The sequence below is a fragment of the Pyxicephalus adspersus genome, chromosome 2 (assembly GCF_032062135.1).
Source record: "Pyxicephalus adspersus chromosome 2, UCB_Pads_2.0, whole genome shotgun sequence".
Classification (NCBI taxonomy): Eukaryota; Metazoa; Chordata; class Amphibia; order Anura; family Pyxicephalidae; genus Pyxicephalus; species Pyxicephalus adspersus.
In genome coordinates, this window is record NC_092859.1 from 10,857,065 (window position 1) to 11,091,692 (window position 234,628).

Consider the following 234,628-nt stretch of genomic DNA (forward strand, 5'->3'; position numbering starts at 1 on the left):
AATCACATCACCAGAATAGTATATGACTGTGTCTGACTGTATCACATCACCAGAGCAGTATATTACTGTGTCTGACTGTAGCACATCATCAGGGTAGTATATGACTGTGTCTGACTTTATCACATAATCAGAGCAGTATATGACTGTGTCTGATTGTAGCACATCATCAGAGCAGTATATGACTGTGTCTGATTGTAGCACATCATGAGGGTAGTATATGACTGTGTCTGACTGTATCACATCACCAGAGCAGTAAATGACTCTTGCTTGCACATGATCAGAGTACTATATGACTGTGTCTGACTGTAGCATATCATCAGAGCCATATATGACTGTGTTTGGCGGTAGCACATAATTATTAACAGAATATGACAGTGCTTGACTGTAGTACATCATCAGAGCAGTAAATGATTATGTCTGACTGTAGCACATCATCATCAGATCAGTATTTAACTGGGTCTTATTATAGCTCACCATCAGAAAAGTATATGACTATATCTGACTGTAGCATACCATCATTGGAGCAATACATGACTATGACATATTATCAGAGCAGTAAATGACTGTCTAACAGTAGCAGATCAGAACAGTTTATGATTGCGATTGTAGCACATCAACTCTATCTGACTGATCTGACTGTATAAGACCTAGATCTGACTGTTTAATATATCAGTGCAAAATGTGACTGTATCTAACTGTATTATATCATCAGATCATATTCTTCAGGATTTACCTGTATGACTTTATCTGACTGCAGTACATTATGAGAGCAGTATAAGGCTGTGTCTGACTGTAGCACATCATCACAGCAGCATGGGACTGTGCCGGACTGTATGGCGTCACAATTACAGCAGTATGTTTGTGCAGGAGTGTTTCTGACCGTAGTACATAATCATTCGAGCAGCATATACTGTATTTGTGCCTGACTGTATGACATCACAGTCAGAGTAATATACAACTGTGTCTGACTTTATCACATTATAGTGAGAGTAGTATATGACTGTTTTTGCCAACATCATATTATAATAAAATATTATGTATTATGATAAGAGCTTTATATGGCTGAATCAATCATACACAGCGCTGTATGTGACTGTGCCTGCCCACATCCTAATCAGAGCAGTATATTGCATGATATTACATTATACTATATGTATCTGTGTGTTTTACATAACAAATATTATATGGATTTTTTCTACTGTATAGCATCATACAAACAGTATATGATAACTGTATTTTATAATTACCATGGTTTGCGATTTATATGATGGTATTACATCATAGTAGAATATGTGCCCTCTGGCTGTATTACACCATTGTTAGTAGGGTATGTAATTTTTTCTGAATGTATTACCCAAAAAGCAGTATGGGTATTCCTGATCAATAATAGAACAGTATGTAATGCATTGTTATTACTGCAGTATATGACTGTATCAGATTATTTTTAGTATAGTGTTTGTCAGTGTGCAATGTCATTATGACTGTACTAAAGAATTGTATTTGACATTATCAGGTCATTGTTAGTGCTGTATGTGATTGCATTTGACTGTGTCAGGCCATTATCGGTGCTGCATGTGATTCCATTAGATTTCTATTAGCGCAGTTTATGATTCTAAACGTATATCTGCCTGTGTCATATTAGTGCTGTGCTTGATCATGTCTGATAGCATAAGATTAATATTAGTTTTGTATATGATTGTAAACTAAGATCAACAGATCAGAGCAGTATATGACTGTGTCTGATTGTAGCACATCATGAGGGTAGTATATGACTGTGTCTGACTGTATCACATCACCAGAGCAGTAAATGACTGTGTCTTGCACAGGATTGCACTATACTGTGCCTGATCATTATTAGTACAGGATAACTTTATATCATGGCCTGACACCTATTGCCAATAAATATGATTGTATATGATGTACACCACCACTAGTAGTGCAATATGTGATTGTATAGGATCATAGTTGATGTAGCATTGATTACTTGTTGTTATTCTTCTGTTATCAGCACACCATCTAACTTTATGCTATTTATATTGCTGCTGGATTTAAAGTTTGTGTAAGTTCTGACTAAATAACATTTGGGGTGCCTAATGCAGTGCATAGAAATTTTCTAAAGTTTAACATTTTTAATTTTCCCCTTTTCATCACATCTCAGTGCTAATTCTAGCATACTCATTACAACCACTATATCAGATATCAGAGGAGCACAGTTGCCACCCTATAAAAGCAGACACCTAAACAAAGGCCTTTATTGTAGAATCAGCAGATATTACTGGAAAAGCTGCAGATATAAAAATATTGAAAATTATGTTAAGTATGGCATTACCATGGTAAAGCTTTAAAGTAAAGATACCAGAGACTTGATCCAGGGAACATCCGATTGCCTTAAAGAATCAGGAAGGATTTTTTTCCCCATTGGAGCAAATTGTACCAGGGGTTAATTTTGCCTTCTTCTGGATCAACTATGTCCATAGGGTTTTATGTTTACGTACCTAGTGGTTGAACTTGATGGACTTGTGTCTTTTTTTAACCTGACTATGTAAAGCTTATATTATATTTAGGAGACTGGATTTACTCAAAGGATTTTAAGTAAGTTAATGACTTGATCCCAGTCATAAAACTGGTCAAAAAAGGAAATATGTAGGCTGGCTTTTGCAGATCGCCTGAAAATCTGCAAGTGTTTTAAGTTACATTCCAACAAACAAGAATGCTCCAATGAAGTCAAGGTAAAGTCAGGACGTCTGATTTATATACTTGTTTTGGGTCAGTGATTGTATGAATACTTGAAAAAGCCTTTGGATCACCACTTAAGCCATACACTGAGCATTTTGAAAAGCAGTATTCAGCAATGGCAGTCTACATGTGTGTATGTGAGATGATTAGTTGTGAAGCATATTAATGTATCTGACTATCTAGTCATAGGTGGTGTTGTATTATTGTATTTAACTGTCTGAAGTATGGCTAGGTACACAAGTGCAATAGTTATTGTTTGAAAGCGAACGATCAACGAGTATTGCCGAATATTTTGAACAATCGTATTGTTCACAATTCTGTACATGCTGTAATTATACAATCGTTCGTTTCCAGTGAGATTCCTCGTTTGTGGGTGTTGTTGACCAGTCGTGGTGCACTTTTTTTGTTAACAATTATCGAACGATCTGTCGTGGATCGTTCGTTTCCAATGACAATTATTGCACGTGTGTACGAAGCCTATTTGTTGGTGCTGTGTGATTTTATCTGACTGAATCCAGTCATTGTTGGTGTTGGGTGATTGTATCTGACTGTATCTAGTCATCGTTAGAGTTGCGTGGTGATTGTATCTGACTGAATCTAGTCATTGTTGGTGTTGCGTGATTGTATCTGACTGTATATAATCATTGTTGGTGTTGTGTGATTGTATCTGACTGTATATAATCATTGGTACCACCTGGCCCTTTCCCACATGTTTAAAAGTTCCATTAATGCAAAAGTCAAGACTTTTTGATCAGGTCCTGGTACAGAAGTACCCCCTATCTGTGCACAGACAGCAACCCTGATTGTAGATGACTGTATCAGGTTATTGTAAGTTGTTTATTTGATTGTACAAGTAGTCCTTGAGTTACGATGGTGATGCGTTACGACGACCCCATCGTAACTTAAAAATTTAGTCGGAAACTGGCCTAGCCTACCCACGAGTCTCATAGAATGCTGATCAGTATGGAGTAGTACTGTACACTGTAATTTTGTCGATCGCTGGAGAGAGTAGGGCATGTCACAAGGGGAGAGATGCATAAATCCCAGCATCGCCCAACGAATCGTACCACATATGGTGTTCGTTTTGCCGTCCTTGCGAAACTTGTGTATCAGTATTGGTATTGTAAGTTCCAAATATTGTAACTGGAACCATCCTAACTTGGGGGGCATCAGTATTTGAGGATATCATTTCACTGTTAGTGGTATGTATGATTGTATCTGACTGTATCAAGTCACTGTTGCTGTACATTACTGTCTCTGACTGTGTCATATCACTGTTAGTATTGTAAAAGATTGCATAGGGCCGTGTCAGATCTCTGTTTGTACTGTATTTTATTGTATATGACTGTACTGAGTTATTGTTAGCACTTTATGTGATTGTATATGAAAATATCGTGTCACTGTCATATATGATTGTATCTGACTGTATCGGGTCACTGTTACTATTATATCTTATTGCATATGACTGTATTAAGTCACTGGTAGTGCTGTATGTGATTATATCCGACCATGTCAAGTCACCGTTAATGCTACATTATCTTTGAAGGCTGCTTGCACTACATTACGATGAAAAAAAATGTTACATGTGTAACTATCATCATTTCACTGCTGATTGATAAGCCATAAGCTATGGCTTATCAATCAGCAGCTGGCTACAACTAGTCCTGCCCACTGCTTTCCAGATTGGCAGCAATGTGAGCTGCAGTGTCTAGGAGGAGGACTGTTTGAGACACAAGTGTGGGGGGACTTGGCTCAGTCAGGGAAAGTAAAAAAGTGTTTTGTTCAGGTTTGTTCATCACAAAGTAACTGGATTTAGGATTGGTTTAGACTGTTGTGCGGAAGCGTTAAATTGTACTTTAAGCAGATTTCATTGAAGATTCCTTTCGTTTATATTGCAGGTGAAATAAATATCAGTTTTGGTGCCATCCACGGCTTGTTTAATGCTTTGCAAATGTTTGTTGGAGTTCATACTTTATAGGTGATTGTTAACAAGCAAACATTAAAGCTTACCATGCATGAATATATGAAGTCCACTTGCCTAAAAGATACCCACTCCTGAATGAAAACACCTAATTCATTTGGCAAAAGTAAAAAACAATACATATAGTACCTCAAACCCGACTACTGCTGATTTCCTGTAGAGTCTGCTGAAATCACTTTGCCTCAGCAGTGCCTCCCAGGAAAGCCAGGGGTTCTAAATCCCATGGGAATGCACTTCAGCACATTGAAGAAGCAAAATCTTGTGGGATTTCCCAGCACTCAGCTTTCCCATGAGGCACAGTGACATCACTGACACCTCCAGTATGTGAGAAGAAGCTGGGTCCAGGTTGTTTCAAGGTGGTTTATTGTTAAGAAAAATTAAAGTGGAACTATAGATCCTTGGTTAAAAATTGCAAGCAGGCAGGATTATTCTTCCAGAAGGAACTGCAATATTTGTCTTAAAGCACACAGAGCTGCGCATGCAGGGGTTAAAATCCCCTTTAGTACAGACAATTGGTTAAGAAGAAGTGTCTCAGGGTGGTTTGCTGCTTGAACACTTAAAAACTTGTATCACAAATGCTGCTGAATGCTCCAGGACACCTAGTAGTTGAAAAGGAGTGCTCAGGAACCATTACGGTGAGATTGACTGATGCCTGTAAAAACATAGGCCTATTTTTATTTATTAACACATTGCAAGCAGTTCACTGATTTTTGCAAGTAGTTTTGCTGCTTAAAACCACTTGCAAAAAAACATTTTTCACGTTTTGAGTTTTGGATCAGAACCACTTTTTAGAACTTTTTTAAGAAAGAGATCTCTATGTTTTTTTGTTTTCCATAAAGGTATAAGTTTTTGTAACGGCTTGCAAACACTATTGCCTAGCGTTACTGCCTGTTACTGCTCCTGGGCACCTAGCAATTTCCAGTCCAGCTGGCCAATATTCTGATAAGATAGGTGGTAATAGAGTAAGATTTTAATGCCTTTGAAAATGTATTTCTTCACAAAGCATATAGATACAAATATAGATGGATGCAGATATAGGCAGCATGGTGGCTCAGTGGTTAGCACTCTGGCCTTTGCAGCGCTTGGTCCCAGGTTTGAATAGCGGCCAGAACATTATCTGCATGGAGTTTGCAAGTTCTCCCTGTTTTTGCATGGGTTTCCTCACACATTCCAAAAACATGCAGTTAGGTTAATTGGCTTCCCTCTAAAATTGGCCTTAGTCTCTATTAACCTCCCCAGTGGTAACCCTGAGTGTGACTCGGGGTAAAAAAAAAACAAGCTGAAAGCGGTAAGCCTGAGTCACACTTAGGGTAGTTAAAAAAGTAAAAAACAAACACTTACCTGGTCCCATATGACTATGGTAGGGACATTAGATTGTGAGCCCCTTTGAGGGACACCTAGTGACATGACTATGTACAGTGCTGCTTAATATTTCGGCGCTATATAAATACTGTGTAATAATAATAAATGAATACCATATCAAAATAAATATAAATTTAGTGTACAGAATCTCCTATTCCCACAGCCTCATAATTGTATGTTTAATGTATGAGAATGGAGGTGTTACTGCTTCTGAATGGTATTCTGAGACAGATTTGCAAGGAGAAGTCACAGGTGTTCTGCATACGTTTCTCATTGGAGGCTCTAACATGCGGAAGCAAAGCCCTGTCTCTCCCATGATGGTCACCTCTAAACAGAGACACAATGCAGAACAAGGCATAGTAAGCTAATAATGGGGAAAACATGAGCTGCATGGGAAACCACAGACAATACTGGTGACTAGTTCCTCTGCTTAGGGTCACAGCTTCCAGAGTTGTAATGTACATTGATTGGATGTTTTATTTTGTCCCTGAGTGTTGATTAGTTTTGGGTTTATGAGTATTACTATTTAGGAAGGATTATGTTATATTGTTTGGATTCCGTACTTGACAAATAGCCTTGTCTGTGGCTCTAAATGTCACAATTTTAGATTGTAGGCTGTTACTTAAAGAGGAACTAAACTCAAAACAGCAAAAAAAAAAATACACTTACCTTCAATCCCGCAAGGCAGTCCGATCCCTCCAGGGGTGTCCTGCATCAGGTCCCGCGTTGTCCCAGCATTCGTCGCGGAGCCAGCGCTCTGAGCGCCGCCATCTTCTTTTCTTCTTCCTGTTCTTCATCCTACATCACCCGACCCAGGTGCGAGATCGGATGACGTAGCATGAAAAAAATCTCACTGCGAATGCGATCCCTCGGGGGTGTCCTGCATCAGGTCAGGCATGCGCAGAAGGAGTGCCCAAGAGCCTTCTGGGATGCCTGACGTAGGTATCCCGGGAGGCTTTGATGTAGGTACCCAGGAAGCAATTGAGAATTAGGGGGCGGTGCTGCCATCTTTTTTTTTAAAAAAAGGGTGTTGCACCTAGAAAAAAAAAAAAATCAGAATTTTTAACTTACATAAAAGAGTTGTCTACCCTTTTATGTAAAGTGAAAATTCTGAGTTTAGGTATACTTTAACTCTGTGCCACCTTTCACAAATATAATTAAAGGAATTATAATAATTTAAAAGACTGGATATACCAGTTGTTGGTGTGGTCACCAAGGCTATACTGTTGATTGTGAAAGGAGGCATTGTTCATATTGTGACAGCGATGGCGTAGATTGCTGCACTGCGCTCTTACCTCTGCACTAGATCTGCTGCTTAGCCAGACCCCTGAGAGAAGTCCCACATTTGCTAACTTAGTTTCCAAACAGTCAGCTGCTGTCTCAGTCAATTTCTACTTTGGCTGGCTAGAAGCCTACTGGGCTCATTTACCGAGATCTCCAGGCAGGGTACACAATTCAGGCAGAACGGTGTAAAGTGAAAATCTACCTGTGTCGGCTTTTTGGATGCCCATATTGGAATTAGAAATAAACAGACTCGTTTATCATTTGTCTAAGACTGGACCTAAACTATGAGATGAAAGTACATTTATTTATGGTAATGCTGAATAACCTGAATAATAGACTTGGAAACTTTTAGCAAAAAGGTCTAACTTCAGCACTTGTGCACATGGTCATGTGATCCTTGCTGAAAAGGGGAATCAGCGTTCAGAGTGGCAAATCCTTCTCATAAGAAGAGATCAGGTGACAAAATTACCAGACCAGGTATCTCAGATATTGCCTTGTGCACCTTGAAAAAGGGACCCTCTCTGGCCCAATACATTGGTGTAATGCATGGAAATAAAGAGCATTTTTTACTTTCAGGTTTCAGTAAATAGCTTAGGACTTCTTAAAGACTTCCTTCCATCTATTTTAGACACACTCTTGTGAGATGGCACGTCTGGTCAGCAGTCTAAACTATACAGTTATTTAATGTACCTAGGACTGCACACATATGTGCAGGACAGAATGGGGCCTGAAGCAGCCTTTTTTCTTCATTTCCTATTTTATTTGTTTTTTATTTGTCACTTTTTATATTTTTAATTCTTATACTTCACCCCGTCTTCTCCTTCCAGAACATATTTTTCTATACACACATTTTTTATGGATCTTTGATCTGATCCTAATTCAATACAAGTCAATGTATTCCAGCAATTTGTAGGTCCTGAATGAAGAGGATGAAAATGGTGGTGCCTAAAGGTTGAGGTTTGGTTCTTTGCATTGATCTCCAGAAAGCCTACCCTCTTCATGACCTGTTTCTGACTCTATGGGCCCACATGTGGTGGTTCAAATGATACGGGGTGTCATTTAAACTGAAAAAAAGCCAAAGTTGAACTAGGGAGGAAAATAACTAGGGCAGTGTTAAAACATGGAGAGAATAAGGAACACTTTGCAATTTAATTCAGGGATCACCTAAACAAAAAAACTTTATTGCTAGCTCTCAGCTTTGACATGTACTATAGCTATGCAAAAAAAAAAGGTTGGTTCTGTGGTCCTTTTGTCCCCTTGTATCTAGCCGTCTTGAAATATCTACTGATATCTTCAGCCCACAAGATGGCTGCCTCCGCTCTACATGAGTGTAAAGTGCAGAATAGCAGCTGCCATCAATGGAAAGCCTGCACGGTGTTTATCATGCTGTATAGTAAGTAGCTGGCCATGTCATTGATGCATCACTGTGGTAGCTGAGCAGCTTTGCGGCATTGCCCTAGATTTGTCAAGAAAAGATAAATATTTAAGGACCGCTATGCGCGCGAGTTTTTTTTTTTTCAGCACTCGTTATAAAATGTTCTGTGTCTTTAAAACGTCCGGGTGTTGAGGGAAAATAATCCCATCTGCTCATTAAATATGAAAGGCATCTTTTCCTATGACTTGTTACAGCGTACGCCATTTACTTGTCATATGGCTTGTTTTAGCACTTTGTGCTGTGTTTATAGCACAGTTTAAATAGTCTGAAGTCTTTAATTCATACAGATCCTTTCACAGAAGTCTCCTAGGGCCTCACACTGTCGGCAGGTATGCAGGGTACCCTACTTTTGTCATAGGGCTATTTCTTTCCTACCACTCACCCCAATGTAAAGATCATGGGAGATGCATCTTTACTGCCATCGCTTACTCTCTATGAAACTGATGGCCGGCTAAAAGATGCCCTCCAATATGCAAACGTTCAACTCATGGGCCCAGTTATAGGAAGAATGGATGTGGATTTCCACTCTCCGAAAGACACGGCAGAATTAATCCCACACCAAATATACAGCTATTTCAGCATTCACCTCTATTGGGTATATTAAACAGCATTCTCTATTACTTTTCCAGTCCAAGGGTAACACAGACAGCAGTAAAAGTTGTCATATTATTTTACACCCATGTGTCACTGAGCAGGAACTTTTACAATGGCTCATTGTTCTCTTACATTTCTGGATAGAACATTTATTAGTGAGATAACATTATTAACATTATTAGTGAGATAAATCTTAGTGCACAAAGAGGTGGTGGAAGGAGCCATAATGCAAGGGCCACCTTCACGTTTAACCAAGAGCTTTTTTATTTTAAAATGCTTTCAAATTTAGATTAATAAACTGATGTTTTATATTTCTATTAACTATTTTAAAACTCTTATTGGTAAATATTTAAATACAGGATTCATCTATAAAGCTAAATTTGCATGGTAGGCTTTCTAAGAAAGTCCAGCACATTTATGATTTACTTGAGTCAAGGCTTCTGTATTTTATGTTTTTGTGGTTAAGAAACAGTTAAAAGAGACTCCATCATTCATTTCAACAAAAGTCTTACATTAGGATTATTTATTTATTTAATGCAAATGGTATTACCTTATTCTACCTTGTGTAGAACCATAGGAAATCTGTCTATCAGTTGTAACTATATGACCTCTGGATATGAAATAAGAGGTGACTTTTGGATGTGGAAGAGCACTGGCTCACATTATTCCTGCCAATAACCTACTTCTTGTTTGAGGCTCTTCCACTACCCCTGATGGCATCTCTGGGCACATGTATAAACTGGCATTTGTATTTTTGGCCTTGCTTTATATACATGCCACAACTTCTGTACCACCACAAGATATTAATGAAAGGGTAAGCCTTCTCCATTGATAAATATATAGGACATTATTCTTCTTAATATTTTTATATACCTAAAATTAAATAAATTCTGTTAACTAACCCAACACTGAACATAAAGTTTTTTTTTTTTTACTTATAGAATTAATTTGCTGTTTTTGTACCTGGTCATACTGCTAGTAATCATCCTTCCAAATGGTATAAATACCTACCCAAATATAAGTATAAATACCTACCTAGCCATTCAGCATGACATGCCCCTATCACTTCAATGATTGGAAAGAAGCCACTGCCAGTTAGATTTGCAGCTCATCCTGCTGCTAGATTGGCCGGACATAATGTATATATGCAGCTAGGAGCATAATGAAAGATATACTTTAACTTTAAAAACATTAAGTTGTCTAAGCTCCTTACTTATTTATTAAAAAAAAAAAAGATCACCACTTCCTTCATTTTGGTTATGGTGATTTATTTATACTATGTTTTTACACATATGTATCTATGAAGCAAGATATTTAAAGTGCTTGTGTTTATTGTTTCAGCCTGATGCCATCAGTCACTGTTGTGATCACTGAGCTATTAGGTTAGAAAACCTTTCCAACTTGTTACTGCTCCTCTATAATTGGCAAGCTTTGGCCTTCTCTTCTTTTACTTGACAAAAATGTTTTAGGTTGGCTGTTCTGATGCCCTATGTGGACAGTTTGTTTTGAGGATGGTTAGCTTGTAGCTGTACACTCACCTTCTCAGGTCTAAGTTTAGGTATCACTTTCTTTTGTAAAGATACTTCACCTGAGCAAGAGAAGAAAATTATTACCTTACAGTGTATAGGTGTGACTACAGGTATTGTAGGTTACCAGGAATGGGCCTGAATTATTAAAAGCTCTCCAAGACTGGAGAGAAAATACACTTTTATCAGTGAAGCTGGGTGATTCTGCAAACCTGGAATGGATCTGGTTCAAGATTCAAAACATTTGCTAGCAAATTGCAAATGATTTTTAAGAAATCTATTACACGTTTTTTGGATCACCCAGCTTTACTGATGAAAAGGTATCCTCTCCAGCCTTGGAGAGCTTTAATAAATTAGGCCAAATGTGAGAACCTCTGCCTTTTCAAGTTCCATCCCAAAGGCAGTTCCACTACAACATACCTTGACTTTTCTGATGGCGACAACAGTGGACATTTTCTGTGTTTATCTGACGCATGTGTGATAAGGTGACAAACCAGGAGTGACAGAACGTTCTCTCCCTATAATAGATTGTCTCCCTGCAACAAGTACCGAAACCAGGCTCCTAATATCAGGATCACAAGGTTATATTTTTAATTAAAGCTGCAAAAAATAAAAATGATAACTGAAATGAAATTAACCTAATAACAATAATGAATGAGATTTGAATGTTAGGGTTTATATTTACAATAAACAGCCCTATAATAAGAATAAAGGTAAGAAAGAGTTACAAGACCATAAAGCAGGGGGCAATGACAGATAGATCACTGCAAAGGAGCCATAACGCAAGGGCCACCTTTACTTTTAATCAAGAGCTCTTTTATTTTAAAATGCTTTTAAATTTAGATTAATAAACGGATGTTTTATATTTCTAATAAATTATTTTAAAACTCATATTGGTAAATATTTAATCACAGGATTCATCTATAGCTAATTTGCTTTTTTTTGCATCTATTAAGCTAAATTTGCATGGTAGGCTTTCTAAGAAAGTCCAGCGCTTTTATGATTTAGTCAAGGCCTCTGTATTTTATGTTTTTTGTGTTTAGGAAACAGTTAAAAGAGACTCCATCATTAATTTCAACAAAAGTCTTTCATTAAGATTATTTATTTAATGTATGTTATTACCTTGTTCTACCTTGTGTAGACATTCCAAAGCCCTAAAATTCTTGCTATGTTCTGCTATCTTAGATGTGTTGTCAGCAGCTCCAGCATTTTCTAAACCAGTGGTCACCAACCTTTTTGGTTCCACGGACCACTAAAATTACTGGCTCCTGACCGTGCATGCGCGGGTAGCTGTGTGTCAATCAAAGGGAGAAAAACCTCCCCCATAGTGATGTCATTGTGACGTAGCCCCGCCCACTCCCCTGTCACAGATCTGAGCCTGCGATGGAAGAGTGGGCGGGTTATATCCAGGGACACAGCCCGCCCACTTTCCTAAGCCTGGGACTTGTACAGGAATGTGTTCTGTGGCTCTAGCAGGTGTTCCCCGCTAGCGGGGTCCTTCTCCTGACCCCGCTCGCGGGGTGCACCGGCCAGAGCCGCTGACTACCGGTTGGCGACCGCTCTAAACTGTCACTCATATAAAACTCTATAGCATTGCTTCTCAACCAGGGTTTTCTGGAACCCTAGGGTTTTTCCAGAGGTTCTTAGGGGTTCTATGAGTATTCAGCAGTTTGTGCCTCTCGGGCTAGTTTAGGTGACACCAATGATCTTTTTGGCTGCAACAATGACCAGCAATGTAAGTGGCATTCTTCCCACTGACCACCATGCTAATGTACTGTGATCTGTAGATGTGGTACTAGTAGTATTAGTAAAATAGTAGTATAGCAGGGGTTCCCTAGGGCCCGTAAGTTATTTCAAGGGTTCCCTCATAGTAAAAAGTTTGAGAAACACTGCTCTATAGTGATTCCCTTCACATATGGAGAAGAGATGGGAGATGCAAAGATGCTGGGCAAGCATAGATAGTCAATAGACACCCAGAAGAGAGGAGAAAAGGGCTATGATATGCAAGCAAAATGGTTGCTGTGCTAGAGAATGGACTTTCTTGGAATGGTCATATTTTCAAGCAAGTTTAATGGCAGATTTCTAAAAAAAAAAACACAGCAAATAAGCATTTGTACTCAATTCTCCTGTGCTTTTGGCTGCATTTTTAAAAAATTGCTGATGGGGTCTCTTCAAGAATTAAAGAAGGTACAGGTATGTTCTGGCAGTTTGGTTAGTTGGCTATCCTAATACCCCCTGACAGGTTCACTTTAAATAAGCCCAGTACATTAGCCAACATTGCAGTACTGCTGCTAAGACTCTGGGGCAGCCAGTATTACAGGTCCCAGTCCTAAGATGGCATTTTTTTTCAGCGGGAGCTGTTCTGTTGCAGTAAAATCTCAGCATCCCTGTTTGCCTTCTGTTTTATTGCTGCAGCATTGTCATCTCAAAGCTGCTGCAGTGTTGAAAAGCAGAACGCTGTTATCCCTCCATTAATAGCACCTTGCGCCTTTAGTGATCGGATCAAACGGTGTGTTAATGCAGTATTAATTCAATATTACCGCAGTATCTGTTTTATATCATCAGCTGAGCAAAAGGAATGTCTTGAGGGCACGGTGGTGTTCTGAGATGGCGATTGGTGGATTGACACGGCGTGACGGCAGATGGATGCCTGCATGTGATCTCGGTGACAGGCAGTGTGCAGGATCTCGGGAAGCTATACCCTCCCTCTCATCCCTCTCATACTTGGCATAATCCTTCTTCTCCCCGGGGGGCTGCTGTCAGCACCACGCCAGGCCTCAGCTGGGTCCTCACGCTGCTAAATATTTCATAAATAAGGAACACAGGCTCTGATGCGGCAGGTTGTTTGATAAAAACACTAATGAGAGGGACGCGGCGCGGTGCCACCATGCCACCGGATCACACGTTAATCACTGATCATTAGAGGAGAGGCTCAGTGTGTCACTGTGTCGCTATCTGAGGGGTCTTCTGTGTAGCTGTGTGTAGCTGTTCACACCATGCAGGGAGAGAAGAGTCAGCTGCAAAACGTTGGGAATACATTAATGATAATTAAATAGCGCAAACTGAGCCACTGGCTTTTAAATCTGGATTGGGTCAACGTTGCCAAATCGGACACTCAGATCTGAAATCTGCCTAGAACGGGTAACAATGGAAGGGGAAAAGGGGGGTCTGAGTAAAAAGAGTAAATCCCTATAAATTCGATAAAAAAGTCTGATAACTTTGCTGTAAAATTTCACTGTCTGTGTAAAGGGAAAGGTATTAGGCGGGCATTGTGCATAGCCTGTGAATGATGACTTTTCAAAACACACTATTTGCTAACATGACTTTGTTACAAGACTTTCTTTCTATACAAGACCTTGCTTCAGATTGCATCTCAATAGCCAGGGACAAATTTACACATCATTCTTCCCCTAGGCACACCTGAGTGATGAGGCTACAAACTTCACTCCCTGTGCCATGTGATGCTTTTCGAAGAAATGAATGCTCCAGTGAGCTTTTGAATTCAGCGTGAGGTCTGCTTTATATTTACAGCTGCTACTATCTGCAATCAGGGTGGGATTTGTACTTTTTTATCCCCTAGGCCAGCTAGCTTGTATTTAAGGGGTGATTATGGGAGCACAGCCATTATAATATTGGAGGGCCATTGGTGGGAGCCATGCTGAATATAGGCACAGCCCTATGCTATTCACTTTTTAAATTATAAATATATTATTACAGCTGTAATAGACGTAACAATGCCAATCCTAGAAGCCATAGCCATGGCAGAAATCTGACCCTGTGTGTAGTTTAGCAAGCAAGAGAATGTAGAGACGGCTCAATGTTTACTGTACTGTACAGTCATCCCAATCCTTTTAGCAGCCCCAAGATCCACATTTTTGTAGAGTTCTCTGGCTTAGTTAAGACAAAAATGTTTAGGTGTAATTAAAAGAGGGAAAGAAGGAAAAAGTAATTGCAGTAGGTAACTTTCACGACCTAGGTTACGTACACACGTGCAATGGTTCTTGTCCAATAATCGGCTCAGGGCTGATATCAGACGAGAACCTTGCGTGTGTACAGTGCTCATTGCCCATCGTCCACACAACCATCCTGAAAGATTCGCAGGCGATGGAAGACGAGTGATCGTAATGGAAGTGAAGGGGCAGAGAGCGCAGCGAGGTGCCGCTCCATCGTTCTCCCCCTTCCCCTTCCAGAATGGCGTTGTATGTACAGCACTCGTTCATGCATTATGCAGTTGTTTGTCGTTGGAAACGATTGTGAAAGTTCCTTTCCAACGACAATTATTGCATGTGTGTACATAGCCTTAGTGTTGGCCCATCTAATCTGCCACTTTAAGTACAGGCCTTTGATTGAAGTTACAGTACTGTATATATAGCCCTCATTATGCCGTTATTAGCAGTTTTGACTCTACAGTATAGTAATTTTGCAGATAAGGAACTGAACAAGAATAGAAAGATAGATCATTTTCTAGCTTTGCACTACCGGGGTCCCATGTCTATTTCAATCTGCACATTGTTTCTTTAGATCACACCTAGATACCACCACCTCATGTCTAAGGCTAGCTTAATTCTCACCTACAGCTATCCAGGTGATTACCGGTAGCTTATTTGGTTTCCAAAACTGCCAGTGAAAAATTTGCTAAAAGCGGCAATCGATTGCTGAACAGATGGAACAAATGACTCCCTGTGATGGAAACTACACAAGCAGCATGTGATAGCAATTAATCTCACACAATGGCACAATGATCCAATTGTTTCAATTCAATGATGCTGGGTGTCACTATATGCTACTGGTATACCTTACACAACAGAAAGCTGGTTGTTCTATCTGTTAATCAATTAATCTCTAGTAATTTTATCTCATTGTGTATTTCTATACTTCACATCTCTAAGCTGTCTCCAGGGAAGTATAATATGGAGGAACGGCTGTGAATCCTCATACTGCTCTTTTTGGTCTGCACTGTCAAAAAATCTGAAATCACAAGGTGCTTTTGATGTAGATTCAGTGGGGTTGATTTACTAAAGGAGTTTAGGGTGCTGACTTATGCAAGAGACGTGAATGTGATGAAAATTTATTTTGCAATGATTACTAAATATTATGTAAAGAAATATAAAAAAAACATTATTTTGTTTGGACATAGTGAATGGCTGGAATCAGCAGAATTTCATCCAATTCACTAAGCTAAATGAAGTATGCCTTGCAGAGTAATAGTTTACTTTGCGAAGTGAACAACCTCAGATACTGAAAACTTAAGTTAGGTACACACGTGCAATAATTGTCATTAGAAAACGAACGACTAAAGATTATGCACAATTATTTTGAACGATCGTATTATGCATACTCTGTACATGCTGTAACAATACGATCATTCAAATATAATCCACCAATAGTCTACACACGCTAGATACAATCGTTTGAACGATGCAGGAAGTGACATGTAAAGAAGAAAGTGTACTGCAGAACCATCCAACTGAACGACTGCACACACAATAGATTGCGAACAATCGTCATCCAATCAGATACCCCGGGGCAGTCGTTCATTGCCAGTGACAATCCTCATTCATCGGCATTGTTGTGCACTTTTTTTGTTAACGATTAGTGGAAGAATGGTCATTAGTCGTTCATTTCCAATGATAATTATTGCACGTGTATATTCAGCTTAAGGTTTTAGGAGTACTTATCCATTAACCATAAAAGGAACACTATACTAACCACAAATATAAAATAGCAATTTTCCATTGACCTCCAACATGAGGTTGAGCTAGCTAATCAACATAGTAAGGGGTACATTTTACCACGGACCTCCAATGTAATGGGGCACTTCACTGATCACCAATGTAAGGAGGCACTACTCAGTAAAACTAAGGTAATGGGGTAGTCCATCTGGGGAATACCACATTGACCACCAATGTAAGGGATCAGTTCTCCACTGGCCTCCAATATGGGGGGGGGGGGGGGGCTAGCACCAAAATAGGTGGTACATTTTACTACTTACTTCCAATATAAGGGGGTACTATATTGATCAACAAACTAAGGGAACATTTTCATTAATGACAATGAGCGCAGTAACTAACATAAGAAGCACTGCTGTAAGCACCAATCTGGGGAATCTTTCACTTTTGACCAATCTAAACAATGCATACCTCTAGAATACTTCTGTGCTGCAAATTAAATTCTCCTAACTACTACTACTTTTTTATACTCATTTGTATCTTACATACCTTTGACTGCTGCACCCTGTAATGCTCTACATGGCAAAGTTCGAAGAGTTGCAGTGACTGCATTTCTTTTCTAGCTCTTGTTAATATTTATATATGAATTTCGTGAATATTGAAAATAAATGTTATGTGGAGACAGGAAGATACTAAAATATGATCCCAAGCGTCAAATAGGCTACATATGCCATTATTCATGAAGGAAGCTTTTCACAGAGGTGGAGATCCTGCACCGGATTCTTCTCACAAGTAGGCCTCAGACCAACCCAACATCTACTATGGTGGCAGTTCTTAAGCAGCACACTCCTTGGATTTTTCTCCAGTCCCATTCTTCTGGTGCTGTGCCAGAGGAACAGACCGTCGTTGAGGTAGATTTTAGAATTCAGGTTTTTGCTGATGCTTCCTGTCTATCTGTTTCATTCATATTTGTGTTTTTTAATGAACCGTCTGCTGTGAGAGCCAGCTAACGAGACGACAGGATGTCCTTGCTGTAGGCAGACATAGTCACATGGTGGGCTTGGCACAACCGTATGATAGTGTTGTGACATGTTGTGACAGTGCACATATTCTCTCCGAGCATTGTTTGACTGTGCCCTGTCACAATACGAGCGTGAGCAAGGCGGCGTGTTATACAACCGCGCCGAAAAAAACAAGGAAGCAGATTTTCCAGGCTCTGCCTGAAATTAATGGAGAGTACTATAGGGGCGTTCTTTTCCTCCTATTATGAGCCTTAAATGTATTCATATATTTATTTGTTGGACACTGCATTGAGTAGTTCATTCAATTTCAGTCTAATGACTTTTGATGTAGGTCTCAGCACTTTGCACATAATGCCTAGTTATAATAAATGAACTTCATGTAGTAGAGTAGCTGTCATCTCTAGAGGATGTCTATATTTATAAATAAAAGAGCTACTGATAAGTGGATCATCCAGTGCCCTCCAGTAACATGCTAAGGAGATTTGGTATATTGGTTCTGGTACCCCTAGCAGGTAGCAGTTGAACCACAGGAGCTCAGCTTCAACGTCCAGTTCCCACTACAAGGGGCCACCAAAAAAAGTAGTGTTGCCCATTGTCACCTCTGACATTTTCCAATCTAACTTCAGTTTTAGGCTTCATTTCGAAATCTGGAATCAATCTATTCCGACATATTGGCACTTTACGAGCATCTTTATATCATCGCATTAAGGTTCTGTAGCTGACAAATCTAAATACCAGCAGAACCAGGACCCTGCCCTATGTTATGACTATGGCCCTATGAAATGAAAGCCACACTGTAGATCTAGCATGGCTTTCTGCCCGCTTATTCATCCTTTCTCCTTTGCTGCATGCGTCAGTGAAAATCATCATTTCTTAACAGTGATTTAGCATTTCTGCCAAGCACCATCACCCCTGGACTCATTCCACAATATATTCCTGATGTACCCGCCTACTGCTTTATACTTGCCCAGTTCAGCACCACATTGCTTCCTCGTTTTATTTAGCAAGCATTTCTGCAATGCTTTATAGACAACATTGATCTGTTCTTATATACCCCTTCCTCCGAGGGAGCTCATAAACGAATGCCCCTACCACAGTCACACAGAGGTGGAAGATGTGTGATGGCAGCCATGTAAAAATGGGGGGAACATACAAATTTGGTTTAGATGGACTCCCTGGTGGAAATCAAACCAAGTACTCTAGTGCTTTAGGGCTAACCAACTAGCCACCAATCTGCCTAAATAATTTGTCCAATGATAGGCATTAGAAAAGTGGGGACAGCATGGGGTTTCTATTCAGACTCAGCCCTGTTTATACAAGGAAATGGCAATTCTGGGGTAAATGATGTTTGAAATGCCATAACATGCTACAATGGCAAAAGGGAAAAATTGTTAAGGTGAAATAGAATTACATTCTTTCTTTATAATTTAAAGTGAACCTGTAATCAGGGTATTAGCATGTTATTTATTCCTAACAAGCAGTATAGAATCTTTAAGTAACCTCCATGACTGCAGGCACTCTGCAGCAATTCATTCTAAAATTAGGAGCCAGGAGTATTAAATTTTTTCAATTTATTCTCTCAGCATATCATCAAACCGTACTTTTCTTTTCAATCAGTTACCCCTACTAGCAGGTATATAACAGCTCAGATGCTCCTGCTTCTCTCCAAGCAGTGATTCGGTAGCTCAGATGCCCCTGCTTCTCTCCCAGCAGTGATTCGGTAGCTGAGATGCCCCTGCTTCTCTCAAAGCAGTGATTCAGTAGCTCAGATCCCCTTGCTCCCCTACACCCTGCAGTGATTGTGCTCAGCTACTGAAAGAGTGACCTGGACAACTTCAGTGCTCTCGTCTTCTTTTCTGAAAATGAATTGCTTCACAGTGCCTGCAGCTACAAAGGAAACATAGTACTTGTTTGAAAACTCATGCAATACTTTTAAGTAATATGTAAATATGTACAGTAGATGTCCATTGCCTTGGGACAGATTCATATTAAGCAGTACTGGTTGTAGGGTTGTGGAAGTAGAACAAACACCCTGCAGAGGCCATTCACTTGCTATGGAGTACAGCAGTACAGGGTCTTATTACTGTTTACCTGCAGCATTATAAATCCTGACATCTGTAGCCTTAGAAGATGAAATCAAATAGATTTGTAAACAACCCATAAAGATAGCTCAGTAAAAGTTGACCAGTTACAAAAGATGACAAAAGTTGTACTAAACTATAAACAGACAGTAATAGGACATTATTAAAATCACAGATTTTAGCAGGAATTTTAAGGAATATATAAAAATGTCCAGCCAGGCCTGATGGAATGATGGGGACCTGTTTTAGCCATGGTATGTGTTCATCTAATTGGGTGTAATGCTTTGGTCAATGGCTGCCGGAATACTGCCAATGAGACCCTAGCACTCATGGAAATCATGCTGGGTAAATGAGGTACAACAAATAAAACTAGGTGGTGATATGTGGTGAACTGCTATTACAGCCACTGCTTTATGCAATAGGATTGATCTATGGCATGCACACAAAATAAACTCAAAGCCTCTTCTATGTGATTGGTGGAAACTGGACACAAAAACAACACTGTGACTGGTTGGTATGAATGTGTTAAAACTTGTACTAATATGCTAAAAAAGCAAGTGAAAAGTGAAAAAGCAAATATTTCAAATTCCTACTTGGAGTCTTTTTTTCTTCGACCTATAAATAAATATATATATGTTAGAAATGTGACCAAGAGTGTCAATTTCTTAACGCAGCTCTGTCCTCACTTGTGCATCACAGGCCTTTCTTCTTCTAAGAGTGTCTAAACAAAGTTTGTGCTGGCCTAGCTCTTCCTCTTCTACTCACCCTCTATATAATGTTTTATGTAGTTTCTGAGAGAGTAGCAAGGGGAATGGTAGACAATGTCAGGGAAAATATTACATGTGAATGCCAGGTAAATAATATGCTAAGTGAACATAAAATCCTATGGGAAGATTTCTGCTGAAACAAACGTTTTGGCAAGCGGTTCTCTTTAAAGGCCAGACCTTACTTGTGCTTCTGCTCCTTCATGTCCAATCAGCAGGCTGAGGACAGGTCAGATCACCCTGTAATATTTAATTGCCATAAAGTACAGCCTGGTAGGGAAGGTTGGGTCACAAGTAAGGCTAAACAGAATTGCACACCGGGTAAACATAAAAAGAGAAAGGACAGGTCATGTATAGTGTGTGCATGTAGAGGTTAAGAATTAAGCTTCAAACGCAAATATTTTAAAAATGTTATGTTGTTCTCAAGTGAGTATCAACTTACAAGGCAAGAGAATATTTATAGACGATTAGAGTTCAATTTAGCATGCAGAAAATGGAAGATTTTATGGTACAGTTGGGCAGTTTGTAATTTTTAGAGATGCACATTTTCAAGGATAAATAGGACCCTGGGCTGTTCCTCGAAATCCACAACACTTATCATTTATGGATTATCCCCTCACCAACTTTATACGTTTCAGTATTGTGTTGCTTTTGGTTTACAAGCTGGCAATTCTTCCTTTTCTTGTATATATTATACTATCAGTTTGTGTCGAATATAAAACTGTTCTTTTCTCAGAATGCACCCCATTAGCACTAAGTGAATGCTATCCTTGCAGATCAAACATCCAACACTGTTTTGTACGATTTTTTTTTTCTAGATGATTCTGTTTGGACATTGTTTTCCTTAACCATCATTTTTACTCCTTTTGAATACATGATTTTAGCAACCATCATAGCAAATTGCATTGTCTTGGCAATGGAACAGCATCTGCCAGAGGGAGACAAGACCCCGATGTCAGAGCGCCTGGTAAGTTTCATGAAAACTTCACAATATTTCCATAGAATTTACAAACGCATGTGTTATTATAATGCTTATTATAGTCAGCAGCTGTAACTTGGTTACATGTTATTTCTTACTAGAGGGAATAGAATGGGAAAAAATGCTGGAACTGGACATTAATAGCATAAAAGAGGTTACAGAATGAAGATATAACAAGCCTTTTATTACTACATGAAACATTCACACCTTAAAGGGGTACATTCACTCAAGTCTAATTGAAATATATTGATAGTGTTACCACTATCCACCAAATAGTATTGAACAGAAATCAGATTGATGGATCACCCCCAACCTAATGCAGAGCTCTAAAGTGGTAAAAGGAATAAGTTGTGTGTGGCCCCACCCCCTACCTTCTATGATATACTATTGGACCATTCTTGTGATGGACAGCCTTAGTGAATAATTTACATATTGGAGTTACCTTGCAGGGTGCCACAGTACTTAAGGTGTATCAGGCTGGTGGTCCTAGATGAAGATACTCTACTATTCGGACATCAGTCAGACCAGGACACAACACATGCTAGCTCCCCCCCTTTAGGCTTTTAATCATGAAGTCTGAAGGAAACCTTTTTAGCACCAACCTGAGTTGCAGGTCTTGTGTTTAAATGCTAAGAGCTACAAAGAAAGCCAATGTAAGTAGTTGTTAAAGTTGAGAAAAAAACAGTGGTTGTCAAACTTTGGTTCCCCGGTAGCCATAAACCAGCTTCATGCAATGAGAAGGCCTTGCACACAGGGATTTCTCAACACCATCCAGGAAAGCCACTTTACAGAGTGGTAGGAAGGTCCAGGCCCTTGGAATGCAGAAAATCTGAGCACCCAGAAATCTCACTAACAAGTGAAGGAATCTCTAGCCTAATGTTGCCATCCATAACATCAAAATGACGATTGACATGGGACATTACTCCCCTTTTTTGCTCCTTTTGGTTACAGTCCAGGCCCCTAGTTTGACACTGAACTGGCCTTTTGTTTTGGGAACCCTCACATACAATGATATATGTCCTTTAGCACACAAACCCTTCACCATGACCCTCAATTGTACAACCCCAAGGCACACTTTGCATGGCACAATGGTTGTGTTTTCCTCCAAGACCAAAGGTTCCCTGCAGCAAGGCACCAATATGTTGTGGCCTTGTTTAGGGGAGGTTAATGTCCGGGCTTTATGACATAAAAAAAAGCCCCTAAACACACAGTTACCTATTAAGAAGAAACACACGTCTTTACTGCTTCCCCAGCTTTTGGATATTGCTGCAAAGAAATTAATTTCTGGAACCTGCGAACAAACCCATACTTCAAGCTCCCTGCACCTTTCACTGGTTCTTCCTGCTGACCTCTATGTTCCTGCAGAAGATGGTGTCTAAGTAGACGTCTACAGGAACAACCAACAAGAAATGTAGGGGTAGGGTCAATACTTTTGGAAGTGTTGGTTTCTCTATGGAGTTCAAGAGGTGGTTTCCCAAGATAGAAACATCGTTCAGCGACCATGGCAGAAGGAGAAGTATATATCGTGTTGCTTCTTTACAGATGTGGGCTTTAATTATGTGACGGGGTCCCTTTAAATGGCTGTATGCAATGTTCTGGAGAGCTCCCTATTATCTTGCTATTTAAAGCAACGTTCCATCTAAGAACCTTTCTATTGTTTTTAATTGCAGAGCTGTTTAGATCTCTAATTACAACCTATTAACAATTTTTTCCCAGCTTCTGAAACTGGGAGGGCTTCTAATATGCAAACTACAGACAACATAATTTGTTTTCTGTGCTTGCTGTGTCTGTGTTCACCCAAATCTTGGACAACTATGATGTGCTGAGTAATGGCCACATACAGGTTCTTAATTTAAAAAAATCAGCGAAGGGCTATTACAGACCTTTCCACATACATAGTAAGGTGTCGATTTAGACATTTTCACACATGATTTGCACAACTATCTCTCTGGAGCTGCAAATATTTCCAATTAAATTTAGTCAGAAAATGTGTGAATCTAGTTTTATTTTAAGCAATGGTCTGTTTTGTAATATTACATGCTGCATATATGTAAATAGGATTTAGTAAATCAATTCTTTTGATAATATGCATTTTATAGTTCCTCAAGGGTGGGCAACAGCCCATTGCAACCAATCACCAGCTGCTTTTCTTTAGTGTAACGACTTCCTGCTCCTGAGACCTGAATTCCTATTGGCTGGTGTAGATGAATACACATTGCTGCCCTGTACATTGTATTAAATAGAATCATGTATACAGACAGGACTTTTTAAAATAACTCTCTTACCATGACCTTCTTTCCGCAGGATGATACTGAACCATATTTCATCGGAATCTTCTGCTTTGAAACTGGAATTAAAATCATTGCCTTGGGGTTTGCATTTCACAAAGGATCCTACTTACGCAATGGCTGGAATATGATGGATTTTGTGGTCGTGCTGACAGGGTAAGGGCTCTTTCTCTGTTATTAGAAGCTATGAGGACAAACATATACTGTTCATGGTCAATGGGCTTTTGTAAAGGCACTGTTTTCTGCGCATTTGTGAATTATAATTGTAAATATGTTACTTTAGGCTCCAAAAAGGCCAACCTATTTGCTCTTTGAGATCACTACAGAAAGCAGTAAAAGGATTGTGTTGTAAAGAAATATAAAAGCTGAACAGACATAACTGCTTCCTGAACAATAAACGCTGAGTTTAATATTTCAAATAAAAATCGACATTGTTAATCTGTGGTCACATAACACTCCGAGTCCTGAGTCTATTTTAAAGCAGAAAAGGGGCTCTTTGTAGGCTACTTTTTGGATCACATGAAGAGGTGTAGTGGGTATGGGTGGGAACGCCGTGCCCTCACTTCTTCCGGGAATGGGCACGTCCCCACTCTTATTTTGCAAAGGATTCTTTGGTGGTCTCCAGCTCTGGCCGGTCTGCCCTCCCTGCGCGGGGTCAGGAGAAGGACCCCACTGTGGGGGGGGGGGGGGGGGGTTCGCAGAGCCGCGGACCATGTTCTGTTAGACTTTCTGCCTAAATGCACCCCAGAAACTGATGCACATCATTTCTAACGGGGGTTTCCTGATGGTGACAACAGTGGACCGACCATCCATGCATAATATGCAAAGGGACGACAATAGTGGCCACCAAAGGTCTCCATTGGGGTGCATGTGACAGGGTGACAAAGAGCACAAATGGGAAAAAGTTATCATCCATAAAGTAGGAGATGACTTCATATTGACTTTTATAGTTACTTTACCATGTTAAAGAATAAATTAGATTTTAGTGCTTGGATTTACATCTACTTTTAAAGGGGGGCTATAAGAGCCTCAACACGCGGAATTTATGTGCACCTCTAGTGTCTCCATGCACAAAACCAAAACAAATGAAGTCTGTCACTAGCATTACCACACAAGTTTTTTTTCATCCGTTACTGACTGTAAGTCCGTTATATCCCCACTTTCTGTATTAGGGTGAAAATTCTGTTTGTTCCGCAGTGAAATTTTTTAGCAGTATGCCAGGTAATTTTATGAGTGGCCATATTTTTTCCAGGCTTTTTCTTTTTGATTTTTACCTAGTATGATCTTAGGGTGACAATGCACACATACTACTGTATCTATGGAGGAGCATCATTGTGTTTCTAGGCTTCTCTTCCAGAACACTATCTGTATGGAGTTTGCAGGTTCTCCCTGTGTCTGCGTGGGTTTCCTCCTGGTACTTCGGTTTCCTCCCACATCCCAAAAACATGCATTGAGGTTAATTGGCTTTCCCCCAAAAATTGACCTTAGACTACATTAATGACATATGACTATGGTAGGGACATTAGATTGTGAGCTTCTTTGAGGGACAGCTAGTGACATGACTATGGACTCTGTACAGCGCTGCGTAATATGATGGCGCTTTATAAATACTGTGTAATAATAATAATAATTCTCTTTAATTTAGATCACACATATCTCCCCTTTTACTATTTGTCATTACCTATGGGCTGTGTAGTTCATAGACAATAACTGAGAAAGCTTTTAACATTGATGCGATTTCAGTTCAGTGCACGGGAAGTTACAAGGATATTGGTATCAGTAAATAAAAGCTGACCATTGTAAGTACCCTGGGACTGTTGCGCAGTTTGTTTCTACCCTTGAAAGTTTGGCCTGTTATAGGAAATGGAAAATCAATGAATCTATTGGAAGGATAACCTTTAATAAGACTATGTTAGAGGGGGAGAAACTGAAGCTGCTGTGTTAATGGTAGTGACTTTTTTTTTTCATATGCCCCCTTGCCACGTTTTTGTATGTATGTAACCAGTATGTAAAATTAGCTGGATCTATTGATTATTCTGATTTGCATTCTGAGTATGCAAAAACCACAAGTATATTTCTCTATTGGATCTGACTGTTTACATGTATTAAGCAGAGTTTGGCACACCCTAAAAACAACTTTCAAAACAAAGAGCAGCATTTTAGAGTAACACCTACTATGTGCCCAGAATACTCAGCACAGTACTTCCAGGCCTGAATACACATACATAGGAGCCAGAGTATGCAGCAACCCATTGGCTGAGAAGTGAAGTGTTTGTTAGCCCCACAAATAACTTATATTATTTGGTCTGGTAAATATACCACTAGATATGTTATGTTGTATCGGCTCCATGAGTGCAAAAACATACCTGCTAATTCTTCTGGAGTTCCAGTAACCTTATAAATTCCTGTGCACTCTGCATGCACTGACAGCTACCAAATACCTTATGTTGGGTTTATACCCCCCATGGTATGAAAAACAAGGTTTTTGGTGGTTCTAATATACTTTCTGGTCTATATGCATGTTCCAAAAACATTAGGTTAGTTGGCTTCCCCCTAAAATTGACCTTAGACTGTGTTAATGACATATGACTATGGTAGGGACATTAGATTGTGAGCTCCTTTGAGGGACAGCTAGTGACATGGCTATGGACTTTGTACAATGCTGCGTAATATGTCGGCCCTATATAAATACTGTGTAATATTAGTAATATGTGACAATACTTCTCCATATATACAGTATAGTGAAAATGCTTTGTTACCTCAAAGAGGTATGCATTGTTTCCCCAGGGTCACCATGACCACTATATATACATAAATGTAAATAAATGAGCAGCATGCTTATGTTATGGAGACCCTTTCCATAACAGTGGAGACCCAAAGATTCACAAATGGTTTTGGAATGAGATATCCAACAAGGTTATATGGATGTGATGGTCAGGTGCCCATAAACTGTTTGTGGTAAGGTAGGCAGCAGTGGCATGACATATTGATTATTAACAGTTTTGTATTAAAAAAAAGTTTTTTTCTGGGTTCTGCTCCCAACAAGGGGCTTTCCAAGACTAGATAGAAGATTATCATGGGAGAACCTGGGTGATCCCGCAAACCTGGAATGGAGCTGGTCCAGGATCGAAAAGAGTTTCCAATCCAGGTTCCACCATGATAATCTATCTTCTCCAGTCTTGGATAGCTTTAATAAATCAGACACAATAGGAGAGGATACACTTTCATCAGTAAAGCTGGGCTATTCAGCAAACCTGGAATGGCTTTCCTAAAAGTAATTTGCTATTTGTTAGCAAATATTTTGAAACCTGGACTAAATCCATTCCTGGTTTGTTGGATCACCCAGCTTCACTGAAAGGTGAAAGTGTATCTTCCCCAGCCTTGGATTGCTCACTATGTATGGATTTGATGTGTGCAGCAATTCTACAAGCTTATGTAGTTCAATGATGCTGTCATTCAGATTTTCTATGCCCTCCTTGGGAACCACATTTGGCATAAATCCTTAAAGGGTGTCAATTACTGAGGGTGAACTAAAAAAACTCCAAACACCAGGTTGGCCAGGAAGAAAGCCACAAACTATGACATGGGGATCTTTCTTCGAAGTCCCCGAGAAATATGTGATGCTGGCAGGTTAACTTGTGGCCGGTGGCAAGTTAGAAAAGCAAATGCCCTAGGCAAGTTGTATCACTAGTATGCATTTGAAACCTTCAATTTCAGGACTAGATGGAGTATACCTTTAAATTTGCTTCCACATGAATAATAATATATAATGTAATACATGAAGAGTGGCCCTTTGATATACTTTCCTTCTGAATGAGATAAACTATATGTGTCTCACCTATATAGGCCTGTGTGTATATTCTTCTGGAACGCAGCCAGTCATGGCCTGTATCATTTGTCTTGGCAGGTTTGTGGATCACAGTACATCTCTGCAGTGCTGTAACTAGTTCAGGCTTTAAATAACTGTCCTCATTGTGTTGTCCCAGCAGTGGCATTCTGGGAAGTCAGTCCACCTGGGAATTTATTCTATCTCTTCACTCAGCTAGCAGATTGGACTTTCCACATTGTGACAAACTCAACACACTTTTATTAAAGAAGAACTGCGCTATATGCACTTTACAGCCTAAATGGTAACACGGCATAACACTATTACAAAAACTATTACAGAAACTGATACTGTGGGCCAAACTTAATAAAGCTCTCCAAGGCTGAAGAGGATATACTTTCATCAGAGAACCTGGGAGATCCAGCAAACCTGGAATACTGACACATACATTTGCATATACGTGCATATGCCAACACCCTGCCTGATGGAACCCATCCTAGGCCAGAAATCCTAAATGCTCATATAGCATATTCCTTTACAAACCAGGCAAACACCCTACAATCTTGGGAAACTTTGGTCCAATATTTTCTTAATATGTAGTATTTTAATGTGAGGTTGTGTTGGAACTACCTAGATGTGTTTCATTCTCAGCAATTGGGGCTTCAATGGATTTCAGATGGATTGTGGGTATGTGAAGAAGCTTAAGGTTTGATATTTAGTAATCAGAGTATTAAAGGGTATCTATGTTGAGAGATATTATGTGAGCATACCTTTTACAGAGCTTGGTAAATTTTCCAAGATGTTGGCTATATTGATTTTGTTGTATGTATGTATGTACTATGGAGTTTTATATATTTTAGCTTTGACTCAAGCTAATATTTGACTTTTGAAGTTTGTTTTTCAAGAATAAGTTTGGGACCTATCTTGTTTTTCTTTCTTGTCCATGAACTATAGGTAAACCTTGGACTTACTTGCCATAGAGATGGTTACAGTATGATCCTTGTTGTTTTCTGTGAAAAAAAAATGATATTTGTCTCAAGGGCCTTAAAGTACCTAAAACTAGGACATGGCTATATATACTCAAAAATGTATGTTCGTTATGGCCAGAGTCACGATAGCAGAAATCTAAGATATACAGCTAGGGAAAGAAGTATTTGATCCCCTGCTGATTTTGTATGTTTGCCCTCTGACAAAGAAATGACCAGTCTATAATTGTATTGGTAGGTTTAATATAGGTGTGAGAGACAGAATAACAACAAAAGAACCAGCAAAAACCCAGTGCTCAAATATCAGAGCTTGATGTGCATTGTAATGAGTTAAATAAGTATTTGATCCCTTATCAACCAGTCTGGAGACTGGCTAGGCCACTCTAGGACCTTCATGTGCTTCCTCTTGAGCCATTCATTTGTTGCTTTGGCCGTGTGCCTTGGGTCATTGTCATGCTGGAATACCCATCCACGACCCATTTTCAATGCTCTGACTGAGGGAAGGAGGTGCTCATCCAAGAATTGATGGTACATTGCCCTGTCCATTGTCCCTTTGATGCGATGAAGGTGTCCTGTCCCCTTAGCAGAAAAACACCTCCAAAGCATAATGTGTCCACCTCCATGTTTGACGGTGGGGATGGTGTTTTTGGGGTCATAGGCAGCATTCTTCCTCCATTGAGTTAATGCCAAAGAGCTTAATTTTGGTCTCATCTGACCACAACACTTTCACCCAGTTCTCCTCTGGATCATTCAAATGCTCATTGGCATACTGCAGACGGGCCTGTGGGCTCTGCAAGATTTCAGGCCTTCATGGCGCAATAAGTTACCAATTGTTTTCTTGGTGACTATGGTCCCAGCTGCCCTGAGATCGTTGACAAGTTCCCCCCATGTGGGCTGCTTCGTCCACGTTCTCATGATCATTGCAACTCCACGAGGGGAGATCTTGCATGGAGCCCCAGACTGAGGGAGATTAACAGTTATTTTGTGTTTCTCCCATTTGCAAATTATCACGCCAACTGTTGTCACCTTCTCACTAAGCTGGTTGGCGATAGTCTTGTAGCCCAGTCCAGCCTTGTGTAGGTCTACAGTCTTGTCAATGAAATCCTTAGAAAGCTCTTTGGTCTTGGTCATGGTGGCTAGTTTGGAATCTGATTGATTGATTGCTTCTGTGGAATGGATCTGGTCTAGATAGCCAATAGCAAATGACTTTGAAGAAATCCATTCCAGGTTTGCTGGATCACCCAGCTTCACTGACGAAAGTGTATCTTCTCCAGCCTTGTAGAGCTTTATTAAATCAGGGCTATTGTACCAACTAAAGGTTCAAAAGCTAGGTTTCGGTCTCCTGCCTAATTATGACGTCCAACTTGAATAAATGTACTTTAGGCAGGATCTGGTAAAAAAAAAAGGTACTACAGCTGTAGATGTTCACTAGTGTAAAAGTTGCGTTTCTTTTTTTGCCTTTTAAGAGTAAGTATGTCCCATCTCCATCAATCAATTAATTAATTATTTGTGCGCCTGCAGAATACCATATTCGCCTCCTGGGATCTACTATTGGTGGAGGTTAATCTTAAATATGACTTAATTAAGTGTGGGATTAATGGGTTTCCTAGATAAAGATTTTAAGACTTGGTGCCTCATATTTTAACTCATAATTTTAATTTCCTTCATGGAACTACGCAGGGAGAATAAAGGGTGAGAAAGGCATGAAAAGAGGGGATGTGAGGTATTTGAGGGAGAACAGAAACACTGATTCAAGTAAAGCTGTTTGCTGGCCGAGGGTGTAGCAAAGGAAACATAAAGAACCCATGATATATCAATAGATAAGGGTCACCATGACACAGTCATCTCTGTCTATAGTAAATTGCTCTGCTGCATTTGCTATCCATAAAAAATAGACTGAGATCTGATGTTTGGACATTGTATTCTACTCACAAATGTTGGTGTCTTGGGAACTTGAAGAGCACTACAAAGTATTTTGGCTTCTCTGATTACTCCAAGAATAATTATATGCCATTTATGTGGCTGATCAAGCATGCCAGGAAGCCAAAACCAGTGTTTTCCCCAGCCCCTTTTAGCTGGGTGCACCACCCAGCACTTTTTGTTTTTTGGTGGTAACTGATGAGTTGGGTCACAATACAAGGGCTTCCACCCGGCTACAATTTCTTCCCACCCAGCTTAAAGAAAATTCTGGGTTGGGCACTGCAAACTGTAAGTTATATTTGCATACCATAGTGATATAAGAACAGGGCAAAGGGATTCTCATCTTTCCAGCATTTCCCTTACAACTTGGCACCATCAAAGGTAACAGTCAAGGAGTTGCACACATGCATAGGAACAGTGTTATACTGGTTTGTGTCCTAACGTGGCTGTAAGGCATCAGGGAGGGTTTATTTGGTAGGTGCAGGGGGTTTTGAAGGGTTTTTGCTCTGTACACAACAAGATTGGGTTTTACACTGTAGGAATTGTGGGCATCTCAGACAAGGAACCAGAAAAGACTGTTCTGGTGCCTTAGTCCTTTCTGTCTTCTCCAGGTTGTTGTGGAGTCAGTGACTTTTCTATGATGGCAGAGTGAAGCTTAGTTATATATATAGGTTATTATTATATATTTTAATTTTTTATATATATTATATATACTTAGTTTTAAACTACATATTAAAATGTCATGCCCTCATTCTTATTGTTTTTTTACGCAGCTAGAATAATATTATTTTAATGCCAGATTCATATCTGTTCATAGCAGTTCCAACATATGCATGATAGCACAGGGTACATGGTGCAATGCATTACAGTGCCATTCATTTTAATGGCACTCAAATGCCCCATTACTTTCCAACGTATGTGCATTTTAGCACATTATGATGCATAAATGTGAACTATGCACTGCACTAATGCTGCAGTATGTTGAAATCAGTTTTGTGTGGGCTGCCTTACTGGAATGTATGTTAAAGCACAATACAGCACATGGTATGTGTTAACTGGTTCTAAAAGTCTGTGACGTGAAACAAGTTACAGTTCATATTTTATAAGATTCTGTGTACTTCAAAAAAGCAAGTTTATTAGATTAGCACACCAAGAAAAATACTATACCTCTAAACAACGTAGGCTGGTGGGATTTTTAGGATCTTGCATGGCAAGATTTACCTGCTTGCTATTCTTACTATGATGAGTATCTATGATGAGTCTACTATGATGATGCTATTCTTACTATGTGTAGTATCATCACACTCCAAAAACTACACCTTTTTTCCTAAGTAGTATACTTCCCATATTAAAATTAGAATAAGCTCTCTAAAACTAGTTTATTTAAAGGATGATATTTAGAAACATCATGCAGGCTGAAAACTGGGTTATGTGCACCTGATTCTAAAAACAACATCACACCTGACTTGCAAAATGCTATATCTATGACTGGACTGTGACTTTATCTGTACCCATACTCTGTCCCAAATTTCATACTCTGAACCCGCTGTACCCTGAACCCATTTAAACTTCTGTCACATCGGTTGTCATATTGCACAAGACTGTCAGGTTACAGAACCACTTCACACATCACAGACTTCCCATGTTAAAGAAAGATTGCTCCATACAGACAGCCTGCCAGACATTCTGTCATATAGAGAGTGAAAGAAAGCCTGCCTCATACAGAAAGACTGCCAGCATCAGCATAATACAGAGAGACAGCCCCATTGATAGACTGTTCCATAGTGGGAGAGACTGCGCCATATAGACTTCCCTCTTCAAAGAGTCAGCAAGACTGTACCATATGGACTTCTGTATACAAAGTGACAGCTCAATGTAGAAAGACCGTACCATGTAGACTTACTTTTACAGTATGATAGCTCAGCACAGAGAGACTGTGTCATAAAAGCTGCTCTCTAGAAAGAGACAGCTCAACACAGAAACTGTGCCATACAGACTTATCTCTCCCAAGAAAAAAATCAAACATAGAGACTGTACTATATGGACTGCTGCATACATTGACAGACGAAACAGCATAGAGAGCTATACAGACTACCCACCTGTAAGAGATAGTTCAATACAAAGATTTGGTCCAGTACAAACTGCACTCTTTTTAGAGACAGCTCGACATACAGTGATTGGGCTATTCGCATTACCCTCTACTGTGAGACAAGTAAACTCAGAGAGCCATATAGACTGCACTCTACTGAGAGACAACCCAGCACAGAGATACTGTACCATACAGACTGCAGTCTACTGAGAGACAGCTCAGCGCAGAGATACTGTGCCATACAGACTGCAGTCTACTGAGAGACAGCTCAGCGCAGAGATACCATACAGACTGCAGTCTACTGAGAGACAGCTCAGCGCAGAGATACTGTGCCATACAGACTGCAGTCTACTGAGAGACAGCTCAGCGCAGAGATACTGTGCCATACAGACTGCAGTCTACTGAGAGATGGCTTAGCGCAGAGATACTGTGCCATACAGACTGCACTCTACTGAGAGACGGCTTAGCGCAGAGATACTGTGCCATACAGACTGCACTCTACTGAGCTTAGCGCAGAGATACTGTGCCATACAGACTGCACTCTACTGAGGGACAGCTCAGCGCAGAGATACCTTGCAATACAGACTGCACTCTACTGTGGGACAGCTCAGCACAGATATACTGTGCCATACAGACTGCACTCTGATGGGAGACAGCTCAGCGCAGAGATATTGTGCCATACAGACTAAACTCTGCTAAGAGACAGCTCAGCGCAGAGATACCTTGCAATACAGACTGCACTCTACTGTGGGACAGCTCAGCACAGATATACTGTGCCATACAGACTGCACTCTACTGAGAGACAGCTCAGCGCAGAGATACCTTGCAATACAGACTGCACTCTACTGAGGGACAGCTCAGCGCAGAGATACTGTGCCATAGAAGACTGCACTCTACTGAGAGACAGCTCAGCGCAGAGATACCTTGCAATACAGACTGCACTCTACTGAGGGACAGCTCAGCACAGAGATACTGTGCCATACAGACTGCACTCTACTGAGAGACAGCTCAGCTCAGAGATACCTTGCAATACAGACTGCACTCTACTGAGGGACAGCTCAGCGCAGAGATACTGTGCCATACAGACTGCACTCTGCTGGGAGACAGCTCAGCGCAGAGATACTGTGCCATATAGACTGCACTCTACTGAGTGACAGCTCAGCAAAGAGCTACCTTGCAACACAGACTGCACTCTACTGGGAGACAGCTCAGCACCGAGATACTGTGCCATAAAGACTGCACTTTGCTGAGAGACAACTGAACACTGATAGACTGAGACAGATTTACTAAAGGAATTTAGGCTGTTTACGTGGAAGGAATAATTCACAAAGCTTAATGAATATGGTGAAGGATCACTTTGGCGCTAATACCCAATCATGTGCAAAGAAATCTAAATAAAATAGATTTTTCCTTGCACATGATTGGATGGTTGACGTCAGCAGAGTTTCATCCCATATTCCTTGCAAAAGGAGAATTCCCTTTGCTATGTGAAGAACCTGATTTCCTTTAGTATATCAACTAAGAGACACCTTAACACAGACATGTGTGTCAACCTGGGGAGTAAATTTATCTGGGGGGATATGGTAGTAGTCTGCAAGCAAACGTTGATGTGGTTTATTTGAAAAAGAGGCATGGCTAATTGTAATAAATGTTGGATGTGTAATGCAGGAATTTGGAGTTTCAGACTCCACCAAGAGACTGCTTTAACAAAGAGACAGCTCTAGATAGAGACTGTGCTATCCAAGCACTAAAAATGGATAATATTCCATGGTGAATTGAATGTGCTTCCTATACCTTGGGTGGTATGTATGGTTCCATAAGCCAATTGACCAGAAAAACAAATATGGCAGGTCCTAGGTTTCATGGCTCAAGGAATCCCCAGCAAATTTTGAAGGAACCCTGGGATTCCAGGGTTCCTTCAAAAGAGCAGGGTTCGGCAAAGTTTTATGGCCAATAGGCCATTTATGAGGTGGACGGGAGCACACTAGATCGGACCTGCCCTAAAGGCTCCGCCAACCACAAGGGAACGCCCCTTGAAGTGAGATCCCTCTCCTCCGCATGCATTGCAGAGGGGAGGGATTTACCTTCAGGGAGCTTTCCCTATTTACCATGACGGCGGAAGTATCAACGCTGGCCGCGGTACATAGGAGAGCAACTGCAAGGGGGCGGCTCCGGCTCCGGTAGTTCCTAACGCCCCCTGGCCGATCCGCCAGCATTAGGCCGGATCGGCTAGCGGGTGTTAGGCAGAACAAACTACCGGCTAGGCCATATCTGGCCTAAAGGTCGGAGTTTGCCGACTCCTAGTATAGAGTAAGGAAAGGTTAAAACTTTTGACAATTTATTTCTTTATGTCAGTGTCATGCAGACTAGATGTTCTTCATCTAATATCCTAGAGAACCAAGTGATAGGAATTATCTTCCTAAATCATTGTCACAGAAACAAATGGCCTCAATGAAAAATCCCTCCTCTCCTCACTTCTGGTGACAAAACTTGGGATTCACCTTTCACCTGTTTGGGTGAAAATGGCTACTGGCAGAAACAGGGCAAATCCACCAGGGTATATTTCCATACTTTGTCCACAATGAAGGAAAAATGTCTGTGGACACATAATAATGTGATTTTGGTGTTAGAGGATATTGATGAAAGATGGAGGTTGCTTCTTGACGTTTAACATTCAGTGTTTTCTACGTGACTGCAGGAATATAAAGTGCTAAATGAATTGTGTATCCAGCTGTTCATCCATTGATTCATTTGTCTTTCCATCTGTGTGTCCTTCATTCATTCATTTGTCCCATTGCTTGGTCATCCACCCATTCATTCCACCATTTTATTTCCCTTCTTTCCACCCATTGATGACCCCACACATTCATTTAGATGTTTTAAATCATTTGTTTATATATCCATCAGTCCATTGGTTCATTCATTCATTTATTCATTCACATAGACACACCAATTCATTGCTCAATGCTAGAACGTCTCTCAGTTGATTAAAATATATATTTATTCATCTGCTAGACAGATTTGTGGCTTTCCATTGGGAAGAGCGCTTCTCGCACCTTAAGTAGGAAAGTCGTGAGGAAGCCACAGACACCTCTATGGGGGTATCTGTCTGACATCCGAAGTCATTCATAAAAGCCGCATGTCTTCCTTCCCCCACCACATCTCCGCGCCCATGCCGTAACTCTGCGCTATGCCGAGGGGATGGGAGGATGGGGAGAGCGTTCTGTTCTCAGCAAAGATGCTATCAATGAACAGTGGTTTGTCACCAAGGTAACAAGACCAAAGGTAGTCGTGGAAACCATGTGAATGAGGCATGGCTTGTTACCATGGGAACCCTGCTGAATGGGGATAGACCCATAGCTGCCTATCACCTCTTCCCCCTCCCTAAAAATATATTACCATAAATCCATAATTTATGGACCTGTTGATAGGATATTAATAGTACGCTATCCGAATGCAGTGGTGTATTTTACCAGAGTGGGATGAGAGTGATCATATCAAATGTTATCATATAGCGGACATGAGAAAGACGCAGGAATACGATCCACACTGCGTGCTATAATTCAAAGAACACACCCTGTACTGTTCAGCATAGGTGACCCAGTTCTGTATGATCCTCCATTGGAGCGAAATGAGTCAGGGACTGCTCATTTACAATGTGAGGGCCTCGCCGCATTAAAACGCGTCAGTCAGGTTGCAGCAAACAATACATTTCAAAAGAAAGAAATATAGAGAGCATGACATTTTTGTAACATTTTGAAAGGTAGATGCTAATCCTGGTATCATGTAGCATGACCTCATGTAGTATTGATCCCCCACTCATGTCATATAGATATCATGGCAGTAATTAAAAGGCTGCTTTTTAGAGTTTGGTTTTATGGTCAGCCAAATCTGATGCTCCCCCTACATTCCCAATCCTGGTTACAGATGAGCTGTATCGAAGTCCACAAGTCTAAACAAGGACTTTAATGTGACACTTACACATTTACTAAAGTTAAAAGTACAAAAAATGACCAAAAGTTTAAAATTTACAAAAAAAAAAAAAAACAGTGTCTGCCTATTATATATTCCTCTAGTATTATTAATATTATTATTATAATAATAAACGGGATTTATTTAGCGCCAACATATTACGCAGCACTGTACATTAAATAGGGATTGCAAATGACGGACTAATATAGACAGTGATAAAGAAGGAGAGGACAGTACAGTACTATGATCATAGTGGGGTCATAACTGTGTGGGACCCCATTGCAAAAATGTAGAAATCCCCTTATTGTTTCAGTATAACCAAGGCAATTCCTTTGCTGATAAAAAAAACATTTATTGCTTTCATTGGAAATTAAAATTTATATTATTTATATTTTTTATAAAATATAAATAATTTATTTATATAAATTTATATTAATTTATATACAATGTATCACTTTTGCTATTTTCACATACACAAGTCAACATGTAACAAAATTGTTCTGGGCCCTTTGTACTTCAGGTCCCCACAGAATAAACATGGTCTACTAAGGCTATGTACACACATGCAATAATTGTTGTTGGAAAGGATCTTTCACGATCCTTTCCAATGACTAAGGACTGCACGATGTATGAACGAGCTCTGTACATACAGCACTGTTCTGCTCTATGGGGAGGGAAGGGGGGGCATGAACGAGCAGAACCCCACTGTGCTCTCTCCCCGTTCACTTCCGTTACGATCGTTCCTCGTCAATCTTCCATGGATCCACCAGGACGACGAGCATTGTACACACGTCAGATTCTCGTCCGATATCAGCCCTGAGCAGATTATTGGACGAGAACAATTGCATGTGTGTACCCAGCCTAAATCTGTAGTCACACACTTGATGTCATGAAAATACAATTGAGAGGTAGAACTGGTTACCAAAAGACACAATAAAGAAATTTAAGGATGGCTGCATTAAAAAACAAAGTTCATCCATGTAACTCTGATCCTCCTGCAAACTACTTAACTGTAAACAATGGCTACAACCTCCCACTTCACTTCCATTTCAGATTTATTATCAATACAGACTTGTATAAGTTGTATTTGGAAAGGGGATGATTTGGGGACTTTAAAGCTACGTACACACATCCAACGGTTCTTGCCCGATTATCAGCTCAGGGCCGAGATCGGGCGAGAATCTGGCGTGTGTACAGCGCCAGTCGTCCATCGTCCGAACGACCATATTGGTGGACCCACGGACGATGGACGACTAATGATCCTAATGCATGGAAACGAGAAAAGCGCACAGCAGGGTGCCGCTCCGTCGCTCTCCCCTTCCCCCCCCCATAGACCAGAACGGTGCTGTATGTACAGCACTCGTTCATGCATCGTGCAGTGCTAGTCGTTGGAAAGGATTGTGAAAGATCCCTTCCAACCACTAATATTGCACGTGTGTATGCGGCTTAAGTCATAGGGGGCAAAAAGGAGAGGTGTAGTTTGTTTAAAAGTACACCTTTTTTATTTATAAGGCCTGTTGCAGATTTACATTATAGAGTTTTCTCTTACTGTCCATATCAACAATATGCCCCTTTCAGCAGTGATGGAGCAACTTTCACTAGTCATAATGGAAGTTGAATCTTAGTAATTTTGCCACTGGCAAAGTGTCATCAGCAACTGAATGGCCGGTCTGACATGGCCCTAAGTGCCATGTAAAATGCAGAGAAGCTTACAAGGGGCAAGTGGTAAGAAACATGCATATGACCTGGAGCTTTTCTATCTCATCCTATTGAAATCTTGTGCGCAATGAAAAATACTCAAAAGGATATAGTTGCATGAAATGGCTCTGGGAACAATACAAAGTCTGCTGTAAATTACAGAAGACAACGGCAGACAGATCTCCATGGCAATAAGCAAAGTTTAAAGATTTAAAATATGATGATCAATACTATTTACCAACTTGATTATTTTAATGTTCTGCCCTATAATATTACCGCTAAATGTTGGGCAAGCTTATTTAATGCTAGCTAAGGCTCCATCCTGCCATCCGAGAATCTGAAACACTTTATGTCATTGCTAAAAGTATCCCTTTGTGTGTTTAGCAGATATTTTAGTCCATCATGACTTCATAGAATCATACCATTCCTTCAGACATGTTGGCTACATAATCCTGAAATCCTCCAATAATACTACAGAGAATATTTGCCAGACCAGACAAAGTTTTTTATTCCTCAATCGTCCAATTTTTATTATTTTGTGCACATTATAGTAAATTTTTGCTCCACAAGTGGTTGTCTGTTGCTGTAACCAATCCTTGAGGTTCAAATGCTTATGAACATTTTACTATTTTAAAGGGTGCATTTTTGTGCAATTGAAGACTTCCAATCTGGACTTTTTGGCCTCTGACCTCTCTCAGTAGCAAGGTGCTTATTCCCACAGAATTTCTACTCAACAGATATTTTTTAACTTTTTCACACCATTAATTGTAAACTCTAGAGAATGTAGTGTTTTAAAAACCCAAATTAGCAGTTTCTAGGATATTGCATGGCTGGAACCAGCACTCAGCCCCCAGCCAAACTTGCATCAATGGAACCTGGCTTTATGTATTGAATTGCAGTCACGTGATTTACTGTTTGTTTCTTTGCATTAATAAGTCAGATATACCTAATACAGTGTCCACTGAGCATGTGTTAAGGCTTGTGCTTGTAAATCGTAAATGCTTCCAAAGGCACAAAGCCCAGAAGCACTCTGTTTTCTGCAGAGCTGCTGATGGTGTATGTCTGTGAAGGTTCTCATTCATCCAGGGGGATATCTAGTGGTAGTTAGTCACATTCAACTGGATTTGTAATGTTGAAGATGTTTTATTGTTTGTTCAAGCCATTTCTTCAACTATAATGAGTGGCAGGTAAAAAACACCCAAGTATGTATATTCAGGCTGGTATGACAGACACCTTTTGTTGTTTTTGTTATATATCAGATATAAATATCAAGAACTAACGCCTATACAGCCATCCTGTTACTGTGAATGGGATTATACAACTAGAACAGGGTGGCTCCATAACTTTCACACCTTGTTCACCCCATCCCCTTTTAGCTGGGCGCACCACCCGGCTGTTTCTGGGTGGGTACTGAACTGTTGGGTCACAATACAGGTGCTACCACCCACCTACAATTTCTTCCCACCTGGCTTAAAAAAAAACTTCTGGGTTCAACAAAGGGATTGGGTGTTTGCCTTACCTATTTAGACACCACCTAATGTCAGTTTTCAGATTTTGTTCACTTGCTGCAGTGACCCTGATGCCTAAAACCTAAATGTTAAAAATTTTGAATTGTGGAACCAGTCATTTAACCTATAAATGTGTAAGAAACATATCTCAACAACGGACATTATAGGCTCTGTGAAAATATTAATAAATCTAATTGCATTGGATTATACTAAGCTTACAGTAAGATTTGTGCGACACTTGAAGAAGGAATTAGCAAGATATTAATAAAAAAAGTGTTACTTCCTTTGTAGATTTTGTGTTCATTCTTTTTTCTCTTCATTCCCTGATGTTTGAATGTTGTGTTTAAGATCAGAAAAGTTTAAAGCGGAATAAAAGTCAAAGTTTCCCATCTGCTCCAAAACTTTTCTCACACCATTACTACTCCTGAGAAAGGAACCTAAATAATATAAATAACCTAAATGGTAACAAAAGCCCTGGTTTTATCTTTCCTAGGAGCCCAATGCCAACAGGAATTGTTTCATACGAATCCTTTCTACTTTAAAGAGAACTTAGGGGAATAGGAGATATACATCTAATTGCTAAGTAAACAAACCAGGAAGACTCTAACAGGCTATGTTGACACTGGTGGTGAGGATGTGGTGCTTTACTACTTTCTGGTGCCAGGGAGCCACTGCCTCTGGGGATATGCTACATGTAGCTTCTCCAAGCAGAAGCCCCATAGCAAAAGAATAGGGGTGACAGTGAGCAGTAATAATACTGCTTACTGCAGCCAGTTGTCAAATGGTCAGGCACTGTTTGCTTAAGAACCAATGCTGCGGAGCAAGTGACCAAGCAGCTGTGCCAGCCGTCGGGAGTTGCTCAGGATCACGCTGAACCTGCCCTAAGCAGCCAAATGATTGACCTGTACAGCTCGCCTTCCAAACAGGATAGGACGCTACCCATGCATAATGGCTGCTTCCAGCACTACTGTACTGAGAAATAGGGGTAGTTGTGTTTTTACACTGATCACATTACTCTAGAACAAAGACAGGTGGGATACCTATATGGGCAATAAGGTGTTGGAAGACAACACCTTATTATATGACAGATGTTAGTTCTGCTTTAACATCCCTCCTATATGCAGTACAGTGTTTATAATTTGATGAGCGTATACGTATAATGTAATCTTAGTATTTATTAACTGTCAGAGTTTTCTGTACATGGTAAATGATTGTTCTTGAATTCTCACATGGCATCCAATTAGGGTCAGCTAATTAGTGCCCCAATGCCACCAGATGTTACCTGCAAAACTTGCACATAAAAAGCTGGTTCTAATTAAACTTGCAAACACTCCCCTCAAACATTTCATACATAAATACTCGACATAGAAACAGACTTTGATAACAGAAAATAACTGATTTGTCCACCTACCCATTTTAATTCTCAGGCTGCATTCTAATCATGCTGAGTGTTCTCATACTTCATTCTAATTATGTTTAATATTATCACATGCTCCCTAACAGTAGTTTTTGATACTAAGCACTAATGGTGCTACTTTAAAAGTGCTAAGTATTCTCATACTGCACTATAATGAAACTAATGATGCTGAGTGTTCTGACAACGAAATGTAACACTGCTGAGTATTGAAAAGCTGCACTGCAATAATGCCAAGTATACCCATCCTAAACTCTAATGGTGTTCAGTGCCTTACCTCTGTGCTTTACCAATGCTGAGTCTCCTGTCAGGGCAATGCTGCATACACACGCTAGATAATTGTCTGCTGAAATCAATGGTTGTAAATGTCTCAGGGAACATGTAGTGTGTGTATGGCGGTCCCAATCAGGGATAACCATGGAGCAGCAGCAGGGTGCCTCCTGCTTGACCTCTTTTTTTTTGTTTTCCCACTGCACTCTGCACTGCACTAACTACAGTGGATCCCAGTGATGGTCTATGTTCATACTGATGTCTAATTATGTTCAATGGTATCAAACTGCATTCTTCTAATGCCGAGTCTCCCCAAGGAATGATATTGTGTTCCTATGCTGCACCTTTCTAACAATTCTTACAGTGCTTTCTGACATACCTTGCAATGGAGATGGTAATGGAGGGTAGATCGGCCCATTCTCAACCTTCTTAACATGGGGGAACCATTAAAATAACTTTCAGGTCTCAGGGAACCCCTATTATAATTACTATATCTACAGCTCACAATATATTAATGATCAGTGGGATGAATGCCTCTTACGATGCCGGCCAGTGGGAATAATGTCATCCTAACAGATATCAAAAAGGATCATTGGCACCATTTAAACTGATCTGAAAGATACAAATTGCTCATAATTCAAGAAACCCCTAGCAATCTCTGGCAGAACACCGGTTAAGAAACACTGGGGTGGAGGGATACTTTTTAGCTCAAAAGAGTAAGCAAATGACACAACCTGCCATGGCACCATTTTGCCGACCCTAAAAATGATCACACAAAAAGTGATTTATTAACTAATAAGTGCTTTATTTTGTAACTGCCTTTCCTATATTGTATTTTTAGATTTACACAAAAAATAATTTACCAGCTGGTTGAGGAGGAAAAAAGTAGCAGAGAGACTTGACTCTAAAAGAGGGTCAGTCCCTGCATATCAGGGAGTCATACTGAACTCTAGCAATGCCAAGATGTTCCTGCTGAGTATTCTAATTTTGTATGTTGTCACACTGCACTCTGCTAATGCAAGGACCACAGTGTGCTATATATTCTACTTTTGAGTGTTTTCACGCTGCACTTCACTAATGCTGGCAATTCTCTCAGCAAATTGTAAGGATGGAGCGTTTTCACTGCAATCTACTAAGGCAGTCTATTCTGACAATGCGCTCTACTATACCAGTTGTTCTCACAGAGTACTTTAATACTGTCATACTGCACTTTTCTAGAGCTAACCATTCTTACAGTGCATCCCAATGATATTGTGTTTTCAGGCTACTCTCTAGTAACGATGATGATTCTCACGATGCATTTTAATGATATTGGGTTCTCACGCATCATTCTATTGAATATGAGGGTATTCTACCCTCCAAAATCATGCTGTAGCTGATTTTATCCTGTAGCCTGTAGTCATGAGACAGGAAAGCTTCCCTGAACTGATATATGTTCCTGGAGGGGGAGTGTGTGCTGACTCATCTCTCTGCTGCATATGAGTTAAATGACTGACCTGTATGTCATTTTGGTTAATCATTCTAAAAATCTTAACCCTTTCGGAAAAACGTTCAGGGTGAATCACTGCTAGAACTATTTTATGTGGGGGAAGCTTAATATTGGAAAAAGATGTTACAGGGGTAATAGGACACTCAGGAGCTGGGTGACTGTACTATGATGTCACAGGGGTAATAAGACACTCAGGAGCTGGGTGACTGTATTATGATGGTACAGGAGTAAAAAGATACTCAGGAGCTGGGTGACTGTAATATGATATACAGGGGTACTAAAACACTCAGGAGATGGGTGACTGTAATATGATTGTACAGGAGTAATAAGATACTCAGGAGCTGGGTTACTGTAATATGATGTTACAGGTGTATTATTACAGGGGGGTAATAGAACACTTGGGAGCTGGGTGACTGTAATATGATGGTACAGAGGTAATAGGACACTCAGAAGCTGGGTGACTGTAATATGATGTTACAGGTGTAATAAGACACTCAGGAGCTGGGTGACTATAATATGATGTTACAGGGGTAATAAAACACTCAAGAGCTGGGTGACTGTAATATGATGTTACAGGGATAATAAAGCACTCAGGAGCTTGGTGACTGTAATATGATGTTACAGGGATAATAAAGCACTCAGGAGCTGGGTGACTGTAATATGATATACAGGGGTACTAAAACACTCGGGAGCTGGGTGACTGTAATATGATAGTACAGGATTAATAAGATACTCAGGAGCTGGGTTACTGTAATATGATATTACAGGGGGGTAATAGGACACTCAGGAGCTGGGTGACTGTAATATAATGTTACAGGTGTAATAAGACACTCAGGAGCTGGATGACTGTAATATGATGGTACAGGGGTAATAAAACACTCAGGAGCTGGGTGACTGTAATATGATGTTACAGGGATAATAAAACACTCAGGAGCTGGGTGACTGTAATACGATATTACAGGGGGGTAATAGAAGACACTCAGGAGCTGGGTGACTGTAATATGATGTTAGAGGGGTAATAAGACATTTAGGAGCTGGGTGACTGTATCAAGATGTCACAGGGGTAATAAGACACTCAGTAGCTGGGTGACTGTAATATGATGTTACAGGGGTAAAAAGACACTCAGGAGCTGGGTGCCTATAATATGATGGTACAGGGGTAAGAGGACACTCAGGGGCAGGGTGACTGATATGGTGGTAGAGGGCTAATAAGATACTCAGGAGCTGGGTGACAGTAATAAGATGGTACAGGGGTAATAAGACACTCAGGAGTTGGGTGACTGTAATATGATGTTACAGGGGTAATAAGACACTCAGGAGCTGGGTGACTGTAATATGATGTTACAGGGGTAATAAGACACTCAGGAGCTTGGTGACTGTAATATGATGATAGAGGGGCAATAAGCCATTCTGGAGCTGGGTTAAAACGATAATCAGGAGCTTAAAAGAAGCCTATCATTTAAAAACTTTTAAACTTTTATTGTAGACCTTTTACCACTAGTAGGCCAGTAAAGGGACCAGGCAAGAAGCATTTTAGAAGGGCATCAGGCAGCCTTCGTGTTTCAGTCATAACAGTTTTGCTTTATTGATGATACTGAAATGGTCACAGCAAGAACAGCTCACCTTGGTCAAACTGCATTTTAAAAATAGATACAGGTTTGATTGAGGTGTCTGTGGCTTGTGGTTCCTTGGATTCAGAAAGGTCCACATGTCTTTGATTTGCCGGCAGTGCCCAACCTTCTATTGCTGTCTGCGGTGATCAGTTTTAGTCATCGTGTCATTACAAGATGTCTGTCTGTCAGTTTGTGTGCATTGATATAATCATTCTAATATCCCTATTATATAAAGCCAGGATTAGATTATCCTGTATATTGGTATTATTTGTACAATAATCATAATTGTTTAAAAATAGTGGGTTCATTTTCTGATGATATACTGGCATGTAAATGTGAAATAACTTTATCATCTTCTATTTCCTGCAGTATCATTGCATCTACTGGACCAGAGTTTGATTTGCGAACCCTTCGAGCAGTGCGTGTCTTAAGACCTTTAAAGCTGGTGTCGGGAATCCCAAGTATGTAATATGATTATGATGCATGAGATATGCCAGTTGTGTGTGTTTTTAGCATGATCAATCTTTAAGATTGTAAGCTCTTTTTTGCAGGGTCCTCCCCTCCTCCTGTGTCATTGTTTGTATCTGTCTGTCATTTGTAAACCCTATTTAATGTACAGCGCTGCATAATGTGTTCCTGCTTTTTAAATACAGTTTATTAATAATAATAAACAGGACATGTGTGTGTAATAAAGTTCCTGGTTAACTGTATTGTGTGCAAGATGTATCCTGTAAAAAATGAGATATTTGATTTCAATGTCCCCATCTAGATGAAGATTTAGAGTGGAGTTTAGAGGTTTGATTGAGGGTTACAGGTTAGGTAACAGTTCAAGCAAATAATATATTAATCCTAACATTAAACGTCTCTTGTTTTCTCCTTTTGGATCCTTAAAATTATACCATTAAAGTGCTGGGTGTTACATCAGTTTGATAGGTGGAACAATAGATATTCATCCTACCAAAAAAACCCACAGCCCAATTCTATCTGTTATCAAGAAGATTGTTAAAACTAGAGAATATCTCTGCATATGCTGCAGAAATAAAAAGTTTATTTCTGGTTGAGGTGTTTTAGTTTCAGTGAAGGACAATCGGATAAAAGAGTATGGCTTATTTACAAAATAAGATGTGTATAGATTCACGAGGAAAGGAAACACAGGTAAAGGGAACATAGGAAAGGGATAGGAGAAGAAAGGGGTCTAGCTCTGTACCTAGCAGGTAGACATTCTCTCTCTCTCTCCCACAAAATCAAGGGTCTTCTCTCCTTGAACCACTTCCATCTGCATGTCCAGAGCAAATCACATTGTTGATCCATTATTGGTAAAGTCTTGTTGAAGAGATCACAAAGTTCATTCTTGTCCCAGGCTTCAGATTGTTATCACAGACCCCTCCAGCAGGACTAAAGCAATAGTAAACAGGTTTGGGCCACCAGGTGGTGAAACTAACCAATGTGTAATGATCCCTCGGGCATTCAGAAGATCAAGCATTTTCTCTGTTCAGCAATCCTTTAATGGTTGTTTCAGGTTCCGCATCTGTCCAAATGGACAATGATGTTTGTAGTTCACTTTCCAGGAGTTTCTTTTATATCCAAGTCACATTGATATCAAATGTTTGCCATTTCCAACAGTACTAATAAACTTGCTGTCCCAGGGTGACAACACTACTCCTACATAGGTATAGTATAGTCAGTGAATGTTGTCACACATCTAATGATCAATAGGTTGTAATCGGTTACATTTTTGTTCTTAGGTTTAGACACACTTTATGATTAGGAGACAATTAGGTTGAGGGTTGCCCTACATTGGAGTGAGGTTTAGGAATAGTGGTTAGATTAGGGTTGATGGCTGGGTTAATGGTGCATTTTTTGATTAGGGGTTGGGGGTTTTGGGTTTACTTATGGTTTAGGTGTAGAAACCAAGCTAAGAGGTGTAGATTAGGGTTATGTTAGGTGTAGAAGCTAGGTTACAGGAAAAGGAGTAACTAGGTTATGGGAAAAGGAGTAATGGTTTTGGAAAAGGTTTAGGATTGGTGTACAGTTGAAGTTTAGCATTAAGGGCTGAGGTTAAAGTTACGGCGATAGTTGAGGTTTAATGGTTAAGCCATAGCTGAGCTTGTAGGTTGGTACTTTTTCTGATAATAAAGATTGAACTAGTGGTTTGGTTTGGGGTAAGGATTATGGATTAGAAGTTTAATTGTGGTTTTGGGTTATGGTAAGGTTGAAGCTAATTTGATGTTAGACTGAGGTATAGGGTTGAGGGTCGGTTAAGGCTTGGAGCTTAGATTGAGGCTTGGCTAATAACTATGGCTGGTCTTTGGGGTTAGATTAAGTGTCATGGAATATAATATGATTTAAGGCTCTGGCTGAGTTGAGCATTTTAGGATAAAGCTATGGTCTAGGCCATCCATTTTCAACTGTTTTAAAAAGAGGGAACCGTTAAAATATTATTAAATCCTATGTCACATAATCCATGCCAATATTTCTTTTATCTACATCCCAGGGAAAATAAGCATAGAGTGCTTACATCAAGATTTCTTGACCATTATAACATGAGGGTACCCCTTGAAATAACGTTTAGGTCTTCGGGACTCCCTGTTATAAATATTATATTCACAGTATATTAGTGTGGGGTGAATGAATGCCTCTTACATTGCTGGCCAGTGGGAAGAATGTCACCCTTACAGATAGCCCAAAGGCTAGACTTTAAGGCTAGACTGAGTTTCAAGTTTAGTGTTAAGTTGAACATTGAGGTTAGGATAGGTTTATATCAAAGTTTAGGATAAATTACTCTGTTTAAGATTTTCTGGTTTGATTATGAGCATAGTGAGACATATGGGCTATAAGCCAAACACACATAGCTGAAGAAAGCATGGTGAACAGAGATGTAGGTCAACAACATGCTATCTGAAAGACCACCCATTAGAGTGTACATTACATAGACTAAAACAAAGGTGGTAATATGCAAAACTATCAGAGGAGAAATTATTCTGTAAAAGCATTTTATGTCACTCTCTCATACCTGCATTCAGTGTAGCAGATGGCTTGTGAATTCCTGTATATCCCCTGAAATAGTAGCCAAGAATTGTAAACATTGTGAGTAATGCTGCAGTGGTCCAGACCCCTTCCCCCATACAGGTAAATTGCTGCCAGGCCTCCACTGACCAAGCCATTCCTGTCACCGATGCAGAACCTGAAATCCAGGAAATGTGTCACTTAGGGGACGTTTGCCAGATGACCATATTGATATTTAGTCACCGTTGATGAATTAGACACGTTATTGTTAACGAAGATTTAACCCATTAAATCCCATGGAGTATCAGAGGAGATAGACAGAGGCTTGCCCATTATTGATGGATATGGTTTCATTTATTGATTGCTGTCTTACCACGATGGAGCCCCCTCATTTTATTACTGTGTGCAAGACTCTTGTGATGCTGGCTGTTGATTTCTCAGCTTCTACAACATGCGGAATACACAGAAAGCCTAATGGATGACACAGTCAGATGGAAGAACTGTATCTGGTACATGACAGCAAACAGTCGGATTCCATTCTGCAAAGCAAAACGACAGCAGAAGAATGAAAGTTTAAATTCTGCTTTTATGATCTGTCAGTAACCATTATTCCCTCATGATATGTCATACAACAGTGCAAATTATAGAGTCATAAAACTCGTTATAATGAGTGGCTTTTTAGTAAAATAAAATTCATTTTACGATGCAGAAGGTATGGAGGAACCAACAGACTCATTTTAGACAATTTTGATGCAATAAAGCAATCCATCCTTCCCCTTTGCAGATTCGGATTTACTGAAATCTGACGGGCACAGTTCTGCCAGCGATGTCCTAGTAGAGCCCATTCCAAAAACTGTCTGCGTCACCCATTGTTTCAATCTGAGTGTGCTCGGCCAAATACACTTCTCCCCAGCCATGGAAGTAGCCAAGCTGGGGACAACTGAGCTGGGCCGACAAAACTACTTAGGTATTTAGGCCATCAAGGGCAGCATTTTAAACAGAGTAGGGAGCAGACTAGATTTATGACACATTAACACATTTTTTTTTGTACTTGTAACATTTTAAAGCTAGACAAAATCGTATTATTGTTATTAAAAATAATAAACGGTATTTATATAGCACCAACATATTACGCAGCGCTGTACATTAAATAGGGAAATGACAGACAGATACAGACAGTGACACAGGAGGAGGAGAGGACCGTGCCCCAAAGAGCTTACAATCTAGGAGGTGGGAGAAGTATCACACAATAAGAGAGGAGATATGGAGTGGTGGAAGTAGTGAGGGATTAGGCGACAGAAGAGGATGGGTAGGCAAGTTTGAAAAGATGGGTTTTGAGTGCTCTTTTAAAGGAGCAGAAAGTAGGAGCAAGCTTAATAAGACGAGGAAGACCATTCCAGAACATCGGAACATTTACATGTTTAGCGTAATTGTACTGGAGGATTTTTGCCCAGACATACCCTTTAAGGTCCAGTCAGGCCAGTTATAGTGCTGAAGTTACAGTTACACCTGCATTGCCACCTGTTGGTGAAATCCTGCACTGCAATCAAGACACAAAATGATCATCCATCTGTCTGAAAGTCCTGCTGTACCTGTCCCCTTCAGGGTTGATATTTTACAGTGGTTAGGAACGAGTGATAATGTATATATATTTTTTTTCCCCAAAATGTATATATATTTTTTTATCATTGCAGGTTTACAAGTGGTTCTCAAGTCTATCATGAAAGCCATGATTCCCCTGCTCCAGATTGGGCTGCTGCTGTTCTTTGCTATTCTCATCTTTGCTATCATTGGGCTTGACTTTTATGTTGGCAGATTTCATAGTTCCTGTTATGAAAGCTACGCAGGTGAGAAGGGCTTGCTTTCTGTGCTTATTATCACTTACATGTATATAGAAAGAACTGTTTTTTGTACTATTTTAGGGGCTGTGTTGTGAAAATAATAGGATTTATTGGCAACACTCTTTTTTCTTCAGAGCCTTTAATGAATTAGACCTCTGGGATTTAAACAATGGATCACAGAATTGTATTGTTCAGAAGGGTCATTTTTCTAATGACCTCCAATCCAGAGGCACTCCACCATTAGGTCTGTAAGAATGAAGCCATTGCCTCAGAAGCCATAAAGCCTTGGGGACCTTTTAGGCTAAAAAGCTACAAAATATTGGAAAGTCTAAATGGGTTCAAAAAGTACATGCAAGGCACAGGCAGCTTTTATTGCTGAGTCTATAGAGCGGATTTTGCTTGACTTGTTTTCTGGTAAAATTGCCACCGTGAAAATAGGGATAGAAAAAATCTCTGTAAATAAACCTTGGATAACAGGAAAGGCCAACAGGGCTTCTATTCCTATTCAAAACCTAAAAGTATTCAGTTGGACATTTTAATGGGCTGCTTTAGAAAAGGGAAACAAAAACATGTTCCCAGGTACATTTTTTACCAGAATTTTGTATGTTGCAGAAAAAGTAAAATCAAATAGGGATCACTACTCATTTTCTGCTATTTAGTATGGTGATAAATACTGCAGCTTTTTTTGACTTGATTGCATTACAGCAATATTGTAACTTTTTCATGGTATCATGTCATTGGCTATTTTATTGGCTTGCAAAATGAATAGTTGTGAAATTTCTCTTCTATGTTTTTTTGCAGATGAAGAGATGAAGGTAGAGGGCCTGTGTGGGAACGACACATCATCGCGCAGGTGCCCCAATGGAACCATGTGCTTAGACAAGTGGGAAGGACCCAATAATGGCATCACACAATTTGACAATATCCTGTTTGCAGTACTCACTGTATTTCAGTGTATCACTATGGAGGGCTGGACAGATATTTTATACCATGTAAGTACAATTAATATACCAATAGCAACCTTACATACATTGTAGTATGACATACTCATTGACCACTCTTTCACGCAAATGTTCACCAGTGGCAAAATGTTTTTGGGTTTCCTTACTATCTCTTCTATATCTCCAATAACATTTTAATGGGATTCAAATTAGGGCTTTAAATAGGCCAGTCCATAACCCTTTTATTTCTTCAATATCAACCATTCCTTGTTAAATTTTCTAGTGTGCTTTTTTTGATCATTATTGCATTTGAATATTCATTTCCAGTTCAATTTCCAGACACGCAACCTCACATTATTATTAATCACACTTTAATATGACGTAAAATTAATATTTTACATAACAAGCTGACTATGGCTTAAGGCTGCAAAAAACACCCATATTATTTCCACCACCATGCTTCACAATTGGTATGATGTTCATTCTGAAATGCTGTCTTTGGTTTGAACCAAACATATACAATATTAAATGACCTATTGTCAAGCAACCGTATATTTGATTAGGCAGTTCAACAAACATGATTCCAGGTGGCCTGGTCTTTGCCTATATTTTGAAAAGCAAGCCATAGTCTGGTCATTTGTTCTTCTAAAACAGCAAAAGTATTTTTCTGGCAGGCATTCCATAAAATGCAAATAATATTATCTTTAACTGATTGTAAATGCATGTACTTTGACACCAACAGTTGTAAAAGTTATCCAAGTATTTCACAGTATAATCAAAATCTTTTAGAGACTCCCCTTAAAATTAAATAGTCAACCCCTGGAGTGAATTTGCCAGGAATGTCTAGTCTAGGACAGATTAGCAATCATTTGCAACCTTTTACACTCGAAGATTATTTACTTTACAATGAAATTATGGATTTGAAAGAATTCAACACTGGTTTTAAATCTCTTTACAGATTTAAAACCAGATTTACAGACTTCTTGTTATGGGTTCATAGAGCTTTTTTGATTTGTCATGGTGACACAAAAGACGTGATTTATTAAAGCTCTGTAAGACTGGGGAGGATACACTTTCATCAGTGAAGCTGGTTGATCCAGCAAACCCGGAATGGATCTGGTCCAGGATTCAAAACATTTGCCAAGTTTGCTGGATCGCCCAGCTTTACTGATGAAAGTGTATCCTCTTCAGCCTTGGAGAGCTTTAATAAAACAGGCCCAATGGTTGAGTGTTTAGAAAGACAGGTTCCATCTACATCATTGACACCTATCATGGGACACATTTTAAAGGTATGAATTTATAGAGTGTACAGTAGCAGCCTCCATATTTCACCTTCTTTAAAGTTGAAGTTCAATAACATTTCATTTGTACAACTGTGCATGATTTAATGGAAGGCCAAAGTTTAGTTTTAGCAAGGTCTGCTAGTACCATTAGACAGGACTTCAGTATGGGTTATGACATTTAATTTGGCAGCATTCTAAAAGATCCCAAATCCTTTATAACTGAGAAAAAACAAAGACCCTGCAAAAAAAGGAAGAAGCCAGACTCATCCATCCTTCCCACCACTCCTCTTCTGCTGCCTCTCTTTGTAATTTTCTTCATTGGCTTCCATTTCACCTGAGAATCAAATCAAATCAAATTCATCTCCTGTGTTTTGTCTTCAAATCCCTCCCCAGTTCTTGTCCCACTTACCTTTCTGACCTGATAGAAAAATACTCCTTTAGCCGCTCTCTTGACTACTCCAATGATCCACTAATGACTTCCTCACTCATAACCTCATCACACGCACAGCTCCAAGACTTTTCTAGAGCTGCCCCGACTCTCTGGAATGGTCTTCCTCGTTCTATTCAGCTTGCTCCTACTTTCTGCTCATTTAAAAGAGCACTCAAAACCCAACACTTCAACCTCACCTACCCGTCTTCTTCTGTCTCCTAAAACCCTCACTACTTCCCACCATTCCATATCCCCCTCCTTCTGTGTGATACTTCCCCCACCTCCTAGATTGTAAGCTCTTCGGGGCAGGGTCCTCTCCTCCTCCTGTGTCACTGTCTGTATCTGTCTGTCATTTGCAATGCCTATTTAATGTATATAAATTCTGTATATTAATAATTTTGCATTAGGCGCGTGCCGTAAAAAAACACAGCCTTATATGTAGATCTGGACTAATACGGGATATAAAAAGCATGTAAAGTCCAGTATTTCATAAACTCTTATTTAGGGTAGTATATCCGATCAAAACCCTGTATTAGTTATTAGGGACACTAGTGTTAGGGGGGTCTAGTTCCCAAAAAAAAAAAAAAGGTGTCTGTCCTAGTGGTAGTTGGGAGTGGTCCCCGGTTCTGATCTCCAGGAACTCCATGGTTTAGGCCATTGGAGAAGGTGAGATTTCTGTGCACAGCTATGACAGTGTGAGTGACAACTGAGTCTCTTTCTGCTCAAGGGCAGAATCCTGATGGAAAGGGAAATGGTGCACCCTTCCCCCTCCATTCTCTGACGGGCGAGCAGCTCTCTTTCTTAGGATGCTTTCTCCTGCCGCTTGTATTTTTAGCATCAAGAAATGGGCACAGGAACCTTTCACTGCACACGTAGATGAGAGCACCACCCCCATCTCCCTGCAGGGATAGAATGGAGAAAGAGGCAACCCTCCCACAGCTAGAAACCTGAAGATGTTCATTCAGCAGTCAATGCTTTCCCCAGAAATGTCATCATGTACTCATCTGTATTGTGGGTGCTTCCTAGTGTGCTATGTACCCGTCACCGGTCTATTATTACATGACCCCTCACCTTATAATTGTTCCATCTATCACTGATCTATCTTTACATGACCCGGTATTGTATATTTGTCTTGTATTTGTTAGGGATCTAATATATGACAACCCGTTATTCTCTAATTGTTCTGTATTTGTCAGAGATCTAACATATGACGACCCATTATTCTATAATTGTTCTTTATATCTCAGAGATCTAATATATGATGACCCATTATACTATATTTGTTCTGTATATCTCAGAGATCTAATATATGACGACCCATTATTCTATAACTGTTCTGTATTTGTCAGAGATCTCATATTTGACGACCCGTTATTTTATAATTGTTCTGTATATCTCAGAGATCTCATATATAAGAAACCGCTATTCTATAATTGTTCTGTATTTCTCAGAGAGCTCATATTTGACGACCCGTTAATCTATATTTGTTCTGTATATCCCAGAGATCTAATATATGACGACCCAATATTCTATAAGTGTTCTGTATTTCTCAGAGATCCAATATATGACGACCCGTTATTCTTTAATTGTTCTGTATGTGTTAGAGATCTATTATTACATGAACCGTTAAGCTATAATGGTTTTGTATTTGTCAGAGATCTCTTATTACATGAATCGTTATGCTATAAGAATTCTGTATTTGTTGGAGATCTAACATTACATGAGCCATTGTCCTATGATATCTGTCGCTTGCCTTATATTACATGACCTCTTTTTTTGTATAGCATATATAACTGATCTTTCATGCCCCATTAGCTTGACCCCTCATCTTATAATTGCACTTATCTAATATGACCCTACACCCCTGTCCTTTAACTGTCCTGTATTAATCACCAATCTATTAACACATGATCCTCCATCCCCGTTTTATAATCAATCATTGATCCATTGTTGACTGACCCTACACCCCTCCCAATCCTATATCTTATACCTGTTCTGTATCTATCCCTGGTCTATTATTTCATGGCTCCTACCCATATAACTGAGCAGCACCTGTCATAGACCTATTACTGCATGAAGTTTCCCCAATTATCTCTGTTCTCTGTATCTATTGTTAGATGACATCTCATGCTGTAACCGTTCTGTATCTATCCATGATCTATTATTGCATGACCAATTACCCTTTAACTGTTCTTTTGCATCACTGCTTTATTATTACATTACCTCTTATGATATAACTATCATTTACCAAACACTGATCTATTATTACATTACCCCTATCCTGTACCTTTTTTGTTTATATCACAGATTTTTTTTATTGGAGGATCCCGTACCCTGTTGTTGTCCTGTATCTATCCCTGATCTATTGTTGCATGACTCCTTATCTGATAACTCTCCTGTATCTACCTCTGATTATTGCATGATTCCCTGATTCTTTAAGTACCCTCTATACCAGGCATGGGACCAGCCCAAGGGCCATGTATGGCCCATTAGACTTTTTGACTCGGCCAGTCAAATATCAGTACAAAATTGTCCGAAATTGTTAACAATGCTGTTTCCAGTGAAATTAAATGTAATTTAAATGTAAGTTTTCTTTTACTTTTAGGTAATGGTTTTAGATGTAATCTAGGGGCAGGAGATTGTCTCAGAGGTAGCGCTTTGCAGCGCGGGGTCTCAGGTTCGAATCTTGGCCAGGACACTATCTGCATAAAGTTTGCAGGTTCTCCTTGTGTTTGTGTGTGTTTCCCCCGGGTACTCTGGTTTCTTCCCACATTCCTAAAACATGCAGTTAGGATATATGTCTTCCCCAAAAATTGACCTTAGACTGTGATTATGATATATGACTATGGTAGGGATATTAAATCGTGAGCTCCTTTAAGGGTCAGTTAGTGACACGACTATGGACTCAGCGCTGTGTAATATGTAGGTGCTATAAAAAATACTGTGTAATAGTAATAAAAATAATTTTTATCAGCTCATATAAACACTCCCCTTCCATCTGATACTGGCCCAACCTGTCTGTCAAAATTTGAACCTCACTGTGGCCCCTGAATCAAAAAGTTTACCCACTTCTGCTCAATAAAGATTTGTATTACATGATCCCTTACCCTCTTACTGTCCCGTATCTATCCTTGATCCATTGTTACATGACCTTTTATGCTATATTATCATTAATATATTATTACTGGTGTATTATTAAATTAATACTTATCTAATGTTCTGTATTCATCATCAATGTATTATTATTCATCCTATAATTATTTATCACTGATCTGTTCTTATTACTGATCCATGATTGTATGTGCAATCATCTTATTAATGACCTTTTTCTTTTAATGATTTATTAACACGTGACTTCTGATCCTGCATATTCATCATTATCTATATAGAGCCTGATTACAGTTCTTCCTGTATAAAATGTATTTTAAAATATTCACACAGGTTTCAACATTCTGTATTAGTTTTTGGAGATGAAATGCTTACCTTGAACTATAGAACTCCTCTCCATCCTATTGAAGGGCCGAGGTTAAAGCACATGTGTCCTGCCAAACTGTGTACTGTGTTGTCAACCACTTATATATGTGAGGCAGATGTTCCTCTTACCTTTGTTCTTCTCTTTGCAGAGTAATGATGTATTTGGCAGTGCCTGGAACTGGCTGTACTTTATTCCCCTTATCATTATCGGTTCCTTCTTTATGCTTAACCTTGTTCTGGGTGTCCTTTCTGGGTAAGTAGAAAAAGACCTGAAAGAATGAAAAAAAAATGAATAATCTATTACATTTGGAGGCTTGTTGCACATGTTGTAGGATTTACTAAGTTCAAGGCTGGTGCATCTTTCTAAGACTTGGTGGTATTATCACCCTTTTTCTGGTTGGAAATAAAGACTGAATTGTCCTATGACTCCCTAACAAGTGGTGGTTCACAAATTATGCCATTTGGAGGGGAGGGGAGTAGGGAGAATGAAGGTAATGTAACTTGATTTACTACTCATTTACTAGAAAACCAATTAAAAAATGATGAATCTGCTTTTTATATTTATTTGACACAGATAGTCAGTACATAGTAGCTTCCATAGAGAGGTCATAGGGATTTACTTGGGTGTGTTTGTAATAGGCTCACTGCAGCTTACCCCATCCTCATCAATAAGGATTGATTTAAACTGTGCTGGTATGCTATAAATCAGTGTTTCTCAACCTTTTTGGCATGTGGGAACCCTTGAAATAACTTTCAGGTCTTCCGGGAACCCTCTGCTATAATAAGTATGTACACAGCTCACCCACTGGTCAGTGGGTAGAACCCTCACAGGAAGCCAAAAAGATCATTGGTGTCAGTTAAACTGTTCAAGAGATTAGAACTGCTCATTGTTCAAGGAACCCCTAGCAACCTCTGGAGGAACTCTGGTTGAGAAACCCCACTATATAGGTTTTATTGTGTTGCCTGCTTTTTTTAACACTTGCTTTAAAAACGAATGCCAGGTATACTGATAAATACCACAATATTTATTGTAAACATATAAACCAGATTGCAACTTTCTGCATCCCTTGTTCCTCCAAACTGCTCACTCGATAGAAAATATCTCATCACCGTTGGTTCTTTCCATTGAGCAGGAAGGTGACACAGAAAGCTGTGAAGCTAAACCTGAAAATAGGTGGGCTCTTCTACCAGGCTATGCAGCGTGACAGAGATGTACCAATCACAACTGGTTAAACAGAATTACAAATCCTTTTTGTAATTTTAAACCAATGTTTTTCAGCCTTTTTACTAGAGGGACCCTTGAACTAACTTTTATGTCTTAGGGAACCCCTGATATAAATATTACTGCAGGCCAGTGAGAAGAATGTCACCCTTACTTATGTACAAAAGATTTTTGGTGTCAGTAGTAGAGTAGAGGGGTCAGTAGTAGAGGTGCACAAATTGCTCATTGCTCAAGGAACCCCTTTCAACCTCTGGAGGAACCATTTTGCATTGAGTTGTCATAAACTGTGTTGAGGAAGCCTTTCAAAATGAAGGGCAACACATAAAATGCATTGCAGTTCACTGTACTGTGTGTGAACAGGCCATAGGTAAAAACTGCACTGCGTTCCCTACATCCATCAGTAAAATCCGCCACCAAAAGGACAGCTGGGAAACAAAAGTATGGAGCTGACTGGTGTGGGGCAACGCAAAACAGTTCTGATTTAAGACGAATGAGGTCAGCTGTGTTTTTTTCCTGCAGGTTTTTAGAAGTGTTGTGCTTACTAAAATCTTTGTGTGCCATAGGGAGTTCGCCAAAGAGAGAGAGCGTGTCGAGAACCGGAGGGCATTTATGAAACTGAGGAGACAGCAGCAGATTGAAAGGGAGTTAAATGGCTACATGGAATGGATATCCAAAGCAGGTGGGTTCAAAGATTTCCTAATCAGCACACTGTAATAAATGTGTCTGTATAATACATATATACAAATGAATAGAAAGTGAAAAGCTAGTTTGACGTATAAAACACGCAGTTCCATGTGACTAAACTGTGACAAGCTTGTTAGAACAATAACATTGTTGCCTTGGCACTGCTGCCAGCTGAGTGTCATTTCAAGGCTCACAGACAGAATGTAGGCTTCGGTAAATGTTTTTTTTTTTAAAGGACTATTTGAGGCTAAGCAGCCCCTGGAGATTTACACGTTTACACATATTTACTGCACTGCTGTCCCCCTTGGCAAATGCCAAGAGCTGCCTGTATGCCAGACAACTGGCCGGCTGCAGCAGGCATAAATGGTGTGAGCCGAATGACCTAACAGCTTCTGCCTATCAATCAAATCCACCAGTGAGCCTTTGGGCGGTATTTTGTCTCATCAAAAGTCTTAATTATTTATTCATTATGTATAATCTAGTCAAATTATAATTTTCACATATATGGTCTTTTATTTACCATGGTATTTATCCATTACAAAGTGAAGAAAGAAAATATATTTTTTAATGGGGTGAACCGTGAAATTCTGGTGACATCTAACTACTGCGACTTGCCAACAACTATTCAAGAGTGATATTCTCTTCAGCCTTGGACAAATTTAATAAATCAGGGCCAGAATGTGGTGAACCTCCATAGCATTTCCTGGTGTGGTATGGTTAGGCCTTGATGTACCATTAGGAACACAGTAGGCCTACAGGTGGCAGAACAAAATGGCAGCTTTTCAGGCCTCAATTGCATTAATCTCATATATAAATATTTACCCATTGCAACAATAATCCGAGCCAGGTCGAGTAATTTAAAGAGGTGACCCAAGCAGAGGGATGTTGCCTTGGACATCATCATTTTTTTGCTCAGTGTAATATTATACTGGTTAAGATGTCACTGTAAACTTAAGCTACGTACACACGTCCAACGGTTCTCGGCCGAAAATTGTCTCAGGGCCGATATTGGGCGAGAATCTGGCATGTGTACAGCGCCAGTTGTCCATCGTCCGAACAACCGTCCTGGCAGATCCACGGACGAAGGATGACTAACGATCCTAATGCAAAGGAAGGGGGAGAGCACGCAGCAGGGTGCTGCTCCGTCGCTCTTTCCCTTCCCTCTCCATAGAGCGGAACGGTGCTGTATGTATAGCACTTGTTCATGTATCATGCAATAATAGTCGTTGGAAAGGTTCGTGAAAGATCCTTTCCAACTACTAATATTGCACGTGTGTATGTAGCTTTAGATTTAAAGACATTGCCATTTATTTACTAAAATAAAGACATCGCTGATTCAGATGAACAATTAACCTATTTTCCTTTGCTTTGTTGTTCCAGGAATTCATTATCTAAATGTTTCCTTTTCGCAGTTTAGTCAAACACTCAAGCATTTGTAAACAATGCAAACCTGCCCATTGTGGAAATTTATGACGCATGGCCTGGAAGCTTGTTTCTGTGTAATGATGGTTTAGGTTTTTTTTTCTGCTTATTCCATAGAGCAGAACTGCTCATATGCTTTTCCATCACACCAGTACAGTCTGTAGTGCCTCCTTCTGGGGATTCTTATAACATATCCAAGACAAAATCATAATGAGCTGAATGGTATTGGCAGCTCCCACCATAGAATAGGCTTCAGCAATCAATATCACTCACACATGTTTAACCTCAGATAAACCATACACAGCTAAAGACTGGTGCTCAGGCTTTTATTTTTTTGCATTCATTAAAGTTTTCATGACTTCCTCCATTCATTTCTTGGACATGTTCTATAGTGTGAAAGGAAACCTGAATATTTAGGCTGCCATTGCTGATCTCCACATGAAAATACTAGTTGCCTGGCTTTAATGATAATCCCCTGAGTTACTGGCTAATGAACAATTATGCGGCAGGTGAAATAAAAAATGCTAATCATACTTGCTTTGGATCAGAAACTAGAAAGGTAATTGAACCAGAGGATCAGCATTATCAGGAGGAGACCAGCAATGCCAGACTAGGTATTTAGCTTATTACTGAGCTGACTACAGAATATTATTATATAATTTCTAAGCTTTCCTAATTAATTTGATCCACATAGTAATTGACTCCTATTTTGGAATTACCTACTAACATAATTCTCAAAATGTGGTGATTTAAGGTACCAAAAAAGATTTGTTTTATTCCTTTCACTCATTACAAAATGAATGCCATAGCATGAGATCTCTTTCCATGGTACATATATATACAGTAAATTGAATCTCAAAACTTACTGTTAGGCTTTGCACATTACATCAAATCTTTCATCTAAGATGTTCTCAGTATCTTGGAGATAAGTTAGACCTCTTTTTAACATGTTTCCCAGATATGAAATCTGCATTATGAGGAGATAAATAGTAGACATCTAATGGTATCATTATTTGTTATTTGTTATTATGAAGTCAACAAGCCCGACATTCACTTTAACTAAACCACTCCAAGGGAAGAGAAGGGGGCTAGAATGGACATGAGATTCCTCCAAGGTCACTAGTGGCTCCTAGAAAAGCATATGTCATTTGGTGTCTAGTTAAAGGTATTTTCCACTGATTATGGAATTGCCAGTGGTTACTGAATAACTACAGCAATATGTAACGCACTGCTTTCCGATACCCCTACCACTTGGAAACCCATATTTATTCTAGGTGACAGCAGCCTTTTTAATGACTTTGTTACCACTATAAAGCACAGGTGTCAAGCACAAGGCCTGCGGCCCAAATCCGGCCTATCTGGCCATTTTATGTGGCCCTTGGTGACTGTGCCGCATCCAAGCACTTGACATGTGCAGGCAGGAGGACCCAGTCCCAGAAAGCTAGGTAGGAGCAGGGCGGTCCACACAAGTGCCTGACCATGCTGCAGGCAGGAAGACCCCAGTTATTTCTTCACACTCCGTCCAGGACCCAGCACTAATCATGAGTATGCTAGAGTCCCGATCCTGCTGCCAGTAGTATGCTGCTGCCTCTCCAAGTATGGAATCTCAGTGGGACGCTACATTAGCAATGTCTCCAGACTCCGAGACACCGTCCTCCACCTAAGCACAGTCACTGGCTCCCCTCACATAGACGGGCCAAGACAGGCCACGATAGGCCAGGTACACCGACTCCCAAAATGTTCAACATAGGAAAAGTTGATGCAGAAGGGAGACAATTTATTGAAAGTTAGGAAAGTGAAAATATGTTCATGAAGACAAGCATGTTCCTATTTTCAGAACATGAATAATGCATAAGGATGACGTGTGATATGGTGTCTCAGGGTGAGGAAGGATTTATACTTCTACTAAGACTATGTATCGTAATAAAAAAGTTCAGTCCGCGACTTGGCCTGTGTTTTAGATTTCGGCCGCTTATGTGATATGAGTTTGACATCCCTACTATACAGTTTCCATAAAACTGGCTGGGCATGTCTGAATCTAATATTTATTACATCAGATATATCCTCTTTCCTAGATGTCTCTTTAGTTTCACCATTTCCTGGCCATTTAGTCACTCTAACACCAACATGCTTTATACTTGAAAAAGTGTGTAAGGGTTGAAAATCAGATATTTATCATTGTCTTAACACATTGCCACCTAGACATGAAGAGAGGGGAATTATCAAAACACGGACACACAAGAGTGAAAAAAACAGGCTATGTTATGGCTTGTACTCATTGGAGATTTCCTCTTCACTTATGATTAGCAATCCCAATGGCAATCTCCTTCCGTCTTACTTGACTGGGAAAAAAAAACTTAAATGTTTCCTTGATGTGTCAGCAATAGGACAAATTGATTTCTCAACCTTCAGAAAATTCCATGAATGAGGCAATAAAATAGTAATCAGTTGGTACCATGTTACTACTACAGTACACAAATACTGCCTGTTTGCTGGCAGGGCATTGGATCAGCATGCTCCTTGTCTGCTATTTTAACTACCTAAGGACATAAATATCTTCCTTCTCCTCGTTAACAATATTTCTTACAAACCCTGTTTTTTAAAAATCCTTCCTGAATTACCTAATTAGCAGCCCCTTTACTGCTGTTCTATGTTCCTGTTCATGTGTCAAGCCACTTTCTACGTCTCTTTTGTCAATGGTTTGGATAATTGGATAAGTTATGATTTGGTTTGGATAAAGCGGAACTCATCATCTGCCTACCCTCATCTTTAAAATCTCCCCATGGTACCTTCCTAACTGGTAATAACACTGTTGTCCAACTCTCCTCTCAGGCACACTGTCCTGGTGTCATCTGTTGTTCCGCATTTTACTTCGCTTCCCACATTCTGAACATTTCCAGGTCCTGCCACTTTCACCTACGCAACATCTATACAATTTACTCCTACCTGTCCCCAGAGACCACCAAAGTCCTTGTATACGCTCATATCTCTCGTCTGGACTACTGTAACATCCTCCTCTTTGGTATTTCACTAACCTGACTCTCTCCTCTACAATCTAATATGAATGCTGCAGCCAGACTCATCCATCCTTTCCACCGCTCCTCTTCCGCTGCATCTCTGTAGTTCTCTTCATTGGCTTCCATTTCTCCTTAGAATAAAATTCAAGCTCCTGTTATTTGCCTTCAAATCCCTCCACAGTTCTTGTACCACTTACCTGTCTGACCCCCACTTTCTGGAATGGTCTTCCTCGTCCTATTTAACTTGCTTCTGCTTTCACATTTAAAAAAGCCCATCTTTTCAACTCGCTACCTGTCTTCTTCTGTCTACTAAACCTTCACTACTCAGTCACCATCCCAAATCCCCACTACTATTGTGGGCCAAACCCTCCACCTCTTAGATTGTAAGCTCTTTTGGGCCGGGTCCTCTCCTCTCGTGTCACTGTCTGTATCTGTTTGTCATTTGCAACCCCTATTTAATGTACATGTTTATTAAATTAATTTTGAGGGACATCTTTATTAAGCTGCACCAGGGCAGCATGTTGTGAGCATTGTCAGGTAAAATATATGAGAGGGTAATCCCTTTATCCATCTCTATTCACATTCCTTTATGCCAACTGTAAGCTAGGTTAGCGCATGTAAAGGTATTCCAGTAGAGTTTTTTTAATGCAACTTCAAATGTCTGAAAAGAATTTAAAATAATATGTTTGCAAACTTGCTTAATTTGCCCAGGAATCTCAGGTAATGTGTTTCTAGTGCACAAATACTATAATATGGTAATCCTGTTTTTTCTCCATTCTCTTTTTATGGGTGGTTCACTCTAGAAGAAGTGATTCTTGCAGAAGATGATAGTGATGTTGAAAGACTTCCATATGATGGTAATTTTTATACAAATTGGAAATATACCTGATTATCATTTGAAATCTTAAAGGCTGTAGTTTGATCCTGATATGTAGTTAATTTAGTACCTGCTAGCTGTAAAAGTCTATTTTATGGGCTAACCAGTATGCAACTATTTATAAATGTTTGTAAAGTTGACATAGCTGGGCATATAGGGGCATAGTTGAGTGGTAAGTATGGATTTTCCCCCTTCATGATGACAATCATTCAGTATTGCTTGATGTAAAAAAAAAGTATGGCAAGTAGTTTATGTCCAGACAACTCCTGTCTAATGTTAGGTTAGGAGCTGATCTCTGCATAATTTGAAAGATGTTTAGTGCCCACTTCATTCAAGTTTCCCTTGCTCTGTCTAGGCACCGTTTAAACAGTAGTATTGAGGGATTTGTGAGTATTAATGCAATTGCTTGGCCAGCTCTATGTATTCACACATATCCACTAGTCTCACTTTGGGCCTGATTTATTAAAGCTCTCCAAGGCTAGTGAAGATACACTTTCATCAGTGAAGCTGGGTAATTCATAAAACTTGGAATGGATCTGGCCCAGGATTCAAAACATTTGCTACCAAATAGCAAATGACTTTGAAGAAATCCATTCCAGGTTTGCTGGATCACCCAGCTTCTCTAATGAAAGTGTATTTTCTCCAGCCTTGGAGAGCTTTAATAAATCAGGCCCTAAAGGTGAAGTATTTTTGCAAAATTAGACTTGGAGGTTCTTCTCTGAACCTGAATAGCAGCACAAGTCACAATGAGCCCTTGCTTAACTGTGGTAAGGATTTGCTAAGGCCCTCGTCTCTACAAAGCATTCCGTATATTAAAAATAAGGGACATTTAAGAGCTTTTCCTTGACATATATACAAAGTATAACAGAATTAATGAATGTTTCAAATATACTTAATACTGTTTTCAGAACTACTGTTTTGTTAGGACATCCTTCCTACTTAAATCAGTTCTTGAAATCGGTTTGTCTCCTTCTTCTGCCTCACAGTAGGCTCATTACTATGGGGAAAACCATGGATTACCAATGGTGAGGGCAATATAGAGGGCATATGGAATAGAATAGGAAAGGTTGAGCTGGAATTAGCATTAGGCATTAGCTGGAAGTCAGGGTCTTAAGAGCAGAGGCTTCTGAATTTTAGAACCTTCATGGTGCTCTGCAAGTTACCTAAACATATGGGCTGCCAAAGTTAGGTGTTTGCTTTCCAAGTCTAAAGTCGTGTTATTATGTGATTGTGGCCTGTGGTGTCTAAAGCTTAACAGTAAATCAATGTGTAGCTCCAGAAAATTATAATTTTAGACAATGCTGTAGGTTACAATTACTTTTTGAGGAATAAGAGGTATTCTCCTATACTAGGTAATAAATAATCCATGCCTCGATTCTGCTCAATACTTCTCTAAAATGACAGTTTTACAGCAAACCATATTTGCTTGCCTAAATATTGTGATTTTCTTACAAATATATGAACAGCTGTGAAATATAAGGGTGTTGCTGCTTATTTCAAATAGCCAGATTTTGCTTGTTATTGTTTATGTTATAAAATGAAAATATGAATATATAATCTGGAATTACCTGGACTGCTTCCAGGTTCTTTTCTGTAGCTTTTTTTTTATAAATTATAAATCATAACACTAAAAATAAAATTCGGTATGCCACCATTATTTTGTATGTTGTAAACTTCAGCCACGCAACTTTAACTATGTCTGTACAGGAGCCTTGAGGAGACCTACAATCAAGAAAAACAAAATGGAACTGCTGAACGCTGATGAGGGAGAGGAGCCCATAGGAGATATTGCTTCAGTGGGTATGTGTCTGTTCCCCAGCTCACCATAGAAGTGCCAATTATTAATGTACTAATAGTCAAGGTATAGTAATCAACAGCTTCCTAACATACATAATACATCCAATAACATTGAATAGCCCTTTAGTATCTGAAAACATGCTTGTAAAATAATAAAATCCAAGCACTGATAGGAACAACCTGCCCAACCTGGCCTATGGTGTTTACAATTATTAGTAATAATCATAAAGTTATAAAGTGCTATCTCAAAGCAGTTATCCTGTCAGCTATAAGCTATTTTTATGAAGAGATCACAACCAAGCCAATATTTTTGGTAAAGTAACAGAATATTGTTGATGATTGCTTTGAGAGTTGAATGATGATGAGTTAGGGTAGGGTTTAATCTGCATTTTCTCTGGAGAGAAATTCTGGAACAAGAACCTAAGCGACTCCACAGTGACACAGAAATGGATCAGCAAATAACACAAAATGTCCCAGGTACCATATCTGGATAGTAATTTAGTAAGTTTAGATTTTTTAAGCCATGCAAATCGCATGCCGATGGTTACAGTTATGCAATCCTTCATATTTTCTAAATGTCTTCTGTCTCTACCCACAGGCTCCCCTTTTGCCCGTGCCAGTATTAAAAGTGCCAAGATGGAGAATTCTTCATACTTACATAAAAGGGAAAGGCGATTACGTTTCTACATTCGGCGTATGGTGAAGACTCAGGCTTTTTACTGGGTGGTTTTAGGCCTCGTAGCTCTAAACACGCTGTGCGTGGCGATTGTGCACTACGGCCAGCCTGAACAGCTAACTAATTTTCTCTGTGAGTTGCTGTATTTCTTCTGTCTTTGCTTTATACCTGAAAAAAGTTTTTTAAAAATGTAAAAATAAAATATACTTTACTCATTACTTGTGTAGACAACAAAAATGTACCCGTTACCCATGCTCTACCCCTCTAGATCATGTCCCAACATTTTTATTTTGTACCTGTAGCAAGCAAAAATTTGCATTATCCTCTGTGACACCATCACCTGATTTATAAAATTCTGCTAGAAGTTCAGTTCCTACTCTCCTTTTAATTGTGACCACTAAGTATATAAAACCACAGATGTTGAAATCTGGAAAAAGGTTTGAGGAAAGCTTTGATAATCTTCTGTTCTTTTCCTGCAGACTATGCAGAATTCATTTTCCTTGGGCTCTTTATGTCCGAAATGTTTATAAAAATGTACGGTCTTGGAACCAGGCCTTATTTTCATTCATCGTTTAACTGCTTTGACTGTGCCGTAAGTATATTTTTATTATAAAAGATCCTAAATCCCAATGACATGACAGAATTGTATATTGTATTATAGTTGAACTTTGTATAAATATATTGTCAATTTGCAGCTCTGTCTGCAAACTGGACTGCTTGCTTGCCATAATTTAGGGAAAGGCTACTAGGCCAGTTTAGGAGGTCAAGAAGGCACACTGGGCCGGACACTCTCTCTCTCTCGTCTGCGCTGATGGCTCCTCCCCCACCAGGAATGCCGCTGAAGGGAAATCCCTCTCCTGCGCAATGCATACAGAGGAGAGGGAATGTCGCCGTACCCCGGCGGCAGAACTGTTAACGCCGGCTGTGGTAAATAGGAAAGAGAGGCATAACAAGGAGGCTCAAGAGACGCATGTGGCTCTGGAGCCGTGGGTTGCCGACCCCTTCCGGCCGGGATTAGGCCGGAATGACCAGGGGGGCTTTAGGCAGGAACTGACTACTGGCTAGGCCATATCTGGTCTAAAGGCCGGAGTTTGCTCACCCCTGATTAAGGGAATACAGTCTGTCTGTGTGAAGAATTTTCAAGTATGGAACAGCTGTTAGTGTCAGAGGTTGGGTGCACATGCCTAATAAATACCTGATTAATAGCTGCTTGGATTTACTTAAATGACCACACTGGGTGAAATCATTCGATCCTGAGACTTGCAGAGGCAAGAGGTGTCTTCTTTTGAAGGTGGGGTTTTTTAAATAATTTTTTTAAAGCAATTGAGTCACCTAAATTTTCCCAAATCTATAGCAGAACAGTAAACAGAATCTGGAGCACTTGACTAGTAGAATCTGCAGATGATTATCCAAAATGACTGCACGCACCTAGGATGTATGAAGGATTATATTGTAACATCAATCCTCAACCTGATAGACAATAATCAAGGTACTTTGTCTATTCAGGAACATTCACTCAGTTACAGACAGCTACATAGTTCCTATACACCATTTGTCTTATTGCACTTACACAGGTACATTAAAAGTAGCACAGCCTGCACTAAAAATAAACAAATTATAATATATCCTACAAGTTCTATATGCACCACAGGGACACATGTATTATTGTGAATTGGCATTTCCTGTGTACACATGTGCGCCAAACAAAAAAGGTTCTTGTCTTTATTCTATCCAGGTTATCACTGGGAGCATATTTGAGGTCATTTGGGCAATGGTGAAGCCTGGAACCTCATTTGGGATCAGCGTCTTAAGAGCCCTCCGCTTGCTGCGCATTTTCAAGGTTACAAAGTAAGTGACTGGGACTGTAGTGTGTTTCTGGAACTTTTTCTTTTTAGTCCTCACCTCCTGTTCCATTACATTCTGTCATACCAATCATTTCCATCTCATTGACAAAGGCTGACGGCAATAAAAACTGGAGAAAAGTTCTAAATGTCCTCAATCTTTCGATAATCTCAAAATACATAAAGGATTTTGTGGAAGATACAGTATTTATGTATGATCATATCAGCCAGCAAATGATTATTTATCATTTGCTTTAGCGTGTAACATTTTCATCATGATAGGGTTTTTGGTGTTGCTATGCTCTATTTGTTGTCATGATGTAACTTTTACCTACAACTGACATACTCATTTTGCTGTGTAAACTGTGGTGTCTTGTATTTTGAATTGCACCTCAATGGAAATTTAGCTTACTGCCTATCATCTGTTCATGTTGATGTACTGAAACAAATTAGGTCCATGTCTATACATTAACAGCTCATTCTAAACAATAAGGCTGTCTTACAATACTTATATATAGTAATTGGCTGGCTTAACATTCTACAAAATGCAAAAATGACTCAGTTTAGTTTTTATATATTCTAAATAATGTATTTATATTTAACTTTATATAATTCGTTTAAAGTTATGAAGTCATGTCCTTCTCTCAGCTTCTCCTTCTTTTTTTAATATTCAGATATTGGGCATCTCTTCGTAACCTGGTGATCTCCCTTCTGAGCTCAATGAAATCCATCATCAGCTTGCTATTCCTGCTCTTCCTTTTCATTGTGGTCTTTGCCTTACTGGGGATGCAGCTGTTTGGTGGACAGTAAGTAGTTGTATGTGCAAAGAGCAATATGAATTTGCGTGATGTTGATCTGTGCTATAACAGGTGCCACATGAATTTTTTTAGCTTTCCTTTTACAGTACCCTCTGTCTTCACACCCATTATTTAGGGTAACAGCAGTGCCTTATGTCTTTGTATTTCGCATTCACATCGCCCTCCATTTTTTCTTTGATAACAGGTTTAACTTTGATGACAAAACCCCCTCTACAAACTTTGATAACTTTCCTGCAGCAATAATGACTGTGTTCCAGGTATGGGAAATGGTTATATATGTTGATATTTGTATTACGGTAGATACGTTCATATGTTTTCACAATCATCCTTCCTGATTTTCCCTCAGATACTGACTGGGGAGGACTGGAATGAAGTAATGTATGATGGCATCAAGTCTCAGGGTGGTGTGAAAAAAGGCATGGTATTCTCCATCTATTTCATCATACTGACTCTTTTTGGAAACTGTATCCTTTTCTTTAACAATGTTTACAGAAATTCAGACATGAATGTTTATAGATCAAAATACATATTGATGAACAAAAAACTTTTGCTGTCTGTAGGCTGAGAAAATGTTATCTCACCCTTTACAGAGATGATAAGGATGAGAAGTGGTTCCCAAATTGCAGCCCACAGGTTGGATGTGATATGTTGTTTGATTCCATCTGACCCTGGCAGCCTTTTTTCTCCCATCGATACAAAGGGGTGCCATTCCTCACTTTACATTGAGTATTATTGAGTGGGGAAGATGCTTAGATGTTATATTAATGCTCAGGTCTACTTTATGAGGTGCAGCTCTTGGAGAAACTACTCTTACATGTGATTCTCAGTCTTGTATCATTTGCTAGAATAGCTTTGAATTTTGAATATAAATAAATGTAATAATTTTGTGTGATTGGATTTAAGCAGCTAAGTACAGTAGGTAAAAGGATTTCCTTAGTTAATTCTGTACAGACACACTACTGAATGTCTTCTTGGCTATCGCTGTGGACAATCTGGCCAATGCTCAGGAGTTAACCAAGGTATGTTATTGGTAATGCCTTATGGAAATCCATTCATAGTATGCAGACTTTAACTCTGACTGGGTTCCTTCTATCTGCAGGATGAACAGGAGGAAGAGGAGGCCGCCAATCAGAAACTGGCATTACAGAAAGCCAAGGAAGTAGCAGAAGTCAGTCCACTATCGGCTGCTAACATGACAATAGCTGCGTAAGTGTGGTCGGTTTTCTATGCACACAAAATTTTGGATTGCAGTTAGCTATATTTGTAGGGTAGATGAGGAAATATAGAATGGATTAATTTCCCTGCTTTTTCTCCTTTCCTGAAATTTTCACATGCTAATTTAGGGCCTGCTGACTCTTTCTCTTGTTGCTTTGTTTGTTTTTTGTATGCTTCCCAGTTGTAAAGAAGGGCTTTAAAACACATCTGTGAAGATTCTCATTCATCCAGGTCATGGTAAATCTGGTAGCAATTAATCACAATAAACTAGACTTTTTCTTCTAATGTTGAAGATGTTTCATAGCTTGATCAAGCTTTTTAGACCTGAAAAGTGGCTTGGACAGGCTACAGCATTTAAACCATCTATTAATATTCTTAAAAAGATAAGCAATATCATCCCACATACATCTAAGGACACCATAAGGAATAAATTGCATGGGTATAAAAAAAAAACACTTTAAAAAAAAATATATATATATAGGTAATGCAAAACTATATATTTATTAGTTCCTTTTCTAAAATGTGTATTTCACTCATAGGAAAGAGCAACAGAAGAACCAGAAGATCTCAATGTCTGTCTGGGAGCAGCGTACAACTGAAATGCGTCGGCAGAATTTGATGAACAGCCGGGAGGCCCTGTATAGTGAGCTTGATCCTGAAGAGCGTTGGAAGCTGTCTTTTATGCGTCCAGATGTTAAGACACACCTTGACCGGCCACTGGTCGTAGATCCACAAGAAAATCGTAACAACAACACCAACAAAAGTCGGCCAGGAGAAAGCAAAACTCCTTTGGAACAGCGTCTTTCTCACCAACGGGCAGAAGACTATCTGCGCAAACAAGCGCGGTTCCAAGAGCGTGCAAGCCGGGCATATGATATGGGTCAGGAACCTGGCCGCCGTCCTCGAAGCAAAGAACAGGAAATTACTCGTGATGGTCAAGACATGGGTCTTCAGGACAGGACAGGGGAAGTGGATGGAGGTGTGCGACCACCCCAAGATCCACCCAGGAGGCACAGAGGTGGAGGAAGTAAAGAGAGCAGGAGTGGTTCTCCTCTGCCACGTGGGGACAACGATCACCGCAGACACCGGGTGCATCGCAGAACAGGGGAAGAACAAGAATATGTGGGTGGAGGTGGTAGTAGGGGTGGAGGCGGAGGAGGAGAGAGGAGGCCTCGCCATGCAAGGGAGGGTGGAAGAACAAGGGAAGTCAGTGGTGGAGGGGAAAGTGAAGGGCCTGATGGAGAAAGGAGAAGGCGGCATCGTCACACTGCACAATCCACCTATGAGAATGATGTTAAGAGAGACGACAGAGAGAGAAGACACCGGAGACGGAAGTAAGTAATGGGATCACAAGTGTGAGTTATTGATTGGTTCACTTGTTTTTGTTGGAGATCCTGGTGGGAAGGGCTTCGTTCTTACACAGTCACAGCTGGCCTGAAAGAACTCATTGGCCTAAATGAGTTCTTCATAAAGTCTTAAAAAAAAGGTAATTAGAGGGGGAATACAGCACTTTAGTTAGCTGTGGCTACTATATAAAAATGTGATTCACCACCAAAAAGTTAAATATGGATTACTTTATAAAGAAAAAATCCTATTAAGTCTCTTTCCTGTGCATCCTATTATCTTAAAGCAGTCCTAATGTAAAACCGGACTTAGACTTCTATATTCTTAAAGTTCTCTCTCAGTTTCTTAATAATAATGTAACTCTTTTTTGGTCTTGCAGGGATCCTAATGCTCCACCTTCCAGCTCTGGCCCAAGTCTTTCCACCACAAGACCCATTCAGGACCGATCTCGCCAGGAGAACCAAAGTCAGCAGCCAGAAAACATGGACAACATCCGCAACAACAAGTTGGCAACCAATGAACCCCCAATGGGGGGAGGAGGAGGCATCAACCATAGCCCAGCCAAAATGGGCAATCACACCAACTGCGCCAATAACAACAGTGTTCCCACTGTTAATTCTGCTCCAAGACGGACGCCTCTCCCCACTAATTCTGGCCCTCCCCCCACTGCGCCAGATCCTGCCCAGACACTCAGTAACCCTACCGATGCCTCCAAAGTGACTAAAACTCTTGAGCAGACAACAGTAGATATTACACCACCTTTCCCTGCACCAGTAGAGAATGCTGTTTCTCAAGGTAATGTATTTCACTTCTATTGTCCTATTTCTGCGTGTACTTGGTTCCTATGAGTATGTTACTAATGCACTACTTTCTTTTAAAGGAGCTGATACACACAGACACACACACAAAACAATGCAATTTTAGTTCTGATTTTACACAAAAGGGTCACCGAGGAGTGAAACAATTAGCAGCAATCAGTAAAATATTTGAGTTCACAACAGCAATTGCAGCTTATCTCATTTGTTTCTTCGGCAGCAGGCCAACAGGTGCTATAAACTGTTTAAAAAGTACAACCCCACATTTGAGAGTCCTTGTGATCATCAGAGATAAATTACTGTATAGTACCTTTATTTACAAAGGTTAGTGAGGATTTATTTCACAGCTCATTCATTTCTAGTTATGAATATGAAAATGCTGGAGTGTCCATGCAAGTGACAGTAACATGCAATGGCATAGTGGAGGACTGTAACACTAAATTCTGTAGAAAGAGGCATCCCAGACCTTCACAAAGGGATCACTTTTTCCACAGAGAGCAAGGGTCCTTCGATGTAGCATGCTTATAGATAACAAACTTTTTCTACTCAGGCTGTGGCTGTTTGCTAAAGAGAACCTTGCACTCCTTTCCTTTTGATTCATCTATGTGTGTAGTGTAGATGATGTCTGGGTTTAGTTTGGTGTCAAGATTATCCAGCTAGATGACTATATATTTTTAGCCATGACTATATATATATATATATATATATATATATATAGTCATTGCCAAAAATATTGGCACCCCTGCATTTATATCAAAAATTGTACCACTTCTTCCAGAAAATTGTTGCAATAACAAATGTTTTGGTATTGTCTGAGTCATTCCACACAGAACATCAAAAATAGCCTGGACAAAATTACTGGCACCACCAACCTAATACTTGGTAGCACACCCTTTGCAAGATTATTAATAAAAAAAAAAAAACTTACCAAAGCATTTGTAATTGTCACAATTTTCTGGGAGAAATGGTGCATTATTAGACATAAATACAAGGGTGACAATATTTTTGGCCATGACTGTAATATTTTTGACCATGACTTTATATATATGTATATATGTGTATATATATAACAGTAACAGCTGTTTTCCTAGACAAAAAATGTCTAATGCATTTAGGTGATCTATGTTATGGGCTTATGCTCTAGGAAAACTTGCATACATTGTAATTTAAATAATTCTTATAGGAGTCAGTGACAAAGTGGTGTGAAGCAAGGAAAATCTCCCCAGACCTGATTATTTTTATAACACAATGAAAGTCAGCCTAGAAGATAAATTGCATCATAGTGCACAAAGGTTACACAAATCTAGCCATGCTCCAAAATTGGGAAGTACAGAATGCAACATGTTGCACCAACATTCTTACTGACTTTAAGTTGATAACGAACTGCCAAACCTCAGCTAAGAGTTTTCCTTAAAAAAAAAGTTGAAATACTAACAGGTACATTTTTTAATGCAGTTGTGTGTTCCTTTAAATAAAAACATATTATTGGTCTCTTGTCATCACCTTTGCAGCAAGGCTCCATTTGAGAAAACAAAGGGCAGCACTAGAAGCCAGTTATGTGCTAAAATCTGGAGAGCCGCAGAGGATGATGATAGAATGGACCAATTTAGAATTACCTGGTCCATTTGGGACTGGTTTAAGGACTCTTCCCGATTCCGCACTTATCTTACTTAATGTCTAGGCTTACAGGCTGGATTCCAAACCCCGTATTGAGGGTCAATATATACCTCCTATATCTTTGTACCGCTTGGCATCCCCCCCTCCCATCCCCCCCTTCCCCCCTGGGCTGATTTGTTATATGTATCTGTCTGTGTTGTTATCTTATCTGTTGTTTATGACTATTGGTTTTCACCCTATGCCATACGCTTCCAATAGCAGATATATAGCTGTTTTTGCACAGGTTTAACATGTGCTATTTGATCCCTTTAGAACTGTTATGTTTCTCTGTTTTATTTATTTTTTTTATTTATTTTTCTTTGGGTATATGCAGCCTTTTGGTATTGTATGTCTGTTAATTAGAAGCCTACCATGTTATGTTTGTTATGGTGTGTGTGTTATATAGTTGATGGTAAATGTGTTATGTTTACCTGTTACCCTTTTTTTTTTTTTATCTGAAAACTTAATAAAACTGATTTAAACAAAATCTGGAGAGCAGTGTAGCAGAATTCATACCTTTTTAGTGTGTTTGCTGCACTTTCAGTCAACACCACTGTATTTCTTGACAAAGAATTGGGGTCACCCTCTTGGCTTTGATGTCTGGCAAAAACCTATATAGTGGCTGGACAAAATTATGACTAGTTTGGCAGATACGACAATTCACAAATGTTTCACAAAAGACAAATTGAAAAATGTATTTAGCTGTGTTTATGAGTGTTTTGCTATTTGCAAAAACCAAAGAAGTTTCATAAAACAAAAAAACACATAAATAACATTTACAAAATAAAACACATCCATTGGGCACCTCAGAAACTTATGTACTATATATATTATCCTCATCATCTTCCTGTAGTTGTCTCATAGTTGTAAATAACAAAAGTAAGTTACACTACTAACTTTATTGTCTGACTGTACTGGAAATCATTGCAGACCAGGTATTGGCCAATAAAGGTATGACTATGTCATCATCCATCAGATCCATTTTTATTATTGTTCTTACTAACTGTTTTGTATCAGAGTGAAAATATGCTCATGCCAGAAAAAAGTAACCTTTCTTGGTTCCTTTTTCTTCATTGTTTCTTTTACCTCGTTCAGTACTAAGTGTCTATTTCACTGTCTGCCTGTATTCCTTTAACTCTTCTTTTAGTTAACAAAACAGTGGCAGTCTCCCCACTACCTCTGAAAGAGGATGAGAAGAAAGAAGAAGAAGAAGATGATGATGATGGTGGGAAGGGTCCAAAGCCAATGCCACCGTACAGCTCCATGTTTATTTTATCAACTACTAATCCGTAAGTTTACAATATAGTCTTTGCCATGGCTCACCTATCAGGCATTTATCGTCTTTGTTTAAACTTAACTGCAGTTAGATTTCCCATTCCTGTTTACAGATTTGTAGCTACATCAATCACACCCTATGTGGAGAACAAAGGTCTTATTGCTTAATAGTAGCTGATCACCATACAACGTTAAGTGTGGATTCCTGAGTGTACTGTAGCAATACAGTAGCTCCACGGTCAATTCTCACAAAAGCCATCAGACAAAAAAAGATTCATCTAATCATAAGTTCATGGTAATGGTTCCATGATTTTCCTATAGTACTGTGCTGAATGGTCATCCTATCAAGCCACCATGACAGGTCTCAGGAAATGGGAGCCTACTACTTTATAATATAATATGTGTATGTCTGGCTGTAATCATTGATTTATATATGATGCTTTTTGGGGTCAAGATAGAATGTGAAGAGGTTGCATCATACATACAATCTTAAGGGATCCTATTTGTGCACATAAAGGGTCTCTAAAACTGGAGAAGAGGAGACTATTATGGGAGGACCTCGGTGATCTTAAAAACCTGGGATGAATCTGGTCCAGGATTGAAAACATTTCCCAACTAATAGCAAATAATTTCATTCAAGGTTTGCTGGATCACAGTTTCTTCCATGATTGTCTATCTTGTCCAGTCACGTTTGCAGTCTATATGGGGCTTTAGAAAACCCACATACTGTCTACTGCTAAGGTCCTACTTGTTTCTCTTCTTCATTGCAGTTTACGTCGGCTATGTCATTACATCGTTACCCTACGATACTTTGAAATGTGTATCCTGCTGGTCATTGCCATGAGCAGTATAGCCCTTGCAGCAGAGGACCCAGTGTTTCCTGAGGCCCCTAGAAACAATGTGAGTCACAAATTGTATACTGATGGATTGTTTATCTAGTGGGTTTAAAGAAATATGTTATGAATTTTCTAAAGAGTGCCTTTCCAATCAATTTACCTACCTCTTACCTGCTTTCCTTGTACATTGGTCCACGAGTGTCTTATGGCAAATACATCCTTGACGGGTTTATTCGATCAAGCACTTTTTGACCTCATATACTTTGGGACATAGACCTGTCTGCAGCTTTTGCTTGCATGAGCTCTTACCGAATTATTTATTGATTCAGTAACTTTGGTGAAGCTGACTATCCAGCTCTGTCCTCCAATACCATTCTTTATTCCTACAGTCTTATCACCATCAAGAGTCTTCTGCCTTTAAATACAGATTGTAAATACAAGAAACACAGCATAACATTTGTAAGGAAAATATTCCTGAGTATAAGCCTAAAATATGTGCAGGGTGCACCTGCAGATTTATGGAGGGACCCCAAGCATGCCATGCACTGTTTTTCACAGATAGAGTTAATCAGCACAGGAGAATAGAGCTGTGCTGGGCACCCAGTGTGAGGTACACTGGTCTGACAGCCCGTTAATCATAGCCCTCCTGCAGCCCTGCTTACTTAGCAGTTCCTCTGTCTCTGTGCGCATTGGACTCTCTGATGGGGAAGGAGGAGAGGAAGAGATGCAGGGAGGAGAGTGCAGGCTGACTGAAATAATGGGAACATTGGCCCCAGTGGGATAAAAGAAGCTGAGAGTGGTGGATATAAATAGCACTTAATAGTGGTTATATATAACCATATATATTTCTATATTTATGCCTACTCGCACAAACTTAAAGGACCTGTATACCTTAGAAATACATTACGGCAATGTAACAGAGATCTATTGATATGTATTCCAATAATATATGCAAATGTTCCCATAATATTTCTGAATAATGCCAAATGTACTGTTTCAAAACCTTCTGCATCTTTATTAACTTAACATGACACTGATGCTACAGTCCAATTTGTTAAGAAGGCCGAAAAGTAAAATCTTGGTAGTGTTGGTACTGCTGCTATCTAACATTTCTAAGTACATCAGATAGCATGTTCCCTGGTTTGGCGCTGTTTTTTCGCAAAGTCCTTGAACAAAGATTTGACTCACCACCCACTGGAAAGTTAAGTATTAGAGTTTAACTAATAAAAGGTATAATAGAGATTTATAAACTTTACACAGTTGTGAACAAATACAAAAAATGTTGATGCAAATCTAAGCTTTTGCTCCCAAGTGTCCTCTGAGTAATTATGCAGGGGTCATGAGACTACTTTTCACCCCCACTCTCTCCAACTGGGTACCAAATTTGACTTCAGTTAGTAGGTTTGCACTGTAGCCAGTTCTCTACCCCCTTCTCACTGTAATGAATTACCTAACCCAAAACAGATATGGGTTGTGGGGGCACAAAGTGCTTTCAAACAAAGAATGAGGATGTAAAAATTTGCTGTGTTTAAAGTCCAGGATGTAGGGAAGTGTATTAGTAATTAGTAATTATTATTGTATTTTGGTACACATTATTTACTGTATCTGTTTGCTTTTTAATATGTTAACGACTTTTTCTCTGTCCCCAGGTACTACGTTATTTTGACTATGTGTTCACTGGTGTCTTCACTTTTGAAATGGTTATTAAGGTAAGAAAAAAGATCAACAGCAGCTGAAGGTTTCCTATTCATATATATATATACATAATTATGTATTCAGGGGTCCAGTACTTTGTAGGCAGTGTGAGGAACATGCAGCTAGGATATCAGAGATCTAAGACCATGATTTTGGTAAGATAAGTAAGATAATATTATTGTTTGCATAACTACCATGGTTTCCTTGAAGTCGGGTATGGTAGCCAATACAGTGAGGTCTTAGGGAGTGTGGTGGCGCCAAAAAAGCCTTGAACTAAAATACTGTAAAGTCAAGCATTTTAACCCCCAAAATAATAACACCATTGGTAGCATATGCCATGGGCAACAGGTTCATCTTTTGCTGCCTGTGTTCCCCTGGGAAAATTACTTGCCCTGAAAAACAAACATAAAATTAAAACATAAAGTAAAAGTCTTTGGGCAGGTCTATAAAAGATATAGGATAATCAGAAAAAAAACGAAAGCTAAAGACGACGATGATGAGATTTCTTGGATTTCAACATCCCTTTTTTTTCATAGATGGTGGATCTGGGTCTCATTCTCCACCAGGGATCCTACTTTCGAGACCTGTGGAACATACTCGATTTCATCGTAGTTTGTGGTGCTTTGGTTGCATTTGCTTTCTCGTAAGTTTCCTAAATCTCAGGATATTTATGTTCCATAGTTCACAGGTTTGATTACTTTAAAGGAAAATGTATTCTAAATATTTGGTATAATTGTGTGATAATTATATTACAAAATGTATTAAGAATAAAACGTGACATATGTATGGCTTGTCCAACATCTTCAAATGTTTAAAATATTGATGTACATTATTAAAGCAGGACTGCAGCACATAACTAACCTTTAAAAAAACACATTATTTGCAGAGATTGATGCCTGTCAATGCAATAACCACAAAACATTTACAAAGCTGCCTAGTCACACCTTGCCGCCATTCTTCTCTTTCACTGGTGCCATCTTCATGCATGCATCTGAGCTCCATCATTTGTGTATGAGATCCCATGGAAACTACAATATCATCACGCTTTGCTACCAAGGAAACCAATGCAACATTTTATACAGTTCAGGCAAGATCTTGATGCCGAGGCATCACTAAGATGCTGAAGATAGAATCAGCAATGTGCATGCATGACCTCTGAAAGCAATCATAAAAAAAACATACCATAGCTTTCTTCATTTCAATAAGGATATATTATGCTTGTTTAAATGCTGTCCCACATTTATATTCAGCAAATTTAGCCTGATGTTACTAGCAGTGGCAGTGTCCTCTCTCCCTACTAACTCTATCTACATAAACCTGTAAGCTTGACTCTGCCAAGCTTACAAATTTATGGCGTGATTTGCTGAGCTCTGGAAAATCTTTACCCTAAAGGAAGTTGAATCTTGTCTGCATGTCTACCCGCCATGCAAGTCTGTGCTTTCATCACTGACAGTTTTTGTGGTTTTGCATATCTTTTTTTATTGCTTGACATTTGCACACCATTTGATGTCTGAACATATTGGTGTATTAGGCTGACATCATTTTAGTGTACTGTATATTGTGTTTATGTGCATTTTTTATGAATGGTGCTGTTATATTACTAGTTAATAATTAATAATAATTAGTTATTATTTTGCTTATATTTTGTAGCAGTATTACAAAACATACACAGTAAACAATACAGTGTATACCCCTGTATGTTTTTTGCTTTTAGAAATGTTTTTTTTTTGTTTCAATTAAAAATTGGAATACTTTTCTGGGGAAGTTTTGAGAGGCAAAGATAAATGCATATTACAAACTTCATTAAAATCCCCCTAAACATACATTTTCCAAAAGCTAAAAGCATACAGAACCTGCCAGTAAATTGCACACAGTGCAGCCCTTAGACACCTAATCCTTGTACAGACGTCAGATTACTGTCCTTAGATTGTGTCAAATGACAGATGGAGGGGGGGAAGGATGAGAAAGTGGCACCACACTTTGTTTTTTTTGGAAGGAATACAGAACATACCAGCCTATTGTAAGCTGGGCTGAATTTAAGTTCCAAATATTCCATCCAGTGGATACTCTAAAACTAAATGTATCAATAATACATAACCAGGACTGGCACAGGTTTTCACCAATGCTTTTGATGAAAGGAAAACCACGAGGTTTAGGCTAATGTTATCTTCCATACATGGATTCTTTGTTACTGTCCTTCCAGTTTTTCCACTCTTAATATCACACATCAAAGGTCTAGATGAGCACCAAAAGGCAAAGATAGGGTTGAACATGACGTCTGTCTCCTGATCCACAGATGATTCATTCACTTGGTTTGGTGTTTCATGTGCACAATGAAGTTGTTTGCGGTGTCATGTCTCTGTTTGTGTGATTAATTCCTTCTCATTCCTACACCGGCTGCCTCCTCCAGGAGCAACCAGCGGTAATGTCCATTTGTCCTCTTTTAGTCTGTCTCTTTCTTCTTCATCACTTTGCACACATATTCAGATTTACTTGTAACCACAAGGGTCACACAGAGCCTTAAGATAGACCAGCCATATTGGGGCAAATCTTTTTTTGTCCAATGCATTAAAAACTGTAACGTCTGCTATTTCTTTTCGTGATTGCTCAGTCAGCCCTGTACAGGGAAAACAAATTGCACAGATGTTTTCTGTAAGGTTCTACAGCATATATTTCGCTGGGGCTTCTCTGTTCTAAGTAAGCAATCCTGAAGATGAGATGGCTATCAAGGTAGCTTCTATCAGATAACTAACCACCAAGATAACAAAATACAAAGCCTACTTTAAGAAATGCCTTATGAGCCTATAGATAGAGCAGCAATGGGACAGGGAGACCTAATGTGGACTGGAAAATACATGGATCTCTGTGTAACGTAAGTGTAACAGACTGAGTTCAGCTAACAAGTTCAGTTGCTCTTGCCACCGACCTGTGAAATCCGCATATAAATCAAACCATCCCCCTATTGCCTTATAATGCGACCTTCGAGGTTAAACATTTGTGTAATTAGGCTCTAATGGAAGCAGCCAGTCCCTCACTTAGGTGCTGTATATTAGTTCTGCAGCAAGATATTATCCTCACTTTCCCAACTAACATACAACATAAGTTGGAGACTTTGGCTACTTTCCCCAGAACCTAATGACACATGTGCTTTACTTCCCTTTAAACATGACTATAAATGTGTGAATTTCAGTTTTATTGTTGCAATTCTCTACTTGCTTGGAGAACTTTTGCCATATCCACTGTTTCTGTTAGCTTATACACCACCTAAACTGTAAATGGTTAACTGTAATTACTGTCACCCTAACTGCTAAGTAAAAAAAAAAGTAGGCAGCCATACCTAAGCAGTGTTGAGATACTTCTCAGGAGTATCTGACATTTGCTGAGATTGTTGCTAGCAGGTATAAGGTGTCACTGCAAGGTTTCTGATAATGAAAACACCCAGGGATTCCTGCTATGTGTTCAGAAATGCAGATTTAAGTCCAGAGGGGCAGGATATTTTATCAGAACAGATGGTAAATGCTCCTGTGAGAATTCTACATGTAAGCACTAGGGAATGAAATAACCCAGCCCTGCTAACAATATTCTTTTCTCTTTTTCTCATCTCCTCTTCTATCCGCATTTCTCCACTTCTCCATCTTCTTCCATACTCTTTGCTGTCTGCAATTTCTGCTACTCTCTTGTCATCCTTATTCATTTTCTGACTAAACTCTCTTTTACTATTTTTAACGTGCATGCTTCCTTTCCACAAATCTGTCTCTCACTTCACCTTTTCTAACTTTTATTCTTTCTATCCCTTTATCCTCTCTATCATTTAACACCTGTAACTCTTTTCTCTGAGAACCTGACTCTTCTTCATTGTCTATCAACCTGACTATCCCTTCTTGATTACTTCTGCTTCTTTTCTCTTTTCCTCTCCTTTCTTTCTCTTTTTTCCTCTCGGTGTCCCAACAGAGGTGGAAGTAAAGGAAAAGACATCAGCACCATCAAATCTCTGCGAGTACTTAGGGTTCTCAGGCCTCTGAAGACCATCAAGCGACTGCCTAAGCTAAAGGTAAGTGTCTTGCCAATAATACAAAGTTATTTATACCTAATTTTATTTTCTAACAATCATTAGATAATAAAGGAGAGCAGTGGAATTGTCACTCTTGACTTGCTAGAACGCTCTCCTAACAAGTATTCTATAGGGAAAATAAAAATGCAATTGAAGAATGTCCTTAAGGTGGGAATGTGTTCAGATGTATATGATTTATTCCAGTCCAATGGATGGCTGCTGTGCAGGGTCACCAACTGCCACAATCATTATTTTTATTACTGTTTACAGGAAAAATAAAAGCCAATTCAGTGTCTTTATGCCTGATTCTGATTTTTTAAAAAACATTTTTTATTGGGAAATATTTGCATATTTAGGTGTTCACTACACACTTTTTAAATAATGATGTAATTCTAAGGTGCTATATATGTTTTTACTTAAATCATTGTCAGTGGAATTCCAGTCAGTCTTATTATTGTTCATGTGGAAAAATGTTTTATCTTACTTGTTAACACTTTAATTTGGTTGGCATATGGTCTAAGAAACCACTTGAGATTCTGAGAATCCAGACATAATGAAACTCTGGAAAAAATTGGACTCGTAGGCTGTGTAATAGTCGATGATTTATAGAGCATTTGGCTTTAGCTAAATCAGCCTTTCTCAACCTTTTTTACTTGGGGGAACCCTTAAACAAATGTTCAGGTCTTTGGGGAACCCCTTTTATAAATTCTATATCCACAGCTCACAGTATATTAGTGTGATGGTCAGTAGGAAGAATTCCTCTTACATTGCTGGCCAGTGGGAAGAATATCACCCTTACAGATAGCCAAAAAGATCATTGGTGTCAATAGTAACTGACCTTTAGTTTACCTATTTATCTACAGGGCTTTCACTTCTCCTTTGTATTATTTTCTTGATCACAAAGATCCATTTTAAATATTCATTGAGCATGAACATTTAGTATGCCTGCCACATTGTATGTATTTCTGCCTACACACAGTACAATAATAGTTTACCAAGGCATACAACTTGCTATTTTTTTAAAGCCTACCATTTGCAGATTTTAATATTTTAGGATGGTAAAGTTTAGGTTATGGTTCACATAAATACAGTTATGACAATTTTTATTTTTGTTTTGTCATTCTGTGACATATTGGTGTAATTTTATGTGAGTCAGCTGCATTGAACTACCAGAAATTAATTCTATTTTAATCAGTTATTATCTGAAAAACCTCACTAGCTGCTTCAAAAATAATCACCTAAATGCAGTACAATACTTTACACTTCATTATACTTGCAATCGTCTGTGACATGACTTATTCCTACCTTTCAGGCTGTGTTTGACTGTGTGGTAAACTCTCTGAAGAACGTCCTCAATATCCTTATAGTTTACATGCTCTTCATGTTTATCTTCGCTGTGGTCGCTGTCCAGCTTTTCAAGGGCAAGTTTTTCTACTGCACAGATGAATCAAAGGAGTTTCAGAGAGACTGCAGGTGAGAGACCATTTTGTTGTACTATTTGTTGGGGTTGTGAGATTTCGGGCAGTACCCGGCCAGACTCTCTCATGTATGGTATATGTTAAGCCTTGGAATTGGTTTCTTTAGTTCACGTAGAGCAATTCGCAGGATAGATGTCACCCTGGAGTCAACCAGTCATCCAAGGCACTGCGCTACGCAATCCTGCACTAGCCTCTACTATACCCATTGCACATTCTTGCACTCGCTTCCATTGTACCTGATGTGTACTTTTGCACTTGTTGCTACTGTATCTGAGATGAGCTATTGCATTCTCCACCATATAACCCAACAACACTTTTATTTTCATTCGTGTACTCATTTTGCTGATATAAAATATAAATTAAGTCCAATCTTCGAAGCATTTTACATTAAAAAAGTCTCTGTAGTAGCCCTTGCTACAAGATGCATATATCCAACATCCTGTAGGGCGGGCTACCTCAGAGTTCCTTTTCTCTTCCTCCCTTGGCTACCAGCATCAGGAGGATGAGTGGATCCATTGCCCTGTTACGGCTTCCTCTTTTAGAGATATTGTCAAATTTGGAACACAATATCCTATAAACTGAAGCCTGTTTCTACTATTTAAAACTATTTATTTGATTTGACCACAAATCTTGTTAAATTAGTTTGGGTTATGATCCATCCAACTTTCTAAAACCCCATCCTCTTGATAAAGTGAACTTTTCGTCCTTGAAGCATGTCAAGACATGTCAAGATTTGATATTCACAAGAGGATTTCAATTGATAAAAGAACTTCCTTCTCCATTATTATAGACCTTTACTACACTGTAAAAAGATAATACACTGTCAGTACTGCTATGTCAATGGTGGTGGAACTATTGGGGTATTTATATTTATATTCAGTGGTATATTATATTTTATGTAACGTATCCAAAATCCAATATTGATCTATTGAAAGAAAGATATGACTGCTTTTAAATAACCAGTTTATCCTGCTACTTCTTTATATTGAAATATCTAGTTAAATTATCATTCCTACAAACCTGTAAAGTTTTTTTTTGAAAATCCCTGGAGAAACCATCCCAATAATACCAATTTTATTTAAAATGAATTATGGCTTGTGATCTTGTCCCCTGTGTAATTGTCTCTATGTGTTTCTCTCTAGGGGAGAGTACCTGGTATATGAGAAGAATGAAGTAAAGGCACAAAAGCGCGAGTGGAAGAAATGGGCCTTTCATTATGACAACGTTCTGTGGGCACTGCTCACCCTTTTCACTGTGTCTACAGGGGAGGGCTGGCCAGAGTAAGAGCATATATCTTTTTTTATAGAATTGTGGAAAGACAACAAAAAGTGATGTATAGGAAATCTGAAAAACTGTTTTTTTTTTCTTTCGTAACTATAACAATTCTATAAAAATCCAAATCTATCCATGTTCAAAAAACCTGATTCTGATGATGGTTAAGGGTGATTTTGCTACACTTTTGAGTCAGTGTAGTGATCCAATATTTCAATATTCCATGAAATACGCTGTGTAAGTCTTCTATTCTTTTGGGTCCTCAGGGTCTTGGGAGGGATAGGATGCCTGAGGGTGTCTGGATAAGGAAGAAGAGGTTAATGAGATCTCTGGTGGAATGCCAGTCTGTTGATCAGTGGCTTTCTTCACTATACTTTACACCCCCTAGATTGTGAATTTTTGGAATTTTTTTTATGTATATTTGATTCTGAGTAGCTTCTTGACTCTCGGTAAGGTGTGGAATAGGTGTATTGATCTTTGTTTAATAATTTTAGTTTATTGATTGGGGTATAAAGCTTTATTTCTGAGTTAGTATTTGGAACTTATTTTCATATATAATTATTTATATCTATTTCTTGTGTGTATATGTCACACTTACCTCTTCCTCTCTAAAGCGCAGGCATCTCTGCTCCTTGGCCCTTCTCAGGGCTCGCACTGCCTCCGTGCAAGCCGTAGCGCCCCCTAGTGGCCCTGTCTCCCTTAGCGTGACAGTATATATATGGTTTGGATAAATATCTGTATATAAACAAAAGTTACACACGCCAGCTTTGGATGTGTACTTTTTAGAGGAAGGAACATGTTGAATATATTTTGAATATTTGTTATATTCATATGAAGAATTGTCACATACATGTTTCCAGTCAACATCAACATTTGTGGGCAGTAGTCACAAATGAAGAAATGGGATTCAAATTCATCAAAGCTGAATATTAGGCAAACATCTCAATACAAGATTAAAATGTATTTGGTATATGTTTGAGCTAATTGGTGGTATTTAGTGGAGCTGAATTGTCTGTTCATTTCTCCTCATGTCTTTTCTTTTTTTATGTTTTATTTTTAATACAAAAGTACATAAGAAAAACAGAGAGAACAATTTATAAATATGCATAAAACATGGTGGAATTAACAGCTAAACATCAGAGCAAAAGATGAGAATAATAATATTAAAAAAAAACAACGATGAGGGTTAGGACTGGTTGCGTTAACAACAGCGCAATGACCATAACTCCCCATGTCTTTTCAGAGTCAATTTGCAGATTTTTGCTGCTTGGTTTGGAGGAAGTGCAGTGCACAGAAGTTTCATGTCTTTTATATTTTAACTGTTAGAATGTAGAAATGTCAAATTCTGTACCTCATCTCAGAGTAATACTTTACTTTTGAAGCGGTAACACCACACCTCATACACCCACTCTTCTCTTTTTGCTTGCAGTGTACTCAGACACTCTGTGGATGCCACTTATGAAGATCAAGGACCCAGGCCAGGATTTCGAATGGAGATGTCCATTTTTTATGTCGTTTACTTTGTGGTCTTCCCTTTTTTCTTTGTCAACATTTTTGTAGCTTTGATCATCATTACTTTCCAGGAACAGGGAGACAAAATGATGGAAGAGTACAGCCTGGAGAAAAATGAGGTAATGCAACTACCTTGAAAGAAATATGTGTTTTGGGTAAACTAGACCCAACTAAATAAATCCCTAAATTCTGCATATATACCAGGCCAAAGGGACAAAGGTAAAAGGAAAACAACTTCAGTTTTCTACCACTTTTTCAATATTTTTAAGATTAGCATTTCATATAGAAAATAAAAAGGTAAATAAGATGAAGCTCAAATCACTATAGTTTACTTATAAATGAATTGGTATAAAATCAGAAATGAAGCCAAAACTACTTTGCAAGAGAAATCTGACACAGCAGATTCACAGAGTCTATCTGTCCTAATGAAGTCTCTGGCAGATTAGAGCCCAAGATCTGGTAACATAAGTAAACTTGGCATGCTATGGGTCTTCTTATAAAAAAGATTTACTTTTTTTAAGTCTTTGACACTTGACATGTATATCATTAAAGGTTTAAATAAACGTACTTTTGGTCTGGTTTAACATGCATAGAAAACATAAACAGGACGGAGGGCCCAAATATACATTGGGTATGATATATTGTATGTATATAATTCTTAGGCAAGTTCATTAAACTGTGATAACAAATCTTTTCTTATATTTTTTTTTGTTATGTTCCATTATATTGTTTTCTTTCCCTGTGTACCACATGTATTACCTGTTTGTTTTTTTTCCCATGTTACAGAGAGCCTGTATTGATTTTGCTATAAGTGCCAAACCCCTGACTCGCCATATGCCCCAAAACAAACAAAGTTTTCAGTATCGAATGTGGCAGTTTGTTGTATCGCCCCCTTTTGAGTACACAATTATGGCACTGATTGCCCTGAATACCATTGTGTTGATGATGAAGGTAAGCGACAATAAAGAGAGCATTGCAATATTAAATAGGCTTTGTTAGATAAACTGGGTTAGACGACCACCATAGGTAGAGACCCCAGCTGTGTACGCCAAACTGTATTCAATTACGTGAGCCTCAAATAAGGAGATCTTTGCTAATTTTAAGTCTTGTGAGATACATAACTAAAGATAACTGCTTGCTAGTCTATTACTCTCTTTTTCACTGACCAGTATTTTGATTGTTGCTGTGTCCACAACCAATTGTGCATTGATGTCATTGTGTGATCATGTGCAGTTTACCGCGGCAAAACTTGATTGTCTAGAAACTAAAATGGGATGACGTTAGTGTGATTGACAGCAGTATGCAACAATCTTGGGTGATGTTTAATGGTTTTCTTAACTGAAAATCACCTGTATAGTTTAGCGTTTAGTGGAAGACCTATAGGTTATCACTTTTCTGCATGAGAAAGATTCTAGTTTTGAAGCTTTTGTATGTAAAAAGCAACTTTAGAGCGTCTCTATATGCATCCAGAAATAGGTTAGAGGTGGGACCAAGCCCACAGTCCTAAGTGACTAGTGGACCCTGAAAAGTTCTGTACATTATGATTGTTCTGCATACATTCATGATCATACAGAATATTAATAATACATTATATTAATAATGTATGAATCCTGACAGCTGTCCTTTTCAGGCCTGTATGCATGGATGATGTTAAATCCTGTTTGCCTTTAAAGAGCCTCAAATGCACTTTATTTATAAAATGTATAGAGTATCACAAGACAACACACTTTTTTATTGTTTTGATATTTTAGTTGGTTTTATGTAGAACATATTCAGTTTAGCACATTCTCAACCTAATTACCAAAAAATGCTGAAATGGTAGCCACCTAAAAGCCACGAAAAGTACTTTCACCCCCCTGGCAAGTAACACAGGATTACTTGGGGTGCGGAGTGTACATGGCTGCTGGTCCTCAGCCCTGCAAGGATTGATGAGGAGGTGACCCTAGTGGCCACCGGACTACTTTGATGCAGGAAGGTCACTAGGCTGCACCCCGCCAGCTCTCCCCACCAGGGGTGATAGGGATCAGACAGCTTCGGTGTAGGAATGGCTAACAGGAAGGACACATGGCAAATCAAGATGAAGTAGTTAAACAGGCTGTGGTCAGGGCAGGTAGCAATCACAGTCAAAGTCAAGGTCAAAATTCAGCTCATTCACTGCAGCGTATACTCCTAAATTCCTTTCAGCTGTGCACAGCTTCAGTGTCTGTGCAGGGGATGCGGAGAAAAGTGGAATCTTCATGGCTAAAGGAGGACTGGTAATACTGCAAGTTGCTAAACAGACAATCTGTGGGCCAAGTGGTAACAATTCAGCTTTTGGTCATGGAGGTACACACGTCAGATGATTCTCTTCCGAATATGGCCTCAGGGCTAGTATCAGACGAGAAACTGTTGTGTGTACAGCGCTCGTCTGACAAACGATCATAATACAAGTGAAGAGGAGAGAGAACAGCGGGGTGCTGCTCAATCGTTCTCTCAATCTATATGAAGGGGCACTACAGCAGCAAGGCAACAGACAGCAACAATGTATTAATTTGAAAATTGCACAGTACATTTTTTAAGTAAATAAAAGATACCATAATCATTTCAACATTCTTTTACCCTAAAACTCAAAAGCAATTGTAGAGAAATAAAAAGGTAATTACCAAATAAATGACAAGCATTTAACTGATGTGCAAATATTGATTTTGTTACTAGTCTTGCATATTTTTAAACTAGTCTCTTGGAGACCGTTCCTTTTATTCCTAAACAAAGTACTTTATTAAAAAAAAAAAGATATTCCATACATACGTAGGTTAGTACTGAATGTATTTCAACAGTACATACATATTGACTGATGCCTGTCTTTTCTATAGTTTCATGAATTTTCCAGTACGTATGAACAAGTCCTGAAAACGTTTAACATTGTCTTCACCTCCCTCTTCTCTATGGAGTGTATACTGAAAATCATGGCTTTTGGGGCTTTGGTAAGTTCCTCTATCAATCCTTTTTGTTTTTTGCAGTTAGTGTATTTGTCATTATGCAGCAGATATATGTTAGTATATATGGTATATTTTAGGGTTTACATACACTTTAAAGGAATCTTGTACTGTACTGAAAGAGACATGAAGGCTGTGATAGCTGACCTCCTCTGTGACTATCAGGAAAAGTAAGAGTAAAGTCAGATTAATTGGCACACTTTTTCTGTCTCACTAGCTGAAGGAAAACATTTTTCTAATATACTCTACATACCATTTCTTTAAAGTTCCAATAATCCTGCCCATGTTTGGGTTACTATTCTTATACTGCCAAACCTTTCTTATAAGTCAGAACTTTTTACCTACACACTTGTTCTGGATTTCTCACCCAGAAAGCACTTAAGGTGTGACAGCCAGGCAACTATAATTATTAAAAGGAAAGGTCAGCAATGGGAGGCTACATTTTCCTCTAAGAGGAGGTTTACTTTTGGACTTGCCCCAATTTGTTCATTCTGGCCCAGTGTTGTCTTGATGGGAAAGCTAGGGACTGAGCTTGCAAGAAGCTTTAAACTTTACACTTTAACAAATACAGTAAAATCCTTATTGCAAAGGTATGATATCTATATCCCCACCAATCACACCCTCTTACCCTGCCAATGCTTTGCTCATTTAGAAATGAGTGATCTGGTTGATTTTCTGGTAGAAATCTGTTCTGGTGATTTTTCAATAATGGGAATTAGGGGGGCCAGATGGTGTTTAAAATCTGCTATCAACCTTTGGGTGATTGTTGTGATCAGTGAGCATTATTACTTTACAGTACAAGCAGCTAGAGAGGTTAAGTTGTTTGTTTTAAATCTATTTTAATGTTTGTTAAGAATACATGTTTATGAGCTGAGTATAGGTGCACTTTGAATGCTATCAGAAAATGCAAATGGTACTGATCACCTTTCTGGATCAGTGATATGGACACAGTACAACCTGTTTCTTCTTCCCTCATCTGTTCCCAGGTTGACACTGATATGGACATCCTATTATTCCTAATGCAATATGATTATAAAAGCATCAGGGGGACCAGGTTTGGGTAGGATGGGGGGGATCACCCCTCTGGGAAAAGTCACTTCTCGGCCTGAACAGTAATGTCGAATTTAAAGAAATGTGCTGGCTCCAGTAACCCAGTGAAATATAAATTTTTGCCATTGCTCTCTGCCATTGTCAAAAGCAAACCTTTGAAGTAATTTCAAGAAATGTATTATTTTATTTTGAGCTGTTGAAAAACATTTTCAGTAAGCCTGCATCCTGACTACACACAAGTTTAGGGGTCTGTTTATAAATGTTTCCGCAGAGGATTCACCAGAGCTTTTTCCGAGGATTCAGACATTGTCCCATTTTAAAATGTGTGAATCTTGAATAAACTTTGGGCTCTATTGGAAATTAACCAAAGCTGGAGAATCAGTGACTCATTAAAAACACATGCACAAGTTTGATGAATATCAGATTCACTGCCTTGTAAATAGAAACCCTTTGTGTGAATGTGCATATTAAAAAATATAAAAAGATCCTTCTGTGTATTTGTCTTACATGTATTGTTTGTTTTTGTGCAATGTTTCTAAATTCAGTAAAGATTATACAGAGAGACAAGTAAACCGCACTGTGAATGTATAACACACTTAAATTGTGAATATGTATTTAATTTTATGACAGTCTTTAAGTGAACAGAGTAATTGTGAATATGTTAAATGCTAATAGTCTACTTATGGTCTGTTCTAGAATTATTTTCGCGACGCTTGGAATGTCTTTGATTTTGTGACGGTTCTCGGCAGCATTACAGATATTGTAGTTACAGAATTCTGGGTAAGTGCAAATTAGGGGAGGGTTGAATGTCATCCCTGTGCAGAGCACCGGTGGGTCAGTTCTGGACAGAAGTGTCATTGAGCAGCTCATCATGTCCTATGTACTGACGTCTATTATTCAGGGAGTTGTGTGAATAATAGTGAGCGCTGGTATGCTGACCTTTACATGAAATATTTCTGTACTCATGGGTCTTTTATATGACAACGACACCTATTTATTTTACACTCACACCATTAAAATAGGGGAAATGGGCTTCTAAAAGCCTTGACATGGTAATCTATTTAAAGTAACTGAATTACCAGTGTGACACTAAATGCTGGGATATGGTATGACTGGGGACAAAAGAATATATCTCAAATGTTTGGGTTAATTCAAAAGCCCATTCACGCAAAATTGCTGAAGAGATCAGGGGGGCATGTAGGAAAAATCCAAATTAAATTGTTTTTCTGTAAGTTTGGTAGGGGAAACATTGAATTTTAGTCCCTGCCTACTTTTTCAATTAGAATTCATGAAATTTGCCTGATCGCTGCTCTTCCTGACTCTCATTAGAACTGAAGAAGCTGCTTGGATAAGCAGTGAGACGTCTTCAACATTATTAACAAGTCTAGATGAACAGACATAAAGGCAAAAGAAATACAAAAATATAAAATATGAGTCCTGCATGCTGGCTTATTTATGTTTCTAAATCAATTGTGGAAACGAATACAATTACATTTTTAGTGGTTTGTTAATGATTTTGGGTGAGTGAATGCTGTGTACCCATTGTGTATGTATATGTATAGTTGTCATAAGAAATGAAGTATTTTAATATACCTTTTAAGATATTCTTTGAAGTACAGTAAGTTACAAGAATGCAATGAAAGCTAAACATCTGTGTGGAGATACAGTGAAAGCATGTGGTTACGTTCCATCTTATTCCCCCAGACAGTTTAGTGTTTTGTGGAAATATATGTGAAAATTGAAGTGCTCTGCTGGAAACAATCCAGTGCTGACTCTAAATACATATAACCAATACAGTGTGCACTGCATGTAATAATGCAATGCTGTATGGGATAGATATGTGAATATTGCACTGCACCGATAGATAAATAACTCAAAGCAGTGCTTTGCTGGATGAATAACTGAATATGAAGATGGATAATTGAATGTTGTTGTGCCCTGATGGTTAAATAAATGAACGTTGCTTTGCTCTTTGGAGTATATGTGAGTAATGCAGTGCTCCTTTGTACGTGTGATTTGTGCAGTGCTGGAGAATGGATGAATAATGTAGAGACATGCACAGAAATATGAATAAATAATGTGGCGCACTCCAAGTGTATGGGTGACTAAAGCATTGCCATGCTTGAAAATGGGAATAATGCAGGGCTATGCTTGAATGTGTGTTTAAAAAATGTGCTATTCAGTGCTTCGCTGGAACATGTATGTAAATAATGTATTGCTGTGTTGGTGAATAACATATTGGAGTATTACTGAATAACGCAGTGTTTTGATGTGGTGTGTTAGTGATTAATACAATACTATGTTGAACGATGTATATAAATAATGCAGTGCTGTACTCGAGTACAAGTGATTAACACACTGCCAGAAAATAATGCTGTGCTTTGCTAAAACTCATACTCAAATAATTTAGTACTTTTAAGGGTTGTTAGTAAATAATAAAGTGCTGTAATGTGTATATAGATAATGCTGTGCTCTCCTAGGACCCATCCAGTCTGTGTTTAGTAGTCAGTGTGAATGGAGCTAAGGTGTGTTTGTACAATTCCCAGGCTGGATGATGTAGGATGTGAATGGCTCCACATGGTGTGGTACAGCCCTGTGATAGTATGAAACAATGCTCTTTGGGGGTGGTGCTTTGAATGGGTTTTACTATAGACAGTCCGGTGCTCCTATTAGGTGGTACAGTGCTTAGTGGGACCTCTTCTCTCCTATAATGATCAGTTTATCTCTGTCTTGTCTTTTTCATGTCTCTCTCTATCCCTCTGATATTTTGGCCCCCGGCAAAAAAAAACTCATCCAATCAAAATGCACTATGAATCTCATGTGTCCATCCATGAAACTGGTCTGTGACTTCATGCCAACTACACCCCACCTCCCCCATATACCTAACAACCCTCACCCCCAACCCCACGCACAAATTCCTGCCGCAACCTCCTCCATCTACAACTGCATCGCAGAACCCGGTTGGTTTGTAATTTATGACCTAATGCATAAACATTAGCTGCTGCATGTCAGAGGCTGTGCACTCCAATCCACCCCATCCCTCACTCCTGAATCGTCTCTCAAACAATTCCAGTGTTATCCTTATACCAGGCATTAATCTTTAAAGACTTATTATACCGGTATTTGGTACATAACATGCCACTGCTTCCACCAGTTACATGTCAGTCCGCTCTTACTAATGACACATCATAAACTTTCACTCTACATATCACTCAGCCTATTTGCCATTTTTGTAGACCTTGGACACCTGTATATTTGATTTTCAATAAATATATATATTTTTTTTAATTTAAATCCAAGAGATGCCCATGCACAGGCTATTATAAAAAGAAAATCTCTCTGGATTTCCATTTGGGTGATATCATTATCTGCCCATGTATGTGGTCATTACAGACATTTTGCTTTTGCTTTCTGCACAATTCTTAAGTAAAAACTTATATGAGAGAGGATGCAACTGCTAAGATCTTGTTAATGTTTTACCTTCAGCACTTTTATTGACCTGGAACAAATAAACCAATAAGATTAGACCCCTCTCTGCTCTGGTTAAATGTTTCTGGTCTGGTGCTTGAAGAGTGATGAAGGCAGATGTAACCAGGCAAACTAATATCATCAGAAGCAGGTCAGCAAAGATAGGCCGCAGATTTCATCCATGATAGATGTTTAGGCTAAGAAGTGGTTTAAATAAATAAATAATATTTGGTCATACATGAATAGTACATTAGCAGCAAGTCAAAGCTTAGGAGCAATGCAAGATCGCTGTCTTTACCATTGGTAGTCAAACAAGTGTCGTCTTTACTTCTTCTGATCCTGATTTCATTTTGTTATGAAATCTATTTTCACCATTTTAGTACACTCACCTCCTAGGACCAAGCCCCATCCACCATCCCACTGATTACCTAAATAGCAACTAAAGCTAAAGCATGGCTGTGAACCATGCAGAAATGGTGAAGCGTGCACAACTGCAGTGTAAATCTGAGCCAACTCGTTGTATACAGTGCACACATATGTCACAGTCCTTGTATCCACAAAATATGATCTAATTATTGGGCTACATATGAGAGCCTCACATAAACTGCAGAGCAGTATTTTTTCCAAATAAAATTTGTTTAATATACATGCTATTCTGCATTCAGAATTTAGACAGCTAATATTCGCCTAACCCTACCATGAAGGAGAAATAATTAGTTTGAACTACTCAGAAAACAGCAACTTTGTAGACAATGAAGACATTGGACAGTAGAGTTTAATGTACAGACCAGTGTATAGAGTTTATTGGTCAGGACTGTAGAATACTAAGTGTACAGAATGCAGTGGTTGGAAGTATGTCATGTACAGCACAGTGTACAGAGTTCTCAGGCTTTTGTAATATATTGCATAGCATACAGAATGCAGTAGTCCAAACATAGCGCATATATGCAATATAAAGCACTGCCTACAGACTGCAGGTATCATACCAACGACGGTGAAAGGTATGTAACCTACAGAACAGCATATAGAGTAGACAGTAAGCAGTTTGTAACTTGCACTGTACATACTTATTTCTGTCTGCATGTTTGCTGTATGTTGCACAATCCTTCACCACTGCATTTCCAGCCTACACGGTGCAGTTGTAGTAGTAATTACCGCACAGCACAGAGAAGAACCATTCTTTATATGTAAACTACAGCCCTACATTTAAAGTTCTGCATTCAAACCTACTTACTGGGCTGGAACAATTAGACGAACTTAGCTTTTGCTAATTGGCATTGAAATCGCTAAATTTGAACCCTGAGTAACAAAGCGAACTCATGATCAAAGGGGAACACAAAAAAGACTTTGCTGGCTAACAAAGGTAAAATCAGATATCGTGTTTTTCACGCTTTTAGTTAGAATTTTTACCATTTAAAAGGCTTAGTATGTTAGTCTTAATGACATCATACAAAAATTATTATCTATTGTACCCCTGTTTAAATGAAAAGCAACAGAACCAAGACATTTTTTTTTTTGCATAATTGAATTCTAAATAGTAATGTCAGAAAAAAAAACAGAACAAGTTTGGTGATGAGTGATAAATATAATAAATATGATTTGCAAACTTTATTTTACTGTAATGTCATACAATGTCAGATTTATAAGAAAGCTGTAATAAATCCTTTAAAGATCACCTATTATTCATGCATAGCATGTGAATGCATTTTGGTGCAATACGCAGCCTACCAAGTAGAAAATAGTGACACGCTTTTTTCCTACAAGCTACAGAATAAGTATTTTTTAACATTTTTGAGACAAGACAACAAAGAGGTTGCCTTCCTATTACTGGATAGTGGGCACACTTTAATATCAGAACGTATCATTTAGAGTTACACAGCCACAGCCCTATATTTATTAAACTTCTTTTTGAGCCCAGCCCCTTATTTTTATTCATTGTAAATATAAACTTTTCTAAACTCTCCTTCCCTCCCCTCTTTCTCCTGAAATCCCCCTGCAGTCTGATTTCTGAATTCTGCATGCTTGAACCTTTCCACCCTTGTAAGGTTTTTGACTCTGCCTCTTGCTATGCATGTTGCACTGTCCCATCCAAACACCAGGCAGCTTCTGGGGTACCTTTAACAACGGCCACAAAAAACATTCTTTACCTGTTGCAGTTCTATAGAATCAATTAGAGAATATTGGACTATTCACATCAGTGTCAAACACCTATGGACCGTAGCATCTATGAGTTTGTCAGACACACATAGAGTTTAGTGGAAATCATACCTAGTGGAATCCCACCAGGCCAGGCCCGAAATGGCAAATAGTATTAGTCACTAAACCAGTGTTCAGAAAATGGTCTCACTCTTTTTTTTTAATTAAATTAGACAAAGCCAAGAGAGCTGCCATTGCTGGATCAGAAGATACAGATTGCCTGCTTGATGTTCTGATCTTCTGCCTTTAGTATTTTCAGAATCACTGACCTAGAATGAATATGCAGCTCGGGGGTTCAGAATAATGCAACGCAACTTGCCACACAAATAGCTGAAACCACTGAAGCTAAAAGATCAGGTTTTCACCCAGGATATAAAAAATCTTCATCAATGGCAGTATAGGTCCACTTTGATTAACTAACATGCTTTTTACTAGATCACTCACTTAGAATAACTAACATGCTTTTTACTAAAGATCACTTACAGCATGGCGAGAATGCCATAAGAGGCTTTCACGGGACCTAAAAATTCCCAAACCTACTAAATATTTTATTAGTGATGTGAGATTTTTTTTTTAATTCTCCTTCCATCAAGAATATTGTTATGAGACATATAGTAAAGGTGAATCACCCCAATATGGGAACAGACAACTCTGTCCAAAGCTACAAAAATGTTTTTGACTGGAGTTTGGCTTTATTTAGTGGATTCACCAAGTCTGACTAAAGCATAATGATAGTGCTAAGCTTACTTATTCAAAAGCCTAGCAGCTCCATCTCTAGTTTTCCACTGCTATATTAATATATGTGGTTCACTTTTTTGCACAGGCTACAATCTTTGTACCCACGCATACATAAAAAAACAGCAGGTTTTTTGATTTATATTGGCTTAAATTATGCTTGGCCATTAGCTTTTTTTTCCCACAGATAGAAGTTCTAGACAAAAAAAAAATCAACATTCTTTTAGCTTGTTTTTCTTCGTTCCACTTTAAAAGTCTTAATAGATAGAAAAGCAATAAGGCCAACTATAGTGAAGGTTTTTCTGTTGCCTGTGGCAGTGTTAGTACATCTAATGGCTTTCTGATGCTAGCATCTTTAACCATCCCTAAAAGCCCAGTCAGATGGTTATTAAACTGCTTTCCTATTAGTCCCATGTACGTTGGATAAACAACTGAGTGCCCAGTGGCAATAAATTATTTATTTACGTGATTTTTCCGCTGTAGTTGATGGCCGATCAGTTCTGCGCTGACCCCAGAAGCACCTGCTTTTTTTTGGGACTTACATACAACGGATCCCTCGTCAATCAAGAGTAATGTAACATAAGAAAGAGGAACGCCTGGAAATGCTTATAAGAGGGTTTTTTTGTAGCAACTCTGCCAAGGAGAATGTGCTTCTACTAGTAGAATCTCTTTTTGTTTTTCTTCCGGGGATCCGTTCCATGTGCGAGTGTAGAAGGCTCACATAAATGATGTGCTGTGTCCTGTCTCCACTCTGTCAGTTACCGTAATGCACAGATTTGGTGTGAGGAGTGGAGGAACCTGAGCTCTGCATGTGCCGTACACTCCTACTGTAAAATGCCTGCTTGTTTCCAAATACAGTGCATTTGGTTTGATTCTTGGTTCTTCAATGGAAAACCCAAATCTTTCACAAAATAATTGCTGGGATGAAGGAGGCAATGAGGCCCTCATGTGGCCTTCGCTCTGCTCCTTTTCCCTGGCTTAATACAAGGGCTTTCTGTTTCAATGTTAAACCTGCTTTAATAATTATGTCATTTAAAGAGGCTCTGTCACTAACCTACAAGCATAATGTCACAAAGCATATAATGGACACCGTGCTGTCTTTTTCAGTTATTAGGGTTTTGTTCTCCTTTTGAGGCTTACTTGACCAGTAAATTTTCTTCTGTAACTTTTTTAACTATATATATTTATCATGAGAAAAAAAGAGATAAAAAGCAGGGCTTTATTGGCCACAAATGAAATGTTTAGTGTTTGCTATACAACAATATCAAAAAGTGCAAATACATTAACCTGTTAACTGTTACTGAACATATATACATAAACAAAGCAGAGTATCAATGCATGATCAATGACCAACAGATGTCTGTTATAGCTGTTACAGACAAATCATGTTTTCACCAGGTGCTGTGCTAGATTGGGGCCCTGTTGATGCTGATTGTTTGTAGATATGGATGTTCTCTGTGTTGGAAAAGTTTGGTGTTAGGATTATGATACCCGACGCGTTTCGCCCTAATAGGCTTCCTCAGGGGTATAGTTCATAACCATAAGCAGAAAGCTAATAAGAAGTATTAGAGATTAATTGATGTGTTTTAACAGCAGTAAAGTAATAAAAGTTGATCAAATAAGAGCAAAATATTATGGATGTATAAATATATAAAAATTGTGTACTTACTTTATATAGGAAATGAATTATAAGGTTATATGAAAGGATCATACTTAAGTTGTTTATATAACGTACCTATAAATTACCAAAGGGATCAATAATGGTTGATATCCATATATGTCAGGGTTGAATATATTATAACATTTCTTAACTCACTAGACTGTTGCAATTGACTAAAATGAATAAACATAGTGCTATAAACTATGCTTATCTGTCAACAAAAATGTTAGCGATAGTAAAATAGAAAAGTCTGTGTCTCAATGAAGGTATGAAAAGGTTGTAATAGGACTTATTTCAAAGGGTTAACCGCCTGGTTAATAAAGAAATAATCTCATTGGTGGTATCAGTCAAAGTAGTGAGAGGGGTTAAATCGGCAATTCAGGCATGCCACAATGATATTAGAGCTTAAAGAGGCAAAAAAAAGAAAAGATCAAGTTGGGGGAAAAAATGTGGATTTTCTGACAAAAATCTCTATTGCAATACTGCGGTATATATAGCGGAGTAGGTGCCATCGGCTGTGAGGCTCCGCTTTTTATAAATGGCTAATGGCTAGGAGCTTTATGTGAATGCGTAGGAGTAAAGGGCTCCTCCCACGCTAGTACGGAGTTTGAAAGTGTCTAGTGCGTCAAATGACACAACCTATCCATAAGCCTTTATAATTCATTTCTACCACAGTAAGTACACAATTTTTATATATTTATATATCTATAATATTTTGCTCTTATTTGATCAACTTTCATCACTATACTGCATTTATAACACATATACTTCTTATTAGCTTTCTGATTATGGTTATGAACTATTACCCTGAGGAAGCCTATTAGGGCGAAACGCATTGGGTATCATAATCATACCACCTAACCAACACAGAGAACATCCATATCTACAAACAATCAGCACCAACTGGACCCCAATCTAGCACAACACCTGGTGAAAACATGATTTTTCTGTAACAACTATAACAGACATCTGTTAGTCATTGATCATGCATTGATACTCTGCTTTGTATATATGTTCAGTACCAGTTGTGTGGATAATGTATATGCACTATTTGATATTGTTGTATAGCAAACACTAAACATCTCATTTTTGGCCAATAAAATCCTGCTTTTTGTCTCTCTTTTTCTCTTGATAATTATATACAGTTTTTAGGGTTGGCCATTTACAACCATTTTGATATGATACAGGGTATACAAAGCCTACTCTCACTTTCTATTTAACGTTCTCAACTACTTACAAAGGTCTGTATTCACAGCTGAAGGCTATGAAAAGTCAGGGGACTATTGCGATGAGTGGATATATTAAGCACAGTTGAGACTTTTAAGGCATCAGCCAAACAATACACTTGTCTTCAAAACCAAGTTGTTGTCATATTTAATATATTAAAAGAAAACCATGTGTTTCAATAGAATAATTGTTATCATATACTGCCTCCCTTCATACAACCACCCAGACCAGGTATTGGATATAAATGGTATATTAGTACACTTTCTTGAAATTCAATTATCTAACACCCTTCACTGTTATAGATATTTTGAGTATATCCAACCAGTCATTATAGATTACCTGGGACATATGCATATAACCTAAGTGTTCTCAAGAAACTCATCTGCTCGTCATGATGATAGGAGGTTGTAAAAAAGTAGATTCAATATAGTATAATAGATTGCTTCAAAACAGCAATAGAAAGACCCATAAGGCACTGTAAACAGGTCATGGAGGTAGTGAATTTGACGAAGACTCTGCTGGTCTGATCAAGGTGTTTCTGGGATAGAGCAGTTTTGTTTGACAAAAATCTTCAGACCATTGAAAGTGTAAACTAGGAAGTGTGTCAGAAGAAAAAAAGAAGAAAAGATTTTCTAGGGAAAAATGCAGCCCTCACATACTGTAAGGAAAAAGAGGGAGCAACAAAGATATTCAGCATTAAAAGCAAAAATCTAAACTGGAAAACATGTCTTCCATAACCTTCAAGTTCCACATTTTTGTATGTGGCTCCCGTGCTCTTCCTCCTAGATTCGAAGGATACATGACACTCTTAAATCTCCCACAATATACTTTCCTAGCACTGCCATAGAAATGGATAAATGAGAAAGTCTTGTAATGGTAACTTTAACCTTCAAAAATTACTCCATATCCCTCATAACTGGAATAACAAAGCACAGTGGCCCTGATTTATGAAAGCTCTCCAGGCTGGGGATAATACACTTTCAGAAGTGAAGCTGGGTGATCCACAAAATATGGACTGGATTTTTCAAAATTATTTGCTATTTGCTAGCAAATGTTTTGAATCCTGGACCAGATCCATTCCAGGTTTGGTGGATCACCCAGCTTCACTTCTGAAAGTGTATTATCCCCAGCCTGGAGAGCTTTCATAAATCAGGGCCAGTGTGTTCCCTTCACATGACTTCCTTCTTGGCAGCATTATGTCTAGTACAAAGTGACGGGTCCTCTTTAACAAGAACATAAGAAACAAATAAATAAAATTATTGCTGGTAAGACTTTGAGATCTTACAAATTTTCTTAACTGGATACAAGAGTTTCCACTCTTCTGTCCTGTCTGTCTACACTCCTAATTTGTGATATATTTGACCTCTTGCAGGAGGACGTGGGGTTTGCGGGAAACGGGACAGTATGGTAGTTTGCTGCATTTACAGAAGTGTTCTTTTCTGATAATAATTTTATTTATTTATTTCGACATGAAGAAGAAAATAAAAATGCGCCCTCCTGTCTTCACTGTATTCTTTATGTCCCCTCCCATTTATGCATTATAGGATAACTTTATCAACCTCAGCTTTTTACGTCTTTTCCGCGCGGCTCGTCTAATTAAACTCCTGCGTCAGGGGTATACTATTCGAATCCTTCTATGGACCTTCGTCCAGTCCTTCAAGGTCAGTACTGGACTGTACAAGAAATGTTTAAATAAGTAAATAAATATATTTATCTATCTAATCCTTAACCTTCTACTTTCTCCCAACACAGGCACTGCCTTACGTCTGCCTTCTGATTGCTATGCTCTTCTTTATTTATGCCATCATTGGCATGCAGGTATGTTTTATCATTTGTGTAGGTCTACATTTTCTCTAATATCTCCCCACAAAGGTGTAGTTTACCTACGGCAGCACAGTAGCGCACTCAATAATATTTCTGCCTTCCAGTGCTGGGGTACAGGATTCTGTTCTTTCCTAGTCATTTAACTAGGGAATTGCATTATGCCATGCAACTTACAGGCAGTGCTAACCGTTTAATAGAAAGTCCAGCGTGCTTTTTTAATAGAATAGATTTGTAATGTAAAAATAGTAAATATCAGTTTATAAAACTGTACACCTACATAAACAAAAGCAAAATACAAGTAACCATAAACCTGTTACTTTTAACTACAAATCCAGGTCTGCAAATGTTGATTCAATAGTACAAGATGAAAAATCTAACAATTATATTAGTAAAAAAAACTGTATTTGTCTCTGAAAAAGGTAAAATTACAATAACATTTTTGCCGGTATAACACAATCCTTCTATATCCACCAATACATCTTTGTTTTCCTATTGAAGGTGTTTGGGAACATTGCCCTAGATGAAGAAGATGACGAGACTGCCATCACTGAACACAACAACTTTCGTACATTTTTTCAAGCTCTCATGCTACTTTTTCGGTGAGCATCTACACCAGCCTTTCCTGATCTTTTTAACATGAAGGAAACCTTAATATGGTTTTCTTAGGTAACCCCTCCTATATTTACCATATCCACAGATCACAGTATATTAGTGCGGTGGTCAGTAAGAATAATTCCCAAATAAATCACTATTGCAGGGGGTGCCTAATAGAAACATTCAGCTAATCACACATGTGGGAAATTACCTTTCTGAGGACATTCTATGTTTACACAATGGGCCTGATTAATTAAAGCTCTCCAAGGCTGGAGAGGATATACTTTCATGGTCATGATCCAGGATTGAAAAAATTTGCTAACAAATAGCAAAATACTTTTTTAAAAATCCATTCCCAGGTTTTCCGGTTCACCCAGCTTCACTGATGCAAGTGTATCCTCCCCAGCCCTGGAGAGTTTTAATAAATCAGGCCCTATGCATCCAGGTTTATGAAATTATAGTAGCTTTAGATTGAATTTAAAAGAACATTTAAACTACAATACATTTCAAAATCACTGGTGTAGCAATTTAAGGTGCTATATATATATATTTAATGAAGGTTTCCTTTTAAAGCTAAAGCTGCATTCTTTAACACCTGGGTTCCTGCTATAATATGTAAAAAAAAACATCATTTTTATAATGCAGATTTACCTGACTTTCAGTTGTTCAATGTTCACTGCCCATTATAATATATTTAGTAGTATTTATGAAGACAATTTGCCAGTAGAACCAAAATGTTCTATGTTGTCATTCTAAAATATTTAAAGGTGCTAATGCTGGTATTTCTTGTAATATTGAGCAATTGCATTTGTTTTTTTAACCTGTGCAGGGATATTGGTCCTGTATCCACCCCTTGCAGTCTTGTAAAGGCTGCACTGATGTTATTACATTAATATAGGGTTTTGGGCACAGATATAGACATGATCGGTAGAACTAGACGTACACAAATCTTACACATAGTTTACGCTAGGCTTACACAAATCTTACACATAGTTTACTCCAGGGTTACACAAATCTTACACAGAGTTTACTCTAGGTTTATACAGGGCATATAGATAGATGGATAAATTTGTATGTCATGATGTCTCTTTCATCCCACAGGAGTGCTACAGGAGAAGCGTGGCATGAAATCATGTTGTCTTGCCTTAGTGGGAGGCCGTGTGACCCCCAGTCAGGCATAAAGGAGAAGGACTGTGGCAGTGAATTTGCTTATTTCTACTTTGTGTCATTCATCTTCCTCTGTTCATTTCTGGTAGGTGGGGTAGGACAATAATCAAACAAATTTCACCCTTCATTTCTCAGAAAACATTACCTGAAATCTGACTTTCATGAATTAATCTTGGTTTTTATGAATTATTATTCCTTCATCATGACCATTGTTCAATGCTCATCATACATTGCATTTCGGTGAAAATCCCAGTAAATATGTTCATGCACACACAGTAGGGTGATTTAAACATATTTACTGATCTAGTAATATTTTTACAAAAAATTGTATCACCTGATATAATGTACAGAAATATCTAGCATACATCTACTTACTCTGTCTAGCTTAGACAAAGCAGTATCAGCAATAGTAAATCCAATGGATAAACACACCAGCAGCAGATGGGCCAAGGTATATGCTACAGCAGGCAACTGGTGACTGGAAGCAGAGAGGCTATAAAGTCCTAGCATCTGATGGCAGGGCAGGCCTGAAGCCAGGGAATATAATCTAAAATGGAACAGCCTCAGTGTATATGCTGGAGGTGCTGAGAAAGGTGCATCTTAGGTGGAGGCTACACAGCTAAACAGTGGAGGAGGTGCTGTGAGCTGCAGACACCTAATTCTTTGACTTCTGGACTTTTTTTTATAAAAAGTCAAGTTCCTCATATCATTTACCTGTTTTTATTTTTATAGAGATATCCCTCTGTCTATCTTTGGGTGTAGATACTGTGTTTCCCCAAAATAAGACCTACCCCGAAAATAAGCCCTAGCATGCTAATCATGCAAGGGTGAAATATAAGCTCTCCCCCGAAAGTAAGCCCTATTGGCTTCTTCGGAGGGTGCAGTCACGTGGTACACAGAGGGATACCAAGAGAAGGGAGAGAGCAGACAGCGAGCAGGAGATTTTCAAAGCACTGGAGCCAGGGATGAAGAAATCGCAGGGATAATTAACCTACGGTACTTTGGTGTGACACTACAACTAATAGGAGGTGGGTTGATTCTCTTTTCAAAGGGTCCTTGGTAAGTATTTCTCTTATTAGCAGCATTGCATATTTATTGTTTTTTTTTTGTGGTCAACAAACCTTTGGAAGTTTTGTTTCTGTGTCTGCATGTTACTCTGAGTCATATGTTAATTGTCAGCACATTTTCTTGTTATGTTGCACTTGATTGCTTATGTGTATATATATATATATATATATATATATATATACACATAATGGTATATATAAACATTATATATATTTTTTGTACATGAATAAATACAGATTTTTGTACATGAATATTGTTTTTTATACATGAGAAAAAAAAGACATCCCCTGAAAATAGGCCCTAATGCGATTTTCAGAGGTAAAATAAATATAAGACCCTGTCTTAGTTTCGGGGAAACACGGTAGGTAGATTGGTAGCTGCCCCGAAATATTTAAACTTAAACAAAATAAAGAATACAAACAGAAGGGGTTTGATGGCTTTAGAATATAATTATGTATTCATGAAACATTTTTCATACATAAATTAATGCATTCAATTGGTGCACCCCAGGCCTTGTGTATCATCATGGGATTGGGATATTCGTGCTATACATAAACAACTACTTAAAGTGTAACCGTATCAGTCTTTGTTACCAGACACGTTTTGTTGTATTGGCTTCTTTAGGGGTATAGACTGTATATATTGTATACTCAAGAAATGCATGGTGCTTATTTGGCTTAATTCACATAAGATAATACTTATTCAATAGTTTCACAGAATAATCCAGGTTGGTGCTTATAGAAGCATGTCTAACAATGGTTATACGTGGAGGGAATTTCTCCAAGGTGTAGATATTGGAACTGTCCATTAATATTTGACTATAGGGGAGCAGGTATGTTTCAATTATCAAGGTAATTAATCAGAATGTGTTTTTTTGAGTATTTATTATTGGTTTTATTTTTAATATTAATATTATTATTATTATTATTATTAATAAACAGGATTTATATAGTGCCAACATATTACACAGCACTGTACATTAAATAGGGGTTGCAAATGACAGACTAATACAGACAGTGACACTGGAGGAGAGGACCCTGCCCCCAAGAGCTTACAATCTAGTAGGTGGGGGAATTTACACACAATAGGAGGGGATTATGTAGTGGTGGGAAGTAGTGATGGTTTCAAAAGACAGAAGAAGATGGGTAGGCAAGTTTGAAAAAATGGTTTTGAGTGCTCTTTTAAATGAGTAGAGAGTAGGAGCAAGCCGAATAGGACGAGGAAGACCATTCCAGAGAGTTGGGGCAGCTCTAAAAAAGTTTTGGAGCCGTGCGTGTGATGAGGTTATGAGTGAGGAAGTCATTAGTAGGTGATTGGAGGAGCGCAGAGAGCGGCTGGGGGAGTATTTTTTTTACCAGGTCAGAAAGGTAAGTGGGACAAGAACTGTGGGGGGATTTGAAGGCAAAGCACAGGAGCTTAAATTTGATTCTCAGGTGAAATGGAAGCCAATGAAGAGAACTACAAAGAGATGCAGCAGAAGAGGAGCAGTGGGAAGGATGGATGAATCTGGCTGCATCGTTCATAATAGATTGTAGAGGAGAGAGTCGGGTTAGTGGAATACCAGAGAGGACAATGTTACAGTAGTCCAGACGAGAGATGATAAGAGCATGTACAAAGTGTTTGGTGGTCTCTGGGGACAGAGCATGTAGACCTTGGGGGCAGCATGAGACCTTATCTAGGACTGAAGGAGACAAGTCAGGGGTGGACAGATAGATTTGAGTGTCATCAGCATACAAAGGTACTTACAAAGGAGGATATGAGACTACCGAAAGAGGAGGTATACAGAGAAAAGAGAACCCATCCAAGGACTGACCCTTGGGGAACACCAACAGGGAGGAGAGTGGGCGAGGAGGAATTACCATTGAAAGAAACCTGAAAGGAGCGGTCAGACAGATAGGAAGCAAACCAAGAGAGAGCAGTGTCACTGATACCAATGGAGTGCATGATTTGTATTAGAAGGGGGTGATCAACAGTGTCAGAGGAAAGATCAAGGAGAAGGAGCAGGGAAACGTTGCCCTGAGATTTAGCTCTGATGAGGTAATTGGCCACTTTAGTAAGGGCTGTTTTGGTGGAATGGTCAGCTCGAAAACCAGACTGGAGAAGGTCAAGGAAAGAGTTGGAGCTTTGGTAATCGGTGAGTCTTTTGTAGACAAGGCGCTCAAGAAGTTTGGAGACATATGGGTGATAGGACGGTAGCTAGAAGGAGAATTATGGCATGTATGAAAACGGAGGGGTAGATACCAGTCGAAAGGGAGAGGCTGAATGGTTTGGTTAGGCCAGGTAGATCAGAGGGAATTGGGTCAAGCGGACAGGTAGTAGATGTGTCCAAAATAAATCTCCAAGGGATCCCACAGGGGGGATTGTTGGAGGGTGCAGCACAGAGGTCTATATCATTAACCTGTCTATATATCATCATCATATGTACAACTGGAATTTCTCGATTTCATTTGCAGTAATACTAAAGTGACACTGTAGATTATAGTTCTTATCTCTTTGCAGATGTTAAACCTGTTTGTTGCTGTCATTATGGACAACTTTGAGTATCTTACACGTGATTCATCTATTTTGGGTCCCCATCATTTGGATGAATATGTGCGAGTGTGGGCAGAGTATGATCCAGCTGCCTGGTGAGTAAATTTTTACTTTCTGTAGTATAAAAGCAACCAAGGAGGGGGGTTACGTATGTAAAGTGAGTTGCTAACTGTTCAAGCTAACAAGTATAGCGGGAAAGGCTAATGTTAGCAATCCATTTCCATCATCTATGTTAGAATTGCCTTCAACTGCTATAAAACCCATTTTAGATGGTATTAGTAGGCCAATCATCAAATGGATGCAAGAATGGAAAACAATTTGAAACAGATGAATGAATAATAGGCAAACTCATCCCACCATCAGAAGAATATTGCATTGCCAGAAGAGAAAAGGACCAGTAAGTAGTGACTAGAGAAAGCTCAAACAAAAAGCAACATTTCAGACAAGAAGCATTTTATTGATACTGAGGTCAGCCGATGTACACTAGTGATGAAGAAGGAGATTGAAGTTATCTACATGGAGGAAAAAAATTTCATATTTATATCTAAGAAAATGGAAAACTTGACACACAAGACGAGTTAATAATAGAAATCTAAGACCTACACCTCTATTTATGAAGTGAGTATTAGGATTCGCTATTGCATTATATCCTTCAAACATCCAACAAATGTTTTACTTGTGAAGACATATTGAACCTGATTTATTAAAGTTCTCCAAGGCTGGAGAGAATACATGTTCACCAGTGAAGCTGGGTAATCCAGCAAACCTGTAATGGATTTCCTAAAAGTCAAGCTATTTGTTAGGAAATGTTTTCAACCCTGGACCAGATCCACTCCAGATTTGCTGGACATCACCCAGCTTCACTGATGAAAATGTATTCTCTCCAGCCTTGGAGAACTTTATTAAATCAGTGCCCCTACATCAACATTTTATCAATTCTGAGTTATATAAAATAATAAAGATTATTAAGTTTAGGAATAATAATTGCAACATGGTTAGCCGATTGAAAGAAGGATTTGCACAAAGAAAAAACTTAAGGAAACCACAGACGTACACCACTGTCAAGCAACAAGACCAAGGTCCAGTTCATTAAATTTCTGCTTCATCTTTCCTACAGATATCCAGATATAATGTTGTAATCTTAGGCTTTCTCACATAACTATTTTTATTTCCATCTTCTATGTGTTTATGTAATTATTTTCTTTTTTGTATTGAACAAATTTTAATTCATCAATGTTTATATTTTCTATATACCTTTTCATTCAGTCATTTTTGCATATGTATTATTTTATTGCCAAAGTTTCTAGTAATCACATTATTTTTCATACCACATCAGTATGTCTGAAAGTTATGGTTAAACTCTCAAACTAAAGACTGAAGAACCAATCAAAAAATGTAACCAGACTTATTCTGGTATAGATAATGTTGTCTGTTTATGTAAGGTCTTGTACATATAGCAGAAGCTGTGGCTTTCTATGAGTTTATTGGACCTTTTATAGGAAAAACAATATTGTGTCTAGTTGACCCAGTCTACAGAGATAGGCATTCTCAAAGCTTTACACTATACTTTTTGGCAATATTAGTTATACAGTATTGAAAAAGCTTGTTAACATCCGTTACTGAAGGATAGAATTCATTAAAGATCTTTGGGAAGAAGGGCAGATTTGAGCTATACATGTCACTAAGTACGCAACACTTGTCATTCATGTAGTGTAAAAGATACATGGAATCTAGTCCTCTCTTTTTGTATCCAACATTTTTTTAATAGCTTTACATAAAAGGGGGTCCATTGCTCAGTTACCTATTTACCTAATCAAACAGAATGTGGCAATAGGTGGAGAACATTTATTAACAGAAGGGGTTGCAAAAAGTCTTACTTTTCCACATTCACCTATACTTTCACAAAATAGCTTAACAAATTGTCCAACAATGAAGTGCAGACCTTCTTTCACCCTTTAGTTACCCAAATAAGACTCATATTTCCCCAAATTGGTGACATTTTTCATTACTGCTGGGCTAATTATCTCTAACAAATATTTACATCTGGGTGAATATTTACTTCAGCCAGTAGGTGTTTTTTTTATATTTCTCCATAGAAATGGAAATTACCCATTTACCAAATATGCACCTCATTACAGAGTTTGAATTGATCAGGAGAGATGTCGCATAGCCCTAGCAAGTTTTTTATCATTCCAAAGCCCTAATCTACTTTTGTTCATAGAGAAACAGCCATAGCTAAACATATACCTCACACATACACCTAAAATGTATTGCAACAACAACAAAATGTTTCATATGGTTTTATACAGCAATTATTAGTACTCTTGCACAGAATTACTCTATAGCCCAACTACCATTTATGTTAAACTGAGGCTTTTTTGATGAACTACAAACCTCAGCTTTTTTGCCATTTTTTTAAACACAGGAGACTGTTAGGTACACATGGTTTGTTTCAGTACTGGCAGCTCTGAAGGCAATAAACTTACAAAGACAGCTAAACAATTTTCCTTTTACTGTACAACTTGCAAAGGGGATCTACAAATGACAATAATCTTTATTAATCCTCTTCCTGTTACCCATTGCCCATTCCTCATGACTCGAAATGTCACATAGGAACAGGGTCAGTGTAAACAGCAACCTCTCTGACCCTTGTATTCAATATTTGATGTGTGTTATTTTCATGTTCAGATATTATTCGTGTTTTATTTGCTTCAACAGCCTTCCTAATTGAACCCTAGTTGCAGTTTTACTACCAGGTGCCAAAGCAGTAGTGTAGGTTGATAAAGCTATAGTTACACCACAGAGGAAGATTTAAAACCACTGCCAGGTTGCTATTGCTGTCAGTGCCCCATCAGGAACATTTCCTACACTTAATGTGTAATTTAATGAAATTTAATGTAATCTAATGAAACCTGCCAAGAGGGCATAAAATGGGGAAAAATTCTTCTCATTTGTATCCAAGGAGAAGAACTAGGAGTTATTCTTTGAGGACAACTGCAAGAGTAAACTCTTTGAGATGGCTAATGTAATTCAGAAATTAAACAGTTCATCAAACTGATTAAAGATCATTTTAATAAAGAAAAGTTGAAAAAAAGCTTTAAATTATTACAAAGCTGTCCAGTATATAGGCAGTTTGGTAATAGACCTTACATAGAAAACTCAACAGATATGACTAAGCAGAAATTTAGATTGTTTTTATAAAAAGAAAAGTTTGAGACTGGAACCATAACTGTGCGATAATGTGAGTGTGTGTGTGTTGTATAATTCTTCCATATTCACTAAGTCATACAGGACACAAGACCTCAAAAGTGTATGAGTGCAGGGAGGGTCATTCATGAAAGCTTCACCCCCTCTCAACTAACTTCCCTTCTGTTCTTATTTCAGCGGGCGCATTCATTATAAGGACATGTACAGTTTGTTACGGGTTATATCCCCACCGCTGGGGTTGGGGAAGAAATGCCCCCACAGGGTGGCCTGCAAGGTTTGGAAAACCATTACAAAAGCAAACAAAACAAACCAAATTAAAAACACTGAACGAAATTTCCACAATCCTTACCCTATTTCCCCTTCCTTTCTCTCACCCTCGGATAATATTCCTTTTCTTCCCCCTTTAAAAACTAGCCCGTTGTCCCTTGCAAGAATTTCAGTGGAATGCGCGATGCTTTCACCTACCTAATTTAATATATATATGCCATATATATATTTTTACTATCAAGCTGTACTCAGCTGTGTACACATTGTGCATCCTTTAATCTTTGGCTGCCAAGAGGTTGTCTATTTAACCCATGGCAGCTAAAGTGTATATAGTTATCAGGAGACGCATGGGCTTGCTGGGTTTTTTTCTGGAGGGGAGGCTGGGCTCGGATGATATTTTATTTTGGGATGGGGAGCCTGCTTTATGGAAGAAATTAAAAAAAAATTGCTTGATGAAGGGGGAGGGGGCGGAGGAGTCTCAGGGGGGCTCCATTAATCATTCTGGATTCTCCTACTACATTCCATATACCTCGCTCCCAAACACACCCTTTTTACCACCACCACTAAAAACATCTTCCTCCCTGCTCCTACACCACCTTCCCGATTCATACTGGCAGGACAAGGCATAAATCTCCCAATACCTATAATGGAGAGAGGTTGTAAAATGAGATCCCTCCACCTGCCAATGTACTCCTGTTTAAACAACATATTCTGTAAAGAAATGTGAGGTTCTGTTCTGAGACCTAATGTAATGTCCCAGGGATCGTACCCTCCTCCTGGGATAGCTAACTGAGGTGTTATTGTTTGGGGTTGAGATAAGATTTTAGTTCCCGTTATGGGTGATTTCTTTCATCTCTTCCTCAGGTAGTAAAGAGTTGATCTAATTTCTTTTCACTCCTTTTCTCTCCATGTTTCTCCAATTCCTCCCCCTCCCTTACTGTGTCCTGGGATATGCTCTCTCTCATGTTTATCTTCCTCTCATTTTTTTTCTTCCTCTTCTTCCTCTGCTATACTCAACCTTTTCCTCTTCTTTTATCCTTTTCCACTCTTCCAATCTATTTATAACATTTTTTTCTATGGCATCCTGACGTTCATATTTTTCACTTTGTTTTACTATTTTTCTAAATAAATTATTCATGATTCATTCACTGCACCCCATTCATTGATTTTCCTTTACTTTCTATTATTTTGTTGGCTTGTTTTGTGTCTCCTTTTTATTTATGACCTATTCTTGCTTTTGCCTGGACAATTTACATTAATAATATTCTCTCTGGCACTCATTGTACCTACATGCCTCATCACCATATCCAATCTCATTCATCTATTCTTCCCTTTCCTTTAAGCTTCTTTCTCTTTACTGCTTGCTGACCTTGGTGACTCTTGGTCTTTCATCCCTTTTATTGCATTGTGTGTTTAACCTTCAACCATTTCACCTTGGTCCATTTTACATTCTCTATCCCATTTCTTCATCTTCTACATTACACCATGTCTCATCTGCCTCCTTTCTATGGCTCTGTGGCTCCTCTCTCTCTGTTCCCAGGGGTCGCATGAAATACACAGACTTGTATGAGATGCTCAGACTTATCTCGCCTCCCTTGGGTCTGGGGAAGAAATGCCCTGCTCGAGTTGCTTATAAGGTAGATCCCTTCCCCTTCCATAACTATTATTGCTTTCCTAGTACGTACATGGGTCTCATTTTTTTACCACAAGCTAGAGGTAACTTAACACTACTGCTTTGTATAACTGATTTATCAGCAGAAGGGTTAAGAAATACCATAACAAAGAGTGTTAATGTCAGGACTCTTTTGTAACACTTGAAGCCTCTGAAAAGAATTGTGTCCTTTGATGTTATTATTTGGTATTTTGACGTGGAGATGTGCTGTCAGTGTGTGCGCGTGTGTGTCTATAACCTGTTTTGTATGTTGGTTAACTATGAAAACTTTGTTCCTACTAATGGGAGAGGACCTAAGCTAACATGAAAACTTTTCCAAGCATACTCAGAAAAGGGAATTCTAAATATTCTTCCAATTTTTAAAATATTAGAAAATATATGTTAAAACAAGAGCTCAATTTCAGAATAGCATGTTAACATGTGATAGCACATGTACTTTAAAGGAGGGGGGTATTTTGCAGGCATCTGAATTAAGATTGATTTACATTGATGAAAGTATGACAGGCTAATCCAGAATGACCAATAGTCCTTCTGATACAAACTCAAATGATTAGAAAGTTTTGGTAGATCAAATTGTTGGTTTGTTTTCTGCAGCTTGGAATAATCCCCAGGCCTTTAAAATATATTGGCGTAGCTTCATGGTGGATTCATGTAGGTTTATTGTTTTCTTGAACTGTTCACCAGTTATCTCGGTATGTGGTGGAATAAAAAGTCAATCTCTAATCACATGATTGAACAGTAAATGTTTTGTTACTTGGTAAAATGTTTTGCCGGTCTTAGCACCTCTTGGAAACATTAGTGCCTTTCTTACTTGTTTGGTTGATCCTTCATTGCATGGCAGAATGATATGTAGGTCTTTTAATAAATGGTGGTATGATTTCCAGGTTTTCATTGCCTAGATAATATAGTATGACTAGTTTATCCTGTTGGTATGGTCCTATGATTACTTTGTGGCAAAATGAACTTAATTTTGGAATAGTGAACATAATGTATGTTCTCGCCCTTGGTTTACTCTAATCAGTAAAAATAGTTTATATGACCTCTCTAGAGGGTATGGTAATGGTTTATATATACAGTAAGATGTCAGATTTGTTTATGTGTATCTAGTTAGGTGGCAGGGTGGTTTGTAAATTGCAAAGTTACCAGGAAATATAGTTTACAAGGAAAAAAAACACATTAGGACAGTTGTTGGAAAACTGACTGAATCATAGGATATGGAGGCAGCAAGATTTCTGATAGGGTTACTGTTCTCCTGAATCACATAGAGATGAATCTATTGCTTTTTTCTTTTTTCTTTCTCCATTCTTTACTCTTCTGTTTTGCCTTTGTGTATGCCCCTGTCTTATCTCTCCACACTTACTATGGTAAGTTCACAATGCATTGGAAGGATGATGCAGGCCTGATCTAACCCCTGTCCCTTCCTGCTTGAAAAAATATCCTGTGCAATAAGACCTAGGAAGTGATTGCAAGCTATAAAAGCTGTTCCTATCAGAATCTACTTAACAGAATACTATAAAGGTATCACATGATTTGTGAATGATCACTGCGTGTGAATTCATTATTGTTAATGGTTACTACACAGAAAGCCTTAGATCAAAGTATACAATGGTACATTGAAAACCTAAAATTAGTTTCCAGTCCCGCCTATAGGTTAAAGCTATTAATAGGGCTCTCATTATGTTCCATTTATTTAGTATTTAGCATTAGTGGAGTTGTGGTAGGAAAATGGTTTGGGAAAAGACCTATTTATCTCAAATGTGTTCTGATGCAATTGTGTTCTTTTAAGCTGACTCGGTGTTGGATTCATTTTCTGAGGATCATTAGTGATATGACTGCAATAAATCAAAAGTAATAATCAGGTTTACAGGTATACTAAGCAGAGAGGGGCATATATATGACGAAATATCTCCTGATAACGATGTATGAATTTTGGAGATTCCAACAAAAATATGGATCCTCCCATCCGGGGGTACATCTAAGAAGAAAGTGGTGCATTGTTAAGGGTGTCCAATATGTATTATATTTAGCTTTGTTAGTCTATAAAAAGGAGATCTTTTAGGAGAATCGGTTTAACAAATTATCAATGAGTGGGTCTTTGTCCTAGATCCATTTCCCTTTGCAGTATAAAGATATGGGAATGATGAAGTTAGTGAGCGGGGTGTAATATATCTTAGATCGGTGTTTCTCAACCAAGATTCCTCGAGAAGTTGCTTTGGGTTTCCCTACGCAATGAGCAGTTTGTGCCTCTCAGGTTAGTTGGAGTAACACCAATGATCTTTTTGGCTATCTGTAAGGGTGGTATTTTTCACACTGACCATCAGTGTCGGAGGCATTCTTACTAATGACCACCACAGTAATGTACTGTGAGATGTGGTTATAGTAATTATAAAAGGGGTTTTCTGAGGGCCTTTAAGGTATTTTAAGGGTTCCCCAATGTTCAAAAGGTCGAGAAAAGCTGTCTTAGATAAAAAGTTTTTCTTTCCATTAGATTAAGCTATATAAGAAATCAGTTTATCTCTGTTTTGTAAAATCAGACATTTTTTTGCTAGGGAATGGAGAAGTTAGAGATACAAAAAAAAACATTTGTCTGGAGTTGTTTGAATGATTTAGGAGTGTTGTTGGAATCTAGTTGTGCCAGATGGACAGATATTTTTTAAAGGTTGAGTCCTTCTAATTCAGTCAATTTAACTCAACTCAATTTAGACAGGGTTGGGTAGTACAGATTGGATTGCAAAGTATCAGCTTCCATTGTTAAGATAGTTTGTGGGTCTTTCGGTGAGGATGATTGCCACCCTCAAGAGGTTGCAGTTATGGTCTTAGTTAAAAAAAACAGGGATTAGTAAACTCCAATCTGCTAATTTAACAGGCAAAATAGAACATCTCCCACTCCCAAATCCCATTTTTGTTATTTCAAATTGGTTCTGTAAATTATGTTGCCATGTATAGAAACATTTCTTAGGTGTTTACACAGGTATGCAGTGAATGATATACAGAAGTTGGGACAGTCAGATTATTTTAATGAGATTTGCTGACTATTAAAAATTTAGAAAGGTCCAGTTTTTAAATTTTACAAGTAGAGTGAATACATTAAACTTTCCCTGTTCCTTAGGACCAAAAGAGATCATTACCCCTAGATAATAGAATTAATCTATTCTAATTTACCAATTAGGAACAGGTAGAAGGAGTGGGGGCCCATATTATTAGATTCCCACCTAATGATATTAGAATATTCCATTTGGGTCATGATTAGGTCTTAATATTTTTGTAGTTGCAGAATAACTAATTTGATGCTTTAAAATTTGAACATTGATGTTTAGACATGTTGCTCTATTGGTCTTCACACCACATGTAACTTGCCACGTTCCAGTTGTATTTTCACACAGTTGCAGCCCTCTAAATCATCAGTAAATCTTTAATAAAACCTTCTTTTTGGCCCTTTTTATATTTCACTAACACAAACTGAAAGTGCCTAATGAAAACAGGTCAACATAGCAAGAATAGCAAATCATTAAATGTCTTTAACTCCGAAAGAAAAAATGGGTGAATGGGCAAGAACTGCATGAACTTAGTGAATTTTAACTAATATACTAAGTGAATATTTTAAAAAAAAGTAAATGCTATACTTGCACTTTAGTATCCACCATATGCATATATTCGACTCTTGAGGCTCTATTTTTAAAGCAGACAATCTGACATTCCCTCAAACATTCCTTGGTGGAGAATAATTTCCTGCCATTGAAGCGTATTGGCCTGGAAGGAATGTCAGATTTCCTGCTTTATAAATAGAGCCCTTGATGTAATTCAGTAATTTTATAGAATCCTAGTGTAACTATAGATTTTATTAGATTTGGATGTCATGTGCATGTATGTACTAGAGGGAGGAGGTTGTGGATTACTAGAATCTGGGCTCGGTAAGTATTCCAGGACAGTGAAGTTGATTTTTTTTTTCTATAACCCCAAAAGCAGCTTGCTGTAGAACCTTAGGTAAACTCTTAGATCAAGTAGAGGGGAGAGAGCATCAAACCATTCATATCTGTAAAAATATAATTATTTTTTAATAAAAGCAACAGCAGACAAGTTTTGAGACCTACATAATTTTTAAAAAGGCTAAAAAAACACAATACACGAAACCTTCATCAGGGCGGGGGAGATATGTAAGGTTGTCAAACACATATACAAATATTGTAAAGAAAAAAATACTGTAATAAAATTTACTTTGGTAATATTTTAGACCCTATGAAAGAGGATTGTGTTGTAACTCCCAAAAAGCAATGGTTGTTCTTGTAAAAAAAGGTATTATGACAAATAAACAATTGTGTCCAGGCAGACATCTACAGGTGTTTGGTGCTCTTTTCCTTCAATTTGACCTATGTACATGCATATGATATACCCCGGCTTTTCCTGGGGGTCTAGTATTATTATGGAATATACTGTGATGGTCTAGTGGTATTAGCTGTTTAGGATGTAGTAGTATAATGGCAACCTGTGTTGTGCAAGGATCTACTAGTATTTTTGTCACAATGCTCTCTGTAAAGTCAGTGGATAATAGGCTAGTTCTTCTCTCCCTGTTTCCTGAGATCATCTTTTTTTAAAGAGATATATATATATTCCATGCCCATGGTTGATGAGATGCTAGGGGTTCTCCATGCAACGTTCCATTCCTCTGCAAAGTTTACTGGTATTTAAGGAGAACTGGTTCATGCAGGAAGGTAATTAACTACAGAGCAAACTTAAACATTTTACAGAAATCTAAACATGGTACCAAAGAAGGTAGAACAAAGCAGTAAATAACATTACAAACATTGAAACACTTTGCTCAGAATTTAGGTTTCTCTGCACACATGAACAGTGCTGAATCTTAACATTTATCTAAATGATAATCACCAAACTTGTCGCTGCACCTTGTTCATATTAGGGATACTTTCCTTTAGTTCTAAATGTATTTTTTCTCTGAAGACAATAAATTGGACAAGGAGGGTAAAACACAAGGACAGCTGTAGGTTAAAAAATTTGAGGTGGAACTTTAAGAAAAACGCTTTAGTGCAAACTTTATTAATAGTGGGGGGTAATAAACTCTTTATTATGTGTTTTCATTAGTAGCACCAAAGTTGTCCTTTGGCTATATCTTACCTCAGCTTGCTCAGAACATCTTATGCCATAGTGCAAAACTATTTAACCATATTTCACAACATACTGTTTTGGAACTCACAACTGGCCTGATTTATGAAAGCTCTCCAAGACTGGAGAGGATACACTTTCATCAGTGAAGCTGTGTGATCCAGCAAACCTGGAATGCAATTTTTAAAGGTCATTTACTATTTCCCAGCAAATGTTTTGAATCCTTGACCAGATCCATTCCAGGTTTGCTGGATCACCAAGCTTTACTGGTGAAAATGTATCCTCTCCAGCTTAGGGGAGTTTAATTAATCAGGTCCATTATCTCCTATACAGAACAGAACAATTGCTCAGTGTGGAAATAATAGGCAGGTCTGCTCAATCTGGTTTCAGGCAATGAAACTTCACAGACTATAAATGTAGTCTCAGTCTTAGCTGTAATGTTTCCAGCATATTGGCTACCTAGCTTGTGGAATTTGTCCGTCCCTGTTTAAATTAAAGCAGCACTGACATGATCTTTCTACATGACTTTTTAACTGTCAACATATAGGTAGGAAGGCATACCTTATTATGAATTTTCTCTAATCAAAACTTTGCATAGCACAGGTGTCTCCACTTACCCATATTTTGGGGAATTTATTTTGTCCTATGGAAGGTCCTATTCCTACATAAACATTTCTTTTTACCTTTATACCATGAAAGAAAAGGCCTTGCAGCCTACGATCATTTGATCAAATGAATACAATTTACTTAATGCCATATCAACCCTGCTGTTCTCTTTATTTCCTCTTTGTGTTTCATTCTTTTTTTTTATAACTTTATAAGGGTTGGTATTGATAATCTCTTTTGTGGGCAGATTTAGAAACCTCTTCTCTTCTTTTTCTTTTCTTTTCAATATTAGAAGATCAACTAATGAAAACATGTTCTGATAATCGCTTCTAATTTTTCTAAAGAATAGGAACTATTCTTCAGCAGTCTTCCACTGCTGTGTGTTTAAAGTTCACATGTAGACATAAGCCCATGTTAATAAAATGTAAACTTTTCCAGATGTAATTTTTTTTTCCAATTGGATCATTGTTCTGTAGAAAGGATTGAATTTGGAAACTAACACAAGTAAAAAGAATACACACATGCCTTTTCTAAAATGCATCCAGTTATTAACAGGGCCTAGTAAGCGCTCACAATCACATCTATTACAAAGAAGAACTGTTTTCAGCCTGAGCATTTCTGCTAAATGTTAAAGCTTTAAAGGAACTTCATGTAAGTGCAAAGTCAGGTAATCTAAAGGTTATCTGTGGCCCCACGCTCATTTCTAAAATTTATCATATATCTGTTTAGTACAAGAAAAAAAAATTATTAATAAATCAATAATTATAGTTATTAATTAATAAAAATGGAATATAGTCAATATTTTGCAACTAAATTGTGAACATAGGACCCAGACTTTTATAAATCTAAATATCTCATTATGCGCCTTTTCATAATTTTACTAAACTTGCTTTGTTCTAACCAAATGTTCACTAAACCTAAAACCATAATATGGTACAATCTTTCTAGAACTTGCTAACTCTGTTTAGCTTTTATGATGTTAAAACTTCTCAATACAGTATCCAGGGCATCTTCAGTAGCAGTGGCTTTTGAAGCATATGAGACTTTTGACACTACTTTATGAAAACCAAACAATCGACCTTTTAGCTTGCCTAAAGAGTAGTTCTTATGCAAAATGTGGAAAGAGATTGGACAGACTGGGTATGGGTTGTTAACACATATAGTTTTTTAAGCTGTTAGAAAACATACATAAACATTTACTGTATTATACCGAGGGATGTGGCCTAGGGTGCCATAGTAATAGGGGTGGCATTTATTTGGATGTGAGGACCTGAAGATGTACTAGTAAGAACATGTCTCTCTTGGCTATCTGACAAATGAATTGCATTTCTCTGCAAGTATCCATTACAGAGTTAATGGGGTTCAAAGAAGGTTACCGGGGTTCAAAGGTTAGCGGCCTCCTATAACTGAGGAGGCATTATATGGTACATGCAGCTTCTACGTTTTGGTTCAGCAATGAGCAGAGAGTAATATTTGACCGGCCAGCAACTGTATGATAGCTTTAGTTTAGGCTCCTGGCCTAGTGGAGAAAAAATAAATCTGGATTATTCCATAAATGTAGATGCTTAAATAAATAATATATGCATGACAAATTCAAATCAGTTTTGATGAAAACAACAACTAAAAGAAGCTCCTAATATGACAAGCATTTATATAGCATCCTTTAGTGTTAAATAAATATCTTGGCCCCAAAGTGTGTGAAGATTAGGAAAGGGCATAGGTTCTGTCTTCCTAAAAGAAAACGCTCAAAGCTCAATCTAACCAAGAATATGCCTTTAATATTCAGAAGAGCCCCAGTAAGTATTTGCATTCCCCCAGGAAGACAACTGTCAGGACCTAATGTTGTGTTGGCTGAGCCCAGGAAAAATGGAAAAACAAACCTTTTTTAGCCAGGGAGACCCACTATATTATACATTTGTTAGTAAGATCTTTTGATATGGTGGTTAAAATAAAAAAAAAAAAACAGATATGTGGCTTTAAGCTGGGCATATACAACCCAATTCTGCGTTTCTTCACACACTGGGGCACGGGTTAGGGCCATATTAGCCTCCTGGTGGAAGGGATATAATGAGCGCTTTCAAATTCTGGAAGCACTTTGACAAAAAGGCTAAAGTCAAGGCCATTCCTTTTCTCTCGGAAATTAAAGAAAGGGCATTTTATTTCAGATGCTTTTTGACCAAGTCACTGGCTACAGAACTGTAGGGCACGTTTCAGGGGATCCAGGTGTTTCATAGTTCTTAATGGGACATATGCTTATGGCCAACCTTACAGTAACAACAGATTGTAAAACAACTGCCACTAGAATTGGACATATGCTGTGAATCTTCACAAGTAACCCAATGCAGTATGGCTTCTTGGCCTGCAGTGATAGTGCTTAGTAAATTCTCTGCTATACTTGTGAGGGTTGCTTCAGGCTTATTAGAGAGAATATGCTGCCCTTCCAGGATACAGCAGAGGCTCAGCAGCCTGAATGTGGGCTTGCATGACTTTTTTTGAAAAATGTTGCAGATCTGTTTCTTCTGTATCAGCACTTGTAGGTTTTATTTAGCTACCCCTATGACTTCATATGTTCAATGGAGAAATCTTTCCTCTGCTGAATATTTATATACTATGGGGAACTGCACCTGACATCTTTACCTATTTTTTTTTCCAAAAACTTTGATAGTACACTTTAATTATCTAATTTTAAAAATGCTGTCCTCTACCTGTCCTATTTTACAAACACCCATCTGATAGGTTAAGCCCCTTTTGTCTTTCTTGGTGTTTAAAGTTTCAGGGATTCGATCATGTTGTGTGGCCAGAATATTTCATGGCAATTTCTGACTGATACAATAAGTTTCACAGCTTTGTTTGTGAATGTATTTTCTTTTTTCTCTTTTTACTCCCTCTCTCTTCCCCTATCTCACCTTCCCCGTCGTCTCACTCTCGCCTTCCTCCCGCTCCCAGCCACCCTCTCTCCCCTGTGCTCCCCCCTTTGTAGGAGCTCTAGTTCTCTAAAGAAATATTGCATGGGGATTCCCTGCACGTTGCACGTCACGGTTCTGCATGCTGCATGCTCCAGGTTGGCTTGTGGATTTGCCTGACAATCTTTGCTTTGGTTTGTGCTAGCTATTTGTTCTCTCATCTCTGCACTTCCAGAGTGAAGTGAAGTTTTGGAGCCTTGTGTTCCTATTTTTACTCTGGAGGTGGAAAGTTGTTTTAAATAGGTTACTTGCTTGTAAGAGGAAACTCTAAGGCTCTGCAAAATGCTATATTTTAATCTGTAAATATTAATATATTACTGACTCTGAAAGTATTTTACCATTCACAAGTCACACCTTGGTGCTTGTAGTCCGAAAAAATAATATTATGGTAGCAGCTAAGCATACAAACTTTTTCTTTACTAATAAAAAATACTATTGTAGGTTCTACACCTTGCTCTTTTAAATGTAAATATATTTCTTTAGATATATTTATAAATAGAACCTGAATCTAAAATTCACATATCTTTCCAAATATATATAGACATATGAATATCCATGACACAATGAAAAGATCCATGCGGCACCGTGTTGCGGCAATAAAAGTGGTTGCACAGTAGTTATATATGTAAAAATCCCAGGAGGTCCCATGTAGTTTAAAACTTTGGTCGTGGTGTCTGCCTTTTAGATTTGACTACATTTAAATGTACATTCTAAAGATTTACCAGTACATTTGGACAATCTCCTTACATATATTTTAAAAAATAAAATATAATACCAAAAAGAGAGACACTTTTTAAATAAAAGGGTTGCACATAATCAGAGCCTTCTGAGTCCTGTATATAAGCAAGTAATTTAATTTAATTGCTATTAGATCAGATTAATAATGCTGTGATTTCTGGATCTTACAGAGGCTCCTTCGAATGGACCTTCCTGTGGCTGATGATAATACTGTACATTTTAACTCCACTCTCATGGCTCTTATAAGAACTGCATTGGATATTAAAATTGCCAAAGGTAAGAGCACACTTTTGTTTTTCATGTTCAGAGTCCAACATCAACCAATATGATATGGCTAGTCGTTATCTAGCAAGGGTTTTATTATGACTGGCAGTACGGACAAGTTTTAGATATATTAGACCTGATTTATTAGGAAAAAGATAGATTATAACAGAAGAACCTGCATGATCCAACAAACCTGGATTGGATCTGGTGCAAGAATAAAAATATTTGCCAACTCATAGCAAATGATTTTTAGGAAATCCATTCCAGGTTCCAGTAACTTGAATCCAGCATGCAGAAACAAACTCTTAGACCTCAAATTGAAAAACTAATGTTGAGCAAAGGCCATACATAAAGCTAGGAGTGCTCAGAGTGATTTCAGCAAAATGCTGCATCAGTGAAGTTTTCAGTTTTGAGGATTGAGCTTTTTTATGTAAATTAAAAATTGAAAAAAAACACATGTACTTTTTACAGGAGGTGGTTTTGTGTATGGTTACTTTACTTTAATTAATGCATACCTACCTTCTTTAATTGTCTGTTTGGCAATTTTTTGCCAGGAAGAGGTTGAGTTTCTGTAAACCTTACACATTTAAAGCTCATTACATCATTATTTTATTAGAAATGCAAACTTTTTATGAAAGTTTGATTTTAGTGCAAAATGTTGATCTTGACCGGTCCTGAGGTGCATGGAAGTGTGCTCATCACCAGGGGAAGAGGTCACTGCCCTTATTATTCAGTAGACATGGGTCTAAATTTACATCTGAGCTATAAGTTGCAAAAACAACTCAAGTCTACCAGTGAAAGGGAGTCTAGCAGTTCATCTTTTTGCATTTGCAAGAGAGACAAGACCACTGCCTGATCCCAGGGGTATTCCTTTTCCTCCAGGGGTATTCCTTTTCCTCCATAAATTTGTGAGAATAAGCAAGCAACATAGGAACATTTCTTACAGACAGAAAAAGTAGAATAAGAATAATTTTAGAATATGAAAAATGCTATTTTTTTGCACTAATCATTACAACTTACTCAATGGTAAAATGATACTTAAATGATCTATTGATCTATGATTTTTATTTGTTTTATTTCAGGTGGTGCTGACAAACAGCAAATGGACAATGAGCTCAGAAAAGAGATGATGGCCATTTGGCCTAATCTGTCCCAGAAAGCCGTCGATTTGCTGGTGACACCACATAAATGTAAGTAAAGTATTAAGGATGTTCCTGGTGTTGATAATGTTAATCATTTTTTTCAAGAAGCAACCATACTAACCTTTTGAAATGACCATTTAAGGCTGCTGTGTCAGATAAATTCTTTTAAATACAGGCTGACACTCAAAAATCTGATAACCGATAATCACACTTTACACTGTTTTCTGGAGGCGTCGTTTATGTTTTGATGGTGCTCTACTCCACAATCAGCTGTTAGGTCTTGTTTTTCCTCTACAAATTGAAGCTGTTCCTGTTGCTGAGGATGCTGTTGCTGTCAGTCATGAAGATGATCATCCTGACAGCCCATCTGCTATTTAGCTTCTTTTCGAGGGTACAGTAATGATTAATATTCTGAGGCTCTATTTTTGTTTAGCCGAACTAAAATTCAGTAAAACTGTTTTATTTAGTTGGTGAACATTAAAATTTAATTTGCTTTTCATTTAGCGTTCTTTTATTTTAATATATACAGCATATATAACCTTCAAAAAAGTCCTCAGGTCCAGAGGTTGCCGGATTTTGAATGTCAACCTGTACATGGAAATATATTTTATGTGAAGTGAAACAAAGTTCTAAGTGAATATTTATCTGCTATAAAAGCAATATGTGGGCTGATATTGATCTGTAAATGCTAGCCTACTAGTTGTATCTGTCTTTAACAATAATATGAGTCACAGAACTGGAACATTAATGCAGCAAAAGTCAACATTTCAATGGCATGTGTCTATATATGTTCAGAGAAAATTAAAGCAATAAACGCAGTTTGTTCCCAACCTTTTGAGGATACAAAAGCCAAGAAGCCTCTCTTGACAGAATTATTTCTATGATGTAATTTTCTAAGTAATATATGTGCAATGCTTTTTTTGTAGTAGTACACTCTGCAATATTATGGAGCTACAAAAGTGTTGATTGTACATCTCCCTTACAGTATGTTATCCATTCTTTCTTGTCAGCTACTGACCTAACCGTTGGGAAGATTTATGCTGCCATGATGATTATGGAGTATTACAGACAAAGCAAAGCAAAACGGCTGCAGGCTTTGCAGGAGGAACAGGTAACCTGATCATAAATATCTTGCCAGCGACATATTAACACAGAAAACTCATCTGCAATTTATACTGCGATCTACTACAAAATATTAAGGGCAAGACCAATTATTTACACCATCACACTGATTGTAGTTAGGTACTTGTTTTCTGCATTACATGAACATTAAACAATAAATGTTTTAAAAATTAGATAGTAAAAAAAAGGGGATTATTAAAATATGCCACAATGATGAAAAGTTCCTCTTGTAAATAACGTGTTAAACAAGCTATAGGTGTTGCGTGTATATTACCAAAACAAAGACATTGTTGTTAAATCTATCTACAAATCGATTTCTCCAAACCTAGTGGAGAGAATTTCTACAGCACCTTTATCAACACAAAAAAAACTGTATTGCTCATAAAAAATGTATTAGAATATTGGACTTTATAAACAAACTTCTATGTGTGCTAAAGACAGTAACATGGATACAGAAGTTCCATATCTTTATTGACAAAATGCATAGTAAGTTCTAAAGCCACCTATAAGTCACCTAGTCAGGCTCAATTCCATGTCTTCGACATGACAGTGAGTAAACTATGCTCAAGTACTAGTTAGCAGGTAGGTTACAAAACCAGTCTTGATCATTTCTGTAATAAATGTTTGTCATATTCATTGCTTCCCTCTGCAGAATAAGTAAAATTATCTATATACCTGACAGCTAAAAGCAGTGCTTGAGATGTTGGAATATGCTTGCCAACAACACTCCGAAATCTGTCAGCACTTTAAGCCAAGAACATACACAGGACACTAAAGCATGTCTTTACACAAAAACTGTGTATATCATAGTCACCAAGCAGAATCTTGCACCACAAAATGACAGAACAATAAATAATAGAGGTCAAACGTCCAGTTCTGTCAATTTTTGGGAATCATTTTTTTTCAGTATTTGAAACCTATATTAAAATATAAATGGTGCAACTCACAAACAATCTGATGGACCCAGTGTATCAGAACTTAGCTCTGTCTTTATCATTGTACTTGGTGTTCCAGTGCTAAAGAACAGTTATTACCAGTTCTGTAATTATAAATACATTGTACTGTCAGTTGTATGAGTCAGATTCCATCTTTTCCAGAACCGAACTCCACTCATGTTTCAAAGAATGGAACCTCCATCACCCACACAAGATGGACCGATGGGACTAAACCCTCTGATGTCTTCTCAGAGGGAGCCAGGGGGAGACATGTGAGTATTACCTCTAGCAAATTCTTGAAGCTTTTCCTTTAACTATTAGAAACTGTGTACGAGTGACTGTTTCAAATATGTGACATTCATATGAAAGCACTGTACAAACGCGTAAAAATAATTTTTCTAGTCCTTTATCGAATATATTGACCTATATTTTCATGGTGTTCCAGGAATATCCCTGAGGGTGGAATGAAGGAGAGTCAGTCTTGGATGACGCAAAGAGCACAGCAGATGTTCCAGAAGACGGGAACATGGAGTCCAGAGAGAGCCAGAGAACAAGAAAATACCAACAGCTGGCCAGATTCCCAGGTACGGTTACCATATAGATTAAGGAAGGTTTGAACATTTGGGGTTGAATAAACCGGCATCGGGGCAGCAGATTTCCCGAGCATACAGTATGCTCTATACACTATGTATATGAAGGTAGGGAGTTGCCTTTGTTATCACTCTGGTAAACAATATTTGTTAGGTAAGTTTCTTAAAACCTGATTGACTTGTGAATGTCTGCCTACTATCACAGATATGGGATTGTCAAATGATCTGACCGAAAAAAATTCTAATTGATTGACTGGACTTATTCTATATATGGGCAGTGTCACACTTACCTGTTCCTCACTAAAACACAGGCATCTCCCTCCTGTGCATGTGGGCAGTTCTGATGCTGGGCGTGCCTCTGTTTTCAGACTTTATCAACTCCGCCCATGCCGCTGGCCAATCAGAAAGTAGCCTCTTAACCAGCCCTGGCTATTTAGCTTGCTCATAGACTCCATTCTGTGTTCGTGCAACAAGTTACTAGGGCCGAGTTCCCTAGTTCTGTGAACTAGTTCCTGTACACCTGCTGCTTATCCAGTGTTTCCTGTGTCCAGCTCCTGTGTTAACCCCTCGTTGTCCAGTCTGTTGGTTCCCAACCAATTTCCCTGTGCTGTTCCTGTGTTCCTGTCTGCCTGTCGATATCCCTGCTTCTCCTGTGCCTCCTGCTGTTCCCAGTGTCTCCAGTGTTCCCTGTGCCCGCAGTGGCCCCTATGTCATTGCTGTCTCTCTCCTGGATCCCTGGCTATTGACCCCTGGCATGTGACCTGACCTCTCTTGCTTGCTGCCTGTCTCGACCCCGGCTTTTCTTTGACCATCCTCCTGCCTGGTGATTTGGTACTGTGCTTGCCCACCTTGGTGTGCCCAAGGACCGCAACCTGGCCGTAACCAGCAGCGCAACATCCTCCCCATCAAAGGCTCTGGAGAAAACCTGGTTACGGCTTGGACTCTGCGTCTTGGCCCTTCTCAGGGCTCACACCACCTCCATATGCCCCCTAGTGGTCCTGTCTCTACGTGCGTGACAGGTAGCATAAACTGAACCCAAAATGTGCCCATGGTAACAATAGTGACTGCATTTCAGCACTGTCGTTATCTTGGCTGCATTTTAGGCCAGGTCAGAATCACTCTGGTAAGTAAGTTACATCTCAATTACCATCACTGGGATTTTCTGTCATCTGAAATGTGCTAAATACACTATTATTAATATTAAACAGGGTTTATATACCACCAATATATTACACAGCATTGTACATTAAATACACTAGCTGAAAATAATGCAAATCAAAACTTAATGAAAAGTATTGGGAACACCCCCAGTCTGACATTTCCCCCCTCTTCTTGGCACCACATATAAAAAATATAGTTTTTTTTTTTGAACTTTTGAACTCCGCTTGACTGATCTCATCTTGTTTTGTAAAAAATAACTAGACTCTGTCTTTGTTCATAGTTGGTGGAGATGACAGAGATGAGTCGAGATGGTTACTCAGACAGTGAGCAATATCTTGTCATAGAAGGGCATGGCAGAGCTGCTTCAATGCCACGACTACCTGCTGACAACCAGGTAAGTACTTCCTTCTGGTTCTGGGATCTTGTACACTATAAAACAACCACCATACTAAAAGCCTCTCCTGATCGTTTTTTCCTGCAATACCACCAATGTCAAAGACATAATATACCTGACCAATTATAAACAAAAAAATGCCGTTTATCAGTGCAATAGACTTCTAAATCATTCACTAAATTATCATAAATCGAATGTCTGTATCCCTGAGCTCTCGTTTACACTATGGGGTATATTCATACAGCAGTGAACCTGCTTGTTAAATGGGTTTTAAATAACAATTCATAGGCAGTGAATAATTGGTTAAGATCACTGCTTTATAAATATTCATTTATGGTGCATTTCTGTACATTAAGGTGTGACAGCCCTTATTTTAAATAGGCTGGCAGTGCATCCTAAAGTATGGAAAATGCAATATTTTTTAATGCAGTATACCGCAATGCCAGATGGTTTGCATATGTGTGCAGTGGTGTGGTACGATTCAAGTGGGTTGAGCTGTGCTGCCCAGATGCACACAATGGCACCACATTGCACCGTACTGTGTAAAACACTGCCATGTTTTCCATGGGTTACTGCAGGATAGCATGAATAGGCCCTAAATGTGAGCTCTGTTGCTCTTTGGTAATGTATGTATAGGAGCCACAAGTTTGGCATACATTCATATGCAGCTGAGGCAAAACTGCTCCACAATATCATTAGGGAAATCTAAATGTTTAGTTGACATTGTAACTTTATGGGACTTTATGGGAAATACAATGTTTGCCTACAAACAGCAGGAGAAATAAGAGAGAGATTTGCGGATTTGTCAACACAGGGTACTAAAAGTGGAAATTGCATGCCTAACAATTGGCCCAATTATTATTCCACTTATCAATCTGAAAGTCCAGTGAATGCTCAGTGAAACTGTGTTCACTGAAACTGTGAAGCTGTGACATGGTCGATCAGATAATACTGATTTTATTGTACAAGGTTGGGAGATCGTTTGGGACAATCTGGGCATGCTTTAATATTATTGACAGTAAGTGGAACTCCATGCAAATATATTAAAAAAATTGCTGTTCAAGGTATGAATAAAATAATTAATGTAATACTCTCAAATGTGGAGCAAAAATGTCAGCAATTTAATCCAGTAAGGCTCTATTAGACTGCAATATTGCTACCCTAACATGTTGCACACACTGGTGAGAGCGGAGAATACATTTTCTACAAGAGGAACATTGCACAGGAAGATCCTCACAAGTGAAGTAAAGGATTATGTAAAGCCAGAAACAGAAATGCAATATATTGCAGCTTACCAGTCTGTAGATGTGGTTGCTCCATTTTCTTTTTTCATTTTTTTTATTATGATTTTTACCTGGGGATCCTGCAAATAACTTCCCATCCCAGCCTGGGGCTAAGTTTACTCACTTTCTATGGAGAGCCATGGTTTTCACCCATGCTGGACTTTAATTATGTCCTCCTCTCATTATCTCCATTTAATGGGGGTGTTGGGATTGGTAGGTTTTAGATAGAAGGTACGTACCATTGTCAGTGCTTTCAGTTTAGTAGCATTCCTGGTAAAATCACATTATTTAATAGCTGAAAATTGGAACTAATCAGGTAAAATACAAAATGTTATATTTGTTTTTAGAATTAGATATTCTTTAAATTAATAAGTGTCCTATTAAGCAGATTGGAAAAAGATAAATGAAACAGGACTTTGAGAACTGTGGGCCACTTTCTTCTACATATCGGTAATGCAAATGTTGTAGCCGATAAATTTGTGTACAGATTTCATTGTTTTAGCAGTTTGGCTGGGATTCTGCTGTAAAATACTTATATAATGAAAAGTTTGATTGTTGTAGCATGTGAATAATATGTGATACTTAATTGATGTATATTTTTAGAAATGATGTTTGAAAAAAAAAAATCAATGGGAATACAAGTGAATATTTATGAAATGTTTTACATGCTGGATAGATGGAGCGTCTGGTTCACTCCTGCATGAGCTGAGCTGCATTGAACATATTTGACATTAAGCCAAAGCTTTGAAATCACAACCCTCCATAAACATATAATATTCGCTCTCCATTGCAAACACATGAATGTACATAACAAGCATTGCATTCCATTGCTGCATGTACATCTTCTTAAGAAGTCATGCACAAATTAGATTGATAATTATGGACTCTCATTTTTACTTTTTTTTCTCCTTACTGTTTCCTATAAAGCACTAATAATATGCTAGTTGGCCAGCTGAAAACAGGGTCTTCTACTTTTACTAATAAACTGGAAAACCTTAGACCTGTGATCATCTGAGGGCAAGGGGGGGGACTGGTCGGCATCAGGCCAGAAACAATGGTTCACTCACGCTGCCATACATTTTGCTGTATTTAGGAAGAGAGCAAACATATGGACAAGAACATCCATTGCTTTCAAACTGGCCTGTTCATATCTGCATTGAAAGGCATTAGATAAAATGTCCTGCACTTTGAATTTTAGGAAATTAAATTAGATCTTTTAAAAATTCAACTCGGTTCATCTAAAATGGATATGAAATTATGTCAACTCAACATTGCATTCTTGCCTGATCAAGGCTTGAAATGTTAACCAATTTACCTTCCATCTCAGTTTTTATTCAGCACGCTTCTCACAATGCTTTATGGTAAGATGGCAAAAATCCTTGCACATGGTACTGCACAGCCTCGCGCAGGCTACAGTTTATGGGCTGTGGGCTTAGAAATAAGACATATAGAAATAAAGTGCTTCAGCCAGTAAACTCACTGGCCAGCCTTTTCACAAGCTTAGATTCAATGATATTTTTACAATCACAAAAAGCTTCATGGCTATTAGTAAAGTGAGAGAGACCAGGATAAATGCACAAAGATTAAAGCAAATCTCCGGCAAGAGATTAAAATGTGCCCTTTCCTACCACCCCTTTACCAATCAACCTAACTGGTCTTACATTGTGAAAGAAGCTATGATCAGCGAAAGCCAACATCCAGGTACCTGGACAGCACCAATTCCATGTTGGAGGGACCACTGATCCACCACTGCAATGGCAGCGCCAATATTAGCCCCTATATTTAGAGGAGGCATGGGAAGGGAGATGTCCTTATGCACAGAGATCAGATTTAAAGTGATGCCCAATAAACAAGGACATCATTATATTTTGTATTAGGTAGGCAATGGTTAAACACACCTGTTGGTTTATTTACTGATGTCTGTATAATTTCTGCCATCCAAGCTTATAGCCTATGCTATGTAAAAATCATGTTAGGTCATTTTTTTTATGTTTAGTAAATTGTATCTTGTGTATATAACTGAAAAAAAGTTGTTTAGTGTTAGATTAGTTGCTAGTATCTAGGCCTAGTGTATCTACTGCCTATACCAGGGGTCAGCAACCTTTACTATCAAAAGAGCCATTTTGCCTCCTCTTCCACTAAAGAAAAATAGTCTGGAGCCGCAAAACATAACACAGTTTATAAACTTTTAAAAGTTTTAATATTTTTTTTAATTTTACCTGTTACAACAAGTGTGCATGTGTAGGCCTACTTTGAAATAAATTAAACACTGAACTATGCCCCTAGAAGCCTCCAGCTTCTAACGTATCATCCTGTTACATTAGCTGGAGGCTTCTAACGTAACAGAGTAGATTTTTTTGATGGGCAGAGTTCTTTATGTTCTGACGATGCCTTAGCGATGAAATTTTAAGGGGTGTTAGCCACAGGTGTCCCTCATTTGCAGCTTTAATTTTGTTCACCTGTACCCCCCAATCTTGAGTAATTGGGGTTCAGGTGCTAGAAGCCTCCAGCAATGTGTAACAGGGTAGATTATTTTGATGGGCAGAGTTCTTTATTTTCTGACGATGCCTTAGCGATTCAATTGTAGGTGGTGTTAGCCATAAGAGTCCCCCACTTGCACCTCTATTTTGGTCACCTGTACCGCCTCCCCCCCGTTCCAGAGAAATTGGGGTTCAGATGCTAGATGCTTCCAGCAATGTGTAACAGGGTAGATTTTTTTGATAGGCAGAGTTTTTATGAATTTTTAGGAGGTGTTAGCCACAGGTGTCCCGTACTTGCACCTCAATTTTTTTTCAACTGTACCCCCGTTTCTGGATAAATTGGGGTTTAGGTGCTAGAAGCCTCCAACAATGTGTAACAGGGTAGGGGTTTTTTGATGGGTGGAGTTTTTAGGAGGTGTTAGCCACAGGTGTCTCCCACTTGCACCTCTAATTTTGTTCACCTGTACCCCCTTCCTGTTCCAGAGAAATTGGGGTTCAGGTGCCTCCAGCAATGTGTAACGGTAGATTTTTTTGATGGGCAGAGTTCTTTATGTTCTGATGATAGCCTAACAATTAAATTTTAGGGGGTGTTAGTCACAGGTGTCCCCCACTTGCACCTACATTTTTGGTTTTGTACATCTCCCCATTCCAGAGGAATTGCGGTTCAAAGGAGGGGGATGTCATTGTACACACCCATTTGTACAAGCCCCGTGGTAGATTTATTTCACTGGTAGATTTTTTTCATTAGAACACCGGATAGGGAATCCCCCTCCTCCGCAGTGTCATGGTAGGAAGGGGATCCCCCATCAGAGATCTCCCCGCGGCAGCCAAAGGGAGCCACAACAAGGAGGCTGAAGAGCCGCATGCGGCTCCGGAGCCGCAGGTTGCAGACCCCTGGCCTATACCTATATATATAGCGAATATAAAAGATTTATAAAATTTTTGGAAACTATGTAAAATATTTTACAAATTAGAATTTAGTGCATTTTTTTAATTTATCTATAAATTTTTCCATTTTGCATATTATACATAAAGATACAAAAGAGTGAAATAGCACATGAATGCAATAAACACGATGGACGGAGGTATAAAGGGGTATGCTCAATCCTGTAAAGATGGGCAGCAGAACAGAATCAAAAGTTTTGGTATCACTATTAATCAGTACAGTGTATCACCTCCGCAGATCAAAGGGTACAGGAAAAAGTAGAGAGAGAGGAACTGGAACTAGACATTGATAAAAAGAAGGGAAAATAGTGCAAAAAAGAGAAAAGGGGAATACTGAAAAAAGGGGGAGGGAAAGAGGAAGGGGTCCCCAGTTTCCACTATCCTATCCCACCCTAAGCAGGCCTACAGGCCAGAGAGGAGGCAAATCTAACAATACATCCAGCAGAAGGACCCAATATTCCCCCAAAAAAGAAAATCCAGCCAATAATGCCAGGTTTCAAAATCCAGCCTCTCTATTGCTGAGGGAAACATTCCCCATATTTTTAATCTCCCCAGACCTAGCCATCCAGCGTCCACCCTTAAGAGATTTAGTGCAGTTTGATTGTATTGATTACCTGGTGTCACAGGTCATTAAAGTTCTTCTAAAGAGAGAGAGAGAGAATACACTAAAAGTTATTTTCCTTTAGACGTAAAAGGAAAGTGCTTACACTCTTGATTGAACAAATCGGAGGGAGAAGAGGGACAGGGAAGAAATCACTCCAATGACTAAACCTAGCGTTAACATGCCACGTATATAATTTTACCTTTTCTGTAGTCCTGAACACATTTCCTTTAATTACAGAAGTAAAAAGTCCAAAGAGAGAAATCTTTTGGTGGTTACTTGAAGCACAATTTGCCAGCTACTAGAGTACAGGGCCAGCAGTTGGTGAAACAGGGGAAAAGTTGCAGTACACAAGTTTGTGATATTTATAAATATATCTGTTAACCTTCAGTAAAAATCTGTGTAGGTCTGTTTTTTGTATAAAAATACCCGCTCTACCAGCAATTCATTTAAAACCTTTTTGTTTAAGTCCTAAGACATTCCTTTACTGATATCATGTTACAAAAGACAGAGAGTGCTTTCCTCAAAGCAAACAAATGGATACTGTTCCATATCAGGCTGACTCTGCCCCACAATGCCCATGTGCTTGGTTGTTATGCTTGAGTATGTTATCACAAGTATACAGCTGCACTGAAATTATTCCAGCATTCAATAAGCTCTGAACAGCACACTTACACATTATGGCAGATTCACCTGCCAGGTTTCCCTTCTCCAGCGATGACGAATCGGGGCTTACCCTTGCTCTAACTCAGTGTACTCTTCCTCTCCACCATCATTGCAATCTCGTCCATGTCTTTTTCCAGAAGCTCAGCTTTACTCTTCAGCAATTCAGTCATCTATGTTGTACCTCCCCAAAAATTAGCTTTAGAAAGCCAAGAAAAAGCCATGGTGCATCCAACCCAAGCAGTGTACACCAAGTCCACAATGTCATCTTTCATATTTCTGACCCAGGTTCACCTTAAGTTATCTAATAAGTATGGTCTAAATGCTCAAAGTTTCTATTGAAAGTGGACACTTAATACAGACTTAAATTAACACTAACTGTATGGTTTTGGTTAGACATAAGCAGGGAAATCTGCCAGTCCTGCAGCGTTGATGGCACAGAATCCAGAAAGCAGATGATCATAACCCAAGCAGATTATCTGTGCACAAACATTGTGCGGAACCAACAGATTAGAAAAAGGACTAGGCCATGTATGTCAAGCCTTAATAGGTAGAAAACCACTCAATTTTCACTAAGACATCATGCACTTAACATTTATGTAAAAGCACTTTACCACATTTCTAAAAATCTTTGAAAACCTGTTTGAATTGGTCTGTGCTCCAGTAGATGACAAGTAAGCTTAGAGAAGCGTATGTATTGCTCCAGCTTCCTTTCTGCTTCTGTTACTTACAGTTAGGTCCATAAATATTTGGACAGAGACAACTTTCTTCTAATTTTGGTTCTGTACATTACCACAATTATTTTTAAATAAAACAACACTTTGAGCTTTAATTCAGTGGGTTGAACAAAAAGATTATATAAAAATGAGAGGAACTAAAGCCTTTTTTTACACAATCACTTCATTTCAGGGGCTCAAAAGTAAATGGACAATTGACTCAAAGGCTATTTCATGGGCTGGTGTGGGCAATTCCTTTGATATGCCATTATCAATTAAGCAGATAGATGGCCTGAAGTTTATTTGAGTGGGGTGCTTGTATGTGAAAGATTTTGCTGTGAACAGACAACATGTGGTCAAAGAAGCTCTCCATGCAGGTGAAACAAGCCGTCCTTAAGCCGCAAAAACAGAAAAAACCCATCCGAGAAATGTCTACAATATTAGGAGTGGCAAAATCTACAGTTTGGTACATCATGAGAAAGAAACAAAGCCCTGGTGAACAATGCCAAAAGACCTGGACGTCCACGGAAGACAACAGTGGTGGATGATCACAGAATAATTTCCATGGTGAAGAGAACCCCCTTCACAACAGCCAACCAAGTGAACAACTCTCTCCAGGAGATAGTTGTATCAAAATCCAGGTCTACCATAAAGAGAAGACTGCATGAAAGTAAATACAGAGGGTGCACTGCAAGGTGCAAGCCACTCATAAGCCTCGAGAATAGAAAGGCTAGATTGGACTTTGCTAAAAAAAAAAACAATCAAAAAAAAGCCAGCACAGTCCTGGAAAAACATTCTTTGAACAGATGAAATCAAGATCAACCTTTACCAGAATGATGGCAAGAAAAAAGTATGGAGAAGGCGTGAAACAGCTCATGATCCAAAGCATACCACATCATCTGTAAAACATGGCGGAGGCAGTGTGATGGCTGGGGCGTGCATGGCTGCCATGGCTTTGGGACACTAGTGTTTATCCAGGATGTGACCCAGGACAGAAGCAGCCGAATGAATTCTGAGATGTTCAGAGACATACTGTCTGCTCACATCCAGCTAAATTTAGTCACATTGATTGGGAGGCGTTTCATATTACAGATGGACAATGACCCAAAACATACAGCCAAAGCAACCCAGGAGTTTATTAAAGCAAAGAAGTGGAATATTCTTGAATGGCCAAGTCAGTCACCTGATCTGAACCCAATTGAGCTTGCATCCTATTTGTTGAAGACTAAACTTCGAACAGAAAGGCCCACAAACAAACAGCAACTGAAAGCCGCTGCACTAAAGGCCTAGCAGAGAATTAAAAAGTTGGAAACCCAGCATCTGGTGATGTCCATGAGTTCATGACTACAGGCTGTCATTACCAGCAAAGGGTTTTTAACCAAGTATTAGAAATGAACATTTTATTTTCAGCTTTTTAATTTTTCCAATTACTTTTGAGCCCCTGAAATAAAGTGATTGTGTAAAAAAAAGGCCTCACATTGTTATGCAGTCTTTTTGTTCAACCCATGGAATTTCACCGATTTTTTTATCTTTCAAGAAACCCGGCCAATTTTTTTGCAGCTGGTTTCTCAGCTGTATGTATTTGTATTAGTCATTGTATAGCGGTGTTTCTCAAACAGGCTTCTGTGGAACCTTTAGGCTTTCTTTTGAGGTACCTTTTTTCCAATGTGTAATTTGTGTTTAAGTGACCCCAATGATCTTTTTATAGTTAAGGGTCATATTTCTAATGGCCAGCAATGTAAGAGGAACACTAATATACTGTGGGAGGTGGATACAGTAATCATAGCATGGGTTCCTGAAGACCTAAACGTAATATACAAAGGCTCCACCAAGAGGTGGAGAATGGTTGTCATAGGATGTTTAACTTTATTAGTTGGATATTTTACCTACTTTAAAAATATATTGATGAATACAACCAAATGTATGAGGCTTTACTGCAGATGATGGCAGATACGTAAAGAAGACTAAGGAAAATTTAGTCAGCCAGCATCCTCACTGAAATATCACTTTTATTATCCTGATCCTTTAAGTTAATGTTCATCACAATTTTCCCTATTTTCCATTTAACACAGCATTCTTCACTGCTTTCATCTGTGGTATTGATAGTTGTGTCCAGCCTGTAAACCTGCATTTTAGGTCATGTGGAACTTGTAGGAATAACCTGTGTTGTTGTAACACGTCTTCCTCTTGTGGCTGTTATGTTGTGTCAACTCAGTGTAGTCATTTGTCCTCCAGAATGGACATGTTGAAAAAAACAAGTGTTTGGGTCTAACTGCTGTTAACTTGTGTTCTTTCTCTCTGTGTCTCCCCTGCTGTCTGTCCTTCTATCTCTTTTCCCGTGATGTCTGTCCATTCTGTGATCTCTCCCGTCCTCTTGTTTCTCTTTTCCTCTCTGTCTTGTCTTACCGTAGCAGCGAAGGAAAACCCGACCCAGAGGGAGTAATCTCAGTGTATGTAACACCTTTATGCCATGCTCTAACACTCTATCCTATCTTCTCTCTGTCCATCTAGGACTTTTGTTAACACCCCCTGTTTTATATCTACACTGTCATTGTGTTTTCTTTCTACTGTTTGTTCCACTCTCAAACATCTTCAGATTACTTGCACAGTTTTATATAGGATATAACCCCTGGGGAATGTGGCTATGGGACTGCTGCATAGGAGGTTATAGCTACAGCCCCTTGCAGTTGCGGGGGGTGATGCTCTTTATCAGGATTTTTTTTATATTTCATTAGGAATGCAGCAAATGAGAACCCCATGGTTAGCAAAGCCAGGAACTCAAACTCAAAGAAAATGGGTGGTTCAACCACCAGAACACACCTATATCTGGACTAATCAATAACCACTGGATGGGGGAAGGTTCATTTATATATTATACATATTTATTTTAGTAGGGATACCCCCTGAACACAAGCCAGGTATTGCTATCCTCTGCTGCAAGACATGCTGTTAATATTCGCAGTAATAAATACTTATTCCTGCATTTCTACACATTAATAATCTAACAGTGTTGAATGCCTGGTACCAAACTGTGCTCAGTAATTCCATCTGCCAGCCTCTATGTTAGTATTATGTCCACAAGAATTACAACAATCGAGCACTAAACTCACTTGCAAGCATTGGCTTTTAAAAATTCTTCAGGCAACATCATCATCTCTAGGGGGCCTCATTTCTTATGGTATCTCATTTAGAAGAACATTTGTACAGTCAGTTCTAAGCTCTTTTATTAAAACCTGTTATTCAGAAATTCCTTGATAGCAGTTGTGAAAACTATGTGCAAAAAATTAACTGGAGATAGAAGTCTGCCTGGGTACAATTGGGTCATCCTTCTTTTTCGGATATGCTGTACCTGTTTTTGTCTTATGGCTATGGTGTGAACCAGTAGGAAAATAATAATTCCAGCCAAAAAGAAAAGGAATGGTGATGTAATTGTTCCATGGCAGTACATGTATATTCAGTATATGGGCATCATACTTCTGATGGTAAAGTTGATTTAAGGGAAATCATGGGGCAAGAAAATTGCTGTGGATATACATTTATACACTTTTTTTTGGAGATACTGAGGTAGGCCTTCCAGGTCATTCAAATACTGACTGCACTGAGATGTATTGACTAGTCTCAGGATTGTAGTAAAAAGTGGCAATCCGTTTGTACAAAGCTGCTTTGAACATAGGTCAGAAATGATTAAACCCCTGTTGCTTCAGAGAAAAGTAATAAGCCAACTCCATGAGTGAAGGGACAGTGGAAGATTGCCCTTACCTCTTTTCCCCGGCAGATTTGTTACTGGTACAGTAGAGGAATGTATCTCCCCAAAAAGGAAGCAACAACAATTTCACAGAACATGGAACAATTCTTCAATTTATTCAAAACAAAAAAAAAAGTTTTGTCTACAGATACGCTTTAAAACCTTTTTGGTAAAAAGAAGTATTATCCTATATTATTTTTATTCAAAATTTTGAATGTGCTTTCTCATTTTAATACATATATAGTTTAATCAGCTTAGAGTTAGAGAAAGAAAACAAACCTGATTTTAGATTATGATTTATCTACTCAAACCTGATTTATCTACTCAAGCTTTTAACTATTGAACCCTTTAAGGTTTAGGAAATGATGATCAAGAGTTTCATCAATGTGTTATCCTATATAGTGTTAAATCCACAATACATATTCTCTACTGATTGCCACTGCAAAATGGAGAAAAAAAACAACAATGTGTATTAAAGACTTTCTATAAAAATGTATGTTTTAAAATAAAAGCATTAAAATGCAAGATTCCAGTGGCCAGCCAATTTGACATGATTCTTACAACAAAGGCATTTGCATTTTACAGTTCTTCTTTTACATGAAAATCATATTTAAAAAAGCTACATATTACCTAAATATGTTTGTCGAAGTCTAACCGCACTGACACCTAGTTACAAACAAAGATCAAAGTTCTACAGTGACCTTCATATAACTTTCAGTTAAGGTTGTGATAGACATTGAAGGCTTTAGTGGATGAAGCACAACAACCATGATTAGCATTACACATTGCCAATACAAGACAACATAAATGAAAGAAATATGTTTCTTGCAGCTCACCTTAAAAATACCTTGTTAAATGTGTTGAATTTGATGAAATTTGCAAAATGTGACTTGGCTTCATACATCCAAACATCTAAAGTTGGAACTCCCATGGTTGGTCCATAGCAACCAATCAGATTCAAACATACACTGGGTAATGAAAATAAAAGTGTTTGCAGTTGGGCTGCACAGTTCCCTAAAAGAAAAATCGCTGCTTATCAATGAGTCTGCAAAACTCATGGTTCATCGTGGACAATGAGTCCAGTTGCCAGCTTTGTTGATATAATAAACGAAACGTACACGGTACATAAACTGGTTTTGGAGGGGAAAAAAAAGATAGCTGTAAGTGAAGTAAAAAACACACAAAAATAAAGATTGTGCATTAGGAAAAAAGCCATACCAAAAGCTTGACTTTTGTGTAGCAATTCTTTTGAATTGGTGTTCTGATGTTGACTATAGCTGTATATTGATTTTGCAGACCATTGTGGATGGAAGTCCCATGAAACGTTCAGCCTCTATGCTTGGTCATTCTCGGTCCAAAGGAATCCGACTAAATGAATACTCATTGGAGAGGGTTACCCCTGACGAAGGCCCTCGCCATGGGCACCAACGTAGAAGAGAAAGGCGGCATCAAGTGTCTGAGAGATCCCTAACACGCTATGTGGATCTAGAATCAGGTGAGTGAAAATTGTTGCTCTTCAGAACATCTTCAGGGATACCCCAGCTCTTTGTGAACTTTTACAAAAAAGATTGTGAAGAGGTAGATTACACTGCGTTGTCCATATTTTCCTCTCTTTTTTGTTTATTTTTTAATGAAACTTACAGGATTGATTTTAAATGTAGTTTATCAATTTCATTGTTTTGAAGGGTCTGCAGCAGCATTGCCTTCTAGCTGTCTCCTGTAATATGTCTCCAATCTCCTTAACTATGTCCCCAGTATCCAACAACTCTGGTAGCAGTTTATGACTATATCCTGCAGCATGTGCACAGTCTCTGACCATCTTTTGTACCATGCCCATAGTCTCTGACCATACCCTGTTGTATGTCTGCAGTCTGTGACAGCTTTCTATAGATATACATTCATTTATTATTATGTGTGGTCCTTTGGTGATAATAGGGGCTACACTTGAGAAGCCCTACATTAAGGCAGGTAATGTAAAAAGCTATCTCAATTTGCTGCCCTGAATAAAGACACAGGATATAAGAATATAGGAAAAACACTGTTGCCTAGACTTTGCTGAGGAGAATCCTAATTGCATCTAAGTGTGTTGCTAATTTGCTTGATAAATGACCCTTAGTGTCTTGTCTTTTTTGCCCTTCTTTTTGCAGCATGTTAGACTCAATGGTTAGGCTCAACACTAAGGCTACGTACACATGTTCAAAAATAGTCGTTGGAAAGGATCTGTCACGATCCTTTCCAAAAACAAAAGACTGAAAGGTGTTTGAACAAGCTTTGTACGTACAGTACTGTTCTGCTCTATGGAGAGGGGAGGGGGGAGAATGATGGAGCGCCTCCCCGCTGTGCTCTCTTCCTTTCACTTATTATATGATAGTTCATCGTGCATGGATCCATCAGGGTAGATCGATGAACAATGTCGGACAAGCGCTGTACACATGACACATTCTCGTCCAGCCCTAAGTCGATTATCGGATGGGAATCATCTGACCTGTGTACGTAGCCTTACACATCAAGATAAAGATCAATTATTTTGACAGGATTAAATACAAACATTCCCAAAATAATAATTTTTCGCTACCGCCTTTGTAAATTGAGCTTATTGAGCTCCACAGACACTAGACCTGAGAGGCACATGAAGATGAAGAAGTATGAAAATCTTTCAACCCTGAATTTTAACCGTTTCCTACTTCTAACAGGCCTTGGTACAGAGCTCAGTACTACCACACAATCATGTGATCTGCCTTCAGAAGAACGTGGACGTACCCGGGACCGAAAGCATCACCATCATCATCACCATCATCACCACCACCACCATCACCATCCCGGATCAGAAAGGGAGCGCCTGGAGTATGGGAGACCTGGTTCTCGTTCTCCAAGTGCAGGTCGAGATTACACTCCACATAGACAGGTGGGTCCAGTCTTTTATGATTTGTAATATATGGGGTGGGGTGTTACAACATTATTGAATCACTGTATAGGGTTTGATTTAAGTCAGTGTAAATAACAGTGATGATGTGCAAGCTGCAGAAAACCATAAAAGCCATTCATCATTCACCAGTTAAGATCTGTCTGTACCAGGATTTTTTTTTTCATATTGGTTAATATAGGTTACTGCAGAGTTCTTAAAAAAACTAATAACTTTCTATTTAATACTACTTTCTGAATGCCTTTAGTGGTAACAGTAGGTATCTGACATCTCCAATGACATTAATAGGTGCCTACCTCTTGAGCAACACCTAAAGCCATATAAATATTGTTTGTTTGTTTTTTGGGGGGCGCACCAAGAACCAAATTAAATATGCAATATACAAAAAAGTGTCCATAAGAAAAGTACCTGTTGCTAATTTTATTTAATAATTTAGTCTTATGATAAGTACTAAACCATTCACATTACTACCAAAAGCAGATTACAGTTTTCTTACTACATTCATATACACATTTCAGATGGTGTATATTAGGTTGCAGTCAGTTTACCTAATAGTATATTTTTGGGCTGTGAATAGAAACAAATACAATGTTAAGAAAACATATCAATATAGCATTTCTGGAAGAATTCTAGCGCCGCACCCCAGAGTTACAAGATCCCAGAATTAGAGCTAAACTCCTGTCGCCAAACTAGCCCTCAATATGATGGAGATTAGAGACAGCAATTTATAATATGATTTTGTCACTAAGATCAACCTCCTGTGATGAAGTACATGTCTGCATCTGTATTCCAATAATTGAAGGATTGTAAAAAATCTGAGATGTGGCAGACTGTGGTATGCCAGGCTACGGCTAATCGAGTAGGAACTTATGGACACTTTTTTCTGTATGAAGTCTATTGAATTGTTTGTCATATTTACTAATTATTGTGCAAAGAAAATGCACTAATAATGTCAATTTCAATTAGGTATTTGCATTTTCTAACAATGCACTTTTATTTGAAACATTAATGTGAGGGTGTAGCCAGGCTAAGGAAATTACATATTTTCTAATGAACTGATCTTTTGTAGCTGCAGCCACTGTGGAGCAATTTATTTCCTGTTTCATTGCTCCCTTACCCAGTAGTGACTCCACATGTTTTTTTTTTCACTGCTCCCCTTCCCAGCAAAGACCCAACAAGTTAGCTTGCTAAACTAAACAGCCTTCCAGCATTAAAGTGGAACTTTAGTTCTACTTACAAGAATTGTGAGCAGGGCTAATTCTTTTTGCAGAAGGGACAAACAATGTCCTTTCTCCAATAAAACATACTTAACCACCTGTTCACAATTTTCTTTTTGTAGTACACTGAGCTGTGCATGTGCAGCACACATGTGCATGAGAGTAATGTCATCCCAGCCTGGCCATATAAGATGGCCGAAGTTCCGATTCCAGCAACCGGAGAGGAATAGGATGGCAGTGCCAGCTTGGACAGGTGAGTTTAAATTAAAAAAATTGAAATCAAACAGGTAAGCTTAGTTTATTGCTGAGAGGACATTCCTTGTCTTTTTAGCAATAAGGGCCTAATCCCTATTTTTGTTTTTTAGCTTTTTAAATTTGTAATATTACCATACAGCAATAGGTCTGGGAGGAGGAGCGGGGGGAGCTGAGCTGCTGAGTCGCTGCTTGAGCTAATCTACTGACTAAAAAAATGAATTACTTTGAAGATGAATTACCCCATGGTGCCTGCAGTTACAGAGTATTTTAATGCTTATTTATTGCTTTTTGACAATATGTAAAATACTTCAATGTCTGCAGCTTGGCCACAGATTTACTTTAAATCTAGAAACTGTCCAATTTCTATTTAAAATATTACCACTGCCTTTTGTTTTTGTATTAAGAACTGTGGCTTGCTATCATCATTAACTGACTTTGCTAAATCTATATAATTGTAGATCTTTTTATAAAAATACAGTAGATGTGGTGTTTAAAGTAAATATTTACCCAAACCTTATGTTATTTGCCTTCTTTTTGTGAAAAAAGTTTAATTATTAGAAAATGAGCCTAAAAGATAGCAGGGATAGATGAAGCTGAGATTTTTGGGGTGGGAGGAACTTACCCACTTGAAATGAGAATATTGTGTAAAAAATAGTCTCTAGGTAGTTAAGCCAGATGGTATCTACCTTAGTGGGTCAAAATACTAATCCTTGTTCTAAAATAGTCTCTAGGTAGTTAAGCCGGATGGTATCTACCTTAGTGGGTCAAAATACTAATCCTTGTTCTAAAACAGATGGTACATAAGCATAGATCTTACTCTCTATCCCCATTTCTTCCCTTCTTTCCTAATTCTTTACATTTCTGATATTTATTCCTTGGTTAAAGGGGTGCCACTGTAAAGCCCCCTCATTTCATTTTTTTCTTCCAGTGTTCCCCCTTTCTTTGCTTGCCTTTGTCCCCCTTGCTGGGGTATCAGCTTCCCATACTTTTACATTTTGCCCGCTGTTCATATATTTTAGAAGAAGCGGTGGTTGATTTTGGGTATACAGGAAGGAATGATAGAGGAGATTGTTGAGTTATTGGTGGGCTTTATCTGTCTTTTAGTTGCCTCTTCTTGCTTTAGTTGGATTTCCTGTCTCTTACCCCTGCTTGTTTTGCTCAATCTGCTTGTTCCTGCACAAAACTTACAGAAAATCCATCTCTTCTCCACTTTTTCTGTTATTTTTTTTTTATTTCCCTGTTGCACCCTTACCCTCTCTCCTCTCAACCCCATCATGACCCTTCTGTGTTTACGTGAGGGCACTTCTCTTCCCTTCCACTTGCTAATTTCTCAATTCACCCTCCTGTATCTGTTTCTTGAATGTTTTGTACTTGCTCATTCTTGCCGTCTTATAAATATGTTACTCATTTGTGTTTGCTGTTCTGTCAATCTACATTTGTCTCTGTGCATTTTTCTGTCTTTTTCATTGACCAAAACTATTCCTGTATCCTCATTCAATATCTTGTATGTACCTCTCTTCATAATGGATCATTTTCACCTGTCCTTGTCTGCTTTCTCACATCCTCTTTGTAATGTCTTTTACCTAATCTTCATGATTATCCATGTCTTCTCATTGCCCCCACTTCTTTGTCCTTCCTTTTGTGTCATGTATGTCCCCCACCTTGCGTGTCTCCTCTCGTGTTTTCTCTTGCTCTTGAATTCCCATTTTGTTTGGATTTTTGTGTAGGGCAGTAGTTCAGTGGATGGCAGCCCCGTGCCCTCAACCTCTGGGGCCAGCACACCCCGCAGAGGAAGGCGTCAGCTGCCCCAGCTTCCCCCAACCCCCAGGCCACGTATTACCTACTCCCCGGTGGTCCGCCGGCCTGCCAGCATCGGTCCCCCACAGCAGCTGTCCCCTTGCCGAATGACAACACCTATACCTAGAAGATATCCTCAGAGTGACAACCACATGAGCAGCAATGAGAGACGGGCCGCTCACAACGACTCTCCTCGATCACACCGCCACACCAGGGGACACTGCTCTGATGCCCCTCGCGCTGGATGCAGGCACAGTGGCCCTTACCGGGATTCCTCCTATGAGGGACCCCACCCCTGTGACCAGCGCACCTCCAGGACTGCCGACCCCGGGGGGGCACCTCCCCTATCGCCACATGGGCGCAGGTTGCCCAACGGCTACTCCCATGGGACCCCGCGACCCACTAAGTCTCGTCACGAACGTTACAGTGAGAGTGAGGAAGACGACTGGTGCTAAAAAAATAATACAGTATGTATATATATATATATATATATATATATATATATATATGGACTTCACTCTAGCAGGGAAAAAAGACACGTCTACAAAAAGGAATAAGAAAGGGGGAGGAAAAATATGTTTCCCAAAAAAAAATGAATTACCACCAAAAAGAAAATCCTCCTTTTGTTCCTTTCCACATTTTGGTATAAGGAAGGACGCCCTTGCAGCATGTTTTTTTATAATTCGATGTATTTTGGGAGGGCATATGTATTTTGCAAGAGAGTAGATGACACTCAGGAGGATAAAGCAACAAGTTTACCACCAAATTCCCCTCCCTGCTCTCGGAGCTCCCCGTTGTTATCACTATTCAGAACCATCTCCATTGCTCCAATTTTCCCATGTAGAAGAAAAAAAACGCAAAATGGCGTGAAAGTTTCTAAAAAGCTGCAGAGAACTTTTGGAAAATGTACAAAAAATGGTATTTTTTTCTCAATTTGTATTGATGAGTTTTATCATCCAGAGGATTGGATCTATGTGTGCTGGTTAATGTCATGGAGAAAGCACGTAGACACACACGAGCAAGAGTGTTTAGAGCTCATATTTGTTCATATTGCCTGCGGAAATGAGATTAAAAAAAAAAAAAAAAAAAATACGACAAAAAAAGACATAAAAGTTGGAGAAAAAAAAAGCAGCATTTGATTCAACATCTGATTTTTTGCTTGAAATTCCCAAAAACAAGACATAAAAAAAATCACAAAAACAAATTGCGTTGCTAACTTTAAAAGCTTTTTTTCCGACTTTGTTTGAAAAACGTTAGATGCGGAGTGTGGCGGATGCATGAATATTATAAATGGCAAAAAATGTTAAATATAAATATATAAATATATACACAATGAATTTAAAAGATAATGATAGATGAAAACTGGAATCTCTACCCAAGTGGCGAGCTGAGAATAATTTCTGTTTGTCAGAGAAAACGGGAGACATGGTTAAATGTGGTCTAAAGCTTGTTCTCTGGTTAGACAATGTCAAAAAGTAGACCATATTTACTGGCACACGGCCCCGTGGTGCCGTATTTTGAGTCTTGTTTTTACTTACCAGGCTCAGAAACATCTTTTGCATAGCTACACATGCACTTAAGGAAACTACACTCAAGTATATTTTTTTATTTTGGGTGGGATGTGAATGGAAATTATAAATATTTTTGCAGACAGAATGTGAGAATTCAGTTCTGAAAGTACTTTAGAATCCCTGCTGATGTTTTCACCAAGCCTTATGATACAAATAAGTGTCAGTTCAGCAACCAGTCAGGTTTGATCTTTAAGTGAAAAAGAATGAAATTGGTTCTTATAAAACAACAGCTCCACATTTGTTCCACATTTTTTTTTTAAAATAGCCCTGATGACTGAGTAAAGTGCTCTTTCAATTGGAAACCGGAACAAGGTGCCTTGGATTTTAAAAGGATAAGACAATTGGGAGCACTAAAATATGCCAAAATGAATTATATCCGTTAAGTAGAAGTGGCTGTTATGTATGAAAGGTCTGGTTTATTTGCCACAGGATTTTTCTTTATATATGCATATGAATTGAACTGCATATATTTCTACAATATTGTGACAGTTTTATTCCACTTTAAACATGTCTCCCATGTTGTATTAAAGACCCCAGCATGGATTTAACAAATTTTCAAAATATGTGTTTTCCTTTTATGTTTCTGCTCTCCTGTCTTGATTTGTTCATGTTTTAATGTGTATCTGTGTTATATTTGTGGACATGGCTCAGATCTCCTCACCTCCCTTGGGGTGCAGTGGTCAGATGGGTGTTCTTGCAGATCATTACAAACAACGTTTGGGGGAGAAATGTGCATGAAAGGGAAGAGAGATCTCTGCATGACTTGTTCTAAGCTGAGGACACATGTTTCAGCTTGGTATGCGAGAAAGTATGCTAAATATTTCAATTAAAAAAATGTAAGGTTTGCAAAAAAACCCATCTGTCATTGAACTTGAAGGAACCTATATTTACAATTGCATTTACTTATTTTGTAGCTGGTATCTTGTCAGTTGGTTATACATACTGGTCTTCAGGTCTTTTGTCACAAATGAGCTGGTCACTTCAGTATACTTTCTATGATTATGATGTTTAGGGGGTTCTTAGTTTTTAAAAATGTTCCCAGTCAGAAAAAGCTTTCTTTAGTAAGAAGATGGTGTTAATGGAATTTTCTATGGACATATTATTGATCAGGTTTTCACCAGCCTATAATTGTATTGCTATTTTGGGACATTTGGCAACTGTCTGACTGCTCTTTGCATCCCATGGATAGTTTAGGCATTTCAAAATATAACTTTAACATTTCCTTAATTATTCTTTATAGCACCAACATTCCTGAAACAAAGTGCCACTCAGATCGGACTTGTCAGCTGAGAACATACACAATTTTTGGATGGAAACATCTAGAGCAGTGTTTCCCAACCAAGTTGCTCAGGGTTCCTTGAGCAATGAGCCTCTTAGCTCAGTTTCAGTTGTAAGGGTGTCTTTCTTCCAACTTGCCAACAATGTAAGAGGAATTCTTTCCACTGACCACCACTCTAATATACTGTGAGCTGTGGATATAGTAATTATAGCAGGGGGTCTCTTAAGACCTGAAAATTATTTCAATGGTTTTCTCATGTTAAATAGGGAAACTGGCGGACCTAAAGAAACTCCATACAAAGGGAGAAAATAATAAAATATAAACTCTGTGCACACATGTCAACATGTATGTCAACACTGAGGTTCTGTCCATCAAGATACAGAATAACTTCTTAATAAATTAAATACATGTAATTGCCTCCTAGACCTGATTACATTTTCCAATAAGTTGTGGCTTTGACCTGTAGACCTTCAGTTTTTATGTTTAATAATATGTTGGCCAGCAGACTTGTATATGCTACTAAATAAGCTTATCATTAATGGAAAACCACTACTGAGAAAAATATCGGAGGGCTACTATTGTTAATCTCCATTTTAGAATACTTCCTGACTGTCTCTGGCTTCTGTATTTCCAACTCACCAACTTGGAATCCTGCAGATTGGAACATCAGAGTATAAATATAATTCCTGATCTGCATACTTGTTCTGGGTAAGTGACTCCAAAAGTACTGATGCCAGCAAAGTAGCATAACAGACTGGGGAGATTTACAATGAAACCTCTGTATTCTCTCAGTATAGGTTTCTTTTATGCTTAGTGAAGGTCAGGCTCATGTATAAAAATATCTTTATATAGCCTATAGAACCCAATCAAATTCTGCTTTCATGTCCCTGTGAGAAATGGATTGGTTGGTGCATGGACCTTCTTTACATTTGTACAGTGAAGTCCAATGCTTCGCTGGTAGAGTGCATTTGAAAATATTATGATATCACAACTCATTTTAAATCCTGATTTGCTGGTACTTCCACCCACGCTATAAAAGTGGTGGCGCAGCTGTGTAATGACAGTTCTCATGGTATCCTACTACTGCTCATTTAAGGCACAAAGGGACCGTGAAATGCCTTTTCAGCACTGCTCTTCCTTGGAGGTTCTTGGTCCAGACTCCAACAGCAGGTCACTGATTGAGAACAACCCAAATTACTGTGGGAAATGGATCACAGAATGAGACAGACTGAGCCAGCCACCTCTGCTTTAGCATGCATATCTGGCCTGTTTAGCTTCTCTAAAGGGCAGGGTTGTAAACTTGTTATGCACTACGCGGTGCCCTTTTTTTGCACTAAAATAGGTGTTATGTTACCATGAAAGTGTTTAAAAAAAAAAAAAGAAAAAAAAAGAAAAGTAACTCAGGTTGTAGAAAATGTGTGCTGACCTGCAGCTTGGACACCTGCTACGCACAGTGTACCCAGAAAATAATGACAAGGGTACAGACCAAGGCAGACAAGTATTGTACGCAGATGCATCACTGCACTATTTTTGTCTATTATGGGTGTTTGATAAAAAAAGACGTATGAAATAAAGGTTTTAATTTTATGTTTGCATTATGCTGTAAGCTAAAAAGTCAAATGAAGGATCATTTCATAAATGTTCCTTGTAGTAAGAGATGACACATGGTACTGCAGCTCTCTGTTGGTATCCAGAACCTTGTGACTGTTTCATGACGATCAGAATGATGTTGATTACTTTACAGTATTTATAACGCTCCAGCAGTTTACATGGTGCTGTAAAATTTCTAAAGATGTTTACAAGCATTCAAAGGAAAAGGATCTTTTTGTAAAGACTGAAGAAGATGTCCAGGTAACATGAAAGTCAGCCAGAATTATACAAATGAAAAGTCATTAATTGTTTTCGTTATGTTTTTTTATTATCTATTTACAAAGAAAAAACATACGATATTCCATAATTTATAGAATTCTTCTTCTCCGACTAGCTAACTTTCTCTATCTCGCTCTCTTTATATATAAATATATATGTGCTGTTCTACCCAGCACTACACTCTTTCCACAGTCAATAGTACAAAGGGATGTACATTCTAACTGTCAGCACCGTTAAAAACTTCTTAGTTCTCTAGTTAGGAAAGAAACTTTGCCGTGTTTGCAGTGGAGGTCCAATCATAGGCAGTGGAGAATTTGTTCTTATAACTTTAATCCACAAATTGTTTCTAGATCACGTTTCATGATGGAATGTACAGCTTGAATAATTGGTAGCAAGACCATCTCACAAACATTTGCACACACTCATTTAACATAGACGTTTGCTTGCATACATAATTGCCAACCCCTTCAAATATTGTCTATAGGCACTTTGCTGTTGATCCTATGTTGCTAAATCATCTGGTGCAATATTGTCTTAAGAATCTGAACAGCCGTAGCTATCTTAGGCCTTATACACAAGAGCAGTTTTTCTGCCAGTTTTGACTGACCAGCCCACCTGATTTGATTACTGACTGGTAATTAATCTATTGTCAATCCCAAAACCCGGAACACATGTATGATATTTTACCTTCTATTCCTTAAGGTGGAGATAATGTACACCACGGGACCATACAGAGAATGCTCCAGCAAATAGATGCGTTCAATCAGATTTGTCGAATAGTCAAAATGGTGAATTTTCTATCTATATTACCTAGCATATACAATCACTACACATCTAATTGAGGATAAAAAAATTTGCACTTCTTTTGGGTTTCCAGTTGAGATTACTGTGCATTCTGGTTTAGTGATCAGACAGGAAGTGAGACTAGTGTAGTTTTTCCAATTGGTTAGTGAGCCTCAGACAACTGCCAATTTAGGTAGTTTTTAGAAACAAAAAATAAGAAAGCATAAAAGATACAGGTATAAAAATATAGTTAGTGGTGTTAGCACCCCATAATATGATAGTAATACGAAATAGCAATAACCAGTGATAATATGTAAGCAGTAGTTATACCAGAAATAAGTTGTGCACAATGAGATTTGATCTTTCACTTTACTGTCCCCACTAAGCATGGCCTAAGGGCACAATAACTATTCCAATAATATTTGGTTTACACTTGAGCTTTTCTTGTAAAGCTTTGGCTTGGCTTAAAGCTTTTCTGCCACTAATTCTTTTAATTATTATTATTATTATTAAACAGGATTTATATAGCACCAACATATTACATATAGCTGTACATTAAATATTGGTTACAAATGGCAGACAAATACAAACAATGATATAGGAGGAGAAGAGGACCAATAAAACATGTTAAAACAGTGTTACACAAACATGTAAAAGAAGACACTTGTTCTCCAACTAGTACATGACAGCTATCATATGAATATAAGCTCACTCTGAAAATAATTAACACATATAACAGATAATGTGGTGACTTTACAAGTATATATTATGGTCATTGCCTCCAGTGCCCAGTTTGTAAACAGTAAACTCAGACACTGGATCCATGGCAAAGTAAGACATATGCAACAAGAATCCAAAGGAACAGAAACTTGCAGAAAATGATAGTGCTAGCTGGTACAGCTGGATCCCAAAAAGTGAAGTTGTTAATGTAATATAAAATTGTGGCCAAAAGGTAGATATTACAAAAGCAGTAATTATAATATTTTCCAGCCCTATCTTAAGATGATATTATGATCCTAAGTATATTATGATAATTATGTGTTCTAGCTTTGCAATTTTTCTTATGTTTACCACTTTTCATGCCTGTCTACAAGCATCATCTTCTAAGCATGCTCAGTGTGCTTTTAAAAGACTGCAGAAATGTAAAACCACAGACTTGTAATCCTTTCTAATCGGTCACACTTATCTCACAAATAATAAGGCAGCTAATGAGCAGTAACTACTAAATACATTTTACAAAACAATTTGATATGAGTTTCCACATAATTCCAAACAACAGATCCTTTTTATAAGCATATTTCAACTAATTTCTAATAAAAGTATAGAATGCATTACATGCCAATTCTGGTTAAACAGGCCAATAGATTGAAGCATGAGAAATAACTGATTTCACAACAATTGCTGAATAATACTGAATATTATTATTGAAAGCAAACCAATCAATATAGGCATATTTACCACTGGGGTTTTTCTAAATGATCATGTTTGACATAAATATTATATATAATATAAAGAATTGAACAATTCAATCCCACAATCAATTACTGCCTTTCCAACACATGGAAGATTCCCACGAGGAACTCCTTGAGGGAATGTCTGATCCCCTGCTTTATAAATAGAGCTCATAGGACAGGTGCTTATGTTGAGGGTAAAATTTCCAGTGAACCAATTTGGACAAGACAGCTTGTACATGCTAAAAACACGGTTACTATATGTCCCTAGAGTTACATACCCTTAGTCGATCCATTTTTCCATTATTTAGTAAATGCCTGGTGTTCATACACCTAATTAGAGGTTTCAAAATCAGAAATGAAGAAGTTGAGTCTGCCTGCCTTACAGACAAGGAAGAGAGCCCACTGGTGAGCAAACATCATCCATATTATATTTAAAATCTGCAGATAAAATGCAAAATGACAATTAACTTTTTGTGAAAACAGAGCAGGAAATTCTAAAAGAAGAGAACACACATGAAAAAAAGATTAGACAAGAACACCTATGCAAACATGGATTTACACTTCAATTTAGGGGCTTGGTATACATAGTTGCCTGTTTGGTGCACATCAAATATACGGAGCAGATCTGGTTAATTATGTGCAGCACACTTGGCTCGTTTTAAAGCATGTATAGGAAGCCAAATGCAGATCTGGTTCGAAATGTTCCTATGTGTACTGGTGTGCAATACCTATTCATAGCTCCCAGCTCCACTAAACTTAAAGTCCAACAAGAAAAATTTTATTAGCAATCCAGTTGATAAATTAATTCAGTGTTCAGAAGTAAAGTGGTAAAATAGCTGTTTTATGGGCCAAATGTGTCAACTTAATCGATAGCACAGAATTTCCTCTCATCTCAGAATTTAGCCCGCTGGGATGGTCAGTCAGATGTGCCCATGTGATACCTAAAGTAAGAAGAACTATAGATGTGAGGTTACATTTCCCAGAAAAACCATATATCTTTATGATGAAGAGAAGTTCTTGTAGCCACAGGAATTAGATGATGAAAAACTGTTTGACCTCAGACTTAGGAGGAAACTAAAATGCACCATAGCTTTGTGGACAGCTGCACAGCTATACAATGGTGGTTTGAATTTATAAACTTCAGTTCCAAGATTATACTTAAAATTTACACTAATTAATAATGCTGCTATATAAAGATGACTTGTTTGATTTTGGGTATAGGTTGGCTTCATTAGCAGCCACATTTTTGATTGGTATTCTTTGACTATATCTATAACTTCACTTGAAGGTATTAGTAGACTTACTTATCAATTATTTCCTCCTTCAGACACATTAACTAGTAAAGCCCAGAGTCTTCAGGAACATAGTTGGGAAGTTTCTTAATCACTCAGTTATCCAAATACATGTCCCGTATTTTGTTACCTGGAGTGTCAGTGAATTAAAAGACATCCCCCTGCACCTCCCAGTTAGCTTTAGAAAAATAAAATACTGTCAATTATAGTAAACATTTGCAATGCAATGTTATAAATGTGTGCTGTGCCAAATAATATTACCTAATGCTTCATGATCTACAGATATAGTACCTGCATAACTGCTCAACAGATGCCCTAGATGTTATTTTATTTTTGCAATGTTGGCAACTAATAAAAGCAAGCAATAAACTGTCACATTTACACAATAATATGAAATTAGAAGCACACACTTAAGGCTCTATGCATAAATCCAGGGAATCTGATATTCCCTCAAACATTTTCTGGTAGAAAATCTTCCAGGGCTATGTGTTTCAATGGCAGTAATTGAATCTCCACCATGTTTGAAGGAATGTCAGATTCACTGCTTTATAAATTGGGTAGATTGTATACTACAAAGTCATTAAGATAATACAAAGTGATAACCTGATACAGTATTATGGGCAATCGGTGCAAACATGTACAACTCTGAAAAAAGCTGCATGCTTTCTTGCAGACATTAAGCCTGGGCCCCCTTAGGACTATGGGGCCATAGCAGTAAGGGCCTCTTCCATTGCTACCATCACTTTATATATTCTTTTTTTTGTTTGTAACAAATGTTGCCGCACTGTAAAGGCCACTGTATGGATTTTAATAGAAATATGTACCTTACAGTCACTAAATTACAATTAAATATTTACAGTTTTTGCAGATATTGACAGGACGCTAATTGAATTGAACCATACAGTTTATCAGGGGACATTTATGAAAGCAATGACAATTCTGACATTTTAACAACTGGAAAAAGAAATCGAAATGATTTTATTGCTATCTCAATGTTTTATTAAACTGTACCTATACAGCTGTTTCAAGAAATGTGTCTAATGTGCTTAGCTACCTATACTTGCAACAATATCATTCAGTTTATCATGTTTGTTTATTTTTATTACCATTTTATTGTCAGTGTAAGCTATGTATTTCATCTGTCTGATTGTTAAGCTGCAGAATTGTATGTGTGTGTGTTTAAAGAGCGATTCAATAGTCTGCACATTTTGAGAGCACAAAAGATTCCTCAGCTGCCTGATCATATATGAAAAACTCAATGGGGTGGGGGCATGTTTTATTTACCCATCCTTCATTGGTTAGTATGAGGGTTCATTGCAATATCTAAAAGATTTATTTGAAGCACACTTTTCAGACATTTTTAACTCAAAGTACCATTCCTGTCAACAAGCAGATGTCACAAGATGTTGCTATTAGTTTTTGCTCTTCTTTGTGCCTCTCCTTTATTACCACAAATATCTTCTCAACCACCTTTACCCTCTTTAGTTAAACACCCCTCACTGAGGTTTGTGCCTGAAGTTAGGTCCCCCAAAAGTAAAACTAGTTTCAGAGAAGTGGACAGAGTTCAGTTTCTGACTCATAGAGACATAATTTGCTGTAACACAGGACTTTTACTTTGGGTTAAAATTAACAAGTCAACTTTATTAATGCCAGTTTGACATTTATCATCACCCAGCAAAAGGTAATATTTAGGCCTGGGAAGAAAAAAAAAATCAATGCTACATATAACATGTATTATCTATCCTATCTCTTTAACAAGAAGTGTTCAATTTCAGTCTTCCAGGGAAACAGGAAGACTGGGATTTTGGCATAATCATTTTCTTACCTAAAGGAAATCTGTGGTATCTTCTTACCTAATAAGCAGAATCACATCTTAGTAATACATTTAAATGTCCCCCGCCTTATGCTAGTACGAGCTATTTAAATATTTATTTTACCCACCGAAAATTGTTTTCCTAGTCTCAAGTTTGTGCTAATATTCCACTACATCAATAGATACCAATTCTAGACAAAACCAAGCAAAGTGTGAACATTTATTTTTGAATATCACAGCTTCCTCAACGGCCTGTATTTTTGTATGGAGAATGTACACTGCTTACAAAAATGTAATATTTCCTCACCCTGACTTACAAGATACATGAGGAAGGTGTAAGCTTTATATAAATCACTTGTTTACATTTATTAGGTGCAGTATGAGGAATCTTTCTAAGCAGTGAAATATGTCTAGCTGTGGCAGGTAGTCAGTCAAAAAATTCATTAAGCAAAATTTTCTACATCTGGGGTATGAAATTGTGACCTTAAATCATGATACTGTAAACGTAATGTTTAAATAATGCTTTAGCTCTCTCCTTAAATATTTCCCAAAGGCTATGTGATGAAAGCTTTTCCCCACATGCATGAAATTAATATAGGGGTAAGTCTAAACCTTAAGCTTCTGGGGGAATACTTAAGTAGATGAATTAAAGGCTGATATCTGTATATCACGGTGAAGAGAGACTGTAAAATATTATGTATATGATCACAAATTTATAATTACACAGAAGCACCTTCCATCTCTTTTTTATTATTGTATTGGCTTCAATATAGTTTCATGTAATTATATAAATGATAAGACTAGATTATTGTGATCAGATTGTATTTTATTGACTAAGTTTTTCCAGCTATCAGCTCGCCACTGTTGGAGGCAGAGGTTCGATATACTTTAACCCAGTTACCGCCAGTGAATCAGGCAAGGTCCAGTGAATACATTCACTTGCCAGCTTTTCTGATACGGGAAAAGGGTTAAAGGGCACCACAGGTCTAAGAAAGATTATGCTGTTGACATTTCTTTACAAAAAGTAAAAAAACAAAACAAAAAAACAAAAAGGGCCAAAAAAATGACCCTGATAATGCAAAGCTGGTCAAGCTACTTTACTTTTTATCCTGCCATTTTTCCTGTTTGATTTTAGAATAAAAAAACTAAAAATATCAATAAAAATGAAGATGTTTTGATGCATTTTAAAAAGAAAAAAAATAAATAAATAGTAAACTGCTTTACATGGCTGTTGTAAAAGAGAGACCAGTTATTATTTTATGTCTGCTTGTTATTAAAACAAGAAAAAAAAAGTGTGAGTTACATTTCAGCATTTGGGCAGCTTCCATCATTGTCTACACAAAAAAACATTGCAGTTATTCATGACAAAGACAGACTCCAATAAACATTACTAGAGGCTCACTAGATGATAGTAAGATTTCACCTCCAAAACGCTTGGCCAGAATTTGGATCTAAGGAGGAATTGTAAGAGAAAATATAACATTTCATCCAACACCATCCCTCCTTGTATGAAGAATTCTTACCATAGGACCAGTAATGATTGCATTTATGTGAACAATATTGTGTTTTAAAATTAATATGAAGGCTTACCTAAGAATTAACTATTTGTACTCCTTACATTATTTACCTTAAACTTTGTTTTTCTAAGGATGGCTCTAAGTAAAGCTAAGAGTCAGAGCTGACATCCCATAATTGGACCGTCTTGAGATGGCTGGGTGCAGAGATCAGGCCACTGCAACCCTCTGCCCTTCCAAACCAGCTTGACTAGCTTAACTTTAGGCCCACTTTAAGAGCTACAACAGGGGCTAAACTATAACTGCATTGGTCCCTGTGAAGAATTAAAAGCCAGTCTTCAACACTGAAAGGTAAGTGGCGTCAGTAGAGGTGGGTAACATTATACTCCAGTCTCAACTATGCACCCCATTCAGTAAAGACTGCATATGGACACTACTTTATGTACAACTTTTATATACTGTCAGTAGATTTACAAAAAGTGACATCCAGAGATTATGGTCATGATTTAATAAAGCTCTCCAAGACTAGAGAAAACAGAATACCATGGGAGAAGATGGGTGATCCAGCAAATCTGGAATGGATCTTGTCTAGGATTGAAAACGTTGCCCACTAATAGCAATGATTTTAATGATGGATTAAGAAATCCAGTCCATCTTCATGAGTTTTTGCGGAGCTTTAATAAATCAGGCCCTATGTGTACTAATAGGCTTACTTAAAAGTAAACTATAATAGTTTGGGTAATATTTTAAACTGTAGTTTTATATACAGTGTATCTGTATTTATGCCTCTTTTAGTTTTTGGTTCACATTTATTACACGATGCACCCTTGACACGGGATTTTGGAACACTGGCTCAGAGTGCTACACTTCTATATTGCTGTTCCATGAGCTGATGTACAAAGGTATAAGGGATATAGGGTTATGTTACTATACAGGCATATTCAAGAACATCTTAAAATTATGGTGAAAAAGTTTTCTTTCCTTTGACTGGATGTAAACGTTAGGATGTTTACTATACTGCAATACAGTTCACACTTTAATACAAAACAATTCAGCAGGAAACACAAACAATGCCTTTTCTACCATATGTGCACTCATGTAATTATGTAATCAGTAGAGATCACAAACTGCTATGGACTGCAGGTTTCAGCATGAGTTTAGCTAGAAATGAAAATGCTGGGGATTCTTGGTTCTTCCCTCAGGTAAAGGTTTGGAGGAGTAATCCAAAGGATTACTCTTCCTTCAGTTCTTATGTGGCTGTAGCTAATAGTGGCCATTGTGACCTGCCTCCAGAACTCTGCACATCTGATTCAACTCTCCTGCACATATCATTATTTGGCCAACTGAAATGCTTAGGCTATTGTAAATAATGTTTGCCTTGGTTTCTGATGAAAATAACATTTTAATTCAAAGCCTACCAAAACCAAGGACCTTCCAGACTGCCAGCAAAATCTGTAAGAAACCAGGAGTAACCACACATTACACATGCACATAAGGGCTGTCATCTGTCCTGGAATTGCTGGTAAAGTGTCCAGGAAGGCAGAGGAAAAGCTAGGTGATCACCAGACAGGCAGATTGCACAAACATTTTTTAATGTCCATATTACAGGTGAATGAGAAGAGGCATAATTTTTAAATATTCTCCCTCTTTTGGTAGTGAAATGCCTAAAGTAGCCCACTCTCTACTCAGAACAGTAAATACACTGCTTTGTTCTGCTGTTCTTTTGATGCCCACATGACAGCATACACATGGTATTAGTTCCACATCTAACTACCAGCAGGACCCATAATATCTATATTATCTGGTGTTTAGTCCCAACACCAGCCATTTTTTTATCTATCTAAGAGAACCAACAGCAAGTGTCTGAGTGAGTTCCGCCTCACATTGGTAGCTATGTAGGCATGTACTAGGACATTCACAACCCTTCTGTGGATCTTGTGGGGCTGGCTATGATGCTAAAATTTTCAGCCCTCTGTTTTGACCAGAGATATCAGTGTATCATAGGGTCTTTCTTCTGCTTTGACCTTTACATGGACAATTCTTTTCCACAGCTTCCTCCTTTATATCAGGTGTTCCCTGCTTTCCTTTTCTGTATACATAAGCGTTTCTTTTGTTTCTGTCTGGTGTGCTTTTACATGTTTAGGGCTCCAGATGTTGTCTGTGCATATGTTGTTGCCTTTTTTACATGGCTGCAGCCATTGCTCGGGCACAAGGTGTCACTTCCAGTAGTCTTAGGGTTGCAACCACTTAGGCTGGGCATTCACATGCTGAAAGCTCTGCATTCCTAGGATCTCTGCACCCCCCGAGATAGTGGTTCCTTGTACCTGGTGCTGCTGTGTTTCTTCTGTCTTTGTCTTGTAGTTCAGTGTACTTGGTCCTTCTTTCTGCACTATGGTGAAGTTATATCAGGTCCTATGCTTGGTGGATGGTGTCCTTCCTTGTATCCTAGCTGTTTGTTCAGCTCACAGTAGCTTTGTTGCTGTGTATTAAAGGTCCTCATCCTCATGAAATGCAGGTTTGTGACTTTAAAGAGTTAACACAATCTTGATGTTTATTCCTGTCTCTGTCCTCAGCTCTGTTATAGATGACCGAGCCTGAAGATTTGGAATTTCACAATCCCATTATCACAGAAGGTCCACATCTTTCTTCAAAGACCATTGGCACTATTAATCTCTGAAACTCTTGTCATGCTCCAAAGTGGTTGGCTGTTGGACCTATGCAAGAAGGGCACTACACAAAAAAACTTCCAAAGCTTCTGAGGCAAGCAGAGACAAAGAAGCTGATGGCAGACAAATGGCTTCCGTTATTTTATAGTTAACATCTCTAATGTAAAGTTTTCACTGTCATAGGACATTGGGTGTTCCTTGTGCCCATTCTGAGCCTATGATTATAGTTCATCCCTGTGTTCTGGAACCAGATCCTAAGAAGCCAGGGCAGTAAAAAAACAGTAAAGTAAAAAAAAAAAAAAAAACTAAGCTCCTATAATAAAGCTCTAGCTTTAACTTCATCATCTCAAAGCATACATTACTACAGTCAAAAGAGCTGGAGAAGGCTCCCAAAATATTGTCACAATACAACCTATACCTGGAGAATGAAATGTTTTCTTTTTTCTGATGAAATTGGGAATAGAACAAGCAACAGAAAATGCCAGTAAAACATAATTGCTTCTCTAATTTGTATCCCTTTTGTAAAAATACCAGCACATCACCATTTGAACAATGGGACAATTTATTCCTATGTTTTAGAGCAATAATAAACCACATTCCTGAGGCAGCAGTGCCAGTGACAATGTACAAACTGTCACAAATGCCTAAATAGCACATAAGCCTGATCCAGGCAGGATTCCTCTTTCAGTGAAATTGGAAATGATTTTCACAACTGTTTCTAAATATGGTGTCCTCATCTAAAAGCTACAGTACCTTTTGGGTCACAATTTTGATGGAGGCAAGCAGAGAAGGCTGGAGAGCTCATTAAAGTGGTAATTTATTGAAGAGCATTCAACTTTATCATTCTATGCTCTTATAAATAGACAACCTATTAGTTATGAAATAACAAATTTATTCAACATATTCCCCCAAGACTGATGTACTTAGTACAGTGTAGTTGCAGCTTTTCTAGACCGTTCAAATTAAAGTATTTTAGTTGGGCCGCAAACCAGCTCTCAGCAGCATCTTTGACGTCAGAAATGTCCTCAAAACGTTGCCCCTTTAGGTGTTTCTTCAAATTCAGGAACAGATAATAGTCTGAAGGGGCCAGGTAAGGTGAGTAGGGGGGATGGAAACCCAGGGTGTTCAATTTGCGCAGGTGCATTGTCCTGCAAAAAAATCCCTTTGGTCAACTCTCCACAGCGTTTCGTCCAAATTGCCTCCTTCAGCTGGTCCGGGAGGTTAGCATAATACTGTCCGGTGATCCTAGAGCCCTGAGGTAGGTAGTCCACCAACAGAATACCGTCTTTGTCCCAGAAAACAGACACCATGACTTTTTTGGCCGATTTCTGGGTTTGGTACTTCTTCAGCCGCGGGGACCTGCTGTGGCGCCATTCCTTTGACTGTTCCTTGGTTTCAGGATCATAGATGTGGAGCCAGGTTTCATCCTCAGTCACTAACCTAGCCAAAAAGTCCTGTGCAGCTTCAAAATGGGCCAAAACGGCTTTGGATGCTTCAACTCGTTCTTTCTTCTGATCACTGTTCAAACATTTCAGCACCCACTTAGCTGAAAGCGTGCGCATGTCTAGGATAGTGGTGATAACAAAACCAACACGCTCCCGTGAGATGTCAAATATCTTGGCTATCTTTTTTGTGGATATTTGTCGGTCCTCAATAATCAGCTCATGGACAGCATCACAGGTTGCAGGGACAGTTGAGGTTAGGGGGGCGCCCACTGTGGGACTCATCTTCAACGGTGAAATGCCCAGTCCTGAAACAAGATATCCAGGTTTTGACAGTGCTGTAAGAAGAACACTTCTCCCCCAGTGTTTGTGACATCTCAGTGTGAATGTCCTTTGTTGACTTTTCCTGGAGAAACAAAAACTTCATGACGGCCTGTAACTCCAACGCCGTGAAACTTGCTTGTTCCTCTGCCATCACAGCTTCTTGCTAAAAGAAAAACCAGTTTAAAGAATCGCAAACACCTGATACTTGCACAGTTACATACTAAGATATTAGGCTGTCATATGCCCCTACACTCATTTTTCTATTTCATCTGGAAGGGGGCAAAGCCAGGAACTTTTCAGCACCGCCTCGTATTGCTACAGATCCCAGACTCCAGTAGAAAGAATAGATGCTGACTTGTCACTTTAAAATCCAGGTTGGATATGCCTTTTATCCTTCCCTTCTACAAGGGGGTTCTGAAAAGTTCCTGGCTTTGCCCCTTTCCAGATAAATAAATAAACTCACCTGACCTTGCCCCTTCGGTTAAGACAAATTGAATGCGCTCCTGTATTTTCCAACCAAAGGACTTTACGTTGAACGGTCTAGAAAAGCTGCAACTACGCTGTACCAAGTGCATTAGTCTCGGGGGAATATGTTGAATAAATGTGGTCAGCCAGGAACTTCTCAGCACCCCCTCATATACCCAGATTTCTGAGAAGACTGAAAGAGTAAATAACAGTAGTTTTAGAGTGCTGCCTTACTGGACCAGAAGGTTGTGGTTTCCACTACTTTATAAGTTTATTATCTGCTAGCCTCTCATCTTTCCACAAACACCCAAGTTCTTAAAAGGGTTGTACCATCATCATGAAGACCTCCTAGTCTTGACTCATGGAAGTTGAAAGTAGAAAGTTAAGACAAATTGAATGCTCTCCTGTATTTTTCATAAAAGAGGTCTACTAGTTTAAGAAACAATTATTATTATTATCTTGCTCATATTGTGGAGCTTTGCTGTAGATAAATTGTTTGATCCACTGTAGATACACATCTCACAGGTTCTACAACTTTATCACACAGGCTTGGACTTAGTTCTCTCAAGGTTCAAAAATCCATTACGTCGCCTTATTATCAATGGGCTTTGAAGCTATGGTTTGCTTCAACGTTCCACATTGATTAAGACTCTGCATTACCAAAAATTTGCACATTTTAGGATTCAGACTCACAACAACTACATGAACTTGACACCTCTGGGGTCTTGGGAGGTCTTGTTTGGGCTACTGGGTACTTCAGATCCCAGAATGGTTGTATAGGCAAGGATACATCACGGATGGTTTAAGTTTGCATCTTCATTACCACTAATAAATACCATGTTACTTACCTGTCTCCATTCCCTGGCAAGGCCCCCTTCTTTCTTGCTCCCTCCATGCAATCTTCAGGCCTACTGTATTTAACACATATTAAGATAAATATTATTACTAAAAACTGCAAGTAAAGGTGGACTTCAGGAAAGGACTGTGGTGGGTAAGTGTAATGTATTATTACACTCAACATATTACAGTACTTACCAAATTATCCTGTAAATGGGTGCTGATGTAACAACTGTGACCTCCTAGCTCTACAACATAGAGCCTATAAGAGGCCCAAATTTTACTAACCAGTTTTGCGAGCTGTAGACACATTTTTCCACTCTTAGCAAAATTCTACACATGACAATCAGACCTGTTTACAGATGACCCAAGCGGTGGTGTGCTATTCTGTGCTATGAGGAAGTGGAGCCACTAAAACGGTTGCTGATAAAGAAGCAGAATATAACACAGCTGTGTGCTGAGTACTTGTCAGCTATGGTATCTCCACTATTAGTCTAACTTCTTTATAATTCCTCAGGTTTGTTTTAAATGAGAAAGCTAGCCACGTGTTTGATAGCAAATCAGGAACTATTAAAAACTGAAATATGAAGCAATTATACAGCTTTTATGCCAAAAACTCTTCAGTAATGGTAGCAAAAACTTTCCATGATTACAAAACCAGCATATTTAAAAACTTTGTGCTTGGAACTTTTTTTTTTTTTTCAAACAGCTGATAAAACCAGCCAATGTATGCAGTACTGTGATGTATTATGGTGGAAACTGAAAGATATTTGTGACAACTAAGAAACTTTTACCATTGTTTCAGTTAAGAAAACTATCAAGGAGCACCATTTCTTTGCTTTATTTACCATGTGTACATAATGGTTAGAATGATAATGAGTGTCTATATCTACAGGCTTCTGCACCCAGCGTTCTACATCCAGCAAACCTCCATTTAATAAAGGTCAATCTCAATGTTTAAACTAAATACTCCTTTGTATGTGAAAGCTAATATTCTACACACATAGCATAGCAAAAAGCTGAAGTCACACTCTACCAAATTATAATAATAGACCCAAAAAGGTCAATTCAAAGCACTTGTGTTATGTTAACAGTAATGCACATTATATATGCTGGTTTAATTTGGTGCTATTCAAGCTGAATGGTCCCCTAATGTAGACCGACAGATGCACATTGTAAAAAAAAAAAAAAAGCTGCATGCACTTATTTTGTGGATTTGGCAGTGCACTGCAATAGGTTGCCTTAACAACAAATGGTAATACATGTGTGTATTTGAAGAACAAAAGTGTAAATGTGTCATTGGTGGTTTAACATTCCATATGACATTGATTTTTAGACCCTGCAGAGCTTTCAACCTTTATAAAGAAAGCAATTTGAGCTTCAGAACCCCCACCTCAAAATATTTAATGGCGAGACAGAATCATTGGTGAGGTCTGTACTTAAGAGTCTCTGCCCCAACTTCCTATGCACCGGATCACAATGCAAGCCTGACAAGAGATTATAACACTTAAAGCAGACCTACCACTAAGAGTTGATGTAAATTGCTATTGCTGAACTTTTTATACAGAACACCTACTGCCTGCATGTAAAGCTAATCTTTTACTTTGTCATATACCTGAAACAAGTATGCAAATAACCATGTGACAAATTGTGTGACAATCAGCTGCATACTTATTCTGGGTCAGTGATTTAGAAGGTAATACAGTAGAACCTCAGTTATCTGGCACCCACAGGGAATGGCCTATTCCAGATAAGTGTAGCTTCTGGTTAACTGCGGTTCATTTTCTCAGACATTCAGCGCTAGACTTGAATGGGGAGACTTGTCCCCATTCACCTCTAGTGCTGAATGGCTGAGAAAAGGGAAACCCTGATGAAGCTTGAGCCGTCATCAGGGTTTCCCTTTCCTCAGCCAATTGTAGAGCAAGCAGTATTTTTAGAACCAGGTCAGCAATGCCAGTTTACATAATATGTAGCAAAAGGAAAGGTCCACTTTAAAGCTGAAAGATGGCTCCACATTTCAAAATTGCAAGCAGTGTCCCTTCTGCAAAAAAACATGCTTATTCTGTCTGATCTAAATCTTCTTTTCCATCCTGGTAGGATGCCAGAACATGCTGGGTATCCTAAAATGGAATGAGTTACATAACCCAGGCCCATCAATCTGAAACCTGTGAAAATGGTAGTACTTGTGCTGGATCAAGGACAGATGAGAGTAAATCAAAACCGGCAATATTTCCTTTATTGCAGAAGAGACATTGCCTGTTCTATCTGCAATAAATGACCTGGGTGGTTGCATTGTTTTTAATATTAGTCCCACTTTGACACCTGTACAGAAAAGTGATCAAATTAAACCTCAACAGGTACTTACTCTTCCACATTTTAAAGCAGACATTTCACTACAGGCATCACTGGTTTCTTTATTGACACAACCAATGCAAATATAATGCATTTTTTACAGAGAAAACAGGAAAGTAGAACGAAAAAAGAAATTCTGGCAACATTCTGGGGCCTTCCCTTAAAATGACAAATCCCCCATAAGTGATGCTCCAGCAGTGTAGGTGTGTTCTGATCATCAGATTTGGAATACTCGGTATCTCTAGAAACCCAACCAGGAGGAGGAGTTGAGTCACTGTGTAGGGAGGTAAATAAGACATTCTTACCCATGAATCATTTTTTTTGGAATTGCACTATATTGGGGGAAAGGTCTGTACAGATAAGGATAGCTAGCAATTCTAGTGCCTGGCCCACTTTGCAGACTGTTTAGTAATATATACTCTGACCTATTTATGAAGTTTTATTTTTAAAAAAATGATAATCATATTGTAATCCAGCAATTTTAGGTGAATTCTATCTATGCAAACCCCTAGAAGTCTTTTTAAAAAAAATTATATTATAATAATTATATATACACACACACACCAAAGCAGGAACATTACAATTATGTTTTACAGATGGAGACAAATAGCTACAGGACAAACTGAAGTGTAAACTGAAGTGTAAAAATAAAATAATTTTATTACAAATAACGATGAAAACATAACACATTGCAGCATTAGATAGGACAGATGAAACAATAGCACTAAAGGTGAATGTGTCATAAATAAAGTAAACCCTGAACTGTAGAGCCAACATTAGTAGGCTACTTTTTGCCAGCAGGGGGCAGTCCAGCAATTCTTCCTTCACGTTCAGGGAAGCAGCAATGGCACCGCAGGCTGATGGTGCCCCAAAGATGACAATATGAAATGGAATGTACAATTAACAGTCAGTTCTGACTCAACCGAGAGTTTCCGGCCACTGACTCATCCGCACCTTCAGGAAAGAACCGGTCTGTCCGCTTTGTGTGGTTTCTATTAACCCTTTCTCCGATTCCTGAGAATTCTCCCTTGGGAGGGTCACACTGTTGGCCGAACCATCAGACCAAGGCCAGCCAAAGAAGTTGATAGATCAGCAGTCTGACACGGGGCTCCTCTCTGGATTCTGGAAGAGCTCGGTCCGTACGATCGGTTCAGCCTTGATGGCCGTTCTTCCTCCTGGAAGAACTGGAAGAGAACCCTGTCCTTTTGGGTTCAGCGATTTCACTTGGCTATAACATCAGAGCGGCTCCGACTGGATCAGAAGGCCTCCACGGCTCTGGTATGCATGGCAGACATGTTTAGTACCGCCGGTGCCCCGCACCCCCCAGGTAGCTGGGGTCGGACACTTCTCAGAAGCCTCTGCAGGACCTCGGCAAGTCCAGGAAAAGCGCCCCCTTGGGGCTGGGGCTCGGGGGTCTCCTGCCAGAGACATGCCCGCTTGCTGGGCACCAGCTCGATGAGCCCGGACCCGCAGGACCTTCTCTTGCGGCTCTCTCTGGCTTCCACAGGAGGTGCAGGTTTGGGTTCAGGTACCTGAACAGATGCCACCATGAGCTCCCGGGCGCTCCGCATCACCATCGCCAGCTGTAACGAGCGATGAAGCCGCATTCCCCCTCGCTGGGTCCGGGTACGAAGAAGCTTTACGGCTGACAAAGATGCAATCCGCTGAGCTTCCCGGTGTACGGCTTCCTGGTGGGCTCTGAGCTGTGCGTAATCTTCCATCGTGCTAGGAATTACCGTACGATAACAAGACACTTCCGTCTATTGCAAAGCGCTAATGAGTGTCAAAGAGTCTCAGGAAAGGCTTTTATACCGCACACTGACAACTGGGCGGAGACTATCAGTAGGCGGGGCTCAGGTTTAAAGTGCCAGGACGTGACTATGAAAGGAACGGAAAATATGATGACCATGCCTGCGGCTCCCCGAATTCTGATCGGTACACACACAGGAATGCGACACACAGTCCAAGCCTACACAGCAATGTACACAAAGGTCTGATAAGCATACGCACAAAGCATGCACAGACCAACATACAGATATATAAATGCTGCCAATGGTTCTATAAACACAGATCATGTTCCATACAAATCTGAGCGATAAAGCACACGCAGGATTGCTTTAATATAGCATAGGAGATTTTAAAAATAAAAAAGTCTGATCACCCATTAAAAAATGAAAATGATATCATGGAATGATTACAACCGTTCCCTCTACAGTAACATGACAATCTCCATGCTGCCCACCAATCAGGATCTATGCTGCATCTCCTATCTGTACACAAAGCTCTTCCAATCAAAGCAACGCAGAAACGGATTTATTCCAAACAATAAAGAGTTAACAGCTGTGCCGTCACGCTCCAATGGTTTCCGCAACGGATTCCATACCCATATTAGGACTTCGTGACATCAGGGGGCGGTGCTTGGGGGAAATACGCCAGGAAAAGTTACCTTGTGACTTCCTCAGACCATATATGGACAGCGGGAGGAGGCAGAGCGCAGAGAGATGTGCTGCAGGGAAATTCGCTGTTACGGGTGACGTCACAGTGAAATTCTCAGGCGCCTTTCGGCTAACAGGGAAATTCTGCTTAGGTTACAAACCCGGATAAACAGTCATGTGATTAAACAAGACAGATTGTCATAGAAGGTGACGTTCATAGTCCACAATCCCAGTAATTAGGGCTTCCCTGGGAGAGGGCAATGGCCAGCACTCACTGCCTGCAATAATCCGCCTGCTCACAAAGTTCAGTTCCACTTTACCTGTGTCGTTCTTGTAAGGCCACTAATACTCCTCCATTCACCTTAAAGCAATAACAAACTAGATATGGTTTTTAACATCATATAAAGGGGTGGACAACTCTTATATTTTGAAAAAAAAGGATGAAGATGGCGGCACCTTGAGACAAAGCAGGGACAGGTGAGTACCTGTACCTGTTTTGTCTCAAGGTGCCGCCATCTTCATCCTTCTTTTCCTAAAAACAATCTTAGGTCATCTTGATTGGACAGCATGACATTTATTCCTTGCACATCCAAAGAAAGTCGATATTCCAGCCATCTTGACATTTTCATTTTGTAAATGATTGCTGTGCATGTCAATGGAGGAAAGAACTGCAGAGTGCTGCTCATTTGTCCTCTGTGTGTACAGCGCTCATTCATATATCACAAAGATAAAAGACAAACCTCATACCTGCAGCCAGACGCACTGACCCACAGGTGCCAATTATAACAGAGAGGCAGGCACAGAATTATTATTATTACACAGTATTTATATAGCGTCAACATATTATGCAGAGCTGTACAAAGTCCATAGTCAAGTCACTAACTGTCCATCAAAGGAGCTCACAGTCTAATCTCCCTACCATAGTCATATGTCATTTTTTTAATGCAGTCTAAGGGGAAGACAATTGACCTTACTGCATGTTTTTGGAATGTAGGAAGGAAGTCCACCCAAAGGGGTCATAAACTGCAGGGTCAGAGTGTTTCCTTATGCACAACTCTGTGGTTATCACATATTCTGTGAGGGTGATGTAAAACAGAATCTCTACTGTTACCATGCATAATAATATTATTATTATTATTATTATTATAATTATAAAATAAACAGGATTTATATAGCACCAACAAATTACGCAGCGCTGTACATTAAATACTATGCATACAGTAATCAATAAATAAATGTCATTCACAAGCTAACCCCAGTAGTATGTACTGTACACATGATTGTAGTGGAGAGTGATAATCTTTAGTGTATGGTCACCTGGGAGAATGTCCACCAATTACAAATCTAATGAAAATCCCCAACCGATCGACTTTTATCCCACAAATGGCACATGCAGGACTGTCATCCGGATCCTAGTTGGAATACAGAAATTAAAATTAAAATATAGGAAGTATACATGACAGAAGTTCATACTTGTGAGACTTTATTAGATTCATGCTTGTTTCAAGGCCATGCCTTAGCACCTAAACAAGCTAGGATCAGGATGACAACCCTGGAGCTTTAACAAAGCTGTGTGATCACCTATATTGTAAGCTCTCTGTCTGTCATTTGCAACCCCTATTTAATGTACAGCACAGCATAATATGTTGGCACTATAAAAATCCTGTTTATTATTAATATTAACAAAAGATTAAAAAAAAAACATTTTTCAAAATATAAAAGTTATCTACTTTTATATATGATTTTAAAAATGCCAAAATAAGTGCCTTAAACAAGAATAGTGGGGAAATCTTTTAATGGTAACTTTTGTGCCAGCTTTCTAAGAAAATTCTTTTACTTTGGAGAGAGTCTCTCACACTTCCTGTTGTGTTTGTAGACCAGGACATGAAGGGAATTTGTCCAAATGGGACAAATGGTAAAAAAAAAGGAAAGTTTTCGGATGGGAGAGATTAATATAGGTAGCCTCTATACTTCCTTTGGCTTTCTTAAGAAAAAGAGCTATAAAGTCTTGTGTATTATGGGTTAGAGAAGTGTTGCTCATCCAAGGTTCTATTGATCCAGGGGTTCCACAAACAATGGGCAGTTTGTGCTTCTCACACCACTTTAGGTGACACCAATTATTTTTTTGGCCACAGACTACCATACTGTGAGCTCTGGATATAGTAATTAAAGCAAGAGTTCTCCAAAGATCTGAGTTATTTTAAGGGTTCTTCTATGTTGAAAAGGTCAGGAAAGGCAGGGATAGAAAGAAAAGCATTAGCATGTTTAACACATAATAGACATGTCCTTCCAACCAGCACAAATTTTGCTGCATATTTCCTATAAAAGTATGTAACAGTACATATGTTATACAAACTGTAATTACAGTTTTAGCTGGAATATTTGACACAATAAATCACTAAACCCCTAGTTCAAACACTTTTTTAAATATATATTAATAATAAAGAAAACTGATCCTGCCAGTGCGGATATTGATTTAATAGTTGAACTAACCTGTAAATTCTAGTTGTGTTGCTGTCATATTTATTTACCAATTTATTGGTGACTGACCTGGAGTATGAATACAGATCAGACTTGACTGTGATGTGACTGGTTGCTTGCCTTTTCTGGATTAATACCTCAAATTTTACTGAAACAAAGACAACCGAGTAACCATCATTCTACAAGGTTGTATTTTGTTGTTCTTTTTCTGTATTGTATTGTGCAATTTTGTGCATACTGCGAAAGAAAAAAGGCAAAAAACAGTAAACATCTTATGTAAACTGCTATGTCTTGTCACATTTACTATGAGGTATTGTTTTACTGAAGCCTCAATCATCCCCAGAGTATTAGCTGTGAGCCATCTCCTCCCCCACATCTGCAGCAGAAACCCCCACCCTGTGTGCTGGGAGACACCTTCCTAAATCAATGCGTGGGTGTGAGGAAGGAAATGGCAGAGGCGGAAAGATTTAGTTCCGGCTGCATCCGCCCACACTTTTGTCCCTGTGTAAACCTTTTCTTTTTTTTTTTTTTAACTCAGGAAATAATTCACATAGCTATCAACCACCAGCCAACGAATTACTGCAATTAAATGACACAGATTATAAATTCAGATCAGCAATTTGCCAATAACCACACACATACACACAGATTTGTCCTAGGTTAGAAGAAAATACACACAATGATTTTATATATACAATGTGGGGGTGATTTCACAACTACAATCTACACACAGCATAAACAGAACAAAAACATTAAAATTCATATTTACAGTGACCATTCTCTAAAAACCTTTTAAAACAGAATAATTTCTCCTAGTTATACTCGCAAACAGTAGGACATATGGCATATTTATCACTTCAGCTCAAACACCCGTATAGTCTTTGAACCATTTTTTTTTTTTGGTTTAAGCTACGTACACACCTTCAATAAGTGTCATTTAAAAACGAACGATTATGAACGATATCTGTGAACATTCGTATAGTGCCGATCCTGTACATGCAACTAACGATACGATTGTTCAAAGATATTGTACACATGGTAGATGCGATGGTTTGAACGATACAGGAAGTGACATGTACCAAGGAAGTGAGTTGTTCGTTCCCAACTATAATTATTGTAAGTGTGTACGTAGCTTAAAGCTACGTACACACTTCCAATTATTATCGTCGGAAAACGAACGACGAACGTTCCTGCACGATATACACGAACGATCGTATAGCACCGATCCTGCACATAGAGGTAACGACACGATCGTTCGTAGATATTGTACACACAATAGATACGATCGTTTGAGCGATAGAGGAACTATGTGCACGACAGGAAAGTGAACGGACGTTCGTTCATCACGCATGCTCTGAGCATGGACGATCAACGAACAACCGTACACACAAACGATGTTCAACGATCGTCGTCCAATCCGATCCGCCGGTCTGGTCGTTCGTTTCCAGCGACTTTCCTCGTTCGTCGGCGTCGTTGGTTACTTTTTTACGAACGATTTTTTGCCCAATCGATCGTTCGTCGTTCGATTGGAACGATAAAAATTGGAAGTGTGTACGCACCTTTAGTCTGTGTCACTACATAAATACTGCCTTCTTGCAAATGATACTTAATTGCAAAAATTACTTTATTTTTTATGCAATCTAGAGACGGAAAAAAAAGGAAAACAAACAAAAAAATAACCCTTTTGTCTTTGACCACTGTTGAAACAAAAAATTGTCGTTCTGTTACAAAAAATTCCTAATATATTTGCAAATAAAAAAAAGGGTTTTTCATTGAACATTTTTAATGTGATACTAATAAAAGGAATGAAATTAAACAAGATATCCACTACTAACAAGATGAGGTCCATAAAGGATAACGGCAAGACTAAGCACAGCAAGAATATACTGGGTGGTCTTATCACACCAAGAAGGTCTCTCTCCAGAGACTTGTTGCTGGGTGGTAAGCTTTTGCAGTAATCAGCATGTATGTTAGGCATACTTGTATGGCGCATACTCATCCGTGTGCAACCATCCTGCAGCCATGACAGTTCCAGGACCTGCATCTTTGGAAGGCACCATCTTTGCTACCCGACTTTCTGTGAAGATGGCGATCCCCTTCGACTATTGTAGGGACAATGATGATGTCACATTGTCTCTGGCAGCTGGCACTGTGTGGTGTAGATCTAAACAAAAAGCCACCAGGAGCCAGGGATTTTTTTTTTGACAAAAGAGGCATACAATGGCTCCTTAGTTAGTACTGCCTCCTGGTGAATTTTTGTTTTTTTGAATTTAGATATGCTTTTAAGAGAAGTGTTTGAAGAAGCACTGCCCATGCTTGTCTGCAGCAGCACGTAAGAGGGAATATCGCAGAACCTCCCTCACACAAAATCTTCTTTTTCTATGGGCTGCATCAGGGAGGATGACGTCTCAGAGAAGACCTTCCTACATGACAAGAAGGGAGCAGGACCTTGGAAACCTCTGCTTAGATGAGCAAAAAAACTGCCACATACCGACACACCAACTGTCTTATGATGCATAGGTACAGTAAAAAAAAAAAAAAAAAAAATTGCAAAATGCAAAAAAAGACTCCATAGTACGGACCTAAAAAAACTCAACTGATCTTTGCCGGTGATGCTCCACTGCCATAGGCAGTAACAAAGTAGAATAGCAAAAAATGTCTGATGCTACTACTCTTCTAGGACCTTTCTACAAAATAATACTTTATACAAAATAGAACATACCACTTTACTAATTGTAGCTGCAAAAGTGGCACTTTCCATGGACTGGAAATCACCACATAAACTGGAATGGGTGCAGATTCTAAAGATTATTGATGGCATCTGACCATTACAGATTTCCCTCGAGCTCTTCAGTTATAGTTCTACTTTGTTTAAATATATATGACGTGTCACCCGGTGGAACACAACAAAAGAAGTTTCTCAAGTCTTACTAAATTGTCATCCTACTATTTGAGATCCATCTGATCAGTCAATGTTTTTTCCAATCTTCTCTTGTCTAATTTTGGTGAGCTTGTGTGAATTGTAGCCTTGGCACCTGTTCTTTACTGACAGCAATGGCCCCCGGTGTGGTCTCCTGCTGCTGTAGCACAAGCACGCTAACCTCTGGCATCAACAAGGCATTTTCCACAAAGGACAGCCACACACTGGATATTTTCCTTTTTTTGGGCCATTGTCTGCAACCCCAATATATAGTTCTGAATGAAAAATCCCAGAAGTTTCTGAAATATTTAGACCAGCCCGCCTAGCACCTACAATCATGCTGCATTTAAAGTAACTTAAATCACCACTTTTCCTTACAATAATTCTCAGTTTCATCCTTAGCTAGTCCTCTTGATAATATGTACATGTCTAAATACACTGTTGCTGCATGTGATTGGCTGATTAGATATTTGTGTAAAAAAACAGTTGAACCATTGTACCTAAAAAATTGACCAGTAAATGTAATCATCACCAACTTCTGGCAAGATACTGTCACACAAAATGTCAGCACTCTGTAGTTAAGCTCTATAATGCAGAATATATTTTTCCCATAACAAGTTTAACTAGTTTATCGGTTGTGTCATTGTGCTGATGTTGGTCATCCTGTGGTGTCATTGTAGCTAATAGAGAAAGAAGTTTGTATGTAAAAGTGCTTTTGTACACCAGGTTTGTTGATATCAGAACTTTTCTCTCTATAAAAGGTAACCCTTGAACCATGCTGTGAACTAAACAGTGGGTCTGTACACGCCTAGTTGCAACCTACCATTTACTTCCAGATGCAATTCAACAAAATGTGAAAATATAAGGGCTGAATCTTTTATATACCCACTGCTTTTGTCAGTAGTTTTATCTGAACAACAGCTCACTACTCTTCTAAAGCCATGATTAGGGATGAGCGAGCAAGATTTTTAATTTCAATCTCGCGGCAAATCGGGCCTTTCTCGCTTACCAAACATGTAAGCGAGAACGGCCTTGTGATTCGCCATGAGGTCGTGTTCTTGACGAACGAACAAGGGAAAAAACAGGGGGAGGTAACGCAGGCGTACTGAACTCATATGACCTCATGAGATTTCAGTACGCCTGCGATCACAGCTGATTGGAGGCACGTGTCACTTACCTTTTTTGTGATTGTGTCAAAGTCCAGACTTTAATGTGAAATTTATGATTTAATAATTGTACAGTTAGGTCCATAAATATATGGACAGAGACAACTTTTTTTAATTTTGGTTCTGTACATTACCACAAAAAAAATTTTAATGAAACAACTCAGATGCAGTTGAACTGCAAACTTTCAGCTTTAATTCAGTGGGTTGAATGTGAGGAACTAAAGGCTTTTTTTATGCAATCACTTCATTTCAGGGGCTCAAAAGTAATTGGACAATTGATTTAAGGACTATTTCATGGGCTGGTGTGGGCAATTCCTTCCTTATGTCATTATCAATTAAGCAGATAAAAGGCCTGGAGTTGGGGGGGGGGGTGCTTGTATGTGGAGTTCTCCATGCAGGTGAAACAAGCCATCCTTAAGCTGTAAAAACAGGAAAAAAACCCATTCGAGAAATTGCTACAATATTAGGAGTGGCAAAGTCTACAGTTTGGTACATCATGAGAAGGAAACAAAGCGCTGGTGAACTCAGCAACGCAAAAAGACCTAGATGTCCACAGAAGACAACAGTGGTGGATGATGGCAGAATCATATCCAGGACGAATAGAATAGTTTGTCGCCTGGTTCCCTTCAACCGAATGGTTTGCTGTATCCCTGGGGCCAGGGTTCGGCATGTGGAGGATCGAGTAGACAAATTACTGGGAGGGGCTGGACAGGACCCAGCTGTCTTGGTCCATGTTGGAACCAATGACAATATAGATGGAAGATAGAGGATCCTTAAAAATCGGTTTAGGAAACTAGGTTTCAAGTTGAAGAAAAGGACCTCCAAGGCTATGTTCTCTGGAATATTGCCTGTCCTATGCACAACACAGGAAAGGCAGTAGGGGGGTGAGACAGCTAAACGCATGGCTTAAGTCCTGGTCTAAAAGGGATGGGTTTGGGTTCATAGAGCACTGGGCTGACTTTTCATTGGGGTACAACCTGTATGTCTGTATAGGAATTTGCAGATGGAACAAGCAATGAGGCATTATGGGTGGAGTTGAATGTGGGGTTGAATAACACACAATTATTGGAGTCTGTTATAGGCCCCCCAGTGCTAAGGAAGAAATAGAGAATCAACTACTAGCACAGATAGAAAAAGCAGCAAAAAGTGGAAGTGTTTTAATCATGAGAGATTTTAACTACCCTGACATTGACTGAAGTAATGGCACTACAGGAACAGCAAAAGGGAGGAAATTTGTGAATTTAATACAAGATAATTTTATGGTACAGTTTATTGAAGCCTCAACTAAAATGGATACTCTGCTGGACCTAATTCTTTCTAACAATGCAGAGCTTATAACACATGTGCGAATAAAAGAGAATCTGGGTAGCAGTTACCATAAAATGATTTTATTTAATGTACACTGTAAACAGGAAGCAAAAACAGGAAAGATAAAAACATTTAATTTTAAGAGAGCAAATTTTCTATTATTAATGGTGGCTCTCTGTGACTTGAACTGGGAGACAATATTGTCCTTAAAGAACACAGAACAGAAATGGGAATGTTTCAAGTATGTTCTACAAAAGCACTTTTTAGGAGGATAAAATCAAAACCTATGTGGCTCACAGCTAATGTTAAAAAAGCCATAAGGAACAAGAAAAATTCAAAAATATGAAAATGAAGGATCACCTTCATCATTTGAAAACTTTAAAGAATACAGCAAAAGATGTAAAAAAGGAAATGAAATGTGCAAAACTTAAAAATGAAAGACAGATTGCAAAGGAAAGTAAGTGAAACCCCCAAAAATGTTTTAAATATAATAATGTCGCTGGGTTGGTAACTGGGGATAAAGACAAGGCAGATTTACTAAACACTTTTTCTTAGCTCTGTGTACACACAAAGGAAAATGGCAGAGCAAATTCATAGTAGCAATGTCACTGCCTTAAATCACTGTCACAATGGTTAAGAATTGATATGATTGAGAAAGCACCAGGACCTGATGGATTACATCCACGAGTCCTCAAAGTGCTGAGCTCAGTTATTTCAAATCCATTATTTCTAATTTTTAGAGACTCTTTAGTCACTGGCATGGTACCGATGGATTGGCGTGTGGTTATTATCTTTAAAAAGGGAGCTAAGTCATTACCACGTAACTACAGACCAGTTAGTGTAACGTCCAAAGTTGGAAAGGTCCTAGAGAGTTTGATGAACTTTTTGCTAGAAAAAAATATTATAAGTGATAGTCAGCATGGCTTCAAGAAAGACCGAAGTTGTCAAACAAATTTACTCTCTTTTTATGGAAGTAAGTAAACAGGCAGACAGTGGAATAGCAGTTGATATAGTGTACTTGGACTTTGCTAAAGCATTTGACACTGTACCCCACAGACGGTTAATATGCAAGTTAGGGTCAATAGGTTTAGAAAAGTCGATCTGTAAATGGATAGAAAACTAGCTTAAAGATCACATCCACAGAGTTGTATTTAATGATTCATACATCAAGTGGCAAATTACATTTAATAAAGATAAATGTAAAGGTATATACTTGGGGGCTAACAACATGCATGATTCATACTGTCTAGGGGAAATACATTTGGGGGGCCCAGAAATGGAAAAGGATCTGGGGGTTCTAGTAGATCATAGACTTAATAACTGCACGCAATGCCAAGCTGCAATATCTAAAGCTAGCAAAGTACTTTCTTGTATTAAAAGAGAAATAGACTGCAGAGATAGTGACATAATCCTGCCCCTGTACAAAGCATTGGTCAGACCACATTTGGAATATGCAGTCCAGTTTTGGTCACCAGTTCACAAAAAGGACATTGTGGAATTGGAGAGAGTGCAGAAAAGGGCAACTAAACTAATAAAAGAAATGGAGGAGGTCAGCGATGAAGAGATTAGCTGAACTGAATCTATTCTCCCTTAAGAAGAGACATTTAAGGAGTGGAATGATCAATCACCCTTTATAAATATATAATTGGTCCATATAGAGAACACTCTTCCCAATTATTCACTTTGAAATCATTACAAAGAACAAGAGGGTACTCTTTGCATCTGAAAGAAAAGAAGTTTGAGCTCGGGAGAAGGAAGGGATTCTTCACTGTAAGGTCGGTGAAAATGTGGAAGTAGTTTCAGCAAGTTCTATAGATTGCTTTAAAAAAAAGCTGGATGTTTTCTAGAAGCACAGAATATAACTGTGTATTAAGGCTTTAAAGTAAAAATAACAGTGAATGTTGATCCAGGGAACATCCGATTGCCTCATGGAATCTGGAAGGAATAAAAGTTTTTCTCGGGGCTACCGCTAGGAAGGTTAAGAGAAGACCGCATGAAAGTTAATACTCCCTCCCCACTCCCCATTGTTACACAGAGCCTTCTCACACTAAAACACATCCCCAGCATCCCTATAGACAGGGCTACTAGGGAACAGCAGGGAGGGGCAAGGCAGGGCTTTCTGCACTGCTTAAAGATTTTAGTGCAAGGTCCCTTGAAGAGGGTGGAATGGTACTGCAGCCATTCCCCTCACTCTCCCTGAACAGCATCAGTGTTTACAAGGCTGCAGAACTGAGGGGGCGGGTTGTATTTGAACCATAAGACGCACCCTCATTTCCCCCCCCCCACTTTCGTGGGGAAAAAAGTGCATCTTATAGTCCGAAAAATACGGTAAAAAATATAAAAGCTAGATTGGACTTTCCTAAAAAAAATCTAAAAAAGCTAGAACAGTTCTGGAAAAACATTCTTTGGACAGATGAAACCAAGATCAACCTTTACCAGAATAGAAAGAAAAAAGTATGGAGAAGGCATGGAACAGCTCATGATCCAAAGCATACCGCATCATCTGTAAAACATGGCGCAGGCAGTTTGATGGCTTGGGTGTGCATGGCTGCCAGTGGCACTGGGACACTAGTGTTTATTGATGATGTGACACAGGACAGAAGCAGCCAAATGAAATCTGAGGTGTTCAGAGACATACTGTCTGCTCAAATCCAGCTAAATGCAGTCACATTGATCCCTATTTAATGTACAGCGCTGCGTAATATGTTGGCGCTATATAAATCCTAATAATAATTATAATAATAATAATAATTGATTGGGAGGTGTTTCATAATACAGATGGACAATGACCCAAAACATACAGCCAAAGCAACCCAGAAGTTTATTAAAACAAAGAAGTGGAATATTCTTGAATGGCCAAGCCAGGGACCTTATCTGAACCCAATTGAGCTTGCATTTTATTTGTTGAAGACTAAACTTTGGACAGAAAGGCCCACAAACAAACAGCAACTGAAAGCCGCTGCAGTAAAGGCCTGGCAGAGCATTAAAAAGGAGGAAACCCAGAATGTCCATGAGTTTCCAGACTACAGGCTGTCATTGCCAGCAAAGAGTTTTCAACCAAGTATTAGAAATGAACATTTTATTTTAAGCTTTTTCATTTGTCCAATTACTTTTGAGCCCCTGAAATGAAGTGATTGTGTTAAAAAAAGGCTTTCGTTCCTCCAATTTTTTGCAATGTTTTTGTTGAACCCACCTAATTAAAGCTTAAAGTTTCATTTAAAATTATTGTAGTAATGTACAGAACCAAAAATGAAGAAAAAAGTTGTCTGTCCAAATATATGGACCTAACTGTATGTAATTTGTGTGTACTTACCTATTACTTACCTTTTTCACAGTAACTCACCTGAAATGAGGTTCCCACGGTCCCTGGGCTGTACTTATCATTGATAAGTACAGCCCAGAGACCGTGGGAACCTGCGGTCACAGCTGATTGGAGGCACGTGCCTCCAATCAGCTGTGACCGCAGGCGTACTGAACTCATATGACCTCTCAATAGAGAATCAGACTGAATGACTGAATACATTTTCAAGTAAGCGCAATCAAGATGGCTGAAGATGAAAATGCAGATGAGAAGATCAGAATGGGTCAGATGAGTCTAAACTGGGTTTAGTTGCACTTTAACAGCAAGTTGCAACACGTAGAATAAATAGGCTTTGACTTTTGTAAGCTGAATTAACATTAGCTTTTTTTTTTTACTGATGGTAAATAGCAGGGTATAAATACTTCAGTGTGTTAATGATCTGGGCACAGGGTCACCTTAAAAATGATATTGGTACAGGTATTTCTTGTTTAGCAACTTACTGGTTTACTGACCACCCACACTTACAATGAGTATAATGAGTACACTGTACCAATGTTCTCCTCAGACCCTTTTAGCTGGGCACACCACCCAGCTGTTTTTAGGTGGTTAATAAAAAGTTGAGTCACAATACAGGGGCCACCACCAAGCTACAGCTTCTTCCCACCCAGCTTAGAAAAAAATCTGGGTAGAAAACAGTGTACATCCACGCAGCTTCTCTTCTGTCTTTTGGCCTCCCTCTGTCATTTCTTTGCAATCCTCCATGTTCCCCAGTCCGCAGACTGTCAGGGAGCTTGTTAGTCACTGCAAGTTTGCAGCACAGCAGACCGGGTCTATCCTATGCTCCTTGTTCAGTGACCAGATCGCAAAATAGAACCTGGTCATTAAGCGTGGAGCATCTGTTTTGCTTGAACTGGTCGTTAACCTCCCTGGTGGTCTGAATAATAAGTATTTTTAAATGTCAAAGTATATTTAAAAGTACTTAATATTTAAAATTTTCTGCTTGGTCCCACCTTCCAGCCGCACGGTCCTGTCCCCCAGCTGTGCACTTGGACGGCATCTGCATCCCCAACAAACGACGGGGACGCAGATGCCGGCTGGGCATCGACAGGCTACACAGATGCCGGCTGAGCTTTGCCAGAAGAAGCATATGCTGGGCATCGCTGGAAGACGCAGTGGGCACCAGGTAAAGCTAGGTACACACTGCCAATAATTATCGTTAGAAACCGAACGATTTCGACCGATCAACCGACCGACGATTATGCACGATATTTGAACGATCGTATTGTGCACAATTCTGTAGATGCTGTAACAATACAATGGTTCAAAAATAATCCACCAATATTGTACACACGCTAGATACTACATGTAAAGGAGAATGTGTATTGCAGAAACATGCACGATCACTGAACGACCCTACACGCGATAGATAGAGAACGATCGTCAATCAATTAGATCCGACAGGATGGTCGTTCATTTCCAGCAACAATCCTCGTTCGTTTGCGCCATTGGTCAGTCGTTCTGCACCTTTTTTGTTAATGATTCTCAGACGATCAGTCGTTCGTTCCAACGACATTTATTGGACGTGTGTACGCAGCTTAAGTCTTAAAAACTCCCTTGCAATTCCACCACCGCTTTTGGTACTGAAAATTACCCTGAGCCAAAGTCTAGAATACGGCCAGGCAGGTGAAAGTACAGGTAGTCCCCAAGTTAAGGACATCTGACATATGGACATTTCCTACATACGAACCGGCTTGGGCTCTTGTGTGCAGGACAGAGGCTTGAAGGGGTGGAAGGGGGCGGTTTGCATGACTTGCAGAAGAAATCTTTTGCTGTTCTTCAACTTCTTGTAACTTTTTAATGACTAAGAGAAACTGCAGTTGTTTCCTTTTGCATATCAAAGCACAGCTTGCTCCAGAAAGTAATGAATGTCTAGGCTCCATAAAGATTTTTTATTTTTGCTTTGTTTGTGATTAGCTCACAGTGAGGTTTTTTTTTTTACAGTAAATGACTCCATGTTCCCTAATAATATGTTGAGACAAACATCTGTCCTAATTGCATTTAATAAAATAATGTACCTGTTCCGACTTACATACAAATTCAACTTAAGAACAAACCTACAGTCCCTATCTCGTATGAAACCTGGGGATTACCTGTAAATTGAAAATGAGATTATATAATCTGCCATTTCTGACCGGGTTGTAAAATACATTGCTTCTTTGTTAGTTTTCTGATCCTATTCCATTTAAATGTTCTGAACCAATGACCCAGAAGGATATTATAGCTCAGACGCTCATCTAATTATCATGAAGCTTGTGCTAAAGTTATCCGCGTTTTCATTGTCCTACCGACAATATACCGGCAACTCGCTGTGTGCATTAAATAGAAGTAAAGTTTGTCTGGTTCTAATAGAACCAGACCAAATGTTGGATTTTCGGGTTGATCCCAGATGAACTATACAGATAGGACGGTGCTATTATAATGTGATTCCTACTATAGTGTGTCTATAGTGAATGGTGTAACATTCAGCTTTCTTCTCCTAGCAACAGATACCATTTCGGAGCAGACTTCCTGACAGAAGTTAAACCAGTCAACCACAGTATTTGTGGATCTACCAGTAAGCTTTGGCACTTCTTCCATTGGTATTCAGATGCTCCAGAGGTAAACTAGCTCTAAAATTTCACAAAGCTTCAAATTACAGTGGAGTCTTCCGTTCAAATCAGTGTAATGGAAGAATTTGTTCCCCTTTCTTACTGATTGAATGGACTGGCAACCCTTTCTTTTGCACCTCCATACCGGCACATTATGTCCACAGACCTTCTTGTTCGTCAACATCACTGGGCCATCGCACTTGCGGCAAGAATTTTCCACAACCAGGAGACAATGTTGAAGGAGGTATCGGGACGACATTTCTTCACTTTGCACCACTCTAGTAAAAAAACTCACGTAACAACATTTTTTGTAAGGGTATGCTTGTTTCTACTGGTTTCAACAGCTAATCCTAATGTGAATTTTAATGAAATAGAAGGTTAGTTATTTTTTGAAATGGGAATCTTCATGAAATAGAAGGTGAGGTAGTTTTTTAGGGGTGGGTGCTAGGATGCTCTAATGGTTACTTAGGTAAACAAAGAAGTTTCTGGAGGCTATAAATAGAATGTGAGGTAGGAACAAAAAATGATGGTAGGAATCACACTATAGTAGCACTGACGGGGCCTTCAGACTTTACAGATCTAGATTCCATGCTTCTGGCCAGCAGGAGGGTCTGCAAAACCAGAGTGAGTTTCTCTTGAAAGGAGAAACCCGGCCTTTGATACTTACCTACAGAGACGGATTTACGTGTCACATCATTCTGGCTCCTTGCCATTCTGTCAACCAGGGCCCTGAAAAAGGTGGGGTAATTACCTAGTTTAACCCCCAAACCCAAAACTGGCCACGCCTTGGGCCTAACCCATACCAGAGCTTACACTGGACTACCTTTTCCCCTCCAACATGTGATAGGCAATTGATATAGACAAAGTGACAGGTTCTCTTCAGTATTCTTATTTCTTTTTTTTTTTTAACCAGCTTATTAATATCAGGATGAGGTCAGCAACCAGTTTTTTTTTTTATTATATTTTTTTTACCAGGTACATTATATGTAACCCATTGCATTCCTTACCAGGCCGCACCTTGTATAACGCACTATAGGAAAAAACATATATATATATAAATATTTACTATGGTTAAATGATTACTTTTTATACTAAACACTTCTAAGTTCCAAGCATCCAACAACATCCTCCAGGCCGTGTGAACCTTAAACAAGCCACAAACTGTAATTTACCTCACCAATGTGTCCACTTGTGTCTTTGGCTATAATTAGGTGTATCTACTGACTGCATCCTTGTTCATTTTATAAAACCGTCTTCATTTTTTTTTTTTTGCCACAGTTCCGCAAATTTACCTCAGGCTCCGCTAATTCCAACTGCGCCACAAACCGCTTTCCCGCTTGAATGTGAGTGGGCGTGGCTAAGCCTCCTAACAGGAGGCCCCTGCGTTGAGACAGTGCCATTCACCTGGACTGCTTTTTGGGCGGAGTTAGTGGTTATGGGGCGGGGCTTTATATTCACTGTAGAGGCGGAGTTTTGCATATACCAAGGACCACCCTGCGAGTTGCGTCCGTGAAGGCAAGAGGCGGGGCTTACGATGATAGGCTGGAACCTATCTGGTGAAGGGTAGGGAAAACTACAACTCCCAAGATGCTGTGAGGCATAACCGGAAACACGTGGAGAAGCTTACTGTGTGGGAGTGGAAAGAGGAAGAGTTGACAAGTGGTGGAGGAGCGCTAGAAGTTCAGTGGGCTGACGGGGGTAAAGTATCAGTGTAGTGGCCTGTATAGTGTGGGTAGGCAGTGGAGAGAAGATGTAGTGGCTGTAGATAGCTGCTAGACAGGTAATGCATGGAAAACTTCTACAGAGCAAGTTATGTACACATAATTAAAGTGCTATAAATGTAAGAGGGGAGAGCTAGAAATTACTTTTATATGTGTGCCAAATAATTAGCAATATCTCCTGTACATCCTTCTGTGCCTTGTTTATACATTTGTATTGTATCCATTGCCATAGTTAGCAGGAAAGGTCAGATTTAGAGAAGCATGGGAAGTGCATAGCTATGTGAGGTGAAGATACATTACTGGAGACTGCTAGTGTAACCAAAGGGAGAGAGACAAGAGAAGATTGCTCAGGATGTCTGTGGAGGATCCATTCTCCGTGGTCAGAGGGTAAGTGAATGTGGAGAATGATTTGTATTGATGAGAATGCAGCTTATTCATTCATAGAGCCCGGGATATCACTGACACTATGAGAATACAGCCTATCCAATCGCTAGAGACCTGTGACATCATCAACATTTCACAAGAATACAGCCTATCCAATTACTAGAGACCAGTGACATCATCAACAATTCACGGTAACAACATATCCAATCACTAGAGAGCAGTGACATCATCAACATTTCACAAGAATACAGCCTATCCAATCACTAGAGACCAGTGACATCACTGACAGTTCGCAAGAACAGCCTATCCGATTACTAGAGACCAATGACATCATCAACAATTCATGAGAACAACATATCCAATCATTAGAGAACGGTGACGTCACCAACATTTCACAAGAATACAGCCTATCCAATCACTAGGGACCAGTGACATCACTGGCACTTCGTGAGAACACTCTATCCAATCACCATAAACCCGTGACATTTTGGAGACCCTTCATATTCATGAGAACGCAACCTGTCCAATCATAAAGACTGATGACATCACTCATTCTTTATGAGAACACCACAGCCTATCCATTCACTAGGGACCAGTGATATCACCAACACTTCATGAAAATGCAGCCTATCCATTGATACAAACCAGTGATATCACAAACACTTCATATTCATAAGAGACCAGCCTATTCATTTAAAAGAAACGAATGACATCATCAGCCCTTGATGAGAACCCAACATATCCAATCATTAGAAAGCAGTGACATCACAGTGACCCTTCATATTCATGAGAAAGCAGCCTATCCATCCATAAAGTCTGGTGATATCACTGACTTTATAAGATTGCAGCCTACCCAATCACTAGAAAGCAGTGACATCATAGGGACACTTTTTATCTAGAGACCAGTGACATCACCAGCACTTCATATTCATGAGAATGGCATTTTTCCATTCACTAGGCATGAGTGACTTCACGGTGATATAATTATTCATGAGTACACAGCCCATCTGTTCACCAGAGACCAGACATGTCCCTGATAACTTTTGGGGCTGAGTTATGACACATACAGGGGGTTGTTGTCTATAGAAAACAATTAGAATCCCGGTTTTTATGTAAAATAAAAAAATAACTCTGGTTGTTATTGGCAAATCCACAACCTTTGCATATATAAACACCTTTGTATTCATGAGATCACTTTATTCCCTGCAGGTCAGTGATTTTCCTGAAAAGTTTTATATTTGTGTAAGGAAAACCTATTCATTCATTAGAGAATGACATCACCTAAATACAAAGAATATTACAAAGAGAAGGAGGCGTCCATCCGGCCAGCTGCAGGATTGCCTGTCTGGTACCCCCCTCTTCCTACATAGACACCTTTATTGTGTAATAATAAAGCTGCAATGATGTTTGTTCATCCCACACACTCCATCTTTTATCTAATCCACTCAGTAAATGGAAGTTTTCTATCATTAAAATGTTTTAATTATTTTATATTTCCTCCCCATTGATAAAGTCACACTTTGGTGGTGTAGATAGAGTTTGAATTGTCTGTAATAAATGCTTGATGAAGCAATTGTATTATTTTACATGTTTAATATACTCCAGGCTGGCTATACAATGTTTAATGTATTACCATTTCTTTTTGTGATTCCTTAAAATACCACTTTCAGACTGCAGCTGTGGATTCTGGGCTGCTATAATCTGCCAAGTTAAACACTTCCTGGAAATGTTGAGATATAACGCTGTGTCTCCTACAAGGTCCAATTACTCTATTATTTGATGTAAAAAAAAGAAAACAAAGGAAAGCTGAAGTTTTTGTGCGGCAAGATTATTTTGTGCAATAGCAAATACAATTGGATGAAAGTGTAACTTTCACACACAAATGTGTTATACAATCAGATTGGTTTTGGCCTTTCCCATTAGTTTCATGGGATACAAGACCAGATGTCTAGACATTAAAGATCCCCAGACAGATAAGTACGTCTCTTATCCTGATGCGTTTCGCCGGTGGGCTTCTTCAGAGGATATAAAAAGGCCGGTATAATGAAAACATCTTGTTAAATCCCCTGAAGAAGTCGACTGGCAAAATGCGTCGGGTAAGAGATGTACTTGATTAATAACACATTTATTAATCTTGATTTGCCACGCAAGAACCCCAGCTTTGCTCTGTTTTCTTTTTTGTACAACATATTGTTATGGGGAGCTACTCCGTTATTCTTTATGAGGCAAGCTTAGTAACACCTTTCTGACACCATTATTTGATCGCCAGTTTTACTGCTCAATAGTATAGAAGAACAGATAGAAGTCATTGCCACCAGGAAGTGTGCAATTTTGCTCATTACAGGAGCAGAGAAATGCATACATGTGTAGACGGGAGGATAAACTTTAATGTGACAAGGTCTCTTTAAAGTGCCGGACCCAAATTTCATATCCCTGCCACATTTTCCCCTTTGTGTAAGATGTGTTAGATGGTGACCGTGTTCTGGCCTGGTGACTGTCTGCCAAAGCCAATAATCGTAGGAGGATTTCACATGCCTCCCAATACCCATAAGCTCTTCTGCAAAGGGAAGCCTACGTGAGTTTTTAGGAGACTGGTACTGTACTCTGAATGGTAGGAGTGACAATATTTAGTTGCTGTGTGGTGTTGCATAAAGACCTAGCTTCAATCTGCTTTAATTGAAAGGATCTAATTGGCATGACTTGGAGTTTATAGTTGGAAATGTAACCCCTGTTTAGAAATCCCCTTAAACCTAGTGACTAACATTAGCAGTTATGGTTCTGCTGAGGACATCCTCAGGACTTTACAGAAACATTTGTTACTTTGCTTTTTTTGCTGATAGCCATCTCCCGTTCCCCACAGCAATGTATACATGCCTATCCGCTCTCCATTGCTTTCTCCCAGGACCTTATTGATGAAATGGAATATGGCTTTTGGATATAGGGGAATCATACATTTCATACATTATACTATGTACTGATTTATGTGAATTCTATTGCTTGGTATTAACTGACCAACATTACAAACATTATAAATATAAGTGTGTGATATTAGAACTATTAGTTTACCCGTCTTAGGTTCCCCTGAGGAAGGTGAAACGCGTCGGGTTATAAAGACATAAGAATCACATTTGCGTTGTTTCAAGTTACCACCTTTTCTTTGTAACAATTTCTATGTGCTAGGAGTTTGTGTAAAGGAAAATATCCTAAGAAAACCTCACTTATTTTGGATGAGGTTGGGATTATTCTTACTTTGTATTCTACTTATTTTTTTGTGTATCCTGTACTGTATTTTTTGTGATACCTGTGTATGAAGATTTAACTATGGTAATTACAAATAGCCAAAAAAACTGCTGCTTGCATGCGTTTTCCTATATTTGGATATATGGGAACAAAAGGACTGACACATGAGGGGCCGTGACTTCTTCCCATTGCCTTTGCTCTGACCTTGAGGATTACTTGGGGTAGAATTCAGCTCAGAGGTGGTAAAGGGGGATGCTCTGTCATTTTGCCCTAAATGGATAACCGATATTGTCTTTTTACAGTAATTTGTGTTTCTTTTAACAGACATTTTAATTTATCATTTCATGATTGTTATTGTCATTTACAGGGAGGTGCAGAAGTCCCTAAATACCAGCCGGGGCCTCTACCAACGATGGTGTGAACTCCTCCAAGAAAGTAACATGTCCAGTGCTGAAGAATTTGATTGGACAACCAATGAGCTCCGAAATTCTCTGAGGAGCATAGAATGGGATCTCGAAGATTTAGAAGAGACCATCAGTATCCTAACTACATTTCCTTTAACATACATCTGGGGCAAAGTAGGGAATGGATGGGAATATCTGGCTTTTGTAGGGGCCACACAGACTTATATGCAAGACCGAATGTAATTAATTATTTGATGTAACACAGTATACTCTCTTGTCAACATTTTCCTACCATCCCAGAATCCTTTCTGCTTTTCCTTAACTTGTATCATAGGCATTGTTGAAGCAAACCCAAAAAAATTTAAAATTACGGGAGCTGAGCTGACTGAAAGAAAGAACTTTGTGGAGAAGACGAGAAGTTCACTCAAGGTGATACATTTATTGTCCACACACACACACACATATATGTTTATAAATTATTATATACAGCAAGGGAAAAAAGTATTTGATCCCCTGCTGATTTTGTACGTTTGCCCTCTAACAAAGAAATGACCGGTCTATCATTGTAATGGTAGGTTTATTATAGGTGTGTGAGACAGAATAACCACAAAAGAACCCTCAAAAACCCAGTGCTCAAAAGTCAGAGCTTGATGTGCATTGTAATGAGTTAAATAAGTATTTGATCCCTTCGCAAAAGATGACTTAGTACTTGGTGGCAAACCCCTTGTTGGCAATCACAGAAGTCAGACGTTTCTTGTAGTTGGCCACCAGGTTTGCACACAGCTCAGGAGGGATTTTGTCCCACTCCTCTTTGCTGATCCTCTCCAAGTCAGTAAGATTTCAAGACTGATGTTTGGCAACTCGAACCTTCTGCTCCCTCCACAGATTCTCTATGGGATTAAGGTCTGGAGACTGGCTAGGCCACTCCAGAACCTTCTTGTGCTTCTTCTTGAGCCACTCCTTTGTTGCCTTGGCCGTGTGTTTTGGGTCATTGTCATGCTGGAATACCCATTTTCAATGCCCTGGCTGAGGGAAGGAGGTGCTCACCTAAGATTTGATGGTACATGGTCCTGTCCATTGTCCCTTCGATGCGGTGAAGGTGTCCTGTCCCCTTAGCAAAAAAACACCCCCAAAGCATATTGTGTCAGCCTCCATGTTTGATGGTGGGGATGGTGTTCTTGGGGTCATAGGCAGCATTCCTCTTCCTCCAAACACGGCGAGTTAGGTTCATGCCAAAGAGCTCAATTTTGAACTCATCTGACCACAACACTTTTACCCTCTGGATCATTCAGATTTTTATTGGCATACTGCAGACGGGCTTGTACATGTGCTATCTTGAGCAGGGGGACCTTGCGGCCCCTGCAAGATTTCAGGCCTTCATGGCGCAGTGTGCTACCAATTGTTTTCCTGGTGACTATGGTCCCCGCTGCCCTGAGACCATTGACAAGTTCCCCCTGTGTAGTTCTGGTCTGCTTCAACACCATTCTCAGGATAGTTATTTTGTGTTTCTTCCATTTGCGAATTATCGCGCCAACTGTTGTCACCGTCTCACCAAGCTACTTGGCAATAGTCTTGTAGCCCAGTCCAGCCTTGTGTAGGTCTACAGTCTTGTCCCTGACATCCTTAGACAGCTCTTTGGTCTTGGGCATGATGGCTAGTTTAAAATCTGATTGATTGTTTCACTGGACAGTTGTCTTTTTACAGGTACTTACCCTTACAGAGGGTGCTCCTAAACTCGGCTCGTTACCTGCATGCAGAGAAGACACCTGGGAGCCTGAAATCTTGCTGGTTGATAGGGAATCAAATACTTATTTCTCTCATTACAATGCACATCAAGCTCTGACTTTTGAGCACTGGGTTTTTGAGGGTTCTTTTGTTGTTTTCTGTCTCTCACAGCTGCAATAAACCATTAAACCACTATACAATTATAGACTGGTCATTCCTTTAAGGGCAAATGTACAAAATCGGCAGGGGATCAAATACTTCTTTCCCTCAATGTGCTTTTAGATCTTTTTTTTTTTTTTTTTTATAAACTTGTAGGAAACTTGCACTGGGAGAGGCTCACTTACAGTAAGTGACAGCAGGAACTGCAATGGTTGAACCCTTTTTATTTTGATACTATCAAGACAGATATTTTGATTTATCAAGACACTCAAGAGGGTGGAAAATTCTTTTTAAAGGCTCATTCCACCTAAAAAAAGTAAACGATAAAATGTAATATTTACAGATGGTAATTTGAATCCTCTATCCCGAGTTTGAATCCTCTACTGGCTTTATAAAGATTCTGCTGGCAAAAGCTGATTGTTGGTGTCTGACATTCTTCACAGTTCCCATTGGCAGTGCCTACAAGCATGTCAGATAGGATATTCTCTGTAATGAGAAGGTGGAGAATCTGTGTGTCCAACCTTCTCTTCATGGCTGTAACATGAATAAGAAGCTGAAAACTAATTGTACAGATCTCCCCTTCAGATATATACACTGCATGGCTAAAATGTGTGCAGACGCCTGACCATCACATGTATTTGAGCTTGTTGGTATTACTACTAAACAGGATTTATATAGCGCCAACATATTACGCAGCACTGTACATTAAATAGGGGTTGCAAATGACAGAGAGTGACACGGGAGGAGGAAAGGACCCTGCCCAGAAGAGCTTACAATCTAGGAGGTGGGGAAGTATCACACAATAGAGGGGGGGGGATATGGATTGGTGGGAATTAGTGAGGAATAAGGAGAGAGAAGAAGAAGGGTAGGCAAGTTTGAAAAGATGGGTTTTTTAGTTCTCTTTTAAATGAGCAGAAAGTAGGAGCAAGCCAAATGTAAAGAGGAAGTCTATTCCAGGGAGTTGTAGCAGCTCTAAAAAAAGTCTTGGAGCCGTGTGTGTGATGAGGTTATGAGAGGGGAAGTCATTAGTAGGTAATTGGAGGAGTGAAGAGAGCGGCTGGGGAAGTATTTTTCTATCAGGTCAGAAAGGTGAGTGGGACAAGAACTGTCCAAAAACCATGGACCTTTATATACAGGATCAAACCCACCTCCATCATTGCAACTAGGACAGCCTTCATTCTTCTAGGAAAAGTTTTGTTAAGATTTTGGGGTGTATCTAGGAATTTTTGAACATCCAGCCATAAGAACATTTGTCAGGGAACTGGTGTTTACTTTGGCTTGCAGTTAAGGTGTCAGTTCGTCCCAGAGATGTTCGGTTGGGTCAAAATGGGGTCCCTGTGCAAGACACTCGAGTTCCTTACACCAAACTCATCAAACCATGTCTTTTTAAACCTGGCATTGTGCACAGTCATGTTGGAACAGAAAATGTCTTTCACTAAACCATTACAACAAGGTGAGCATCACACAATTGAGTAAAAATGTATTTCTATGCTGCAGTATTACCAGAACCCATCAATGAAGGCACCTGAAATCTTTTAAGGGATGCCAACAAGATTTTATCCATAGCCTAAGATTCAATGGAGTGCTGATTTGCCTTTTGAAGCTCCTTTACTATTTGGTCTTCAAAGTTCTTGGTGGAAAGTTTGTGGTAATGTTTCCAGGAGCTGCTTTGTAAACAGAGCTGTGCTTGCACAGAAAATTCTTTCTTTCAGAAGTGCAGGAAAGGTTACTAATACGTGCAGGTGCAAGGCTGCCTAAAACCAAACGTTTTTTAGACAAATGTTAAGTGTTTTTCCAACTTTAAAATTTAGGCAATCCTGGGGTGGGGACATTTATCTGTTCTTCCAACACAATCTTGCTGAGCAATCCTAATAATTCCTTTAAAGAATGAGGACAAGTGACCACATTACTGATGTGTAAATGACTGGTAGTGAGGAGGAAACTGGAGATCCTAAAGGGGGAAATTATTCAGTGCCAGAGTACCCATATATTAACAGAAAATGGCACGTGGTTGAATCTGCTACTCGCTACTAGTTTCCTTCCCCTGGCAATATAGTGTTTCCTTAAAGGGGAAATTGCTGGCCTAAGCACAGTCACATTGAAGCAAAGTGAAAAGTAAAAGCTGAACTTGCAATCCTCTCAATATATACATGAAGTACAAAAAAGGTAGCCGTTTTACTTACTAAAGAGTTTGCATTTCTGTTATTATTATTACACAGCATATAGCACCAACATATTATGCAGAGCTGTACAAAGTCCATAGTCATGTCACTAGCTGTCCCTCAAGGGGACTCGCAATGTAATGTCCCTACCATAGTGCATGATTTTGGAATGTGGGAGGATACTGGAGGAAACCCATGTAAACATGGATAGAACCTGAAAACTCAATGCAGATAGTGTCCTGGCCGAGATACGAACCTGGGACCCAGCGCTGCAAAAGCCAGAGCTAACCAGTGAACCACCATGCTGCCAACTATCGATCCGGTACACTGCACCACCACTCAGCACAGTGAAAGGAGAAGCAGCACACTTATTTCAATGTCACTCTTCTCTCTTTCCTTGCACTGCAGAACCACTGATTAACATTGTGTTTTGTTTCAACCTCCTCCAGTCTAATGTCTGTATTTCTAGCTGTCCATATCATAAAAAATATGTTCTCCCTCACTTATATTGTGGTGAAGCTCCTGTCACCGGGACAGTGAGATAGTTTCCTTTCTGAGTCAGAAGTGATAGGAAATTTCTCAGGGACAGTAAGTGAGGTCAGTAAGGACAAGAAGCAATGGGAAATTTATTAGGCATGGTAAGCAAGGTCGCTTCCTCACAGCACCATAATTGTAAAATGTCCCCAATGGGTACATAAAAACACATTAAAACAATGAGGGAACATATCCTCAATGAGGTCAGATCTGAGGCTTCCTATTCTTCAGCAGCATTCTGCATTAGAAGCTCTTAATTTATTGATTTTTGAGTCATTTTCTTACCAAATTGTTTTTTCCCAATTCTAGGAAATGAGGGATCACATCTCCAGCCCCCGAGTGCAGGCCTTCACAGAGAGGAAGAACCGGGAGGTACTGACATTTGCTTGTAGCTTCCCTTCGGCGGGTTCACCCTCATGTCTGACGTGCAAATAATTACATTCTCTGTGTCCTAGGCACTGGGCATCACTCGGCCTACAGCTTCAGATCACTTTTCCCGCCTTGATGAGGAGATTATATCTGGGAACTCCCGGTACATAGAGGACCAGCAGGCACAACAACAGGTAAGCATTGCAATAAGACTTGAAGATTCTACTCCTGGATCTGTATGTCAGCTTGGAGTTTAAGTGCACCTATAGCATGGATAGAAAAGTACAAAAGTCACTGCCTGGTGATCTTATAATATTGGCAGGAACTTGTATGCCATTGCAGCCAATCACAGGTGCTATAGGATGCTACATTGACCACCCTAGGACATGAAACGATAAGACTACAGAACATTGTGGATGTATTCTGAAGTCCATAGAGCAAGCTGGGAATAATAATGAACAGACACAACACACTTTAGTGGTATATTTAGAGGACGAAAAGCGGCAAAGTTCATTAGGGTTAACACATTTGCAGCCATGTTGGTAATCACCCTTTGCAAAAGAGAAGGTGAACTGGTCTATGCCCAGATGTTAGGGCTGTTTAGGACTTCTGTTGAAGCAGATAGCTAAAGTTCCTGTCAGTAGGGCCTCAATGTAATTAGTTTGAAGGGAAGCTAAGTGAAGCCATTTTGTTTCTTCAGCTGATCATAGACGAGCAGGATGCAGAACTGGAGCTGGTATCAGGAAGTATTCGAGTGTTGAAGAACATGTCGGGACGTATCGGGGACGAACTAGATGAGCAGGCTGTGTGAGTCACGTTGCCCCCATTATGAATTAAACACACAAAGTTGTCTTGATGTTGATAATTATGCATGATGTTTCTGTACGCTTTTCCTCAGTATGCTTGATGATTTTTCCCATGAGATGGATAACACACAAAGTCGAATGGACTCGGTGCTGAAGAGATTGGCCAAAGTATCCCATATGACTAGCGGTAAGATTTATTTTTGTTGGAACCCAGAAGGCCTCAGTCACATTAGATATCTAATCTAGGATTTCTCAAGTGGGGTTCATCCAGAGGTTGCTAGAGGTTCCCTGAGCAATGAGCAATTTGTACCACTCAGGTCAGTTGAATTGAAACCAATGATGTTTTTGGCTATCTGTAAAGGTGACATTCTATCCAACGGCCAGCAATGTAAAAGATATTATTCCCACTGACCACCAAGCTAATATACTGTGAGCTGTTAATGTAGTAATATTAGCAGAGGGATCCTTAGGACTTGAAAGTTATTTCAAGGGGATCCCCATGTAAGGATGGTTGAGAAATGCTGTTGTAGATACTGTAATGTCTGCAACAGACAGGCGATCCTCAAAATTAACTACCAGTCATCTCCATTAGGAGCATGTTATCTGATGCTGCTCTTAAGGCTGGGTACACCCAGGAAATTATTGTCATTGGAAAGGATCTTTCATGATCCTTTCAAACGACTACACAATGTATAAACGAGATCTGTACATGCAGCGCCGTTCTGCTCTATGGAGAGGGGAGGGGGAGAATGTTGGAGCGGTCCCCTGCTGCACTCTCTTCACTTGCATTATGAACATTCGTCGATCTGCCAGGTCTGTCGTTCGGACGACAAACGCTGTACACACTCAAGATTCTCGTCCGATATCGGCTCTGAGCTGATTATCAGACGAAAACTATTGCACGTGTGTACTTAGCCTAAAGCTGCGTACACACTTGCAACTTTTGTCATTGGAAAGGATCTTTCACGATCCTTTCCAACGACAAGGGGCTGCAAGATGCATGAACGATGCTGTACATACAGCACCGTTCATGCTCTATGGAGAGGGGAGGGGGAGAGCGACGGAGCGGCACCCTGCTGCGCGCTCTCCTCTTCCCTTTCATTACGATCGGCTGTCGTCCATCGTCCGTGGATCCGGCAGGTCGGTCGTCCGGATGATGGACGACACCGACTGTACACACGGCAGATTTTCGCCCGATAATTGACCGATGCCGATTATCGGGCGATAAAAATCTGCCGTGTGTATGTAGCTTAAGTCTGGCACAACACAATTTCCACTTGCTTTCTTTAACCCCATAGCGTTCTAATTATGTCCATATTGTCACACAAAAAATGTTACATTGTTTTGCATGGAGATTTGTTTTACATTGTGGCCTTATAATTCTTAGGCATAACTCACCGAAATATGTCCAATATTTGATAAATTTATTAATAAAATTTAAATAAAAAAACACAAAAATCTGTAAAAAAAAAAAAAATTAAATAAAAAATAGTGAAACCTGTAATATAACTGTACAGTAGCATATATATATATATATATATATATATATATATATATATATATATTTAAATATAAGATTTCTTTGTATTGGACTCAATACAGCTGTTTTGTATTGAATCCAATACAAAATTATCTAAATTTCCCGCCACGCCTCGCGCACGAACCAACACATGCACCGACGTCACCGGAGAACGTCTCTGCAGTCGCCGGGAGGAGATCGAAGAAGGTCGTGTCCAGAGGACCTGGACGACTGAGCAGGATGCCAAAGGAACAAGGTAAGTGGGGTTTTTATTGTATTTAGCATCATCCCCGAGATTGATTCGGGAGTACCACTTTTTGCATGTATTTTTTACCTTGAGTTACACTTGGGAATACTGCTAGGGGGGTTGATGTATCTCGCCCAAAGCTGGCCTATAACTACTATAATCTGTACAATCTTCATATCTACAAAACTATGTGATAAGAGGGCAAACCTAAAAAAAATGAATCTCCCCTAGATCTACCATCTCTCATATAGGGAAATGTTTTACTACAAATAATACAATCAGACTGAAAAGCTTGTGGTCAGATTTGGACTGTTATAATCTGATAGTCAGAAGTATCAAAAGTTTCTATTGACTATCAGTGATGCTCATGATATCATTGATCTCTGGTGAATGGACAGGCTTTATTCCTATGGATTTCACATATCTCAGTGATGTCCCAGAGCTCTAGGAATAAATAGGCTGCCTCTTAGGCTATTTAAAAACTTTTGCAGGATTCAGCAGCAATCATTTTATTTTCTCTTTCCTCTCTTACAGACCGCCGGCAGTGGTGTGCAATCATCGTTTTGGTGGTTGCCCTCCTTATTTTACTGATCGTGCTGCTTTCACATTAGTCATAGAAATGACCCCTGTAAATCGAGGTTACAAGTTAAAGATGGTTATTACAGGTCATTTGCTTCTTGGAGGTCAAGGACTCCACGTGAGAAATTCCCACGGCACTGCCACTCATCTGCGGCCGTACACAGTAATGAATAAAATATTTTTTTTTTTTTTACCTGAGCAATGCATCTAGTATCAAAATCTTAGCACTTCTATTTCTTTTATTGACTTGTTTGAATTGTGTTTTTCATATGCCAAAGTGTGTGGTGGCTGCATTACTTTTCTTTTTCAGGTTAAGAAGGTTTTACGAAGGTATAGAAATCCTTTGGGAAATGTTACATATCCTATACAAGACCTATCGTCAGCCATGTAAAGGAGACAATCAAAGTCAGACAAGGCCCATCCTGTGCAACAACTATGGCTTACAGCATGTAGCCAACCAAGTATATTATTTAGGTGATCAGGTAAAAAATAGCCTGAGAAAACAAATGCAGCTACTTATGTAATCAGTCAAGCTGCAATACATTGTTGTTTCTGGGCTTATTTACACTGTGCAATGGGGGGAGCTGTAACCCCTTCCACTGAAACCCTCTCTTGTGGTGTGTCTAGCCTTAGGACTGCACAATGTAAAGCCCTGGAGCATAATTGTAAAAAAACACTTCTTCCCTGGGTCACTTCTATGCCTCCATCTTGTTTTTGTAATAATCTATGGCTACCCCAAGCATGTTTAAACTCTTACTGTTAACTAACTACCTCAGCTGAAAGTGTTTCAAACATCAGCTATGTTTTTGGTAAGATACTTTCTATGGTTAGTTATTCATTTTTAATAGAGAACACTAAACGTGTCTAGCTGCCTTCAGTAAGCAAGCCAAGTTTACCCTTGAGCATAAAATGCACTGTGTGGCCAAACATTTATGGTTAGCTGACCATCACACTTACCTGTATGTGCTCCCAATGAAGGGTCCATCCATGCTGCAGCATACATATACATTTTTGACTTGGGGTAGGCCATCTTGAAAATGACTGTGTCCCTGTGTATAAAGACGTGATTCGTGCGATTCGCAGTCACTACTGCACATCTTTGAGATAAATTGATATTCCGATTGCAACTTTTTGGCACCAATTCCCATAAACAGTCAGTCTTGTAGTGGGGAATTTTATAGCCACACATGGGGGGCCGATTCCATATCAGTACCCTCGGTTATTAAACAGGATGTCCTGCATGTTCTTGTAGATCCTGTCCACAACCCTGACTCAGGATAACATATGATACCTTAAAAATATTGATACCAATAATTTTTATTATGGGGTCAATGATTTAGCCAATTTCAAGTCTTTGTCTGCTTCCCAAAATGTTCCCTGAGTTCCAGCCCATTAGGATGAAATGTTGAGGAAATTGAAGTTGCTAGAATGCCTCAAATCAGTGCAAGAATCATCACTGCCTCAGGTGAAAGAATCTTAATAATTTTAACAAGGGGCAAATTCTGATGGCTGAATGATGGGGGATTAGTGCTCGCCAAACGTGGTTCAGGAAAGGACAGCAAGTGAACAAAGTCATGAGAGCTCAAAACTCACTGATGTGTAGAAGGCCAGCCTGTTCCTCCAGATCCTACCAAAAAGCTACTGTAGCACAAACATGAAGATCTTGTCATCTTCACTTGCTGCATGCTTCTCTACAGTCAGTAACTAATGAGACCATATAAACCGGGAAACTAGCAGGAACAGATTAGGAATGACAGTCCATGGTTTTATAAATAAAGCTTTCATTGAGGGGGTTTACTGAAGTTGAAATAAATTCCAGGCAAAAAGCTTAAAGAAATATTAAAATGAGAACTTTGTTCCTTTCCATCCAGTCTTGCGGCTTAGTACAGCCAGCAAGCCCAAAGCCCTGACTTTTGTTTGTTGTAATTAAGCAATAGAACATTAACTTGTCCCTCCTTCAGCCAATGATTGGGCAGTAAAAGAGCAGCAGATTGATACTTGTCCCTCCCCCAGCCTATTATTGGGCGGTAAAGAAGCAGCACTGATATTTGTCCTTCCCCCAGCCTAATATCGGGCAGTAAAGAAGCAGCACTGATATTTGTCCCTCCCCCAGCCTAATATTGGGCAGTAAAGAAGCAGCACTGATATTTGTCCCTCCCCCAGCCTAATATTGGGCAGTAAAGAAGCTGATATTTGTCCCTCCCCCAGCCTAATATTGGGCAGTAAAGAAGCAGCACTGATATTTGTCCCTCCCCCAGCCTAATATTGGGCAGTAAAGAAGTAGTACTGATTCTTGTCCCTCCCCCAGCCAATGATTGGGCAGTAAAGAAGCAGCAGACTGATACTACATTCTCTATCACTATTCTGCTCAGCACATTGTTTGCAGACCAGCACTACAGTAAACCTAATTTGCCCCAGTCTGAGTTTAGCTGTCCAAATGATTGCAAGCGGTCAGTTTCGGGTATTTTCATTGGTTACAATTAAAAGAGATTTTGGCACAGAGAAAAAAAAAGTGTCAAAGCTACAACCGGTGTCGGTCTTCCCGATGTAAAAGTTGCTGGGACAATCCACCTGAATGGAAATGGCGAGTTGATGGATTTGTTCTGACACATGTATGCTTTGTACTATGTTATGTACCCTCTGATATCACCAAAATAAAATCCATGTACCCACCAAACAAGAAAAAAAACGCACGCTTTTGTTTTTTTCAGTTTTGTTAAAAATGTTTATTAATATTTGTTTTCGGAATTTTTTACTCCATTATGTGCAATTCTTCTGTCTCACAGTTAAGGGAACACACAGCGATATCTTGGCACTTAAAAAGAGCAGAGAGGAGGGAGACATGGAAAGGGGGCATTTGGGAAACCCCGCCCACCGCACAGTGGATTAGGGAAGGTGGGGGTGGTGCATTTCTCAAGCATTTGTGATTAACAAGCAAGAGATTAGTGAAAAGTCCGTTATGTGAATCCATTTTTTTTTTTTCGTTAATTTTATTTTCCTCTACAGTTAAAAAATAAAAACTTAAGAAATAGCCACTGGCTCAGGGGGAGTAGAAAAACAGAAGCATCAAATAAAAAAAAGTGCGGCCCTCCTTCTCTGCTAATGAATCATTCCAAAAATTTACCAGTCTGTCTATGAAATTGTCTATTTTTTTATTGCCAACAAGGGAAGAATCACTTTTTTTTCCTTCATCAACATTACATTTTATAGGACTGGTTGGAACAAAGGTAACGTCAACCATTTTAATTGTGCAATTCCATCAGAAAAAAGTTTGGATAAATGTCAATGGTGGGTGTAGTACATGCTCACAGTCAGAGGCTGGCGCTGTTTGGGTACGACTCCTTTACGATAAGAAATAGAAGGGTCAGAATTTTCAATAAGGGTGCGGTATGTGGCAAATCTCTTGTAGACAATTCTGCAGAACTACAAGTTCCAGCATGCAATTCTAGTAGCCCTAAACTATAAAAAACCATTGCTATAGCAAAAAAAAATCACGGCGCCATCTAGCGTCTGTGACAGGTGTTTTATCTGCGCTATTACAGAGAGGTCCAATCAGCGACATCTTGTGTCTGCGACAGGTATTGCCTTTGCCTACATATGTGTGCTATACCCGACAGGACCCAGCAGTGACATCTAGTGTCTGATACGGGTATCACATCTGCCTACATGTGTGCTGTACCCGACAGGGCCCAGCAGTGACATCTTGTGTCTGAAAATCTGTGGTATTAATTGGCCCTATATTAATCAGGACTCGGCGGCGACATCTAGTGTCTATAATTGGTATTACATCCACGTTATTCTAGACTGGGCCCAGTAGTGACATCTAGTGTACGTGACAGGTTTTAAATCTGCCTACATGTGTGCTGAATCCGACGGCCCAGCAGTGACATTACATTGCGCTATATTAAACAGGACTCGACAGCGACATCTAGTGTCTGTGATTGATAATACATCCCCGCTGTTCTAGACAGGACCCAGTAGTGACATCTAGTGTATGTAACAGGTATTATACTTGCACTAATACAGCCCAGACCCAACAGCGACACCCAGTGTCTGTGAAAGGTTTATCTGCTCTGTTCCATAAAGAACCCAGCAGCGACGTCCAGTGTCTATGACAGGTTTTACATTTGCATTGTTCTAGACTAGACGCAGCAAGCGACACCTACTGTGTGTGACAGATATTACATCTACCATACCAGACCCGCAGCGACACCTAGCTTTAGTGAGCATGTACTACACCAATACCAATTTTCATATGTAACAGAAAGGCCTATAAAATATACATGTTTAAAATATGTTGAATCTTCCTTTTTTTTTACCTAAACAACTACTGTGAAAAATGGTGGATGTGATCACTAGTGAAAAATTTGGCAAAAGCAAACAAAAACAAAAAAAAAAAATATGCTTGTGCAGCTTTGCGCACTTCTGCATATACAAAAAAAAAAAAACACACACACACAAACAGATTGCCTAAGGGCTGCTTCTTTTCAGATCTCCATTCCCACCCCTTTGCCTGCAAAAATATTAATTCAAATATATTTACATCCCGTTACAGCCCCGACAGGACCTGGAGCTAACTGAGAAACCTAGACATGGGAAGAGAGGTTACTATATATACAGATCTATGTACAGCAAGACATGCATGGTGCAGGCAGGTCAGTCATACCCAATGGCAGCCCTTGTATTAAAAAACACACAACTTGCATCTCCATTATTATTGGTTGAGATGCGGCAATCTCCACGCTTTACCTCACTGAATATAGTGTTTATTAGAACCACGCGATTTCTAGACGTTATGTTGGAAACGGTAAAGATGGACATGGATTATGGGGTGATTTTGCACTGCCTACCTCAATAATAGGCTGATACATGAAGCAACCAGCTCTCCCAAATAAGATCCCCGGAGCTCATGTATAACAAGTGATGGGATGGGTTTTTCTACGTTGTCCATAGCAACAAGTGTCTAGGCAACACTTAACACATGGTGAAGACTGGTTGGCAACCCGCTTTGACCGCCCAGATGTGCACATTGAGGCCCTTGTGTATTTTTTGGGGGAAAAAACAAAACCGAAGTTGTCCAGTTTTCAGCCAGTGTCCATTGCTATGGCCATAGTGTTCCTAGCAACAAGGGTAAAATTGTCAATTTTCTTAGTGCAAATTCAATAAAGCTAGTATTTGATTGCTATGGATGGTTTGCCCCAACTACAAAGTGAAAGCGACCAGATTAGCAAATAAAAGTTGAATGGAACCAGTCACATAAAATCTTGTCAGATCATCTCAGCAATTTGTGCCTGACCCCCCCCCCCCCCATTAAAAACAACCTTAAAAATATCCAATTATTTAACTTATGTGACTGGTTGCTACTTAAACGTTTGCCCATAGCAACCAGATCCCTGCTCCTATTCGGTCTCCTTATAGCAGCCAATCAGATTCCAGCTCTCATTGAGCTACTGCAGGCCGATCTCAACAGGTTGCCAAGGAGACACTGTTTAAAGCAGCTGTCGCTTCAGAGAGCCATCATGTGACTGGCTTCTATGAAACAGCTGCCCATAACAACCAGATTCCAGCTCCGTTTCTGTAGTGCAGGAGAGAAAATAAAAGTGGGACCTGGTTGCTAGGGGCAACAATACTTTTTTGCCCATCCTTCAGTGGTTATACATCGGCCCCGGTGTTATTAATATTTTGTGCATACACTAATTACAGTATGTTCAATTTCCAGTGGCCTTATTACTAACTGGTACCATATAGTGCCCTCTCTATCCCTACTCTACCTCTGTACAGAAGAACCTATATTCTACACGCTTCACCGGCTCCCTACAAGATCAACTATACATATATGTACAAAATTAACATGTAATAGCATGCCTGGTAGGGGGCGCTGTGCTCTAACACCGCACCTGTCCATTATGCTCCTGCACCTAAAACCGCATTAAAAAAAATGAGATAGAGGCATCTAAGAGAAAGAAGCTAGATTAAAACACGTGCACCTACATACCCTTATGGAAGCCATCTTGGATGATCCACAAAAGTACTCAGAACTCAGCTTAACCAGAAACCAAAAATACCAAAAATGGTGCTGGAAGTGCAGGAGCAACAAGATCATTTGAATAAATCAAGATGTTGCTGCGATGCATGGAGTCTTCTCCCCAGAATTGCGACCAAACTTTTCAGTAACCACCCAAAAACAGCCAGGTGGTTACTGAAAAGTGCTGGGTGGTGCACCCAGCTAAAAGGGCCTGGGGTGAAAACACTTGGTAAATATGTGTATTACATATAAACATTGCTCTCTATAGGGTCTACTTTTAAAGCAGTGAATTGGACATTGTCTGCTGGAGAATCTTTCAGTCCATGTGTTTTAATGTCAGTGACAGATTCTTCACCCGTGAATGTCAGATTCACTGCTGTATTACTAGCCACTATATCTTCTTTTTAGGTTTTGTTTTAATTCGGCTTTATGCTAGGTTCAGACGTGACTTGAGATCAAGCAATCCCCAGCGTGCTGATTCCTAAAGAACCAGAATTTGCAGATTTGATAGTAGGTGGCAGTAAATGGTACTGTACTGCTCACTGCCGCCCCCATTCATTCTCTATGGGGCTGCCGTAGCACTTGTAGCGTCATTGCAACCTCACCGCCAGTCTCAACATAGCCTTAGGGTGCCACCCAGTCATTTTTATACCCAAGGAATATCATTTTGTATACTGCCCCTTAACCTCTCTACAGAGGGGTCTATTGATGCCACTAAGTCATGGAAACCTGTAAAAAATCCACTGCACCTTAAAGTGCACGTCTGGGCATTTTAAAGGGATAACAACCAATCAATGCTGTACAGGTTGTATGTAAACCTCATATTTGTGCAGTCCAAATCTTCACACTGAATACAAAATATATGTCTACAGTCTCACTAGTACTAAATTGCTTTGGCTCACAGAAATGCATTTTGGCATGGTCACTGGCACCAAGGTTTTTCTGCAGCCTTAACGCATAGGAGGAAGGTTTACTGATGTGTTCTGAGAAATCTGTTGGATCTGGCTCCATGGGGTGAATAGAAAACAAATTACCAAAAGGTAATAAAAGGAATGGGCTTTCAGGATATAAAATATCAGAGCTGCCACAGCTGGTTTGGCTCTCATATTCTATATACACTATATATTCATATGCAGACAGGTTCCCTTGATGTGAAATGGCCTAAAGCAGATCCCCACTTTAAAATGCTACTCCACCCTCCCTGCTTCCAGCTCTGCACCCCTTCTGTGTTCCACCGGGTTTAATGACAGCCAGCGTCATCCAACCCACATCATGTGATCCCAGGGAGTCATGGACACGCCCCTTGGGGGGGGGGGTGCATCATAGCTGCCCTGGGCTCACAGGAGTTCTGCACTGCGAGAGAACTATTTTTTTTTAGCATTCAACACTAGGGGAGAAATCGAAGGACCCCAGCATATCATCAAGCAGGTAAAGCTGGAAAAATAAGTTGGTATGTATATGACGAGGAGGGGGGCAATTGTATTTAGTTAAGTGGAGCTCTGCTTTAAACCATAAGCTACATACACACATCAGAGGATTGTCGCCCAAGACGAACAGTGGTATCATGTGAAAATCTGACACGTGCAGGGGTCTCCCAATGACCATTTGGGAACGATTGCTGTCCACTCCTTTGGAGGAGAGCACAGCGGGGTGTCGCTCACTTCATCCTTCACTAGAAAAGGCCACAAAGTTTGTTTCCAGCGACAACCATTTGACATTTGTATCCCCCCCTCTCATTAAAACAAAACCCATTTATATGTTGTGTCATCCAGCATAAAAACTGCACACGCAAATCCTTTTTTTAAAATCACTACAGAGAATTCTGTGCTTATGCAACTATAAAAATGGCTGCCGTAGCTGTACCTGTGCACCTCTATATACAAATAAAACCGTCACAATCCTATGTGCCGCTTTACCCTACTGCCCCTTTTTTTCAGCTCGTCGGTGTAGAAGCTGTGACAGGCTTGGTGAATTACCGAAACGCGTCGCACCGGCCAGGCATTGGTGGAAGCGCCTATATATCCTCGCTTCATCGCCCTTCAGCGATGTTTTCCGATTGGCTCACATATAACCAATCGGCAAATAACAGTATCCATGCATGCTATCAATATAAAAAAAACAAACACTGATCAGATCCACACTGTGAAGGCTCGAACCCGTGCGGTACAGGTTCTTAACTGTTTTAGAATTATTAACCTCTGCCGATTGCCTCGTGACCAGCAAATAAGGCGATTCTTACGTAAAATTTATCAATACCATGCACAGCTGTCCCTCAAAATCTAATCTGCCGTGTGGATTCCCAAACTATGATTTTCAGTCCAAAGTCTTGAGGCCATGATATATTAAATAAAAAACGGGTGTTGAAAAAGGGGGGAGGGGGGCTGTGTTGGCCATAGCAGTCAACTGGTTTCTCCCCATGTTAGAACTATAGAACTGATTGGTTGATATGGGCGGACCCTTTCATACATAAGGCCCCCAATATACAGAATGGGCAAATGTAGATGGGGCCCATACCCATAAATTTTCTACCTCCCCTCTCTAACCTGCCCTGGGAATAAAAAGGTAACAACAGGAGAGATCTGATTGGCTGCTATCAGCAATCAAAACATGTCCTTCTGAAGTATTTAAAAATGCAAATCCCAGTGAATCTTTTAAAAATGAAATGGTACTTTCTGAATTCCTACTGGTCCATTGCATTTTTGTCTGTAAGATTTTGTGCTATGATCAAACCAAGATCGAAAAAGATCTCTCATTCACAATTAGGCCATTTTGTGGACTTTGTGGGTATTTTTGACAATAGGGTTTTTTTAAAAGGGAAACCCGTCAGTCATTTTTTTTCCTTCTGTGAAATTCCTGCCTAAGAGCAGACACCAAAATTCACCTTTGGTGGCTCGACAAGCCTCGTCTATGTTCCCCCCTCACCCTGGTGTCATTTTATAAGTGGAGATTTGGACACATGGGCAGATTTTTGTTTCCGATCCAATAATAAGATCGAACCGGAATCTGAAGGTAATTCAGCAGCCCAGTGCTCAAGAGAAAAGTTTTTTTTGGGTTCTGGTTGTGGATACATCGGATCTGTTGGTTAATATCAATCTTTACCCGAAACATATATTGGAAGGGCGGAATCTAGTACACATGTGCAGTGTATTAGTGTAACATCAGTTGACTGAATGCCAATCAGAATCATGATTGGGCAGTCAAGTGCAAAATTGCCAGCGAAACTTCCAGAGTTTGCCCCACCCATTTGTTCTGCTATCCAATGAGAATGCCCTTATTAACTCAACGCATGCTCATTGAAAAGAAGACAACTTCGGGCCCACAAGTAATGAAGACGTGAAACCAGGATCGGAGGGGTACACAGGGCCGATACACATTTCATGCTAGCAATGGCATCTGAAAGCTCTTCATGGTGCCTGCTCCTAGGTGTTTTCTACTAAAGGTAAAAAGGGCCGATGGGTTTCATGAACAGATGGTTTTAGCTAACCATTGTGTCTTTTTTTTTTTTAAAGTGCAAAATCAAAAATATTTTAGAAATACAAGTTGTTAAGCAAATCGAAGCCTAGAGATACAAAAGGAATCATTCATACACCAGGGATCCTTTTCCTATTGTTATCTGCAGCCTTGATGCTAGCTATCTATGCATAGGATAAACTAATCCAATGAAGTTCACTCAGGGGCCATAAATACAAATCATCAAGGCAGCAGAGACAACAGTGTGCTTGGGCTGCGTGCCCACTGACATGCAGGTAAAATGTAAACAGGGAGAAGGAAGCTCAGGTAAAGAGAGCCATGGAAAGATGGTTCCAGTTTTGCCCACCAATTGGCTCCTGTGGGGAAAACAGTTATCTTTAAGCAAGGTGCTGACATGAATCAAAAACTAGGACACTGTCCAAACTTTGGAGGAAAAAAAAAGGCATACGGTTATCAAAATCGTTTTCAAATCTTTCAAAAACTAATGAGATCTTTGTTTACAAGACCCAAGATCACACGAGGAGAGAACTCAGTAACAGTACCGCCCTCAGCAATATGCAGTTGCAGTCTAGCTTTTTCTTCTAGTGCATTTAAGAAAATGAAGTCTAATAGGCTACTAGACAAAATATGGAGACCCACAGCAACCAATCAAATCATCCGACTCCTAAAAAATAAAAGCTGAAATCTAACTGGCTGCTATAGAAGAGGACAATCTGTCTAAGTGTTCCTTATTGAAAGAGCTTGTGCAATCATCATTTACCTTCAGGCTATAGAATACACGGGTCATATTCGCAGCTGGTTTCAGGTCTCAATACACCTGTGTGCAGCCAGCATGCGAGGGTGACCTCAAAATCCTTCTAAGGATGGGGTGGGAGGGGCTTTTAAAAATGTAAGGAGTTCCTAAAAAAGCTAAATCGCGCAGCAGGGATGCAGGATTTGGGTTATCAGTCAGCCAGTGAGAATACCGTACTTCTACCTCGACTGCACTATAAAATGACGCAAAGAATCTATTTACAGGTGAATCTCAGTTTCAGCTCTATAACCTTTGACGTGCTTGTATGACGATGCGGAGTATCTCCATACACTGATAAATGTACACGCTGCGCTATATAATGACACTGCGTATAACTGTATACTGATAATGGAACACGGGGCGCTAAATGATACAGAGTACCTCATGCAGCAGTGTATAGTGATACCGAGTACCTCCACACCAGTCTCTAGTTCGTGCAGCAGTGCACAGTCATACTTAGCACCTCCTACTGCGGCGTTTAGAATATAGTCCACCTCCTGAGTGCCACATTGTCCTCTACCCCTTCCTCCCTCGGTGAAGACAGAGGGCAATATTTACATTTGTGGGCCCGTACAGAAGGTTATCACGGCATCCCCTCGCCTGGCTCGCCATCGAAGCCGGTGCCGTGATCGCCTCCAGTAGCCGCCCCCATCAGGTCAGGTTCCATTTTGCCGGTGTCGTTGATGAAAGACGTGTAGGCGTCACCTTCGGCCATCAGCAGCTTCAGCTTTGGGATCCAGCTCTTGCGCACTACGCGCCGGGCGTTTGTGCACATATCCGCTGCAATGGCGTTCATCTCACTCTCCTTGAAATTCGGAGCAAAATTCTGGCAGTAAACTGTGGAAGACACAAGAGGTCAAGTGATGGGTCACCTTTCTCATTTTTAGGAGCATATACAACAAGTACATTTATGTGAGATTTTGTTATTTAAAACCTTCCTCACAGCAATCATAAACTGCTGATAACTTCAACCCACTGGATGGTATAGGAGTTGTATTGCTGCTAGACAGACTTTGCACCAGCAACCTCCGTTTTCCCAATCTGTGTGCCTTTCCTGTTACAATTGTGCAGGATGTCCTAACATGATTGTGGAGTCCAAAAAACACCACGGGCACTTGCTAGTACTTAGTTAGAAACTGAGTAAAACACACCCCTTCCCTTTTTGCAATGAGAATTTGTGGAAAGATACTTGCACTGATAGGTGCGACTTTACTTGGCAATGGTATTTAAAAGCACTTTCAAGCAAAAAAAAAAAAAAAAACATAATTCAAAACATGCTTGGACTTTATTTAAAATTACATTTTTAATCAACTAAAAATTCACCTGCCCTTTGTGTTGGTCAGCGACTGTGAATAATGGGAGAGAAGGAGCATTGCCACTTATCTGATCACTGTCATGGTGTTTTCATTTAAGTAATATAATAGGGAGCAAAGAAGTGCTTTTCTTGAGGGTAAAATGAATACAAGAGATATGCATTGAAGGTATGGGCTTTAAAGAGACTTTTTACCTTCTGATAATAGATAAGAACAGGTGGTGGTCATGCCAAGCGTCCCAACTAAACTGAGAGACTGTCAGAGAGACATTGCTTTATCTGCATGATAATTCTATTTGCCCGGCATTACCCACCCCTAACTCTGGGTTGGTTTTATTACCACAGGACAGGCCAATTCCGCAGTTTATGAAACCAAAGTTTGTTTTTTCAAGAACACAACACTCACACTTCACAGCATGCAACACACGGCTGTCCAGGGGCTTCCTGCTAGGGTCATTGGTGGATGAGCGGATTCCTGTTCCACAACTGTTTGCTAGAGTGTTTCTGAAAAGTTAGAAAAATATGGCTGAAAAAACTCTGGTATGCAATACTTGCAAAAATAAACATTAAATGAAGTTTAGGCAACTATAATGAAAGTTTTCTTCTTTCACCGATAACGTGGAAACTCATTGAGGTCACCATTTTCTAATATAGCATGCAATGCCTAAAATGTGTGTAAGCACAACAGAGAACTTCTCTAATTTGTTTTCTTTCTATCTGCTAAATATACAAATAAAGGCATTTGTGTTCAATGCAAAAAAGATGTGTGCTATTGTGTGCTGCTTCCCCCACCTCTTACATTGTAAGCTCTTGGGGTCCTCTCCTCCTGTGTCACTGTCTGAATCTGTCTGTCATTTGCAACCCCTATTTATTGTACAGCGCTGTGTAATATGATATCGCTATATAAATACTGGTGTACTGTACAGCTGTCCTGTACACCCTGCCTGTGGTATCTCAATATGTACTCTCAGAACAATCTATGTTGTAACAATAAACAGAGGGGAAAGGGTAACAGTTGTTAAGTTTCTGCACTTGCAGGTTCTATAAAAGGATAAAACGTGGGGAAACGTATATGTTTTGCGGAAAAAGGTATTGCATGTTTCTTTTTATTTTTATTCTCATTACACAGTATTTTTAGCGCTAACATATTACACACCACTGTACAATTACACAGCACTGTACAATGTCCATAGTCATGTCACTAGCTGTCTCTTAAAGGTGATACAGATATTTTTCTATGTTTGTTGTTTCTAAATGTAAACTTCAATAAAAAAGATTGAAACAAAAGGTGTGTGACTGCATGACTGTAGCAGGGACATTAGACTACATGATGAGGTGAGGACTGTGAACAGTTCTACGAACCGCGAAAAAAAAAAACATGATATATATCAGGGAAATAAAATCTCTTTTCCATTATGACTAATGGCCCATTCTACCCATGGAGAAACAAGTCTGTACCAATCCATCATAACCAACACATTCCACTTCTAACCTGTCAAAGAAGGAAGCCAGTAACCGGCGGAGCAGGACCTTGTGGCGTGTTCCAGCGCTGATATGACAATTCATCAACTGCGCACGGGTGATAAACACGTTGGTTCCTGAAATGATATAAGAGGTAAGGGATAAAATGAATTTTTGTGTCAGTTTCAAAGGTTTATTTTGAGTATTCAGTAGATTTTTTTTTTATAGCTAGGCAAACCAATACAATTTACCTTTGTTGTGACACCCTAAAGCTACCCATGTCCAGACTACAGACAATATGTTATTTTATATAGTCTTAATCAGTAAAATACATTTTTAAGTCTTCACTGTCCTCTCTATAGAGAGGTGCAGATGCAGCCACTGTAATTAATTCTCAATTTCTTATTTAGCACAAGAAAGGTTCTAATTATTAGTCTGTTTTATATGTTGTTATAATTATAAAGCAGACAGGCTGCTAAGATTCAGCTCCACACTGAAAATTGAGCTTTCAGTGCCTCTGTTGGTAGAGCTACAGCTAGAGCTACAATGGTTTGAAGGCCTTGCCGAAGGATGCAATTTAGGAGATGCGTCCAATTGACAAGTACAGAACTTCAGATCACTATATATTTCACACAGAGCTCAAGCTGACACATTGGGCCCGATGCTCTTATCAAAGAGGATACATGTTCATCAGTGAAGCTGGGTGATCCAGCAAACCTGGAATGGATCTGGTCCAGGATTTAAAACATTTGCTAACAAATAACAAATGACTTTGAAGAAATGCATTCCAGGTTTGCTGGATGACCCAGCTTCACTGATGAAAGTGTATCCTCTCCAGCCTTGGAGAGCTTTATTAAATCAGGCCCATTATAGCTTGTTGTTAAGGCAAAATACTTTTTATATACTCTTCTCCCTGATGTTTTGGGTTGTGAGTGGGCCCTTCAGTGTACTCACTTACAATGCAGGACTGCTAATCCTTTATTGTACAGGATACTCGGAGGCCTGGGACTAGCAGAAAGAGAACCAAACAGAGAAGACCTTGGGGGCGTACCTGGACAAAAGAAGGAAGCCTGCAGGTACGAGGGATAAGATAAATAAAAGCGGCTTTTAATGGTACCCTAGGTAAATTTTTAACCCTTGTAGCGTGGGGTAAGCACCAATACGGGTGTTATTTTATACTCCGGAGTTTAGCTCTAAGAGAACGACATTATGTACCTGTCACCAGTTCTATCTTCTCAGCAGGGTCTCCTTCTTCATAGAGTTTTGGATGACAGCGGTTCCCGATCTGACTGATGAGTTCGGCTGGCAGGGTGGCCAGGTCTTGCTTGACCCGAACGCGGTTCCTCGAGTCTGAGAAGACGGGATCAGGCAGAGCCTCCACCTTCTCAGCTGAAGAATTCAAAGAATATTCTAATAATAAGAGCACAAGGTGCACATATTATACATTGCACAGCCAAGAGAAGACATTCTGTACACCGAGACTGACAAAGGACTTGACCTCACCAGACCAGAATACATCACACAGACAACAATCAAATGGTTTATAAAAACAGCATACACCGAACACAACAACCAACATCACATTCAGAAACACAGAACAGTCTGCAGAGTCCTTGTTATGTGTTCCACTGGTGAACAGAAATCTAAACAACTTCAACAGGCATCAGATTTATTTTTGAAAATATCAATGCACTGTTATTTTTTTCCAATTTAATGAAAAGGAAAGCTCAAAAGATTGAGCATTTGTCAACCTATATCGTAGTAGTGTGTTTGTAAGAAATCATGGATTTTAAATCTCGTCATGCATGTTGGCATTCTCAGATAGGGAGGCAGATTAAAAGAGACAGACGACATGCTTGATCACTGCCCCGGTGACAGACCACGGCTCAAAAGACTACATCTTATACATCCTTATATAGGACCCCTTGCAAAACAAAGTGGAGAGGGGCGGCAAAGCGTCTTGTACCATTCTGTGAATTTTAGGAAATCAGGAAATGTAATCTTCTGGTAACTGGATATACACCGCCAGATGGTGTGCGGACCAGAGAACTTAGCCCAGAGATCTCACCAAAAGGGTCCCAAAGAGATAAAAAAGCAAAGTCAAATGTCTAATATCCACCAAATTCCATTTTGGTGGACTGATCAACCTTTTCACTTTCGCAGAAAATCAACAAAACACATAATTTGGTCCAAAGTGCTGCAAAGGACTCAATAAATATGAGAAACACTCAGAACCACACAAACCAAATGATACAAAACAAACTTAAATCAGTCGGGAAAGACTACTACAACTACAACTGATCTCAACTTAAAATGTTAGTTGCTTAGTTGTTGAGGTTGAGGAACTGGGCCTCAGCAACAGAGATGGAACAACAATGCAGATGGAGAATAAGTCATTACCTGCATGCTTATTCCAGGTCAGTCACTTATAATATTGAATCCAAAGGGCCCAGATGACAGTCAGGCAATTAGCCTTTTTATAGGAGGACAGTTTAGAAATATTAGACTCCAAGCTTCTCAACACAAAACAAAAAAAGACTCAAAACTAGCCCATATGGTAACAACCCACAAACATATGAGTACACCACAGGACATTACCACCAAACCACACAAAAAGCAACTCATTTAGACAACACAATGATCTCACATGTATTCACAAAACTAAATTTCCAACACACACATATCATAATGGCTTTCAGAGGGAACTGTGTCCCCCCTTTAAACAACCAAAATGATTCAAACTCATACTGGCAAATATAGGAAGAATGAATGTTTGTGGTCTAATCTTTCTTGTTGCACCAGCCAGACTCAAATATAAACTCATTCCCAGGGGACAATAGGTAACACACATACACAACCAAGTAATGGCAAATGTTCCAAGCAAATAACACCCAGAAACAATAAATCACATGTGTACATAGTGGCAAACTCACACGATCAGTACTGCACTTCCCACTCCTAGGATTCCTCTGAAACATGCTAAGAATCTAAGGCTGGGTACACACGTTCAATAATTGTCGTTGGAAACGATCTTTCACTATCTTTTCCAATGACAAAAGACTGAACGAGCTCTGTACATACAGTGCCTTCTCCTCTATGGAGAGGGGAGGGAGAGAACGACGGAGCGTCACTGTGCTGCCTTTATCATCTGTCAGGACAGATCCATTAACGACATTAAGGGATTCTTGTCCGATATCAGCCCAAAGGCAATTATCGAACAAGAATCATCTGACGTGTGTACGTAAGTGTCTGAGCCAAAACTGTGCAAAGCTACTGGCTGTCAAACCCGGCTGTCACTTACAGCTCCAGTCCTCACTATCCATCAAAGAGCAGCTGAGTGGTTCCTGATAAAAGTGATCATTATGTCAACTATGATTAAGTGCTCACATGCAGGCTGGATATTTATACGTCCCTTCTCAAAGGAGAATAGATTCAGTTCAGCTAATCTCTCCTCATAGCTTAGCTCCTCCATTCCTTTTATTAGTTTAGTTAAGTAAAGATTTATTGCCAAAGTGTGCACTGTTGCTCTTTTGCTTCCCAAACCGGTCATCAAGTTCCACCAATAGGGAATGATTTGCAGGTAACTTCACATATATAAAGCTTTAGTAATTCACGTATCAATAACTACTTGTGTGATTTTCTACAACATTCACTGTTGGTGGGACTTGGCAACAAGTTTGGGAACACCGATCAAGACACTGCTGACTGCTAGTCTCAGGAGGTTTGGTGTTACCAAAATAGTGTGCTTACTATTCTCCTTGCTGGAGAGAAAGCTGAACATAAGGATCTGAAATACAAGGATCTCCCTGCTTGTGCTTCATTCATATGGATCACTGCTTCATCCATGTCTCCTGCTGCTTTTAGATTACCCCACCAGTCATCTGCCCTCTGAGGAAAAAAAAGTCAAAATCTATATTAGTTTTAACTATTGCAGATTTGGTTGCCTTGAAAGTCATGAATGCTACTAGCAGAGACAAGCATGTATCTGTATTGGCCAATAATTATTTTACTATTCTGAAGTGTTGTAGACACCCATACATCACACATACATCACATAAAGACCAACCATGACCAAATCAAACATACCGCTACTGATGCCCCCATTTTCTCTCTCACCGGCCTGGTTGACGTTCATCATGCTGTACATCGTATACATATTGCAGATTTGTCGGTACTGCTCTTCTGTTCCATCCTCTGCAACCTCTTCTTCCTCATCCTCTTCATTGTGGTAGGACCCAGGGCTGTCACTTGTGTATGCGCTGGATGTTCCTGGGCTGGTCCTTTCCGAACCGATTGCACCCGTCGCTGCTCCCCCGGATGGTCCGCCAGGTCCAGGAGCTGCTGCCTGGGAAAAACGAGGCACCTTCCTATTTGCTCCTCCTGCATCTTTCTGTCCCCCATCCCACAGTCTCTTAGCCACAGGGGTGCATTGAACGGCCTCTGACTCCTGGCTCTCTGTCTTCACTCGAGGTTGCCGTGAGGTGTTGTAAGATGAAGACGAGGACAAAGTCGCCACTGCATTGCCTGCTGCGACTGCTGCAGTTGCAGCAGGGCTTGGTGGTTCAGAATTAGGAGTTTCTTCAGGATGGAGACCCTGCGAGTCACAGCTGGGTGAGCTTACCTTCAGGAAGAACTCTGTTCCCTTTTCCATGATCTCCTGGATTTGCAGGAAGCCGGCCGTGTACATAAGCAGGAACTGGTCCCCTACATTCATGCTGAGCCGTCCGGTGTAGCAGAAGCTCAGGATCTGCTGGAAAGATTGCGGCTGGACAGAACCAGGAAGCTCCACCACTGGGTTCTTGCTGTTATGGAACAGGTCTCTGAAATAAGAGCTGCTGGCGGCCAGGACGGCCCGGTGAGCTTTAAATTGATGACCGCGAACCACAACAGAGACATCACAGTACAGACCCTGAAGGCGCTGCTCGTTCAAGCACTCCAGAATGCTGTTCCCAAAGTTGGGAATCTCCATCTGCAGTGTCTGTGACATGATGAATCCAAGGTGGGAAGAGGCAGACGGAGGGGGAGGTTACAGAGGCTAGGGAAACAGAAAAAAAGAGAAAAAAATGGATGTTAAAGTATCAACAAGCCCAAAAAAGCCACTTTTCAAGTTAAAGGTCCAGTCTAGCCAGAAGTTACATGCAGCCTGGTAGGCTGAGATAGCCCCTAAATTTTAATGTCACAGATCGTTATTTGTTCCACTTGGAGCACTACAAGTAGTAGATGATCTGTAAATATCGCTTCACTTATATAGATATGATATATTTGACATTTATCCATCCTATATACTGCCTGATGTACAGTAGCAGTCCAATATAAATACCATTTGGCAGCTTTCTTCTATCTGCAAACATCTCTCACCCTTATACCTTATAACTGGCATTCTCAATCAAGGTTCCATGGGTCCCTAGAGTTTCTCTAGAATTTGCCAGGGGTTCCTTGAGCTGTGGTTCCCATATAATGGTGCCTGAATGGTTCTGAGACCAACAACACTTGGAAAAACCAAGTGCATGATACCAAGGATTGTGTGATACAGAGTGCTGTCTGTAAAGGTGGAATTTTCCTACTAGCAACTAATGCAAATTTTTCCCAGTGACTGATTACAACACAGGTTCCATGACACCTGAAAATTATTTTAATGGTTCCTCGAGGTAAAATGGTTGGGAAAGGCTGGTCATGGGGTGTTTATAAAACAGGGAATCTGACAGTAAAACATTCCCTGGTGGCGAATCAATTACTGCCATTGAAACACAGATTCCCGCCAAGTGTCAGACTCACTACTAAATATCAAAATCTTTCCAAGTGATGAAGGGGTTAGAACCTTTGTCAGATTAAAATTGCAGTTTTTCTGATTCCTCTGGGGATTTTTAGCTTTACTATTGGTTCTAACGATCATTGTCAAAGAAATGTGCAATGGAAAAATGAATTCTTGTGGAACAGAAGGCGAGGAGTAATCTTCCCATGGGGATCCCTGCCAAAGACATTTCCCCTTATTGTGGTACGTCTAGCACAGGAAGTACAGAGAATCCTAAGATCCTAACCATTCCTTAATCTATGCAAACTGAAAAGATTTTGCTTTATACACACTACAAAAGGAATGTGGTCATAACCTCCCTACCGGGCATGATCAAACCCATCACCCACCTATTATTATCAAACAGGATTTATATACCGCCAACAAATTATGCAGCGCTGTACAATAAATAGGGGTTGCAAATGACAGACAGTGACACAGGAGGAGGAGAGGACCCTGCTCCGAAGAGCTTACAATCTAGAAGGTGGGGCAAGTAACACACAATAGCCTAGCACATTAATCTGTTGGCTTTGCCGTTTCCTCCTCAGATCTCTAAGTAGAAAGGCAAACAAAGAGTGTTTACAGGGACACAAACACTCCCTATGCCTTGTGAGGCCTGTGGTTCACAGCTCTGTTCACATTCCTGTATGAAAAGGCGCACAACTAAATACAATATGTGAGTTTCAGGATGGGGATGTTATTTCAGAATACTGAAGCTGATCAGATCTTTGTATTTTAGCTCTGATATATTGCGCCGCGCTGAAGTCCATAGTCATGCCAATAGCTGTCCCTCAAAAGAGGCTCACAATCTAATGACCCTATCATAGTCATTATCACAGTCAAAGGTCAATTTTTGGGGGAAGCCAATTAACCTAACAGCATGTTTTTGGAATGTGGAAGGAAACCCACTCAAACACAGGGAGAACATGCAAACTCCATGCAGATATTGTCCCGGCCTAGATTCGAACCCGGGACCCAGCGCTGCACAGGCCAGAGTGCTAACCACGGAGCCACTGTGCTGCCCGCACTTGTGGCCTGCAGTGACTTTTTTTGCAGCATGGCCAGATTTGTGTTTTCGAGCTCCTCCAGCAATCCAAAACCAACCAGCAAGTCAAAGCCCAATTAAACCCTAGTTCTTGCACTGGGCCTGACCACAGAGAACCATAAGCTTGGCACAACCATTATTCTCTATGGACAGGTCTAGCACAGGGTATAAGCAATGCTTGCTCATTCATAGTGTGGGACAGTGACAGCTCAGCTTCATCGGCATCTCAAACAGCATTGATGCTGCAGGATCAGGATGACAGCAAACTAAGCTTCTCAGGAGGAAAGACCAGAAGGTCATATTTATATTCCTAGGGGTAGATTGGCAAAGACAAATCACTATCTGTTATAACGCGTTTCTTTGGGTTGGCTGCCTGGTGGAAGAGGAGATTTGCCAAACCTGCTTCCTTGCTATATAAAGGTACTTCCAGGAGTGACAGGAAGAAACAAAAACACACTCAGTGTTTTCCCCAGGCCCTTTTAGCTGGGGGCACCACCCAGCTTGTTTTGGGTGGTGACTAAAAAGTTGGGCCACAATGCGCTCCTGCCACCCACCTACAGCTTGAAATAAAATTTTGGGGGAGAACACCGGGTCTGATGTATCAACAAGTTAGGTATCACTAATGTGATATGGAAGGTATTTCCTAACTCCTAGATTGTAAGCTCTTTGGGGCAGGGTCCTCTCCTCCTCCCGTGCCACTGTCTGTATCTGTCTGTCATTTGCAACCCCTATTTAATGTACAGCGCTGCCTAATATGGTGGCGCTATATAAATCCTGTTTAATATTAGTCACCAAATAGATTCAAACTTCAAAATGTGAGTATAATTGGTGACTGTGGGGTTGAGGAACTCCAAAGCTTAATAAAGTGAGTGTGTGTGCATAGATGTTTTATATATATATATATATCTCAGCAATATTGCACATTTCCCTATGTGTTATCCATCTAAAACTACAGGCAGCAATTCTATCAGAGATCCAGTTAGCTCTTTTCTTCTTCTGTTGCTGGCTGACACTGCCATAGTGAGAGAGAACTTAGTCTCATCCCATTCTGCCCCTCTCTACTTTCATCCATTGAATTAATTCCCAATTGCTTTGACTTCCAAGAATCGGTCTATACCCTGGGGACATGCCTTTATCAATAGGAACTGACCTAGGCCACCCTGATGATCAGCTGTAGTGGTCATCTCTCAGGGAGCAATGAAAGGTTTGGGGGATATGTTTGGTTCATGGCAATAGAAAACCTTTATGAACATGTTGATACATCAGTGTAATTACTTGACCTCCGGTATCTTTATGTCTGGAATATATATGGATACGGAATGGTTGGTGTTGGAATTATTGTTCTCTGGACCGGACACTGGAAAGTTTATATTTTTATGGAGCCCAGATTCTGAATTATAATACTAAATAGTACATAGAGATGTTTGTATTTATTACATTTCCCTTTATTCATACTTTTTCTTCATTTCTTATTTTTATATGTCAGTTTACCTTCTGGGTACAGGATTGCCAAAAATATTTTGTGCTCATGTGATTGGCTGATTTGATGTGACATGTGATACTGCTTTACCCAGCAATTTCCCTCATTTTACAATGCTGGAGATGATCATGTGACTAATAAAGGTAGACCCCCACTCAGCACGTTGGATGATCATGTGACAGTAGGCTGCCCCTCCCACTAAACGCATGTGGGATGATAATGTGACAGTAGGTTGCCTCTCCCACTAAACACATGTGGGATGATCATGTGACTACAGCAGGCTGGCCCTCCCACTCAGAACATGTGACTACAGCAGGTTGCCCCTCCTACTCAGAACATGTGGGATGATCATGTGACAGGAGGCTACCCCCTCCCACTAAACGCATGTGGAATGATCATGTGATGGCAGGCTGCCCCTCCCACTCAGAACATGTTGGATGATCATGTGACAGTAGGCTGCCCCTTCCACTCATCACATGTGGGATGATCATGTGACAGTAGGCAGCCCCTCCCACTCAGCACATATGGGATGATCATGTGACTACAGCATGCCGACCCCCCCTACTTAGCACATGTGGGATGATCATGTGACAGCAGGCTTCCCCTCCCAAACACAGCAGCAGATAAGAGACCGCACCATAGTTGTCCCAAATCTTTTCAGTGTCCGGGCTAGATGAGATTACCCCAGCACTAGTGGGGTCACATGTTAGATACATTTATTCCTTTATGACCAGAACTAAAAATACATATTGCAGTATATTTTGTCACTTTGCAAGTCAGCAATTACAGCTTTATGCTCCTTTTCATGCATTTTCTTCTTTAACTTTACAGCACGTTGTGAAAAGAAAAGTGCAATGTTTACAGAGTTCAGTAACTAAAGGTAAATATTATATACACAACAGAATGACTTCATGCAACCGGAGTAATATTAATATATTGTAATCAGAAGGAATACAGGCATAGTGGCCAGGATGATCATCCCATGTTTGTATGGGTTTCCTCTCACACCCTGGCTTGTGGCCCCTGGACTTTCACTATATCAGACCGGTGTGTATATTGGTCCTATATTTTAATATATAGTCTGGTGGGGTACTGATATTATACATTGTATGCTGTGTGTCCTATGTGCTCTCCATATTAGACCGGTCTCGTACCCATATTATACACAGTGGGTGCTACCCCCTGTATATCAGAGCTGTCTGAACATTATTTTATTTAGAGCCTGGGGGGGGGAGGACTTCCTATATTATGCTGTGTGTTCCCTGGGCTGGACTCCGAGACTATATCTGGTCCCTGTAATATACAGAGAATGTGTGTCCCCTCCTCTCCATGTTAGACCGATCTGTATATTACTCCAATATGTATTATATAGAGTCTGGGCAAAGGAGACCCTATGGATTGTTTGCTGGGTGTCCCCTGGGATGAGCTCTCTATATTAGATCTGTCTGGTCCCTTTTTACACCCTGTGTGCTAGGCTTTCTATATCTCCTCCTAGATTGTAAGCTCTTCGGGATAGGGTCCTTTCCTCCTCCTGTGTCACTGTGTATCGGTCTGTTATGTGCAACCCCTATTTAATGTACAGTGCTGTGTAATATGTTGGTACTAAAATAATACTGTTTAATAATAATTATAATAATAATATACACAGGGTGGTGGAGTCCCCTGGGCTAAACTCCCTATTTGTGATGTGTCTGGACCCTCATACTATACAATGTGTCCCCTGGCTGGCTTCTCTCTATATTATATCATCTGGTCCTTATATTATACCCTGTGCACTGGGCTCTCTATAATAGACCGGTCTGGTCCCTATATTATACACTGTGTATAATGTGTGTTCTCTCTATATTAGACTCATCTGCTCCTTATAATATACATGGTATGCTGTGTGTTCCCTGTGCTGGGTTCTGTATATTAGACTCATCTGGTCCCTATACTATACACTGTGTGCGCCCTGGGCTGCATGTCCTCTATATTAGACCGGTCTGGTCCCTGTATTATATGCTGTGTGCTGGGCTCTCTATATTAGATCAGTCTACTCTCTATATTTTACATGGGGTGTTGTGTGTCCCTGGGCTGGGCTCTCTATATTAGACCAATCTGGTCTCTACAGTAATGATTCCATGATGGGCTCTCTATATTAGACTCATCTGTTTCTTATATTATAGGCTGTGCTGGATGTCCCCTGCGCTGCAGGGGACTCAATATAGACCAGTATATTGGACCAGTCTGGTCTCTACATTATATGCTGTGTGTCCCCTGGGCTGGACTCCCTACATTAGACTCATCTGGTCCTTATATTATAAGCTGTATATTGGGTGTCTCCTGGTTCGGTCTTCATATTACACACTGTGTGCTGGGCTCTCTATATTAGACTCATCCAGTCCCCATATTATACGCTGTTCTGGGTGTCCCCTGGTCTGCACTTCCTCTATATTAGACTCATCTGGTCCTTATGGTATACACTGTGTGCTGGGTGTCCCTCGGTCTGGTCTCTATATTATACACTGGGTGTCCCCTGGTCCGGTCTTTATATTATACGCTGTATGCTGGGTGTCCCCTGGTCCCAGCTTTATATTATACGCTGTATGCTGGGTGTCCCCTGGCCCAGTCTCTATTATACGTTGTGTCCCCTGGTCTGGTCCTTATATTATACGCTGTATGCTGGGTGTCCCCTGGTCCTTATATTATACATTGTATGCTAGGTGTCCCCTGGCCCAGTCTCTATATTATACACTGGGTGTCCCCTGGTCTGGTCCTTATATTATACGCTATATAATGGGTGTCCCTTGGGCTGCACTTCCTCTATATTACCCCTGTAGGTGTCTCAGAGTCTAGGGGTCCCTTGGTTGGGCTGTACATGGTCCGTACCCCGCCATACACAGGCAGACTGACAGCCCCCCATCCTGTGCCCGGTCCAGGGAGTCTCCTGCAGCCTCCCCTCCCCCCAACACGGAGTCACATGATAGCTCCAGCCGGCCACTACAGGCAGGAGGGAAAAGTAAAGATGGCGGCTCTGGGCTCACTCTTGCCATCCACACGCAGACTGGAGGCCTTCACTCACCCGCTGTTTGGTCCTCTCACCGCGGTCCGCTGTCCCCGGTTCCCGCCTCCGGTGCTCGGCTCTCAGCGGCTCCGCCAACAACAGCGGCCATTCATCGCCAGCTAGGAGAGACGCAGCGATCACCGATCAGACTGAGCCAGACTGTGGAAAGAAATAGGCAAGGCCAGATTAGAAGAGCGCCGATCAAAGCGAGCCAGACGACTATGAAAGATAGGCAGGCAGTAGAAGTAGAGCATGGGTGTATCGAGCCAGACTATAGAGAAGATAGCAAGTCAAAATCAATGGAACGCCGAGCGATCGAGCCAGACAGTAGCAAAGACGACGGTCAGGGAAGAGCAGCCGAGCGCCGATATGAATGAGGGGAAAAAGCGACCGGTAGCGATAAATAGAAACGGGTTTGGCACATAAATGGCGGTAGAATTATTCAGTTAAATAAAGAGGTAGAATGGCAGTCAACAGAACGATGAGTAAATGATGGCGATGAAAATAGATGGGTTAAAACAGTCGCCGAATCATCAATCGGAAGAATCTGTTGTCCGTGATCTGGTAGACTAACACAAAGCGCTACGTACCGAGCGCACTAACCCTATCGGGAGAAAATCAGGCGGACCCCGGACGAGGCAGACGGCTGCTCGGAGTCCCAGACTATGGCTTGCATAGGTAGGCAAAAGAAAACGATAGCCCAATCATCAAGCAGACAGTCTGCCCAGGACTATTAATAGAACGCCGAGCAGGGGCCAGCTCAGGACCCGCACTGGAGGAGAAAAGAATAGACAGTCGAGAGAATCGATCAGCCTGGGAGGGGGAAGGAGCGCCGAGTTAGCGAGCAGACAATGGGAAAGATAGGCAGGACGGCGAATGGATCGCAGAATCATAGAGCAGACACCCAGGGGAAATGAGTGGAACCTCGAACTTCCAAGAATAGACAGAAAGAAAATCCAAACAAAGGAGAGAAAAGCCGATGGCCGAGTCATCGATGAACAGCGAAACTTATAAAGAAGCAGCGAATTCTCCATGGCTGTATTCATATGAATTCTTAATATTATTATTTATTACATTATTATATATTTAATTATTCATTTAAGAGCATACATAATGTCTATGTTAGCATTCAGCAGCATCCCAGCCCTCTGCTCGTTCACCACTTTCGTATTCTTTTCAGGGGATCTGTCAGGAAATATGAAAAGAGACATCAATCCTGCTCTCTATTCCACTAACCCGACTCTTTCCTCTACAATCTAATATGAATGCTGCAGCCAGACTCATCCATCCTTCCCTCCGCTCCTCTTGTGTTGCATCTCTTTGTAGTTCTCTTTATTGGCTTCCATTTCACCTGAGAATCAAATTCAAGCTCCTGTGCTTTGCCTTCAAATCCCTCCACAGTTCTTGTCCTCACACCTCCTCACACGCACGGCTCCAAATTTTTTAGAGCTGCCCCGATTCTCTGGAATTGTCTTTCTCATCCTATTCAGCTTGCTTTTACTTTCACATTTAAAAAAACCCTTCCTTTCAAACTCAAACCAGTCTTCTGTCTCCTCACTTCCCACCACTACATATCTCCCCTCCAATTGTGTTATTGTTACTTCCCCCACCTCCTAGATTGTTAGCTCTTCGGGGCAGGGTCCTCTCCTTCTTCTGTGTCACTGTCTGTATCTGTTTGTCTTTTACAACCCCTATTTAATATACAGCGCTGCGTGATATGTTGGTGCTATATAAATACTGTTGTTAATAATAATAATAACTCTTCCGCATGCTTCACCCAAACAGTGAGAATTAGCCAGCAGTAAGGATGGCGCCTTCCATGCATGCAGCAATGACAGCTCCTGCACCTGTCATTGTTGCAGGATGTTTGCACAGGGTATGTATATATAAGTATGTGCGATGCTGTGCATACTTGCTGTTTATGGCAGAAGCTCACTACCCAACAACGAGTTTAATTCTACTTTAGGATCCAGGAGCCTGGAAGTTATCATGCCACTAAATCAGCATAAGGGCAACTAAAATAGATGATCACCACCAAATGGCATCATTTACAGCCATTTTGTTCTAAAGACAGTTAGAGCTGACCCCCAGCCTTCCACAGTTGTTCAGTCTCTTGCAAATAAATTGCTTACTCTGAGCACTATTATTATAATACAGCACCATCATATTACACAGCACTGTACATAGTCCATAGTCGTGTCACTAACTGTCCCTCAAAGGAGCTCACAATCTAATGTCCCTGTCATATGTCATTATTACAATCTAAGGTCAATTTTGGGGAGAAGCCAATTAATGTCACCACATGATTTTGGAATGTAGGAGGAACCCTGAGTACCTGTAGTAAACCCATGCTAACACGGGGAGAACCTGCAAACTCCATGCAGATAGGGTCCTGGCTGAGATACGAACCTGGGATCCAGCACTGCAAAGGTCGGAGTGCTAACTTCTGAGCCACGAGCATCTCACAGTGTACTTCAGAGGCTACAGAAAATCATCAGAATAACATCCATCATCATCTAGTCTTTTCATCCAAAGCTTGACTGTCCTTGGCCCAGCATTTTCATTCATTGGATTTCAATCCTTTTAATTATAGAGACTCAGCAATATATGTGGATGTTACCAAAGCTTCCTGTTTTCAGAAAGCTATGGACAGTACCTTGCTGGCCCCTTGCAGCAACCATAGTTGTCTGCATTGCATAGAGTAGCACCAAGACCTAATGATGGGTCCAAAGAAAAGGAATGTAATACCAACAGGTTTTGTTTAATAATTTCTTTAGTTGATGGGGGTGAAGGGGAATTAGGAAAGCAAAATATAAAAAAAAATTCTCATCCTCCATCCACAGAAAAAAAAGTCATGTGTATGTCTAGTTTGCTCATTTGTGGACTTGTGGTGTGCACTGCAGTAACTGCTGTTCATCATAAATGTCTACAGTCAATCGCTTATGACTGCCACAATTTTAAGCAAATTTATTTATTTTTATATAAAAGCAGACTAAAGGATGAAAACCAATACGTTGCATTGCATCATTCGGTCTGATTTATGAAAGCTTTCCAAGGCTGGAGAGGATACACTTTGTCAGTGAAGCTGGGTGATCCAACAAACCTGGAATGAATCTGGTCCAGGATTCAAAATATTTGCTAGCAAAAAGTAAATTATTTTAAGGAATCCATTCTAGGTTCGTTGGATCTTCCAGCTCTACTGTTGAACGTGTATGTTCTCCAGCCTTGGAGAGCTTACATAAATCAGGCCCAGTGTATTATAATAAAGTAGAACCCCAGCCTTTCTTTCACTTTTGCACAGTTTTACAGGAGTGTAAATCACTGTGCAATAAAAGCTGCAGCAAACCAATTGACACCACTGCATTTCCCGTCTGGAGGATATCCAGCATCATCTAGTCCCTCCCTGCCCAACCAAACTGTCCCTGGTCCACTCCTTTCATTCACTGGATTTTATTTATTTCAATCATGAAGTCTCAGCATCATATGTGAGTGTTATCTAGAGTGCTCTGTAAATACAATCTAACAGCTACTCCTGCAGACTGACATCCACTCAATAAGGCATTTGGATATTTGCACAACATTTAGTAATAGCCAATACTGCTTGCCTCAGGACTCAAAGTTCTTGGGATGAGTTCTGATTCAGGGTGCTCTGATGTTTCCATAAATATTATAATCATATTAATAGGATCTAGCTGCATAGAGAATCACAGAAGCAAGAGAGCATTTAAAATACCATAAACACAATTATAAAAATAATGATTCCCATCTTAATGAAAAGGAACCAGAGAAGACAAAATATAACCAAATTCAACATTAGATTTTATTTTTTACAAAATGGTAATTTATTTTAGCTGCACATTCACACCAATATTATTTCTGTCATTCCTAATAAGCTATATGTTTGTATTGGCAGATAAATATTTACAGGTATGTATCACTTAAGTGTCTGTGTCACTGTCTGTATCTGTCTGTCATTTGCAACCCTTTTTTAATGTACAGCACTGCGTAATTTGTTTTTGCTATATAAATATTGTTTATTAATAATAAAAAAGTCACTTATGACCCCTCTAACGGTTTAGCTCCTTCAAGCTGTGCCACTTTCCCCTTGAGGAAACCAAGCTTTGTTTTCCTTCCGCACAACACAGCCAAGATCAATAAAGGAGAGTGCAGCGATCCAGATTTCCTTGTTACCACAAGTGCTGCAGAACCAGCAGAACAACCTGTGAATAATGCATGTATTACATATTTCTAAAGACTTATTGTGTGAAAGTAGGGCATGTGTTCTGGAACAAATCAATATATCTTCGGTTTCTTTTATTCATGCAGGTGTTTACCAGGTACCCCCAGCTGCATAGCAGGCTTTCCCACTTATCTCCTGCAGTTTCTACATTTATTTCCCATAATTCATATGTATGTAAGAAGCTCTTAGCGGTATACACTTATCCCTTCATAGGCCTTGTCCAGGGCAGCATGTACATTAAGAAATCACAAAGCTTTTAGCAAGCTTTGTTGAAGCTTTTAAACCAACCTTCCGCTCCAGTTTTAGGATGTTAAACACAGATCTTAAGTTTTACTTGTAATACATTTCCCAATGAATGGTATTTAAACACAGGAAAACGATCTCTGAGTTGATTTTATCAAGTTTAAAAAAAAAATCATCATATGCACAATAGATTCGCATGAACACAGTAAAACAGTGTCGCCTTCTCCCCTCCCCGATCACAACAGTACCATTGTCTTCATCAACATTTAGAGGACACACAAGCCAATTGTTCCAGCAATTCTATGTGCTACAGAAGTTACACAATAACTGAAAAAATAGGCAAGGAACTTGGAAAAAAGTTGACAAAGAAAAGTCATGTTGATGGCTAAACTTTGTACTCTATCCATTGCTGTCAGCCATTACAAAGATGTTGTTTTATTAACAATTCTCACAAACTAAATCCATTATATCCACCATATAGTTTAAATTATGTTAGATCTACTGTGGTGGATTTCCATACCTTCACTATAGAGCAATAGATTAATACTATACCACACTATTTATATAGCGACAACATATTACGCAGTGCGTCCCTCAAAGGAGCTCACAATCTAATGTCCCTACCATAGTCATATGTCTTGAATACAGTCTAAGGTCAATTTTTAGGGGGAAGCCAATTAACCTAACTGCATGTTTTTGGGATGAAACCTGCAGACACAGGGAGAACCTACAATCACCATGCAAAGGCCAGAGGGCTAACCACTGAGCCACCATGCTGTCTATAGATGGCGACTCTTTTATAGAATACATAATGTCACAAAATCTTTGTGTGTATTTTGGATACCAGTAATAATATCATTTAAGGGAGCCACTCATATTTTGAACTGTACATTTAGCACCTGAATACACAAGAGAATATATTTTTTCCCCGTAGGCATGAACTATACAGGTACAGTCATGCCGCAGGTACAGCATAGCACCTTGTAGGCAGCCACATTGTCAAGAACACTGGGATGAGATTCCTGGAAAGATTAGGATTAGGATTAAGTCTAAAATGAAGAACCCCTGGAAATATTCTGCTTCTGCTTGTGAGCTTTAAAAAGAATCTTGTGTGAATGTCAACACCCTGTGACAGGGGCCATTGTAACCAAATCATCAATGATATAACTTCACATGTCGGTGGTTTCACTGCTTGGGTTGATGATGGATTTATATAGGATTCTGCTTTGCAATAATCACCGTAGCATGTTCCCATCACAAGTCCACCTGTCTTTATTAAAGGGAGAGATGCGAAGTCTAAAAACCAGAGGAACCAATCGCTGTATTACTTTGACTTCCAAAAAATGAATTCCTTATGAATGCTACATTAATAGACTTTACACTGATGAATAAGTCAACCATTGTGTACAGACCCAAACTTTATAGGTTTGTGTATAATAAACCAGATTTGTAGCTTTTAAAATGTATCTGAGCCAAGAGATGTGTTAGCACTTCTGTATGTGTTTTATATATGTGTAGATAGATAGATAGATAGATAGATAGATAGATAGATAGATAGATAGATAGATGAATAGATAGATGATAAATAAAAGATAGATAGATATGGGATAGATAGATAGATAGATACAAGATAGATAGATAGATACATCTTTGTTTCTGTAAAAAAAAGGGAATTTAGGGAATTTCCCTTCAGTTTGGGGAGATAATTCTCATTTACAACACTCAAACAGAAATACAGAAATAATCCACTGGCAACACTTCCTCCCATGACATCTGTCTGAGAAGGGATTTTTTCATACCTCCCCCCTTTCTGTCCTATGTATGACAACAATTTCCCCAATGGCATGCAAAAAAGAAAAACTAAAGGGCTGTTAAACCTTCCCTTTCAAAACGGAAAAACATTGTTTGGCTTTAGATATACTTGGTACCCCACCTCAATCACAGTATATTAAGGAAAGTCCACTTCTTTGAAAATGTGATCCCCCTGGACTCAAAACACAGACTGCTAGAGCTGAAATCAAGACTTTGTAACACACGAAAGTGTAACATAAACATCTGATGGTACAGCTGTATTCCAAGTAAACATGTTACAGTGATTGGATATACACTGAATATGAGAATTCTTGTTGGAATATGAAGTAGTAATAGCTCTTCGGGGCAGGGTCCTCTCCTCCTCCTGTGTCGCTGTCTGTATCTGTCTGTCATTTGCAACCCCTATTTATTATTTTTTGTACAGCACTCCGTAATATGTTGGTGCTATATAAATACTGTTTATCCACCTCGATCATGTGTCTTCAATACAGTCTAAGATCAATTTTGAGGGGAAGCCAATTAACCTAACTGCATGGTTTTTGGAATGTGAAAGGAACTCCATGCAAACGCTGGGAGAACATACAAACTCCATGCAGATAGTGTCCTGGCCAGAGTGCTAACTTCTACTGTGCTGTACTTTCACTTAGTGTTAAAGCCACTGGGTCAGAGTAATGACTAAAAAACTAGCATTTTCAGAATAAGGTGAGTCTCTAAAGATCTCTCAGAAAAGCCGAGACCTGTGGAACCTGCAATTTTCCATGGTTGAGAGGTGAATGCTTCTTACTTTGGGTTCAGCATTTATTGTCTATATCACTCCTTGTGATATGTAGTGCATGCCTTTTTTTACACCATTGAGACTGCCCAATAATCTACAGACCAAGTAATGACCAAATCAGTCCTCCTGGTCATTGTGGTCATATATTTTAAATCATATTATAAAACAAACCTGTACTGTGCCCATTTGACCCATTGGTATGACTCAGGGTCAGAGGGGTTAGAGGGGTCTCAGAGATTACACAGGGTCTGGCCTTTACTTTCGTGATTGAACAGAACAGCAGCATGGATTCTGAGAGACGTTATGTGTTCGTATGGAAGGCTGAATGTGAATCTTCAACTTTGTTCATCACATTTTTTTCATATTGTCAAATTAACCTTTAAATGTTTTAATATGGTAAGTTTTGTTTTTGTGTCAGTACGGCATAAGGGATTGGATGAAATAAAAAATCTTGCAAAAAAAGTCTTTAAAAAATATTTCAGATGTTATAGATCTAAATCAAATGTCCACCAAATTGTCTACTTTTTTCAATGTACAAAAATATAACTGACCCTGCAATCTTTCTACTTGTAGACCCAGCAGTTATCCTTTTCATTGTTGATTGATGCCAAGGTCCATTGTCAATTACCACACTGTCGGTGAACCCCAGAGAGTCTCATATACCTCTCCTGGGTGGTTGTCAAAACCCCAGATTCATTACAATGATGCAGAAAGTGGCACTGATATCATAACATCATTACCAATCATTACCACTCTTTGTAGCATTATCAATCCTGAAGAAAGAAATTGGAATTTCACAGCCAAAGCATTCATATCTGTCTGACCCGCTAACCCCACTTCATTCCTCTCCGTTATTAGTATTATTAAACAGTATTTATATAGCGCCAACATAATACGCAGCGCTGTACATTAAATAGGGGATGCAAATGACAGACAAATACAGACAGTGACACAGGAGGAGGAGAGGGCCCTGCTCTGAAGAGCTTACAATCTAAGAGATTCTGCAGTTCTTTCTTTCCAGTTTACCTAATACCCCCGTACTTACCACTGAGGACATTGGTCTTCTCTGGGTATTCAAACCTGCCGGTGTAACAGGAGTACTACAGGCTGGTCACATTACTTTGAGGGTCAAAAATTAGGAGTCAAGACTACTTTTTATTATTTAGTTGAGTTTTATGAATAGATAAACCCAGAAGGAACCAAGCAAAGTGCCTGGAAAGGTGGCATATCCATAGGGGTTTAACCAAAGTTGCCAAATCTTGGTGAACTCTATGAGATTAGCACTATCTGTACAAAACTATTTTACACGAGGGTTGGAGAATAATTATCACATCTAAGACTTGATTTAGTCTAGAAAGGTTCACAGAATGCACCACCAAGCTCAGAACAGATAGCACAAAACTTTATCCTATTATGTGTCGTAGGAACATTGGAGCCAATAATGTCCAAGAGGCAAACCTCTGAAGACATGGGGGAAGGAAAGTTCAGGAAGGAATGCCCAAAACAAAGTGATGGAAAGTCCACAATACATGCTAAAAGTAGCCATCAAATTGAACCATCTATTACCAGTGTTTCTTAACCAGGGTTCCTCCAGAGGTTGCTGGGGGGTTCCTTGAGTATCTTGTGCCTCCCAGCTCAGTTTAGGTAACACCAATTAACTTTTTGGCTAACATTTTTCCCACTGGCCAGCAATGTAAGAGATATTCTTCCTACTGACCACCAATCTACTGTGTTCTGTAGTGATTATAGCAGATGTTCCCTGAAGACCTGAAAGTTATTCCAAGGGTTCCCCCATGTTAGAAGGGATTAAAAAAGCTAATATAGGACATGATGGATCTGCAGTAAGCCCCATACAATGTATTGTTTCCAAGATTATTAAAATTGATCCAATACTTTGTATCCAATGAGCAATACTAATTACATCAATGAACCAAGATTGCACTACATCCTCCCAGGATTTAGTGGACATTGAAGGTCAATATTCCAGCCATTTACATATAGGAAGGAGAAAGTTTTTTTGGACATAGGACAACGTGATGTAATACCTTTCTTGAGTCTCTCACAAGGATGAGGTCACCAAGGAGGACACATCAAGGAATAACGCCAAACTGGGTTGTGGGTATATCCCAGGGAGAGGTCTGTATAACTGCATTCTTTCCTAGGACCCAACTAGGGGACAAGTCGAGAAATACTCAAGGATTTGGATTCTTTATAATGGTCTTCCCAAGATATCACGGAACTGAGGAATGATCTCCTCACTTCTCAATAGAGTCATAATATTCTAGGTAGTTTTTACTCTCTTCAGAACTGATGAAATCATACTTCATGAGACAGATCCATTATATGGAACATAATCATAAAGAATCCAAATCGTTGAGAATTTCTTGGGTTGTACCTGGGTCTTGGGTTGGATTTGGGAAATTTGGAATTAAGCCAGGAGAGGACCGACACAACCAAAAGGGAAAACTTGTTATATTTCCTAACTATTGCAGTGAAAAAGGTTTTCTCTGGATCCAAGAAGAAATGCCAGTAAGATGTGTAGGGTGATAAAGGGGAAGAACAAGGCCATTCATCAACAAAAGTAGCTAAGAAAGATGGGGACTGGATAATCTACATATAGGCAAATATACTTGTAGATTGTAAGCTCTTTGGGGCAAGGTCCTCTCCTCCTGTGTCACTGTCTGTATGTGTCTGTCATTTGCAACCCCTATTTAATGTACAGCGCTTCGTAATATGTTGGTGCTATATAAATCCTGTTTAATAATAGTAATAGCGCTTGTTTCCCAATTCTGGGCTGGGACTGACTCCACGTAAAGTAGGAAGTCAGTGAGTCAGTCTTTCGGTACAATTAAAACCTGATCTGTTTGGCAAGCATCATTGGGGCAGTGGTTGGTGTTCCATAATCATGGCATGTGCAGGGTTCTCTCCTCTTCCTGTGTCACTGTCTGTCATTTGCAACCCCTATTTATTGTACAGCGCTGCGTAATATGTTGGTGCTATAAAAATCCAGTTAAATAATAATAATAATACTAATAATAATAATAGGTTTGCTTTAACAGAGACTATTTGGCCTATAGAATCTAAATGTCATTATTTTAATTAAATATGGGATGGCTCCCAAATGTTTAAATACATTTTTAGATAACAATGAAATTCAATAAAATTATTATAGAAATAATGCACAGCCAGAGACAAAATAACATACTCATGAATTAGAATAGAGCAGCTGTTGCAGAGCCGCACTTCCAGCATATAACCGGCAGGGGGCAAGCAAACCCTTGCTGTTATATCTTGCGTTCTTCTAGACCTTTTGAGCCTCGCCGCTTCCTGTCTGCGTGTGCAAAGATGGCGGCGCCCTTGTGAACATGCTGAAATGAAAAACTGAGGAGTTCTCGAAGGAGGTGAGTGCTGGTAATGAGTTGTCCGGGTATATAGTACGAGGAGAGACGAAGCTGCACAGCGTGCCTGTATTGTTATTGTAGCATTCAATGGGGATGGTGGAGTGTTGGGTAAACAGAGAGCAGTGTAAGGTATAAATCAGGAAGTTAGGTGTGTAAGAGAAATAACTAAATGCATTTTTATGGATATTTGTAATGGGAAATTTAATGAGTGAATAGGGTTAAATTCATGAGTGATTGGGATAGAAGATGAAAAGTTTAATTGCTGACTTTTTTTTAAAATTAGGATCTAAATATAAAGTTATCAAATATTCTGCACGTGATCACCTCTAAACATTCCTAATTCTAAACACTAGATGCTTAAAGCTCCCTACCTATCAATCCATTCAAAACAGCATTACGGATACCCTGGGGTATCTTTTGTGACCACACAAGCCCCACCACTTCTTATCAATCAATTGCAGCCAGTGGTCCTTACTTCCATGTGTAATCCGATCACATTTTAACAAAGAAGATTTTGCAAAAAATGCAAGGGCAGTTAAATATATTTAGATCCCTCCTTGGAAAAGTAGATTAAAAGTTTTTTTTTAAAAAAATGTAATAAAAAGGTAATAAATGTTCCGATCTGCAGCTTTATCATACAGTGCCTAGGTGAGGGGTGCGGTATCCTCCTTTTAGCAGAATCCTGGGGAATGCAGAGCAGGTCCTAAAGACTATGCTAAATCTTTTTTTTTTTTTTTGTCACCTGCCACATGTGATGTGGGAGGGATCTTTTCAACTTATAAATCGGAACAAAATAGGTTTTTAAGGCAGAAAGTGAATCCAAAAATGAGTGCAATGTAAAAAGGAGATACAGGTAGTCCGCGGGTTACATACGAGATAGGGACTGTAGGTTTGTTCTTAAGTTGAATTTGTATGTAAGTCAGAACAGGTAGATTATTTTAATAAATGCAATTAGGACAGATGTTTGTGTCAACATATTATTAGGCAGCGTGGTGTCAGTTACTGTTACTAAAAAAAATCCTCACTGCGAGTTAATCACAAAAAAAAAAAAAAACTTTATGTAGCCTAGACATTTAATAACTTCTGGAGCAAGCTGTGCTTTGATATGCAAAAAGAAACAATTGCAGAGTTTGTCTTGGTCATTAAAGAGTCACAAGAGGCTGCAGAAAGCGCTCACCCCCCGAAGATCACCCACAACCTCAGCTAGGTTTAGCAAAAGATTTTATCTGCAAGTTATGCAAACCGCCCCTCCCTTCAAGCCTCCATCCTATATACAAGCAGCAGGGAAGCCCCGTTTATATCTAGGAGTCATCCATATGTCGGATGTCCTTAAGCCGGAGACCACCTATAATACATAGCAGCCAACTCCATGTAATAGAGAAAAAGTGAAGTGAAAATGCTTGTGGTCTATATTAGGAGAGGAGACTGGGGTGACAGCACTTCTCCCCCATAGATACTCTATAGGGGAGGTGGGATAATGACAGATCTGCACTCTCTCCCCTTCACTTGCATTACGATGCAGACCTACTGTCTACTCTTCTGTTACAGGGCATTATGTCTGTTAGTATTATCAATAAACTACAGTTCAGATTCTTTGATTGTTTTGCTCTCTCAGGTGTTTTTGATGCGTGGCTCCAATTTTCAGCTCCTCCCTAGTCATTATCCGGCTTTGTTATCCAGATTAGGACAACTGACAAAGATTTTCTGCAGGTTCAGCATGGAGGGTCCTGCAGTATCAGGAGAAGCCATAATTACAGAAGGAAAAGCCAGTGTCATCTATCCCAGTGCCAACCAGGTGTTCTACAACCCTGTCCAGGAGTTCAACAGAGACCTGACGTAAGTTACCTGAATGTGTGTACAGATTATGGGGGGGTAAGGGGGGATAGAAAGAGTTTTTATGTACTGCTAGTTTTGCACTATTTCTTTATTTGTAGGGCTGCTTTATCTTACTTTATCATGTTCTGGAGGAAATACAATGTAGCAATAATGTTATATTGAATTTGCGAATTGCACTGATGAATAGCATTAACAAACCCTGTTCATAGTCTCCTGTAAAAGCAACAAGGGGAGCACAAGAGGGACATGGCTACTTATGTCATGTGTACTTTATGGGGGGCAAATGTAGCATGCCTAAGGTACTTAGCTGGTTCTAGAGATTATTTTATCATTTAAGGCACGAGAACTTCATGATGGTACTGAAGTCTGCCCTCCCCTTCCTACCTTCTGCACATTCATATTCCTTTTGCCAATATTGCAGCCCATAATAAAAATGGACCAATGTTTATGAATAGAGAGGCCGCTGTGATGCTGCCAGGAAGTGTTAGGGCTTTGCCTGCTCAGAATACCTTGGCCATCAATGAGATAACAGAAATATGTAGGGACTTAGCAACAAGTTCCTACTCTGTCTGGGCTTTTATGCTTCTACTCACTCATTCCTGTTACAAACCTCAGCATTTAAAGGAAGCATTTAACAAATAGGAAGCATTTATATTCAAGTTTAGACCACTTAGCATTTATATTCAAATTTAGACAAGTCAACTTAGACCTCACCCCTACCACTTCTCAGAAACATTTTGTACCCTTTATTAAGATATATGGGTGGCTCAAACAATATGATGACCAAAAGGTTGGGTTAAGCACTTTACAGAAAAAGTTGAGCTGCAAATTTTCTGTAGATGTTACTTGGGCTGGGTACACATGTGCAATGGTTCTCGTCCGATAGAATCGTCTCAGGGCCAATACCGGACAAGAATCTTGCGTGTGTACAGCACTCCTCGTCCATCGTTCAAATGACTGTCCTGGTGGATCCACAGACGATGGATGACGAACGATCGTAATGGAAGTTAAGGGGGAGAGAGCACAGCGGGGTGTCGCTCCATCGTTTTCCCCCCTCTCCATAGAGCAGAACGGTGCTGTATGTACAGCATTGGTTCATGCATCGTGCAGTCGTTAGTCGTTGGAAAGGATCGCCAAAGATCCTTTCCAACAACAATTATTGCACGTGTGTACATAGCCTTGATCTTTGGATTGTTGTGACTTCTCCTTCAATGAACTGATTGTGTGTTAGATCATCATATTGTCAGTTGAAGATTTATGCTGATATTATGACTCCACTTTCTTTAACAGATGTGCTGTCCTTACAGAATTTGCTCGTATGCAGCTTGCAGAAAAAGGCATTGACAGTGAGTCTTCCTTTATATTACAATTGATTTACTTTTTGCCATAATGTCATTTTTAGACTTTTTTTTTTTTTGTTCTTTACAGTCATAGTACCAGGTGAAAGAGAGAACAAGAAAGTGATTGTGAATCTGTCTGATAATGCAGAGGATGAAGATAAACCTTCCCCGGAAAATGCCGCCCCTTCCAACCGTCGCACTGTCACAGTTGGGGAATCCTGTCCTGTGAGTGTTTTAGTCAAACCCCTTGGTGCGTCTTTGAAGAGAACCTTCTACCTGTTCCTATCAAATAGGTTCAGCCAAATAAATACTCTCTATGTAGGAAAAAATGCTTATTAGTTTATGAAGTCCAGCGCTGTCTTCATACCTGGAGTTTTCTCTGTGCTGGTTGTATTGGAGCCGGTTTCTTTCTGGTGAGCCACTGTGAATGCTAGAGACCTATAGGAATTTTCTAAGGCTCATTGGGGAACCAGCAAAAAAAAAAGTTAGTGTTGAAAGGTTTGCTTTAAGTACTTTTATTGTCATCCAAAATCCTATGCTGTGCCCTGATACCTTGGCACTACAAGAATCTTGCATGCCTGTCTTCAGCACATAACCACTGACCCCCAGACTACCATACATTTGTTCCTCTTCTATAACTATTATTCCCTAATGAGTGATCATTCTTTCTTCCAGGAAGGACTTCGTGTGTTGGAGGGCCTGGCAGCCTCAGGTTTACGCTCCGTTCGATTTGCCAAGGAAGTTCCTGGCCTACAGAGTATCATTGCCAACGACTTCTCATCAAGTGCTGTAGAGTTGATCAAGCGAAATATCAAATACAATGACGTGGAGAATTTGGTGACGGCCAGCTACAGTGATGCCAGGTTAGCATTGCATGAAAGAATAATTCTATAAATGTTATGGGATGGACCAGTTTTAATAAGCATGCATCCTAGGCACTGGAGATATAAGTGCTTCACTAATATCAATGCCTCCTGAGAATATAATAGGCTATAAATGGCTTCCTTCATTAACTATTTTATGATTGTCACACCCAGTGGATAATTCATTGATAGGCTAGCACTGGAAGGTTGAATTACCAAGCTTCCTAAGTACTCCTCATGGCAAGCATGATCAAACAAGTAAAATTTGTAGCTCATCATAAAAGTAACATAGGGAAAGACTCTGGGCGTTTCACTTTTACATTTGTTACTAATACAGTGGGGTGACACCTTAAAGTATTGGTAATGGATTCATGATTGCTGCCTATCCTGGACAGTAGATGGCCAAACGGGCACAGCAATGCAATCTGTTGGCTGCCAGGTTAAGTCAAAGGTGCTGGAATAAAAAGACAGTAAAGGGATATTCTGGAAGGGATTCATTTATAGAAATCTAACACTCTCTGCTCCCACATCTTAAGGCTGTTGATGTACAATAGAATGGGAATCCGGGATCGCTTTGACGTCATAGATCTGGATCCCTATGGAAGTCCGGCCATGTTCCTCGATGCAGCAGTGCAGAGTGTCCGTGATGGAGGTAGGTAACAGATCTTCGATATTTCATTTTACCATTTACCAGGGTTATCTGCTTTTTGTTAAGAGTTGGGTCATCTGTTACCACTCTCTATTTTATTGATATTCTCTTCTGTCTTTATTGTAAAGCCAAGAATCTCACCCTCTCTTTATCCTGCAGGGCTGTTGTGTGTTACCTGCACTGATATGGCTGTATTAGCGGGCAATAGCGGGGAGACATGTTACAGTAAATATGGAGCCATGTCTTTGAAGTCCAGGTTCTGTCATGAGATGGTAAGTAATGTGTCGTTTAACTGAGAGAAAAGGCTTTTGCTTCCTTTACCCTGAAATGGCTTACAATCATCAATCCAGTTATCTTTAGTAAATCACATTTTTTTTTTTCAGTGTGTTAATGTCTTTAACTACAGCTGGTATGAATACCCATTCTGTCTTTATATTAGCATCCTGTTTGCCCATAAGCAAAAAAACACAGAGATTTAGAACTCTGCTCCAGGCGGGGTTCTGTTGCTTTGCAGAGTATTATCAACCGAAAACACTGTGCTTACAGAAGGGTAGAGCGTGGGAATGGTGATCAGTGTGCTGGACTGCCCAGCTAACAAGGCCCGGAGACCTGACTAGAGAAGCAGAATGACAGCCATTTTTATTTTCATGTAGTATCTGCATCCAATGGGTACCTTATCCATGAGTTGCGTTGGAAGAATGAGTGTCAGTACAGCTTTAAAAAGTAAGATGGGATAAATTCAACATCTACATAAGATCTATGATTAAAAAAGCAATGTCTAAAGTTCTGCTTTACGTACAGAAAAGTCCGGTGAAAGGGAATAACTTTTCCATTTTATATCTGTTTTGTGTATGACGCCAAAACTTACTGATCACTGTGCTTTACCCATCCTGACCATTTCTAATAAATAAGCATGGCCCTCTGTATAAAGTGTTGTGAACATGTTAGAAATCCAAGCACTTAATTGTATGTTAGCAAGAACAAACCCTAATGATTCCCTGTGTCTTCTTCTTCAGGCTCTGCGCATCCTGTTGCACAGCTTGGATTTGCGCTCCAACTGTTACCAACGTTATATAGTTCCTCTGATAAGTATCTCTGCTGATTTCTACATTCGTGTGTTTGTTCGAGTCTTCACAGGCCAGGCCAAAGTAAAGATGTCCGCCAGGTAAAATAACAGATGTTACTTTTCGACTGGATGGAGATGGTTTGTTTTATAGCCTGTGTAATGTAATACAATTCCTCCTATCTCTGCATAGCAAACAAGCAATGGTGTACAACTGTGTGGGATGTGGAACTTTCCATCTGCAACGTTTTGGTAGAGCTGTGGCCCATGGAAACAAGTAAGTTATTGTCTTATTACATCTGTGCACATGCATGGCAATCACACACACTCATACATATAGATATTTAGAGATACATGGATATGTATGGGAAGGGCTTGTGAATTATCCACATCCTTAACTGTTACATGTACAACATTCCAACCATAATATAGTCATAACTTGGCCTTACATTGACATTTTGAATTTCCAGCGGCGTCAGGAGCCACTGAGGTTTTTTTGCAGTCTGTCTTCTCTAAGATTTCCTGTTCCAGAGAGACACTAGTGTCCCCAAAGGAAGAGTTACCCACACCTCTTGAAGACAACTTACCAATACCTATCACATCCCTGCCATTTACCTGGTGCAGCATCCTTCACTATGCAGAACTTCTTATAAAGCTTTGACCCTCTGGAGATGAGACAGGGCTGCGATTTATCTTCTGCTGCACCACCCGAAGCTGGTATTTTATAGCATTTTCTTGTGTTTTGGTTGTTGTATTTCTTTCAATAGTTACATAGTAGGTTAGGTTGAAAAAAGACATAAGTCCATCAAGTTCAACCACTAGGGAATAAAACATATGCAAGATATAAAACCCTACAAGACATAACTACTTCTTCTTCACAGCATGAAGTACTCGGCTGGCACTGGCCCCCCAGTGGGAATGAACTGTGAGTTTTGCCATCAGCGTCATCAGGTACAGTTTTGTCCACCTGCTCTCTTCACATATCAATCTTTTTGTAAAGATCACCATACAAGTTACAATTTATTGTACAGTCTCCTTTAGATTTAGTATTATTATAATTACACAGTATTTATATAGCGCCATCATATTATGCAGCGCTGTACAAAGTCCATAGTCGTGTCACTAACTGTCCCTAAAAGGGGCTCACAATATAATGTCCCTACCAATCATAGTCATATGTCTTTAATGTAGTCTAAGGTCGATTTTGGGAAGAAACCAAATAACCTCAGTGCATGTTTTTGGGATGTGGGAGGAAACCGGAGTACCCGGAGGAAACCCACGCAGACACCGGGAGAATTTGGAAAATCCAATGCAGAGAGTGTCCTGGCTGAGATTCGAACCTGGGACCCAGGGCTGCAAAGTCCAGAGTGCTAACCAATGAGCCACCCTGCTGCCCGTGCTTAGTAATATTATGTAATATAAGGACCTACCTAAACTATCCAGTTTATATCCATTCATACAGGTCATAGCAGTAGCTATTTGTTGGTAGATCTATCACCTGACTGTAATGTGCATGGTAAATGTATCACCCTACTGACTGTCCCTCATTTTTTTTCAGGTGGGAGGTCCCATCTGGGCTGAGGCGCTCCATGACAAAGAGTTTGTGCGAAGAGTTCTGTCTGCTTCAGAGCGCAACCCAAAGAGGTTTAAGACGGCCGACAGAATAGAAGGAATGCTTAGTGTGGTCACCGAGGTGAGTGGATGAAAGTTTGTCATGTGGGTGGTCTTGAATGTCATTAAAAATTACTATTGCCTAGATCTGGTTTTGTACATCTTCTTATGTCAACAAAATCTTGTTCTACTGCACTGTCTCTCATGAACAAGTCACCATAGAGCTTCCTGTGCAAGGATCTAGTCCTTACAGAACTTCCTGAGCAAGGATCTAGTCCTTACAGAACTTCCTGAGCAAGGATCTAGTCCTTACAGAACTTC

At 39.4% G+C, this 234,628-nt stretch overlaps 5 protein-coding genes across 9 annotated transcripts in view; 3 read left to right on the forward strand and 2 right to left on the reverse strand.

Annotated features, from left to right (window-relative positions):
• Positions 1–21,320: 21,320 nt before the first annotated feature.
• Positions 21,321–153,568, forward strand: CACNA1A (calcium voltage-gated channel subunit alpha1 A). The gene is made up of 46 exons (XM_072399471.1): positions 21,321–21,421; positions 23,738–23,877; positions 44,876–44,967; positions 49,207–49,359; positions 50,155–50,345; positions 55,631–55,734; positions 57,267–57,382; positions 62,633–62,683; positions 64,411–64,503; positions 65,099–65,308; positions 65,656–65,768; positions 66,912–67,024; positions 67,692–67,823; positions 68,020–68,092; positions 68,182–68,299; positions 68,787–68,854; positions 68,935–69,041; positions 69,590–70,384; positions 70,774–71,189; positions 74,013–74,154; positions 74,911–75,040; positions 76,626–76,685; positions 77,208–77,314; positions 80,623–80,722; positions 82,035–82,195; positions 83,343–83,480; positions 84,902–85,103; positions 85,771–85,935; positions 87,837–87,947; positions 89,706–89,789; positions 99,840–99,956; positions 100,048–100,113; positions 100,618–100,718; positions 101,815–101,965; positions 105,448–105,575; positions 110,495–110,591; positions 120,222–120,327; positions 121,398–121,505; positions 122,468–122,568; positions 123,677–123,786; positions 123,960–124,098; positions 125,546–125,659; positions 134,759–134,797; positions 137,389–137,587; positions 138,786–138,997; positions 142,215–153,568. Exons 1-46 carry the CDS (start codon positions 21,329–21,331, stop codon positions 142,737–142,739), a joined length of 6,891 nt encoding a protein of 2,296 aa, XP_072255572.1. The 5' UTR covers positions 21,321–21,328; the 3' UTR covers positions 142,740–153,568.
• Positions 153,569–162,585: 9,017 nt separating this feature from the next.
• IER2 (immediate early response 2) lies at positions 162,586–163,737 on the reverse strand. Its single transcript, XM_072399464.1, has one exon. The coding sequence runs from the start codon at positions 163,664–163,666 to the stop codon at positions 163,202–163,204; it is 465 nt and encodes a 154-aa protein (XP_072255565.1). The 5' UTR covers positions 163,667–163,737; the 3' UTR covers positions 162,586–163,201.
• A 16,133-nt stretch (positions 163,738–179,870) lies between these two features.
• STX10 (syntaxin 10) lies at positions 179,871–194,742 on the forward strand. The gene is made up of 8 exons (XM_072399470.1): positions 179,871–180,312; positions 183,917–184,086; positions 184,288–184,382; positions 188,843–188,905; positions 188,989–189,096; positions 189,603–189,709; positions 189,801–189,895; positions 192,009–194,742. The coding sequence occupies exons 1-8, from the start codon at positions 180,278–180,280 to the stop codon at positions 192,083–192,085; spliced, it is 750 nt and encodes a 249-aa protein (XP_072255571.1). The 5' UTR covers positions 179,871–180,277; the 3' UTR covers positions 192,086–194,742.
• A 7-nt stretch (positions 194,743–194,749) lies between these two features.
• Positions 194,750–217,158, reverse strand: NACC1 (nucleus accumbens associated 1). Of its 4 annotated transcripts, none has more exons than XM_072399468.1 (7): positions 217,065–217,158; positions 216,493–216,633; positions 209,232–210,150; positions 206,331–206,504; positions 205,147–205,252; positions 204,061–204,158; positions 194,750–203,179 (listed from the first exon to the last, which is right to left on the reverse strand). In XM_072399468.1, the coding sequence occupies exons 3-7, from the start codon at positions 210,100–210,102 to the stop codon at positions 202,926–202,928; spliced, it is 1,503 nt and encodes a 500-aa protein (XP_072255569.1). In that variant the 5' UTR covers positions 210,103–210,150; positions 216,493–216,633; positions 217,065–217,158; the 3' UTR covers positions 194,750–202,925. The 4 variants fall into 4 exon arrangements, with proteins under 4 accessions (XP_072255569.1, XP_072255568.1, XP_072255566.1 ...); XM_072399467.1 differs by having other exon boundaries at positions 206,331–206,525; XM_072399465.1 differs by having other exon boundaries at positions 206,331–206,525; positions 209,202–210,150.
• A 9,718-nt stretch (positions 217,159–226,876) lies between these two features.
• TRMT1 (tRNA methyltransferase 1) overlaps positions 226,877–234,628 on the forward strand; it is a 13,603-nt gene continuing 5,851 nt past the window's right edge. The window contains exons 1-11 of one of the 2 annotated variants that reach the window (XM_072399473.1): positions 226,877–226,945; positions 228,561–228,781; positions 230,072–230,127; positions 230,210–230,346; positions 230,797–230,984; positions 231,521–231,636; positions 231,793–231,905; positions 232,650–232,798; positions 232,890–232,973; positions 233,578–233,647; positions 234,255–234,389. In XM_072399473.1, coding sequence (XP_072255574.1) covers positions 228,570–228,781; positions 230,072–230,127; positions 230,210–230,346; positions 230,797–230,984; positions 231,521–231,636; positions 231,793–231,905; positions 232,650–232,798; positions 232,890–232,973; positions 233,578–233,647; positions 234,255–234,389 — 1,260 coding nt within the window. In that variant the 5' untranslated portion in view covers positions 226,877–226,945; positions 228,561–228,569. The remainder of the gene's footprint in view (positions 226,946–228,560; positions 228,782–230,071; positions 230,128–230,209; positions 230,347–230,796; positions 230,985–231,520; positions 231,637–231,792; positions 231,906–232,649; positions 232,799–232,889; positions 232,974–233,577; positions 233,648–234,254; positions 234,390–234,628) is intronic. The other variant, XM_072399474.1, reaches the window with a different exon arrangement.

Excerpts from the sequence above, each read along its gene's own strand:
- CACNA1A (XM_072399471.1), top strand. The coding sequence starts at position 21,329 with ATGATTTTAGCAACCATCATAGCAAATTGCATTGTCTTGGCAATGGAA. Across the intron at positions 75,041-76,625 it reads CTGAGGCCCCTAGAAACAAT|GTACTACGTTATTTTGACTA; the intron begins GTGAGTCACAAA and ends CTCTGTCCCCAG. Across the intron at positions 99,957-100,047 it reads CCTTCGTCCAGTCCTTCAAG|GCACTGCCTTACGTCTGCCT; the intron begins GTCAGTACTGGA and ends CTCCCAACACAG.
- IER2 (XM_072399464.1), bottom strand. The coding sequence starts at position 163,666 with ATGGAAGATTACGCACAGCTCAGAGCCCACCAGGAAGCCGTACACCGG.
- STX10 (XM_072399470.1), top strand. The coding sequence starts at position 180,278 with ATGTCTGTGGAGGATCCATTCTCCGTGGTCAGAGG. Across the intron at positions 184,087-184,287 it reads AGATTTAGAAGAGACCATCA|GCATTGTTGAAGCAAACCCA; the intron begins GTATCCTAACTA and ends CTTGTATCATAG. Across the intron at positions 189,710-189,800 it reads GAACTAGATGAGCAGGCTGT|TATGCTTGATGATTTTTCCC; the intron begins GTGAGTCACGTT and ends GCTTTTCCTCAG.
- NACC1 (XM_072399465.1), bottom strand. The coding sequence starts at position 210,102 with ATGTCACAGACACTGCAGATGGAGATTCCCAACTTTGGGAACAGCATT. Across the intron at positions 206,526-209,201 it reads AAATGGGGGCATCAGTAGCG|AATATTCTTTGAATTCTTCA; the intron begins GTATGTTTGATT and ends TCTTATTATTAG. Across the intron at positions 203,180-204,060 it reads TGTGTTGCATGCTGTGAAGT|TTTACTGCCAGAATTTTGCT; the intron begins GTGAGTGTTGTG and ends TGTCTTCCACAG.